Source organism: Mobula hypostoma, chromosome 2, assembly GCF_963921235.1.
Source record: "Mobula hypostoma chromosome 2, sMobHyp1.1, whole genome shotgun sequence".
Taxonomy (NCBI): Eukaryota; Metazoa; Chordata; class Chondrichthyes; order Myliobatiformes; family Myliobatidae; genus Mobula; species Mobula hypostoma.
Window position 1 is genome coordinate 79,701,567 of NC_086098.1, and position 288,358 is coordinate 79,989,924.

General features: G+C 38.3%; 1 protein-coding gene across 11 annotated transcripts; it reads left to right on the top strand.

Annotated features, from left to right (window-relative positions):
• Positions 1-3,604: 3,604 nt before the first annotated feature.
• On the top strand, positions 3,605-222,457 carry mlip (muscular LMNA-interacting protein). 11 transcript variants are annotated; one of them, XM_063039197.1, is made up of 20 exons: positions 3,605-3,686; positions 7,081-7,170; positions 19,301-19,378; positions 29,422-29,670; positions 32,350-32,442; positions 69,868-69,918; positions 97,044-97,196; positions 149,519-149,902; positions 153,294-155,006; positions 158,477-158,545; positions 167,731-167,802; positions 167,893-167,979; positions 168,085-168,144; positions 177,477-177,521; positions 183,914-183,958; positions 185,259-185,387; positions 190,849-191,079; positions 198,206-198,259; positions 201,522-201,680; positions 217,609-219,322. In XM_063039197.1, the coding sequence occupies exons 2-19, from the start codon at positions 7,105-7,107 to the stop codon at positions 201,669-201,671; spliced, it is 3,729 nt and encodes a 1,242-aa protein (XP_062895267.1). In that variant the 5' UTR covers positions 3,605-3,686; positions 7,081-7,104; the 3' UTR covers positions 201,672-201,680; positions 217,609-219,322. The 11 variants fall into 11 exon arrangements, with proteins under 11 accessions (XP_062895267.1, XP_062895274.1, XP_062895292.1 ...); XM_063039204.1 differs by lacking the exons at positions 3,605-3,686; positions 7,081-7,170; positions 19,301-19,378; positions 29,422-29,670; positions 217,609-219,322 and adding exons at positions 32,177-32,217; positions 221,059-222,457; XM_063039222.1 differs by lacking the exons at positions 3,605-3,686; positions 7,081-7,170; positions 19,301-19,378; ... (2 more) ...; positions 97,044-97,196; positions 217,609-219,322 and adding exons at positions 32,451-32,598; positions 34,952-35,621; positions 221,059-222,457.
• Positions 222,458-288,358: the final 65,901 nt, after the last annotated feature.

Consider the following 288,358-nt stretch of genomic DNA (forward strand, 5'->3'; position numbering starts at 1 on the left):
CATTTGAGAGCAGAGTTGATGCTGGAGGAAGGGAAGACCCTTTCTTTAAAAAAGAAGGACATCTCCTTCGTCCTGGAATGAAAAGCCTCATCCTGAGATCAGATGCGGCGGAGACGGAGGAATTGCGAGAAGGGGATGGCATTTTTGCAAGAGACGGGGTGAGAAGAGGAATAGTCCAGATAGCTGTGAGAGTCAGTAAGCTTATAGTAGACATCAGTAGATAAGCTGTCGCCAGAGATAGAGACAGAAAGATCTAGAAAGGGGAGGGAGGTGTCGGAAATGGACCAGGTAAACTTGAGGGCAGGGTGAAAGTTGGAGGCAAAGTTAATGAAGTCAATGAGCTCAGCATGCGTGCAGGAAGCAGCGCCAATGCAGTCGTCGATGTAGTGAAGGGAAAGTGGGGGACAGATACTAGAATAGGTTTGGAACATAGATTGCTCCACAAAGCCAACATAAAGGCAGGCATAGCTGGGACCTATACGGGTGCCCATGGCTACACCTTTAGTTTGGAGGAAGTGGGAGGAGCCAAAGGAGAAATTATTAAGAGTAAGGACTTCCTCGAAGGAGATGTCCTCCTTTTTTAAAGAAAGGGCCTTCCCTTCCTCCACCATCAACTCTGCTCTCAAACGCATCTCTCCCATTTCATGCACATCTGCTCTCACGTCATTCTCCCACCACCTCACTAAGAATGGGGTTCCCCTTGTCCTCACCTACCACCCCAACAGCCTCTGGATCCAACATATAATTCTCCGTAACTTCCGCCACCTCCAATGGGATCCCACCACTAAGCACATCTTTCCCTCCGCCCCCCCCCCGCTTTCCGCAGGGATCGCTCCCTACGTGACTCCCTTGTCCATTCGTCCCTCCCATCCCACCCCACCAATCTCCCTCCTGGCACTTATCCTTGTAAGCGGAACAAGTGCTACATATGCCCTTACACTTCCTCCCTCACTACCACTCAGGGCCCCAGACAGTCCTTCCAGGTGAGGCGACACTTCACTTGTGAGTCGGCTGGGGTGATATACTGCATCCGGTGCTCCCGATGTGGCCTTCTATTTATTGGCGAGACCCGACGCAGTCTGGGAGATCGTTTCACTGAACACCCACACTCTGTCCGCCAGAGAAAGCAAGATCTCTCAGTGGCCACACATTTTAATTCCACATCCCATTCCCATTCTGACATGTCTATCCACTGCCTCCTCTACTGTAAAGATGAAGCCACACTCAGGTTGGAGGAACAACACCATATATTCCATCTGGGTAGTCTCCAACCTGATGGCATGAACATGACTTCTCAAACTTCCACTAATGCCCCACCTCCCCCTCTTACCCCATCCATTATTTATTTATTTATATACTTTTTCTTTTTTCCTCTCTCCTCTTTCTCCCTCTGTCCCTCTCACTATACCCCTTGCCCATCCTCTGGGCTTCCACCCTCCCCCTTTTCTTTCTCCCTAGGCTTCCTGTCCCATGATCCTCTCATATCCCTTTTGCCAATCAACTGTCCAGCTCTTGGCTCCATCCCTCCCCCTCCTGTCTTCTCCTATCAATTTGGATCTCCCCCTCCCCCTCTCACTTTCAAATCTCTTACTAGCTCTTCTTTCAGTTAGTCCTGACGAAGGGTCTCAGCCCAAAACTTTGACTGTACCTCTTCCTATAGATGCTGCCTGGCCTGCTGTGTTCACCAGCAACTTTTATGTGTGTTGCTTGAAATTCCAGCATCTGCAGATTTCCTCGTGTTTGCGCAGTAAATTATAGGCCTGTGAGCCTGACATTATTTGTGGGAAAGTTGTTAAAAGGTATTCTAAGGGACCGGATATATAAGTATTTGGATAGACATGGACTGATTAAGAATAGTCAGCATGGTTTTATGTATTTTGTTTCATGTCTAACCAAGATTATAAAATTTGTCAACAAAGTTACCTTGAAAGTTGATAAAGGCAAGGCAGTGGATGCTGCCTACATGGACTTGAGCAAGGAATTTTACAAGGTTCCGTATGGGAGATTGGTCAAGAAGGTTAAGTTGCTCGGAATTCAAGATGAGGTAGTAAATTGAATTAGACATTAGCTTTGTTGGAGAAGCCAGAGAGTGGTAGTAGATGGTTGTCTCTCTGACTGGAGCCTGTGACCAGTGAAGTGCTGCATGGATTGGTGCCGGGTCTTTTGTTGTTTGTCATCTATATCATGATATAGATGATGGTGTGATTAACTGGATCAGCAAATTTGCGAATGACACCAAGATTGGACATTGTGTGGACAGTGAGGAGGACTATCAGAGATCACCGTGGGATCTGGACCAGCTGGAAAAATGGCAGATGGAGTTGAATGCAGACAAGTGTGAGCTGATGCACAGTAGTAGGTCCAAATTGGGTAGGTGAACGCTAGGTCAGTGAGGACTGTTATAGAACAAAGGGATCTATGAATACAGGTCTGTAATTCATTGAAAGTGGCATCACAGGTAGATAGAGACATAAAGAAAGCTTTTGGCACATTGGCCTTCATAAATAGAAGTATTGAATGCAGGAGATGGAATTTAATGTTGAAGTTGTATAAGATGTTGGTGAGGCCTAAAATGGAGTATTGTATGCAGTTTTGGTCACCTACCTGCAGGAAAGATGTGAAAAAGTTTGAAAGAATAAAGATAAAATTTACAAGGATGTAGCCAGGACTGTGAGACCTGAGTTATAAGAAAGATTGAATAGGTTAGGGCATTACTCCTTGGAGTGTAGATGATTGAGGGGAGATTTTATTGAAGAATACAAAATTATGAGGGGTATAGACAGGGTAAATGCAAGCAGGCTTTTTCCACTGAGGTTGGATGGGATTACAACTAGAGGTCATGGTTTAAGGATGAAAGGTGAAAAGTTTAAGGGGAACATGAGGGGAAACTTCTTCACTCAGAGCGTTGTGAGAGTGTGGAACAAGCTACAAGCACAAGTGGTGCATGCAAACTCAATTTCAACATTTAAGAGAAGTTTGAATCAGTACATGGATGGTAGGGGTATGGAAGGTTATGGTCTGGGTGCAGGTTGATGGGAGTAGTCAGTTTAAATGGTTCTACAGAACATGTTCTCAGTATTATTTGTTTATTTATGTTGAACATTTTGTCTTCCTTTGCACATTGATTGCTTGTCATTCTTTGTGTCTGGTTTTTCATTGGTTCTGTTGTATTTCTCTACTCTACTCTGAATGTCTGCAAGAAAGTGAATCTCAGAGTTGTTTATGATGACGTACATGTATTTTGATAATAAATTTACTTTGAGCTTTGACCTTTGAGCAATCTGCATATCACCATGATACAGCAGGCAGGGCTGTTATCTCATAGTGCCAGAGACTTTGAGCCAATCCTGACCTTTGAACTTTCATTTTTGAAGGGGTGGATATCACAGATAGGGGCCAACATTTATTGCCTAGGTTAGATTGCATGAGATCCAGGGAAACTTAGCGAACTGGGTACATAATTGGCTTGACGCTGGGAAGCCGAGGCTTGTGTTTTTTTGGGCTAGAGGCCTGTGACTATTGGTGTACTTCAGGGGTCACTGTCAGGTCCACTGTTGTTGATCATTTACTGTATGATGAGAATCTACAAGGTATGGTTAGTAAGTTTGCAGATGACACTAAAATAGGTGGAATCATGGAGAGTGAAGAAAGTTATCAAAAATTACAGAGACATCTTAATCAACTGAGTAAGTGGGCCACAGATTGACAAATGGAGTTTAATTCGGATAAGTGCAAGGTGTTGGATTTTGGGAAGTCAACCAAGGTAGGACCTGTACAGTGAATGGCAGGGCCCTGGAGAGTGTTGTGTAAAAGAGGGAGCTTGGAATCCAGGTGCCTTGTTCCATGAAGATGGTGTCATGTGTAGACAGGGTTACGTAATGGTGTTTTGCACACTGGCTTTCAACAGCCAGGGCACTGAGTTGGGTCAAGGTATATAAATTTGGAAGTAAATAATGTTAAAATATCCTTACCAACAAAAGGAACCACTTAGGATCCAGAATCAAGATTGGAATCATGTTTAATATCATTGGCATATGTGGTGAAATTTGTTGTTTTATGGCAGCTGTGCATCAAAAATTTTAAAAAATACATAAATTACAATAAGAAAGATATATACAGTATAAGAATGAATTAAATGTGTAAGTAGTGCAAAAGGAGAGCAAAAAAAATGAGGTAGTGTTTATGGTTTTATCGTCCCTTTAGAAATCTAATAGCAGAGGGAAAGGAGCTGTTCCTGAAACACTGAGTGTGTGTCTTCAGGCTCCTGTACCTCCTCCTTGATGGTAGCAATGAGAAGATGGCATGTCATCGATGATGAAGGCCCTTAATGATGGATGCTGCCTTTTTGAGTTATTGCCTTTTAAAGGTGTCCTTGATGCTGAGGAGGCTAGTGCCCTTTGATGGAGCTGCTGAGTTTCCAACCTTCTGCAGCTTTTTCTGATCCTGTGCTGTGGCCCCTCCATTCCAGAGGGTGATGCAACCAGTTAGGATGCTCTCCATGGTACATCTACTGAAATCTGCGAGACATATCACGTCTCCTCAAACAACAAATGAAATATAACCACTGTTCTTCTTAATTCCATCAATAGGCTAAAGTTTCCTTAAGGAAACTATGTTTGTTGGAATTTGTTGGAAATCTTTGAGGAAATAATAAGTAGGATAGATGGTGAATGTTGTCTACTTGGATTTTCTGAAGGCCTTTGACAAAGTACTGCACATGAGGTTGCTCAGCAAGATAAGAGCCCATGGTATTACAAGATAATAGCATGGATAAAGCTTTGGCTGATTGTCAAGAGGCAAAGAATGGGAATAAAGGGAGCTTTTTCTGATTTGCTGCCGGTGACTAGTGGTGTTGGGACCACTTCTTTTTAAGTAGTATCTTTTAACTCGGATGACGGAAATGATGGATTTGTGGCCAAGTCTGCGGATGATACGAAGATAAGTGTAGGGGCAGATCGTGCTGAGAAAGCAAGGAGGTTGCAGAAGGACTTAGAAAGATTAGGAGAATGGGCAATGAAGTGGCAGATGTAGTACAGTGTCAGGAAATGTATGGGCATGCACGTTGCTAGAAGGAATAAAAATGTAGACTATATTCTTAATGGGAGAAAATTTAAAAAATATGAGGTGCAAAGGGACTTGGGACTCCTTGTGCAGGATTCCCTAAGGGTTCATTTTCAGGTTGAGTTGGTGGTGAGGAAGGCAAATGCGATATTAGCATCCATTTCAAGAGCACTAGTATATAAAAGCAAGGATGTAATGCTGAGACTTCATAGTATAAGGCACTGGTGAGGCCTCACTTGGAGTATTGTGAACAGTTTTTGGGCTCCTTATCTAAGAAAGGTTTTCTGACATTGGAGAGGATTCACAGGAGGGTCATGAGAATGGTTCCAGGAATGAAAAGGTTATTATTTGAGGAGCATTTGATGGCTCTGGGCCTGTATTTGCTGGAAATTAGAAGAATGGTGGGGGCGGGGGGGGGGGTGTGGAGGTATCTCATTGAAAGCTATCAAATGTTGAAAGGCCTTGATAGAGTGGATGTGGAGAGGATGTTTCCCATAGTGAGGCAGTCTAGGACCAGAGGGCACAGCCTCGGAATAAGGGAAATGAGGAGAATTTTCTTCAGCCAGAGGGTGGTGAATCTGTGGAATTCATTGCCACAGGCGGTGCAGGAGGCCAAGTCGTAGAGTGTATTTAGGTGCAGCTTGATAGTCTCTTGATTAGACAGAGCATGAATTGATACAGGAGAAGGCAGGAGAAGGGGTTTGTGAAGGAAATGGCTCAGCCATGTTGAAATGGTGGAGCAGACTCGATGGCTGAATGACCTAATTCTGTTCTGATGTCTTATGGTCTTAATGTCTAACGTATTGGGACCAGGAAAGATCTTCAGAGATTTGACACCCAGGAACTTAAAACTGCTTATTTTTTCAACAGCTGATCCTTCGATGAGGACGGTTGTGTGTTCCCTCGAATTTCCTTTCCTGAAGTCCTCAATGAATTCCTTGTTCACTGATGCTGAGCTACTGGTCACTCAACTGGCTGAACTGAATCTGTTAACTAAATTTCAGTGAATTCATTTACTAATACAATAATAGTTTCACCTGGTTAAAGTTTAAAATTCTAAAGAAATGCAACCAATCATAACGCACCTCTTTTGGGATCTTCCAAGATAATTTGAAAACATTTGAAGAGTTACGACTATGGGAATTATAGCAATTGTCTATGAATACAGCAAGGGGACATGAACAGTGATGTGCCAGATAATAGGGCAGTACAGTAATGTAGCAGACAGCATAATGCTATTACAGTGCTAGTGACTGGGGTTCAATTCCCGCTACTGTCTCTAAAGAGTTTGTATGGTCTCTCCAGCACCATGTAAGTGTCTTTCATGTGCTCTAGTTTCCTCCCACATTCCAAAGACATATGGGTTAGTATTAGTCATCTTGGAGATGCTATGTTGGTGCCTGAATTATAGCGACACTTGTGGGCTGCCCCCAGCACAATCCTTGGACTGTGTTGGTTGTTAACACAATGGATTTCACTGTATGTTTCAATGTTTTAATGTACATGTGACAAATAAAGCTAATCTTTAAATCTTTAATAAACATAACAGCAATCTTTTTAACACATTATGCATAATTTACACAATGACAATTACATTAGTGCAAAATTGAGGAGAGAGAAAGAGAAAAAAATATAGTCTGATGCAGTGTTTTTCATGTCCGTTCAAGAACGTGATGGCAATGGGGAAGAACCTGTTTCTGAACCTTGAGATTGGATCTTCAGGCTCCTGTACCTCCTGCCTGATGGCAGCTTTGATAAGAGGACATGGCCTGGAAGGTGAGTGGCCCTGACGGTGGACATTGCTTTCCTCAGACATCACCTCTTGTAGATGTTCTCTATGGTTGAGAAAGCAGTACCGGTGATGGAACTGCCTGAGTCCCACCACTCTCTGTAGCCTTTTGTGCTCCTGTGCATTGGAGTTTCCATACCAGGGCATGGTGCAACCAGTGAACAGCTATGAAGAAACATCTCACACCAGTACCTTGCCTAAAACAGAACTGTTTCTGATTTGTGTTGAAGGTCAGTATTACAGTGTGCAATCCAATGGGAAGTCTTGGACTTAGCATAGCCGGTGGAAAAGGATCGACTCCATATAAAATCAATGATGAAGTAAGTTTTTCTTTGTCAAATATGAATTGATATTACATGGAATTATTTGAAAACATACATTCTTAGTATAGTTTATTTAACATTGAGCATAGTGCAGTACAGTCATGGACTGGTCATTAGACCATGATGGTGTGCCGATCTAAATGTCCTCCTCTTGTGTATCATCCATATCCCTTCATTCCCTACGTACTCATGTAACTATCTAAAACACTCTTAAATTCCACCAAACTGCCAGCGTCCACTACTACCCCTAGTAATCTATTCCTGGTACGTCCCACTCTCTGTGTATAAAAAATGTCCCTTATATGACCTTTTAACTCTCCCCCCGCCCTGTCCTCTGATGTTTGACATTCCTGCCCTGGGAAAAGATTCTGACCATCTACCCTATCTGTGGCTGTCAGAATTTTACAAACCTCTGTTGGGTCTCCCTTCAGCCTGACACTCCAAGGAGAACAACCTCAATTTGTCCAAAATTTTCTTATAGCTCATATCCTGCAGTCCAGACAACATATTGGTAAACCTCTTCTGCACCCTCTCCACATCCTTTCTATAGTGCAGTCTGACTAAAGTTTTGTATTTATTGTGTTCATATCCCTCCTTGCTCAATGAGGTGTTGGGTTTTTTAGAACTTGAATCTGCTCTTCCAGAAACATAATGAGATAATTTTCATGGAGCACTACAGCACAGAAACAGGCCTTTAGGCCCATCTAGTCTATGATGATCTATTATTCTGCTTACTCCCAATGACCTGTACCCGTGCCTTAGCTCTCCAGACCTCCCTCATCCATGTACTTATCTAAATTTCTCTTAAATTTTGCAATGAAACCCGCATCCACCACTTCCGCTAGCAGCTTGTTCCACCCTCGCACCATCCTCTGAGTAAAGGAGTTCCCCTTCAGCTTCTCTTAAATATTTCACTGTCCACTCTTAACCTATGACCTCTAATTCTAGTCTCATCCAACCTTGGTGAAAAAGCCTGCTTACGTTTGCCCTATCCAAAAGTTTCTCAAATTTTGAAATCAAACCCACATCCATCACATTATCTTCATTTAAAAGTGAAATACTTGAGGGCATAGCTTTAAGGTAATGGGATGGAGAAGATAGAGATTGTTGGGTACCTGGAACGAGGTGGTAGTGGAAGCAGATACCTAGGGACATTTACCGGTCACATGAGCAGGCAGGGAGCGGAGGAATATGGATCATGTGCAGGTCAATGGAATAACTTTAATTTGACATCATGGTCGGTACAGACATTGTGACGGAATAGCGGAGCAGACTGGATGGGCCAAATGACCTAATTCTGCTCCTGTGTCTTGTGGTCTTATATTCCTATCTTAAAGCCTTCGTGTGCCTTCCAACTCGACAATGACTCTTGTTCTCAAATAACTGCAGTGGGGAACTAGATATAAAATAGGTCTCAAAATGCCTTAGTATAGCACAGCACAGCACAGCATAGTACAGGCCCTTTGGCCTACGATGTTGTGCCAACCTTTCAAGCTACTCCAAGATTGACCTATCCTTCCTATATAATCCTCTATTTTTCTATTATCCATGTGCCTATCTAAGAAATTCTTGAGTGCCCCTAATATATCTGCCTCTATCACCACCCTTGGCAAGGTATCTCATGCATCCACCACTCGCATTGCAAAGAACTTAATTTTGATATCCCTCCTATATTCTCCTCCAATAGCCTTAAAATTATACCCCTTTGTATTAGCTATTTCTGCCCTTGGAGAAAGCTACTGGCTATCCTTTACTTCCTGAGAAAACTAAAGAAATTTGGCCTGTCCCCTAAAACCCTCACTAATTTTTATAGATGCACCGTAGAAAGCATTCTTCTAGGGTGCATCACAACCTGGTATGGAAGCTGTCCTGTCCAAGACCGAAAGAAGATGCAGAAGATCGTGAACACGGCGCAGCACATCACACAAACCAATCTTCCGTCCTTGGACTCACTTTACACCGCACGCTGTCGGAGCAGTGCTGCCGGGATAATCAAGGACATGACCCACCCAGCCAACACACTTTTCGTCCCTCTTCCCTCCGGGAGAAGGCTCAGGAGCTTGAAGACTCGTATGGCCAGATTTGGGAACAGCTTCTTTCCAACTGTGATAAGACTGCTGAACGGATCCTGACCCGGATCTGGGCCGTACCCTCCAAATATCCGGACCTGCCTCTTGGTTTTTTTGCACTACTTTACTTTCCATTTTCTATTTTCTATTTATGATTTATAATTTAAATTTTTAATATTTACTATCGATTTGTACTCCAGGGAGTGAGAAGCGCAGAATCAAATATCGCCCTGATGATTGTACGTTCTAGTATCAATTGTTTGACGACAATGAAGTATAAAGTAAAAGGTATCCACTGGAACTATGCTTCTAATCATCTTGTACACCTCTACCAAGTCACCTCTCATCCTCCTTTGCTTGAACAGGAAAAAGCCTAGCTTGCTCAACCTTTCCTCCTTAATCATGTTCTCTAATCCTGTCAGTGTCCTCGTGAAACTTCCACATCAGTCCTGTAATGAGATGATCATAACTGAACATAATATTCCAAGTGTGATGTAATCAGGGATTTATATAAATTTATGTACCGTCTGGGTAGCCTCCAACTTGATGGCATGAACATTGAGTTCTCAAACTTCCGGTAATGCCCCACCTCCTCTTCGTACCCCATCCATTATTTATATACACACATTCTTTCTCTCTTTCTCTCCTTTTTCTCCCTCTGTCCCTCTCACTATACCCCTTGCCCATCCTCTGGGCTTTCCCCCCCCTCCCCCTTTGTCTTTCTCCCTAGGCCTCCTGTCCCATGATCCTCTCATATCCCTTCTGCCAATCACCTGTCCAGCTCTTGGCTCCATCCCTCCCCCTCCTGTTTTCTCCTATCATTTTGGATCTGCCCCTCCCCCTCCCACTTTCAAATCTCTTACTAGCTCTTCTTTCAGTTAGTCCTGATGAAGGGTCTCGGCCCAAAACGTCGACTGTACCTCTTCCTAGAGATGCTGCCTGGCCTGCTGCATTCACCAACAACTTTTATGTGTGTTGATTTGTATGTTATCATTTTTATAATCGTAATGTTATTTCTTAGATCGTAAGACATAGGAGCACAATTAGGTCCATCAAATCTGCTCCACTATTCTATCACGGCTGATTTATTAAGCTGTCAATCGTATTCTCCTACCTTCTCCATGTAACCTTTGATGCCCTTACTAACCAATATACTGAATGTCGGCCCCTACGGCCGTCTGTAGCAACAAATTCCACAGAATCCCCACCTTCTGGCTGAAGAAATTCCTCCTTATCTCTGTTCTAATAGGGTATCCTTCTATTCTGAGGCTGTGCCCTCCAGTCCTGAACTGCCCCAGTCCATGTCCTATCTAGGTCTTCCAATATTTGATAAATTACAATGAGATTCTGTCTTGTTCTTTTAAACTCCAGTGAATACAGACCCAGAGGAATCAAATACTCATACACTTACCCTTTCATTCCCAGAATCATTCTGATGAAAGTCCTCTGGACCCTCTCCAAAGCCAGCACATCCTTTCTGAGAAAAGTACTGAGAATACTCCAGGTGTGGTGTGATGAATGCCTTAGAAAGCCTCAACAAAGCTTTGTTCTTTACACATGCACACATCTGCTTCTGTTAGACATGTGACTGTACATGCACTGTACTGTTTTATCACACGGACCTCCTGTTGAAACTCAGGTGTCCTAATTCATAGTAATAACACCTGGGTATTGCTCACTTTGTGGAAACCCAGAACTGATCTCTTGTTAGTGGCTGGTAATGTTTCATTATTTTGCCCATTAATCATTTTTTTTTACACAATTTATTCCAATCATTAATTTGTCAAACTTAGAATTTACCTGGCCAATTGTTTTATTCTTATTTAACAGACTTTTCCTTTATCTAAATGCTTCATACTGAAAGAAGGTTTTGGATAATATTCTTAGCACTAGAAGTATGTAATCTTCCATAAACAGCACGCACAAATTACTGGAGGAACTCAGCAGGTCAGGCAGCATCTATGGAGAGGAATAAAGGGTTGATATTTTGAGCCGAGACCCCTCATTAGGAGTGGAAAGGGAAGAGGCAGAAGCTAGAATAAGAAGGTAGGGGGAGTGGAAGGAGTACAAGTTGGTAGGTGTGGAGAAGGTGGGTGGGATGAAGTCAGAATTCCGGAGTTGTTCAGAGGTGAAGGTAGTGTTGAAGGAGGAGGAATCTGACAGGAGGGTGCACCATGGGAGAAAGGGAAGTGGGAGGTGATAGGAAGGTGAGGAGAAGAGAAGGGGTGAGAGGGGAGCCAGAATGAGGAATGGAAAAAGAGAGAAAGGTTGGAGTGGGCAGAAGTTAGAGAAGTTAGAGAAATTGATGTTCATGCCATCTGTGTGTGACATGTAGCTGGTTACTCAAAAACATCCTGTATTACTAATGACAAATTTTATGGTATATTTTTAATACTGCAACTTAATTTGTAGAATTATTAACTAGCACCGATAATTTTCTTTGGGTGTGGTGTTATGTGGTCCACTGCTAAGTGTGTATGGCTGCGTAGGCGGCAACTCTGTTGAGTTGTATACAATGGGAATTATTGATATCTGAAGCTGTGTACTCCTGATCAGTGCTGCCCTCTGGAGTTCAAATCATCATCCATGTTAGTGTCTGATTTCTGCCAACAAATCTCCATTTTAAAGACCATAAGACAAAGGAGCAGAATTAGGCCATTCAGCCCATTGAGTCTTCTCCGCCATTCTATCAATGGCTGATCTCGCATCTCACTCAATCCCATACACTTCCTTCTCGCCATATCCTTTGATGGCCTGACTGATCAGGAAACAATCAACTTTTCTCTTAAATATATGCATGGACTTGGCCTTTACAGCTGTCTGTGGCAGAGCATTCCACAGATTCACTACTCTCTGGCTAAAAAAATTCCTCCTTACCTCTGTTCTGAAAGGTCACCCCTCAATTTTGAGGCCATGCTGTCCAGCTCTGGATGCCCCCACCATAGGAAACATCCTCTCCACATCTACCCTATCTAATCCTTTCAACATTTGGAAGCCGGCTGGTGGTGCAATGGCATCAGCGCTGGACTCCCGAAGCGAAGGCTCCCGAGTTCGAATCCAAGTCGGGCCACCCCTGAGCACGCTTTCCATCTGTGCCGGGTTGAGCGTTGAGCAAGCCACTCGGCCTCGTAAAAAAAAAAGGGTCGAGTCAGGAATGTTCATATTGTGACCCGGTTAATCCGAAAAAAAGGAGACCAATCCTGACACCATGTGCCAGACAAGAATGGCTGACTGTCTGGTGCGACACGCTAAAAAAAAATATTTAGAAGGTTTCAATGAGATCCTCCCGCACTCCTCTAAATTCCAGTCAGTATAGGCTGGAATTATCATCCAAACGCTCCTCATATGTTAACCCCTTTATTCCCAGAATCATCCTCATGAACCTTCTCTGGAGTCTCTCCAAAGACAGCACATCTTTTCTGAGATATTGACAATACTTCAAGTGGGGCCTGACTAGTGTCTTATAAAGGCTCAGCATTATCTCCTTGATATATTCCACTCCTCTTGAAATAAATGCCAACATTGCATTTGCCTTCTTTACCACAGACTTCTGTTGCAATCTCATTGCTTCCTCAGCACTCCCTACCCCTCCACCTACCTTTGTATCATCCGCAAACTTTACCACAAAGCGATCAATTCCATTATCCAAATCACTGACAATGTGAAAAGCAGCGGTCCCTGAGGAACACCACTAGTCACTAGTATAAACCCAAGAGATTCTGCAGCTGCAGGAAATCCAAAGTAACACATACAAATGCTGGAGGAACACAGAAGGTCAGGCAGCATCTGTGGAAAGAAATAAAGTGTTGGCCTGAAATGCCGATTCTTTATTCCTTGCCGTAGATGCTGCCTGACCCGCTAAGTACCCCCAGCATTTTGTGTTTATTGTTCCATTTTAAAGTGTCTTCTCCCTCCCCGCACCTTTCTAGTTGGAGAAATTTGATGGTGCCATTCGACTAGTCTATATCCAAGAGGTCACATGTAAATTCAGGTTCAGCCTGTGTGTTGGAAATAAAGCCTCACAAAGCTTTTAATGGTGAGATTATCAGATTAAAATGTGAGTGTTCCATAGAATCATAGCATAGAAACAGTCCTTTCAGCCTATGACATCTACGTATGCTGACCATCACACACTTGCCTGCATTAATTCCATATCTGTCTAAGCCTCCCTAATTGAAGCATCTGATCAGATACTTCTTAATTGTTATTGTTCCTGTCTCCATCACTTCCTCTCCCAGCTCATTCCAGATAGCAATCTTTTAGACTTTAGAAACGGACACCAGCTATCTATCCTACCAATGCCTCTCATAATTTTATGTAACAATAGAGATAAAGATTAGTTTTATTTGTCACATGTACATTGAAACAATCAGTAAAATCAGTTTGTGTCAATGACCAACATAATCTGAGGATGTGTAGAGGGCAGCCCACAAGTGTCACCATGCTTCCAGCGCTAAGATAGCTTGCCTTCAACTTACTAACTCTAGCCCATACATTTTTGGAATGTGGGAGGAAGCTGGAGCACCCAGTGGAAACCCACAGGGTCTCGGGGAGAACGTACAAACTCCTTACAGGCAGTAGCAGGAATTGAACCTCAATTGCAGGTGCTATAACCGGTTGTGCTAACCACTGTACTACCCTACTGCCCATATTTCATATCCTTCTATCACGTCATCCTCAGCCTCCTTCACGCCAGAGAAAACAGGTCCAGCCTATTCAGTCTCTCCTGATAAGTCAAGCCCTCCAGATCCTTTTGAATCTTTCCTGCACTCTCTGTAGTTGAATCACACCTTTCCTGTAATGTGCTGTTCAATGGTAAGCTGCGGGAAGATGACTTGGCCTGGATGGCGGGGATCTCTGATGGTGGATGTTGCCTTCTTGAGGCAAAACCTCCTGTTGACACTCCCAATGGTGGGGAGGGATGTATTGGGCAGAGTCCACTCCTCTCTGCAGCTTCTTACATTCCTGAGCATTCAAATTGCAACCAGTCACGATAGTTTCACAGTGCATCTGTTTGTCAGAGTGTTTGCTGACAATCCAAATATTGTAATCAATTACTGTGATTAATGTCACTCCATTCAGGTGAGCTTTGGACTGGTGATGTTCATCTTTGGATAAAATAGCCACATGACTTGTTCATGCCCAGATGCTGTTAGAAAAAGTGATGATAATCTTTCATTTGAATAAACACAGAGGCAAACTTGGACTTTGCTCACTGGTAACTATTCTGTCCTTGAGGTTACAGGGCATTCCTTAGCCAGATTTTCATACCAATTTGATGATTAGAGGCAATTTACAGCAAGAATGTGGAGGCTTTGGAAAGTATGTTCGAGAGGTTTACCAGAAGGCTTCCTAGATTATAGGGCATGAGCTATAATGAAAAGGTGTTAAACTTGGGTTGCTTTCTACGTATGTAGCAGTGGAAGATCAAGATAGAAGTTTAAAGATTATAAGAGGCATAAATAGAGTAGAAATGTCAGGTTCTAGATGACACATATTTAAGGTGAGGGAGGAAAGTTAAAGGAGATGTAAGGGGCAAGTTTTTTTTTACAAAAGGGAGGTGGGTGCCTTAAGGTTTTCAATGCCAAGAGAGGTTTAGTGAGGATGAGCTCCCACTACATATTAAATACTCCCAATGGCATGTGTCTCAAATAGCTTATGACAATCAAGTCCAGCTCCTGGCTTTCATGTGTGGCTTAGTTACTATTCTGTTGACAGGATAAGGGGCAAAGGTGGGTTACTGATGCCTTAAAATCAGTCAGTTGCTCTGTGCAGATGGGGCTCATCAGCCGTGGCTAGCAGGACATCTAGGAGAAGGAAAACTGATCTTAAAACTCTGCTGTCTTGTGGCTACACCCACTCATGGGGAAGACTTTGTGAGTAAACTCCAAGGAAAAATCCAGAGCTGGAGTCCCTAAGGCAGCCCTACATTGAGTTCAATGCTGACTGGCAACTCCTGAGAATCCACTGGTGCCAAACCATAGGTCAGTTAGTCTGACCTCAGTGGTTGGGAAGATATTGAAGTTTAATATTAAGGATACTTGGAGACACATGATAAAATAGGCTGTTGTCAGCATAGTGTCCTTAAGGGAAAATCTTGTTTGACAAATCTGCTGGAATTATTTGAAGAAATAACACAACAATGGAGAATCAGATGATGTTGTGTACTTGGATTTTCAGGAGGTCTTTGACGAGGTTGCTTGACAAGCTACGAGCTCATGGTATTACAGGAAAGATGTATTAAAGCAGTGGCTGATTGGCAAGAGTCAAAGAGTGGGAGTGCTTTGGGAGACTGGTTCTGTCACATCTGAAATCCTGTCTGTCCACTACCCTGGACCCCCATCAATTTGCCTATCACACCAACAGGTCAACAGAGGACGCCATCTCCACGGCACTTCACTCTGCCCTGACCCACCTGGACAGCCCTAACTCTATTGTGATCCCCTCCAAGCTGATCGCCAAACTTCGCCAGCTTGGTATCAACTTATCCCTCTGCAAGTGGACCTTGGACTTTCTGACTAACAGACCCCAATCAGTTAAGTTAGACAACCTCTCTTCCTCCACTCTCACCCTGAACACCGGCGTGCCTCAAGACTGTGTGCTGAGCCCTCTTCTGTACTCCCTTTTCACCCATGACTGCGTTTCTGTACACGGATCTAACTCCATAATCAAGTTCGCAGATGACACAACGGTGGTTGGCCTGGTCAGAGGGGATGACGAGACGGCCTACAGGGATGAAGTCCAGCACCTGACTGCGTGGTGTGCCAACAACATCCTGGCCCTTAACACCCAGAAGACCAAGGAGATCATTGTGGACTTCAGGCATGCTAGGGGCGACACTCACGTCCCCATCTACATCAACGGAACTGTAGTGGAGGGTGTATCAAGCTTCAAATCCCTTGCTGTCCACATTTCCAAGGATCTCACCTGATCTCTGAACTCCTCCATCCTGATCAAAAAGGCGCAACAGCGCATTTATTTCCTGCGGAGCATCAAGAAAGCTCACCTCTGTCCCAGGATACTGACTGACTTTTACCGCTGTACCATTGAGAGCATACTCACCAACTGCATCTCAGTGTGGTATGGCAATTGTCCCATATCGGACTGCAAAGCACTCGTGTGGTGAAAACTGCCCAGCGGATTATCGGCACCCAATTGCCCATCACTGAGAACATCTACCATAAACACTACCTGGACAGGGTAAAAAGCATTATCAGGGATGCATCTCACCCTAACCATGGACTTTTTATTCTCCTCCCATCCGGTAGGTGTTACAGGAGCCTCCGCTCCCGCACCAGCAGGCACAGGAACAGCTTCTTCCCTGAGGTTGTGACCCTGCTGAAACTCACATCACAGTGCTAAGCAGTATTGCACCAATATTGTACAGTCTCAGATCTTTTATATTTGTATGCTGTAGCACTTACTTTTTATTCGCAGTTATTTTGTAAATAACACTATTCTTTGCATTTCTGGTCGGATGCTAACTGTATTTCATTGGCTTTGTATCGGTACTCGGCACAATGACAATCAAGTTGAATCTAATCTAATCAAATCTAATCTAATCTAATCTAATCTAATCTAATCTAAAGGGAGACTTTTCTGTGTGGCTGCTGGTGACTAATGGTGTTCCATAGGGGTCTGTGTTGGGACTGGTTCTTTTTGCATTATATGTCAATGATTTGGATGATGAAATTGATGGTTTTGTTGCAAAGTTTGCAGCTGAAATGAAGGTCGGTGGAGGGGCAGGTAGTTTTGAGGAAGTAGAGAGGCCACAGAAGAATTTAGATTAGGAGAATAGGCAAAGAAATGGAAGATGGAATACAGTGTTGGGAAGTGTATGGTCATGCACTTTGGTGGAAGAAATAAAAGGGTTGACAATTTTCTAAATGGAGAGAAAATTCAGAAAACTGAGGTGCAAAGGGGCTTGGGAGTCCTTGTGCAGGATTCCCTAAAGGTTAATTTCCAGGTTGAGTCCGTGGTGAGGAATGCAAATGCAATGTTAGCATTCATTTCAAGAGGACTAGAATATAAAAGCAAGGATGTAATGTTAAGCCTTTAAAAAGCACTGGTAATGCCTCACTTGGAGTATTGTGAGCAGTTTTAGGCTCCTTAACTTAGAAAGGATGTGTTGAAAATGGAGAGGGTTTAACGAAGGCTCACAAAAATGATTCTGGGATTGAATGACTTGTCGTATGAAGAGTGTTTGATGGCTCTGGGCCTGTATTCACAGGAATTCAGAAGAATGAGGAGCGACCTCATTGAAAGCTATTGAATGGTGAAAGGTCTTGATAGAATGGATGTGGAGAGGATGTTTCCTATGGTGGGAGAGGGTTCAAAGGAGGTTCACAAAAATAATTCCAGGATAGAATGGCTTGTCATATGGAGAGCGTTTGATGGCTCTGAGTCTATATTCAATAGAAATCAGATTGAAGGGTGAAAGGCCTTGATAGAGTAGATGTGGAAAGGATGTTTCCTATGGGGGGAGAGTCTGAGATCAGAGGACACAGCCTCAGGATAGAAGGATATCCTTTTAGAACAGAGATGAGGAGGAATAAGGGGAGAAGGCAGGAGACTGAGGCTGAGAGGAAGTTTGGATCAGCCATGATGAAATGGCAGAACAGACTTGATGGGCCAAATGGCCTAATTCTGCTCCAATATCTTATGGTCTTCTTTTGGATTCATCAGTTGTATGGAGAAGGTGAGTCTGCTGCATTGGCAATGGATTGCTTTGCATTTCGTTCTGCCCCAGCTTGCATATGACAGCTAGGATACAATATCCATGGTCGACCCTGACCAACGGAGGGCCTGAGGGTGGGTGCTTGGAACTGGCTACCCAGGGTAGTAGTGGAAGCATATGTGATAGTGGCTGGCATTGATGAGTTGGTCCAAACGGTCTGTTTGTGTTTTAGATACAGTTGTAAAATGCTTCTCATGGGAATTGCTTCTGAAGATCTGTTACAAAATCTAAAAAATCTGGAAACTTTCCTTGCCTTAGGAGAAAGAAGCCAGTAGATGAGAAGAAACAGCCCTAATGATGTACAAAGTACACAGTCATAGAGTCATAGAACACTACAGCACAGAAGCAAGATGTTTGGCCCATCTAGTCTGTGCCAAACTGTTACTCTGCCAAGTCCCATTGACCTGTGCCTGGACTGTTACTCTCCATAGCCTCCAATCCATTTACTTACCCAAACTTCTCTTAAATGTCGAATTCGAACCTGTGTCCATTACTTCCTCTGACAGCTCGTCACAATCCTGAGTAGAAGAAGTTCCACCTCAAGTTCCTCTTAAATATTTCACCTTTCACCCTTAACCTAGGACCTCCAGTTCTAGTCTCATCCAACCTCAGTGGAAAAAGATTATTTGCATTAACCCTATGTATAACCCTCATGATTTTGTATACCTTTATCAAATTTTCCCTCATTCTTTTACGCTCTAGGGAGAAAAGTCCTAATTTATTCAATCTCTCCCTATAACTCAGGTCTTCGAGTCCCGGCAAAGTTCTTATAAGTTTTCTCCGGATTCACTCAGTTTTCTTCAAACATGCAGTTATGGTATTATTCAGAGGGTTATCTAACTTCTTCTGATTTCAAGACAAAACCTATAAGAAGATAGGCATTAGGATCAGGAGTCAGCCTTTTGGCCCATTGAACCTGCTCTTCCATTCAATAATATCACAACTGATCTAGCCGTGGACTCAGCTCCACCCATGTGCTTCTTCCCCGTTACCCTTAGTTCCTCGGCGGTGTAAAAACAATTGAAGTGTATCTTAAATATATTTAATGAGATAGTCTCTACTGCTTCCCTAGGCAGAGAATTTCACAGATTCACCGGTCTCTGGGAAAAGCAGTTCCTCCTTATTGCCATCCTAAATCTGTTCTCCTGATCCATGAAGCTATGACCCTAGTTCTAGTCTCACATACCAGTGGAAACAACTTTGCTGCTTCTATTTTATCTATCCCTTTCATAATGTTATATGTTTCTATAAGTTCCCCTCTCATTCTTCTGAATTCCGGCGGTTAAAGTAACATATTGATGAATGGTATTGTCTGCACCAGGGAATCTTCATTTCAAAAGTTTCGAAGGGTGGTGCTGCTGATCTCGCTGGTTTACGAGTTGGAGACATGGTGTTGGAGGTATGTTTGTGCAACTCTTTTCAAGATTCAACATTCAATTTTGTTTAATGTTATTTCTAATACACAAGTAAAGGAGAACAAAATAATTGCTAAAAAATGCAGCCACAAACATACACAATAAGGTAGAGGACACAATAATAAAAAATATAATAAATATACTGTAAATACATAAGATAGCTAATATACATAGATTGATAGTACGTACATAAAGTGATGCTAGGCACAGCAGTGTCTGTACAGGACTTTCTACAGGGACACCATCGAGAGCATCCTGACTCGCTGTGTCACCTCCTGGTGCGGGAACTGTACTTCCCTCAATCGCAGGGCATAGCAGAGAGTGGTGCAGACAGCCCAGTTCATCTGTGGACGTGAACTTTCCTCTATTCAGGACAGTTACAGGAGCAGGTGCGTACAAAGGGCCTGGAGGATCATCAGGGACTCCAGCCACCCCAACCACAAACTGTAGCAGCTGTTTCCACCCGCCTGGCAAATGGTACCACTGTATCAAGGCCAGGACCAACAGGCTCCAGGATAGCTTCTTTCACCAGGCTGTCAGATTAATTAAAACACATTGATCTGATTGCATATCTGACAGTACATTGTATCTGACTGTACATACATGGATAGAAAAAGAATTGTGTATACAATCTTAGTGTTTGGGCAATGTCCTCCCATATTTCCCTTCCTTATTGGCGATGGAGATGCAACATAAAGATTTTTACTCCCTCATGTTGTGAGATGGATGTAAGAAATAAAATTCTAATTCTAATAAGGTGATTCTAACAGGAAATGATAAAGTAGTGGTGGAGGGGTGGGTTAGTGAGTGGAGATGTTGATCAGCCTTGTAGTTTGGGGAAAATAACTGTTTTTGAGTCTGGTGGTCCTGGCATGGATGCTATGTAGCCTCCTCCCTGATGTGAGTGAGACAGTCCATGAGCAGGGTGGGTAGGATCCTTCATGATATTGCTGGCCTTTTACCAGCCTCTTTCTGTAAATGTCCTATATCTCTTATTATTGTTCCTATTCCGTTAGTGGTAAATCTTGAGAGACATCCACAAAATGGACCCTTGTTCAATAAGGTCATGATAATTTCACAGATGTAACGAAATAAAAGAAGCCTGCTATTATGTAAGTTACTTCATAACAGCGATCACTGTAGGACAGTTAAAACATTTTGACTGATAATCACAGGCAAACACCAGTAAAATTTGTATATAGCACACTCCTGGAACAACGATACGACAAAGACCAGATACACCAAAGTGCATCAGAGTCAATGAGTTGTGGGCATGCTATGTTGGTGCCAGAAGTGTAGTGTTACTTGCAGGCTGTCCACCACAATCCTCACTGATTTGATTTGATGCAAATGACGCATTTCACTGCATGCTTTGATAATTATCTTTATTAGCATGTTCCCAATGACCCTCACCAGAGATGTACCATAGAAAGCATCATGTCCGGATGCATCATTGCTTAGTATAGCAACTGCTTTGCCCAGGAGCTCCAGAAATTACAGAGAGTTTGGACACAGCCCAGTCCGTCACAAAAAAACAGTGTCTGTCTACACTTACTGCTACCTTGGGAAAGTCGCCAAAATAATCAAAGACTTTCCTACATCGGAAATTCTCTCTTCTCCTCCCCCACCCTTTCATGAAAGCTTGTATCACCAGGATAAGGGGCAGCCTCTATCCCACTGTTATAAGATTATTAAATGAACCTCTGGTCTGACAAAGAAGGACTCTTAGTCTCCCAGTCTAATTCGTCATGACCCTGCACCTTATTGTCCACCTGCACCATATTTTTACTGGAATTGTAAAACTTTATTCTGCACTCTTTATATCTTTTCCCCTTTGTATTACCTCAGTGTACCTGCATGTTGGAATGGGTGGTATGAAATATAAAGTTTTTCATTGTATCTCAGTACATAGGACAACAACTGGGTGACAGGGTAGGGATACATCTCTACCAAAGGAGGTGTAAAGCACTCCATCCCTTCTGTGGGTCACCCTAGGCTGAGGTGTAGCATCTGCTTAGCCCTTCTATCAGGGTCATGGGAGCAGGTGGTGGATGGTTGTACGAGCAGCTGGTTAAGTCCTGGTTATGTGACCACTGATGCCAGGCAGACAGTCTCTGAAGAGAATTGATCACAGCTGGGGTCACCCTTCTTGTAAAGACACTGCCCAGAAGAAGGCATTTGCAAACCACTTCTTTAGAAAAATTTGCCAAGAACAATCATGGTCATGGACAGATGGAAGACCATGATTTCCCACGTCATATGGCAAAAGCACATAATGACGATACAGATGAGACAACAGTAAACCAATTACCAAGTAATCTGCCTTAAGGTCTAGCCATTTGCTGGGACACTATCAAAGTTTCCATTTTTTAAATAGCACCCTTGTCCATCCAATGACCAAGGATCAACTTAATTCTCCATATATATTTATGTGTATTAGGGATTTACTGTGGTGCATAGGTCAGGGTGCGAGATGCGGCAAAAAAAAACATTCAACAATAATAAAGAAATATCTAAAAATAGAGTTACAGTGGATTCCGATTAATTATGACACATCAGGACCAGTAAATTTTCGCTCAATTAAGCTGCTGCCCCAGTTAGCCAAAGTTTCATGGAAATAGTTCAAAGGGATAAAAAAGACAACTGTTCAACTGAGTAACAATGTATGTACTTGAATGAAATACTGAACTAATTAGAACATTCTCAATACCTGAACAGTACTATAAAACTGTGTATTAGTTCCTAATAGTTATCAATGGAGGAATTCATAATTCATCAGCGCAGACACCTAGTGTAGATAATGAACTGCTCTCATACAATTCTTCAGAAAATTGCAACCTCCAAATCTTCATTTTCATTGTAACATTCAAGATAATTGTTGAAGCAGTGAAATCATTTTATTTTCACTTCCAGCCATCTCTATCTAGCATCTTCAATCCTGAATTCTTGAAACCACAGTCAGCAAACTGCATTCTTCTCACTAGCTATCAGTGAGAAAAATCACTGCTTTTTAAACACAAACACAAACAACTATTTAAAAACTGATTGCTCTAAGCACGGTGTAGTGTCTTACAACCATGCATGCAACTGACGCTAGTTAGAAACTGTTTGGCAACAGTCTCCTTCCCCAATTACATAACTGGCATAGTGTCCCAAATAAATGAAGGGAACCGTGGCTATTTTTCCCTTTTTTTTTGTTTTTAAGGGTTGTCCCAAATAAATAGCTGCTCCGATTAACTAAGGGCCTAGTTAAATGGAATCCACTGTATACATACGTAAATAAAATTAATTGGCCACGTTTTATACTCAGGTTATCGCACTTCGACTTGTATCGTGGCTCAGTATGAAAATACGAATGTCCTTGTATGGAAAAGCCTACAAAAGTAGTGGATATGGCTTGGTCCATCATGGGTAAAGCCCTCCCCACCAAGAACACATCTACATGGAGCGCTGTCACAGAAAAGCAGTCTTCATCATCAAGGACCCCCACCATCCAGCCCATGCCCTCTTCTCACTGCTCCCATCAGGAAGAAGAAACAGGAGCCTCAGAACCCACACCACCAGGTTCAGGAACAGTTATTACCCCTCAATCATCAGGCTCTTGAACTGGAGGAGATAACTTAACTCACCTTCACTTGCCCCATCACTGAAATGTACTTACTTTCAAGGACTCTTTATCTCATGTTTCTTCAGAAAGGGTAAGGTGAAAGAGCTGATTGTGAACTTCAGGAAGGGTAAGACAAAGAAACACATACCGATCCTCATAGGGGGATCAGAAGTGGAGAGAGTGAGCAGTTTCAAGTTCCTGCGTGTCAAGATCTCGGAGGACCTAACCTGGTGCTAACATATTGATGCAGTTATAAAGAAGACAAGACAGCAGCTATTCTCCATTAGGAGTTTGAGGAGATCTGGTGTGTCAACAAATACACTCAAACACTTCGAGAGATGTACCATGGAGAGCATTCTGACAGGCTGCATCACTATCTAGTATGAGGGGTGGGGAGTGGGGGGCGTGTTGCCACTGCACAGGACCAAAAGAAGCTGCAGAGGGTTGTAAATTTAGTCAGCTCCATCTTAGGCACTAGCCTCCAAAGTACCCAGGACATCTTCGAGGAGCGGTGTCTGAGAAAAGCAATGTCTATTATTAAGGACCTCCAGTACTCAGATAGGAGGTACAGAAGCCTGAAGGCACACACTTAGTGATTCAGGAGCAGCTTCTTCTCCTCTGCCAACTGATTTCTAAATGGACATTGAATCCGTGAACTGTATCTCACTTTTCAAATATATATGATTTCTATTTTTGCATGAGTTTTTAACTATTCAATGTATGTATACTGTAATTGCTTTACTTATTTATTGTTATTATTTTATTTTATTTTCTTCTTCTTCTACATTATGTATTGCATTGAACTGCTGCTGCTAAGTTAACAAATTTCACGTCACATGCCAGTGATAATAAACCTGATTCTGATTCTGATTCTGAGCTATAAAGAAAGCAAGGCAGCCATTATATTTCATCAGGAGTTTGAGGGGATTTTACTTGTCACATAAAACACTTGAAAACTACAGATGTACTGTGGAGAGCATTCTGACTGTCTGCAACACAGTCTGGTATGGCGGGGGGGGGGTGGGTGGGTCTACTGCACAGGATCAAAGTAAGCTGCAGAGAGTTATAAAGTTAGTCAGCTCCATCCTGGGTATATCCTCCATAGTATCCAAGACATCTTCAAGGAGCGCTGCCTAAGCAAAGCAGCTTCCATCATTAAGGACCTTCACCACCCAAGACATGCAACCTTCTCACTCTTACCATCAGGTAGGAGGTACAGAAGCCTGAAGGCACACACTCAGCGATTCAGAAACAGCTTCTTCTCCTCTGCCATCCAATTTCTAAATGGATATTGAACTTGTGAACACATCTTCTGCCCATGAAGTTGTGATGACCTTTAACTACTCTAAGATCTATCTAACACTTCCCTTCCACATAGCCCACCAATTTTTCTTTTATCCTTGTGCCTATCTAAGATATTAATTAGTTGACTGTTAGTTCGGAAAATTTGGTCTTCCATTCCACTGAGTGAGCTTGTCTTGTTGATGGAAATGGGAAGCATTCTTATTGGAACGGCTCCAATAACATTTCCCAGGTGGTGAATTATGTTGATGATGTTGATTCGGGTATGACGACAGGATTCAGTCACTCAGACCTTTGAGCCTGCTCCACCATTCAATCAGAGATCAGAATCAGGTTCATCAGGACTAGATGAGCCAATGAGCATGTTTGTATATCTCTGTGACTGACTGACTGACACACCGACATCTCAGCCCAAACCTCCACAGAAGTTGCATGACCTTCAGAGTTCCTCCAATATTTTGTGCCTGCTACACTTGTGGCTGGGTTTATTATTACTGACAGTTGCCATGAAATTTGTTGTCTTGTGGCAGCAGTACAGTGCGATGCATGCAAGTTACGATCTTACAATAAGAAATGTAAAAAAAGTAGGGCAAAAAGAGAGCAAAAATACTGAGGTAGTGTTCATAGGTTCAGAAACCTGATGGCAGTGGGGAAGAAACTGTTCCTAAAATGCTGAGTGTGTGTCTTCAGGCTCCTGTACTTCCTCCTTGACGGTGGCAATGAGAAGAGGGCATGTCCTGAGTGATGGGGGTCCTTCATGATGGACGCTGCCTTCTTGAGGCATCAGCTTTTGAAGATGTCCTCAATGCTGGGGAGGCTTGTCCCTGTGATGGAGCTGTGATGAGTCTTCAACCCTCTGCAGTTGTTCCCGATCCTGGTGCTCCATACCAGATGGTGATGCACCCTTTCCAAATGCTCTCCATGGTACATCTGTAGAAATTTGCTAGTGTCTTTGGTGACATATCAAATCTCCTTAAAACACGATATGATCATGGCTGATCTATGGTGGGCCCCAGCTCGCTCTCTGTGCTGGTACTGATGGGTTGCAAGAGGTGGGACAGGAGCCAAGCCAGAAGCAAGGGAGTCTTAAAATTAACACTGCAAGCGAGTAATATCTATGAATTCAAGAGGGAACTTGATATATTCATGGAAAAAAATGTCAGAAAATGAGAGGTGGGGTTCAGATCAACATCAAGAAAAAAAGCACCCAATCTTCAGTTTACCTGTTCTCACTCAAAATACCATTTATCACAGGGGCGCCACGATTGTGTAGGGGTTAGCATGACGCTATTACAGCTGAGGGAATCAGAGTTCAGAGTTCAATTCTGACACTGTATGTAAGAAGTTTGTACATCCTTCTTGTGTGCGTGTGGCTTTCCTCCCACAGTCCAAAGATGATCTGATTAGTAGGCTAACTTGTCATTGTAAATTGTCCTTAGGCTAGGGTTACCTCGGTGGGTTGCTACAGAAATGCTAACATGAGCTTCTCATCCGTGGGAGAGGAAGGATACACCAAGAAAATGGGCTATAATTGGAGACAAATTGAATGACTGGCCCAGGACAGAGGACCCCTGCCAGCTGCTGTTAGTAGCCTGTGCCGTGGTATAGGGGTGATGGGCTGAAGAAGAAGAAAAATCTTACCAGCAGGGCATGTTAACACACGTACAGGGAGTGTTTCCTCGTTTTCCAGTAAAGCTCATGTGAAAAGAATGGTTAGTGTCAGGTATAAAACTCACTAAACTTGCTAAACTCACAGGTTGGCATATACTCAATGCTTCCTACAGCCTTCAAGGTTTTACATGTCGATTTATTGTACAGAAAAATAGGAAAATTGACTAATCATTATGAATGCTTTTCAAAGTGTGTGTGTATGTATGTCACCATATACAACCCAGAGATTAATTCTCTTGTGGGTATTTACAGTAAATACAAGACACACAAATAGAATCAATGAAAGATCACCCCTATCAGGACAGACAACAATAACCAATGTGCAAAAGTCAAAATTAATAAATAGCTAATAAATATAGTCATAGAGTTCTTGAAAGAGAGTCCATGGGATTATGCATTCAGAACGTAGAATATAGAACAGTACAACACAGTACAGGCCCTTCGGCCTACAATGTCGTGCCAACATTTTAAGCTACTCCAAGATTAATCTAACCTTTCCCTCCAACATAACCCTCTATTTTTCTGTCATCTGTGTGCCTATCTAAGAGATTCTTCAATGCCTCTTTATGTATTTGCCTCTATCACCACTCTTGACAGGATGTTCCAAGCACCCAGCACTGCCTGTGTAAAGAAGTTACCTATAGGGACATTGCCCCTATAGTTTCCTCCAATCATCTTAAAATTATTTCCCCTTGTACCAGCTATTTTCACCCTGGAAAAAAGTCTGTGGTTGACCTCTTAAACAAAGCCCCTTATTGTCTTGTGCGCCTCTACCAAGTCACCTCTCATCCTCCATTGCTCCAAAGAAGAAAAGCCCTAGCTTGCTCAACCTTTCCCCATTAGACATGCTCTCCAATCCAATCAGCATCCAGGTAAAGCTTCCATATCCTTCCTATAATGAGGCAACCAAAAATGAACACAATATTGCAAGTGTGGTGTAACCAGGGATTTATATAAATAATAATTTTTATAGTCTTGGCATTGTTTCTAAGACCATAATACCATAAGATATAGGAGCACAATTAGGTCATCAAATCTGCTCCACTATTCCATCATGGCTGAGTTATTATCTTCTCAAGTGCATTCTCCTGCATGCTCTGTATATCCTTTGATGCCCTTACTAATCAACAAATAAACCTATTCTTAATCTTAACTTCTCTCTCTGCACAAGTACATAACTTTCTCAGCACTCTGCAGAATACCTAATATTATTGACAGACAGCTGACATCTCACCTAAGTGGTATGCCTTGTGTTCTAGGTGTAAGTTGAAGCAACACCCTAACTTTGTCATTGTTCAATATGTTGGAGAAACACCCTTGGACTTCCAGTATCGGTAGTCATGTTAATATCCTCCAAACCTGGTGGCATGGTGCGAAGATAATAACCTATACCTCAACGTCAGCAAGACAAAGGAATTGGTTGTTGACTTCAGAAGGAGTAGCGGACCGCATGACCCAATTTACATCGGTGGTGCGCAAGTGGAACAGGTCAAAAGCTTTAAGTTCCTTGGAGTCAATATCACAGATGACCTGACTTGGTCCAACCAAGCAGAGTGCACTGCCAAGAAGGCCCACCAGTGCCTTTACTTCCTGAGAAAACTAAAGAAATTTGGCCTGTCCCCTAAAACTCTCACTAAGTTTTATAGATGCACCGTAGAAAGCATTCTTCTAGGGTGCATCACAACCTGGTATGGAAGTTGTCCTGTCCAAGACCGAAAGAAGCTGCAGAAGATCGTGAACACGGCGCAGTACATCACACAAACCAATCTTCCGTCCTTGGATTCACTTTACACCGCACGCTGTCGGAGCAGTGCTGCCAGGATAATCAAGGACACGACCCACTCAGTCAACACACTTTTTTCCCTCTTCCCTCTGGGAGAAGGCTCAGGAGCTTGAAGACTCGTATGGCCAGATTTGGGAACAGCTTCTTTCCAACTGTGATAAGACTGCTGAACGGATCCTGACCCGGATCCGGGCCGTACCCTCCAAATATCCGGACCTGCCTCTTGGTTATTTTTGCACCACCTTACTTTCCATTTTTCTATTTTCTATTTATGATTTATAATTTTAATTTTTAATATTTACTGTTTTTTTACTATTTTAAACATTTTAATTATTTAATATTTGTAATCCAGGGAGCGGGAAGCACAGAATCAAATATCGCTGTGATGATTGTTCGTTCTAGTATCAATTGTTTGGCGACAATAAAGTATAAAGTAAATAACTGTCATGTAGCAGTGTGGATAATCTGTCTGTCTGTCTATCTATCTATTTACCTATCTATCTATCTCACTCTCTATCTATCTACCAATCTATCTACGTGTAACCCACTCACCTGGGCTTGTATACAAACTTGGCTCGTTAGCTAACTCTACTAACAGCCACGTGACTCAGTGGTGAGAATGCCACCTTTTGTAAACAATATATGTCTGGGATTGATATGTTCTCAGGTTCAACCAAACAAAAACATTGGGACGTTCCGATTAAGGAACATTGATTGTGTCAAATGCTGTGTAAGTACTGTTCACATGCAATTATCAGTTACCAAGAAATACCAGATTGTACACCAGCATAAAATTATAAAGAAAGTATATTTATCAATTTTTCAAACAGTTAACAGGAAAAGAAAAAGAAAAATAAAAGGGCCCATTACAGTTAAACCAGTCCAATGTGCACGTAAACGTTGGAGCTCATTTCTGGTCTAGTCAGGCATATCGTTTTACTCACATGCTGAACCCACATTCTGCATGAAGGACACCAGCCACAGTTCTAACTTCCCTCAAAGACCATCTCAAACAAACTGGCTAACTCAGGAGCATTGGCACTTCCTCCTTGGAGCCATTCGTCTGCATAAAGCATTTCTTACAGCAGGGTCTCTCCTTCAAACAGCATTCTGCCGCATCTTCCCTTCTGCCTTGCTCCGCAGCTCCCACCAAAGGACCCAAAACTACACTACTGTCCTTAGGAAAACTGATCCCGCCCGGCTCTCCCAAATCTTCCATTGGGTGGAAAGTTACATGTACCAAGACAAACCTGATTGGTTGGACAACATGGCTCCTTATCTCTAGCCAAAGCCAAAACACTTCTACTAACAGGGTACAATGCTTTTGCAAAAAATGCTAAAATAAAAAATAGCTCACAGCACGGCAGTAGAAATCTCAACCAGGGCATTACGTATATATCACTCTATCTATCTATCTATCTATCTATCTATTTACTTATCTACCTATCTATTACATAGAGGAGACCTCACCAGGAGCACCAGATACAGTAGATGACCCCTACAGACTAGCGGGTGAAGTGTTGCCTCACCTGGAAGAGGAAACGAGGTCTGAGGCAGATCAGTCATGATCAAATTGAATGTCGGGTGGGCTTGAGGGACCAAATGGCTTACCCCTGTTCCTACTTTCTTGCGTTCCTCTGACAACAAAACTTTTACTGTTTCAGGTCAATGGAATAAGCTTACAAAATGTTACTCACCATGAAGCGGTGCGTGCCCTGAGAAGTTCTGGCACTGTGATTAAGATCCTGATTCTGAGGAACAGGGCTATGACCACTGACACCACCGAGGTCCCCACCTTGAGGAGTAGTGACACATACACCTCGCCACCTGAGTGGAATGAACAGCCCAACGCCGAGGCACTGACACCAGAGGATGTTTTCCCCGAAAGGAGGACATGTAATGGACGTAACTTGGTAAGTCAATCTCATTCATCTGTAATAAGAAGATTAATTTCAACATCTGGTTTCTTCTCCACTCTCCAACTGAATCGTCCTATAAAATTAACTTCATTCATAACATTTACTTCAAAACATAGAGTGAAATATCATGTTTGCATTAACGACAAACACAGTCTGAGGATGTGCCGGGAGCTGCCCACAAGTGCCGTCATGCTCCTGGTGCCCACAAATTAGTAACCCTTACTAACACGTATATCCTTGGAATGTGGGAGGAAACCAGAGCACCTGGAGGAAACCCCATTGGGTGTGGGGAGAATGTATAAACTCCATACAGGTAGTGATGGGAACTGAACTTCGATTGCTGATGCTGTAAGTGTTATGTTAACTGCTATGCCACCGTGTTAATTGAGCACCAGTAACTATTACAATCTATGCTTCTGAACCTTGCGGAATAATATCTTCACACATGAAGAACATATCGAAGGACATGTATGCCACCATATACAACCCTGAGATTCATTTTCTTGTGGGCCTTTACAGTAAATATAAGAAACACAATAGGATCAATGAAACATCACACCCAACAGCAAGGACAAACAACCAATGTGCAAAAGACAACAAACGGTGAAAATACAAAAAGAAATAATAATAATAAATAAACAAACAATAAATATCAAGAGACCATAAGATAGAGGAACAGAAGTAGGCCATTCGGCCCATCGAGTCTGCTCTGCCATTCAATTATGGGCTGATCCAATTCTTCCAGTCATCCTCACTCCCCTGCTTCAACCCTTTGATGCCCTGGCTAAAGTAATTTCGCCACATCTCAGTTCTAAAAGGACGTTCTTCAATCCTGAAGTCGTGCCCTCTTGTTCTAGAATCCCCTACCATGGGAATTAACCTTGCCATATCTAATCTGTTCAGGCCTTTTAACATTCTGAATGTTTCTATGAGATCCCCTCTCATTCTCCTGAATTCCAAGAGTTATCAGACGTTTCTCATACGGGAAACTTTCATTCCTGGAATCATTCTCTGGAATATTCTCTGATCCTCCTCCAATGTCAGTATATCCTTTCTGAAATAAGGAGCCCAAAACTGCACTCACGAATGCCTTATAGAGCCTCAACATCACATTCCTGCTCTTATATTCTATACCTCTAGAAATGAATGCCAACATTGTAGTTGCCTTCTTCACAACTGCAGGTTAACCTTTTGTGTATTTTGCATGAGGACTCCTAAGTCCCTTTGCGTCTCTGCATTTTGAATTCTCTGCCCATCTAAACAATAGTCTGCCCGTTTATTTCTTCCACCAAAGTGCGTGACCATACACTTTCCAACATTGTATTTCATTTGCCACTTCTTTGCTCATTCCCCTAAACAATCTAAGTCTCTCTGCAAGCTCTCTGTTTCCACAACACTACCTGCTCCTCCACCCATCTTTGTCCATCCGGTCTTATGGTCTAAATACAAAAGCATGAGATGAAGAGTCCTTGAAAATGAATCAATTCACCATGATCCTGACTGCTGGGTTTCCAGACACCAGTCCCGGCTCCGCTGTAGGTCCGTCCCACAGCCGGAACCCCGGATTCCGACTTTACCACCCACGCACACTCTGGAACACGGGCTCACTTCCCCGACTCAAGAGCGATGGAAAGCCGGACTTCTAGAGATCTCCAAACAATCAGAAGCCTGATTATCAGTTTTATTGTTGCCGTCTTTTATTCTTATAATTGTTGAATATTGTTTTCTGTTGCATGTTGGGCCTCACAAACACATCACAGCAAATCCCTAATACGTGTAAATGTATATGGTGAATGAAGTTGATCCTTGATTGTTGATCCTAAATCTGTGGCGATAAGTTACTTTCTGTGATAATTACGTTGAGAGAAATGATTGTTTCCTTTGTCAAGCCCACTAGATGGTGCTGTGAGAAATGCAAAGTCCAATCACCAAGGTTAAAATCAGGTTTATTCTCGTTTGCAAGTGATGTGAAATTATAAACACAGGAGGTTCCCCCTTTCCTCTCCAGTCCCCCGGTTGCTCCGGTTTCCTCCCACGTTCCAAAGACGTACGGTTTAGGGTTAGTGAATTGTGAGCATGCCATGTTGGCGCCGGAACATAGTGACACTAACGGGCTGCTCAGCACAGTGTCCGCTGATTTGATTTGAAGCAAACGGCGCATCTCACTGTGTGTTAAAATGTACATGTAGCAAATAAAACTATCTTTCTCTTTAATCTAATCTGGAAATCCGTTCTGCGGCAACAGCACAGTGCAAAACATAAAAAAAAAATAGATAGATAGCTAGATAGATAGAAAGATAGATAGATAGATAGATAGCGAAAAAATAGATTAATTCATGAGTTCACCGACCGTTCAGAAACTTAGGGGGAGATGCTGTTCATAACCACAAAAAACTCTGGAGATGCTGAAAATCCAGAGTAACACATACAAATTGCTGGAGGTGCTCAGCAGGGCTGGCTGCATCCACGGAAAGCAATGAACAGTCCAAGTTTCGGTCCTGATGAAGGATCTATCTGCTGAGCTCCTCCAGCATTGTGTGTGTGTGTGTGTGTTACTTTGTTCGCTCCCCGTTCAGTATAATATCACTGAACTGATAGACTGCGGGGGGGGGGGGGGGGTGTCTACATGTATAAACAACAGCTCAACCCACCCTTCTTATGCTCTTTTATTAGGGATCTGTGACCTCAATGAATCGCAGCGTTAACTCGGCTGACAGGACATCGCAAAAGCGCGACTCATTCCGTGCCGTGAACCATTCCATGCCAGTGAGTAGCTGAGTTTTACTTTTTGGAAATGTAGAAGGAGGGTTGGAACAGTAGCACCATTTCATCGACCTAATCTATAATATCAGTGCTCCACCTTGTTCGACTTGTTACAGTGCAATGGTACTTTCCTGATGCTATGAGATCTCGGCACAGAAGGTAAGAGTAAAACGCAACAGACAAGTGACTAGGCGCGGGTATAATTCTCTTCAGCGCAACACCCGCATTTCGTTCAAGTGTAAAATAGTATTAGAGAACAAACGGGGCTCAAAATTGACAGATTTACAAGCTTCAGAAGTCCGCGTGTCTTGACAACCGCGACAACAGCGCCAAACGGCTGACCCGCCGAAACAGGTGGCGCGCTGATCCCTTCCTGCAGTAGACATCCGATATCAGGCACACACACGCAGTCTTCCCCATACGCACAAGCATAATCACGATGATAAGACCCCGTGGTATTACAGGAAATACGCTGGAAGATAGGAGATTGGCTGATTGGCAGGAGGCAAAGTATGGGAATATAAAGGTCCTTTTATGGTTGGCTGCTGATGGCTTGAGATGTTCCACAGGGGATGTTGTTGGGTCCGCTCAATTTGACATTATACGTCAAAGATTTGGATAACAGAATTATTGACTTTGTAGCCAAGTTTGTGGATGATACAAAAATAGGTGGAGGAGCAGGAGTTGTCGAGGAAGCAGGGAGTCTTGAAGAAGGACTTGGACAGTTTAGGAGAATGGGCAATGAAGAGGCAGATGGAATAGAGCGTAGGGAAGTGCATGGTCATGTACTTTGGTGGAAGGAATAAAAGAATAGACTATTTTCTAAATAGGGTGTAAATTCTGAAATCAGAAGTGCAAAGAAACTTGGGAGTCCTCATGCAGGATTCCCTAGGGGTTAACTTGCAGGTTGAGTCAGTGGTAAGGAAGGCAAATGCAATGTTAGCATTCATATTGAGAGGAATGGAATACAAAAACAAGGATGTAATGCTGTAGTTTATAAGACTTTGGTCAGACCACATTTGGAGTATTCTGAGCAGCTTTAATTCCCATATCTAGAAAATATGGGGCCTAGAAAGCATGAGCTGGCATTGGAGAGATTTCAGATGAGGTTTATGAGAATAATCCTGGAAATGAAAAGGTTAACCTATGAGAGTGTTTGATGGATCTGAGGCTGTACTTGCTGGAGTTTAGAAGAATTGGTGGGGGGGGGGTGGGTGGAATCTCATTGAAACCTATTGAGTAATGAATTGCCTCGATAGAGTGGCTATGGAGAGAATTTTTCCAATACTGGGAGAGTCTAGGACCAGTGAGCACAGACTCAGAACACAAGGACATCCCCTTAGAACAGAGAGGAGGAGGAATTTCTTTAGCCAGATGGTAGCGAATCTATGGGATTCATTACTGCAGATGGCTGTGGCGGCCATGTCATTGGGCATACTTAAAATGGAAGTTGATAGCTTCTTGGTCAGGGTAAGATTGTGGAGTGAAGGCAGGAGAACGGGGTTGAGAGGCATAATAAATCAGTTGTGATCAAACGGCAGAGCAAAATTGATAGGCTCAATGGTTTAATCTGCTCCAATGTCTCATGGTCTTATGGCTCCCTGTGGGCTATCTATGAATACATTGTAAATCTGTGCTTTGCAAACAGCTTGATAGTTTTATGGCATAATTTCCCCACAGCCACACTGCAGGAAAAATGCTATAATCCAAACTAAAACAATGTACTGCTGGAGAAGTAAGACATGGGTTCCCAAACTAGGATCCACAAACCCCTTGCTTAATGGTATTGGTCCATGGTATAAAAAAGGTTGGGAACCCTTGATTTAGGAGCTCCCATGACAGAGCTCATCTCTGGAGTCAGGTCTGTAAGCACAAAGGCCGTGGGTTCAATTCATGGTTGGATTTACCTGCTCATCTGGTGCACCCAGGTCGCGTTGTGTTTATTGTCATGTGCGAGATGGAGGTGAGGAACAGCTCCCATGTAAACCTCAGTTGTAGGCATGTAGGCACAGACAGCACATGGAATATAGTTTATACCGCACAGCGAGGAATTAAATGTATGTAGTGTGCACGGTGCATGTGGTGGTGCCATCTGAGAGAGTTCAGAACTGAACTAATTCAGAGTCATAAGCACAAGAGATTCTGCAGATGCTGGAGTGACACACAGAATGCTGGAGGATCTCAACAGGTCAGGCAGCATCTTTGGAGAGGAATAAATATCGGTCGTTTTGGGCTGAGACCCTTCATCAGGGCTCAGATTTTTTTATTGCATTGATATTGTTTACTCAGAGTCAGGACAATTCAGATTTAGATTTATTTATCACATGTACATTGAAACATACAGTGAGATGTGCCAACAACCAACAGGCACTAGGGATGTGCGGGGGTGGGGGAGAAGACTGCAAGTGTTGCCACACATTCCAGTGCCAACAAAGCATGCCCACAATGTTTGAACACAAGAAAACAACAGCAAAACAAAGCTCTTTCCTCCCTCCCACCCATCCACATACAGACAGTCCTCTTGGCCTCCAGTCTCCAGGCTTTGGTTTTGACTTCTGGACTTCCGAATGACCTTCTTCGCTATCAACCTCCAAACTAGCTGATCATGGGAACCTGAATTCCTGTCCTCATCTCTGGACATGCTGACTGACCAGACCTCGTGCCACCTGCTCACTTGGACATCTGATTCCAGGACTCACTGATCTGGGCAGTCCGACATTCATGTCATATGTGCCATATCCCGGTCAAGACTACGTCTGTGTACAACATTCTTTCGGTCAACATCTTGTGGATAGATCACAGAACCATATATTTCACTTTTTTTTGATGTCTTTTACGTTTGTTTTTCATCTTGAATGTGATTCTGGAACTGTTGGAACCCATGGTTTGCAGTTTGGAGATCGTTCAGCTGTTCCAGGGCTTTACAGTCTCTGAGGGGTTTCCGGGAGGCAGAGACAGTGTCAGGAAGCTTGTGCTGAGAAGGCCGCAAGCTGATGTTCAACTCCATTTTGCTGATTAAAGCTTCCATTCTTCGCTGATTAAAGTGACGAGGGAGATTGAAATGTTGGCTGCCTGCCTTTTTATCGCTTGGGGATTGCTCTGCTGCTGGAGAGAGAAGACAGCCTTTTTATAGCCGGCGAGATCATTCTGCCTCGAGAGGGGAGACTGCCTTTTTATCGCTGGTGAGATTGTTCTGCTACGGAGATGGAGAATGTGCCCAGGTTTTTTGCGTTTTGGATGTGGGCTTGGACTGTGCACTTTTTTTCAGTCTTATTGTTTTTTTTTGTATTCTTGCTTGATCTTCCTCCCCTGTGTGCAGGGGAGTGGTATTTGGGGGCAGGGGGTTGGGTCAATGTGTCTGTTCCATTTTTGTGTGGGGCAGAGGGATTTGGGGATTGATGATTGTGCCATCATTCTTTCCTGTCATGGTCCGGATCAGGGTCCCTTTAAATTTACTTTGTTTATGTTACGATCCAGACCATTGACTCCCTGTTTCCCTTTGGTTCCCTGTTTTCCTGTGTCCCTCGGGCTTGGTGATTGGAGGCAATTTACTCTCGGCTGAACCGGCAGTTTATAGTCTCCGGTTTTCAGCCATTTGGCGCGAGAGCATTTGCAAAGTCACCAAAGGTACTGTGAGCCAATGTCATCTGGCCAGAGCAAGCCTAGTCTCTCCCCGAAGTGAGTGCCAGTAAGTCGGCTTTCCTCACCAGAGCAACCCTGTCAAGTTACCTTGCCAAAGTGAGCCTGCAAAGTTTCCTTGCCGAGGTGGGTCCGTCAGTTAACCCGCCGGAGGGAATCAAGAGCTGCTGTCTATTGTTCCCGGGCTGAGTCTAGAGATCGCCACTACCCGGCGGCTCCAAGTACCATGTCCTGGCCCCGGTGGCTCCAAGTACCACATCCTGGCCCCGGCGGCATCCAAGTCTCTAGTCAAGTCCTGGCCCTGGCAGCATCCAAGTCCCTAGTCAAGTCCTGTCCCCAGTCGCATCCGAGTCTCTAGTCAAGTCCTGGCCCTGGTGGTCCGTAATTCCGAGTTCAAGCCCAGACCCTTAATCCCAGCCTAGTCGTAGGCCTGAGTCCTTGCCCAGTACGCTATTCCTGCTTCTGCTTTGCTCTCCTGGTATCGAACAATAAACTCAATTAAGTTAACCTCACAAGATGTGTCTTGCATTTGGGTCCACCCTTGCTCCCAACGCCCCCCATTGTGACATCTCTTAATTCCCTTTTCCCCATGTTCTCCTGGGCTCCTTGATTGCGACACCTGATTCTCATCTAAGCCTGCAGCATAAAAACCCTGGCTTTGCATCCACTCTTCGCCAGATCATTGTTTCAGCCAGTGCAGTAATTCACGTTCCTGGCCACTTAGGATTGTGTATTTTAAGTTTTACTTCAGTACCGAGGTTTGCCTGTGTAACTCTATCTCTCTGTGTCAAGATAAGTATTGCCTGCCACCTGCCTTTCCTCCTGTTTGCCGTTCAACTCCAGCAACGCTCCCGCCCTCGTCTGCATCCTACCTCTATCTCCGTGCCAGTGTCCTGCGTTTGGGTTCACCCATTTGTTGCTACATTTTCTTTCTTGGTTTCGTGGCTATCTGAAGAAGAAGAATTTCAGAGTTGTATACTTTGACAATAAATAGACCTTTAAAAGTATCGTAACTGTATTCAACTAGAGAACTGTTTTATAATTCCAAAATGGTAGAATAAATACCTCCATATTTCAGTGCTATTCTTCCAATTGATGCAAACAAGCCAGTACCATGACTCCTTTATGCTTTTCACATAATCACCGAGCAGAATTCTACCTGTTTTTATAAGGTAGAAGATCACAAATTAATTTAACTCCATGAAATGTGCAAACAGTGAAGTATGACCAATTTGTCAAAATTGAATGAATTGAAAGTGGGTGTCTGTTGGGAGTTTAGAGATTGGCTCATTCGTGTGATCATGCCAGCTATCAGATTGGGGTTCAATTCCTGTCACTGTCTAATGAGTTTGTACATTCTCCTTTGACCATGTGGCTTTCTTAGGGTGCTCTGGTTTCCTCTCATGTTCTAAAGACATACTACTTGGGTTAGTGACAGTAAGTTGTGGGCATGCGATGTTGGCACTGGAAGCATTGCGACACTTGCTGGCTGCAACTCAATGCGGTGTTGGTCATTGATGTACCGTGAATGATGCATTTCACTCTATGGTTTGATGTTTCGATATACATGTGACAAATAAAGTGAATCTTGATAAACATTGTATTAAGTGGCAATTTGTAAAATTTGATTGAAATGGAAGGGGTGTGTATGGTGGGGGAGTAGAGAGGTTAGCTATTTTAAATCATCATTACATCTTCCCTAAGATTGAATTTCTCCACAGATTATGCAATAATCGATTGGGTTATGAAAGGAATGTGACCATGTAAAATGTTTAAACAGAAATTGAAAATATATGAGTTCGGCATTTCAGTTCAATGTGCTCTTATACACAGAGAGTGGTGCACACTATCTCTTACTGAAAAATGCATTCAGTGGCCACTTTATTAGGTACATTTATTATTTGTTAATGCTCTTTTCTATTCAGCCAATAATGTAGCAGCGATACATAGAAGCATACAGACATGTTCAAGAGGTTCAGTTGTTCAGACTAAACATCAGAGTGGGGAAGAAATGTGATCTCAGTGACTTTGACTGTTGGGTGATTATTGGTACCAGATGGGATGATTTCAATATCTCAGAAGCTGCTGATCTCCTGGAATTTTCATGCACAACAGTCTCCAGAGCTTGCAGAGAATTTTGTGAAGAACAAAAAAAAAATGCCTCCTATACCTAACAAAGTGGCCTCGAAGTGATTGTTCCTGTCAGCTGGTGTAGTGCATCCATTTCAAGGTTTGATGTGTTGTTCATTCAGAGATGCTGTTCTGCACACCACCATCGTAACTGAGTTAGTATCACCTTCCTGTCAGTTTGAACCAGTCTGGCCATTCTCTTCTGACCTCTGTTTTTAACAAGATGTTTTCACTCACAGAACTGCTGATCACTGGATTTTTTTCTGCTTTTTGCACCATTCCCTGTAAACTCTAGAGCACACTGTGCATGAAAATCCCAGTAGATCGATAGTTTTTGAGATGCTCAAACCTTCCCATCTGGCATCAACCATCATTCCATAGTCAAAGACACTTAGATCACATTTCTTTCCCATTCTGTTGTTTGGTCTGAACAACAACTGAACCTCTTGACAATGTCAGAATGCTTTTATACATTGAGCTGCTGTTACATAATTGGCTGATTAGATATTTGCATTAACGAGCAGGTGTACTTACATTACTTACTTAAGCCTGTCACTCCTACTGGAGCGTAAGCTAATGACAGCAGCTCACCAGAGTCCTCTATCCTGTGCCTGTCTTTCAAGATGTCCAAAGGTGTCATCCCATGTCCAACCACCGTCCTTTTGCAGCTGGGCGTGGGACCATCCATGGCGGTTTAGTGGGTATGTACACAGGTGTACCTAATAAAGTAGCCAGTGATTGTAGGTCTTTTAATTGAGTATGTTTTTGGTATTGGGAATAACCTGATTTTGTACACTATTCTTAATTTCAATATTTGTTTTCCCTCCTTGTGTGTATTTCAATATTTTTACCTCGACACCTGTACCTCTCGTTTCATCTCTTCCTCTCTTGATCCTTCATGTGTGGCCAAGCTCCCTCGAATTGTTCTGACTCGTCCTTCGACTTCCGATGAGGAACTGGAGCAGTTGACATTAGAGAAGGATGAATGTTGTCCAGAACGGTCCAAAAGCCCAGAAGCTATTGGCTATTCGGACTATTTAAATAGTGCATTTTATCCACCATAGGAAGGTCCTTCTAATGAAGAATTATTTCCTGCAGAGATTCACCATTTTTCATTAAAGAAAAAAAATGGCCTTACTTATTCTGCAGACTATTATTTAAGAGTGATTTGGAAGAGGATTGTTTACAGCACTTGTGTTAGTTTAATATTGGGACAATTTTTCTGTAGGTCAAGATGTTTCAATATAACTAGCAAATTAAAGGATCTATCCCACAATGAACAAGCAATAGGCACTGAGCAATGTTTACACAAAATATACAGTATGTCACTAAAGTGCCTCATGTACTTTAAGGTGATAAATCCATTAACCTCCAGTCTTGAAATACGCTTTCATGTTTTGAACCTTGAAGTGTGGATTGGAAAGATTCTGTTGGATTCGGATGTTTATCCAAGATTCATTCAGAAGTCAAGAAAGAGACACAAACATTGTTGCTTCACAATCATTTTATTAAGTGCTAATGGAACAAAGAGAATTGAAAATGGACAGCAACAGAACTCTAGTAGGTGAAGCGAGAGAAGTAAAGACGGCGGGGCAATGTAGTCAGCTCTTTCTATACCATAGATCAGAAACATTGCATTCAAATATGTAACCATAGAAACCATAGAAACTACAGCACAGAAACAGGCCCTTTGGCCCTTCTTGGCTGTGCCGAACCATTTTCTGCCGAGTCCCACTGACCTGCACACGGACCATATCCCTCCATACACCTCCCATCCATGTATCTGTCCAATTTATTCTTAATGTTAAAAAAGAACCCGCATTTACCACCTCGTCTGGCAGCTCATTCCATACTCCTACCACTCTCTGTGTGAAGAAGCTCCCACTAATGTTCCCTTTAAACTTTTCCCCCCTCACCCTTAACCCATGTCCTCTGGTTTTTTTCTCCCCTTGCCTCAGTGGAAAATGCCTGCTTGCATTCACTCTATCTATATCCATCATAATTTTATATACCTCTATCAAATCTCCCCTCATTCTTCTACAGTCCAGGGAATAAAGTCCTAACCTATTCAACCTTTCTCTGTAACTGAGTTTCTCAAGTCCCGGCAACATCCTTGTAAACCTTCTCTGCACTCTTTCAACCTTATTTATATCCTTCCTGTAATTTGGTGACAAAAACTGAACACAATACTCCAGATTCGGCCTCACCAATGCCTTATACAACCTCATCATAACATTCCAGCTCTTATACTCAATACTTCGATTAATGAAGGCCAATGTACCAAAAGCTCTCTTTACGACCCTATCTACCTGTGACAACACTTTTAGGGAATTTTGTATCTGTATTCCCAGATCCCTCTGTTCCACTGCACTCCTCAGTGCCTTACCATTAACCCTGTATGTTCTACGTTGGTTTGTCCTTCCAACGTGCAATACCTCACACTTGTCAGTATTAAACTCCATCTGCCATTTTTCAGCCCATTTTTCCAGCTGGTCCAAGTCCCTCTGCAGGCTCTGAAAACCTTCCTCACTGTCTACTACACCTCCAATCTTTGTATCATCAGCAAATTTGCTGATCCAATTTACCATATTATCATCCAGATCATTGATATAGATGACAAATAACAATGGACCCAGCACTGATCCCTGTGGCACACCACTAGTCACAGGCCTCCACTCAGAGAAGCAATTCTCTACCACCACTCTCTGGCTTCTTCCATCGAGCCAATGTCCAATCCAATTTACCACCTCTCCATGTATACCTAGCGACTGAATTTTCCTAACTAACCTCCCATGCGGGACCTTGTCAAAGACCTTACTGAAGTCCATGTAGACAATATCCACTGCCTTCCCTTCATCCACTTTCCTGGTAACCTCCTTGAAAAACTCCAACAGATTGGTCAAACATGACCTACCACGCACAAAGCCATGTTGACTCTCCCTAATAAGCCCCTGTCTATCCAAATGCTTGTAGATTCTGTCTCTTAGTACTCCCGCCAATAACTTACCTACTACTGACGTTAAACTCAACGGCCTATAATTTCCCGGATTACTTTTCGATCCTTTTTTAAACAACGGAACAACGTGAGCCACTCTCCAATCCTCCGGCACTTCACCCGTAGACAGCGACATTTTAAATATTTCTGCCAGGGCCCCCGCAATTTCAACACTAGTCTCCTTCAAGGTCCGAGGGAACACTCTGTCAGGTCCCGGGGATTTATCCACTTTAATTTTCCTCAAGACAGCAAGCACCTCCTCCTTTTCAATCTGTACAGTTTCCATGGTCTCACTACTTGATTCCCTCAATTCCATAGATTTCATGCCAGCTTCCTTAGTAAATACAGACGCAAAAAACCTATTTAAGATCTCCCCCATTTCCTTTGGTTCCGCACAAAGCCGACCACTCTGATCTTCAAGAGGACCAATTTTATCCGTTACAATCCTTTTGCTCTTAATATACTTGTAAAAACTCTTTGGATTATCCTTCACTTTGACTGCCAAGGCAACCTCATGTCTTCTTTTTGCCCTCCTGATTTCTTTCTTAAGTATTTTCTTGCACTTCTTATACTCCTCAAGCACCTGATTTACCCCCTGTTTCCTATACATTTCATACAACTCCCTGTTCTTCTTTATCAGAGTTGCAATATCCCTTGAGAACCAAGGTTCCTTATTCCTTTTAATTTGCCTTTAATCCTGACAGGAACATACAAACTCTGCACTCTCAAAATTTCCCCTTTGAAGGCTTCCCACCTACCAATCACATCTTTGCCAGAGAACAACCTGTCCCAATCCACTCTTTTTAGATCCTTTCTCATTTCTTCAAATTTGGCCTTCTTCCAGTTCAGAACCTCAACCCTAGGACCAGATCTATCCTTGTCCATGATCAAATTGAAACTAATGGTGTTATGATCACTGGAACCAAAGTGCTCCCCTACACAGACTTCTGTCACTTGCCCTAATTCGTTTCCTAACAGGAGATCCAATATTGCATCCCCTCTAGTTGGTCCCTCTATGTATTGATTTAGAAAACTTTCCTGAACACATTTTACAAACTCTAAACCATCTAGACCCCTAACAGTATGGGAATCCCAATCAATGTATGGAAAATTAAAATCCCCTACCACCACAACTTTATGTTTCCTGCAGTTGCCTGCTATCCCTCTGCAGATTTGCTCTTCCAAGTCTCATTGACTATTGGGTGGTCTGTAATACAATCCCACTAATGTGGCCATACCTTTCCTGTTTCTCAGCTCCACCCATAAGGACTCAGTAGACAAGCCCTCTAATCTGTCCTGCCTGAGCACTGCTGTAATATTTTCCCTAACAAGCAATCCCCCACCTTTCATTCCTCTGCCTCGATCACATCTGAAACATTGGAACCCTGGAATATTAAGCTGCCAGTCCTGCCCCTCCTGTAGCCAAGTTTCACTAATTACTACAACATCATAATTCCATGTGTCAATCCACGCCCTCAACTCATCCGCCTTCTCTGCAATACTCCTAGCATTGAAATATATACACCTCAGAAGATTTTTACCACCACTTACAACCTTTCTATCAGCGGATTTGCTTAAACTTCCAACATCATTTATTTTCACCCCAGCCACACTGTCAGCTCTGGCACTCTGGTTCCCATCCCCATGCAAATCTAGTTTAAAGCCTCCCCAATAGCACTAACAAACCTCCCTGAAAGGATATTGGTCCCCCTGTGGTTCAAGTGTAACCCGTCTCTCTTGTACAGGTCCCACCTGCCCCAGAAGAGGTCCCAATGATCCTGAAATCTGAAACCCTGCCCCCTACACCAGTTCCTCAGCCACTTGTTCCTCCTCCAGAGCATCCTATTCCTACCCTCACTGGCACCTAGCACAGGTAGCAATCCTGAAATTACCACCCTTGAGGTCCTGATTTTCAACTTCCTACCAAGCTCTCTATACTCACTGTCCAGGACCCCTTCACTCTTCCTTGCTATGTCATTGGTACCGATGTGCACCACGACATCTGGCTGATCACCCTCCCGCTTCAGAATGTCATGCAATCGATCAGAGACATCCTTGACCCTGGCACCTGGGAGGCAACAAACCATCCTGGATTCTCTGTCACGACCACAGAACCTTCTATCTGCACCTCTAACTATCGAGTCCCCTATCACTACCGCTCTCCTCTTTGTCCCCCCTCCCTTCTGCACTGCAGAGCCAGACTCAGTGCCAGAGATCCGGCTACTGCAGCTAGTCCCAGGTAAGTCATCCCCCCCAACAGTATCCAATGCGGTATACTTGTTGTTGAGGGGAATGGCCACAGGGGAACCCTGCTCTGCCTGCCCTTTCCTCTTCCCTCGCCTGACAGTGACCCAATTTCCTGTCCTCTGCTCCTTTGGCGTAACTACCTCCCTGTAGCTACGATCTATAATCTCCTCGTTCTCCCGAATGATCCGCAGGTCATCCAGCTCCTGCTCCAGTTCCCTAACGCGGTTTGTCAGGAGCTGCAGCTGGATGCACTTCCTGCAGGTGTCGTTGTCAGGGACACCGGAGGACTCCCTGACTTCCCACATCCTGCAAGAGGAGCATTCCAACATCCTGCCTGGCATTCTCTCTGCGCTAGACAATCTGAACAAAAAACTTACTGGAACCTACCCTGGCCTCTGCCTGTTCTCGCCGAAGCCTGTTTGAGCCAAAGCCGCCCCACTCTGACTCAGTCCACTCCGACGACGGCTGCTGTATATGGTGGTCTGCTTTTTAAACCTTGGCGCGCTACGTCACGCGCCTGCGCAGTGCAGACCCTTCTCCTCGAGCAGTTTTTAAAAAAAAAAGACTTTTTCGACCCAAGTTCTTCTGCTCACTTCTTCAGCTACTTGCTACTTGTGTAGTTAAGTGTTAATTAGTCAGAGCCCCGATTCAAATAATCCAATACCAGGAGAAGCTTCCAAAATCACACAAATGTAACCACTAGCAGACACACTGAACAATTGCATATATTGCACATATTGTGACGACTAGGAAATATACTAACCAGTTACTTGTATATTGATGGTTATATGAAATACAAGTAGGCAATTAATTGTTAAACTGAAAAGATAGTGACAATTAAACATTCTAACCCAACAGTTCCTAACAAATTACATTCAAGCTTATGCAATGGTTAAAGAAGAACCGCTGGATGAACTCAGCAAATCAGGCAGCGCTTTTGGAGGGGAATAAACAGTCAACGTTTTGGGCCATGACCCTTCATCAGGGCTGGAAAGGAAGAAGCCAACTATTCCACTGCTCCTCCCCTTTCACCCACGTCCACTATCCTCTCCTATTAGATTTCTTCTTTTTTCAGCCTTTTAGCTCTTCCACAGTGTAACTGTGTTTGAGTTCTTACGCATGGCTGCTGCTCTGCTGGACACTGTGCTATCTACACATCAGGTGAGCTGACGCTTTCCCATCTCCTTTCAACCCATTCCCTAACCAGCCGCCCCATCGTAGATGCTAATTGACCAAGGGGGTAAGTTAAGAATAGAGAAGCAGACAAAAAAAGTATGAATATCAAAGCATCCCAGGTAAATACGGGGTACTCAATAAAATAAAAGTACAATGAGAATTGTGACCAATATTTCATTTCCTTCAGTCTGGGATATTTTTATCCATTTAATATTTCACCAGAACTGATTTTTTTCTTTCAATAAAATGTCGCCATCTAAAACAGGTAAGTCTGCCTTCTATGTGAGTTTTTTTTTCATTTTAAATACTTCTGTATACAGTCCATACAATACATGACATGCCTGCAGAGCTGACCCAGCAATAACAAGGCAAAAATGATCCAGGACTAAAGACTCTGAAAATAAAGTATTTAGTTTAAATAGGTATACCTTGCTAAATCAGTATCTGGAATTAAAACCAACTAGGCATCGCGATAGTGTAACAATTAGCCTAACACCTTCCAGTGCCAGCTGTAAGATTGCGGGTTCAAATGCTGTCTGTTGAAATGTGTTTTAAATTGCAGGTTGAGTCGGTGGTGAGGAAGGCAGTCATTTCAAGAAGGAATGAAAGGGTTAACATACGAGGAACATTTGATGGTTCTGGGCCTGTACTTGTTGGAGTTTAGAAGAATGGGGGGGGTATCTCATTGAAATCTATCGAATATTGAAAGGCCTTGATGGAGTGGATGTGCACAGGATGTTTTCTGTAGTGGGGGAGTCTAGGACCAGAGGGCATAACCTCTGATCCTTTAGAACAGAGATGAGGAGAAATTTCTTTAGCCAGAGAATGGTGAATCTGTGGAATTCATTGCCTCAGCCAATTGTGCAGGCCAAGTCATTGGGTATATTTAAAGCGGAGGTTGATAAATTTTTGATTAGTCGGGGCATCAAAGGTTATCGGGAGAAGGCAGGAGAATTGGGTTGAAGGTAAACCAGCCACGATGGAATGGTGAAGCAAACTCAATGGGCCAAATGGCCTCATTCTACTCCTATGTCTTATGGTCTTATGGACTTAAATGTATAATTGTATCTGATTCCAGTGCTTCCACTGGCAGTGTATTACCCATATCAACCGTAAGAGTACAGCCCAGTAATGTAGTGGTTATCACTACGCTATTACAGCACCAGAGATCACTGATCAGGGTGCAATGGCGGCCGCTGTCTGTGATGAATTTGTACGTTCTTCCCGTGACTGCATGTGTTTTCTCCCACTGTTCAAAGATGTACAAGTTAGGATTAGTAAATTGTGGCTTGCTATGTTGCCGCTGGAAGTGTGGCAACACTTGTGGGCAACCCCCAGCACATCCTTGGTGGTTTTGGGTCATCGATACATTTCACTATCCGTTTCAATGTTTCAATATGCATGTGACAAACGAAGCTAATCTTTAAGCTTTAAGATGATAACCTGAAGTTGTCAAAAAGGAGATTAAATTTAGCAAGAGACTTAAGGGGCCTTGTGCCATAAATGTTGAGTAGTTTGTAATTAAAACTCTATTTGTTCCCTGCTGGGGATAGAACAGGAGGACAATGAGAAAGAATTTAGAAATGAGAGGTGGAGGAAGGGAAACACAAGAGACTGCAGATGCCGGAATATGGAGTTATAAAGCAAACCACTGGAGAAACTCAGCAGGCCTGTCAGCATCTGTGGTGGCAGAGTGATGGTTGATGCTTCAGATCGTTTCCGCAGAGTCTTGATGAGAAATGTCAGCTGTCCCTCTGCCTCCACAGATGTGGCTTGATCTGCTGAGTTCTTCTGGCAACTTCATTCTTTTATGCTGAATGAAGAGACGAAGGCGCCGTCGTGGCGTCATGGTCAGTGCACCGCTATTACAGTTTGGGGCGTCGGAGTTCAGAGTTCAATTCCGATGCCGTCGGAGTTCGTAAATGAGCACATGGATTTCCTCCAGGTGCTCTGGTTTCCTTCCACACTCTGAAGATGTACTGGTTAGAATTTTAAATGGTCGTTGTAAATTGTCCCGAGATTAGGCCAGGGTTTGCTGGGAGGTGTGGTCCATTGGGCTAAAACAGCCTGATCTGTGCTGCATCGCTAAATAAATAAATAAACAATTAGATAAATAAAGATCCAGAACACACACAGAATCTTGGAGGAACTTAGCAAGTCAGACAGTATCTGTGCAGGGAAATGGAGAGTCAATGTTCATTAGGACTGGAAAGAAAGCGGTCAGAGAGCCAGATAAAAAAAGGTGGAGCAGGGACAGGTGATAGGTGGATCCAGTGACTGTTTATTTTTCTCCCTGGATGCTGCCTGACCTGCTGAGTTCCTCCAGCATTTTATGTATGTTATATGTTATGTGACCCAACCAATGTTTCCCTCTCAGTCAGCACTATCAAAACATATTGGGGGCAGTGGAAATGTTGAATCAGCCAACCATCGCACTTAGTGCCTGATATATCGTTGCATTGCTGTTCTCTGCTGATCTAATCCCACTCCTGAGATGGATTTCCACTGCTCCAACAAGTTATTATCCCATTGCATTTCACCACCTTCCTGTGGTCAAACTGACTGCTGTGTTATTAACACAAGAGCTTCTGCAGATGCTGGAAATCCAGAGTAACCTCCATAAAATGCTGGAGGAACTCAGCAGGTCAGGCAGCATCTAGGGAGAGAAGTAGTCAATGTTTTGAGCCGAGACCCTTCATCAGGACTGCAAAGGAAAGGGAAAGAAGCAAGAATAAGAAGGTAGGGGAAGGGGAAGCTGTGCAAGCTGGCAAGTTATAGATGAGACCAGGTGAAAGGGAAGGTGGACAATAACAAAATACAGAATAAAGTGTAACGGCTACAGAGAAAGTACAGTGCTGGTAAACAATAAAGTGCAAGATCATAATGAGGTAGACTGTTTGAGACACTGAAGGTAATGATATAAATGTCTTTATTCGTTTTTGTTGAGTGGTGACTAAAGAAAAACAAGAAAATCATAAATTAAATATAGAATCCTAGAGCAATACTGCATAGAAACAGGCCTTTCAGCCCATCTAGTCCATGCTAAACCATTATTCTGCTTAGTCAAGTTGACCTGCATCTGGACCATAGCCCTCCACACCCCTCCGATACATGTACTTATCCAAACTTCTCTGAAGTGTTTAAATCAAACCTGCATCCAACACTTCCAACGGCAGGTCGCACGACACTCTCGCCACCCTTGCAATGAATATGTTCCCCTTCAGTTTCCCCTTAAACATTTCACCTTTCACCCTTAGCCCGTGACGTCTAGTTCCAGTTCACCTAACCTCAGTGGAAAAAGCCTGCTTGTGTTTACCTTATCAATGGCCTTCACAGAGCCATAGACTCCCATAATACTAAATCACAGAAACAGGCCCTTTAGTCCTTCTGTCTGTGCTGAACCATTAGTCTGCCTAGTCTCATCGACCTGCACCTGCCCTCCATACCCCTCTCATCCATGTACCTATCCAAACCTCTTAAATGTTGAAATTGACCCTGCTTCCACCACTTGCCCTGGCAGCTTGTTCCACTCTCACCACCCCCTGAGTGAAGGTCCCTCTCATATTCCTCTTAAACATTTCACCTTTCACGTGTAGCCCATGACCCCTATTTGTACTCTCACCCAACCTCAGTGGAAAAAGCCTGCTTGCATTTACACCATCTATAACCCTCATAATTTTGTATACCTCCATCAAATCTCCTCTCAATCTTCTACGTTCCAGGGAATAAAGCACTAACCTACTCACCCTTTGCCTATAACTCAGGTCCTCAAGTCCTGGCACCATTCTTTTAAAGTTTCTCTGCACTCTTTCAATCTTAATTACATCTTTCCTGTAGGTAGGTGACCAAAACTGCAGACAATACTCCAAATTAGGCCTCACCAACATATTATACTAATTCAAAATAACATCCCAAATCCTGTTCTCAATACATTTTAGCCAATGTGCTAAAAACTTTCTTTATGACTCTATCTACATTTCAAGGAATTATGGATCTGTGTACCCAGACCCCTCTGTTCTACCACACACCTCAGTGCCCTACTGTTCACTGCGTAAGCTCTACCCTGGTTGGTCCTCCCAAAGTGCAACGCCTTGCACTTGTCTGCATTAAATTCTATCTGTCATTTTTCAGCCCATTTTCCCAGCTAGTCCCAGAAACCTCTGCAAGCTTTAATAGTCTTCCTCGCAGTCCACTACACTCCCAATCTCCTTATCATCTGCAAACTTGTTGTTCCAGCTTACCACATTATCATCCAGATCGTTGATATAGATGACAAACAACAACAGAACCAGCACCAATCCCTGTGGTACACCACCAGTAGTGTTGACACACCAGTTCTATATTCTAGTGCTGTTGCTACACCAATTCTACATTCTCAGTCTCTCCACATTCTCAGTTCATTATTGCTTCTCAGGGTAGTTGAAAGGATAGGGTGACTAATGGGAAAAATTATCTCAGTTCTGTGCCTTGCCTCAAATAGACTGTCCTAGATTGAACAGGATTTTTCATTTGACATTTAGGAAGCAAGGGTCTTTAATTGGTAGGTTAAAATTATTCGTACCTGGCTGCAGTCCTGCATGCTCCCTGTTAGCCCTCTCTCCTTCCCCTGCAGTATGTCCAGAGCCTGTGCTGACAGATGTAACTACTGAGGGCTCCAGCTGTGACAAGGATCTGTGACATGGCTTCATTGTGGGATTTCATCGTAAGGAAGCATTTGATTTCATCCAGCGGTAAGTAATCAAGAAAATGTGAAGATGAAAGCCAAATTGTGTTGTTCAATTAAGGTAATGTTATCCGTCCACTACGTAACACAATTATCTGAAGCCTCTGGTCATGGATGGTTTATGAAAATAATAATTAGAAGGGATTCTGCAGATGCTGGAAATCCAGAGTACCACACACAGTATACTAAAGGAACTCAGCAGGTCAAGCAGCGCTTCATCAGGATTGGAAAGAAAGGGGGAAGATGCTTCACCTTCCTACCTGGCATCTTTCCCCTTCCTTTCCATTCCTGATGAAGGGTCTCAGCCTGAAAGGTTGACTGTTCATTCATTTCCATAGATGCTGCCAGACCTGCTGAGTTCCTCCAGTAGTTTGTGTGTGTTATGAAAATGATATTCTTTAACTTTCACCCCAGACTGATTCATAGATCAATACAGCATGGATACGGGTCCTTCAGCCCACGTCCAGGCCAACCAAGGTGCTCACCCATCTAAACTAATTTCCTTTATTTGGCCCACATCTCTCTAAGCCCTGCCCCTCTGTGTACCTATCCAAGAGCTTCTTAAATGATACTATTGTACCTGCCTCAGGAATTTCCTCTGGCAGAAAATGTAGCCGCTCAGGTCCCTTTTTAAATATTTCCCTTCTCACCCTAAACATTTACCCCCTAGATTTGATCCCTGGGGAAAAACTATTACCACCCACCGTATCTATGGCCCTCATGATTTTATAAATAAGGTCACCCCTACAAGTCATGCATGTAGTTAAACACAGTTCATCAAAAACCATATGCAGACTTTGTGTTCCTGCATATCGCCCTTCAGCCCCTGTCTGATCCTCATCCTCCGCTTCACCTGTCACCTATTTGACTCTGACTCTCAACTCACCTAGCATTGACACTGGATAAATAAACACAGAACATGCACTCAGAGGCCTGTGCCTAATAAAGTGGCCACTGAGTCTATGTTTGTGGCATTCTGGTGCTGTAGTCCGTCCACTTCAAGGTTTGACCTGTTGTGCATTCAGTGATCTCCTTCTGTTGTAATGTGTGGTTGTTTGAGTTACTGTTGTCTTTCTGTCAGCTTGAACCAGTCTGGCCTTTCTCCTTTAACATCCCTCATTAACAAGGATTTTTTTACCCTGTAGAACTGCACACACTCATTGGATTTTGTTTTGTTTTGTGCACCATTCTCTTTAAACTCTAGAAACCGTTGGGTATGAAAACCCAGGGGTTCAGCATTTTCTGAGATACTCAAACCACCCTGTCTGGCACCAACAATCATTCCATTGTCAAAGTCATTTCTTCCCTATTCTGATGTTTGGTTTGAATAATAACTGAACCTCTCGATATGCTTTTATGCATTGAGTTGCTGCCACATGATTGGCTGATTATATATTTGTATTAACGAGTAGTGTACAGGGGTACCTAATAAAGTGCTCACATGTCATCTTGATGCCAATTTATGCTGAATATCTACTTCCTGTATTTCATTCATATCCCTTTATTCCCATCATAATCATGCGTCTATGTAAAAACCTTTTAACTTCAACCAAACTGCTTCCACTACTAGCCCCAGTATCCTGTTCCGCGATTCTACCACTCTCTGTGTAAAAATCTTTCCCTTCTTGTCACGTTTAAGTTCCATCCTCCCACCTTTAATCTTAAGAGCATCGAGTCATAGAACACTACAGCACATCTTATCTGGTGGTGCTGACTTGACCTTCTGCCTAGTCCTCATTCTCTTGAGCTCTAGCGAATATTGCCTTCTGGCATTTGATATTTATACTTTGGGGAAAATTCTCCGACTGTCTACCTCTCTATGCATCTCATAATTTTAAACATCTCCATAAGGTCTGTGCAGAGCCACTGATGCCCTATGGGGAACAACCAGTTTTGGTCAACTTTCCTTGATAGTTCATGGTCTGTCGTCCAGGCGGCATCCTGGTGAACCCGTTCCATACCCTTTACAAAGCCTCAACATCCTTCTTGTAATGTGGTGACCAGAACTGCATACAGTAGTCTAAGTGCAATCTGACTGAAGTTTTACATAGTTGCAGCATGAATTCCTTACTCTTAAACCCAATACACTTAGCAATGATGGGAGACACACTATACACCTTTTTATAACCTTATCCACTTACAGTGAACCATGGACCTAGACTCCAAAATCCCTCTGTTCGTTAATGCTATTAAGTGACCTACCATTAAGAGCACACTTTCTTCTTTCACTTGTTTTCCCAAAGTGCACCACCTCACAATTGTCTTGTTAAACTCTACCTGCCTCTTCTCTGCCCATATCCGTAAATGACCTATATCTTGCTGCATTTGTTAATAATCCATTACACTGTCCACAACTCCGTCAATCTGCAAATTTGCTAATCCATCCATCTACATTTTCATCCAAGAAAGACGATGATAAATTTATTTTGAACTTTAACTTTGATTCTGATTCCACTAGTCACGGACTTCCAGTCAGAATAATCACCTTCTACCCCTGTACTCTGTATTAAGAGCCTACACAGTGAATCAGTAGTCAGTGAAGCCCAGGCAACACTGTCAACCTGCGCAGCAGCTTTGAGTGTCCTAGGGACATGGACCCCAAGATCTCGCTGATCCTCCACCCTGCCAAATGTCTGACCATTAATATTATATTTTGTCTTCAAATTTGACCTACCGAAATGAACCACTTCACACTTATCTGAGTTGAACTCCATCTGCTACTTCTCAGCCCAGTTCTGCATCCTATCAATGTCCCACTGTAACCTCTGACAACCCTCCAGACTATCCACATCACTCCCAACCTTTGTATCATCAGCAAACTTACTAACCCAGCCTTTTACTTCCTCATCCTGGTCACTTATAAAAATCCCAAAGAGGAGGGGTTCCAGAACACCACTGGTTACAGTCCTCCATGTAGAATATGAACCATCTTTTGCTTTCTGTGGGCAAGCCAATTCTGGATCCACAAAGCAAGAATGAGCCTTGAATGGGGAACCTTATCAAGTGCCTTACTGAAATTCATATACACAACATCCACTGCTGTATCTTCATTAATGTGTTTTGTCACATCCTCAAAGAATTCAATCAGGTTCGTAAGGCATGACCTGCCCTTGACAAAGCCATGCTGACTTTCCCTAATCAGGTTATGTCTCTCCAAATGCTCATAAATTCTGCCTCTTAGGATCTTCTCCAACAATTTGCCCACCACTGAAGTGAGATTCACTGGGCTATAATTTCCTGGGTTATCTCTACTCCCTTTCTTGAAAAAGGGAACAACATTTGCAACCTTCCAGTCCTCTGGTACTTCTCCCGTCCCTAATGATGATGCAAAGATCATCACCAGAGGCTTATCAATCTCTTCCCTTGCTTCCCACAATAGCCTGGGCTATATCTCGTCCGATCCCAGTGACTTATCTAACTTCACACATCAAAGTTGCTGGTGAACGCAGCAGGCCAGGCAGCATCTGTAGGAAGAGGTGCAGTCAACGTTTCAGGCCGAGACACTTCTAACTTAATACCTTTCAGAAGTTCCTGCCCATTCTCTTTTTTAATGTCTATACACTCAAGCATTTCAGTCTGTCTTAAGTCATTCCCACAATTGCCAATGTCCTTTTCAATGGTGAGTACTGGAGCAAAATATTTATTATGTATCTCTATTACCTCCTCTGGTTCCATGCACATGTTTCCACTCTCACTCCTGATTGGTCTTATTCTCGTATAGCTCATCCTCTTGCTCTTCACATACTTGTAGAATGCCTTGGGGTTTTCCTTTACCCTGCTCATCAAGGCCATTTCTTGGCTCCTTCTGCTCTCCCAAATTCTTTCTTGAGCTCCTGCCTGGCACCCTTGTAATTTTCTAGAGCTCTAATGGTAACTAGATTTCTTGAACCTTTCATAAGCTTTTCTCTTCTTCTTAACTAAATTTTTATATTCTTATACACCTTGGTTCTTTTACCCTGCTGTCCTTTCCCTGCCTCAATGGAACATGCTATGTAGAAGGCCATATAAATGTTCCCTGAACATTGCTACATTTCTGCTGTGCATTTCCCTGAGAATATCTGCTCCCAATTTATGTTCCCCAGTTCCTGCTTAATAGCATCACATTTCCCCTTACTCCAATTAAACATTTTCCCAAATTGTCTGCTCCTACCTCTCTCCAGCACTATGGTAAATGGAGATAGAGTTGTGATCACTACCTCCAAATGCTCTCCCATCGAAAGACCTGACACATGACCAGGTTGATTTCCCAATACCAGATCAAGTACAGCCTCTCCTCTACTTGGCTTTTCTATATATTGCATCAGAAAACCTTCCTGAAAACACCTAACGAGCTCCACCCCATCTAAACCCCTTGCTCTAAGGAGATGCCAGGCAATATTAGCAAAGTTAAAATCACCCATCACAACAATCTTATTATTATTGCACTGTTCCAGAATCTGCCTCAATGTCTCTGTTACTATTGGAGGGTCTATAAAAAACACCCAGTAGAGTTATTGACCCCCTCCTGTTTCTGACTTCCACCCACAATGACTCAATAGACAATCTGCCCATGACTTCCTCCTTTTCTGCAGCCATGATAACTATTCCTGATTAGCAGTGCAACACCCCCCATCTCTTTTGTGGTCCTCCCTGTCCTTTTTGAAACATCTAAAACCTGGCACACTCAGCAGCCATTCCTGCCCGAGTCATCCAAATCTCTATAATGGCCACAACATCATGGTTCCATGTATTGATCCACACTCTAAGTACATCCACCTTGCTCGTGATATTCCTTGAATTAAAATAGACACATCTCAAAACATCTGGCTGAGTGCTTCTTTGCTCCATTATTTGCCTATCCTCCCTCATAAACTCCCTACAAGCTGTCTCTACCTGTGCAGCAACCACCACATCCTCTGCCTCTTCACTTCAGTTCCCAACCACTGCAAATCTAATTTATCCTTTCCCAACAGCATTAGCAAACTCCCCTCTCAGGATATTGGCTCCCCTCCAGTTCAGGTGCAACACGTCCCATTTGTACAGGCCACCCATTCACCAGAAAAGGTTCCAATGATCGAAGAACTTGAAACCCCTGCAACATCTCCTCAGCCACTCATTAATCTGCGGTACCTTCCTGTTCTGAACATCCCTAGCTCGTGGCACTGGAAGTAATCTGGAGATGACCACCTTGGAGGTCCAGCTCTTCAGGCTCCTTCCTAACTCCCCAAACTTACTGTGCAGGACCTCTACCCCGTCCTACCTATGTCATTGGTACCACCATGTACCATGACCTCCGGCTGCTCACCCTCCTCTTGAAGAATATTCTGCAACCGCTCAAAGACATGCTGGACCCTAGCACCCGGAAGGCGACACACTATCCTGGTGTCTCTTTTGCTGCCACAGAGTCTCCTATCTGTCCCCCTAACTGTCAAGTCCCCAATGACTATTGCTCCACCTGACTTCACCCTACTCTTCTGAGGCTCAGAGCTGACTACAGTGCTATTGGTCTGGCTGCTGCTGCCTTGCCCAGATAGGTCAATCCCCACAGCAGAATCCAAAGGGGTCTACCTGTTGCTGAGGGGAACGGCCACTGGGTCACCCTGCACTGACTTCCTTCTCCCTTTACCTCTCTAGGTGTTTACCCATCTAGTCCTGGAATCCTGCACTCTGGGTATAACCACCTGGTCAAAAGTTGTATCTACCTCTTGCTCTGCCTCCCAGATGATCCTAAGTTCATCCAGCTCCAGATCCAGCTCCTCAATGTGGCCTTTCATGAGCTGGAGTTGGGTGAACTTCCTGCAGATGTAGTCATCAGGGAGACTATCAGGTTCCATGAATTCTCACATCCTACAGGAGGAGCATTCCACTGCCATATCAGCCACCCTGCCATCCACTTCAATTTTGCTTCAATCTTGTTAAAATCAGTTATCTATTAATTTGTTAAATGTTTGTTTTTGAAGCAGAGGCATAGAGGAGAAAGAATGCTCTGTGTTTGAAGATTAGTGACTTGAAGGTATGATGAAGGATTCCTGTCGATGGATGTCAGACCAGCAAACACTGTGGACAAAGAGCAGTGAGGACAAATGGTCTCCAAAGTCTGTGGGTCCCAAGCATGGCGGTCCATGCAGGCAGGAGGCATGAGGGCCAATGAATTTCTAAGTTGGCAAGTTGGAGAGTCTGGAGTTCGGGGTCCCATCATCAGCGAGTCCTGGGGTTGATACCGAAGACTGAAACCTCATGGTCAAAAACTGAAATCAACAAGTCCAGAAGTTGAGGCCCGATGGCTGAAACTCTGGGCCTGCGAGTCTGCAAATCCACTGGGGAAGTCGAAGGCCCAATATTTGTGAGTCCATGAGTCCACTGCAGGCTGGAGGACCAGAGGCAGCCTGTCCTGGATTTTGAGGACTGATTGTGCGTGGGCTTGGGAGGAGGGAAAGGGACTTATTGGCTGTTGTTGTGTTGTAGTTTGCTGCTTGTGCTGTTCTGCGGAACATAGTGGGCATGCTACACAAGTGCTGGAATGTGTGGTGACACTTACGTCGCGATGGTTGTTAACTCAAATGATGCATTTCACTGCATGTTTAGTTGCATATCTGATAAATAAATTAATCTGAATCTGAATCTGAGTCTAAATTCAAGCTCAAGCTCGTTCAAGTTTGGTTGTCATTCAACTGTGCGCATAAATGCAGGAACAAAAGAAGCAGTATTTCTCCTGGGCCGAGCTGCAAAACAGTTACAAACAGCAAATTGAACAATATAATTACAATAGCAGAAAATACAATAGCATACATTCACAAAACAATAATCTAGTCAGAGTTCCTGAGTGACATGTCCTGTAGATTGATGGCGCATGGGATGTTGTCCTGAGGCACTGGTTTGTCCACAACTGGAGTATCACATCCAATTCTGGTGATAACACTTAAACGACCCAGGGGATCACGAAAAGACCCACAGGAATGATTCCAGGTATGAGAAACTTTAGCTAAGTGTTTGATATTTCAAGCTGATGGTGTTCTTCTTGGAGCCGAGGTGGGTAAGAATGGAATGGATTGAAGTGTTCAAGGAAATGATCAGTTTGAATGGGGTAACGCGGGAGAAACCACCAGAATAATGATGGATTGTTTTTAGAAGAGATACTTTGAGCTTGAAACCAAGTTTGACTTCCAGTGGTGCAGCAAGAAGCATTAGGTACTCAGATGAGACTGGAATCAACAAGTGTACATACACCAGTGGGTGTGCAGCCAAAGGAGATTTGACAGATGCCAGTAGAACAGCGATTTGTAAACAGGAGAATAATTTTATTTTATAATTATGGCATTGTTTACCTGAGAGACAACGTTGATCAGCGAGCAAGGAAATAGTGAAGAATGAGGTGTCATATTAGGCATGAGTTAGGATGTCATTCACACTAACAAAAGATAAATACTTCAATTTCTTTTATGTACCCTGTCTCGAAAAAGGGATTGAAATAGCTGCAGAGGGGGCAAAGGCCTCCAGCTTTTAATGTAGCCTGTAGAAAGGAGAGTTGCTGACAAGCAAAGAACTTACCGGTTTAGTAACTGTTGGCAGTCAACTCTGGAAGTTTGAAACTTTTTAGAAGTTATTATTCAAACCACGGATAGGGCCCATGAGATCTGAGCCAGAGTGTGTGTCAAGTAGATGAACAGCAGGTTCAGCTCATCTAATTAACTTAAAAATGTTTTTGACAGATAGAAAACAGAACCAGTCAATGTTTTAGAGAAGTTTGGATAGGGATGTGGTAAGAGGGGTATGGAGGGCTATGGTCCAAGTGAGGGTTAATAGGACTAGGCAGAATAACAGCTCGGCAAGGATTAGATGGGCTGAAAGGCCTGTTCCTGTGTTGTAGTACTCTATGAATCTATGACTCTGTAACTCTATGATTCTATGATCACAGTGGGATTTACAGCTGGTAGGAATACTCTCTGGATGTGAGCAGGACAATGAAATTGTGAACTAAAAACCAGAATGGTTCCCTTCACAATAGCTTGATGTCTCCATCTATCTGTCTTACAAGTTAGTTGTACATATAAATAGAAAGTCAGACCACACGACTGTTATCAGTCCAGCTGCCTGAAACTTCTGCTCAAGAGCTTACACGGTGCCGTGAATTCCAATAAGTGGATGTCCTTTTTCAAAAAATAACACATCTGCCTGGACCAGAGCACAGTAACTGTTTTGGTGTCCCAGAACATAAACAAACAGGAGAACGAGACTTTAGACATTTTGGAAACGCTGATGGTAAGAAAATAAAGCACATCTCCATTAGTCATGTTCTATTTGTAAGACCGTGTTGGGTGTAAGTGCAGCTGTTGCTAAATTAAAAAAGAACTTGCTTTGAGTAATGCTGTTATGTCCTCTTAAATATCATTCATCATTGCACAGTGCCCTTGAAGATCATTTGATTTTTGTTCTGTGTTTTTATGTGGACTTCTATCATTTTGAAAGGTAAAAATAACTCTACATAATTTAATACGCCCTTTAAATAATTTAATTAAATTAAGATAGGGAAATAGCTTTAATAGCTTCGTAGATTGCCTGCTGCCATTTTGACAGTGATAGTTTGATTGGGTTGGTTCTCTGTGCTCTGCATGAGTCTCCATCTGTATAGATGAACTTTTCCTCTTTCAGGTAAGTGATTGAATGTTATAGAATTGATAGAATTAATCTGGTGCCCCACGGGCTTTGCACATCAGAACATGAATGCTTCAGAACTTAGAAACTACAATAGAGGTAGATGATCTATTTTAGGAAGTCTGGTAGTCATGGAATTTTGCTAAACTGTTACTTAATTCTCTGAAACTGTGTGCCAGACGGGCCAAGAACTGCGTAATTTGTTTTCTGTATTCTGCTCAAATGAAGGTTTTTGGAAGCTAGGGAGGTTAGGCTGATGCATCTGAATTTATCTAGCTGCAACAGTCTGCAAATGGAAGCTGAGACGTGCAATGCAGCATTTTAACTGCGACAGTAGCTGCCTTTTCTGCCTACCGCCCCACCCCCCACTCCCATCACCCCATCCCATGTTTGTTTGGGAGCTTGTCTGAAGAGGAAGTTTGGGATTTTCTCTGCCTGACTCTTCGGCATTTCCATTTATACACTCAGCGGCCACTTTATTAAATACCTCTTGTACATAACAAAATGACCTCTGAGGGAATGTTGTGGTGTTCTGCTGCTTCAAGGTTCGACAAGTTGTACGTTCAGAGGTGCTTTTCTGCACACCACTGTTGTAATATGTGATCATTTGAGCTACTGTCGCCTTTCTGTCAACTTGAAAGAGTCTGGCCTTTCTCCTCTGACTTCTCTCATTAACAAGGCAATTTTGCCCACTGATAACTGCTCACTGGAATTTGGTTTCTAAGTAACCGTTTCGGTGTCCCAGAAAATAAACCAAATGGTGCAATTGGTTTTTTGCACCATTCGCTGTTAACTCTAGAGTGTCACATGATTGGCTGATTAGATATTTGCACTAATGAGCAGGTGTACATGTGTCCCTAACAAAGTGGCCACTGACTATACAAGTTAATGCTGGAAGCTGGTATATGAACAGAATGGGCGGTTCTGGGGACTCGGTAGCGAATGAGTCAATGGAAGCTGACATACTGACAATAAATAGGGCTGTCATTAATGGAACAGCATTAACCTAGGCAGTTCATAGGAAGTGCCTTGGGACATGGTCTTATATTTAATGTACAGTTTAACTCAAATCACCGCTGAGATTGTTTTTGTTCACTTTCTCGTATTATTTATTTACCTTTATTTAGAGATACAGAACAGACTCTTTTGGCCCAAAAAGCCACTGTCCAGCAACCCACCTATTTAACCCTAGCTTAATCGCAGGACGATTTACAATGACCAATTAACCTATTAACTGGTATATCTTTGGAATGTGGGACCAAACTGAGCACCTGGAGGAAACCCACGTGTTCACTGGGAGAATGTACAAACTTCTTATAGATAACGACGGAATCGAACTTCCAGCTCCGACATCCTGAGCTGTAATAGCATCGCACTAGCTATGGTGCCCTTCTGTTAGCTATTAAGTGGCCCCTTTCAAAATTCATGACCAATCATGGGTCTTAAAAGCAAACTAGGTTTTTGATATGTCCTCATGGAGTTTAACCTTTGTTTGTCATGGAATCATGGAAACGGGCCTTTCCGGCTACTGACACTGTCCAGACCTTCAAATACACTCTTGCAGTAATCCTACACTGATCCCATCTCATTGTCCATACTTTCCTGCCAGAAGGCAAATGCATTGCTAGCATTCATTTTGGAGCGGACTAGAATAGAAGAGCAAGGATGTCATGCTGAGGTTTTTTTCGGCATTGGTCAGACCACACTTGGAGTATTGTTTAACAATTTTGGGCCCTTTATTTTAGAAAAGATGTGTTGGCATTGGAGAGAGTCCAGAGGAGGTTCACTAGAAAGACCCTGGGAATGGAAGGGTTAATGAATGAGGAGAGTTTAAAGACTCTGGGCCTGTACTCCCTGGAATTTAGGAGAATAATCAGGGATATTATTGAAATCTTTCGAATGCTGAAAGGCCTAGATAGAGTGGACATGGAGAGGATGTTTCTTGTAGTGAGGGAGTTGAGGACCAGAGGGCACAGTCTCAGAATAGAAGGATGTCCCATTAAACAGTGATGTGAAGGAATTTCTTTAGTCAGAGGGTGGTGAATCTGTGAAATTCATTGCCACAAACAGCTGTGGAAGCCAAGTCATTGGGCATATACAAGTAGATGTTCATTGGTTCTTGATTAGTAAAGGCATTAACGTTTATGGGAAGAAGGCAGGTAATTGGGGTTGAGAAGGAAATTAAATCAGCCAGGTTCAAATGGTGCAGCAGGCTCAATGGACTAAATAACATAATTCTGCTCCTGCATATATCTTGTGGTCTTATGGTTATACTCTACCCCTCAGCTATGTATTAAATATAATTTACAATGACTAATTAACTTGCCAATCTGCATGGACTCATAGAGTCAGAGAACACTACAGCAGACAAGCAGGCCCTCAGGCCCATCCAGTCGTGCTGAACTATTAATTTGCCTAGTCCCATCGACTTGCAGCTAGACCATAGTCCTTCATACCCCTCCCATCCATGTCCCTGTCAAATTTCTCTTCAATGTCTTTGGGATGTGGGAGGAAACCAGAGTATCCCAGGGAACCCATGCAGTGAAACAGAAAGCAGGCAAAACCAGTCAGATGGCACTTGAGGTCAGGACTGAATCGAAGTCACTATGAGATAACAGCTCTACCAGCTGGATCATGCAGACTGTTCAAAGATCAAAGTTCAAGGTAAATTTATTATTGGAGTACATATATGTCACCATGTACAACCCTGAGATTTACTTTCTTGTGGGCATTCAAGTAAATACAAAGAAACACAATAGAATCAATGAAAAACTGCACTCAACAAAACAGACAACCAATGTACAAAAGACAGCAAACTGTGCAAATACAAAATGAAGAAAAAAAATCAATAAATATTGAGAACATGAGATGAAGAGTCCTTGAAAGTGAGTCCATGGGTGTGGGAAAAGTTCAGTTTTGGATTGAATGAAGTTGAGTGAAGTTATCCCCTCTTGAAGTTATCCTGTTCAAGAGCCTGATGGTTGAGGAGTAATAACTGTTCCTGAACCTGGTGCTATGGGTCCTGAGGCTTCCGTATCTCCTTCCTGATGGCAGCAGTGGGAAGGGAGCATGGCCTGGATGGATGTTTGATGTTTGCAATAGCAGGAATTGCCTCTGATGGAGGAGTGTGGGAAGCACTTCCTGAATTATTGAGTGTGGGTCCTTAGGCTCCTGCACCACTGCCCTGATGGTAACAATGAGAAGAGGATGTTTTCTGAATAGTAACGGTCCTTAATGATGGATGCCACCTTCTTGAGGTGCTGCCTTTTGAAGATGTGGTGGGCATCTTCACCATATCTTCAGTGGTGGGCAGGGTTGTGCCCGTGATGATGCTCGCTGTGTCTACGACCCTGTTCAATCTCTTGTGACCCTGTGCTTTGGAGCCTTCATACCAGACTGTGATTAATCAGTCATAATGCTGTTCATCATACACCTACGGAAATTCGTAAGAGCCTTTGGTGGCATTCTAAATCTCCTCAAACTTAGCAGTTTAATGCGTTTTATCATGACCAGACGTTTCTGTTGATAGTCAGCTGTTACACTATGGAATGCTGACTGTTGAATCTGGATGGCGAGAGGGGAAATTTCCAGCTGAAGTTTGCTACCAGTCAAAGAGATCACAGCACTCTCCTGTAAAACGATGTGCAGCCAATATCTCTGGCTTCAGGGGAAAGTGAAAGATTTTAAGGAAATCCTACTCAATCTGTTTCACGTTTCATTAAGATAGAAACTTGAATATTGGCACCACAGTGCTCTAGTGGTTAGTGCGACCTTATTACAGCTCAGGGCATTGGAGATCAGAGCTCAATCACAGCATTCTACATAAGGAGTTTGTACATGGAATGCGTGGATTTTCTCCGAGTGCTTTGGTTTCCTCCTACAGTGCAAAGACTTAATCAGTTAATAAGTTAATTGGTCATTGTAAATTGACCCATTTCAGGCTAAGGTTAAATTGGGGGTTGCTGGGTGACACAGCTTGACTGGCCTATCCTGCAATGTATCCTGAAGTAAATAAATAAATGAAATAGTGTGGGGGTATCATGAGTTGTCAATTTCTGAAGGCAATTCAGAGAAGAGTCGTAAACACAAGAGATTTTATAGATGCTGGAAATCTTGAGCACCACACACACAATGCTGGGGGGATTCAGCAAGTCAGGCAGCATCTATGGACTATAAACCAAAGACATAGGAACAGAATCAGGCCATTCGACCCATCAAGTCTGCTCCTCCGAGGTTGATTTATTATCCCTCTCAACCCCATTCTCCTGCCTTCTCCCTGTAACCTTTGGCCCTGACTAATCAGGAACCTATCATCCTCCACATTAAATATTCTCAATGACATGGTCTCTACAGCTGTTTGTGGCAATGAATTTCACAGATTTACCACACTTTGGCTAAAGAAAGTCCCCCTCAGCTTTGCTCCAAATGGACATCCCTCTATTCTGTGGCTGTGCCCACTGGTTTTGGACTCATTCACAATAGGAAATATCTTCTTGACATCCCCGCTATCTAGGGCTTTCAAAATTTGATAGGTTTCAACACTCAAGAAAAATAAACAGTTAACATTTCAGGCAGAGGTGTTGCATCAGTACTGAAAAAGAAGGGGGCAGAAGCCAGAATAAGAAATTGAGGGGTGGGGAAGCTGGCAAATGATAGGAGAGTCCAGCTGAGTGTGTGGAGAAGGAGGGATGAACTGAGAAGCTGGGAAGGAATAGGTGGCTGAAGAAGAAGGAATCTGATAGGAGAGGAGAGTGGACCACAGGAGAAAGGGAAGGAGGAGGACAAGTGAGGAGAAGAGAAGAGTCACGACAGATATCCAGTGGAAGTTGTAGCTTTAACAGAGTAGGCCATTTGGCCCATTTAATCTACTCCACCATTCTATCATGGCTGATCCATTTCTCTCACAGCCACAATCTCCTGCCTTCTCCCTGTAACCATTCACGCCCTGACTAATCAAGAATCTATCAATCTCTGCCTTAAATATATCCAATGACTTGGCCTACACACTGTCTGTGGCAATGCATTCACAAATCCACCACTCTCTGGATAAAAAATTCTTCCTCATCTCCTTTCTAAATGGACATTCTTCTATTCTGAGGCTGTGCCCTCTGGTCCTAAGATCCCTTGCCATAGAAAATATCCTTCCCACATCCATTTTATTGAAATCTTTCGACATTTGATAGGTTTCAATGAGAAGTGCCCCCCCCCCGCCATTTTCCTGAATTCCAGTGAACACAGGCCCAGAGCCATCAATCGGTCCACATAGGATAGCCCTATTACTCCTGAAATAATTCCTGTGAAACTCCTCTGAACGCACTCCAATGTCAGCACATCCTTTCTTAGATAAGGGACCCAAAACTGCTCACAATACCCCAAATGAGGACTTATCACTGCTTTATAAAGCCTGAACATTACATCCTTGCTTTTATATTCTAGTCCTCTTGAAATGAATGCCAACATTGCATTTGCCTTCTGACTCAACCGGCAAATTAATCTTTAAGTCCTTTTGCACTTTGGATTTTTATTTTTTTCTCTTTATTTAGAAAATAGTCTATGCTTTTATTTCTTCTACTGAAGTGCATGGCCATACACTTTCCAACACTGTATTCCATCTGCCACTTCTTTGCCCATTCTCCTAATCTGTCTTTGTCCTTCTTCAGCATCCCTAATTCTTCAACAATACCTGCTCTTCCATCTATCTTCATATTGTCTGCACACTTGGCCACAAAGCCATCAATTCCATCATCCAAATCACTGACATATAACATTATAACATAAAAAAATTGGTCCCAACATAGACTCCTGTGACCTCTTCCAATCAACAATGGCTAGCTCTTCTCTTATGCCTCTGTAATTCCCTTTACTCCACCGTTATATAGACAAATCTGACTTTAGCTTATCCCTTTCAAATTGCAGTGTGATTTCGATCATCTTATGATCAATCACAATTTAAGGTTCTTTACCTTAAACTCTCTAATCAATTCCAGTTCATTGCACACCTAATCCAGATTAGCCAGTCTGGACTCAACCATGAGCTGCCGTAAAGAGCCATTTTATAGGCAGTCTATAAATTCTTTCTCTTGGGATCCAGTACTCACCTGGTTTTCCCAATCTATCTGCATATTGAAATCCCCCATGCCTATTGTAATATTGCTCTTTTGACATGCCTGTTGTGATTTGTGGCCCACATCTTTGCTACAGTTCAGAGGCCTGTATATAACTCTCATCAGGGTCTTTTTACTCTTGCAGTATCTTAGCTCTACACCTTCCAATCCTATGTTACTTCATTTTTACCTCCAGAGCTACCCCACCCTTTCTACTTACCTGCCTTGTCCTTTCGATACAATGTGTATCCTTGAAAGTTAAGCTCCCAGTTATAATCTTTTGTCAGTCATGACTCAGTGATGCCATCAACTTCATACATGCCAATCTGTAACTGTGCTATTCAACTTAATCACCCTAAGTTCATTCACCTTATTCCATACAATGCAAACATTCAAATATAACATCTTTAGTCCTGTATTCCTCACCCTTTTTGAGTTTGTCCCTATTTTACATTGCAATTTATCCTGTTGACTGCAATTTTGCCTCATCATCTGCCTCTCCTTGCTAGCAGTCTCAGTACACACTGTCTCTGTTTGTAAATCAAATGCCCCACCCACTGCGCTATCACTCTGGTCGCATCCCCCAGCCAAATCAGTTTAAACCCTCTGAAACAGCACGAGAAAACCTACCTGCAAGGATATTGGTCCATACACAAAATGCTGGAGGAACTCAGCAGGCCAGGCAGCACCTATGGAAAAGAGTACAGTTGACATTTTGGTCCCCTCGGGTTCAGGTGAAACCCATCCCTTTTGTACATGTCATACCTTCCCCAGACGAGATCTTATTGATTCAAAAATCTGAACCCCTACCCTCTGCACCATTTTCTCAGCCATGTATCTATCTGTCAAATGCTTAGAAATATAGAAACATAGAAAATAGCTGCAGGAGTAGGTCATTCGGCCCTTCGAGCCTGCACCACCATTCAGTATGATCATGGCTGATCATCCAACTCAGAACCCTGTACCAGCCTTCCCTCCATACCCCCGATCCCTTTAGCCACAAGGGCCATATCTAACTCCCTCTTAAATATAGCCAATGAACTGGCCTCAACTGTTTCCTGTGGCAGAGAATTCCACAGATTCACCACTCTCTGTGTGAAGAAGTTTTTCCTCATCTCGGTCCTAAAAGGCTTCCTCTTTATCCTCAAACTGTGACCCCTCGTTCTGGACTTCCCCAACATCGGGAACAACCTTCCTGCATCTAGCCTGTCCAATCCCTTTAGAATTTTATATGTTTCAATAAGATCCCCCCTCAATCTTCTAAACTCCAGCGAGTATAAGCCTAGTCGATCCAGTCTTTCATCATATGAAAGTCCTACCATCCCAGAAATCAATCTGGTGAACCTTCTTTGTACTCCCTCTATGGCAAGAATGCCTTTCCTCAGATTAGGGGACCAAAACTGCACACAATACTCCAGGTGTAGTCTCACCAAGGCCTTGTACAACTGCAGTAGTACCTCCCTGCTCCTGTACTCGAATCCTCTTGCTATGAATGCCAGCGTACCATTCGCTTTTTTCACTGCCTGCTGTACCTACATGCCCACTTTCGATGACTGGTGTACAATGACACCCAGGTCTCATTGCACCTCCCCTTTTCCTAATCGGCCACCATTCAGATAATAATCTGTTTTCCTGTTTTTGCCACCAAAGTGGATAACCTCACATTTATCCACATTAAATTGCATCTCCATGAATTTGCCCACTCACCCAACCTATCCAGGTCACCCTGCATCCTCTTAGCATCCTCCTCACAGCTAACACTGCCGCCCAGCTTCGTGTCATCCGCAAACTTGGAGATGCTGCACTTAATTCCCTCGTCTAAGCCATTAATATATATTGTAAACAACTGGGGTCCCAGCACTGAGCCTTGCGGTACCCCACTAGTCACTGCCTGCCATTCTGAAAAGGTCCCGTTTATTCCCACTCTTTGCTTCCTGTCTGCAAACCAATTCTCTATCCACATCATACCCCAATATCGTTTGCTTTAAGTTTGCACACTAATCTCCTGTGTGGAACCTTGTCAAAAGCCTTTTGAAAATCCAGATATACCACATCCACTGGTTCTCCCCTATCCACTCTACTAGTTACATCCTCAAAAAATTCTATGAGATTCGTCATTACTTCTTACCCTCACTGGCAAGTGGCACAGACAGCAATCCAGAGACAACTACCCTGGAGGTCTTACTTATCAGCTTTCTACCTTGTCCCCTAAAATCTCTCCTCAGGAACTCCCCACCATTTCCGACCTATGTCATTGGTGCCAATGTGTACCAAGATTTCTCGCTGCTCATCCTTAAGAATGCTATGGACCTGATCCGAGATGTCCCTGACCCTGGCACCTGGGAAGTAACACTCCAGCTGGGTGTCTCTTTCACATCCACAGTATCTCGTCTCTATTCCTCTGACTGTGGACTGTGGAATCTCCTTCACTACTGCAGTCCTCTTCACCTCTCTTCTCTTCTGAGCCACAGTTCCAAACTCAGCACCAGAGACCTGGTCACTGCACCTCCAGTAGGTCATCCCTCTCTACAGTATCTAAGTATCCAAAGTGGTGTACTTATTATTGAGGGGAATAGCTACAGGGTACTCTATACTGGCTGGTCTTTCTCCTTCCTTCCCCTAGCAGTCACCCAGTTACCTGACTTCCGCAACCTTGGAGTGGCTACCTCCTTATCGTTAGCTCCTATCTATTATTTCCTCATTCCCCCATATGAACGGAAGGTCATTGAGCTGCAGTTCCAGTTCCTGAACATGTTTTCTGAAGAGCTGCAGCCTGATGCACCTGGTGCAGATGTGGTTACCCAGGAGGTTGTAGGTCTCCCAGAATTCCCACGCGTTGCATAGGGAACATAACATTGCTCATTGAGTCATTCTCTCTGCTCTAACTATGCCTTAGTAGATGAGGAATGAAGAATAAAGAAGAAGAAGAAGAAACTTATTAGATACTTACCCCATGCAAGGCTTATTGAGAAAGTAAGGAGGAATAGGATCCAAGAGGACCTTGCTTTGTGGACCAGAACTGCCTTGCCCACAGAAGGCAAAGAGTGGTTGTAGATGGGTCATATTCTGCATGGAGGTTGGTGACCAGTGATGTGCCTCAGGGATCTTTTCTGAGACCCTTACTCTTTTGTGATTTTTATAAATGACATGGATGAGGAAGTGAAGGGATGGGTTAGTAAATTTGCTGATGACACAAAGGTTGGGTAGGTTGAGGTTGTAGTGGATACTGTGGAGGGCTGTCAGAGTTTATAGCAGGACATTGATAAGATGCAAAACTGGGCTGAGAAGTGGCAGATGGAGTTCAACCCAGATTAGTGTGAGGTGGTTCATTTTGGTAAGTCAAATATGATGGCAGAATATAGTATTGATGGTAAGAATCTTGGAAGTGTGAAGGATCAGAGGGATCTTGGACACTCAAAGCTGCTGTAGAGGTTGACTCTGTGGTTAAGAAAGCATACAGTGCATTGGCCTTCATCAATCTTGGGATTGAGTTTAGGAGCCAAGAGGTAATGTTGCAGCTATATAGGACCCTGGTCAGACCCCATTTGGAGTACTGTCCTCAGATCTGGTCACCTTACTACAGGAAGGGTGTGGAATCCATAGAAAGGGTGCATAGGAGATTTACAAGGATGTTGCCTGGATTGAGGAGCATGCCTTATGAGAATAGGTTGAGTGAACTCGGCCTTTTCTCCTTGGAGCAATGGAGGATGAGAGGTGACCTGATAGAGGTGTATAAGATGATAAGAGGCATTGCTCATGTGGATAGTCAGAGGCTTTTTCCCAGGGCTGAAATGGCTCGCTCGAGAGGGTACAGTTTTAAGGTGCTTAGAAGAAGATACAGTGGAGACGTCAGGGGTCTCCACTGTAGAAAAATAGAGGACTATGGGTAACCCTAGGTAATTTCTAAGGTAAGGACATGTTCAGCGCAGCTTTGTGGGCCGAAGGGCCTGTATTGTGCTTTAGGTTTTCTAAGTTTCTATGTTTTTACCTCGCCCAAGCCTGATGACTCAATATTAAGACCTTTCCACTCTAACACTGGCCCACTCACACAATGGCCACTCTGACAATGGTCAGTCTGCTTGCCCCTGCCTTATTTTTATTCGCCCTTACTGATTGGCCATAATTTAAATTCCGAAAACTGCTGTGAAGCCCTGCTTTTTTAATCTTCAGTTGTGGACACATGTGAAGCTGTCTCTTCCTTTCACTCTCCTGTCGAATGTATGGCCACAGTTCAAGCTCCTGGGTGGCGGGGATCCTATATGGTTGATGCCACCTTTTTGTGGCATCGCTTTTTGAAGGTATCCTTGATGGTGGGGAGGCTATGCCCATGATGGAGCAGGCTGAGTTTTTAACCCTCTGCAGCTTCTTCTGATCCTGGAATGTCTCCAAGATTCCAAGGAATAACGTACCCCGGCCTTATAACCCAGCCCTCGAATCCTGGCAACATCCTCATAAAATTATCTCTGCACTCTTTCCAGTGTTTTGGGATCCTTTCCATAGCAAAGTGACTAAACTGAACACAGTATTCCAAATGCAGCCTCACCGGCATCTTTTGCACCTACAGTGCAGCCTCCCCGTTTCTGCCTTCACTGTCCTGACTGGAAAAATGTATCTGTGTGATGTGCTTGCCCAGGGACATGATAGTGTCTGGCAGAAATATCACAGGTCCTGCTGCCGAGCTGGGCAGTTGAGATTCTGAGCCTCGTCCTTGGTAAACTTCCACCTGGATGTTGCTGGGTCTTGAGGGACTGAATTATAGGGAAAGTTTGAATAGATTAGGATTTTATTCCCTGTAGTTTAGGGGAAAGAGGGGAGATTTGACAGAGGTATACAAAACTATGAGGGGTATAGATAGGACAAATGCAAGCCGGCTTTTTCCCCTGAGATTGGGTGAGACTACAACTGGTGACCATGGGTTAAGGGTGAAAGGTGAAATGTTTAAGGGGAACATGAGGAGGAACTTCTTCACTCAGAGGGTGCTGAGAGTGTGGAACAGGCTGCCAGCGGAAGTGGTGGATTCGGGGTCGATTTCTAAATTTAAGATTCCAGCATCCATCATCAAAGACCACCACAATCCAGACATGTTCTCTTCTTGCTGCCATCAGGAATGAATACAAGGCCCTACACTACCAGGGTCAGGAACAGTTATTATTATTCTTCAACCACCAGGCTGATGAACCAGAATGGATAACTTCACTCACCTCAACGCTGAACTGCATCCACGACCTATGGACTCATTTGCAAGGACTCTACGAATCATGTCTCAATATCATTCATTGATTTATTTATTTAATATTTGTTTTTCTTTTTGTCTTTGCACAATGTCATCTTTTGCACATCGGTTGTATTTTTTGTCCATATTTGTGTAGATTTTTCATTGATTTTATTGTGTTTTTTTGTATCAACTGTGAAAGCCCACAAGGAAATTAACCACAGGGTGGTATATGGTGACATATATGTTCTTTGATAATGAATTCACTTTGAACTCTGAAATTGGATATGTTTGGATAAGAACAGGGATGGGAGATGTATAGAGGACTATGGTCAAGGTGCAGCTCAATGGGACTGGGCAGATAATAGTTCCATATGGACTAAATGGGTTGAGGGGCCTGTTTTCTGTGCTGTAGTGCTCCATGACTCTATAGCTCTCCTGTGAAACATGATACCTGGCAGCCTTAGTGAAATTCAATGCAGTTAAACCTCCCACTGGGTAATATCAACTGGTGAGTGGTAATTACAAACATAGTGACTCCATTGAACATTGTTTGTTTGTCGCTTTACAGAATCCTTTACTTAAAGAGAAGAAAGGCCAGTGTTCTGTGATGAAGTCGATGGTAAGTGTTAATACAATGAATGTAATTTGGGTGGTTAATAAGGATGGCACAGACACGTAGTGGTTAGCATGAAACTATTTGAGCACCAGCAGCCTGGGTTCAGTTCTCACTGCTGTCTGTAAGGAGATTGCATGTTTTCCCCATAAATGCATGGGTTTCCTCAGGGTGCTCTGCCTTCTTCCCTGCTTCCAAAGATGTACGGGTTAGTAGGTTAATTGGTCACATGTATAATTTAGCGCTGCAGGCTTGTTAGACCAGAGGGGCCTGTTACTGTGCTGTCCCTCTAAATAAAAACTAATTGAAATAATTCTACGTCAACTGATATTCTCTTTTTAAATGTAGACTACTACTTGGAAACTTGGGTTTTGGTAATGTTGAACAGAGTTTTCTGTCACTGATATGGACAGTTCAGCTGTTCCATAAATACTATTAATGTTGCTTTGCCAGCTTATCATGTTCCAGATGGATTATATAAGAAAGTGGCTGCAAATAAATTCATCTTTGCAAGAGATTTCTACAACATGGCCATTTTATTAAATATGTACCCCCTGTACCACTCAATGTATGTTTGTGGTCTTCTGCTATCCAAGAGTTTTTTAAATGCCCCTAATGTATCTGCCTCTACCACCACCCCGGCAAGGCATTCCACACACACACCACTCTGTTTAAAAAAAACTCCCTCTGACATCCCCCTTATACTTTCCTCCAATCACCTTAAAATTATCAAGGTTCAAACTGCTGTGCATTCAGAGATGCCCTTCTACACACCACTGTTGTAACACGTGGTTATTTGAGTTACTGTCACCTTCCCGTCAGTTCGAACCAGTCTGGCCATTCTCCTCTGACCTCTCTCACTAACAAGACGTTTTAGCTCACAGAACCGCTGCTCACTGGATGTTTGTTTGATTTTTTTGCTGTAACCTCTAGACTCTTGTCCGCAAAAATCCCAGAGGATCAGCAGTTTCTGAGATACTCAAACCACTCCACTTGGCACCAACAATCATTCATTCCACAGTCAAAGTCACTTAGATCACATTTCTTCCCCATTTGGATGTCTGGTCTGAACAGCAACTGAACCTCTTGACCACGTCTGCATGCTTTTATGTATTAAGTTGCTTCCACATGATTGGTGGATTAGGTATTTGCATTAACAAGTGGGTGTACAGGTGTATCTAATTCAGTAACCACTGAATGTTGATTACTGCATCTCACCATAATACTGCTAAATTAAGGTGTAATTCATCCTTTTTAGACCATTTTACCCGGCTTTTTCGCTAAACCTCTTCAAATGATAGTTGATGAAATAAAGCAGATTTTGGAGCATTTCCTCTTTGCCTTTTTTAAGAGCTTCTCTAAGTTTTTGAATGTTGTAGTCTTGATTATTACAAACATCAGTTGAGTGTGTACCCTAAGTCTGAGTAAACACAGGAAAGAAACTTCAGCAAACATCAAAGTATCCAAAGTCGAGTTTATTGTCACATGCACAAGTACGGACACAGGTAATAGCTCTGGGCCTGTACTCACTGAACTCCAGAAGAATGAGGGAGGATCTCATTGAAACTTATCACATATTGAAAGATAGAGTGGACATGGAGAGGATGTTTCCTATCGCAGGGGAGTCTAGGACCTGAGGGCACAGCCTCAGATACAAAGACATCCCTTTAGAACAGAGATGAGGAGGAATATCTTTAGCCAGCGGATGGTAAATCTGTGGAATTCATTGCCACAGTTATCTGTGGAAGCCAAGTCATTGGGTATATTTAAAATGGAGGTTGATAGGTTCTTGATTAGTCAGGGTGTCAAAGGTTACGAGAAGAAGGCAGGAGAATCGGGTTTAGAGGGATAATAAATCAGCCATGATTAAATGGCAAAGCAGACTTGAATGGCCTAATTCTGCTCCTATGTTTTATGGTCTTATTATATTATTGTATCACCTGTGCACCATAGCTCTATGACCGAACATGGTACAGAGTGTTACCTGTGTCTGTACTTGTACATTTGACAATAAAATACAAGATGATAAGAAGCATAGTCGAATGGATAGCCAGTGACTTTTTCCCAGGGTGGAAGTGGCTAATATGAAGGAGCATAATTTCAAGGTGATTGGAGGTAAGTATAAGGGGATGTCAGAGGTAGTATGTTTTTAACATGGAGTGGTGTGTGTGTGTGGAATGCCTTGCCAGGGGTAGTGGTAGAGGCATTTAAAAAACTCTTGGATAGACACAGGAATGATAGAACAATGGAGGGTATGTATAGGAGGGAAGGGTTAGATGGTTCTCAGAGTGGGTTAAAAGGTTAGTGCCACATCATGGGCCAAAGGGCCTGTACTGTGCTGTACTCTTCTATGTTCTATGTATGAATATGGTTCTAGAGTGGAAGTATTGAAGATTGAACAGTTTCTTCTTCATCTTGTGGAAGTCAAAGTTGAATGGTGTATTGTCACAAGTACATGTTTGCACAGGGCCAATGAAAAGCTTAATTTTTATTTATTCTGTATTTATTTATTTAGAGATACACTGTGGAACAGGCCCTTCCGGTCCTCCCAGAAGCCCACTGATTAACCCAGGCGTAATTGCAGGACCATTTACAATGACCTACTAGCCAGTACATCTTTGGACTGGGAGGAAACTGGAGCTCTCAGACATACGGGAAGGAACGTAGCATCTTGCTGATAGGCGATGCCGTCTCCTCAAGCTTTAATAGCATTGTGCTAACTGCAATGCCACTCTGGCACCCCACATCACAGCAGGCGCAAAGCCGCAGATAAGCAGCTTTCACAAGAAAGTCATAAATATAAATTATGCTTTTTTTTCAGAATACAACGTGTTGATTCGGATCTTGATCTTGCTGCCATTTCACCTTTTGGAAACTTTCTTAACTTTCACCTTTCTGACCAAACATTTGCATACCACTTCCTTCCTGACTATTTAATTGCTAAAGATGAACTTCTGATCTCTCAATCTATCTTGTTGTGGTCCTTGCACCTTACTGTTTACCTGCACTGCACTTTCTCTGTAACAGCTTCACTGTATGCTGCATTCTGCTATTTGTCCCACTCCCTTGTACTTGTGGTTGGAAAGATCTACAGTGCAAAATTAAGTTTTTCACCATAATTAATCAATTTGCCAACTGCCTTCTCCTCTTTATACTGGCCATCTCCCTTCCCTACCTTCAGTCCTGGTGCAGGGTTTCGACCAGAAATGTTGACAATTCCTTCCCCGTAACAGATGTTGCTGGTCACACGGAGTTCCTCCAGCCTATTTTATTTATTCATTTAGAGATACAGCAGGGTAACAGACACTTCCTTCCCAAAGAGTCTAGATACTATCAAGAAATTTATCTTCTTTGAGGAATTTACACAAAAATAAAGAAATGTAATAGAATTGATAAAATATACATAAACAAAGCAACTCAGCAATGTAACTCAGCAGGTCGGGCAGCATTTGTGGAGGGGAATGAACAGTTGATGGTTCGGGACAAGACCTAAGTAAGTGTACTAAAGGGTTTCTACCCAAAACCTCCCCTCCTTAGATGCTGCCTCACTTGCTAAGAAGCTCCAGCATTTTGTGTGTGTTATTTATGTAAGTTAACTTCTTGTTAGAAACCATAGAAACACTACAGCACAGAAACAGGCCTTTTGGCCCTTCTTGGCTGTGCTGAACCATTTTCTGCCTAGTCCCACTGACCTGCACACGGACCATATTCCTCCATATACCTCCCATCCATGTATCTGTCCAATTTATTCTTAAATGTTAAAAAAGAACCCGCATTTACCACCTCGTCTGGCAGCTCATTCCACACTCCCACCACTCTGTGTGTGAAGAAGCCCCCACAATGTTCCCTTTAAACCTTTCCCCCTTCACCATTAACCCATGTCCTCTGGTTTTTTTCTCCCCTTGTCTCAGTGGAAAAAGCCTGCTTGCATTCACTCTATCTATACCCATCATAATTTTATATACCTCTATCAAATCTCCCCTCATTCTTCTACGCTCCAGGGAATAAAGTCCTAACCTATTCAACCTTTCTCTGTAGCTGAGTTTCTCAAGTCCCGTCAACATCCTTGTAAACCTTCTCTGCACTCTTTCAACCTTATTTATATCCTTCCTGTAATTTGGTGACCAAAACTGAACACAATACTCCAGATTCGGCCTCACCAATGCCTTATACAACCTCACCATAACATTCCAGATCTTATACTCAACACTTTGATTAATAAAGGCCAATGTACCAAAAGCTCTCTTTACGACCCTATCTACCTGTGACGCCACTTTTAGGGAATTTTGTATCTGTATTCCCAAATCCCTCTGTTCTACTGCACTCCTCAGTGCCTTACCATTTACCCTGTATGTTCTACCCTGGTTTGTCCTTCCAAAGTGCAATACCTCATACTTGTCTGTATTAAACTCCATCTGCAATTTTTCAGCCCATTTTTCCAGCTGGTTCAAATCCCTCTGAAAGCTTTGAAAACCTTCCTCACTGTCCACTACACCTCCAATCTATCATCAGCAAATTTGCTGATCCAATTTACCACATTATCATCCAGATCATTGATATAGATGACAAATAACAATGGACCCAGCACTGATCCCTGTGGCACATCACTAGTCACAGGTCTCCACTCTGAGAAGCAATCCTCTACTACCACTCTTTGGCTCCTTCCATTGAGCCAATGTCTAATCCAATTTACCACCTCTCCACGTATACCTGACAACTGAATTTTCCTAACTAACCTCCCATGTGGGACCTTGTCAAAGTCCATGTGGACAACATCCACTGCCTTCCCTTCATCCACTTTCCTGGTAACCTCCTTGAAAAACTCCAATAGATTGGTCAAACCTGACCTACCACGCACAAAGCCATGTTGGCTCTCCCTAATAAGTCCCTGTCTATCCAAATGCTTGTAGATTCTGTATCTTAGTGCTTCCTCCAATAATTTATCCACTACCAACGTCAAACTTACCGGCCTATAATTTCCTGGATTACTTTTCGATCCTTTTTTAAACAACGGAACAACATGAGCCACTCTCTAATCCTTCGGCACCTCACCCGTAGTCACCAACATTTTAAATATATCTGCCAGGGCCCCTGCAATTTCAACACTAGTCTCCTTCAAGGTCCAAGGGAACACCCTGTCAGGTCCTGTGGATTTATCCACTTTAATTTGCCTCAAGATAGCAAGCACCTCTTCCTTTTCAATCTGTACAGTTTCCATGGTCTCACTACTTGATTCCCTCAATTCCATAGATTTCATGCCAGCTTCCTTAGTAAATACAGACGCAAAAAACCTATTTAAGATCTCCCCCATTTCCTTTGGTTCCGCACAAAGCCAACCACTCTGATCTTCAAGAGGACCAATTTTATCCCTTACAATCCTTTTGCTCTTAATATACCTGTAAAAGCTCTTTGGATTATCCTTCACTTTGACTGCCAAGGCCAACCTCATGTCTTCTTTTAGCCCTCCTGCTTTCTTTCTTAAGTATTTTCTTGCACTTTTTATACTCCTCAAGCACCTTATTTACTCCCTGTTTCCTGTACATTTCATACAACTCTCTCTTCTTTATCAGAGTTGCAATATCCCTTGAGAACCAAGGTTCCTTATTCCTATTCACTTTGCCTTTAATCCTGGATTTAATCCTGTTCTGGATCTTGTGTCTGTGTCAAGGTTTACATTCACATTTTTCTCTGCAGCTTTTCCTTCAAGTTGGGATTTCATTCTTTACCCACCTACACCTGCTCGAGAACACATCCTCAGCTAACCCGTACCTCTTTCAACCTTCAACCGTCATTCAGCTTATACTGAGCCCCCCTCACATTACCATGATATTCTTTTGATCACTTCATGTCTCAAGTTCAAGTTGAAGTTTAATAGTCATTCAACCATACATATGTATACAGCTAAATGAAACATGGTTCCTCAAGAGCCAAGGTGCAAGATCCTCGTCTCCTGTCTCACTCCTTTTCTCTGCAACTGAAAGGTTGACCTAGCTCTTGTTTCTCTTGTGTGATGAACTGTCATCAATCTGAAAGGTTGACCTGGAACAACAAACAATTTGGCGTAGCAGCTGGTGTAACACTTCAGAGCACTAGCAAACCGGGTTCTATTCCCACCTGGTTTGTACATTCTCCCCGTGACCACGTGGGTTCCCTTCAGGAGCTCCGGTCTTCTCCTTCATTCCAAGCAGGTATGGGTTAGGGTCAATGAGTTTGAGCATGCTGTGACTGTAGTGGAAGCATTGCGATACTTACGGGCTGCCCCCAACACTGTGTTTGGACATTGCCGTAATTGACGTATTTCACTGTACGTTTTGATGTACATGTGACAAATAAAGCTAATCTTTAATTGGGACTGGAAAAGCTCCCACATTCCAAAGTAAGTACAGATTAGAGTCGTGGGCTGTGGGCAGGCTATATTGATACTGGAAGCATGGTGACTCTGTGGACTGCCCAGCACAGTCCACACTGATTTGATATGATGCCGTGACGCATTTCACTGTAAGTTTCGATACTTCAGTTTACATGTGACAAACAAAGTGAACTTTTAATCTTAATTTTTTAGAAGACAGAATAAGAAGGTGGAGGGAGGGGGAGAAATACAAGCTGGCAGGTGATAGGTGAGATCTGGTGAGGAGGTGCAAGTCTCAATATTGTTTAAATCCTGCCATGGGCTGCTTTATTATTGAGCTATGAGGAAGAAAGTTGAAAATTATGTGAATTATGCTTGTCATGTTTGTGACGTACTGTGTTTCTGTTGTAACAAGGTAATTTTCATGGCATGTATACTCTGTGACTGCGTGCCAAAGGCAACTTGAACTAAGAAGAGAGCGAATTATACATAGAACATAGAATAGTATAGCACAGTACAGGCCCTTCAGCCCACAATGTTTTGCCGACCCTCAAACCCTGCCTCCCATATAAGCCCCCAACTTAAATTCCTCCATATACCTGTCCAGTAGTCTCGTAAACTTCACTAGTGTATCTCCCTCCACCACTGACTCAGGCAGTGTATTCCACACATCAACCACTCTCTGAGTAAAAAAACCTTCCTCTAATATCCCCCTTGAACTTCCTTCCCCTTACCTTAAAGCTATGTCCTCTTGTATTGAGCAGTGGTGCCCTGGGGAAGAGGCGCTGGCTATCCACTCTATCTATTCCTCTTATTATCTTGTACACCTCTGACATGTCTCCTTTCATCCTCCTTCTCTCCAAAGGGTAAAGCCCTAGCTCCCTTAATCTTTGATCATAATGCATACTCTCTAAACCAGGCAGCATTCTGGTAAATCTCCTCTGTATCCTTTCCAGTGCTTCCACATCCTTCCCATAGTGAGGCAACCAGAACTGGACACAGTACTCCAAGTGTGGCCTAACCAGAGTTTTATAGAGCTGCATCATTACATTGCGACTCTTAAACTCTATCCCTCGACTTATGAAAGCTAACACCCCATAAGCTTTCTTAACTACCCTATCCACCTATGAGGCAACTTTCAGGGATCTGTGGACACGTACCCCCAGATCCCTCTGCTCCTCCACACTACCAAGTATCCTGCCATTTACTTTGTACTCTGCCTTGTCCTTCCAATGTGTACCACCACACGCTTCTCCGGGTTGAACTCCATCTGCCACTTCTCAGCCCACTTCTGTATCCTATCAATGTCTCTCTGCAATCTTTGACAATCCTCTACACTATCTACAACACCACCAACCTTTGTGTCATCTACAAAGTTGCCAATCCACCCTTCTACCCCTACATCCAGGTCGTTAATAAAAATCACGAAAAGTAGAGGTCCCAGAACAGATCCTTGTGGGACACCACTAGTCACAATCCTCCAATCTGAATGTACTCCCTCCACTACAACCCTCTGCCTTCTGTAGGCAAGCCAATTCTGAATCCACCTGGCCAAACTTCCCTGGATCCCATGCCTTCTAACTTTCTGAATAAGCCTACAGTGTGGAACCTTGTCAAATGCCTTACTAAAATCCATATAGGTCACATCCACTGCACTACCCTCATCTATATGCCTGGTCACCTCCTCAAAGAACTCTATCAGGCTTGTTAGACACGATCTGCCCTTCACAAAGCCATGCTGACTGTCCCTGATCAGACCATGATTCTCTAAATGCCCAGAGATCCTATATCTAAGAATCTTGTCCAACAGCTTTCCCACCACAGACGTAAGGCTCACTGGTCTATAATTACCCGGACTATCCCTACTACCTTTTTTGAACAAGGGGACAACATTTGCCTCCCTTCAGTCCTCTGGTACCATTCCCATGGACAACGAGGACATAAAGATCCTAGCCAGAGGCTCAGCAATCTCTTCCCTTGCCTCGTGGAGCAGCCTGGGGAATATTCTGTCAGGCCCCGGGGACTTATCTGTCCTAATGTATTTTAACAACTCCAACACCTCCTCTCCCTTAATATCAACATGCTCCAGAACATCAACCTCACTCATATTGTCCTCACCATCATCAAGTTCCCTCTCATTGGTGAATACCGAAGAGAAGTATTCATTGAGGACCTCGCTCACTTCCACCGCCTCCAGGCACATCTTCCCACCTTTATCTCTAATTGGTCCTACCTTCACTCCTGTCATCCTTTTTATCTTCACATAATTGAAGAATGCCTTGGGGTTTTCCTTTACCCTCCTCGCCAAGGCCTTGTCATGCCCCCTTCTTGCTCTTCTCAGTCCCTTCTTAAGCTCCTTGCTTCCCTATATCCCTCAATAGACCCATCTGATCCTTGCTTCCTAAACCTCATGTATGCTGCCTTCTTCCACCTGACTAGATTTTCCACCTCACTTGTCACCCATGGTTCTTTCACCCTACCATTCTTTATCTTCCTCACCGGGACAAATTTATCCCTAACATCCTGCTAGAGATCTCTAAACATCGACCACATGTCCATAGTACACTTCCCTGCAAAAACATCATCCCAATTCACACCCGCAAGTTCTAGCCTTATAGCCTCATAATTTGCCCTGCCCCAATTAAAAATTTTCCTGTCCTCTCTGATTCTATTCTTTTCCATGATAATGCTAAAGACCAGGGAACGGTGGTCACTGTCCCCCAGCTGCTCAGCCACTGAGAGATCTGTGATCTATTAATGATAAGATGGCTAGGTATTGCCCTAACAATCTCTGGTTATGATTACAGTGAGGTGTGGCTGTATCTCTCTCAGAACTCAGTATGAAGGTGTGTGTTATTTTCTAGCTATGATAGCTTTTTGGTAGTTCTTTGGCCATTAGAACACTTTGAGCCAACATGATTAAAAACACCACCTACCCCAGACAGTCTCTTTTCGCTCCCCCCTCACATCAGACAGAAGATACAAAAGCCTGAAAGCACATACAACCAGACTTGATGATAGCTTCTACCCCACTGTTATAAGACTGCCGAGCAGTTCCATAGTACAATATGATGGACTCCTGACCTCACAGTCTACCTTGTCATGGCCTTGCACCTTATTTGTCTGCCCGAATATCCCATTCTCTGTGACAGGAACACTTTATTCTGCATTCTGTTGTTGCTTTTCATTTGTACTGATGTGATGAAATGATCTGTATGGATGGTATGCAGAGCAATCTTTATCACTGTACCTCAGTACGTGACAAAAGAAAGCAATTTACAAATGTATATATTGTTATTGCTTTTCCTTGTACTACCACAACATACTGACGTGATGAAATAGGTGACATACAAAACAAGTTTTCCAAGGTACCTCAGCACATCTTGCGATAATAAACTATTTACTAATTTATACTGTACATTGTTGGTTTTCCCATCTACTACCCCATGTATCAAATGTGATGAAATGATCAGTATGCATGGCATGCAAAACAAAGATTTTCATTGTATCTCGATACACATGACAATAATAAACCCACTTAACAATTTAGATATCCCAGTGTCATTTAAGTTGCTACAGAAATGTGAATTATTTGTTTCTTAAGATTAATCTGAAATATTTCAACCAACACAGAGACTAAATGAACGACAGTCTCTGCAATGTTAGTTCTTCACTCTTGCTGTTAATATTGAAGTTATCACCCTCTCCAATATGTGCCTTCAGCTTGCAGGATACATTACTGCTTCCTTCCTCTTCATTGTTCTTGCTCTTCTTTCAAAAGTAACCAAGGCTCTGTCACTTACCTGATATAGATGACGTTAGACTAATCTAACATTTATCGGATAGTGTGACAGACTGATGGGAGTAGATCCAATCCCTTCATTCTCGGACAGCAGAAGGTTGGTGGTGTTGTGAACGGAGGTTTTCAAAGGTTACAGCAGAACACTGATAGCATAAAAAGCTGGGTTGAGAAGTGGCATATAGCATTCAATCTAGAAACGTGCAAAGTGATTCACTTTGGAAAGTCGAACTCAAAGGCAGAATGCAGGGTTAATGACAAGATAATTAGGGATATGGAGGAGCAGTGGGATTTTGGGTTCCAAGTCCATAGACCACTCAAAGTTGCTGCACAAGTTGATAGGGTGGTTAAGAAGGTGGTTAGTGTGTTGGGCTTCACTAGTTTAAGAGCAGTGACATAATGTTGCAGCTCTAGATAGGCTGTACTGTGCTGTAATATTCTATGTTCTATGTATAAGATTATAGGAGATGTAGACCAAGTTGCCATCTCCTACCCAGAGCAGCAATGGCCAGTATCTGAGGACCTCCCTTTAAGGTGAGTGGAGGAAGATTTAGGAGAGACTGTAGAAGTAAGGGTTTTACACAGAGAGTCGTAGGTGCCTGGATGCATTGTCAGAGGTCATATAAAACCATAAGATCATAAAATTCAGAAACAGAATTAGGCCATTTGGCCTATCAAGTCTGCTCCTCCATTTCAACATGGTTGATCCATATTTCCTCTCAGCCTCAACCTCCTGTCTTCACCCTCCCTCACCACCCTCATATCTCTTCATGTCCCGACCAATCAAGAATCTATCAACCTCTGCCTTAAATACATAAAGACTTGGCCTCCACAGCTGCCTGTTGCAATAAATTCACCAAATTCTGGCTAAAGAAATTATTCTTCATCATTGCTCTAAAAGGACGCCCCTCTATTCTGAGGCTGTGTCCTTTGGTCTTAGACAATCCCGCTATAGGAAACATCCTTTCCACATTCACTCTGTCAAGGCCTTTCACCATTCGATAGGTTTTAATCAGGTCACCCCTCATTCTTCTGAATTCCAGTGAATACAGGCACAGAGCCATCAAATGCTCTTCATATAACAAGCTGTTTAATCCCGGAATCATTTTCGTGAACCTCCTTTGAAATCTCTCCAGTTTCTTTGTAAGATAAAGGGCACAAAACTGCTCACAGTATGCCAAGTGAGGCCTGTGATGGTAGAGAGTTGCACATAAGGGACATTTAACACTCTTAGATTGGAGCGTGGGTGATAGAAAAATGGAGGGCTATGAGGGAGGGAAAGGTTAGATTGATCATGGAGCTTTTTAAAGGTTAGCACAGAATACTGTGCTGTACTGCTCTATGTTTTAAGATAAAGAAACCAGAGGACAGACTGGGGCATTCAGTGAGGGACCATTACAGTCATGACCTCCCCATTCAATTTTCTGAACTTTACCATCATTCCACGATCTTCACAGTTGTGTTTGTTGTCATCTGCACAAGTCTGGTGAGGTTAGCACAAGGAAAAACTTGTGCAGGTCGATTCAAGGAAGTAGCTGTTCCTGAACCTGGTGGGGTGGGACTTCAGGTTTCTGACCTCCTCCCTGACGGTGAGAAGATGGAAGGACCGAGATGTTGAAGACCTTTGATGTCATGTGGTCTACTACTCCTTTGCCTCCCTATTCAACAAATGATGTTGAAGGAGATCCCCACTCTTGGGGCCTAATGATACTATATATGACTTTCCTCGACCGGACTCCACCCAAGAAACCAAAAATAGGTGCTGAAATTAAAAGTAGTGTGACTTCATCAATGAACGACTCATTTCAAATAAACATCTTGTTTATTCTATTCAAAAAAGAATTGGTAGCATAGCCGTTAGCACGACACTATTACGGCGTCAATGACCCGGGATGAATTCCACTGCTATCAACTTCCATGGGACTCCTGAATCTATTACATTTTGTCTTTAACTGGGTCAGTACCAGCAGCTGCCTGCAGAGAACATGGAATAGTGCAGCAGTTAGTATACCCTTTACAGTGCCAGCTGACGATAAGGAGTTTGTACATCCCACGACTGGCTGGGTTTCCTTCGGGTGCTCTGGTTACCCCCCACATTCCAAAGTCATTTGGGTTAGGAGGTTAATTGGACACATGGGTGTAATTGTGTGAGCTCATTGGTCCAGAAAGGCTTGTTACCATGTTGTACCTCAAAATAAAATAACAATTTGAGTGTAAGTAATGTAGTGTGTTCCCAACCAAGGGTTCTTAGCCTTGGGTCCACGGAGCCCTTGGTTTATGGTAAGGCTCCAGGGCGTGAAAAGGGTTGGGAACTCACTTTACTCACTTTATTTGTTCGTACATAGTCAGCCTATTTTCACCTTGGTGATTATTTATAGGTCTACCAAACTCCTATTAATAACTCGTATCTGTAAACAGCTTAACTGGGCCTGAGGTCATGATAAGATTGACACTAACATCTGTATGATCGCTACATTTAATTTATTTCATCTGGTTTAAAAAAAAGAAAGAAATATTTACGAAGTGGTTCTGAAGCAGGCGACTTGTGACTCCTGTAAAAATACCTCTCCTGACTGAAAGATTAAAAAATAATGCTTAGCTTTACTTGTCACACGTACATCAAAACATGCAGTGAAATTGGCCATTTTGTGTTAAATCATATCAGTGAGGATTGTGCTAAGGACAATCCGTAAGTGTTGCTGCACTTCTGGTGCCAACATTGCATGCACACAGCTCACTGACCGTAACCCGTACTTCAGAACGTGTGAGGAAGCTGGGGAATGTGGAGGAAACCCACTTGGTCACGGGGACAATGTATAAACTCCCTGCAGACAGTGACGGGAAATGAACCATGGACCTTGTTACTGGTGCTGAAAGACGTTAGGCTAACCACTGTGCTACCTGAATCTGACTACCAGACGGATATGTCCTCTTCTCGCTACTATCATCGAGAAGGTAGTACAGGAGCCTTTCGTCTCATGCCACCAGATACAGGAACAGTTATTACCAAAGAACCATCAGGGTCCTGAACTGGTGTGGATAATATCACTCACTCAACACTGAACTAATTCCACTACAAACATTCTCTTTCAAGGACTCTACAACTCATATCCTCAGTATTATATATTATTTTTGCACAATTTGTCTTCTTTTGCACATCGGCTGTTTGTCAGTTTTTGTTTATGTATGGCTTTTCATAAATTCCATTGTATTTATTTTCCTGTAAATGACTGCAAGAAAAATTCATCTCAAGGTGACATATATGAGGGGTGATTGATAAGTTCGTGGCCTAAGGTCGAAGGAGATGAGTTATACAGCTCTCATTGCATACACGTGCAGTTCAACTCTTTGAGTGAAAATGCAGAAAGTTTGAAGTTAATAACTCATCTCCTTCTACCTTAGGCCACAAACTTATTAATCACCCCTGCTGTGGACCACTTTCTGGAGGTCCAAGACGCCAACTTCTACAAAGAAGGGATCCGTATGCTCCACGATCGCTGGACTAAGTGTGTAAATGTAGGAAAAATAAATGTGCTAGGTTTTCTAAAATGGACTCCTCCTACCTTAGGCCATGAACTTATCAATCACCCCTGGTACATATTTTGATAATATACATAGTATGCCTTTGATGAAGTCGCACAATAGATTCATTGGGTATACTTAAAGAGGAGGTTGATAGGTTCTTGATTGGTAAGGGCATCAAGTGTTATGGGGCGAAGGTAGGAGAGTGGTGCTGAGAGGGAAAATAAATCACCCATGATGAAATGGTGGAGCAGAACCAATGGGTCAAATAGCCTAGTTCTGCTCCTATGTTTTATTTCTTATGGTTTTGTCATTTGAACTTGCCTCTGCAAAAATTCTGAACGAATTCCTCAATTATTCTCCTATTGCTGAACTTGAAAGCCTGAAATCTTTTCCCTTTCCAGTGAATTAATTTCTGAGAGTGTGTCTGGGAGAGGCCACAAGAGGGCACTGGTGGGCGGGAATGTGGAAAGCTGAAGAGAAGGGCCAAGGTTCGAGTGTAAGGCTGAGAAATGTGTGAGGAGAGACAGGACAGAGTGTAGGTGTTCAGCGAAACGATCTCCCAGTCTGCGTCGGGTCTCGCCAATATATAGAAGGCCATATCGGGAGCACCGGACGCAGTGTATCACCCCAGCCGACTCACAGGTGAAGAGTTGCCTCACCTGGAAGGACTGTCTGGGGCCCTGAATAGTAGTGAGTACGCTCTGTCCGCCAGAGAAAAAGACACAGACTGGGAGATCGTTTCGCTGAACACCTACGCTCTGTCCGCCAGAGAAAGCGGGATCTCCCAGTGGCCACACATTTTAATTCCACGTCCCATTCCCATTCTGATATGTCTATCCACGGTCTCCTCTACTGTCAAAATGAAGCCACACTCAGGTTAGAGGAACAACACCTTATATTCCGTCTGGGTAGCCTCCAACCTGATGGCATGAACATTGACTTCTCTAACTTCCACTAATGCCCCACCTCCCCCTCGTACCCCATCTGTTATTTATTTATATACACACATTCTTTCTCTCTCTCTCTCCTTTTTCTCCCTCTGTCCCTCTCACTATACCCCTTGCTCATCCTCTGGGCTTCTCCCCTCCCCCTTTTCCTTCTCCCCGGACCTCCTGTCCCATGATCCTCTCGTATCCCCTTTTGCCAATCAACTGTCCAGCTCTTGGCTCCATCCCCCTCCCTCCTGTCTTCTCCTATCATTTTGGATCTCCCCCTCCCCCTCCCACTTTCAAATCTCTTACTAGCTCTTCTTTCAGTTAGTCCTGACGAAGGGTCTCGGCCCGAAACGTCGACTGTACCTCTTCCTAGAGATGCTGCCTGGCCTGCTGCGTTCACCAGCAACTTTTATGTGTGTTGCTTGAAATTCCAGCATCTGTAGATTTCCTCATGTTTGCGGGTCTATAATTTCCTGGGCCATCTCTACTCCCTTTCTTCAATAAGGGAACAACATAAGGGACCCTCCACTCCTCGGGAACCTCTCCCGTTCCCACTGATGATGCAAGGATCATCACCAGAGGCTCAGCAATCTCCTCCCTCACCTTCCATGGTATCCTGGGGAACATCTCGTCCTGTCCCAGTGACTTATCCAACTTGATGCTTTCCAAAAGCTCCAGCACATCCTCTTCCTATGTGCTCAAGCTGTTCAGTCTGTTGTAAGTCATCCCTACAATCTCCAAGATCCTTTTCCGTAATGAATACTGAAACAAAGTATTCATTAAGTACCTCTGCTGTCTCCTCTGGTTCCATGCACACTTTTCCACTGTCACACTTGATAGGTCCTATTCTCTCACAACTTATCCTCTTGCTCTTCACATACTTGTGGAATGCCTTGGGGTTTTCCTTAATTTTGTCTTCTCTGCCGTCCTAATTTCATTCTTAAGCTCCTTCCTGCTAGCCTTATAATCTTCAAGATGTCTATCGTTACCTAGTTTTTCAACCTAATATACATTAGAGACTTTAAAGAGACTTTAGACAGGCTCATGAATGTGAGGAAAATGGAAGGATATGGAGGTTGTGTAGCTAGAGGCTTGACCATTTGATTACTAAGTTAATTGGATGGGCACAATATTGTGGGCCGAAGGGCCCATTCCTGTGGTTTACTGTTCTATGTTCTAACTTCAAAGGATCCAGTCCAGACGTTCTTGATTGGGATCGTTTATCAGGACTACGTCTCAGTGTGACATTAACTTCATACTGACCACTATACTGAAACCACATGTGAAACCACATGTTAAAAGCACAATATTTTCTCACACAATCAGTGCAACTGGCAGCTGGTTTCAAGTTGTTGGTATTTGTCCCTTCATGATGACATTTGAAGGCTAGAAATTCCTAAGGGCTTGCTTAAGGCCCACTCAGTAATTTACATAAATAGAAATTTGTCAGCACATTTCTCTGATACAGCCTCACTATTCCTGGCACTCAAATGATCATTCCTTGCACTGTCAGTGTGATCACACAAACACTCATGTTTCTTCCACTGAACTGAGGAATGAAGAGTGTATTGTTAGGTTAACTCCAGGTACCCAAGACCCACAGCAGGTGAGTTTGTATAAATTATGGATCTAATGTAACTTGCATTATAATTACAGATAGGGTCATAAAGAGAGCTTCTGGCACATTGGCCTTCATAAATCAAAGTATTGAGTACAGGAGTTAGGATGTTATTTGGAAATTGTATTAGATATTCATGAGATTAAATTCAGAGTATTGTGTGCATTCTGGTCACTTACCTCCAAGAAAGGTATCAATAAGATTGAAAGAATGCAGAGAGAATGTTGCTGGGACTTGAGGATCTGAGTTATAGAGGAAGGCTGAATAGGTTAGGACTTTATTTGCTGGAGCTTAGGAGAATGAGGAGAGTTCTGATAGAGATATACAAAAATATGAGGGTTGTAGATAGGGTTAATGCAAGCAAGCTTTTTCCATTGAGGTTGAGTGAAACTAAAACCGGAGCTCATAGGTTAAGGCTGAAAGGTGAAATGTTTAAGGTGAATCTAGGGGAAACACCTTCACTCAGTGGGTGGTGCCAGTCCAAAACTTGCTGGAAGAGGAAGTGGTGGATGTGAATCCTATTTCAACATTTAGGAGAAATTTAGATAAGTATGGAGGGGTTTGGAGGGATATGGTCTAGCTGCGAGTTGATGTGACTAGACAGAATAACAGTTCGACATGGGCTGAAGGGCCTATTTCTGTGCTGTCGTGTTCTACGAATCTATGACTGTATAATCGCTAGTTTATGGATTTGTGTTCTGTGGTCTGAGTTCTGTTGATGTGTCTTGAGCAGTGCATTTCTGAGTCACATTTACAATGAGCAATGAAAGACTGATTGTTCAAATCATAAATCAGTAAGTGATTCCTCATTACCGATTATCCATACAATGATGTTCCTGCATAGTATCACTAGTTAAGTCCACATTTGGAAGTATTCTGGTAACTACAGTAAAAGATAATGAATTGTAGAATCAAAGAATTAGGGTATCACTCACAAAATGCTGGAGGAGCCCTGATGAACGGCCTTGGCCTGATATGTCGACTGTTTATTCCTTTCCATAGATGCTGCCTGACCTACTGAGTTCCTCCGGCATTTTTTCTGTGTTGTTCTGGATTTCCAACATTTGCAGAATCTCTTGTGTCAGAGAATTAGGGAATGTCACAGCATAAAGGCCATTCAGCCTATCGTGTCCATGCTGGCTTTTACCAGAGCTTCACCCACTGACCCTATCCCTACAGCCTTGCAACCCTTTTGTCACCATATATTTATCCAACTCCAGTTTGAACAACACAATGGACCCTTCTTCCATCACTTTTGGGTACAGTGCATTCCAGATTTCAACTTGACATGGTGTAAAAATATTTTTCCATGATTCTCTTCCCTTTTATTTTTACCTGTTTATTGCTCTAGATTCCAGTATCTTCAGTCTATGTCTCTATCTTATCATATATATCGTAAACTGGCTTCAGACTTCAAAGAAAATTTATTATCAAAGTACATATTTGACACCATATACCAGCTTGAAATTCATTTTCTTGCAGGCATTCACAGGAAAACAAAGAAATACAATAAAATTTATGAGAAACTATAAACAGCAAAAACTGACAAGCAAACGATGGGCAAAAGAAGACAAATTTTCAAATAATAAAAGCAAGTAAAAAAATAATATGGAGCTGTAGAGTCCTTGCAAGTAGGTTGTGGAATCAGTTCAGTGATGAGGTGAGTGAAGTTATCCCCACTGGTTCAGGAGTCTGATGCTTGTAAGGTAGTGACTGTTCCTGAACCTGACAGTGTGGGACCTAAGGCTTCTACACCTCCTGCCCGATGGGAGTAGTGATGATTTATTATTGTCACATGTACCAAGGTACAGTGGACAAACTTGTTTTGCATACCTTCCACACAGATCAATTCAGTACAATAGTGTGTTGAAGTGGTACAAATTAAAACAAAAAAGAATGCAGAATTAAGGTTAGAGTTAAAGAGAAATGCAGTACAGGCAGACAATAATGTACAGTCATCTTAAAACAGAGGGAAAGTAGCTGTACTGGAGCCTGGTGGTACAGGCTTCATGTGTCTCTGTACACCACTCCCACTGTAATACCTTCATCGGCATTCTCTATTAATTCATCAAAACTTCATCAGATTAGTTATGTATGATTTGTTCTTTAATCTGAGCTGGCTTGCTTTACTTAATCAACTTTCTCTGGGTAACTACATTCAGTGGCCACTTTGTTAGGTACCTCCCATGGCGACTGAGTGCAAGTTCAAAGTTTTCTGTTGCTGTGAGTACAGAATGTGAGTGAGGTGCTTAATGAGTACTTTGCTGCAGTATTTACCAAGAGAAAGGATATGGAGGACCAGGAGATCAGTGCTGAGTGCATAAATATGTTAGGGCATTTAAAGGTCAAGGAGGAGGAAGTGTTGGAGTATTAAGGTAGATGAATCCCAAGGGCCCTGATGGGATTTATCCCAGGTTATTGAAGGAGGCAAGAGATGAGAATGCTGGGGCCTTGACCAGTACCTTGGTGTCTCATCTAGCCATAGGGGAAGTCCTGGAGGACAGGCGAGTGGCTAAAGTTGTATCTGTATTTAAGAAGTGAACAAGGGATAATCCTGGGAACTAGACTGTTGAGTTTCACGTCAGTTGGAGGGAAGTTGTGGAGAATATTGTTAGGGCTGGGATATATAAGAATTTGGAAACCCATGGCATTATTAGGAGAGCCAGCATGGCTTCGTCCTGACGAAGGGTTCCGGCCCGAAACATCGACTGATCTTTTTCACGGATGCTGCCCGACCTGCTGAGTTCCTCCAGTGTATTGTGAGTGCAGCATGGCTTTGTGCATGGCAGGTCATGTCTTACCAATTTGATTGAGTTTTTGACAAGGTGACCTGAGAGATTGATGAGGGTAGGGCAGTGGATGTTGTTTACATGGATTTTATTAAGCTATTTGACAAAGTCCCCCATGGGAGGCTGATCCAGAAGATTAAGATGTATGGTATCCATGGTGATTTGACTTTTGATTCAGAATGGGTGTACAGAGGATAGTAGTTGAAGGGACTTATTTGAGCGGGAGGTCTGTAATTAGTGGAGTTCCACAGCGATATGTGCTGGGACCTCTGCTGTTTGTGATGTATGACCTGGATGAAAAGGTAGAATTGTGGGTTAATAAATTTGCAGGTGATACCAAGATTGGTGGAGTTGTGGATAGTGTAGAAGACTGGCAAAGAATGCAGCACAATACAGACCGGTTGCAGATATGGGTTAAGAGATAGTAGACGGAGTTTAACCCAGATTAATGTGAGGTGATACACCTCGGTATGGCAAATGCAAAGTCCTTAACAGTGTTGCTGAGTAGAGAGATCTTGGGATCCAAGTTCATAGCTCCTTGAAAGTGGCTACACAGGTCAATAGGGCTAAGAAGGCTTATAGAATGCTGGCTTTTATTAGTCGAGGCATTGAGTTCAAATGTCAGGAGGTTATGTTGGAACTTCATAAAATTTTGGTTAGGCCACACCTGGAATATTGTGTACAATTATGGTTGCTCCACTACAGGAAAGATGTTGAGAGAGTAGAGAAGACGTTTATTAGGATGCTGCCTGGTTTAGAGGGCATGTGCTATCATAAGAGACCGGATAAACTTGAGTTGTTTTCTCTGGAGTGTCAGAGACTGAGGGGAGATCTGATAGAGCTGTACAAGTTATGAGAAGGATTAATAGAGTGGACAGAGTATCTGTTTCACAGGGTTGAAATGTCTAATACCAGAGTGGCATGCATCGAAGGTGAGTGGAAGTCGGTTCAAGGGAGGGTGTGAGGGGTAAGATTTTCACTCGATTCAGGGATGACTAGAATGCACTGCCGGGTATGGTGGAAGAGGCAAATATATTAGAGGATTTTAAGAGTTATTTTCATAGGCACATGGATATAAGGAGGATGGAGGTTATGGACATGGTGTAGGTAGGAGGGTTTAATGTTTGGGTGTTTTTAACATGTTTTTTAGCTGGTTTGGCACAAAATTCTGGGTCAAATGGCTTGTTCCTGTGGTATGTTCTATGACTTAGGAGAGCAGCAGGAACCTTTTGAAGGAGTGAAGTGGGAATGATAAAGTGGGTACGGACTAAAGTCATCGTCAATTTATTATCAAAATACATGTACACCCAGTGGCTACATTATTTGGTACACCTTCACACCTGCTCGTTAATGCAAATATGATCTAAATGACTTTGACTCTGGAATGATTGTTGGTACCATGCAGGCTGGATTGAGTATCCGGGAACCTGCTGATCTCCTGGGATTTTCACACAAAACATTCTCTAGAGCTTACTGAGAGTGGTGTGAAAAACAAAAAAAAACATTCAGTGAGCGGCAGTTCTGTGGGCAAAAACACTTCCTTAATGAGAGAAGTCAGAGGAGAATGGTCAGACTTGTTCAAGCTGACGGGAGGGCGACAATAACTCAAGTAACCAATGTTCATACCAGGGGGCTGGAGACTACCTAGACGGTGTATGAGGTGTTGCTTCTCCAACCTGAGTTTAGCCTCATCATGGCAGTGGAGGAGGGGCCTTGGTATGAATATAGAATTCCCCAACTTCTGGTAATTCCCTCCCCCTCCCTTCCCCTATCCCTATTTCACTCTTCCTCCTCCCCTAGCTGCCTATCACCTCCCTCATGGTTCCGCCTCCTTCTACTACCCATTTTCCCATATTCTTTCATCACCTTTCCTGCCTATCACCTCCTGCTTCCACTCCCCACCCCTTTATCTTTCCCCTTACTGGTTTTTCACCTGGAGCCTACCAGCCTTCTCCTTCCCACCCTCCCCCCACCTTCTTTATAGGGCCTCTGCCCCTTCCCTCTTCAGTCCCGACGAAGCGTTCCGGCCTGAAACGTTGACTGATCGTTTCCACGGATGCTGCCCGACCTGCTGAGTTCCTCCAGTGTGTTGTGAGTGTTGCTTTGACCCCAGCATCTGCAGATTATTTTGTGTTTTTGATGGGCCAAATGACTTATTTCTGCTTCTATGGCTTATGGTCTTATACTCTTATGGAGATACTTCAGGAGAATGAAGCAACCAGACACCTTACAGGTGCAATGAAAACCTTACTTGTAGCAGCATCACAGGCACATAGTATCAAATAAGCAGCGTTCACAAGAAAAACATATATTAAACACATTTTTACATGAAAGAACACAATTAGAATATAAATCAATTTTGGTGTAAAGCAGTCACAGAGGGCAGGTTAGTGATGAGGATTGTGGCAGTCATTTCAAGAACTGAATGGTTGAGGAGAAGTGATTGTTCCTGAATCTTATGGAGGGGCCCAGGGGAGATCCTCTGAGATGTTGACAGCCAGGAATTAGAACTGGCTCACCCTTTCTACCACTGACTCTTCAGTAAGGATTGGCGTCTGTTCTCCTGACTGGCTTCAGATATGTGCATAAGTGCAATTCCTTTCATCTTTTGGTCAGAATGAAGACTATACGGCCATAAGATATCGGAGCAGAATTGGGCCATTGGCCCACCGAGTCTGCTCCGCAATTTCATCATGGCTGATCCATATATTCCTCTCAGTCCCAATCACCTGTCTTCTCCCCATACCCCTTCATGCCCTGATCAATGAAGAATGTATTTACCACTGCCTTAAATATACATAAATACTTGGCCTCCACAGCTGTCTGTGGCAATGAATTCCACAGATTCAGCACTCTTGGGCTAAAGAAATTCCTCCTCATCTCCACTCTAAAAGGATGCCCCTCTATTCTGAGGCTGCGTCCTCTGGTCTTGGACAATCTCACCATAGAAACATCCTCTCCACATCCACTCTATCAAGGTCTTTCACCATTCCATTAGTTTCAATGAGGTCACCCCTCATTCTTCTGAATTCCAGTGAATACCGGCCCAGAGCCATCAAACACAATTCATATGACAATCCATACAATCCTGGAATCATTTTTGTGAACCTCCTGTGAACCCTCTCCAGGTTCAGCATATCCTTTCCAAGATAAGGGTCCCAGTACTGCTCACAATACTCCAAGTGAGGCTTCACCGGTGCATTATAAAGACTCAACATTACAGCTTTGCATTTATATTCTAGTCCTCTTGAAATAAATGCTAACTTTAGAAAATGGTCAACTCTTTCATTTCTTCTACCAAAGTGTATGACCATATACTTCCAAACCTGTATTCCATCTGCCATTTCTTTGCCCATTCTCCTGATCTGTCTAAGTCCACCTGTAGCTACACAATTTCATCAAAACTACCTGCCCCTCCATCTAGCTTCATATCATCTGCAGACTTTGAAACGAAGCTATCAATTCCATCATCCAAATCAGTGACATATCACGTAAAAAGAATTGGTCCCGACACAGACCCTTGTGGAACACCACTAGTCACTGGCAGCCAACCAGAAAAATCTCCCTTTATTCCCACTCTTAGTCTCCCACCAATCAGACATTGCTTTATTCATGCTTGGATCTTTCCTGTAATACCATGGGCTTGTAGCTTTCTAAGCAGCTTCATGTGTAACATCTTGTCAAAGGCCTTCTGAAAATCCAAGCATACAACATCAACCGATTCTCCTTTGTCTATCTTGATTGTTATTTTTCCAAAGAATTCCAACAGATTGATCAGGCAAGATTTTCCCTTGAGGAAACGGTGCTGATTATGGCCTATTTTATCATGTGTCTCGAAGTACCCTAGGCATTTATCCTTAATAATTGACTCCAACATCTTCCCATCCACTGAGGTTAGACTAATTGGCCTACAATTTCCTTTCTTCTGCCTCTCTCTCTTCTTGAAGAGTGGAGTGACATTTGTTATTCTGGAACCATTCCAGAATCTAATGATTCTAGAAAGATCATTACTGATGCCTCCATCATCTCTTCAGTCACCTTTTTCAGAACCATGGGGTGTACACCATCTGGTCCAGATGACTAGTCTATTATCAGAGCTTTCAGTTTACCAAGAACTTCTCTCTATTTATGGTAACTGCACACACTTCATGACCCTTGACACCTGGAACGTCCACCATACTGCTAGTGCCTTCCACAGAGGAGACTGATGCAAAATACTTACTTAGTTTGTCTTCCATTTTGTTGTCCCCCATAACTACCTCTCCAGCATCGTTGTCCAGCAGTCCAATATCCACTCTCACCTCTCTTTTACCCTTTATGTATCTGAAGAAACTTTTGGTATCCTCTTTAATATTATTAAAGATGGAATATAAGTACACTTTCATATTCCATCTTTAACTTCTTAATGACATTTTTTGTTGCCTTCTGTTGGCTTTTATGATGGCTTTAACTTGTTATCTGCGGTTGTGTCATCTTTCTTTTAGAACACTTCTTCCTCTTTGGGTTGTATATATTCTGTGCCATCTGAATTCCTTCCAGAAATGCCATCCGCTGTCATCATCCCTGCCAGTGTTCTTTTCCAATCAATTCTGGCCAACTCCTCTCTCATGTCTCTGTAACTCCCTTTACTCCACTGTAATACTGATGCATCTGACTTTAGCTTCTCATTCTCAAATTTCAGTGTGAATTTGGTCATGTGATGATCACTTTCCCCTTTTGGTTCTTTTATCTTAAGCTTTCTAGTCAATTCTGGTTCATTACACAACACCCAATCCAGAATAGCTGATCCCCCAGTGAGCTGAACCACAAGCTGCTCTAAAAGGCCATTTTGTAAACACTCTAGAAACTCCCCCCGTGGAATCCAACACGAACCTCATTTTCTCAATCTACTTGCATATTGAAATCCCCCTTGACTATTGTAACATTGCCCTTTTGGCATGCATTTTCTCTTTCCCTTTGAAATTTGTAGGTCACATTCTTACTACTGTTTGGTGGTCTGTAAACAACTCCCATAAAGGTTGTTTTCCCCTCGCAGTTCCTTAGCTCTATCCACAATGATTCACCACCCTGCAACCCTATGTCACCTCTTTCTAATAATTTGATTTCATTTTTTACCAACAGAGCAATGCTGTCCTCTTTCCCTTCCTGCCTGTCCTTTGAATACAATGTGTATCTGTGGACATTTAGCTCCTAGCTATAATCTTCTTTCAGCTATGATTCAATGATATCTACAACATCATACCTGGCGATCTGCAACTGTGCTGCAACCTTATTCCATGTACTGCAAGCATTCAAATATAATTCCTTCAGTCCTGTATTCACTGATTTCAATTTTGTGCACCTTTTATGTCGTAATTCATCCTGTTGAATGAAATAAGTCAGTTCAAGCTTAACACCTTCTCTGGAAGTTCTGAGTCTATAACAGAATTGGTTGTGTAAATAATGGGCCAGTGAGTTAAGTCAATTGCAAGTTGGCATGGCAGTGCATCACCTTACAGTGCCAGCTGTAAGATTAGGGTTCAATTCCCATTGCACTCTGTAATGAGTTTGCTCTTTCTCTTTCTGATCATATGGGTTTCCTCTGGGTGCTCTGGTTTTCTCCCATACAGTATTCCAAAGCCATATGCATTAGGGTTAGTAAGTTGTGGGCATGTTATGTTGGCAACATAAGCATGGTGACACTTGCAGGCTGTTCAGTACAACCTCTCTGAATTAATTTGACACAAATGACACATCTCACTGTTAAAGAACATTTTCACCATCCTTCTGGTCCTTGGGATTCCATCGAGTGCAGTGACTACAGTAGTGGGCAAAATTGCACTTGTAATGCTACTGTGACACTATCATTTCCTTTGGAATCAATAAATTATCTAACTATTTATCTATATACCTATCTATATTTCAATGCACATGTGAAAACTAAAGCTAATCTTTATCCTTATTTAAAAAAATCATTTAAGAATAGCATTGCTATTGGCTGAGGAGAAGGACCCTACAATGAATGCAAACATCTGTCCTTGATGAAAGAATTAGTAGTGGCCAAGGCAAAGGCTGCAGTATTTAATATTCCTTGTTAATCAGTTTCCTGATTGTTGGAATTGTCTATTCAGAAAAGGAAAAATTGGTAAGCTTCTTGAAATGTAACATTTAAAAGCAAGTAAGGACTTCCCACTGATAAAGCATGGTTCATCGGTCCAAAAATTGTTTTGGCAATGAATCAATATTATGTTGAACGCAAGCAAGTAGAAACAGCTTTCTTTTTACCACATGTTGTACTGATTTGTTTTTTGGTGGGTAGAGAACTCTTTCTTTCTGAACTCTTTCTCATCCATTCTCCTTTCTTTCTTGCTCTATCTCCCTCTCTCTGTGCTTCTCTCTCTTTTTCTCTGTGTTTCTCTTTGTATTTCTTTCTCTCTGTGTCTCTAACTGCCTCTATGTTGTTCCTTCCTCTGTTTTTATCTGCCTGTCATTCTCTTTCTCTGTCTGTCTGTCTCTCTTTGTCTCTCTCTCTGTCTCTGTCTCTGTCTCCATCTTTCTCTTTCTCTTCTCTCTGCCATTATCTCCCAACTTCAGCTCTTCCCTCCTCCTCAACCTGCCTATCATCTTACACTCCTTCCTCGGTCCTACATTCACCTCGGACTTTGTTTCACCACCCACTCTCCCTTATTTATACCAGCTATCTCTCCTCTCCACACTCAGTCCTGATGCAGTGGTTCAACATCTGTGTACTTTCCCTCCACAGATGCTGCTCGACCCATTGTCTCTAGCTGCCTCACGGCAGACATTTTCTCTTCTCCCTCCTATCGGGCAGAAAGATACAAAAAACCAAAAGCTTGTACCACCAGGCTCAGGGACAGCTCCTATCCTACTGTTGTAGGATTATTGAATGGTTCCCTAGCACAATACAATGGATGTTTGACCTCAGAATCTGCTCTGTTATGACCTTATACCCTATTGTCTACTTGCACTGAACTTTGTCTTAATGGAGTATTTTATTCTGCATTCTGTTATTGTTATACCCTGTTCTACATCAATGTGCAAATGTGATCAAATGATCTGTCTGGATGGCATGCAAAACAAAGTTTTTCACTGTACCTCAGTACATGTGACAGTAATAAACCTTCAGATTTTTACTATTATTGCCTTTGTGTTTGGCACCAACTGTCATGACTGACTAAAACTAAGCCACAGGGAATCTGAGAAGTTCAGGTTCAGGTTTATTGTTATATGACTTCAGATACTATATATAAAATCAAATGACACCACGTTCCTCCAGACCACAGTGTACATATACATATATGACCCACAGCACATAACACAAAATATAAATTTGTGTACACGTATTATTTCCTGAAGGTTGGTATCATTTTACTGGTTACTGTCCAGTCCCTCATGGGTGTAGCCCTCCTCACTATTGAGCATATCTACATGGAGCACTGTCACAAGAAAGCGGCGTCGATCATTAAGAACACCCACCACTCATGTCATGCTCTCTTCTCACTGCTGCCTTCAGGACCGAGGTGCAGGAGCTTCAGGTCCCACACCACCTGGTTCAGGAACAGTTACTATCCCTCAACCATCAGCCTCCTGAAACAGTGTGGATAACTTCACTCACCCCAACAGTGATCACACAGCAAATGGATTCTCTTTCAATCCCTCTTCAACTCATGTTCTTGGTATCTATCTATCTATCTATCTATCTATCTATCTATCTATCTATCTATCTATCTATCTATCTACCTACCTAGCTAGCTACCTACCTACCTACCTACCTATCTATTTATTTATTTATTATTTTGCTTTTTCTTTCTTTCTTGTATTTGCACAGTACGTTGTCTTTTACAGAATAGTTGTTTGTCATTCTTTGTTGTGTATGTTTTATCATTGATTTAATTGTGTTTCTTTGTATCCACTGTGAATGTCCACAAGAAAATGAACCTCAGGGTAGTATGTGGTGACGTGTATGTACTTTGATAACACATTTACTTTGAACTTTATCCATAATTATACTGTCCATATATTCATAAGCCCAGAATGATCCCTAACACCAATAATTCTGAGATTAAAACATGACCTAACTTAATTTCCAATGTATTTAAATTTATTGATTATATAGGTTCGTATTAATGAAACAGTCAAGCCTTTGGCCTTCACATTTGTGCCAACTGTTCGAAGGCTTCCTGCTCACATTCAGGTGATGGATACCAGATTCTCGCATCAGCCTGGTAAACTGCAAAGCTCAGTGGCCAGTTCCTCCATCTTGAATGAGGTAATACCATCATTTTCAACACTGCTGTGTTTTTTTCACACTAAAGATTTGTTCATTAGATCATTTTTAAGAGGAAGACCTTTAGTTGTCACTAGAAAAAGAAAGCTTAGCACATCACCAGTACATCTGTTTTAAGGATCTCCTACCAACACAGAAAAAATCAGAATCAGAATCAGGTTTACCATGACTGCGGCACCCAGCGGTATGTGTGACGCTATTACAGCTCAGGGTATTGGAGCCTGGAGTTCAATTCCGCCTTCCTCTGGAAGAGCTCTTGTAAGTTCTTCCTGTGTGTCATGGGTTTCCTCTGGCTGCTCTGGTTTCCTCTCACAGTCCAAAGATGTACCAGTTAATTGGTCATTGTAAATTGTCTTGTGATTAGACTAGCGTTAAATAGGTTTGTTGCTCGGCGGTGTGGCTCACTGTGCCGGAAGGGCCTGTTCTGACTGCATCTCTAAATAATAAAAATAAAAAATACATGTCCTGAAATTTGTTGATTTGCTGCAGCAGTACAATGCAATGCATTGAAAATATTACTATCAGTTACAATAAGAAATATGTTTAAAAAAAGTAAGTACTTTAGTACAAAACGAGAGCAAATAGGAAGTTGTGTTCATGCTTTCATGGGCCATTCATAAATTTGATGGCGGAGGGGAAGAAGCTGTTCCTAAAACACTGAGTGTGTGTTTTCAGGCTCCTGTACCTCCTCGCTGATGGTAGCAACGAGAAAAGGGCATGTCCCGGGCAGTGAGGGCCCTTCATGATGGATGTCGTCTTCTTGAAGTACCAACATTTGAAGATGTCCTCGATGATGGGAAGATTAGTGACCATTAAGTATCCACATGAGCAAAAATACAAGATAGTGCCTGAGCAGCATCTGCAGAAGGAAAATGGACAGTTGACGTTTTGGGTCGAGATCCTTCACTTGAACTGCACCTAAAATGTCACCTGTCCATTTCCCTCCATGGCATCTGAGTTCCTTCAACATCCAGAATCTAGCATTTGTACTCTCTTTTCTCTCCAAATACCCATTTAATATGAATATAATTCAAAATTCAAACCAAATTTATTATCAATGTACACAAGAGGGGACACCTCTTTTTCCCTTTTTAGGGAGAGAGAGAGAGCCTTGTGGTATGTCGAATAATCTTTGGGGTACTGAAAGCCTGTACCTTTATTGTTGCCTGCTGCATGTTTGAGTGCTCTGTGGAGGGTGCCAATCCATTTTTGCTGGTGGGGGAGGGGGGTTGTTGCCTTGCTGCTGCTTGTGCATGGGAGGGGGGAGCTGGGGGGGTCTGGGATTTTAACGTTTAACTGTTACGTATTCTTTGGGGCACTCCTCTGTCTTTGTGGATGTCTGGGAAGAAAAAGAATTTTAGGATGTATATTGTATACATTTCTCTAACATTAAATGGACCTATATATGTCACCATATGCGACCCTGAGATTCATTTTCTTGCGGGCATACTCAATAAATCCATCATTGAAAAATAACCAAAATAGAATCAGTGAAAGACCATACCAACTTGAGAATTCAACCAGTGTACAAAAGACAAATTGTGCAAGTGCAAAAAGGAAGAAATAATAATAATAATTAAATAAACAATAAATATCAAGAGCATGAGATGAAGAGTCCATGATATTCCATAGGTTGTGGGAACATTTCATTGATGGGCAAGTGAAGTTGAGTGAAGTTATTCCTTTTGATGCAAGAGCCTGATGGTTAAGGAGTAATAACTGTTCCTGAGTCTGGTGGTATGGGTCCTGAGGCTCCTGTACCTTCTGGCAACAGCGAGTAGCGAGCATGACCTGGTTGGTGTGGGTCTCTGATGATGGATGCTGCTTTCCTGTGACAACACTTTGTGTAGATATGCTCAGTGATGGACTGGGCTGTATCCACCACTTTTTGTAGGATTTTCAATTCAAAAATATTGGTGCTTCTTTACCAGGCTGTGAAGCAGCTAGTAAATAAACTCTCCATCAATATCTATAGAAGTTTGTCAAAGTTTTAGATGTCATGCTGAATCTTCTCAAACTCCTAAGGCTTGAAGTCAAGTGACTGCAGTTCCCAAGGTAATTACGTGTTTTAACTTTCTTTCAGAATGTGCTTGTTGGCGCTTACAAGAGTTGCTTTTTACTCTTTACTTCAACAAGTTTGTTTTTTGCATCCTGTTGTGTGCAGCCTTTCACTGATTCTCTGGTGTGTTTCTTGGATTTATTGTATATGCCCGCTAGAAAATGAATCTTGGAGTTGTATATGGTGACTTATATGTACTTTGATGATAAATTTACTTTGAATTTTGACCTTTGAATTATCTTCAACAAGCTGTCAAAGTGACCTTTTGCCAGGAAGAGTTCTCAAAATCTGTCGGGTAGCAGTTGGCGCGAAGCTATTACAACTTGGGGTGTCAGAGATCAGAGTTCGATTCAGGAGCCGTCTGTAACAAGTTTGTACATTTTTCCTATGAGTGCATGAGGTTCCTCCGGGTTGTCCAGTTTCCTCCCACAGTCTAAAGGTGTACCGGTTGGTCATTGTAAATTATCCTGTGATTAGGACACTGTTAAATACGTGGGTTGCTGGGTGCACAAGAAGGGCCTGTTCCTCACTGCATCTCTAAATAAATTTGGGGCAGTGGGATAGTATAGTGATTAGCCCCTCACTTTACAGTGCCAACAATCACTGATTGGGTTTGATTCCACAGAATTAGAATCAGAGGGTCAGGTTTAATATCAGCGACATATGTTGTGAAACAAATTACATATCACACACACACTCTCCACACTCTCCACACACACTCCACACACTCCACACTCTCCACACTCTCCACACACACTCCAGACACTCCACACTCTCCACACACACTCCACGCTCTCCACGCTCTCCACGCTCTCCACGCTCTCCACACTCTCCACACTCCACACACTCCACACACTCCACACACTCCACACTCTCCACACTCTCCACGCACTCTCCACACACTCTCCACACTCTCCACACTCTCCACACTCTCCACACTCTCCACACTCTCCACACTCTCCACACTCTCCACACACTCTCCACACTCTCCACACACACTCCACGCTCTCCACGCTCTCCACAATCTCCATACACTCCACACATCCACACTCTCCACACATTTTCCATTTCACACTTTCCACATTTTCCACATATTCACACACATTCCACGCTTTCCACGCTCTCATCGCTTTCCACGCTTTCACGCTTTCCACGCTTTCCACGTTTTTCACGTTTTCCACGCTTTTCATATATTCCATATTTTCAATATTTTCAATTTTTCATATATTCATATTTTTCATATATTCATATATTCAAAATTTTCAAAATTTTCCAGATTTTTCATATATTCATATTTTTCAATTTTCAAAATTTTCCAGATTTTCAATTTTCCAATTTTTCAATTTTTCAATTTTCAATTTTCCAGAATTTTCCAGATTTTTCAGATTTTTCAAATTTTCCAGAACATTTCCAGATTTCAATTTTTCATTTCATATTTCATAATTTTTCAATTTCCAGATATTTCAGATATTCCAGATATTCAATTTTTCATTTTTCATATATTCAATATTCCAGAATTTTCAATTCAAATTTTTCATATATTCCAGAATTTTCATATATTCATTTTTGGATATTCCAATTTTCAGATTTTCAATTTTCAGATTTTCCAAATTTTCCAGATATTCAGATATTCAATTTTTCAGATTTTCAATTTTTCAGAATTTTCAGATTCATTTTTCAGATTTTCATATATTCAATATTTTCAGATATTCATATATTCAGATATTCATATTTTTCATATATATTCATATATTCAGATTTTCAGATCGTTTTCATCGTTTTTCATGTTTTCACGTTTTCATATTTCATATATTCATATTTTCCATATTTTCAAATTTTCAGATATTCATATATTCATATTTTCCAGATTTTCATATATTTCATATTTTTCATATTTTCAGATTTTCCAGATTTTCAGATATTTTTCATATATTTCATATATTTCATATTTTTCATATTTTCAGATTTTCATTTTTCATATATTCATCGTTTTTCATCGTTTCCACGCTTTTCATATATTCATATATTTCAATATTTCAGATTTTCATTTCATATTTTCACATTTTTCATATATTCCAGATTTTTCATATATTCAGATTTTCAGATTTTCCACATTTTTCATTATTCATATATTCAAATTTTTCAATTTTTCATATATTTTCACATATTTTTCATTCCAGATATTCAGATTTTCCAGATTTTCACATTTTTCATATATTCCAGATTTTCAATATTCAGAATATTCAGAATTTTTCATTTTTCATATATTCCAGATATTATTTTTCAAATTTTCCAGAATTTTCATATTCATATATTTCATATTTTCAATATTCAGATTTTTCAGATATTTTTCATTTTTCATATTTTCACATTTTCATATATTCCATATTTCCAGATTTTCATTTTCAGATTTTCACATATTTTTCAATTTTCAATTTTTCAATATTTTCATTTTTCAATTTTTCAGAATTTTCCAAATTTTCCAGAATTTCAGATATTCATTTTTCATATTTTCCAGATATTCAGATATTCCAGAATTTCCAGATTTTCATATATTTTTCATATTTTCATATTTCATATATTCATATATTCAGATTTTCACATTTTTCATTTTTCATTTTTCATTTTTCATATTTCATATTTTCATATTTTTCATATATTCAGATATTTCATTTTTCATATTTTTCAATATTTCATATTTTCATTTTTCATATATATTCATAATATTCATATTTTCCATATGCTTTTCATCGTTTTTCATCGTTTTCACCTTTTCATATATTCTATATATTCATATATTCAATATTTTTCATATATTCATATTTTTCAGATTTTCATATATTTTCACATTTTTCATATATTTTCATATTTTCAGATTTTTCAATATCGGATTGCACGCTTTTCATCGTTTTCCACGCTTTTCCATCGCTTTTCATATATTCATATTTCGATACATTTCAGATATTTCATATTCATTTTTCATATATTCAAATTTTCACATATTCATATATTCATATATTCATATTTTTCATATATTCATATATTCATATATTTCATATTTTCATATTTTTCATATATTTTTCAATATATTCACATATATTCAGATTTTCCATCGTTTTATATTTTCATATATTCAGAAATTTTCAGATTTTTCAGATTTTCATATATTCCAGAAATTTTTCACAGATTTTCATATTTTCAGTATATTCAAATTTTCCACAGAATTTTCAATTTTCAATTTTTCATATATTCCATATTTTCCATATTTTCCATATTTTCCAGATTTTCAGATTTTTCATATATTCAAATTTTTCATATATTCATATATTCAGATATTATTTTCATATTTTTCAGATTTTTCAATTTTCTGATATTCCAGATTTTTCATATATTCCAGAATTTTTCATATTTTTCATATATTCATATATTTCATATTTTTCATATTTTTATCGTTTTTCACGTTTTCAATTTCCATTTCCAGATTTTCATATATTCAGATTTTTCAACATTTTTCATATATTTTTCACATTTTTCATATTTTCCACATTTTTCCATATATTTTCCATATACATCGATGCTTTTCATCGTTTTTATCGTTTTTCATATATTCACATATTCCATATTTTTCATATATTCATATTTCATATATTCATATTTCATATTTTTCATATTTTCCAAATATTTCATATATATTCCACGCTTTTCAATGCTTTTCATCGTTTTTCACGTTTCGAGTTTTCTACGTTTTTCACATATATTCCATATATTCATATATTTCATATTTTCATTTTTCATATATTTTATAATTTTCCACATATTTCATATATTTCATATTTTCCAGATTTTCATATTTTTCATATATTTCATATTTTCATATTCCATATTCAATTTTCAACATCCACGTTTTCATATATTCCACGCTTTTCATATTTTCCATCGTTTTTCATATATTCCACGCTTTTTCATCGTTTTCCACGCTTTCATATATTCATATATTCAGATATTCCATATTTTATTTTTCATATTTTCCATATTTCATTTTTTCATTTTTCAATTTTCATCACATTTTTCAGATTTCACAATTTTCAGATTTTCCAGAATTTCCATTTTTCATATTTTCAGATATTTCAGATTTTCACCGATTCAATTTCCAGATTTCAACATTTTCAATATATTCAAATTTTCATATTTCATTTTTCATATATTCCAGATTTTCCAGAAAATTTTCCAGAATTCCAGATTTTTCAGAACATTCCATATTTTCCAGAATTTCCAGATTTTCCAGAATTCAAATTTTCATTTTTCAAATTTCCAGAATTTTCCAAAATTTTCAATTTTCCAATTTTTCAGAATTTCATATTTTTCATTTTTCAGATTTTCCAGATTCATTTTCCACATTTCTCAGAATTTTCCAGATTTTCAATTTTCCAGAAATTCCAGAATTCCAGAATTTCAGATTCAGATATTTCCAGAAATTTCCAGATTTCATTTCAATTCCAGAATTTTCAGATTTTCCAGATTTTTCAGAATTTCCACATTTTTCATTTTCATTTTTCAGATATTTCAGATATTCAGATTTTCATATTTTTCAGATATTCAATTTTTCAATTTCATCTTTTCATATTTTTCAATATTTTCCAGATTTTTCATATATTCCAGAATTTTCCATATATTATTTCCAATATTTCATATATTCATATATTCAGAGATTCCATCTTTTCATCTTTTCCACATTTTTCATATATTCCAGATTTTCCAAATTTTCATTTTTCATATATTCCACATTTTTCATATATTTCATATATTCATATTTTTCATCGCTTTCATCGTTTTTCATCGTTTTCCACGTCTTTCATATATTATTTTTCATTTTCAAATTTTCAATATTCCAAAATTCCAGATTTTCACATTTTTCATATTTTCCAATATATTTCCAGATTTTCCAAATTTTCACATTTTTCATATATTCATTTTTCATATTTTCAGATATTCAATTTTCAATTTTCCATTTTTCAATTTCAAATTTTCAGATTTTTCATCGTTTTTCATATATTCATCGTTTTTCATGTTTTCCACGCTTTTCATATATTATATTTCATATTTTTCAGATATTTCACATTTTTTCATATATTTCATATTTTTCATATTTTCAGATTTTCAGATTTTCATATATTCGATATTTTTATTTTCATATTTTCATATATTTCATATTTTTCATTCCATATATTCATATATTCAGATTTTCATATTTCATATATTTCATATTTTTATATATTCAGATTTCATATTTTCATATTTCATTCAGATTTTCCAGATTTTCATATTTTTCATATATTTCATATATTTTTCATATTTTCAAATTCATATTTTTCATATATTTTCAGATTTTCACATTTTTCATTTTTCATTTTTCAGATTTTCATATTTTTCAGATTTTCCACATTTTTCATATATTTCATATTTTTCATATTTATTCATATATTCAGATATTCATATATTCATATTTTTCATATTTTCACATTTTCATATATTCAGATATTTTCATTTTATTTTTCATATTTTCAGATTTTCATTTTCATTCATTTTTCATATTTTCAGATTTTCATATATTCAATATTTTCATATATTTTTCATTTTTCATTTTTCATTTTTCATTTTTCATATATTTCATATTTTCAGATTTTTCATATTCAAAATTTCATATATTTCATATATTCACATTTTTCATATTTTCCATCGCTTTTTCACGTTTTTCATATTTCAGATTTTCATATTTTCATATATTCCATTTTTTTTCATATTTTCATATTTTCATATTTTCATATTTTTCATATTTTTCAGATACATCTCGTTTTCATTTTCCACGCTTTTCATATATTCAGATATTCATTTTTCATATTCAATTTCCAGATTTTCATATATTCAGATTTTTCATATTTTCAGATATTTCATATTTTCCATTTTTTCATTTTTATTTTTCTATATTTTTCAGATATTCATATATTTTTCATAGATTTTTCAGATTTTTCATATATTTTCCAAAATTTTCCAGATTTTTCATATTTCAGATATTCAAAATTTTCATATCATTTTTCATTTTTCATATTTTCATATTTTTCCATATCACGTTTTTCAGATTTTCCATATTATTTCATATATTCCATATTTTTCACATTCCATTTTTCATTTTATTTTTCAGATTTTCAGATATTCATATTTTTCACATTATTCAAAATATTTCCATTTATTTTTCATTTTTCCATATTTTCACATTTTTCATATATTCAGATATTTCAATTTTATTTTTCATACGTATTCAGATTTTTCATATTTTCAGATATTCAGATTTTCATATATTTCAGATTTTCATTTTATATTTTCCATATTTTCAGATATTTTCCATATATTTTCAGATATTTCATATTTTTCCAGATTTTCCATTTCCAGATTTTCAGATTCCAGAATTTTCCAGAATTCAAATTTCCATATTTTTCAATATTTTTCAGATTTCCAGAATTTCCAGATTTTCATATATTCCAGATTTCCATATATTTTCCATATTTTCGAATATTTTTCATATTTTTCATATTTTTCAGATTTTCATATTTTCATATTTCAGACGATTTTTCATTTTTCCATATTTCCATATATTCAGATTTTCAGATATTTTCACATTTTTTCATTTATATTCACATATTTTTCAATATTCCAGATATTTTCAATATTTTCATATATTTCCATATATTTTCACAGATTTTCATATTTTCATATTTTTCATATTTTTCATATTTCAGATTTTCATATTTTTCATATTTTTTCATATATTCCAGATTTTCATATTTTTCATATATTTTCATATTTTCATATTTTCATATCGTTTTTCATATTTTCATATATTTTCAGATTTCACAATTTCATCATATTTTCCAGATATTCATATATTCACATATATTTCCATATTTTTCAAATTTTTCATATTTTTCAATTTTCATATTTTCATATTTTCATATTTTCATATATTTCACATTTTTCATATTTTCCATATATTCCATATTTCATATTTTCAACATTTCCACATATTTTTCATATATTCATATTTTGATTTCATTTTCAAAATTTTCATATTTTCCAGATTTTCATATATTTCATATATTATTTTCATATTTTCAGATTTTCATATATTTCATCGTTTTTCATTTTATCGTTTTTCATATTTTCATATTTTCCAGATATTTTCACATATTTCATTATTTCATATTTTCATTTTTCATTTTCAGATATTCATATTTCATATTTTTCAGATTTTCATATATTTTCACATATTTTCACATTTTTCAATTTTCCAATTTTCAGTATTCATATATTCAGATTTTCAGATTTCAGATATTTTTCATACATTCCACATTTTCCATATTTTCCATATTTCATATTTTCATATTTTCATATTTCATATATTTCATATTTTTCATAATTTTCATATTTTTCATTTTTCATATTTTCAATTCCATATTTTCATTTTTCAGAATTTTTCATATTTTCATATTTTCATATTTTCCAGAATTTTCCAGATATTCAGATATTCAAATTTCCAGAATATTCATCATTTTTCATTTATTTTTATATTCATTTTTCAGAATTTTCAATTTCAAATTTTCCAGATTTTCAGATTTTCATATATTCATATCAATTTCCAGATTTTTCATTTTTCATTTTCAGATATTTCATTTTTCAATTTCCAGATATTCCAGATTTTTCATATTTTCCAGAATTTTCATATTTTTCATATATTTCCATATTTTCATATATTTCAAAATTTCCAGATATTTTTCATATTTTCAGATTTTCATATTTTCATATTTTCATATTTTCCATATATTCATATTTTCAGATATTCAGATTTTTCATATATTCCATTTTTCATATATTCCAGATTTTTCAATTTTTCATTTTTCATATTTTTCATTTTTCCAGAATTTTCCATTTTTCAGATATTCATATATTTCAATTTTCATCATTTTCAGACAATTTTCCAATATTTTTCAGATATTCCAAGTACAATTTTCCACATTTTCAGATATTTCAGACATCTCCATTTTCATATTTTCATATTTTTCATATTTTCACATTTTTCATATTTTCCATTTTCACATTTTTCATATATTTTCATATATTTCATATTTCCACATATTTCATATATTCTTTTCATATATTTCAATTTTCAGATTTTTCATATATTTCCATATTTTTCATATATTTCATATTTTCAATATATTCCAGAACATTCATTTTTCATATTTTCATATTTTCCATATATTTTCCATATTTTTCCATATTTTCAGATTTTCATTTTCAGATTTCAGATTTCCAGATATTCAGATTTTCATATTTTTCAGATTTTCATTTCATATTTCAATTTTCCAATATTTTCATATTTTCATATTTTCAGATTTTCACATAATTTTCATATATTTCATATTTTCACATTTTTCATATATTCAATTTCAGATTTTCATATATTCCACATTTTTCATACTTTTTCATTTTCCAGATATCATTTTTCATATTTCATATTTTTCAGATTTTCATTTTTCATTTTCATAATTTTATCATATATTTCACATTTTTCATATTTTCATTTTTCATATTTCAATATTTTCATATTTTCAATTTTCATATTTTCACGATTTTTCATATTTTCATATTTTTCAGATATTTTCAGATTCATCTTTTTCATTTTCAAATTCCATATATTCCAGATATTTTCAGAATTCCAGATTTTCCAGAATTCCATATTTTATTTTTCACATTTTTCATATATTCATATTTTTCATTTTTCATATTTTCATTTTCCATATTTTCCAGAATTTTCCATCCACATTTTCCATATATTCCAGATATTCAATTTTCCATATTTTCATATTTTCATAGAATTCAGAATTCCAGAATTTTCATACGTTTTTCCATATTTTCAATTTTCCAGATTTTCCAGATTCTGATTTCAACGTTTCAAATATTCGATTTCAATTTTCCAAATTTTCCAATTTTTCAAATTTTCAGATTTCATACATTCATATTTCAATTTTCCAGATTTTCAGAATATTTTCAAATTTCCAGATATTCCAGATTTTATTCAATTTCAGATTTTTCAGATTTTCCAGATTTTCATTTTTCATATTTTTCAAAATTTTCATAGATTCAGAATTTTCCAGATTTTTCCAGATATTCAGATATTCCAGATATTCATATTTTTCAATTTTTCAGATTTTCAGATTTTCAGATTTTTCATATTTTTCATATTTTTCACAATATTCCATATATTCAATTTTTCATATTTTCATATTTTTATTTTCAGAATTTTCATATATTCCATATTTTTCAGAATTTCCATATATTCAGATATTCAGATTTTTCAGATTTTTCATATTTTTCATTTTACTTCAGATTTTTCAGATTTTTCATATTATTTCAATTTTTCACATTTTCAGAATTTTCCAGATTTTCCAGATATTCAGATTTTCATTTTTCATTTTTCATATATTCATATTTTCATATATTTTTCAGATTTTCATTTTTTCAATTTTCAGAATATTCATATATTCATATTTTCACGTTGAATTTCATTTTTCAATTTTCCATATATTTCATATATTCCAGATATTTTCATATTTTCATATATTTCATTTTTCAGATTTTCATATTTTCACATTTTTCATAATTCACATATATTCGATTTTTCATTTTTTATTCAGATTTTCATTTTTCACATTTTTCATTTTTCATATTTTCAGAATTCACATTTTCATATTTTCATTTTCCATATATTTCATATTTTTCACATGCTTTCCATTTTCAGATTTTTCACATTCAATCGTTTCAGATTTTCAGATTTTTCATATATTCAGATTTTCAGATTTTCAGATATTCAGATATTCAGATTTTTCAGATTTTCACATTTTCATATTTCCAGATTTTCCAGATTTTTCATTTTCATATTTTTCATATTTTCATATTTTCAGATATTCATATATTTTCATATTTTTCATATTATTCATATTTTTCATAATTTTCAGATTTTCATATTTTTCATATTTTCATTTTTCATATTTTATTTTCAGAATTTTCCAGATATTCAACATTTTTCATAGATTTTTCAAATTCATCATTTTTCATATATTTCATATTTTCAGATTTTCCAGATTTTCCAGATATTTCATATATTTTTCAGATTATTCAGATTTTCATATTTCATTTTCACATTTTTCATATTCCAGATATTTCATATTTTCATTTTTCATTTTTCAATTTCATATTTTCATTTTCATATATTCATATATTCATATTTTCAATTCCAGATTTTCCACATTTTTCATATATTCCATATTTTTCATATATTTCATATTTTTCATTTTTCATATTTTCTTTTATATTTTCATATATTCCAGAATATTTTCATATTTTCACAGATTCCAGATTTTTCATATTTTCATATATTCCACATGTTTTCATGTTTTTTCATATTTTCATATATTCATTTTTCATATATTCCAGAATTTTCACATTTTTCATATATTTTCATATATTTCAAATTTCCAGATTTTCACGATTTTTCATATTTCATATATTTCATATATTCACAATATTTTCATATTTTTCATTTTCCATATTTTCCACATTTTCACATTTCATTTTTCATATATTCATATTTTCATATTTTCACATATATTCCATATATTCATTTTTCAAGATTTTCAATATTTTCAGATATTTTCATATATTCAATTTCATATATTCAATTTTCCATATTTCATATTTTCATATTTTCATTTCAGATTTTCCATATTTTTTCATATTTTTCATTTTTCATTTTCATATTTTCATATATTCCAGATTTTTTCAGGAATTCCACAATTCCAGATTTTCCAGAAATTTCATTTTTCATTATATTTTCCAGATTTTTCATTATTCATATATTTTCCAGATTTTCATTTTCCAGATTTTCATATATTTCATCGAATTTTATGATTTCCACGATTTCATATTTTCAATTTTCAGATATTCATATATTCACATTTTTCAATATGGACGCTTTTTCAATTCACAGATATTTCATATTTTTCAGATATTCAGATATTCATACATTCTATATTTTTCATATTTTTCATATTTTTCATATATTCATATTTCATATATTCCATATATATTTCATCGCTTTCATTTTTCATATTTTTTCATTTTTTCCATTTTTCGTTTTCAGATTTTCATATTTCAGATATATTCCACATTTTTCAGATTTTCATAATTTCAACATATTTTTCAGATATTCAGATATTCAATTTCATATTTTCCAGATATTCCAGATATTCAGATATATATTCACAATTTTCCAGATTCAACATTTTTCATATTTTCATCATTTTCAGATTTTCATTTTCATATTTTCAATATTTTCAGATCACTTTCATATATTCAGATTCGATTTTTCCATTTTTCAGATTTTCAATTTTTTCATATTTTCATATATTTCATATTTTCATATTTTCATATATTTCATATTTTTCATATTTTCATACATTTATTCAGATTTTTCATATATTCCACATTTCCAGATTTCAATTTTTCAGATTTCAATATATATTTCATATTTTCATATATTTCATATTTTCATATTTTCAGATATTCACATTTTTCCATATTTTCAGATTCATATCCATTTTTCATATATTCACATTTTCCATATTTTTTCATATATTTCATATTTTTCATATTTTCCAGATTTTCATATTTTTCATCGTTTTCCAGATTTTTCATATATTTCATATTTCAATTTCATTTTCCAGATTTTCCAAATAGACATTTTTCATATATTCACATTTTCAATATTCAAGATATTCCATATTTTCCAGAATTCCACATATTTCATATATTCAGATTTTCCACATTTTTCATATTTTCATATTTTTCATATTTTCAGACATTTTCACATCGACAATTTCCAGATTTCCTATATTTTCATCATTTTCAATTTTCATTTTTCAGATATTTTTCAGATTTTCCAGATTTTTCATATTTTTTCAATTTCACATTTTTCATATATTCATATTTTCATATATTCCATATATTTCAATATTCCACAATTTTCCAGATTTTCCAGATTCATTTTTCAATTTTCATATTTTCACATTTTCATATTTCATACTTCATATTTTCATATTTTTCATATATTCATATATTTCATTCAGATTTTCCAGATATTTTCAGATTTTCATATTTTTTCAATAATTCCAGAATTCCATATTTTTCATATCCAGATTTCAATATTTTCCATCATTTTTCATATATTCAGATTTTCATATTTTCCATATTTCATATTTTCATATATTCATATATTTCATATTTTCATATATTTTCATTTTTCATATTTTCATATTTTTCATATATTCCATATATTCACATTTTCCATATTTTTCATTTTATTTTCATATTTTCATATTTTCAAAATTTCAATATTTTCAAATATTTTTCATATTTTCCATTTTTCATTTTTCATATATTCAGATTTTCACATTTTTCATGTTTAATTTTCATATTTTCCAGATATTTTCATATATTTCATAATTTTCAGATTTTCCACATTTTCCAGAATACTATTTTTCATATATTCAATATTTCAATATTTTCAGATATTGACGGTTCCAGATTTTTCATTCAATATTCCATATTTTCATATTTTTCAGATTTTCCATATTTTTCATATATTCCAGATTTTCATATATTTTCAGAATTTTCACATTTTCCATATTTTCAGATCGTCCAATTTTTCCAGATATTTCATATTTTTCATATTTTCAATTTTCAGATATTTTCATATATTCATATTTTTCATTTTTCAATTTTCAGATTTTTCATATTTTCATTTTCATATTTTTCCAGAACATCCACATTTTTCATATTTCAGAATTTTCACCTTTTGATTTTTCGATTTTTCAATTTTCCAGATTTTTCATATTTTTCCAGAATTTCCAGATTCAGAATTCAATATTTCAGATATTTTCCATATTTCAGATTTTCATACATATTCATTTCCATTATTTCATATATCTTTCATATTTCATACATTTTTCAGATTTTCATCATATTTTCAGATATTTTCAGATATTCATATATTCATATTTTTCAGATATTTCATATATTCATACATTTTTCATATTTTCAACATTTCACATTTCCCATATATTTCATATATTCAGATTTTCAGATTTTCTACACATTTTTCATATATTCCAGAGATTTTCATATTTTTCAGATTCCAGATTTTTCATATTTTCATTTTTCATATTTCCATATATTCATATATTTCATTTTTCATATTTTCCATATATTTTCATATATTCACATTTTTCATATATTTTCACATTTTTCATATATTTTCCACATATTTTCAATATTTCATATTTTTCATATTTTTCATATTTTATCATTTTTCATATATTCACGATTTTCATATATTCCATATATTTCATATATTTTCAGATTTTCCACATTTTTCAGATTTTCATATATTTCATCGAATTTTCCAGATATTTTCATATATTTCATATTTTCACATTTTTCATACATTTTCCACATTTTTCATATTTTCAGATATTTTCATATGCTTTTCATTTTTCATATATTCCAGATTTTCATATCAGATTTCAGATATATATTTCCAATATATTTTCACATTTTTCATATATTTTCATATTTTCATATATTCATATATTTTTCATTTTTCATATGTTTCATCGATTTTTCATTTTATTCCACATTTTTCATATTTTCATTTCCAATTTTCAATTTTCAGATTTTCCATACATTCCATTTTCATATTCCAGATTTTCCACATTTTTCATATTTTCAACATTTTTCATATATTCCAGATTTTCATATTTTCATATATTTTCATATATTCAGATATTTCATTTTTCATTCTCCAATATTTTCCTCAATTTTCCAGAATTCCAGAATTTTCCAGATTTCCATATTTTCGGATATTTTATTTTTCATATTTTTCCAGATTTTTCAGATTTTCAACAATTTCCAGAATATTCAATTTCCAGATATTCAATATTCCAGACATTTTCACATTTTTCAATTTTCCAGATTTTCTAGATTTTTCATATTTTATATTCCATATATTTCAACATTTTTCATATTTTCAGATTTTCATATATTTCATTTTTCATATTTTCCAGAATTTTTCAGAATTTTTCAGATATTCAGATATTCACATATTTTTCATATTTTTCAATTTTCCGATTTTCCATATATTCCACAATTTCCACATTCATTCCATATATTCCAGCATTTTCATTTATATTCAATATTCGATATTTTCATATTTTTCATATATTTCCATATTTTCATATTTTTCATATTTTCAGATATTTCATATATCATATTTCATCGTTTTTCATTTTTCATCCACGTTTTTCATATTTTGATTTTCGCAAAATTTCCATATTTTCATATATTCATATTTCATATTTTCACCATTTTTCATATTTTCCACACATATTTTCACATTCATATTTTCACATTTTTCATATATTCATATATATTTCATATTTTCATATTTTCATATTTTCATATTTTCATATTTTCTCATATTTTCCACATTTTCCAGATATTCAAACGTTTTTCATATATTCCATATATTTCCATAATTTTCATTTTATATTTTCATATTTTATATTTTTCAGATTTTCATATTTTCAGATTTTCATATATTCCATATTTTTCATATATTTCATATTTTCATCCAGATTTTCAGCATATTCCATATATTTAGATTTTCATATAATTCCAGAATATTCATTTTTCAATATTTTCATTTATTCCAGATTTTCAACATATTTTCATATTTTTTCCATATTTCAGTATTTTCCACATATTTCATATTTTCAATGTTTTTCATTTTTCATGATTTTCGGATATATTCATATTTTCCATTTTTCGGATTTTCATATTTTCATATTTTCAGATATATTCAAAATTTCCATATATTCTCAGATATTTCATATTTTCATATTTTCAGATTTCCATATTTTCCATATATTCACATTTTTCAATATTTTCATTTTTCATTTTTTTTTCCATATTTTTCCAGATATTCCATATTTTCCAGATTTTCCAGATTTTTCAATTTTCAGATATTTTTCATATTTCCATATTTTCCACATATTTCATATTTTTCAATTTTCCAGATTTTCACATTTTTCATATTCATATTTCATATTTTCATATTTTCCATATTTTCCAAATTTTCAATTTTCTAGAATTCCAGATATTCATTTTTCATTTTTCATATTTTCAGAATTTTCAACAATTTTCACAGATTTTCATATTTTTCCAAATTTTCAGATTTTCCACACTTCTAATTTTCCACATTTTTCATATTTCATATATTTTCAGGATTTTCCACGATTTTCATATTTTCCATATTTTTCATATTTTTCATATTATTCAGATTTTCAGATTTTCAGATATTCGATATTTTTCATATTTTCAAGATTTTTCATCGTTTTCATCGTATTTCATATATTCATTTCATAGATTCTACACAATTTTCCATATTTTCATATATTTCATATTTTTCATTTTTCATATTTTTCATATATTTTCAATATTTTCATATATTTTCATATTTTCAACATATTTTCACATTTTTCATATTTTTCAGATATTCAACATTTCAATTTTTCATATTTTTATATTTTCAGATTTTTCATTCATATTTTCATATATTTCATTTTTAATTTATTCATATATTCACATATTTTCAGATTTTCCAACATTTTCATATTTTCACATTTCATATATTCATATTTTTCATATATTTCATAATTTTCCAGATTTTTCATATATTTCATATTTTTCACATATTTTCTGAATTTTCAGATATATTCATATTTTACAATTTTCCATATTTTCACATTTTTCATATTTTCACATTTTCCATATTTTCCAGAATTTTCAGATATTCCACATTTTTCAATTTTTCCACATTTTCATTCATTTTTCATATCAATTCAGATTTTCCAGACTTTTTCATATATTCCAGATATTTTCCACATTTTTCATTTTTCATATATTCCACATTTTTCAATCGCTTTCACGAATTTCATCGAATTTCCATATTTCCAACGCTTCACATCCATATATTTCCAATTTCAATTTTTCATTTTTCAGATTTTCCAGATTCACTTTCCATTTTTCCATATTTTCCAGATTTTTCATATATTCAATTCAAAATTTTCCAGACATTTTCCACATTTTCCAGATTTTCAGATTTTCATACATCGGAATTTTTCCATATATTTTTCAGATTTTTCATATTTTTCATTCATACTTTCATATTTCATATTTTCAATTTTCATTCATATTTCATATTTTTCAGATTTTCTATCGTTTCATATTTTCATATATTCAGATTTCAGATTTTCAATATATTTTACATTTTTCATATTTTCCAGATATTCAGATATTTTCCACATTTTTCATATTTCATTTCAATTCCTCCAGATTTTTCAGGATATTCCATTTTCCAGATTTTCATATATTTCATATTTTCCAGATATTGCATTTTTCATATGGTTTTTCCAGATATTTTTTCCAGACATTTTCCAATCCTTTCATATTTTCATATTTTCACATTCAGATATTCCATATATTCCAGATCATTCATATATTCAAAATTTCCAGATTTTCATATATTCAATTTTCCAATTCCAGATATTTCAATATTCCAGATATTTTCCAGATTTTCAGATTTTCACATGTTTTTCATTCATATTTTTCAATTTTTCATATATTACATTTTTCAGATATTCCATATATTTCAATTTTCAGATTTTCCAGATTTTCAGAACATACTTCATATATTCAATATTCCAGTATTTTCAGATTTTCCAGAATTTCAGATTTTCATATGTTTTCATTTTCCAGAATTTTTCAGATTTCCAGATATTCCAGATTCTATTTCAATTTTCCAAATTTCCAGATTTTCCAGAATTTCCACATTTTTCATATTTTCCAGATTTTCCAGATTTTCATATTTTCCAGATTTTCCAATTTTCAGATATTCCAGATTTTCCATCATATTCAGATTTTTCATAGTTCCATGCTTTCATATTCATTTTTCATTTTTAAATTTCCATATTTTCATATATTCCATATTTTTCATATTTTTCATATTTTCATATTTTTCAGATTTTTCATATATTTCCACATTTTATTCATTTTCCATTTTTCATTTTTCATATATTTTCATATTTTCACATATTATTCATACATTTTTCAAATTTTCCAGATTTTGCACATTCATAATTTTCATATATTTTTCATATATTTCATATTTTTCATATATTCCAGATATTTTCATATATATTTCATATATTTCCATATATATTCACATTTTCATATTTTCATTGTTTTTCAGATATTTCCATATTTTCAATATTTTTCACATTTTCTATATATTCAGAATTTTCCATATTTTCATATTTTCCAGATATTTCACATATTTCATATTTTCAGATATTTCCATACATTTTCAATATTTTCACATATTTCATATTTTTCATATTTTCACATTTTTCAATATTTCAGAATTTCATATTTTTCATATTCATATTTTCATATATTTCCAGCATTTTTCATAATTCCATTTCAATTTTTCATATTTTCACTGTTTTCATATTCCATTTTTCATATTTTTCATATTTCATATTTATTTTCCACAGATTCAAGTATTTCATTTTTCATATTTTTCATATTTTCCACATTTTTCATATTTTCATATTTTCCAACATTTTTCAATTTTCACTTTCAATATTTTTCATATATTCATATATTCATATTTTTCATTTTTCATATTTTCCATATATTCCATATATTCCAGATTTTTCATATTTTTCCATATATTCCAGAATTTTCAGATATTTCATATTTTCATACATTCATTTTTCATATTAGATATTTTTTCATATATTCCAGAATTTCAAATTTTTCAGATTTTCAGAATTTTCAGATATTCACATTTCTGATTTTCATTTTTCATATTTTCCATTGAATATTGAGATATTTCCAGATTTTCCAGAATATCCACTTTCATAGATTTCCATATTTCATATATTCATATATTCCAGAATTTCATATATTCCATATTTTTCCAGAATGTTCCAACGTCTTTCAATTTTCCATTTTTCTCGATTTTCCATATATTCACATTCAGATTTTCATATATTCAATATATTTTTCCATATATTCTATAAATTCCAGAATTTTTCATTTCATATTTTCAGATTTTCCAGCATATTCCATTTTCAGATTTTCATATATTTCAATTTCATATTTCATATATTTCATACATTCATATTTTCATTTTTCATATATTCAATTCATTTTCATATTTTCATATATTCCATATTTTCACATTATATTTTCAGATTTTCCATATTTTCCATATTTTCATATTTATTTTTCATATTTTTCATTTTTTTCAGATTTTTCATTTTTCATATTTTTCATATTTTCATATTTTCATATTTTCCATATATTCATATTGCATATTTTCCAGATTTTCATATTTTCCATATTTTCATTTTTCATATATTCGACTTTCATTTTTCATTTTTTCAATTTTCAGATTTTCATATATTTCATATTTTAATTTTATTTTCATATTTTCATATTTTCATATATTTTATATTTTTCATATTCCATATTCTTCATATTTTCATTTCATTCATATATTTTCAGATTTTTCAGATTTTATACTCTTCATTTTTCATTTTTCATTTTGCATATTTTCACTTTCATATATTCATATATATTTTTCATATATTCACATTTTTCATATTTTTCAGATATTCATATTTTTCATATATTCCAGATATTCATATTTTTCATTTATATTTTCATATTTTATATTTTCATATTTTCAATATTTTTCATATTTTTCATTGTTTTATCATTTTTCAGATTTTTCATTTTTCATATTTTCATATTTTCCAGATTTTCATATATTCAAATATTTTTCATCTTTTTGGATATTTTCATATTTTCATATATTTCATATTTTTCATATTTTCATATTTTCATATATTCCAGATTTTCATATTCCATATATTCCAAAATTTCCACGCTTTTCATATTTTATTTTCGACTTTTCATCGCTTTTATCGTTTTCATATATTTCATTTCAGATTTTTCACATTTCAGATATTCCACATTTTTCATATTTCATATTTTTCATATTTTCACATTTTCATATTTTCATACATTTTTCATATTTTTCATATATTTCATATTTTCACATTTTTCATATTCTCAGATTTTCATATTTTCAAATTTTCCATATTTTTCCATATTTTCCACGATATTTTCAGATTTTATTTCATATTTTCATATTTTTCAATATTTTTCACATTTTTCATATATTCCATTCAATTTCACTTTTTCAGATTTTCAGATTTTCAGATTTTTCATATATTGAGATTTTTCATATTTTCAATACTTTTCATATCTCTTCATATTCTATACATTCATATTTTTCATATTTTTCATATTTTCATATTTTTATATATTTCCATTTACATTTGCATTTCATCTATTCAGATTCATATTTTTACATTTTTCATATATTTATATATTTCAGTATATTATTTCATATATTTTCATATATTTTTCATATATTCCAGATTTTCAGATATCACAATTTAACATATATTTACGATTTTTCATGTTTTCATATTTTATATATTCCATATTTTTCATATTTTCCATATTTTCCATATATTTTCAGATATTCATATTTTCATATTTTTCATATTTTATATTGCATTATATTTTTCATATATTGAAAATTTTCCACATTTTCATATATTCATATTTCACATATTTTCATATATTTATTCATATTTTCATATTTTCAGGTATTGTTTTTCATCGTTTTTATTTTTGATATTTTCATTTTTCACATATATTCATATTTCCACTTTTTCATATCTTTCACATGTTTTCACTATTTTCATCATTTTTCATATTTTTATTTTCATATATTTTATTTTCAATATATTTTTATATATATTTTCACATATTTTTCATTTTTTTCAGCATTTTCAGATATACATCATCGTTTTTCATCGTTTTTCATATTTTCATATTTTCCATATTATTCCATATATTTCATACGCTTTCGAACATTTTTCATATTTTCATATCTTTCCGATATATTTCCATTTTTATAGATTTTCATATTTTTCATATATTCGATATTTTCAGATATTCCATGACATTTCATTATTCATATTTTCATATATATCATTTTCAGATTTTCCAGAATTTTCCACATTTTTCATATATTCAGATATTTCATATTTTATTATTCAATTTCCAGAATTTTCAGAATATTCATATATTCATTTTTCATATATTCCAGAATTTTCATATATTTTCCATATTTTCAGTATATTAAATTTTCATATTTCATATTTTCCAGATTTTTTTCATATATTCAGATATTTCAGATATTCCAGATTCAATTTTCCATTTTTAATTTCACATTTTTTTCACATTTTTCATATTATATTTCATATATTCAAATATTTCCAACTTTCCAATTCAATTTTCAGATTTTATATATTCATTTTTCATTTTTCATATTTCCAGAATTCCAGAATTTTCAGAATCCAAAATTTCATTTTTTCATATTTTCCAGAATTTTCATTTTTCAGATATTCAGATTTTTCATACATACATTTCATATTTTTCAATTTTCCAGATATTCCAGATTTTTCATATATTCAGATTTTTCATATTTTCATTATTATTCATATTTTTCATTTTTATATTCATATTTTTCATATTTTTCAATATTTTTCAATTTCAGATTTTCATATTTTCCAGATTTTTCATAATTTTCACATTTTTCAGATATTCCAGATTTTCAATTTTCCAGATTATTTCATTTTTCACATTTTTCATATTCCAGTTTTTCATAATTTTCAGATCCATATTTGCATCAGATTCAAATTTTCAGATTTTTCATATTTCATATATTTCACACTTCATTTCAGATTTTTATATTTTCCATATTTTCCATACATTCATATATTCACATTTTTCATATATTTTCCATATTTTCTCCATATTTTTCACATTTTTCATTTTTCAGAATTTCCATTCATATTCCACATATTTTCCATATACATTTCCAGATTTTTCATTTTCCAGATTTTCACATTTTCAATTTTCCATATTTTTTATTTTCATTTTTCATATTTTTGGATATTGTTTCAGTTTTTTATATATTGCAATATTTCATATATTCACATCTTCATATTTTTATATTTTCACATTTTTCATATATTTCATATATTTCATATTTTTCATATTTTCCATATATTCATATTTTCCACATTTTTCATAATTTCAGATTTTTCAGTATTTCAAATATTCCAATTTTCACATTTTCATATTTTCATATATTCCACATTTTTCATATATTTCATATTTTTCATTTTTCATTTCCATCATATTTTTATATATTTCAATATTTTCACTATTTTTTATATTCCAACTATTCCAGACACATTTTATTTCATTTTTATATTCCAGAAAATTTTCATATTTTTCATTTTTATTTTCCACATTTTTCATATTTTTCATTTTCAGATTTTATCTTAATTTTCATTTCCATATTCATATATTTCATATTTTTCATATTTTTCATATTTTCTATATTCAGATATTCAGATATTCATATTTTCACAGATTTTCACATATTTTCAATATTCACATTTTTCATATTTTCCATATTTTTCATATATTTCATATTTTATTTTTCATATATTCACGTTTTCATTTTTCATATTTTTTCAATATTTTTATATTTTCACATTTTTCATATATTTCATATTTTTATAGATTTTCATATATTTTTCAGATTTTTCAATTTTCAGATATTTTTTTCATATTTTTCAGATTTTTCAGTATATTCAGATTTTCAATATATATTTTTCAGATATTTTCAGATATTCAGATTTTCATTTTTCATATATTATTTTAGATTTTTTTATTTTTTATATATTTCATTTTTCATATTTTTCATATATTTATATATTTTTATATTTTTTATATTTTTATATTTTTTATTTTTCATATTTTCATATTTTTCATATATTTTATATTTTTATATTTTATATTTTTTTCATTTATTTTTCATTTTATATATTTTTCATAGATTATATATTCATATTTTCATTTTTATATATCATATTTTTATATTTTTATATATTCATATTTCATTTTTATATTTTCATATTTTCACATATATTCATATATTTCAGATTTTTCATATATTCATATTTTCATATTTTTATATTTCATATTTTCATATTTTTATTCATATATTTCATATTTTTCATATTTCATATATTTCATATATTTTTTCATATATTTTATATATTCATTTTTTATATTTTCATATTTTTCATATTTTTCAATTTTTATATTTTTTATATTTTTATTTTTTATATTTTCATTTTTATATATTATTTTATATATTTTTTATTTTTTATATATTTTTTATATTTTTCATATATTTTTTATATTTTATATATTTTATATATATTTTCATATTTTTTTATATTTTATATTTATTTTTCAGATATTTTTATATTTTCATATATTTTATATATTTATTATTTTATATATTCATATATATTTTATATTTTATATATTTATATTTTATATATATATTTTCATATATTCATATTTTTCATATTTTTCATTTTTTATATATTTTATTTTTCATATATATTTTTATATTTTTCATATTTTTATATATTTTATTTTTCATTTTCATATATATATTTTTTATTTTTATATATTTATATATTTTTTTATATATTTTATATATATTTTTATATATTTCATATATTTCATATATTTTCATATTTTCATATATTTTTATTTTTTTCAGATATATTTCATATTTTATTTTTCATATATTATATTTTATATATATATTTTCATATTTTATATATTTATATATTTATATTCAGATATTTATTTTTCATATTTTTCATTTTTCATTTTTATATTTTTATTCATATTTTTTTTCATTATATTCATTTTTCATATTTTTATTCATATATTTTTATTCATTTTATATTTATATATTTTTCATATTTTTATATTTTTTATATATTTATATTTCAGATATTTATATTTTCATATATTTTTATATTTTTTATATATATTTTTATATTTTTTATATATATTTATATATTATTTTTATATATTTTTATTTTCATATATTTTATATTTATATTTTTCATTTTTTTATATATATTTTCATATTTTTATTATATTTATTTTTTATTTTTCATTTTCCATATTTTTATATATTTCAGATTTTTATATTTTTTATATTTTTATATTATATATTATATATTTATATTTCATATTTTCATATTTTTTATATTTTCATTCATTTTTTTTATATTTTATATTTTCATATATTTCATATTTTTCATTTTTTATATATTTTATATTCATATTTCATATTTTCATATTTTTTATTTTTATTTTTATATTTTCATATTTTATTTCATATTCATATTTTTATATATTTTTATATTTTCATTTTATATTTTATATTTTTTATTTTTCATTTTTATTTTATATATTTTTATATATTTATATTTTCATATATTTTTATATTTTTATATATTCATATATTTATTTTTATATTTTATATATTTTATATATTTCATTTTTCATTTTTATATTTTTATATTTTTATATTTTTATATATTTTATTTTATTTTTCATTTTTATATTTTTCATTTTTATTTTTCATATATTTTTATATTTTCATATTTTTCATATATTCATATTTTATACATTTATATTATATTCCACATATTATATTTTATATTTCACATTATATTTTTTCATATTTTTTATTTTTTTCATTTTTCATTTTCATATTTATATTTTATATATTATTTTTTATTTTTCATTTTATATATTCATATTCATATATTCATATATTTCATATTTTTATATTATTTTTTTATTTTATATATTTATATTTTTATTATATTTCATATATATATTCATATTTTTATTTTCATATTTTATATATTTTATTTTATTTTCATATTTTCATATATTTTATTTTATATTTTTATTTTTATATATTTTATATTTTTATATTTTATATTTTATATTTTTATATATATTTTATTTTTTATTTTCATTTTTTCATATTTTTATATATTTTTATATATTCATATTTTTATTTTATATTTTTATATTTTTATATTTTTCATATTTTTATATATTATTTTCATTTTTCATATTTATATATTTATATATTCATATATTCCATATATTTTTATATTTTTCATATATTTTCATATTTTTATATATTCATATATTTATTTTTTCATATATTTTATTTTTCATATTTTTATTTATTTTTATATTTTTTTATATTTTTATATTTTATATATTCCATATTTTTATATTTTCAATATTTATTTTTTATATATTTTATTTTTATATTTTTTCATATATATATTTATTTTATATATTTTATATTTTTCATATATTTTATATATTTTATATATTCCATATTTTTCATATATTTATTTTTTTATTTTATATTTTTATATTTTCATATTTTTTATTTATATTTTCATATTTTTATATATTATATATTTTTATTTTATTTCACACATTATATTCATATTTTCATATTTTTCATATTTTTTATTTTTTATATATTTTATATTTTCATATTTTTTATTTTTATATATTTATATTTTTATATTTTATTTCATTCATATTTTATATATTATTTTTCATATATATATTTTTATATATTTTATATTTTTTATATATTTTATATTCAGATATTATATTTTCATATTTCATATTTTATATTTTATATATTCATATATTTTCATATATTCATTTTATTTTTTATATATTCATATTTTCAGATTATATTTTTATATTTCATATATTTTATTTTTCATTTTTATTTTTCATATATTTTATATTTTATATATTTTTCATATATTTTTTATTTTTCATATATTTTTCATATTTTATATTTTCATATTTTTATATTTTTTATTTTATATTTATATTTTTATTTTTTCATATATTCATATTTTATATATTTATATTTTTCATATTTTCATATTTTATATATATTATTTTCATATATATTTTCATATATTTTTTTATATTTTATATTTTTTATTTTTCATTTTTCATATATTTTCATTTTTTTATATTTCATATATTATATTTATATTTTCATATTTCATTTTTTATATATTCATATTTTCATATATTTATTCATATTTTATATATTCCATATTTTTCATATATTATATTTTCATATTTTTATATTTTTATATATTCCATATTTTATATATATTTCATATATTTTTCAGATATATTTTTTTATTTATTTTTTATTTATTTCAGAATTCCATATATTTCATATTTTTCATATATTTTTATATTTTCATTCCAGATTTTCATATATTTTTATATATTTTCATATTTATATTTTATATTTCATTTTTATTTTCATATTTTCATTTTTCATATTTTTATTTTTTTTTATATTTTCATATTTCATTTTTCATATTTTCAGAATTTTCATATTTTTCATTTTTCAATTTATATATTCATATATTTTTATATTTTTCAGATTTTTATATTTTTCATTTTTTATTTAGAATTTTCAGAATTTTTCATTTTCATATTTTTCATATATATATTTTTCAGATTTTTTCATTTTTTTCACATATTTTTATTTTTTATTTTTCAATTTTTCATATTTTCATATATTCCATTTTTATATTTATATTTTTATATATTTTTTATATATTCATTTTTTATATATTATTTTTTTTATATTTTTATTTTTCATATTTTATATTTTTCAGATTTCATATTCATATTTTTCATATTATATTTCATATATTCATATTTTATATTTTTATATTTTATATTTTTATATATTTCATATTTTTATTTTTATTTTTCATATATTTATATTTTTATATTTTTCATATTTTTTATTTTTATATATTTTATATTTTCATATTTCATATTTTTCATATTTTTATATTTTATTTTTATATTTTCATATATTTTTTCATTTTTCATATATTTATATATTTTATATTTTCATATATTCATATATTCCATATATTTTCATATTTATATTTTTATATTTTTATATATTTATTTATTTTTATATTTTTTATTTTTTATATTTTATATATTTTTATATTTTTTATATTTTTATATTTTATATTTCATATATTCATATTTTTTCATATTTTATATTCAGATTTTATATATTTTATATTTTTCATATTTATTTATATATTTTATATATATATTTTTCATATTTTTTATATTTTATATTTATATTATATTTTTTATATATTTATTTTATATTTCATATTTTTCATATTTTATTTTTAGATTTTTATTTTCTTATATATTCATATATTCATATTTTTATATTTTTCAGATATATTTTTATATTTTATATTTCATATATTCATATTCATTTATATATTTTTATATTTTTATATATTTTATATTTATATTTTTATTTCATATTTTCATATATTTTATATATTCATATTTTTCATATTTTTCATTTTCATATATATTTCATATTTTTTATATTTTTATATTTTTATTTTTATTTTTAGATATTTTATATTTTTTTATTTTATATTTTTATTTTTATTTTTTATATTTTTTATTTTCATATTTTATATTTATATATTTCATATTTTTTATTTTTATTTTCCAGATTATATATTCATTTTTCATATATTCATATATATATACATTCATTATATTTTTAGATATATTTATATTTTATATATATTTTATATATATTTTATATTTTTATATTTTCAGATATTTTATATATATATATTTATTTTTTATATTTTTATATTTTCCATATTTTTCATATTTTTCATATATTCATATTTTTCATATTTTATATTTTTTATATATTTTTTATATTTTTATATTTCATATATTTTATTTTTATATTTTATATATTTTTTTTATTTCCATATTTTTCATATATTCATATTTTTATATTTTATTTTATATATTTTATATATTTTATATTTTTATATTTTTATTTTTCATTATATTTTTCATATTTTATATTTTTCATATATTCATATTTTCCATATATTTTATATTTTTATATTTTTTATTTCATATATTCTTTTTTTCATTTTCATATTTTCATATATTTTACATTTTATATATTTTTATATTTTTATTTTTCAGATTTTATATATTCCATATTCATATTTTCATATTATATTTTATATTTTATATTTATATATTTCATTTTTTATATATTTTTATATATTTTTCAGATATATATTTATATTTTTCATATTTTTATATTTTTCATATATTCATATTTATATTTTATATATTCATATTTTTCATATTTTTCATATATTTATATATTTTTTTATATTTTATATTTTTCATATATTCATATTTTATATATATTTTTTATATATTCATATTTTTATTTTATATTTTCATATATTTCATATTTTTCATTTTTCATTTTTCATATATTCATATTTTCATATTTTCATATATATATTTTTCATATATTTATTTTTCATTTTTATATTATATTTTCATATTTTTTATTTTATATTATATTCATATTTTTATTTTTTTCATTTTTTTATATTTTTATTTCATATTTTATATTTTTCATTTTATATTTTATATTTTTCATATTTCATATTTTCATATTTTTCATATTTTTTATTTTTTATATATTTTATTTTTCATATTTTTATATTCATATTTTTCATATTTTTATATATCATTTTTTCATTTTTATATTCATATATTTTTATATATATTTTTATATATTCATTTTTTCATTTTTCATTTTTATATTTTTTTTTCATTTTATTTTTTATATTTTTCATATTTTTATATATATATTTTTCATATATTTTTATATTTTTATATATTTTTCATATATTATATTTTTCATATTTTTATATATTTTATATATATTTTATATTTTTATATTTTTCATATTTTCATATTTTTATATATTTCATATATATATTTATATATTCATATATTTTTTTCATATTTCATTTTTTCATATTTTTCATATATATATTCATATTTATATATTCATATATTTTATATATTTTATATTTTTTATTTTTCATATTTCATATTTTTCATATTTTATATTTTCATATATTATATATTTTTTTTTATATTTTTCATATTTTCATATATTCATATATTTTTCATTTTTCATATTCATATTTTTCATATATTTTATATATTTTTATATTTTTAGATATATTTTTTATTTTTCATATATTCATTCATATATTTTTCATATATTTTTATATTTTTTATATATTTTTTTATATTTTTATATTTTTATATATTTTTTATATTTTTCAATATTCCAGATTTTATATATTTATTTTTTCATATTTTCATTTTTTATTTTGAATATTCCAGATATTTTCATATATTATTCATTTTTCAGATTTATAATTTTTCATATTTTTTATATCATATATTCCAGAATTTTCAGATAATATATTTCATATTCCATATTTATATTCCATTTTTTATATTCATATTCAGAATTTTCATTTTTTCAATATTTCATATTTTTTATTTTTCAATTTTTTATATTTATTTTTCATATATTTCATTTTTCATATATATTTTTATATTTTCATATTTTTTATATTTTTTTATATTCATATTTTTCATATTTTTCATTTTTCAGATTTTATTTTTTATATATATATTCATTTTTCATATATTCCATATTTATATATATATTTTTTTCAATTTTTCTATATTTTTATTTATATATTATATTTTTATATTTTTCAATTTTTATATATATTTATTTTTTTCATTTTTTCCATATTTTTCATTTCATATTTCATATTTATATTTTATATATTCATATTTTTCACATTTTTATTTTCATATATCTTTATTTTATATTTTTTTTTTATATATTCCATTATTCATATTTTTATATTTTTATATTTTTCATATTTTTATATATTTTATATTTTATATTTTTATATTTTTCATATTTTATATTTTCATATATATTCATTTTTATTTTATTTTTATTTTTTTATTTTCATATTTTATTTTTATATTTTTTTTTATATATTTTATATTCATATATTTTATATATTTATATTTTTCATATTTTATATATTCATTTCATATTTTTTATATTTTTATATATTCATATTTTTCATATATATTTTTATATATTTTATTTTTTTATATATTTCATATATTCATATTTCATATTTTTCATATATTTTATTTTTATATTCATATTTTTATTTTTATATTTCCAATTTTATTTTTCATATTTCTATATTCATATATTTTCATATTTTATTATATTTTTCATTTTTTCAGATTTTCATTTATATATTTATATTCATATATTCATTTATATTTTATATTTTCATATTTTTCATATATTTTATATTCATATATTTTTATATATTTTTCATTTTATATATTTTTCATATTTTTCATATTTTTAGATTTTTATATTTCATATATATTTTTTATTTTCATATTTTTCATATTTCATATATTCATATATATATTTTTATATTTTTTATATATTTTTATTTTTATCATTTTTCATATTTTTTATATTTTTCATATTTTTCATATTTTTATATTTTTATATATTCATATTTCATATTTTTATATTTTTATATTTTTTATATTTTTATATATTTATATATTTTTTATATTTTTTATTTTTCATATTTTTATATTTTTCAGATTTTTATATTTTTCATATATTTTTATATATTTTATATTTTTATATTTATTTTTATATTTTTATATTTTTATATTTTCATATATTCATATTTCAATATTTTATATTTTTATATTTTTATATATTCATATTTTATATATTTTATATATTTTTATATATTTTCACAATTTTCAGATTTTTTATATTTCATATTTCATATTTTTATATTTTTCAATATTTTTATTTTTTATATATTTTTCAGATTTTTCATTTTTTATATTTTTCAGATTATATATTCATTTTTTATATATTGATATTTCATTTTTCATATTTTCCATTTTTCAATTATATTTTCAGATATTTTTCATATATTCATATATTTTATATATTTTCATTTTTATTTTATATATTTTCATATTTTTCATATTTTATATTTTCATATTATATATTATTTTTCATATTTTTATATTTTATTTTCATATATTCATTCAGATATTTTTTTATTCATATATTTATATTTTTCAGATTATTTATATATTTTTCAGATTTTTATTTTTATTTTTCATATTTCCAGATTTTCAGATTTTTATATTTTCATATTTTTTATATTTTTCAGATTTTCAGATATATTATATTTTTTATATTTCAATTTTTTCATATTTTTTATATTTTCATATATTTCATATTTTTTCATTATTCAGATATATTTTTTATATTCATTTTTTATTTTTATATTTTTTATATATTCATATTTTCATATTTTTTATATATTTTATATATTTTCATATTTCATATTTTTATATTTCATATTTTTCATATTCATATATTTATATTTTTCATATTTTTCATATTTTTTATTTTTTCATTTTTCATATTTTTCATATTTTTCATATTTTCATTTTTCATTTCATATTTTATATTTTTTTCATTTTCATTTTATTCATATATATTTCATATTTTATATTTTTCATATATTCATTTTTCAGATTTTTTATTTTTCATATTTTTCATATTTTTCATTTTTATATTTTCATATTTTTATATATTCATATTTTTATATATTTTTCATATTTTTTATTTTTATATATTCATATTTTTCATTTTTATATTTTTATATTTTTATATATTTTATATTTTATATTTCATATTTTTATATTTTTATATTTTTTCATATTTTCATATTTTTCAGATATATATTTTCCAGATATTCATATTTTTCATATTTTTCATATTTTTCATTTTTTTATTTTTTCATATATTTATATATTTTTTCATATTTTTTATTTTTTATTTTTCATATATTTTTCATATTTTTCATATTTTTATATATTTTTCATATTTTCATATTTTCATTTTTATATTTTTATATATTTTTTTATTCATATTTTCATATATCAGATTTTTCATATATTCATATTTTTCATATTTTTATATATTTTATATTTTTCAGATTTTATTTCATATTTTTATATTTCAATTCGATATTTTTATTTTTCATATATTTTTATATTTTATTTTTTCATATTTTTTATTTTTTCATATATTTTATATTTATATTTTCAGATTTTTCATTTTTTCATTTTTATTTTATTCATATATTTTTATATATTTTCATATATTTTCATTCATTTTTCATTTTTTATTTTTATATTTTTCATATATTCATATATTTTTTATATATTCATATTTCCATATTTTTCATATATTTTATTTATTTTTTATATATTATATTTTTCATATTTCATATTTTATATTTTTCATATTTCATATTATATTCATATTTTATTTTTCATATTTTTCATATTTTTTATATATTCCATATTTTATATTTTTATATTTCATATATTTTCATATATTTTTATATTTTCATATTTTATTTTTCATATATTTATATTTTCAGATATTTCAGATTTTTCATATTTTTCATATTTTATATATTCCATTCATTTCATATATTCATTTTTTTTTCATTTTTATATATTCATATTTTTCAGATTATATTCATATTTTTATATATTTTTTATTTCATATTTTTTATATATATATTTTTATTTTTATTTTCATATATTTTCCATATTTTTTATATTTCCATTTTTATATTTTCCATATATTATTTTTATTTTTCATATATTCATTTTCTATATTCATTTTTCATATTTATTTTTTATTTCATATATTTTATATATTCATTCATATTTTTATTTTTATATTTATATATTTTTCATATTTTATATTTTCATATTTTCATATTTTATATATTTTCATTTTTCATATTTTCATATTTTTATTATTTTTCATATTTTTCATATTTTTATATATATTTTTCATTTTTATTTTTATATATTCCATATTTTTCATATTTTCATATATTTTATTTTTTCATTTTTTTCATATATTCATATTTTTCATATTTTATATTTATATTATATATTCAATTTTCATATATTTTCATATTTTTATATTTCATATATATTCATTTTTCATTTTTTTCATTTTTTTCATTTTTTATTTTTATTTTTCATATTTTTCATATTTTTTATATATTTTATATTTTATATTTTCATATTCATATATTTCATTTTTCATATTTTTCATATTTTTCATTTTTTATATATTCATTTTTTATTTTTCATATATTCATATTTCATTTTTTATTTTCATATATTTATATTTTTTATTTTTCATTTTTCATATATTCATTTTTCATATATTTATATATATTCATATTTTTCATATATTTTTCATTTTTTATATTTTTTCATATATTCATATTTTTTTAGATATATATTTTCATATTTTTCATATTTTCCAGATTTTCATATTTTATATTTTTCATATATTATCATATTTCACATTTTTCATTTTTCATATATTCAGTATATTCCAGAATACATTCATTCTTTCATATTTTCATTTTTCATATTTTCATATATTTCATATATTGTATTTCATATTTTTCATACTTTCATATATTCATTCATATTTCTATATATTCATATTTTTCATTTTTATATTCAGAATTCCAGAATTCCAAATATATTCATATTTTCACTATCGATATATTCCATACTTTCAGATTCATATTCATATATTTGAGATTTTTCATATATTCAGATATTTTCATATTTTCACATTTTTCATATATTCACTTTCACAGATTCCATATTTCATATCATTCCATATATTTTCATATTTTAGATTTTCCATACATTCATTATATTCCAGATTGTTCAGATTGTTCATATTTTCATTTTTCATATTTTATCATTTTTCATATTTTTCAAATATTCCAAATTTTCATATATTCATTTTCAGATTTTCCATATTTCATATTTCCAACGGTTTTCATATATTCCATTTTTTTCATATTTTCATATTTCACATTTTTCATATTTTCATATATTCGACATTTTTCGATATTCAGATTTCATATTTTCATTTATATATTCCACATTTTCAGATATTCAAATTTCCACACATTTTTCAGATTTCATTTTTCATATTTCATATATTCCATATATTTTCATTTTATATATTCCATATTTTCATATTTTCACATAATATTTTCATATTTTTCATATATTTCCAATTTTCGATTTTTCATTTTTCATTTTTCATTTTTCATATATTCAGATTTTAGATTTTCAGTAGATTTTCATATTTCATATTTTCATTTTCAGATATTTCATTTTATATTTCATATTTTTCATATTTTCATAATTCATTCCACATATTTTCATATATTCAAGATTCTAGAATTCCAGATTTTCACATTGATATATTCAGATTTTCAGATATTCATTTTCCAACATTTTTCATATTTTCATTTTTCAATATATTTTCCAGAATATTCATTTATTCATATGATTTCATATTTTACATTTTCATATTTTCTAGATTTTCCAGAAAATTCATATTCCAGAATATTCCAGATATTCATTTTCATATTCATATTTTTCAATATTCATATATTTCATATTTTGAGAAATTTCCAGAATTTTCCAGAATTTTCAGATTTTCCAGATATTTCCAGAATATTCAATTCCAAAATTTCCATATTCAGAATATTTCATTATTTTTCATATATTTCCAGAATTTTCCAGATATTCAGATAATTTCAGATATATTCCAGATTTTTATATATATTCAGAATTTATCATATATTCAATTCCAGATTTTTCATATTTTTATATATTTCAGATACTCGATTTTATGATTTTTCAGATATTCATTTTTCATATATTCTTCAGATATTCAGATATTCATAGATTCATTTCATATTTTTCATATATTCGATATATTTTCAGATTTTCCACATTTTTCATATTCACTCAGATTTTTCATATTTTCAAGATATTTCATATTTCATATTTTTCATATATTCATATATTTCATAGATTTCATTTTTCATTTTTCATATTTTTCAGATTTTCAGATTTTATTCCAGATTCATATTCCATTTTTCATATTTTCATATATTCAGATTTTCATATTTTCCATATTCACAGAATTTCCACATATTTTCATATATTTGAACATTTTTCAATATTCATTTTTTTCAGAATTTCCATATATTTCAGACATTTCATATTTTTCATTTTTCCGATATTTTCATATTTTTCATATATTCATATTTTCACATATTCATAATATCAAATTTCATATATTCATATATTTCATATTTTTCATATTTCCAGAATTTTCCAGATCTCATCATTTCCAGCAGATATTTTCTCCAATATTTATCAGTTTTTCATATATTCATATTTCATACATTCATATTTTTCACATATTTTCATATATTCATATTTTTCATATATTCAGATTTTAGATTATTTTTCATATTTTCAGATATTCATATCTTCAGATTTTCCGATATTTCATTCATATTTTTCATATATTCCATATTTTTCATATATTCATTTTTCATATTTTCATATTTTCATCCTTTTATATTTTTCATATTTTCATTCCATATATTTCGATACATTTTTCATTTTTCATATTTCCAATATATTTCATACTTATCATATTTTCCATATTTTTCATATATTTCATATTTTTCATATTTTTCATATTTTATATTTTTATTCACATTTTATATTTTTCAGATATTCAGATATTCATATTTTCATATTTTCATTTTTCATATTTTTCAACACTTTCATAGATTTTCACATTTTTCATATTCCATATTCATTTCATATATTCATATTTTTCATTTTTATATCGTTTCCATATTTCCACAGATTTCACTATTCATATATTCATATATTCCAATATATTCACATTTTTCATATATTTCATTTTTCATTTTTCATATTTTCATATATTTCATATATTTCAATATATTTTTCATATTTCACTTTTTTCATATTTCACATTTTCCATTTTATATTTCCAGATTTTCAGATTCACGATTTTCAAATATTCATATTTTTCATATTTTCCAATTTTTCATATATTCAGACGCTTTTCATTTTTATATTTCCAAATTTTCCACTTTTATATTTCATATTTTTCAGGATATTCCAGATAATTTTCAGATTTTCATATTTTTCATATATTTCATATTTTTCAGATTTTCCAGAATTTTTCAGAATATTTTCATTTTTCATATTCAATATTTCCATTTTTCATTTTTCAGATATACTTCACATTTTTCATATCTTCATTTTGAAACATATATTTCAATATATTCGACAATTCTCCATATTTCGGATATTTCATATTTTTCATATTCCATATTTTCATATTTTTCATATTTTTCAGATTTTCCACACACTTCAGATTTTTCACATATTCAGAATTTCCAGATTTTCATATATTCCATATTTTTTCATTTTTCATATTGCATATTTTTCATATTTTCCATTTATTCGAATATTTTCATATACACATATATTTTCATTTTTCATATATTCCAGAATTTTCACATATTTTTCATATATTCCATATTTTTCATATATTTTTCATATTTTCATTTTTCATATTTTTCATATATTCCATTATCATATTTCAGAATTTCCAAATTTTCATCTTTTCATTTATCATTTTTCAAATATCGATTTTATATATTTTTCATATATTTCAATATTTTCACATATTTCATATATTTTTATATTTTCCATATTTTTCAGATTTTCAGATATTTTTCATATATTTCATATATTTTTCATATTTCCATATTTCATATATTCCAGATTTCATTTTCACATTTTCACATTTTTCATAATATTTCATAATATTTTCAGATTTTTCATATATTCATATTTTATATTTTCAGATTTTCAAATATATTCCAGAATTTTCAGATATTTTTCATTTTTCATATTTTTCAATTTCATATTTTTCATATTTTTCATATTTTTCATATTTCACTCCATTTTTCATATATTCAAATTTTCCAGATATTTTCATATTTTCCATATTTTCATTTTTCATATATTCATATTTTCAGATATATTTCATATTTTCAGCATTTTTCATATTTTCCAGATTTTCAGATTTTCATATATTCCATTTTTCATATTTTCATATATTCAGGATTTTTCATATTTTTCATATTTTCATATTTTCCATATTCATATTTCCAGATTTTCACGATATTTTCAGATTTTATTTTCATTTTTCATATTTTTCATATATTCATTTTTCATATATTTCCAGATATTTTATATATTTCATATTTTCATATATTCCATTTTTCATATTTTATTTTCACATAATTTTCCATATTTTCCAGATATTCCACATTTTTCATACTTTCTCATTATATTCCAGATTTTTCAGATATTCCAATATTCATATTTTTCATATTATTCATTATTTTTCAATATTTTTCAGATTTTCAATATTTTTCAGATATTTCAGAATTTTATCATTTTTCATTTTTCATATATTCGACATATTTCGATATTTTTCATATATTCAGAATTTTCCAGATTCATTTTCAAATATTTCAGAATTTCCAGAATTCCACAGATATTTCATATATTCAGAATTCCACATTTTTCATATATTCACAATTTTCATATACTATTCATATATTTCCAGATTTTCCACTTTTTCATATTTTTCATATATTCCATAATTTTCATATATTCCATTTTTCATTTTTCATATTTTTCATATATTCACATTTTTCAGATATTCATATATTTTCATATTTTCATATTTTTCATATTTTCATATATATTTCATTTTTCATTTTTCATATTTTTCATATATTTTCATATATTCATATTTTATTCAGATTTTCACATTTTTCAATTTTCAGATTTCACATATTTCATATTTTTCAGATATTTTCCATTTTTTCATATTTTCATATTTTCATATATTCAGATTTTTCATATTTTCATATTTTCATATTTTCAATTTTCGATATTTTCAATTTTATATTCAATTTTCATTTTCAGATTATCCAATTTTTCATTTTTCATATATTCAGATTTTCAGATTTATTTCATATATTCCACATTTTTCATATTTTCAATTTTCATATTTTCATATATATTCCAGATATTCCGATTCCATATTTTCAGATATTCCAATATTCGATTTTTCAATTTCATATTCCAGATATTCATTTTTCATATTCAATTTCAGATTTCCATATATTTCATTATTTTTCAAATTTTCCATATTTTCAGATATTCCAGATTTTTCATTCATTTCATTTTTCATATTTTCCACTATTCATATATTCCAGATTTTAGATTTTCCATATATTTTCATACATTCAATTTCAATATTTCCAGATATTCACAGATATTCTATATATTCATATTTCATATTTTCAATATTTCATATTTTTCAAATTTTCCATATTTTTCAATATTTCCACATTTTTCATATTTTCTATTTTTCATATTTTCATATTTTTCAGATTTTTCATAATTTTCAGATATTTTATTTTTCATATTTTCAGATTTTCCAGATATTTCCATTCATATTTTCAGATTTTCAGATTTTTCATTTTCATATATTCAGATATTCAATTTTCATATTTTCAGATTTTTCATATAATATTTTCATATTTTCCATTTTTCATTTTTCATATATTCAGATATTCATATTTTCATATTTTTCAGATTTTCCATATATTTTCACATTTTTCATATATTCATTCAGATTTTTCATATTTTTATATATTCAAATTTCAGATTTTCAATTCATATTTTTCATATATATTCATATTTTTCATATATTCAGAATTTTCATATATTTTCAGATATTTTTCACATTTTTCATATATTCATAATTTCATATTTTTCATATTCATTTTTCATTTTTCATATTTATTCATATTTTCATATATTCCATATTTTCATATTTTCACATATTTTCATATATTCATATTTTCATATTTTCATATATTTTCCATATTTTCATATATTCATATATTCAGATTTTTCACATTTTCATAATTCCATATTCATTTTTCATATTTTCCAGATATTCCAATTTTCATTTTCATATTTTCATATTTCATATATTCAATATTCAATATTTTCATATTTTCATATTTTTCAGATATTTCAGATTTTCATTCAATTTTCCAGATATTTCATATTTTCACATTTTTCATATTTTCAGAATTTCATATATTCCACAGATTCCAATCATTTTTCATATTTTCATATTTTCAATTTTCATATATTCATATATTCCAGATTTATTTTTCATATATTCAAATTTCCAGATATATTCCAGATATTCCAGATTTTTCATATTTCATATTTTCCACATTTTTCCATGTTTCACATTCAATTTCATTTTTTTCATTTTTCATATTTTCATATTTTTCATATTTTCCAGATTTTCATATTTTCAGATTTTCACATTCCACATTTTTCATATATTTTCAGATTTTCACATTTTTCATTTTTCATATATTCATATATTTTCCATATATTTCATATATTTCAAATATTCATATATATTTCATATTTCATATATTTCATATTTCATATATTTATATATTCAACATTTTTATATTTTATATATTCATATTTTCATATTTCATATTTTCAATTTTCAATTTTCATATATTATTTCATTAATATTCCATCATTTTCATATTTTCATTCATTCATATTTTTCATTTTTCATATATTCCATATTTTCCATATATTTCATATTTTCACATCATATTTTCCATATTTTTCATATTTTCCAGATTTTCCAAAATTTTCATATTCCAGAATTCCAATTTCTTCATTTTTCATATATTCAATATTTTCCATATTCAAATTCACATTCATTTTTCATATATTCAATTTTCATATTTTTCACATTTTCATTTTTCAGATTTTCATATTTTCAGATATTTCATATATTTATTTATTTTTCATATATTTTCAATATTTTCATATTTCACATATTTCATATTTTCACATATTTTCAGATATTCCATTTTTATATTTTTCATATATTCCAGAATTTTCACAGAATTTCCATCGTTATTCATTTTTCATTTTTCGACATATTTTTCATTTTTCATATTTTCATATTCAAGATTTCCATATTTTTCATTTTTCATATTTTTCATATATTCCATATTTTCAATTTTCAGATATTTTTTCATATATTCATATATTTCACAATTTTTCAGATTTTTCACATTTTTCATATTTTCCAGATATTTTCATATATTCCAGATTTTCATTTTCATATTCATTTTTCCAGATATTTCAAAATTTTTCATATTTTCATATTTTCATATTTTCATATTTCAGATTTTCCATATTTTTCATACTTTCAATTCCAGATTTTCATATTTTTCATATTTTCATATTTTTCATATTTTCATTTTTCATATATTTTCATATCAGATTTTCACATATTTTCATAGATTTTTCATATTTTCCACATTTTTCATATATTCCATATTTTCATATTTTTCATATTTCAGATTTTATTCCATATTTTCATATTTTCCATATTCATATATTTCATATTTTCAATTTTCCATATTTTCATATTTTTCAGATTTTCCAGATATATTTCATATTTTCATATTTCAATTTTCATATTTTCCGATTTTTCATATTTCATTTTTCATATATTCCAGATTTTCATTTTTCATATTTTTCATATTATTTCCAGATTTTCATATATTCAGATTTTTCATATTCATATTTTCACATTCATATTTCTATATATTCATATTTTCCATATATTCATTTTTCATATTTTCAATTATTATTTTTCAGATCCAGATATTCATATTTTTCATATTTTCACATTTTTCATATTTTCATATATTTCATATTTTTCATATTTCATATTTTCATATTATTTTCCATATTTTTCATATATTCATATCATTCAATTCATTTCATATTTTTCATATTTTCATATATTTTATATTTTTCCAGATTTTCATCGTATTCATATTTTTCATATATTCCAATTTTCAGAATTTTCATATTTTCATATATTCATATTTTTCATATTTCATATTTTTCACATATTTTCATATTTTCAGCAATTTTCACATATTTCATATTTTCCAGATTGTTCAATTTTCATATTTTTCATATTTTCATATTTTCCATATTTCATATTTTTCAGATTTTCCATATATTTTCCAGAATTCCAGATTCACATTTTTCATATATTCAGATTTTTCAATTTTTTCCAGATTTTTCAATATTCAATTTTCAGATTTTCATATTTTTCAGATTTTTCATATATTCATTTTCATTTTTCATATATTTTCATTTTTCATTTTTCATATATTCCAAATTTCCACATATTTTCACATTTTTCAGATTATTCCACATTTTTCATTTTTCACATATTTCATTTTTCATTTCATTTTTCATATATTCAGATATTCACATTTTTCATATTTTCATATTTCATATATTCAATATTTTCATATATTTTCCATTTTTCATTTTTCATATTTTCAATATTCATATATTCATATTTTTCATATTTTCATATTTTTCATATATATTTTCATCATTTTTCATATATTCATATATTCATATTTTCATATTTTCATATTTTTCAATTTTCATATTTTCAGATTTTTCAGAATTTCATCATAATATTTTTCGATTATTCACATATTCGATTTTCATATATTACTTTCATATTTTCATATTTTTCATATTTTTCATATTTTCACATATTTTTCATATTTTCATTTTTCAGATTTTCATATTTTCACATATTTTCATATATTTTCAATATATTTCATTTTTCACATTTTTCAAATTTTTCACATTTTTCATTCATATATTCCAGATTTTTCATTTTCATATTTTCATATTTCATTTTTCATATATTCAGATTTTCATATATTTCATATATTTCAGATATTTCATATTTTCATATTTTTCATATTTCATATTTTCAGATATTCCATATTTTTATATTTCAGATTTTTCAGATTTTCCATATATTCAGAGCTTTTCAATTCCAGGAATTTCATATTCATATTTTTCATATTTTCCAATTTTCCAATTTTTCAGATATTCCAATTTCATATTTTTCATTTTTCAGATATATTCAGATTTTCACATTTTCATATTCAGTTTTCATATATTTCAGATTTTCCACATTTTTCATTATATTTTCCAGATAATTCCAGATTTTCCAGATATTCATATTTCACATATTTCATATTTTTCATAATTTTCATAATTTCCAGATATTTTCATATTTTCATATATTTCATATTTTCAGATTTTCCAGATTTTTCCAGATATATTCATATTTTCCACATTTTTCATATATTCAAAATTTTCATATATTTCAGATTTTCATTTTTCAGATTTTCAGATTTTTCAATTTTCCATATTTCATATATTTCATTTTCAATATTTTCCAGAATTTCCAGATTTTCATATTTTTCCAGATATTCCATTATTTCATTTTTCAATTTTCCAGATTTCCAGATATTCGATTTTTTCATATTCCACATATTTTCAGATTTTCCATTTTCATTTATTTTCAGATTCATATTTTTCAGAATTTTCCATTTCATTTCATATTTCAATTCCAATTTTCAATTCAATTTTCCACACATTCATATATTCATATTTTCAATTTCATATTTTCAATTTTTCAATTTTTCAATTTCATATTCAATTTTCCATTTTCATATTTTTCATATTTCCATTTTCATTTTTCATATTTTCAGATATTTTCATATTTTCATATTTTCAGATTTTCAATTTCAGATTTTTCAATTTTCATTTTCATATTTTCATATATTATTCATATTTTCAACATTCAAAATTTTCATATATTCATTTTTCATATTTTCAATATTTTCATATTTTCAGATATATTCATATTTTTCATTTTTCATATTTTCATATTATTTCATTTTTCATATTTTTCAGATTTTCCAGATTTTCAAATTTTCATATTTTCATTCATATATTCAGATTTTCATATATTTCAGATTTTCATATTTTATTTCAGATATTTCATATTTTCAGATATTCACATATTTCATTTTTCATATCCAGATTTTCAAATTCCATTTTCATATTTTCATATTTTCATATATTTCATATTTTCAGATTTTTCAATTTTCCAATTTTTCATTTTCATATATTTCAGATTTTCCATATTTCATATTTCAGATTTTTCATTTCATTTTCATCAATATTCCAGATCATTTTTCAGATTTTCATATTTTCATATTTTCAATATATTCCAGATTTTCCAGATATTCCAGATCATTTTTCAGATTTTCCATATATTCCAGATATTTCAGTTTCAGAATTTTTCATTTAATTTTTTCAGATATTCATTTTCAGATTTTCCAAACTTTTCAGATTTTCAGATTTTCCACATATTTCATATATTTCATATTTTCATTTTTCATTTTCATATTTTCAGATTTTCATATTTTCATATTTTCAGATATTCAGATTTTCATTTTTCACATTTTTCATATTTCACATTTTCAATTTTCCAGATTTTCATATTTTCAGAATTTCATATTTTTCAGATTTTCATAATTTTCCAAATTTTTCATATATTCAAATTTTCAGATTTTCAGATTTTCCATATATTCAATATTTCATATTTTCCACATCTTTTCATATATTCACAATTCAGATTTTTCATATTTTTCATTTTTCATATTTTCATTTTTCATATTTTCATATTTTCATATTTTTCATTTTTCATAATTCACATTTTTCATATTTTCAATTTTCATTTTTCCATATTTTCACTTTTCCATATTTTCATTATTTCATATTTTCATTTTTCATTTTTCATATTTTTCAGATTTTCCATATTTTTCATTTTTCATATTTTTCATATTTTCAATATTCCATATTCATTCATATTTTCATATATTTCAATTTTTCATATTTTCATTTTTCACATTTCCATATTTTTCATATTTTCATATATTCAGATTTTCACATTTTTCATATTTTCAGATATTTCACATTTTTCATATTTACATTCCATATTTTCATATTTTTCAGATTTTTCAATTTCAAATTTTTCATATTTTCCAGATATTTTCAATTTTTCAGATTTTCATTTTCATATTTTTCATATCTCATATCATTTTTCAATTTTCAATTTCCAGATTTTCCAGATTTTCATATTTTCATATTTTCATATTTTTCAATTTTCCACATATTTTCAGATATTCATAAATTTTCATATATTTTCCAGATTTTCATATTTTTCAGATTTTCAATTTTCCAGATATTTTCCAGATTTTTCATATTTTCAATTTTTCATATTTTCATATTTTCATATTTTCATATTTTTCATATTTTCAGATTTTCATTATATTTCATATATTCATTTTTCCAGATTTTCATATTTTTCATATATTCAATATTCATTTTCATATATTCAATTTTTCATATATATTCCATATATTTTCAGATATATATTTCATATATTTCAGATATTTCAGATTTTTCATTTTTCAGATATTTCATATTTTCATATTTTTCATATTTTTCATATTTTCACATTTTCATATTTTTCATATATTTCATTTTTCATTTTTCATATATTTCATATATTTCAGATTTTCATATATTCATATATTTCAATTCCAGATTTTCATTTCATTCATTTCAGATTTTCACATATTTCATATTTCCACATATTTTCAGATATTCCAGATTTTCATATATTCATTTTATATTTTTCATTTTTCATTTTTCATTTTTCATATTTCCAGATTTTCATTTTTCATATTTTCAGATATTTCATTTTTCATATTTCAGATTTCATATTTTCACATTTCGATTTTCATATATTCATATTTTCATATTTTTTTCATATATTTTCAGATTTTCCAGATATTCATTTTTCATTCCATATTTTCATATTTTCACATTTTTCATATTTTCCATATTTCATTTTTCATATTTTCCATATTTTTCATTTTTCATTTTTCATATTTTCATATTTTCATATTTTCCAGAATTTCCATATCATTTTTCATATTTTTCATATTTCATATTTTTCAGATTTTCCAAAATTTTCCATATTCCATATTTCAGATATTCAGATTTTTCATATTCCACATTTTTCAGACTTTCAATTTTCAGATTTTCATATTTTTCAGATTCCACATTTTTCAATATTTTCAGATTTTCCATATTTTCAATTTTCATATATTCAGAATTTTTCATATTTTTCAGATTTTCCAGATTTTCATATTTTTTTTCATATTTTTCATATTTTTCATATATTCATATTTCATATTTTCAGATTTTCAATTTTCCAGATTTTTCATTTTCATACTATTCATTTTCCAGATTTTCTATTTTCATATTTTCCACATTTTTCATATTTTTCAATTTTTCATTTTCATATTTTCAATTTTTCAGATTTTCATTTTTCATATATTCATATTTTCCACATTTTTCATATATTCATTTCATTTTTCATATATTCATTCATTTTCAGATTTTCAGATTTTTCATATTTTCAATATATTCAGATTCATCAATTTTCAATTTTCATTTTCAATTTCATTTTTCATTTTTCATATTCATTTTCAGATTTTCATATTTTTCATTATATTTCAGATTTTCAGATTCCATTTTTTTTCATATATTTTTCATATTTTCATATTTTTCATATTTTTCATATTTTCATATTCAATTTCATATATTTCATATTTTCATTCATTCATATATTCACATTTTTCATATTTTCATTTTCAGATATTTCAATATTTTCACATTTTCATATTTTCATATTTTCATATATTCATATTTTCATATTTTCATATATTTCATATTTTTCATATTTTCATTATATTCCAATATTTTTCATATTTCATCATATATTCATATTTTCAATTTTCATATTTCATATTTTCACTATTCATTTTCATATATTTTCATATATTCACATATTTTCATATATTCATATATTTTTCATATTTTCAGATTTTCATATTTTTCATATTTTTCATTTTTCATATTTTCATTTTCAGATTTTCATATATTCATTTTCATATTTTCATATATTTCATATTTTTCATATTTTCATTTCACTTTCAGATTTTTCATATTTTTCATATATTTCATTTTTCATATTTTCATATATTCATATTTTTATATATTTTTCATATTTTCCAGATTTTCATATTTTTCATATTTTCACATTTTCATATTTTCATCATTTTTCATATTTTCCATTTTCAAATTTCATTTTTCATATTTTTATTTTTCATATTTCACATTTTTCACTTTATTTTCCATATTTCATATTTCAATTCAGATTTTCATATTTTCATATTTTCAGATTTTCAGATTTTCATATTTTTCAGATTTTCCATATTTTTCATATTTTCATATTTTTTCATATTTTTCATATTTTCATATTTTTCAGATTTTATTTTTCATATTTTCATATTTTTCAATTTATATTCAGATTTTTCATATATTTTCATATTTTCATATTTTCACATTTTCATATTTTCATTTTTCATATTTTCATTTTCATATTTCATTATTTTTCATTTTTCATATTTTCACAATTTCCAGATTTTCATATTTTCATATTTTCATATTTTTCATATATTCATATTTTCATATTTTCCAGATTTTTCATTTTTCATATTTCAATTTTCATATTTCATTTTTCATATTTTCATATTTTCATATTTTCAATTTCATTTTTCATATATTTCATATTTTCATTTTTCATATATTTCATATTTTCATATTTTCATATATTCACATTTTTCATTTTCCATTTTTCATATATTCAGATTTTCATTTTTCATATTTTCATTTTTCATATTTTCATATATTTTCAATTTTCATATTTTTCAGATTTTTCAGATTCAGATTTCATATTTTTCATATTTTCATTTTTCAATTTTCCAATTTTTCAGCATATTTTCATATTTTCATATTTCATATTTCATATTTCAGATTTTCATTTTTCATTTTTCATATATTCCACATTTTTCATATTTTCCATATATTTTCATTTCATATTTTCATATTTCATATTTTCACATTTTTCATATATTCAGATTTTTCATATTTTTCATATTTTTCAATTTCATATTTTCATTTTCACATTTTCATTTTCATATTTTCATTTTTCAATATTCAATTCATATTTTCATTTTATTATTTTTCATTTCATATTTTCATATTTTCATTTTATATAATTTTTCAATACATTTTCATATTTCCATATTTATTTCATTTTCATATTTTCATATTTTCATATTTTTCAATTTATTTTTCATATTTTCATATTTTCATCATATTTTCATATATTCCAGATTTTCATTCATTTCCATTTTCATATTTCAAATTCATATTTTCATATTTTCCATATATTCAATTTTCATATATTCCATTATTTTCATATTTTCATATATTTTCATATTTTTCAGATTTCATATTTTCATATTTCAGATTTTCATATTTTCATATTTTTCATATTTTCACATTTTTCATATATTTTCATATATTCAGATTTTCAGATATTCATATATTTCATTTTTTTTATATATTTTATTTTTCATATTTTTCATATATATTTCATTTTTCATATATTCATATTTTTCATATTTTCAGATTTTTCATATTTTTCATATATTCAGATTTTCATATATTCAGATTTTCATTTTTCATATTTTTCATTATTCATATTTTTCAATTTTCAATTTATATTTCATATTTTCATATTTTTCAGATTTTCATATTTTCATATTTTCATATTTTCATATTTTCAATTTTCCAGATTTTTCATTTTTCATTTTCATTTTTCATATATTTCATCATTTTCATTTATTCATAATTTTCATTTTTCATATTTTCAGAATTTTTCAATATTTTCATATATTCAGATATTTTCATATTTTTCATATTTTCCATTCATTTTTCATATTTCCAGATTTTCCAGATTCATTTTCATATTCAATTTTTCATTTTCATATTCAAATTCCATATTTTCCAATATTTTTTCATTTTTCCAATATTCAGATTTTTCATATTTTCATTTTTCCACACATTTTCTCCACACTCTCCACACTCTCCACACTCTCCACACTCTCCACACTCTCCACACTCTCCCCACACTCCGCACACTCCACACTCTCCACACTCTCCACACACTCCACACTCTCCACACACACTCCACACTCTCCACACTCTCCACACTCTCCGCACTCTCCACACTCTCCACACACTCCACACTCTCCACACTCTCCACACACTCTCCACACACTCCACACACACTCTCCACACTCTCCACACTCTCCACACACACTCCACACACACTCCACACTCTCCACACTCTCCACACTCTCCACACTCTCCACACTCTCCACACTCTCCACACTCTCCCCACACTCTGCACACACTCTATACACAATCCATACACACTCCACACACACTCCACACACACATACATATAATTGAATTAAATACATGCAAAAAGGGAGCTAAAAAAGAAACCAATAGCGAAGTAGTATACAACAGGAATTCTGTAGATGTTGGAAATTCAAGCAACACACATCAAAGTTGCTGGTGAACGCAGCAGGCCAGGCAGCATCTCTAGGAAGAGGTTCAGTCGATGTTTCGGGCCGAGACCTGACGAAGGGTCTTGGCCTGAAACGTCGACTGTACCTCTTCCTAGAGATGCTGCCTGGCCTGCTGCATTCACCAGCAACTTTGATGTGTGTTGAGCGAAGTAGTATACATGGGTTCATTGTCCATTCAGAAATCTGATGGCGGAGAGGAAGAAGTTTTTGCTGAAATGCAAAGTGTGTGTCTTAAGTCTCCTGTATCGCCTCCTCGATGGAAGCAGTGAGGAGAGGGTACGTCCTGGGTGATGGAATCCTTGATGATGGATGGAGCATTTCTGAGACATTGTCTTGAGAAGATGTTTCGAAGATTTGTAAGGAGTTCTTCCTATGACTGCATGGGTTTCCTCTGGGTGCACCACTTTTGAAAGATGTTAGGATTAAGATTAGGGTTAGTGAGTTGTGGGCATGCTTTGTTGGCACCAGTAGCATAGTGACATATACAGGCTGTCTCTAGCACAATCCCCTGACTGTGTTGGTCATTGACACAAATGATCCATTTTACCATGTTTCGATGCTTTGATGTACATGTAACAAACAAAGCTAATCTCTTCAAAAAAAAAGTCTGCAAACCCTTCACTTCTTGGAAGCCATTCCTATTTAAAAATGGTCCATTCATGTGATCAGCTGTAAGTGTAAGTGAGTCAGATTCCATTTCCAAACTATAACAGCTAAATATAACATATGTCCACACACTGGAATATCGGCCTAAATATTCCCAGGGCTGGCACACTCTGATGATCCATCATTGGAACTATCCTGCCCACCATCAAAGACACAGAAAGGTGCCAGGGCAGGGCCAGTAACATCATGAAGGATCCTTCCCACCCTGCTCATGGACTGTTTGTTCCACTCGCGTCAGGGAGGAGTTACATAGCCTCCATTCCAGGACTGCCAGACTCAAAAACAGTTACTTTTAAAGCAGTAAGGCTGATCAACACCTTCACCTGCTAACTCATCTCTCCACAGCCCCCACCACCACTGCTTTATCACTTCCCGTCAATCACCTTATGTGCTGCCCAGTGTTACTTTATGGATATACGATCGGTCTATGTATATAAGCTATCATGCATTTATATTTATCCCATTTTTATTATTGTCTTCTTTATTTTATTACAGTTTTTGGCTACATCAGATCTGGAGTAACAATTATTTTGTTCTCCTTTACACTTGTGTACTGGAAATGACATCTTGAATAATGACACTTCGATTAAAGACATTTAAACTAGGATATTTTACCTTGTGGCCATCCTCCTGAAAGACTACATTTCCAATTCCATCCAGATATCATCTGTCAGGGAACAATTTTCAAGACATCTTGTTAATACAACCAGCTAGGAGGTTGTCTGTTTCACCTCTGCCTACAAGTCTGCAGGAGTCTGTAGACTCAGCCTCAAGGGTACAACACTCCCCGCCTTTGAGGACACCTTCAAGTGGCTATGTCCATCACTAAGCACCCTCAACAACCAGGACATGGCCTCTGGTCATTACTACCATCAAAGGGGAGGTACAGGAGGGGTCCAGTGTGGGTATATGTGACCATGCATTGACATTTGGCACTGATTGGATAGGGGGTTATTTTTCCCCTCCCTTCCCTCTTTTTCAATTCCCTACTCTGGCCTCTCACCTCATATCCTTACCTGCTTATCATCACCCCTGGCACCCCTCCTCCTTCTCTTTCTCCTATGGTCCACTCGGCTCCTATCAGATTGCTTCTTCTTCAGCCTTTGCCTTTTCCATCAACCTCCTCACAGCTTCCAACTTCATCCCCTTCCTTCTAGCTTGTCCTCCTTCCCCTCCCTCAATCTTCTTATTCTGGAATCTTCCCCCTTTGTTTCCAGTACAGATGAAGGGTCTTGATCTGAAACATTGGCTGTTTATTCCTCTCTGTAGTTGCTTCCTGACTTGCTAAGTTCCTCTAGCATCTTATGTGTGTTGCTCTGGATTTCCAGCATCTGCAGATTCTCTTGTGTTTATGCTGTCTCACCCATCGGATTTAATAATGCTCCCACTCTCCTTCTCTAAGTATCCTAATAACAGAAGCATTGGAGGAAACCCCACATGATCATGGGGTGAATGTACAAACTCAATATAGACAGACCTCAAAACTCCAGAACACACTGAGCTGTAACAGCGTCGCACTAACCGCTACCCCACCATGGTGCTCTAATTGTATAATTAATTGTTGATGGTAACTGACCTTTTGAAAACCTTCCTTGCAGCCCTTGTATATTGCTGAAGAAGAACAGTCCGGAAGTTTTAGAGTGGAAGACGGCGTTGTAGAAGGAGCGTCAAACCGAAGCTGGTTGAATAATGAAGGAAAGTTTGGGCCTGCTGAAGAGACTTCACAGATCCAGGGGATTTTCAAGGCCGAGTTTGTCTTACTAACAGACTCAGATGGAAGTGACAGTGATTGTTTCTCTCAAGGAGATGGAGTAGACCTCTCAGCCACGACAGTGCCTTTGTCAAGTTTGACTCCGAATCCTTTCGCTGATGACAAAGGCAGTTTTGTTCATCCAAATGTTGTTGAAGATAAAACAAAGGTCCCTTTCTTACGAGATGCTGAGCAGAAGCTGGATGGTGATGAGCAAGAATCACTCTTTCAGGCAAGTAAAATGTTCTTTTATTCTCTCGGTCTGTGCAAATCTTTTCAAGAGAATCTGGTGTTGGGTTGCTTCATTCTAGAATGGCATCCAAACTGGTGAATCAACAGGAAACCTTTTATTGACACAAGAGATTCAGCAGATGCTGGAAATCTGGAGTAACACACACAAAATGATGGAGGAAATTAGCAGGTCAGGTAGAACCAATAGACGGGAATAAACTGTTGACGTTTCAGGCCGAGACCCTTCAGTCCTGAAGAAGGCTCCAGGCTGAAACGTCAACAATAAGGTGCAAGGCAATAATAAAGTAGACTTATTGTACAAGAGATCCATTCAATAGTCTTATAGTAACAGGGTAGAAGCTGTCCTTGGGCCTGGTTGTATGTACTTTCAGGCTCTTGTATCTTCTGCTTGTTGAAGAGGGAAGAAGAGCGAATATCTGAGGGGGATGGGGTCTTTGATTATGTTGGCTGCTTTACCAATGTAGTGAGAAGTGTAGACAGAGTCCATGGAGGGGTGGTAGGTTTCCATGGTGCTGGGCTGTGTCCACAGCTCTCTGCCGTTTCTTATGGTCATGGGCAGAGCAGTTGCCATTCCAAGCCATGATGCATTCGTTAGGTTACTTGCTATGGTGTATCAGTGAAAACTAGTGAGACAAAAATTGCTGAGTGATTTGATTTCTCATGGGGCTTGTATGATTTCTTGTGGCACTGGTTGCAAGTTACGTCTAATATGGTTTTGGAAATTGTTTGATGTCACTGCGTGTCCAACACCCTTCATGAACCGGTAGATACATCATCAAGATCAGATTTATCATCATATGCTGTGAAATGTGTTGGTTTGTGGCAGAAGCACAGTGCAATTAAGAAAATATATTATAAATTACAATAAGAAATATGAAAAAACGTATAAAGCTCACATTAAGTAAGTAGTGCAAAAAGAGAGCAAGAGTAGTGAGACTGTGTTCATGGGTTCATCGTCTGATCAGATATCTGATAGCAGGGGGAAAGAAGCTGTTCCTAAAATGTTGAGTCTGGCTCCTGTAGCCCATCTCTGATAGCAACAATGAGAACAGGGTATGTCCTGGGTGGCGGGAGTCTTTAATGATGGATGCCACCTTGAGACACCTCCTTTTGAAAATGTATTCAGTGGTAGGGAGGACATGATTCTTTTGGCTGAGTTTACAATCCTCTGCACCCTTTTCCGATCCTGCGCAGTGGGTCACTCCATACCAGATGGTGAGGCGACCAGCTAGAACGCTCTCCACGGTACATTTGTAGAATTTTGCTCATGTCTTTGGTGACATTCCAAATCTCCTCAGACTCCTGATGAAATATAGCCGCTGTCATGCCCTCTCCGTAACTGCATTGATGTGCTGTGACCAGGATAGATCTTCAGTGATGCTGACATGCAGGAATATGAAACTGCTCACTCTTTCCACTGCTTACCCTTAGAAATTCTGCCAACAATTTCACACTCATTTTTTACTCATGCCTGTAAAAAGACCCCCAAGCACAAGTAATCTGGCACCCCTGGTGTGCAGTATTTGTCTTTGGAATGCAGTGTTGGAGGAGTTTAACTGGAAATGGTGGATCAATGCACCATTAATCACCTTCAAACAGTGCAGTAATTGAGCTTGCTTAGGAAATGCACACAGCATTAACGAGCCCTGTTTTGAACTTGCAGAGAATTGTAAGTAAGAGGCAGTTAGGGAAATTGGTCAGACCAAACTTGGAATATGGCGAGCAGCTTTGGGCCCCTTATCTAAGAAATGATGTGCTGGCATTGCCAAGGGTCCAGAGGAGGCTTATGAGAATGACTCCAGGAATGAAAGGGTTAATGTGTGAGGAACATTTAATACCTCTGAGCCTGTACTCACTGGAGGTTAGAAGAATGACGGGGTGATCTCATTGAAACTTACCCAATATTGAAAGGCCGAGATAGAGTGGACGTGAAAATGATGTTTCCAATTGTGGAAGAATCGAGGACGAGAGGACAGAGCCTCAGAATAGGATATTCCTTTTAGAACAGTGATGAAGAGGAATACCTTTAGCCAGAAGATGGCCTATCTGTGGAATTCATTACCATAGATGGCAGTGGAGGCCAAGACATTGGGTCTATCTAAAGTGGAGTTTGATAGGTTCTTAATTAATAAGGATGTCAAGGGTTACGGGAGAAGGCAGGTAAATGGGGTTGAGAGCGATTTAAAAAATCAGCCATGATGGAATGGTGAAGGAGACTTAATGGACCGAATGGCCTAATTCTGCTCCTGTCTTATGGGCTTATGAAAAGAAAGCTGGCATTTTGAAAAGAGATCGCTGAGTGGAAATGTATTTGGTTATATAGAGTATATAGGGCTCAGTATTGGGACCACTTCTTGTCACCATTTGGATGATGGGATTGATGGCTTTGTGGCCAGGTTTGCAGACAATATAACGACAGGAGGAGTGGCTGGTAGAATTGAGGAGGCATGGAGTCTGCAGAAGGACTTGGACAGATTGGGAGAATGGGGAAAGAGGTGACAGATGGAATGTAGTGTAGGGAAGTGTATGGTCATGCACTTTGTAGAAGGAATAAAAGTGTGGATTATTTTCTAATGCAGAGAAAATAAAAAAAAAATCAGAGATGCAAAGGAACTTTGGAGTTCTTGTGCAAGAGTCCCTAAAGGGTAACTCGCAGTTTGAGTGAGTGGTAAGGAAAGCAAATGCAAAGTTATTATTCATTTCGAGAGGATTAGAATACAAGAGCGAGGATGAGATGCTGAAGGTTTATAAGGCATTGGTCTGACTGCACATGGAGTATTGTGAACAGTTTTGGGCCCCTTATCTAAGCAAAAGATGCGCTGGCATTGGAGAGGGTCCAGAGAAGGTACACGGAAATGATCCTGAGAATGACGTAAGAGGAATGTTTGTTGGCTCTGGGCCTGTACTTGCTGAAGTTTGAGCTCACTGGATCTCATAGAAGCCTACTGAATATTGAAAGGCCTACACAGATGGTTAGGGTGAGGATGTTTCCTACAGTGGGTGAGTCCAGGACCAGTGGCACAGCCTCAGAATAGAGGGATATCCATTTAGAACAGAGATGAGGAGGAATTTCTTTAGCCAGTTGGTGGTGAATCTGTGGAATTCCTTGTCACAGACGGCTGTGGAGACAAGGTTATTGAGTATATTTACAGCGGTGATTGATAGGTTCTTGATTAGTCATGGCATCAAAGGTTATGGGGAAAAGGCAGGAGAATAGGATTGAGGGGGATAATAAATCAGCCATGATGGAATGGCAGAGCAGACTCAATTGGCCTAATTCTGCTCCTATATCTTATGGCCTTATATGCGTACTTTTTTTTATCATTATTGCTTCTGTAACTTATTTTCTTTCTTTTTCTCACTCTTTACAGTCTTGTTCTCCTCATTGTGCCGATATCCATCTACTAACGTCCACAATTCAGAATGGAGATAGCATTCCCACTGACAAGAGACACGCTTGCCTTCCACCTGCATTGAATAAATCTGCACTTCATTTTGTTTCCAATCAAAACACAGACAAGAAATCTTCTAGTTTGCCCCGGTCCAGTTTCTTGTCCACCACTGAGAATTCCCTTTTATCTTCTAGCTCTTTACCTTCAGCACTTCATACCAAGTCCCTCTCCCATTTCAACCCCTCTGTTACGATCTCTAAAGCGGCTTCTCTTCCCTACCCTCTATCCCTACCAGACTTTATGAGCTGCAGTGATTTGCATTCATCTCCAGTCTGGTCATCTTCATCCCTGCCCTCTTCAAGGTCCACTGTGGATTCCTCAACATGTGTTCAACATTCACCTTGTTCTTCCAGCCAGAATTTCCTTACTCCCATCTCTCCGTTGCCATCTTGTCACTGTTCCAGAATGGCTGACTCTTCTTGTCTGCACACGAATTCTGCAAAATCCAGTGAGGTGTCCTCTCCTCCAACCCAGTTGTCATTGCTAACTTCAATTTTAAGATCTGGAAAGCTAACTCCAGTATCATCAGAATCCTCAGGGCAATCGACAATAGTTTCCTCCAACACATCTGTCCACACCATTGGCTCTGGATCTTCCGTCAAATCTCCAACTTCTCAAACTTCACATGCATCTCCTCCCTGTCAAAGAGCCAGGACATTTTCTCCGATGCCAGGGGCTTCCTTCCAGGTCTCCTCCAGAAAGGCCGAAAATGTTTCTTCAGTCTTGCCAAGGTCCCCTGCCTCTCCGCTGTTCCCAAAGCTGGCAGCATCTTCCTTCCATTCCTCTTCTACGCCTTTATCTAAAAAGTCTCGAAATAGTTCAAGAGAGAGAGCTCAGACCCCACCACCTCGCCCTTCTGCAAAGCACAAAGCTGGTCCCTTGAAGTCAGCCAACTCGACTCCCATGCTATCCTCATTGTGTCATGACTCAAAGCCCCCTATTTCACCCCACTCTCCCTCCCCAATCCATAGAGTTATTTCTCCTGGCCCAGTACCTTCTTTGTCACCCCGACCTCCCATTCGACAGGAACAGGAATGCCCTCTGCCCTCTAGGAGGTCTCTCAGGACTCCTCCCACCTCTCGAATCTCAAACTTGAATTACTGCCTTGGAAAGTTTGACCGTCTTTCACTGAGTACAACAAGTTCTTCAGTTTCTGTTTCTACCAGCCCCTTCAATACTCTCCCCACCTTAGAACAGTCTACAGCACCTTCTCCACCCTCATCTTCTTCATCTACTCTGGTGAATTTGTTCTCTTCCTCCTCTTCTGTTTCCAATAAGCCCACTCCTTCAAATATTAATCCTTCTACAACTTCACCCACACGAAACCAGACCTCTCCTCATTTGTCTCTGTTGAAGCCTGGCTCCTATTCCACTGCCTTGCATTACTCTTGCTCACCGAAACCCCCTATTCCACAGCAGCTTTCTCGCCAGCCTTCCCCTCTTGCTAAATTCAATGGCACTGTTAATACTTCAGCTCAATCTGCAGGACATTTCTCTAACCCCAGCACTCAAACACCGCTGCCTGATCCTGTAAAACCCCCTCCACCATCATCACCCACTCCCAGATCGGGCACATTTTCTCCAACACAATTTCTGTCCCGTCCCACCGAGACTAAGAAACCCGAACAACAGGTACTTGCATCTCTCTTTCTTTTGCATGTTACAAATAATGAAGAAAACTGTTCTCTTTGAGTGGCCTTTTCTGCCTTGCCTGCATGCAACTTGTCTGCATGAAATATTATATAAATTCGTCTTGTTCTGATTTAATTCAAACTAAATAACTACGTTTCCTTTTTAACTAATTCTTAGAAATGGAAACCCCACTGCGTTTTATATTTGACACTTGTGATGTCTTGATTATTGGTGTTAAATTCAGGATTTTAATGATTTGGGATTGTTTGGTGTTCATCTGTTGTAAGGCAGTATTTAAATACTGTATTGCTATGGTTTCAAGATCCAGTGTGAATAGTGCTTTGTTTATTTATTTAGTAGGAGGCCCTTCTGGCCCTTTGAGCCATGCCGCCCGAGCAACCCCCAATAAACCCGATTAACCTCATCACGGAACAATCTACAGTGACCAATCAGCCTCCGTGGTATGTCTTTCGATCGTGGGAGAAAACCGGAGGACCTGGATTAAACCCACAATTTGACCACTAATAGCACCTGAAACTACTTTTGATTGTGCTTCAAATGTTTTAGTTAACCAGCAAGGAACCATTTCACACTGCATTGATTTTCTGAGGCATAGGGAAGAGTTTAGCTTTCTGAACGTCACAGGTAGACAGGGCGTTTAGCACACTGGCCTTCATCAGTCAGCATGGGAGTTAGGACGTTGTGTTGATGTTATGTAAGACATTGATGAGCCACACCTGGAGTACTGTATACAGTTTTGGTCACCTCTTATAGGAAAGATGCTATTCAGCCAGAAAGAATGCAGACTTTGACTATGTGTCTGTGCCATTCATGATCTTACACACCTCCATGTGTCAATGCCACTCGTGATCAATCTCCGACTGACCATGCAATCTCCAACATTCCAGGGAGTAAACACATAGTCTACAGAACCTTTCCTTATAACTCAGGACCCTAAATACAGGCAACATCCTGGAAAATCTTTTCTACACTCTTTATAGCTGAAGAGCATCTTTCCTATAACAGAGTGACTAAAACTGTACACAATACTCCAGGTGTGGCCTCATCAATATCTTATATTACGCCAACATAACTTCCTAACTTCCTAACTCCCATGCTCATGAAGGCCAGCATGCCAAACGCTCTGACAGTGAAACTCGGAAAGCTAAACTCTTCCCCGTGCCTCAAAAAAATCATTGCAATGCTGTGGTTGTGTAGGTCTTTACTCCCTGGAATGTAGGAGATTGCAGGGTGACTTGATAGAGGGACTGTACATAAGATCATGAGTGGCATAGACACGGTGTATCCATGTAGTCTTTTTCCCAGGGAGGGGAGACTAAAAACAAATGGTTGGACGTTTAAGGTCAGAGGTGAGAGATTTAAAAAGGGACATCGGGGGCAGCTTCTTGACACAAAGGGTGGTGTGTACAGCATTTGGAATAAGCTGCCAGAAACAGTGGTCGAGGTGGGTACGTTAGCAACATTTAAAAGCCATCTGGATAAGTATATGGATAGGAGAGAGTTAGATGACTATGGGCCAAAAGAGGGGAAATACAACTAGGTAGCTAGGCAACACAGTCAGCATGGGCAAATTGGGCCAGAAACTCTATGAGTTTTTCTGTGAAAAAAGTACTGTGCAAAAATGAAGAGATTGGAAATTCCCCTTTCAATAATACAGCAGGAAACAATATAGCAGGTGGTTTCTGTATTGTGCCATAAACACAAGAGTTTCTGCAGATGCTGGAAATCCAGAGAAAGTGTTAGAAGAACTCAGCAGGTCAGGCAACATCTATAAATAGACAGTTGATGTATTGGGCTGAGATCCTTCATGAGGATTGGAAAGGAAGGGGGTAAGAGAGTGGGGAGGGGGAAGGAGGAGAAGCTGGTGGGTGCTAGGTGAAACTGGATAGGGGGAAGCTAGAAGGTTGGGAATGCAGTGAGAAGCTGGGGGGTGAGAGGTGGAAAAGGTAAAGGGGTGAAGTAGAAGGAATCTGCCAGGAGAGGAGGGAGGGCCATGGGAGAAGAGGAAGGAGGAGAGGCACCCGTGGGAAGTGATGGGTAGGTGAGGAGAAGAGAAAGGGTAGGAGGGAATTATAATGAGGAATGGGAAAAAAGAGCAAGGTGGAGGGGGAAACTTGGAGAAATAAATGATCATGCACAAGAAACAAGATATGGTAATGTGAGAGCTAGGGAGATAAGATCAAAAACAAAATGGTGAAGTAAAGTTTAGGTTTTGATCCAAAGAAGACTTGTAAATAACTGAAACAATTTAATTGAAGAAAGCTTTGTGTTTTCTATAACAGAGCTTTTGCTGACTGTGAGTCGAAGAAGGTTGGAGTAATTTGCAGCAGACATTTAGTTGTCTGGGAAACTAGGTCCGTTCACAGAGCTGAGAGAGCAAAAACTTTAGGATCTTTACCCATGTTAAACAGGGTGATTTCTCCTGAAAGAAAATCCGACATTGGGGATGGTTGCAAATTAATTATGAACATAAAATCAGTCTCAGTCATTTCAACATTGTTTATTGTTATTCTTCAGTATAAACTTACTTATGTCCCTCACCTCTACTGGGCACAGGCCATCGACAGCAACTCACCAGAGTCCTCTATCCTGGCTAAGTTGTTCCCAGGTGCAACCAGTCTTCAAAGATCCTTCCTCTCTCAGGGATGAGGTCTTTGGAGTGTCTGTTGGTGTTTCATGTCCAACCTCTTCCTTTTACAGACGGGCTATAGATTATCTATGTTGGACTTGTCACCTTTCAGTACATGAATGAGGTTCCTATATTAATGTTTTTCTTGGAAATTTCAATGAAAAGTCCCTTGCTTCATTTCATGTGACATTTAAAAAGGTTTGTCATTGAAGGTAATGGTAAAATAAATTTGCAGTGCAGACTCTTTGATTTACTGCCATCCATTCCAAAACCATGAATGAAACCAAAGATTACCGTTAATGAATTTGAGGCTTACCACATTTTTGACCCCTGTCATAGAGTCATAGACAGTACAGGACAGTAACAGGCCCATTAGCCCATTGAGTCCATGCTGAAATGTTATTTTGTCTAATACCATTGAGCTGCAGCTGGACCATAGCCATCCCTACCCTTTCCATCCATGTACTTATCAAACGTCTCTTAAATGTTGAAATTGTACCTATTGTACAATCCACTACTTCCACTGGCAACTTGTTCCACACTCTCACCACCTTCTGAGTGAAGAACATTCCTCTCAGGTCCCCTTTCACTCTTAACTCATGACCTCTAGTTCCAGTTTTACCCAACCCCAGTGGAAAAAGCCTGCTTGCATTAACCCTGTCTGTTCTCAGCACTTCATTCGAATCTAGTGCTATAATCTATTAAAACCAATGATCATCTCTGTTCTGCAGTAATTCCTTTTTTGCTGTTTTTCTTTTCTGTATCTCTTGCTTTCCCTGCCCACTTCATCTTTTCATCCTTTTCTTCTTGCCTTTTACAGTACAAGATCAAGTCAAGTTACAAGGCTTTTGCAGCAATACCGACCAACACACTGCTACTGGATCAGAAGGTCAGAGCCAGTTGAAAAACCGCTCTTTTGTAGTACAAGCTATAAGCACAGATAGTAAATCAAATTGATGATGGCTGCTGATTGTAACAAAGGGTGAACCTTTCAGTCATTCAGTAAATGACTAAGCCATTGTCAAAGTGAACAATATCATTAGCGAATGAATAATTGTGCTAAGCTGAATATCCTCCCGGTTTTATCTGTTCAGTTGGATCCATCTGAGACACCGAATCTAAATGTATTACTCAGTTGTCTTTTAGTTTTGTCACAACTTGAATCACGTAGCTGAAGTTTTAGGAGAGAGTGTGTATCTTGGTCACTTTCACCATTTTATTCTTTTTACTTATTTAGAGATGCAGCACGGAACAGGCCCTTCTGACTCAATGGGCTGCACCACCCAGCAACACACCTGTTCAACCCTAACCTAGGGACAATCTCCAATGATCAGTTAACCTACTAACCGGTAGTGTGGACTGTGGGAGGAAACTGGAGCACCCGGAGGAAACTCACGCATTAATGGGGAGAACGTACAAACTCCATTACAAATGGCGCTGGGATTGAAGGCTGAACTCCGGAACGCCTCGAGCTGTAATAGAATCGTGCTACTGTGGCACTCCCCTTCCCCACTGGTTCCTACTCCAGCTCCTCTCTCTTGCATCAAGTCCTAATCCTTACATAGAACATTACAGCGCAGTACAGCCCCTTCAGCCCACAATGTGGTGCTGACCTTTTAATCTTTTAACTCTCCCCTCTTACATAGCCTCATTTTTCTATCATCCATGTGCTTATCTAAGATCTAATTTACCTGCCTCTACCACCATCCATGGCAGGGGGTTCTACACACTCACCACTTCCTGTGCTAAAAAACCTTATCTCTGACATCGCCCCATACTTTCCTCCAGTCACTTTAAAATTATGGCATTAGCCATTTCCACAATGGGAAAAATGTGCTGATCTATGCCTCCTATTACATTTACACTCAATTAAGGCTCCTCCTCCTCCAGTCCACAGAGAAAGGCATCAGGTCCATATCCACCTGTACTTTGTCCATTTAACCGTCTGTCTAAATGTCTCAAACTTATTAATTGTGTCTAATTCCACCACGTCCCAGATATCAACCCCTCTCTGTGTAAAATGCTCATCTGCCAGATTTCCTTCCAAACTCCTTCCTCTCAGCTTAAACATATGCCTTCTTATTTTTGATATCCCTAGCAAAGATTTTGATTGTCTACCCTGTCTATGCTTCTCATAATTAAAGATTTGGTTTATTTGTCACATGTACATCAAAACATATAGAAAAATGCATTGCTTGCCTCAGCGACCAGTGCAGTTCGAGGTTGTGCTGGGGGTAGCCCACAATTATCCCAATGCTCCTGGCGCCTGGATAACATGGCCACAATATACTAACCCTAAGCTGTACATGTGGGAGGAAACTGAAGCTCCCAGTGGAAACACACACGTAGTCACAGGGAGAGCATACAAACTCCTCTCAGATCTCAGCGGGAACTGAATACTAATTGCTGGCACAGTAAAGCATTATGCTAGCTGCCCATTATGCCACAGTGCTATCTTTATATTCTTTAACAGGCCACTCCTCAATCTTTTATGCTCCAGAGAAAACAAGCCTAGCTTGTCTGATCTCTCCCCGAGTCTAAAGTCCTCCACTCCAGGTAGCAGTATAATGGCTCTCCTCGACACTTCCTCTGGAGTTACGAAGGTCTATCCCTGGATAATGTACATTGTACAGGCATCCTTAAGGCAGTTTTGTTCATCAGTCAGAAAATGCACAAAAATCACTTGATAGAGTAACCACACTTTTCCTATGTGTTTTTCCATCATGCTGTTTCAAATGGCATCAAAAACACACAAAATTGACAAGCGAGAGGGAGAGAGGGAAAGAGGGAAGGAGGAAGAGGAAGTGGGGGAGAGAGAGGAAGGGAGAGTGAGAGAGAGAGAGAGAGAGAGAAAAGAGAGTTTATTAGTATTACAGAAGCTCATTCAAATATACAGTTGTCTTAAATTGAGTGTTACCAGCTTATTCCATTGTTGGTTGCCATTTGCTGCCAGTAGTTTCCAGGGAGAAATATTCTTGAGCTGAACATAGGGGGATGAATACTTAATTAAGTCAACTTGTGTTGAGATGTCTTTTACCATTCATTTTGTACTATTCTTTGACCTTTTCAATATACTTCATTTTCTCAAAGTTCAAAGTAAATTTATTATTAAAATATATATATGCTACCATATACAACCCTTCCATACATTTTCTAGTGAGCATATTCAATAAATCCAATAACCAAAATAAAGTCAATGAAAGACCACACCAAAAGGACGGACAACCAATGAGCAAAAGATAACAAACTCTGCAAATATGAGAAGAGAGAAAGGAAAACAGAAGTAATAATAATAAACAAATAAATAAGCAGTAAATATGGAGAACATAAGATGAAGGGTCCTTGAAAGGGAGTCCATAGGTTGTGGGAAGAGTTCAGTGATGGGACAAGTGAAGTGGAGTGAAGTTATCCCCTCTGGTTCAGGATCCTGATGGCTGAGGGGTAAGAAATGCTCCTGAATCTGATGGAGTGAGTCCTAAGGCTTTTGTACCTTCTTCCTGATGGTAGCAGCAAGAAGAGAGCATGACCTGGGTGGTGGGGGTACCTGATGATGGATGCTGCTTTCCTGCAACAATGATCTGTGTAGAAATGCTCAGTGATGGGGAGAGCTTTACCTGTGATAGATCAGGCCTTATCCATTACCTTTTACAGGATTTTCCATTCAAAGGCATTGAGGTTTGCATACCAGGCTGTGATGCAACCAGTCAATATACTCTCCACCATATATCTATAGAAATTAGTCTATTGAAGTTAGAAGCTGAGTCTTTACAAACCCTTGAAGAAGTAGAGGCGCTGACATACTTTCTTCCTAAATGCATTTAAGTGCTGACCCCAGGACATGCATAATTAATTGAATTGACTTTATTTCTTACATCCTTCACATACATGACGCATAAAAATCTACATTACATCTCTGTCTAAATGTGCAATGTGCAGTCTTAGTAATTTATAATAAATTATAATAAATAGAACTGTCAATGTAACATAGAATACACTCAAATCAGCGTGAGTTAATCAGTCTGATGGCCTGGTGGAAGAAGCTGTACTGGAGTCTGTTAGTCCTGGCTTTTATGCTGCAGTACTGTTTACCGGAGGGTAGCAGTTGGAATAGATTGTGGTTGGGGTGACTCGGGTCCCCAGTGATCCTACGGGCCCTTTCTTCACACCTGTCTTTGTAAATGTCCTGAATCATGGGAAATTCACAACGACACATGTGCTGGGCTGTCCACACTACTCTCTGCAGAATCCTGCGATTAATTGAGAGCAGCTAGTCAGGACACTCTCAATAGTGGCCCTGCAGAAAGTTCTTAGGATTTGGGAACCCATACCAAACTTCCTCAACTGTCTGAGGTGAAAGAGGAGCTGTTATGTACAGACCACGTTAGGTCCTCAGTGATATGGATGCCGAGGAACTTCAAGCTGTTTACCCTCTCAACCCCAGATCCATTGATGTCAATAGGGGTTAGTCCGTCTCCATTCCTCCTGTAATCCACAGCCAGCTCCTTTGTTTTTGCAACATTGAGGGAGAGATTTTTTTCTTGACATCACTGTGTCAGGGAGATGACTTCCCTGTAGGCCACCTCGTTATTGTTTGAGATTAAGCCAAACAATGTCGTATCATCAGCAAATTTAATTAGCAGAATAGAGCTGTGGGTGGTGACACAGTCATGGGTATACATGGAGTAAAGGAGGGGACTTAGTACATAGACCTGAGGGGCTCCCGTGTTGAGTCGGAGGAGTGGAGGTGAGAGAGCCCACTTTTACCACCTGCTGGCGATCTGACAGTAAGTCCAGGATCTAGCTACACAAGGCAGGGTCAAGGCCAAGGTCTCTGAGCTTCCTGTCGAACCTCAATGGAACTATGGTGTTGAATGCTGAACTGTAGTCCAAGAACAGCATTCTCACATAAGCATCCTTCTTCCCCAGATGTGTAAGGGCGGTATGTAGAGCAGTGGCTATTGCATCGTCTGTCAATCAGTTGTGTGGGTAGGCAAATTGGAGGGGGTCCATTTTGGGTGGTAGCATGCTGCAGATGTAATCCTTGACCACCCTCTCAAAGTATTGGCTTATTATTGAGGTGAGTGTGACAGGACCCCAGTCTTTCAGGCATGTTGCCTTGGTCTTTTTTGGTACAGGGACAATGGTGGATGTTTTGAAGCAGGAGGGCACTCTACACTGGGAGAGGGAGAGATGAAGAAGTCTGTAAACACACCTGCCAGTTGTCTGAGTACTCGCCCTGGGATGTCGTCCTGTCTTGCAGTCTTGTGACTGTCCTCCCATTGGAAACATCTGTGTACCTCATCCCCAGAGATGACCAGGTTGCAGGTTGTAGCAGTGGCTTTCCTCGGAGGCTCAGAGTTAGCGACATTGAACTGAGCGTAAAGGCGATTGAGCTCATCTGGGACAGAGGCCACGATGCTGGCAGCACCACTACATTTGGCTTTGAAGTCTGCTATTCATTGTGAATCTTGACTCAATCTTGTCCCTGTATTGTTGTTTCACAACCTTGATAGCTACCTTTCTTGAACTCCTGCTGATTGCCGGCAGTGTCAGCTCTGTGTCGCGTAGTAAGTGCTGCTCGCACGGAACTATTGGTCCGGTGTTTCTGTTTCGAGAAGACCCTGACTGACTTCTGGGGGACAACATCGGTCGATGCACTTGACTCCATCCGTGAACTTGGAGACATCCTCATCATGGAAGACATTCCAGTCGATGTCATTGAAGCAATCCTGCAGCATGGAGGCCGATTAGTAGGACCAACAGTGGACAGTTTTAACCATGGCCGCCTCTTGTTTCAGCTTCTGCCTGTACGTCAGCAAAAGCAGGATCGAAGAGTGCTCTGGTTTTCCAAAAGCTGGGTGAAGGAGAGCTTTGTAAGCATTGTGGAATGTAATGATACGAAATGATACCACTGTGGAATTTAATATTGATGACACTCTCCTCCTCTGTTCCCCTGATGAGAAGTGGCTCATGGACCTCTGGTTTCCTATATTTGTCAATATTGTTCTCATTTTTGCAATGAAGTGGAATACAGAACATGGAACATAGAACAGCATAGAACCAGAACAAGACCTTTGGCCCACAATCTAATGCAGAATCAATTAAACTAACCAAATAGCTAACTAAGCCAATCTCTCTGCCTATGCAATGTCCATATTCTCCCATTTCCTTCACATTCATGTGTCTATCTAAACTTCTCTTAAAATTCCCTAATGTATCTGCCTCTGTTATGACCTGGGCACCCTCCACACTCAGTGGAAAAAGAGTTGCCCTCACACCTCCTTTAAATGTATCCCCTCTCACCTTAAAAACATGTCCTATGGTATTAAACATTTCAACCTCGGGGAAAAAATACTGTCTGTCAACTGCGTCTATGCCTCTCATAACCTTATAAAGCTCTATCAGATCTCCCCTCAGCCTTTGGCGCTGCAGAGAAGTCAACCCAAGTTTGTCCAGCCTCTCATTATAGTACACATCCTCTCACCCAGGCAGCATCCTGCACCCTCTCCAAAGACTCCACATCTTTCCTGTAATGGGGTGACTAGAAATGTATGCAATACTCCAGATGGATCTAGCTAGAGCTTTATAAAGCCACAATATAACTTCCTGACTTTTGAACTCAGTGCCTCGACTAGTAAAGGCAATCATGCCATAAGCCTTCTTCACCATCCTATCAACCTGTGTAGCCGCGTTCATGGAACTATGAACTTGGACCCCAAGGTCCGTCTGCTCAGCATCACTTTTAAAGCCCTTAATGGTGTACTGTCTCTTTACATTTGACCTACCTAGATACACCACTTCACATTTATTTGTCTGGGTTAAACTCCATCTGGCATTTTTCCACCTTTATCTGCAACTGATATATCTTTTCTCATGGCGCTGTCTGTCTAAGTAGACAATGGATGCGCCCATCCGGGGCGCAGACCTGGGCGAAGAATGTGGAGATCCTGGGCTGCCCAGACATCAAGATCCCCCTCTCGGCCTCGTGGATGTGGTCCAAAGGAATGAGAAGCAGTACATTTGGCATCAGCTTGGCTGCAGGAGCTGCCAGGAGGTGACGTGATACGTCATCTAACCACCTTAGGGGCTCCACTCCGGACTTGTGTAGGGTTTACTCCTTAGCCTTCTCTTCTCTCAAAGATATCCACAAGGCAGTGGGATCCGTAACCCTGGATGGGGGCCCATACCGGGTACAGTCAGCCGGAGCCAGCTGAGCCTGGGTCTTGTGTAAGGAAGGGTCGTCATGTCCTGTAGTAGTGACATGTGGAGTAACTACCCACTACTTGATACATATCCCATTGTATTCTTTGCCAGTCTTCTGCACTACCCACAATACCACCAGTCTCTGGCAACACACACAAAATGCTGGAGGAACTCAGCAGGTCAGACAACATCCACGGAAATGAACAAGCAGTTGGCATTTTGAGCTGAGACCCTTCTGTATCATCTGCAAAGTTACTAACCCACACATCTACATTTTCATCCAGATCATTTATATGCATCTTGAACAGCAGAGGTCCCAGTACAGATCCCTGTGGAACACCACTCATCACAGACCTTCAGCTACTGGCCCCTTCAATCACCACCCTGTGTCTACTAAACAGTGCCCATAAAAAGTATTCAACCCCCCACCCCGAAAGTTTTCCTGTTCTATTGTTTTACAACATTGAATCACAGTGGATTTAATTTGGCTTTTTTTTACACTGATCAGCAGAAAAAGACTCTCTTGTGTCAAAATGAAAACAGATCTCTACAAAGTGATCTAAATTAATTATAAATATAAAACACAAATAATTATGATAATTCGGAGCTGCCTTGCTCACTGTGGTTTCAAGCATTCAGGCTTGGTGATGTCAGAAATGGCCAGGTGTGAAAATGAAACAATTTCACTATTTCAGCAAGTTAGGAACTATGAAGGATTTGAAGATATTGATAATCATCTTGAATGTTGCAATGAAAATGAATATTTGGAGGATGCAATCATTGAGAGCATTCTATAAAGGCAGTCCATTATCTGCCCCAGGTGTCTGCGCTGATTTTGTTGATTTACATTTAATCAAAAGAAAGTGACAGCATACCGGTACGCCAAATGAATTACTCCATCGATAACAATTCGGAACTAGTATTGTAGTAGTATTGATTGTTTCAAAATTGTTCTGTATTTCATTTAGATACACAATTTGTTACTCAATTAAATGGTAGTTTATCTTCTTTATACTTTTTTTTTAACTATTTCCATGAAACATGGGCTAAATGGGACAGCAGCATTAACTGGTCTGGATGTGTCCCAGTTAATCGGAATCCACCGTATTTGGAAAGCACATGATGCAGTTCGTTGTGGTAGATAGATATTTAGTAGGCTCACTTGCACTGAGCTTGTGAAGCAAGCACATAAGGTCGATGTACCAGAAGAGATTTTTAAAAACGTTTATTGCCAGTGAGTGGCTTCTTCCAAAACAACATCAAATCTGCTGTGGGGAAGCTTCTCTTATTCACACGTGTTAACAATGTTATAGAGTGATACAGCACAGAAACCAACCCTTTTTTTTTACAACCGATTCATACCAACCAAGATGCTGAATATAAATGCAAGAGATTCTGCAGATGCTAGAAATCCATAATCACACGCTCAAAATGCTGGAGGAACTCAGCAGGTCAGTCAGTATCTATGGAGAGGAATAAACTGTCAAGATTACAGGTCAAGACTCTTCATCAGATGCCTATCTAAGCTGGTCCCATTTTCCGGTCTGGCCCATAAGCTAGACATTTCCTGTTCATGCACAGTTCCAACTAACTTTTAAAAGTTGCTAATGTACCTCTCTTAACCACTTCCTTTACCAGCTCATTCCATGTACATACCACACCTTGTGTAAAAATGTTGCCCCTCAAGTTCCTATTCCTATTACTTGGGATGATATGGTACTCTAGGGGTTAGCACAACATTATTACAGCTTGGGGAATTCTGGACTTCAAAGTTCAATTCTGCACCATCTGTAGGGAGTTTATATGTTCTCCTGTGACCCTGTGCTCCGGTTTCCTCCTAAAGTCCAAAGACATACTGCTTAGAAGGCTAATTGGTCATTGTAAATTGTCCTGTGATTAGGCTGGTGTTAAATAGGTGTGTTGCTGGGTGGTGCGGCTCAGTGGGCTGGAAGGGCCTGTACTATGCTGTTTATAAATAAAATAAAATAAAACTAAACCTCTCCTCTCTCATCTTAAACTTATGTCCTCTAGATTCCCTAATGCTTGGGAAAAAGACTAGTGTGTTCTCTCTATCTATGCCCCAAACCTTTGAACTGGTTCTACTTAGTGCATAAATTGTCCACAAAAGTGAAGAGCATGCAGACTAAAGCTTTCCACTGTATTTCAGAATGTGTGACAATAACAACCCAACACCAATACCAGTGAAGATTTTTTGAGATAGATACACAAGGGACTGCAGGTGCTGGAATCTCGAGCTATGCATAAAATGTTGGAGGAACTCAGTGGGTCAGGCGGAGTCTGTGGAGGGAAATAGAGAGATTGTAATTTGTGCCCATTGTGTGGGTGAGAGGTTGAGAGTATAGGAGCAGAATTAGGCCATTCGGCCCCTTGAGTCTGCTCCACATTTAATCAATATTCCTCTCAAACCCATTCTCCTGCCTTTTCAATATAACCTTTGACACCCTTACTAATCATGAACCTATCAATCTGCACATTAAATATATCCAGTGACTTGGCCTGTGGCAATGAATTCTGCAGATTCACCACTCAAGAAACAACTGAAATACAGCATTATTTTTATCAGCATAGACTTTCATGTTCACTGGGTGTTTTGAGTGTTATTGATGAAGATGTTACTTTTCCTTTCAATACTGGAACTCACTGGGAGTGCTTTATGGTACCATCAGACCTCTACAAAACAAGAATCTAGGCAATCTCTTTATAATCGTAGGAAACTTCAATCATGTTATTTATTGTGATCTTTTTATTGTGTTAATTATGCTTATTCGTTTTTTGTGCTCCATCGGATCTGGAGTAGCAATCATTTTGTTATCCTTTATACTGAAGAATAACGATCATGAATCTTTATAGGCCATCGACGAAGCAGTCAGTGACTTGGGAGAAACTACAACACAAAGCACATCAAAGGAAATGCATTCACAGGTATGATTTATGGACTGTTAATCACCATTACTTGCTTTATCTTTAATGCTTTTACAGTCACTGTGTCTAACATTGATTATCTTTGCACAGTTCCTTTATGAGCCTGGAAGTCTCAGGCAGCAGTCCGAGGAACTGTATGCCACTATTGAGCAAGTACTGGAGGATCCATTGCCATCAGTAAGATAACGAATTGATCAAACATCTACTTTGTTTTCTCATGTCCTTTCCTCATCAAATGTGCATGATTGTTTAACCGTATCCTTCCATTTCACTCCATTCCAGCGCTGCACAAGTTCCAGTCTCAGATCCCCGGCGAAACTGCTGGATTCTGAAGCCCACAAAGTACGTGAGTGATATTGCACGATATACAGAACTTAGGAAAAACTGCTGAGCTGTCGCTTTGTACTGAAACATTATTTACAGAAAATTACAATCAGAATCAGAACTATGTTTAATATCACTGGCATACGTATATCATAAGATTTGTTGTTTAGCAGAGGCAGTACAGTGTAATCCTAAAATCACTTATTTGCAATAGATAGTGTGTATATATATATATATTATACATACACACACTTAAGATGGAGGAGGAGAAGATGGCAGCACGACGCAGCGCGCAGCGGCCACTCCGGTGAATATCTGTTATCTGTCAAGTAGGGTGCCGTGCACAATCCTGATTTGATGGAGACGAACGTGAGAGCACGGAGGAACATCTGGAGAAACTTCTGAAATGCCTGCTTCACTGCCGCTGCTACTGTGTGGTCCAGAATTTCCAGAGGAGAAGGCCCCAAGTTCTCGGCTTTGCTTGTTGCTCGGCGGCCGGGACGGGGTCGAAGCACTCGGCAAGGATAGTGCTCGGGAGGCTGTATCGGAGGGGCTGGTCGGAGGCTCAAGGTTTTCGGACGGACTCAGAGTCGGCTATGGTCGGGTGCTTCCAATGCATCGGCAGTTGTCGGCGCCTGGAGGTTTATGACAGGGAGAGTTTCTCCCTTTTGCCACCTGCTATCAGGACTATCGGGAGTCGACTGGACTTTGAGAATTTTTTTACCGTGCCCATGGTCTGCTCTTTATCAAATTATGGTATTGCTTTGCACTGCTGTAACTATATGTTATAATTATGTGGTTTTGTCAGTGTTAATCTTTGGTTTGTCCTGTTTTTTTTGTGATATTACTCTGGAAGAACAGTGTATCATTTTTTTTAATGCATGCATTTCTAAATGACAACAAATGAGGACTGAGTGTCCTCATAATCTAATCTATTAGTAAATTCAGAAAGAGAGCAAAAAATAGTGAGATAGTGTTCGTGGGTTGGTTCATTGTTCATTCAGAAATCTGATGGTGGGGGGGGGGGAAGAAGCTGTTCCTAACATGTTGAGTTTTCAGCCAACAAATCAGGCTCCTGGACTGTCTTCATTCATTAAACTGGCTCTGTGGCTGCAGATTTACTTTTGTGAACTCTGCAGTTCATGTTCTGTGTGTTATTTATTTACTTTTTATAATGGTTTGCACCATTTGATTTTGATTCGCACATTGGGTGCTTAACAGACATTGTTGCATGGGTTATTTTCTATGAGCTCTATTGTGTTTCTTCATTTTGTGGCTTCCTGCAAGAAGACTAACCTCAAAGTTCTATACAGTATAGATATTTTGATAATAGATCTACTTTGAACTTCAACTTTGAATTTTTCGCATGTGTACTCAGAGTCCTGTACCTCCTCCCCGATTGCAGCAATGAGAAGAGGGTTTTGTCCCGTTACATCTTCGGACCCAAGTGCAGAATCTCACAGAGACTCAGAAGGGTAAAACAAAACTAGGAGCTTTATTCACAAACAAGTCAAGACAAAACTGTACAACTTACAAGGTCTGAGATAACTCAGAACAACTCGGCCAGAACTTCACTAGGCATGGATCAGGACAATCGAGTCTCTGAGGGACAAACCAGGGTAGAACATACAGGGTAAATGGTAAGGCACTGAGGAGTGCAGTAGAACAGAGGGATCTGGGAATACAGATACAAAATTCCCTAAAAGTGGCGTCACAGGTAGATAGGATCGTAAAGAGAGCTTTTGGTACATTGGCCTTTATCAATCAAAGTATTGAGTATAAGAGCTGGAATGTTATGATGAGGTTGTATAAGGCATTGGTGAGGCCGAATCTGGAGTATTGTGTTCAGTTTTTGTCACCAAATTACAGGAAGGATATTAATAAGGTTGAAAGAGTGCAGAGAAGGTTTACAAGGATGTTGCCGGGACTTGAGAAACTCAGTTACAGAGAAAGGTTGAATAGGTTAGGACTTTATTCCCTGGAGCGTAGAAGAATGAGGGGAGATTTGATAGAGGTATATAAAATTATGATGGGTATAGATAGGGTGAATGCAAGCAGACTTTTTCCACTGAGGCAAGGGGAGAAAAAAACCAGAGGACATGGGTTAAGGGTGAGGGGGGGGGAAAATTTAGAGGAACATTGTGGGGGGGCTTCTTCATACAGAGAGTGGTGGGAGTTTGGAATGAGCTGCCAGACGAGGTGGTAAATGCGGGTTCTTTTTTAACACTTAAGAATAAATTGGACAGATACTTGGATGGGAGGTGTATGGAGGGATATGGTCCGTGTGCAGGTCAGTAGGACTAGGCAGAAAATGGTTCGACACAGCCAAGAAGGGCCAAAAGGCCTGTTTCTGTGCTGTAGTTTTCCTATGGTTTCTATGGATGAGCACTGCCCCTTTAAATACTCTCCAAGGTATAATGTATGGATCTGTTTCTTTTCGAGCAATGGCTCCCTCATCTCCTTCGCATTATGTATAGATCTGTTGTCTGCGCATGTGCTGTTGTCTATGCATGCACATTATTCTCTCTCCTTCTCTCTCTCTCTCTCTCTCTCTCTCTCTCATTGCACTGTGAATACAGAAGTTAAAGCCATCTCCCACGTGCGTGCTTTTATTTAATTGATATGTAGTTGTTTGCACAGACATAACAAATTGGTGACGAGTATGAACCTGAATATCAGAAAATATCACCAACTACACTGACAGTTATGGGACAAGACAGTGAGAGTTAAACAGCATAAAAAAGCTGTCACAGACACTAACAAAGGAACGCGTGAGTAACAATGAAAGACACGCTGAATTTAAAATGAAAATAACGTGCCGATGGCTTCACTTGGGAAAGTTGATAAATTTGATAGTGCTAATAAAGGCTAGGAGTAATATATTGAGAGGGTGGGACTGTATTGTAACGTGAACAACATGGAGGAGCAAAAGAAAGCCCCTACACTTCTTAGCTTAATGGCCCCAAGAATGTACAGTCTCTCGCATAACCTAGCAACCCCTGAAAAGCCAGCAAGCAAGACAAAAGATGAAATTGATACAATTTTACAAAGTCACTTGAGTCCTAAACTGCTGGTAATAGCTGAGAAATTTAGATTTTACAAAAGGAACTAGTCAAAAGATGAAAGCATTTCTGAATACATTGCAAAACTGCGCAAACTTTCACAGTACTGTGACTTTCTGATGCATTAAGGGACAGGCTTGTATATGGCATACATAGTCAAAGCACTCAAAAAAGCTATTATCTGAAAGAGACCTAAACTTGGAATGGGCATTGACCATTGTAATATCATTAGAGACTGCAGCAAAGGATGCAGCCGAACTACTGAAAAGGAGGTTAGAATGTAAAATCCACAAAATGTCCCTGAATGGTGCAAAAAGCCGAAGATGTTATTGATGTGGCAAATCCTCCCATGATGCAAATGACTGTTAGTGCAAAGAAAAAATCACTTGTGTATTGAAAAGTGGAGGGCCAGCACTTTTTGGATGTGAATGGCTGAGAAAAATCCAACTAGCAACACTCACAACACGCTGGAGGAACTCAGCAGGTCGGGCAGCATCAGTGGAAAAGATCGGTCGACATTTCGGGCTGGAACCCTTCATCAGGACTCCATAACTGACCCCAGCATCTGCAGAGTATTTTGTGTTTAAAAATCCAATTAGACTGGCACCCAGTCAAAGCTCTCAGCATGACATCAACAGGCAATGGCAGCCCAAATGGTAGCACACTCATCAGAGACTGGCATAGCTACTTAGTACTAATGAGAAGGTGTTTGAGAAGGGGACTGGTAAACTCGAAGGTACGAGGCTAAAATTGAACTGGAAGAAACAGCAAAACCAAGATACAATGAAGTATGTCCAGTGCCTTATGCACTACATCCTAAAGAGAATGCTGAACTTCAGAGCTTGGAGGCATCTGGAATTCTCTCTAAGGCTGAGTGGAGTGATTGGGCCATGATACAGTGCTGCATCCATTGAATGCACTGTTACATACAGGAGCAAAGCAGGAATGGTCAGAAAGATGTGGAAAAGCATTCAAGGAAACAAAGAGATATTAATGTCCAATGAACTGCTTACCCATTATAACCCATCCATGCCCATCAGACTGGCGTGCGGTGCGTCCCCTTATGGCATTGGAGCCGTTTTGTCACACATTATGAAGGATTGATCTGAACGCCTGATTACATTTGCTTCAAGATCACTGACAAGCATAGAATGCAACAACTCAAAGATCGACTGAGAAGCCCTTAGTCTTCCATGTGGAATAAAGAAGTTCCCCCACTACCTCTACGGACAAAAGTTTACACTAGTGACAGATCACCAGCCCCTTGTGTCCATTTTCAATCCCAGGAAGGGAATTCCGGTGATGACTGCTACCCGGTTACAATGTTGGGCACTATTCCTTGGAGCCCATTCTTATGACATAGAGTTTAAGGGTACCAAACAACACAGCAACACTGATGGATTGTCACACCTTTCACTACTGGCAACTGAAGAAGAAAGTTCTTGGTTCTGTGACCAAGCGGAGTGTTCCACACTGCATTGGTGGACCAGTTGCTGGTAGCAAGTTCTGAAATACAAAGTGAAACAAGGAATGAACTGACTTTATCAAAAGTCTATGAAATCACCATGCTCATGGTAACCCTATGTTTCCAGAGTTCTCAGTGAGACGAGACCAACTGCCGGTATGTCAAAGAACGCTGATGTGTGAATCTTATGTTGTGATTCCCTCAAAACTGCGCACCAGAGTGTTAGAAAATCGGCATGAAGGACACCTGGGTACAGTCAAGATGAAGAGTCTCACCTGGAGCTGTGTGTGGTGGCCGGGAGTAGAAAAACAGATTGAAAACTTGAACAAAAGCTGTTCCGGATGCCAAAAGGTTCAAAATGCACCCCATGGATACTGTTACACCCGTGGGAGTGGCCATCATCACCATGGCAAAGAGTACACATTGACTTTGTTGGGCCATTCATGGACTCCATGTTTCTGATTGCTGTGGATGCTCATTCAAAGTGGTTGGATGCTATACCAATGAAATCAACCAGCTCAGCAAAGACTGTCTCTGCTCTGAGGTCTATCTTCACCAGAAAAGGTTACCTGAATAAATTGGGAGTGACACAGACCACAATATACGTCAGAAGAATTCCAACTGTTTATGAAGAAAAATAATATCAGACATTTCAAGCCAGCTCCTCACCACCCAGCAACAAACGTGTAACCCAGGTTAATTAAACCCAAAGTTGTAATGTTAGAAAGCTCCACCTGCGGAGTGATGAAAATGAGGGTTACTGATTTTATATATATATATATATATATATATATATATATAAAAAAGAACTTGAGAAAAATGTTATGCGAGGGAGAAGTGTGACTGGACACAGGACAGACAAAGAGAGAAATGCAGCAATGATTAGAAGCTGAAGACATGAACTGTTAAGAGTGGAATTAGTAGTGAGTATCTTTACCCTACTAACTTGAAACCCTCAGGGTCAAACCCCTGGAGGAGAGACAGCAGCGATAAAAGATTTATTGAAGCTACAGCTACAGCATGCAGCAGCTATAACGAGCCAATTTCAGCAGAGACCAGTGTCTAAAATCCCTACCGTGTAGTTTGGAATTAGTTCTGCAAAATCATACCAAGGGATTTGGTCAAGTTTCTGTACAAGTTTGTGAACTGGCTTACTGTGGATGATAAACTATTTCATTCCAATGAACCAAGAAACAAGATGGCAAGCCACCCAAGATGAAGAACCAGCGCGGGAATGAAATGTGTAATGGCGCAGAGGATTTTATACAGTTGGATGTGTAAGTTTACTTTCATTAGAAGAATCCAAATTTGATTTTCTGCAAGAACTGATTATTTTTGCGAAGACTTTGATAAGTTACTGAATGAGATTTACTTTGTTTAAGAGTTGAAAGTTTTATCCAAACCTTCAATAAGTCCATTAAAGTGATGGACAAGGAGGACATTTCTCTACAGCAGAAGGTGGACAACTTCCTTTTTGTGTATCAGAACTCTGTTCCTGCAATGACAAACCAAACACCTGCAATGCTGTTCATGAGCAGGAATCTGAGATCTCGCATAGACCTCCTGAAACTAGACCTCCGGAGGGAAGTACAGAATAAATAGTTCAGTCATTTGCCAGGTGAAGCAGCAAGGAGATTGGAGATTGGACAGAAAGATTACCGAGAAAACAAGCGGACACCCAATAGGATAGCTACACTAACTGGACTGTTGATGGATGTTGGATGTTGGAGATCAGACATGGAGATGTCATGTGGACCAGATACTGGACACTCAACTGAAAGAACACACCTGAATCAATTGCATCCAACAAGATGGACGCATTACAGTCACTGGACTTGCCTCTCAGTGATGATGTCACCGACAGCAACATGGCACTGGAAACTGAAAACATTGTCTTAGACAAGATACCTACCAAACCTGATGCCACTTTACAGGTCCAGAGGCGTGATGAGGATGTTATCATTGACAAGACACTTGCCAAACCTCTTGCCACTCCACAGGCCCAGAGACGCTATCCTGAAAGAAAAAGAGTGCCACTCAAAAGACTGAACCTTTAGAACTGTGAAGTTAGTTACGGACTGTTATTGTGAAAGCATGTTTATTTGGAATATGGTTTGTGAATGGGAAATTGAATTTTTTGTTACATATGCAGTTTTATGTTGCATTAATCTAAAGGGGCAGGAAGTGTAATGTATGTGTCTATTTCTTTTAGAGTAATGATCCTCCTATTAGCACCACGTTTTGATCTGTTGTCTATGCATGCATATTGTTCTGTCTCTCTCATTGCAGTGTGAATACCTCTGTTAAAACCTTCTCTCGTGCGCGTGCTTTGATTGAATAGATATTTATTTGTGCACCGACAAAACAGAGCATAAAAGAATTCATACTTAGCCGACAAAATCCCAGAATTGTAACAAGTTACAAATAACTTGTACTCGTATATCATGAAGACTCCAGAGAGGCTGGTCCTGGCTCACCTCACCTCTGGTCCCCCACAGTTTGCCTACCAGGAGCACATTGGAGTTGATGTTGCTGCCATCTATCTGCTGAACAGAGCCTACTCCCATTTAGATCAGCAGGACAGTACTGTGAGGATCATGTTTTCTGATTTCTCAAGTGCCTTCAATATTATACAGCCCTCACTGCTGGGGGAAAAGCTCCATTCAAAGCAGGTTGGTACTTCCATTGTCTCCTGGATAATGGACTACCTGAGTGACAGACCACAGGTTGTGTGGCTTCAGAGCTGTGTGTCAGACATGGCTATAAGCAGCACTGGGGCCTCACAGGGGACTGTATTGGCTCTCTTCCTGTTTATCCTGAATACCTCGAACTTTAGATACAACACTGAGTTATGTCATCTGCAAAAATTCTCTGATGACTCAGCAGTAGTTGGGTGTATAAAATGGAGAATGGGAGGGTGAATAGAGGGCTTTGACAAATGGTGCAAACTGAATCATCTGCTGCTCAACATTAGTAAGACAAATGAGATGGTGATGGACTTTAGGAAGACTAAGCCTACACTTCTCCCTGTTACTATTGATGGTGAGGACTTGGATGTGGTAAGGACCTACAAGTACCTGGGGTGCACCTGGATGACAGACTTGAATGGAGCGCCAACACAGAGACTGTGTACAAGAAGGACCAGAGTTGTCTCTACTTCCTGAGGAGACTGAGGTCCTTTGGAGTATGCAGGCCTTTTCTTCACATGTTCTAACAGTCTGTTGTCACCAGTACAATCTTCTATGCGGTTGTGTGCTGGGGCAATGGCATCAACACAGGTGATGGCAACAGGCTCGATAAACTGATTAGACAGGAGTCAAACTGGACATACTGGAAGCTGTGGTAGAACAAAGGACCCTACGGAAACACCTGGCAATCCTGGCAATGTTTCTCACAATCTGCATGCCACCTTGCTGAACAGAGAAGCACTTTGTAATAAGAGTAAGACAACTGTGCTGCTCCAAAGAGTGCTATATGAGGTCATTCTTACCCTCGGCTGTTAAGCTCTATAATGAGTCAATCTGTAGCTAGGGAAGTGATAACTGCCCCGCCTCTCCTGTTAGACCGTTAGTGGTAGCTTATTTTTTATTCTTTCTACTTTGTTTCCAGGATTTATATTTGTGCTCTTGTAATGCTACTGTGACAGTATGATTTCCTTTGTGATCAATAAAGTATCTACCTATCTATCTATCTCTAACCATTTTAGTAAGAGACATACACCCAAGGATACTTAATTGGACACCTGCAAAATCTTGGAGAATTATTTGGAAGTATCCAAGGACAATTTCAAGTGTAAATTAGAGAAGACCTAACAGTAACAGATAAAAAACCCGAAGCACAACAATACTGATAACTCAAATAAATAAAATGCAGAGAATACAAAAGAAACACACCAGCTAAAAACTCCGAGCCCTCAGAGTACTCTACAGATGGGCCAAGGTCATGACAGGGCATGTCCTGGGTGAGGGGGATCCTTAACAATGGATGCTGCCTTTTTGAGGCATCGCCTTTTGAAGATGTCCTCAATGCTGAAGGGGCTGGTACCCATGATGGAGCTGACTGAGCTTGAAGCCCTCTGCAGCTTTTTCCGATCCCGTATAGTGGCTCTTCCATACCAGTCACTGATGCAACCATTTACAACGCTCTCCATGTTACACCTGTAGAAATCTGAGTCTTTGGTGACATACCAGATCACCTCAGTATAGCCACTGACATGCCTTCTTCATAATTACACCAATGTTGGACCCAAGATAGATCTTCAGAGATGCTAGCACCCTGGAACTGCTCATCCTTTCCACTGCTGATTCCCTGATGAGAACTGGTGTACGTTCCCTCGACTTCCCCTTTCTGAAATCCACATTGAGTGCAAGGTTATTGTTGCGATACCACTCGACCAGCTGAACCGTCTCACTCTAGTCCACGTTCTTGTAACCATTGGAGATTCTGCCTATAACAATTGTGTATTTGGCAAACTTATCAATGGTGTTTGAGCTGTGCCTAGTCACAGTGTCATGGGCGTAGAGAGGAGAAAAGGATTAGTGAAGAAAACTAGTTCTGATTTTGAATAACACACAAAATGCTGAGGGAACTCAATAAGTCAGGCAGCATCTATGGAAATGAATAACCAGTCGATGTTCTGGGCTGAGGCCCTTCATCAGGATGTTGTCTATTTATTCCCCTCCATAGACGCTGCCTGACTTGCTGAGTTCCTCCAGCATTTTGTGTGCATTGATCAAGATTTTCAGCATCTGTAGAATCTCTTGTGTGTACCCTACTATCCATTTCAGCCATGAGGTAATTCTTGAATATTTTTTCATTTCCAGTCTATCAGTCCCATACCGAAGTCAGCTGGAAGAGAAACCAAATACGTGAGTTCTTTTTTGTATGGGGTGTATGTTGTGAGCAGACACATTTTGTGACTTGTATGGAGGAAAGGTGAAGGTGCCACGCTTTAAATGGGTCGTGCTTATTTCATTTCAAATGTACTGAACCAACAAAAAAACAACCATGCCAGTGCCTGCGTGGGAAGGTTGTCTTTTTTTTAAATACTTGCATGCAAATGTGTTTGTACAGAAAGTGGTCAACTCAGTGTGATGACCACTAAAGCAAGTCATTCAGGATCTTCATTCTTCCAAAGCACCAATCTCGTTTAATTAATTAATTAATTAATTAATTTGGAGGTACAATGCAGAACAGGCCCTTCCAGCCCAAAGATCGCCCAGCAACCCACCTATTTAACCCTAGCCTAAGCACAGGACGATTTACAATGAACAATTAACTACTAATTGGTATATCTTAGGACTGTGAAAGGAAATGGGAGCACCTGCAGGAAGCCTAAGTGCTCACAGGAAGGATGTAAAGCTTATTCCAGAGGATGCTGGAAATGAACTCTGAACTTTGATACCCTGAGCCTAATGCATCTCCAAATACTTCTTCTTCTCACATTCCCCTCAAGTACAGTACTCAGTGTTATGCCTTAGTGCACCAAGTATAAGCAATAAGGTGGATGATCTTGTTGCAATATTACAGATTGTCAGGTATGATGTTGTGGCCATCACTGAATCATGTCTGAAGGATGGTTGTAGTTGGGAGCTGAATGTCCAAGGTTACACATTGTATCAGAGGGATAGGAAGGTAGGCAAAGGGGATGACATGACTCTGTTGATAAAGAATGGCATCAAATCAGTAGAAGGATGTGACATAGAATCAGAAGATGTTGAACTCTTGTGGGTTGAGTTAAGAAATGGCAAGGGTAAAAGAACCCTGATGGCAGTTATATACAGGCCCCCCAATAGTAACTGGGATGTAGACCATAGATTACAACAGGAACTAGAAGAGACATGTCAGAAGGGCAATGTTATGATAGTCATAGGAGATTTCAACATGCAGGTTGATTTGGAAAATCAGGATGGTAATGGATCTCAAGAGAGTGAGATGGCTTTTTAGAGGAGTTTGTTGTTGAGCCTACTAGGGGATTAGCAATCCTGGATTGGGTGTCATATCATGAACCAGAGGTGATGAGGGAGCTTAAGGTAAAAGAACCCCAAGGAGATAGTGATTACAATAAGATTGAGTTCAACATGAAATTTGATAGGGAGAAAGTAAAGTCTAACATAGCAGTAATTCAGTGATGTAAAGCAGGGGTCCCCAACCTCTTTTGCACTGCGGACCGGTTTATTATTGACAATATTCTTGAGAACTGGCTGACTGGGGGTGGGGGGAGGGTTGCCAACGACAAGAGTAGCAGTCAAATACGTTCTGTTTACCCCAAGAAAGACTATAATGACCATGAAGCCTTGCGTGGGCACCAGTGTGCATGTGTGTACGTGCCAATTTTTTTTCTACAAATCATTTTTGGTGATTCTGTTCGGTGGTGGGGGAGGGGGCGGCTGTTAATCATGACCGGAATATAGGTGATAAGTGGCTAATACACTCAATTTCGTTTCTAAAAGGGATTATCTAACGAATTTAATATTAAACACACAGTGCATATTTTCCTCGCATGAATATGGTGATAAGTCAATTACTGTATAAGTCACTTATAAGTCAATAGCATCATAACATTTTAAGTAATGTTTGGATATTAAACACACAGCACATATTTTCCCCATATGAACATATAAAATCATTGCAACAGACCAATATTGCTGAATCAGTGAGAGCCCTGGGCTTGTTTCCCTGCAACAACACGGTCCTATCGAGGGGTGATGGGAGACAGCGATACTCAAAGGGGTTTCCTTATGTCCAGTCTGTTCCGCAGTTTAGTTTTTGTTGCATTCATTGCAGAGATATGTTGGAAATGGAAGCAACGTTTTCAGTGCTTTCGTGACTATCTCAGGATATTTAGCCTTGACTTTGATCCAGAATGCCGGCAGAGATGTTATGTCAAACATACTTTTCAGCCCACCGTCATTTGCAAGCTGGAGGAGTTGATCTCCTTTCCACGCTGACGTGGATGACGTGCGGGTAATGACCTCGCGTGCATTTAAGCTCAACAGTGGCCGTGACAGGGAATGAGGAAAGGTGCAGCTGACTCATATCGCCAAATCATATCGTTTCCTCGCGGCCCGGTAGCACATGCTTTGCAGCCCGGTGGTTGGAGACCGCTGGTGTAATGGAAATTACAGTGGTACGAGAGAGGAGTTGGCCAAAGTAAATTGGAAGGAGATGCTGGCAGGGATGACAGCAAAGCAACAATGCTGTGAGTTTCTGGGAAAAAATGAGGAAGGCAAAATAGTATAACCATGGCTGACAAGGGCAATCTAAGTTAATGTCAAAACAAAAGAGGGCGCATATAATAAAGTAAAAATTAGCGGGAAGGTAGAGGTTTGGGAAGCTTTTAAAAACCTACAGATAGCAACTGAAAGGATCATTAGAAGAGAAGAGATGAAATATGAAAGCAAGCTAGCAAACAATATCAAAGTGGATAGTAAAAACTTTTTCAAGTATGTAAACAGTGAAAGAGAGATAAGAGTGAATATAGGACTGCTAGAAAATGAGGCTGGAGAAATAGTAATGGGGGACAAGGGGAGAGCAGATGAACTAAATAAGTATTTTGTATCAGTGTTCACTGTGGAAGACACTAGCAGTGTGCCAGAAGTTGAAGTGTATGAGGGAAGAGAAATGAGTGCAGTTACTATTAAAAGGGAGAAGGTGCTCAGAAAGTTTGAGCTTGATAGGTTCTTGACTGGACACGGCATGAAAGGTTACAGGGAGAAGTCCAGGGACTGGGGTTGAGGAGGGGAAAGAAGGAATGGCGGAACAGACTCAATGAACCAAATGGCTCCTCTGTCTTATGGCCTTATAAATATACCTCCCCCCTCTCATACACACATAGATTCTATCTCTCACTTACATACATGGGGCAATTAACGGCAGCCAATTAATCTGCAAACCCGCACATCTTTGGGATGTGGAGCACCTCAAGGAAACCAACACAGTCACAGGTAGAATGTGTAGTGCCCTTGTATGATAAGATAGACTCACATTTTACCTTGTTCTACCTGTATGATTTGATATGTTTAAATAGTTTGCAAGACCAAATTTTCATTGTATTTGGTACATGTGACAATAATAAACAAAAACGCCATGGTGGTGGAGCAATTAGTACAACACTGTTATATCTTGGGGCACTGGAATTTGGAGTTCAATTCCAGCACCATCTGTAAGGAGTTTGCATGATCATTCCCATGCATATGTGGGTTTCCTCCGTGTTCTGTCTTTTCTGCCCATAGTTCAAAGGTTCAAAGGTTCATTTATTATCAAGTCTACAACTCTGATATTCTTCTCCTGAAAGCCACAAAACCAAGAATAAAAAGAATGGGAGCGTGATTATCAACTGCCAAATTCCTCCTCCATGCACACAAAAAAAAGGAAAGATGGGGTGGAAAACATAGGATGTAAAAAACTATGAGACTGCAAAAAAGACTGTACTTTCTCTGTAGCTGCTACATTTAGTCTACATTCTGTTATAGTTTTATTTTGTACTACCTCAAGGCACTGAACTGAATTGATCTGTATGAATAATACGCAAGACAAGCTTTTCACTGAATGTTGAGACAGAATCAGAATCGGGTTTATTATCACCGGCATGTGTCGTGAAATTTGTTAACTTAGCAGTATACGTATATTGAATAGATTAAAAATCATGCAACAAACAGAAATAATATATATTAAAAAGTGAGGGAGTGTTTGCAGGTTCAATGTCCATTTAGAAATCGGATGGCAGAGGGGAAGAAGCTGATCCTGAATTGCTGAGTGTGTGCCTTCAGGCTTCTGTACCCCCTACCTGATGGTAACAGTGAGAAAAGGGCATGCCCTGGGTGCTGGAGGTCCTTAATAATGGATGCTGCCTTTCTGAGACACCGCTCCTTGAAGATCTCCTGGGTATTTTGTAGGCTAGTACCCAAGATGGAGCCGACTACATTTACAACCCTTTGCAGCTTCTTTCGGTCCTGTGGAGTAGCACCCCACCCCCATACCAGACAGTGATGCAGCCTGTCAGAATGCTCTCCACAGTACATCTATAGAAGTTTTTGAGTGTTTTTGTTGACATACCAAATCTCTTCAAACTCCTGATGAAGTACAGGCACTGTCTTGCCTTCATTGTAGCTGCATCGATATGTTGGGACCAGGTTAGGTCCTCAGAGATCTTGACACTCAGGAACTTGAAACTGCTCACTCTCTCCACTTCTGTGGTATGTGTTCCTTCGTTTTAACCTTCCTGAAGTTCACAATCAGCTCTTTTGTCATACTGACCTTTGGTGCAAGGTTGTTGCTGTGACACAACTCCACTAGTTGGCATATCTCACTCTTGTACGCCCTCTCATCTCCATCTGAAATTCTACCGAAAATGGCTGTATCATCAGCAAATTTACAGATGGCATCATAGGTGGAATATGACAACAATAAACTAATACCAATTGTGTTGTAAGGGAAGAAAAAGTGAGGGCCAATAACTAGTAAATAGAGATGTGGATTGTGCCAATGTGGCAACAGAGAAGCACAGACCTAAGTAGAGAAGTGGAATGCAGCAGCGATGACACCCAAGTTTCAGGAACTTCACTAGGTATGCACCCATCGTTGTAATAGAAAATTTTATTTGCAGTTAGACCTGTCGATAATCATTTTGTTATGTAATCACAACATAGTCTGTTACCTAATTAAATTTTCCTGTAGCCACTATTCTAATATCAAAATTTAATTTCACTGGTAATCTCATGAACTGAGAATGTAAAAGCTGTACCAAATTCCTACTTAGGTAGATCAGCTTCAGCTCATCTCCTGATCCAGGTCTATATTGCAACTCTGAATTACTTTTGAAGTAATTTTCCGTAATGAATACTGAAGCAAACTATTCATCAAGTACCTCTGCTATTTCCTCCGGTTCCATACACACATTTCCACTGTCACACTTGACTGGTTCTTTTCTCTAATGTCTTATCCTCTTGCTCTTCACATACTTGTACGATGCCTTGGGGCTTTCCTTAATCCTGTTCACCAATGCCCTTTCATGGCCCCTTCTGGCTCTATTAATTTCATTCTTAAGCCCCTTCCTGCTAGCCTTACAATCTTCTAGATTCCTGTCATTACCTAGTTTTTTTAACCTTTTGTAAGCTTTTCTTTTCTTCTTGACTAGATTTACAACAGCCTTTGTGCGCCATAGATCTTTTACCCTACAATCCTTTTCATGTCTCATTGGAAAGTACCTACTCAGAACCCCACACAAATACCCCCTGAACATTTGCCAAATTCCTTCTGTATATTTCCCTGAGAACATTTGTTTCTAATTTATGCTTCCAAGTTCCAGCCTGCTGGCCTCATATTTCCCCTTACTCCAATTAAATGTTTCCCTAACTTTTCTGTTCCTATCCCTCTCCAAAGGAGATAGAATTGTGATCACTATCTCCAAGACGCTCTCCCACTGAGAGTCCTGACACCTGACCAGGTTAATTTCCCAATACCAGATCAAGTACAACCTCTCCTCTTGTAAGCTTATCTACATATTGTGTCAAGGAACCTTTCTGAACACACCTAACAAACTCTAACCCATCTAAACCCTCACTCTAGGGAGATGCCAATCAATATTTGGGAAATTAAAATCCCCCACCACGACAACCGTGTTATTATTACTCCTTTCCAGAATCTGTCTCCCTATCTGCTCCTCAATGTCCCTGTTACTATTGGGTGCCTATAAAAAACACCCCTTCCTATTCCTAACTTCCACCTACAGAGGCTCTGTAGACAACTCCTCCATGACTTCCTCCTTTTCTGCAGCCGTGACACTATCTCTGATCAACAGTGCCACGCCCCCACCTCTTTTGCCTCCCTCCCTATCCTTTCTGGAACATCTAAAGCCTGGCACTTGAAGTAGCCATTCCTGCCCCTGCACCATCCAAGTCTCTGTAATGGCCACAACATCATAGCTCCAAGTGCCGATCCACGCTCTGAGCTCATTCGCTTTATTCATGATACTCCCTGCATTAAAATAGACACATCTCAAACCATCAGACTGAGCTCATCCCTTCTCTATCACCTGCCTATCCTCCCTTTGGCACTGTCTCCAAGCTTTCTGTATTTGTGAGCCAACCTCCCTTTCCTCAGTCACTTCAGTTCGGTTCCCACCCCCAGCAATTTTAGTTACAATACAAGGTTTTTTTTAATTCAAGTTATTAGTTTCATTCAATCTCTTATTTATTCTGTGCAGAGTGTTCTATAAGCAGGTATGGCTTCATTGTATATTTTGGTGTTTCTCATTCAGGCCAATCTCCATCTACCATCTCCTGAGACCACAGAGAATCAACCTGTAAGTGTTTCTATAGCAGCCACAGCTGCAAATTTAAGTTTACTATGGCCTTTAAGTCTCTGTTAAAGAGTTATTTGGCATCATAAGCAGCAGCAGCCGCTCAGAATGTGTATTGTTCAGATTCATTTATTTACCTGTCTGGACACGCCCCTCTGCTGACTGCTCCTGTGGCTCCTCCCACAGCCCCCTGAATAAAGGCGATTGTGTCACTGCTCCTCCTTCAATCCAGGGCAGACATACAGCATGGACGTGTGTCCATTTACTATTAATAAAAGCCTTTCAGTATTTACTCTACTTCCAGTCTTTTGGAGTAATTGATAGTGCATCACACATGTACATGAAAACATGCATTAACAATCAATCAACACACCCACAGGGGTGCTAGGGAGAGCCTGTAAGTGTCACCACACATTCTGGCACCGACATAGTCCACAATGCTCGGCAGAACAACACAGTACAGAACAAGCAACAAAACAACAACAGCAAAACAAGCCACCATTCCTCCCTGCCTGCCCCCCGCCCACCCACGTATAGTCCTCCAACCCAGCATTTTGAAAAACAAGTAACACTGCTGATGTTGGAATCAAAGACAAAAAAAAAAGTTCTAGCTGTTGACATGTCCTAAAATTTCTGACCTGCTTATTCAAAGTTGAAACTAAATTTATCAAAATACATATATGTCACCACATACTATCCTGAAATTCATTTTCTTATGGGCTTTCACAGCAGATACAAAGAAACACAATTGCATCAATGAAAAACTAGACACCAACAAAGACAGACAAACAGCCAGTGTGAAAAAGACACCAAATTGTGCAAATACAAAAAGAAAAATTAAATAATTATACTAATAACTCAATGAATAATCAATTCTAGATAGATAGATAGATAGATATACTTTATTAATCCTGAGGGAAATTTGGTTTCTATTGAGAACATGAGTTGTAGAGCCCTTGAAAGAGAGTCTGTAGGTTGTGAAATCAGTTCAGTGTTGAGGTGAGTGTATTTATTTACTCTGGTTCAGGAGGTGACGGCTGAACTGTTCCTGAACATGAAGGTGTGGGACCTGAGGCTCCTGTATTCATCGTAGGCTTTATCTGAATGGTCTTGGTACAAAATTTACATATAATTGGTGTTTTTCCTCCTCAAGTGAAAGTTAATGTTTCTGTTAAAGTGGAGTTGAAAATGCTTCAATAAATCAAAAGTGAGATCTTAGAGTTTGTTCTCATAATTATTACCAGTTTCAATTACTCTTTTCAAAGCAACTGTACACTGGTGTTGTACTGATCTTTTAACCTAGACCAGACCTGGTGTGATTCGTCCAATCACTGCTCTACAGAAGGGACCTGCGATGCTCGAGGTGGATGACATCTGTTCCAATCCTTTCAGACAACACACCGATGAAACCAAAAATAGCGAAATCAAAGAGGTAGGTAGCCTATAAAAAGCTAAGATTGTCACTTGATAACCTGAATCATGATTAATTGTAATTTTTTCTGAATTGCTTTTTGAAGGTATACAATATTCATGTAGTTTCCTTGCTTTTCTACTGCTTTCACATGGAGCCTCCTTGAATCCAAAATTCTGCATTAGACTAATCTAACCTTATTGGAGCCGGGTGGTTAAAGTATGGATTATATGGTTGAAGTTGTTATTCACTCAACAGTAACAATTTTGTTCTCAGTCATGAGTGTTGTATCATTGCCCGTTTCTTTGAAAATTCTTGCCATTAAATTGTCATCATCTCAGAAATGACATACAGCCAACTTACATCTTCAGATTTATTGCATTAACTGTATGTTGTTGGTGGTTTTAAACCTCAATACAAAACCAGAATGGGAAAAACATCGAAAGGATTGTTCTTCAAATCTATAGTTCAACCAAATGTAATTGAAGACGGATTTAAAGAAGTGCTGCGATCGAAAAATAGAACGTTCAAGATTGTTTAATGTCATTCTCAGTATACAAGTGTAAAGGAGAACAAAATATTTGTTACTCCAGATCCGATGAAGCACAAAAAAAAACATAATAAATATAAATGCATAAGATAGGTTACATACTGAGATTGATTGTATGCCCATATACTGATGCTAGAGACAGGAGTGTCTGTACATAAGGTGACTGACAGGAAACGATAAAGTAATGTAGTTGGGGTGAGGAGAGATGAGTTAGTAGGTGGAGGTTTTACTGCTGGGGAAAGTACCTGTTTTTGAGTCTGATGATCTTGGCGTGAATGGTACATAGCTTTCCTCCCTGGTGGGTATGGGAAAAACAGTCCATGAGAAGGGTGGGTGGGATCCTTCATGAAGTTACCATAATATCATAAGACCATAAGACATAGGAGCAGAATTAGGCCATTTGGCCCATTGAGTCTGCTCCACCTTTTCATTATGGCTGATCCAATTTTCCTCTCAGCTCCATTCTCTTGCCTTCTCCTAGTATCCCATCATGCCCTAAGCAATCAAGAATCTATCAACCTCTGCCTTAAATATACGTAAAGAATTGGCCCCCACAGCTTAGGAACATGGAATAGAGAATATGTTTTATGAAGAATCTGAATCAGAGAGCACATATTTATTGTGGTACTTTTTTGATTTTTTATTGTTTTTCTTTAATGCTGTATCAGATTGGAGTATCAATCATTTTGTTCTCCTTTACACTCGTGTACAGAAGAATGACAATAAGCAACCTTGAATCTTGAGTCTTGATGTTTTATGAAGAAAGGTTGAGTGAGCTAGAGCTTTTCTCTTTAGAGCAAATTGGATGAGAGGTGATTTGATAGAGGAGTATAAGATTATAAGAGGCATAGATAGCGTGGACAGCCAGTGTTTTCTTTTCCCCCAGGGTGGCAGTGGCCAATACCAGAGGACGTTCTTTTAAGGTGAGTGCAGGAAGATTTCATGAGGATGTACTGGGTTCCTGGAACGCACTGCCTTGGGAGGGTGGTTGAGGCTGATACAATAGGGACATTTAAGAGACTCTTAGAAAGGCACATGGATGTAAGAAAACTGGTGGGTTATAGCTGTGTTGGAGGGAAGTGTAAGTTAGACCATGGAACAGGTTAAAAGGTTGGCAGAACACCTGTACTGTGCAATACCATTCTATGTTCTACCCTGGTAATTTTTATTCAATGTCCATGGTAGACTCTTCTGTAAAGGTTCAAACTCTTTGAGAATACCCTGGTTAAAAAAAAAATTTCTATGAAAAGAAAAGACTAAAAATGAGTAAAGGTGACGAGCCTACTTACTCAGCTCTTTTCTACCACAGATAATAAACGTTCCATTCAAATTTGTAGTTAAGAGTAAACCAATCAGATACCCTCTATTCAAATAATGGAACACCAGAAAATCTTCCAGAATCATACAAATGCAACCACTAGGGGGACACACTGAACAATTACATATTCACACTGTGACCACTTGGAAACATACTGAACAGTCACATGTATATAGGTACAGTAGTTATATAAAATACAAGCAGGCAATAAAAGTTAAAATGACAAAAAAATTACATTTATACAGTCTAATCCAACAATTACCAGGAATGAAGATTGTTAAGCAAAATGGCTCTAAACGGGGCCTCTATATGCTACACTCCCATTGGATGAGCACTAGTGATGTAAGTGCTCTGATTGGCTTGCCAAAGTGATCAACATGCCCATGGTTGATAAGCTGGCAAGCTGGTGAATATTAATGATTTTACTCTTCTGTTCAATTTTTAAAAATTTCTTAAAATCTTCAGATTTAACCTTAAGATTTTAAGATCTCCTTTAAGAGCAGCCCAGAGGAAACCACACAGTCGCGGGGAGTATGTACAAACTCCTTACAGACGGCGGTGGGAGCTGAACCTCAGTCACTAGCACTGTAAAGCGTTATGCTAACTGCTGTGCTCCTGTGCCACCCAGCAGTGAGAGGAAAGATGTGTTCACAGGGACACAGACAGCATCGGTGGACCCAGATTTCTGCTGCTCTGAAGTAGTGACTCCATTAACAGCACCACGTTTCACTCTTGCTGTGTGCTATGCAGATCCGTATTTTGTTGGCAGTGCTAATAGGGTACCAGTGTAACATACTTCTCTTTATTATGCTCTTCCAAAGCAGTCAGATTTGAACTTCTTTGCATGCCTCTATAGCTTTAAAGGTGGTCAATTTGGAACTCTAATGAAGGACAGTACTGTGTGTTCCACTCAATATCCTCGTGTACTTCCAACCTGACAATATGAACAGTGATTTCGCTAACTTCTCACTCCTCCTTTTCTATTCCCCACTCTGGTTCTCCTCTTACTCCTTTTCTTCTCCTCACCTGCCCATGGTGCCTCTCCTCCTTCCCTTTCTCCCATGGCCAACACTCGACTCCTGTCAGATTCCTTCTTCTTCAGCCCTTTACCTTTTCCACCTATCTCCTCCCAGCTTCTCTTTTCATTCCCTCCACCCCCACGCACCCACCTTCTCCCTCACCAGGTCTCACCTATCACCTGTCAGCTTGTAATCGTTGCACTTCTTGTTCTGGCTTCTGCCCCCTTTCCTTTCCTGTCCTGATGAAGGGTCTTGTCCTGAAATGTTGGCTGTTTAGTCCTCTCCATAGATACTACCTGACCTGCTGAGTTCCACCTGCATTTTGTGTGTGTTGCTCTAGTTTTCCAGCATCTGTGGAATCTCTTGTCCTTATGTGCACTGGTTCAAGTTTATCATTCCAATTTGTTTTCTGAATTACATTTGGAGGCCTATTGACACCTATATTGACAGTCTTTATACTGCATCATCATTTTCTTCATAAAAGTACACTCAGTGGCCACTTTATTAGGTACAGGAGTAAAACCTGATATGGTCTTCCACTTCAGAGTTTGATGTGTTGTGTGTTGAGAGGTGCTCTTCTGCTCACTACTGTAATAACACATAGTTATTTGAATTATTGCCATCTTCCTTTCAACTTGAACTAGTCTAGCCATTCTCTTCTGAACTCTTTCATTAACAAGGTGCTTTCGCTCTCTGGATTTTTTTTGATTTTTGCACCATTCTCTGTAAACTCTAGAGACTGTTCTAGGTGAAAATCCTAGAAGTTCAGTACTTTCTGAGATACTCAACCACCCAACAATCATTCCATGGTTAAAGTCACAGATCATATTTCTTCCCAATTTGATGTCTGACTAACTCTCAACTCTATCAGCATTGTAAATGGACGAATAAGCACAGAACATACACTCAGTGGCCACTTCATTCGTTACCTCCTGTACCTGTCTTCTGCCACTGTAATCTATCCACTTCAATGTACAATGTGTTGTGCATTCAGAGATTTTTTTTTCAAAATATACTTTATTAAAAAATAAAATTATATACAATAAACCATTCAATAACTTTCCATCCTTTACATATGTTTCCATTATGGTCTGTACATATCCGTACTTTTGGCCACCCACGTTGCACTCCAGTTGTTCACCTTACCATATCATTGTTGTTGAGGGGTATAGTCCCCGCCACCCGACCCCTCCCACTCCCACAGGAGAAGAACCCTAAACCGTGGTCCTTCCCCACCGGGCCCTTGCAGTGGCTGCACCAGTGCGTCCCTCAGCACGTACTCCTGCAGCCGAGAATGTGCCAGTCGGCAGCATTCTCCCACGGACATCTCCATGTGCTGGTAGATCATCAAGTTTCGGGCCGACCAAAGAGCGTCTTTCACCGAGTTGATGATCTGCCAGCAGCACCGGATGTTGGTCTCAGTGTGCGTCCCCGGGAACAGCCCGTAGATCAGAGAGTCCTCTGTTACACAGCTGCTGGGGATGAAACGTGACACTAGCCTGTCCATCTTCCTCTGCACCCTCTCTGCGAACTGACAGTGTACAAAGAGGTGGGTCACAGACTCCTCCTCACTGCAGTCCTCCCGTGGGCAGTGGGGTGCGGAGACAATGTTCCGGGCGTACAGGAGGGCTCTGACTGGGAGGGCCCCTCTCACTGCCAGCCAGGCGAGGTCTTGGTGCCTGTTGGTGAGATCTGGCGATGAGGCATTTTGCCAGATGAACTGGACGGTTTGCTCAGGGAACGACCCCACTGTGTCCATCACGTTCTTCTCCTGCAGTGCCTGCAGGACATTACGTGCCGACCATTGCCTGATGGCCCTGTGGTCAAAGGCGTCTCCTGGAAGAACTTTTCTATGAAGGACATGTATGGCGGCAACAACCAGCTGACTGAGGCGTTGCGCGGGAGTGAGGCCAGACCCATCCTTCATAGCCAGGGCGACAGGTAGAACCTGGGCACATAGTGGTACTTGGTTCTACACACAACCTGATGCAGCCACACACAAAGCTGGTCATCAGGGTGAGGGCAACATTGGGGATGTTCTTGCCCCCATTGTCCAGGGACTTGTGCATGACGGTCGTTCTGACCACTCCATCTTATATCCCCAGACGAATCGGAAGAGATACTTTTCTGCAACTCACTATTATAACGCGTGGTTGTTTAAGTTACTGTTGCCTTGCTGTCAGTTTGAACAGGTCTGGCCATTCCCTTCTGACTTCCCAGGAGATCAGTTTCCGAGATACTCAAGCTACAACGTCTGGGACTAACAATCGTTCCATGGTCAAAACCACATTTCTTCCCTGTTCTGATGTTTGTCTGAACAACAACTGAATCTCCTGACCATGACTGCATGCTTCTACGTTAAGTTGTTGCCACACGATTGGTGGGTTAGATATTTACATTAACGAGCAGCTGTACAGTGGCCATTGAATGTATTCCAGTTAATAACTAATAAAATTGATTTAAAAATATTTTCACATTGTTTTTCATTTGGTAAAGTTACCTCCTGTAGAAATTTCACCTCCAGAATGTAACTCAGCAATTTTTTTTGTTTGTAATGTTAACCCATCTATTTTACTCTCTGCTTTTCTTCAACAGTGCCTCTTCCCGCTATCTGCCATCCTAGCGTCTGTCCCGCGTCCCAGTGTGTGCTATGAAATGTACCAGACCATGCCGTGCTCCCAGGACATGCCCCAATCCGTACCTCTGTCTCTCTCACCTGTCACTTGTCTAACCTCTGGATCACACATTCGCTTCTCTCCCATTGCCCCATGTAATTACTACATGACCTCTAACCTTTCCCGCAGTCTTCATTCTCTCTATATAAAGGTGAGATGCTGGTCAATAATTCTTTCTTAAGCTATGATGTGTTGTTTTCTCTCGATTTTGATGCATGGTTATGACTAAGGTGGGGTTTAACACATCTCAAATACTTGCCATTGTGTTCGTTGATAGATTTCAATTTCCTTGTTCTTTGGCAATTGCATGTTGATATAGGATACTTCTTTCTTCATAACTGGTCACTGAATTACAGCATTGAGGCAATTGAAAAATAACAAGGAGGTTTCCCTCTTTGTGTCAATATTGATGAAACAATTTGCGTTGAAAACTCAGGAGAATACTGTATAAGACACTGGTGAGTCTGAAATTGGAATATTGTTGTCAGTTCTGGTTACCTATCTGCACAAAAGGTACCAATAAGCTCGAAAGAGTGCAGAGAAAATCTACAAGGATGTTGCTGGGACTTGAGGACCTGAGTTACAAGGATAGATTGAATAGGTTCGGACTTTATTCTCTGGAGCGCAGGAGAATGAGAGGAGATCATAGAGACGTATCCAAAATTACAAAAGGTATAGATAGGGTGAATGCATGCAGACTTCTTCCACTGAGGTTGGGTGAGAATAGAACTAGAGATCATAGGTTAAGGGTGAAACGTGAAATATTTAGGGGCAATCTGAGGGGGAACCTCTTCCCTCAGCGTATTGTGATTGAGGAAGTTGTGGATGTGGGTTTGATTTCAACACTTACGAGACGTTTGGGTATCTACGTGGATGGGAAGGGTGTGGAGGACTATGACCTAAGTGTAGGTTGATGGGACTAGGCAATATAAGTGGTCAGCATGGATTGGATGGGCTGAAGGGCCTGTTTCTGTACTGTCGTGCTCTATGACTCTATGGCTCTATCTTAATTTGGAAGTCTTGAACTGTCACCACAATGAAGCAGGAACTCAATTCACCACTGTCAGACTGTATCAGCCAAAGACTTTCTTCCCCATTCAGTGGACAAACCATGGTAAACAATTCTTTGCGCTGAGTTTAGCCAAGAGACCAAATTTGCCGGTTCAGCTGTCTTGCTTATTTTAATAAAGGGTTACTTACAGCTTGGTGAAAGCCAAATATTTGGAGATGGGATGGGATGCATTATTCTTATCTTATTCCATGCTAATAACAAGCCATTCGGCTCATTGATTCTGTACTGTCTACCCATGAGAGCAATCCCATTGATTCCACTCACCCTCTTCAAATTTCTCTGCAAGTTCTCTTTCAGACTTGCTCGTCAACTTCCCTACTCTTCTTCTTGCCATTACCCCACATTAAGGGTTAAGTTACTGAAACCAATTAATCAGTTGAGTTGTCTTTGGGTTGTCGGAGGGAAAGAGAGGACCATACAAGCACATGCACATCAAAACATCGAAACATACAGTGAAATGTATTGTTTGCGTCAACAACCAATGCGGTTGGAAGATGTGGAGAGCAGCAGCCTGCAAGTGTCACCATACTTGTGGTACCAACACAGCATGCCCACTACCTACTAACCTCTTTACTAACTTATTAATTGGAAGAAGTATTCTAAAGGAAAGATGACACAACCATGGCTAACAAGAGAAGTTAAAGCCAACATAAAGTGTAAAAGAGTGGCGAGAGAGGATATCGCACTGCTGGAAAATGATGCTAGGGAGGTAGTAATGGGGGACAAGAAAATGGTGGATGAACTGAATAAGTATTTTGCATCAGTCTTCACTATGGCAGATACCAACAGGAATGCTGGAGGTTCGAGAGTGTCAGAGGTTCAGAAGGGTATGAAATTGCCAATAGCAGAAAGAAAGTTCTTAGGAAGTTGGAAAGGTCTGAAGGTAGATATGTCACCTGGATCAGATGATATACACCCCAGGGTTCTGAAAGAAATGGCTGAAGAGATTGTGGAGACGTTAGTAATCAGTAATCAGAAAGATCACTAATGATATTTTAAGAGTCAATTATTTCTACATGGTTCCAGAGGAATGGAAAATTGCAAATTTCACTCCACGCTTCAAGAAGGAAGAGAGGTTGAAAGGAAATTATAAGCCAGTTAATCTGACCTCAGCAGTTAATTGTTAAAGATGTGGTTTTGGGGTACTTGGAGGCACATGATAAAATAGACCAATGTCAGCATGGTTTCCTCAAGGGAGAAGATTGCCTGACAAATCTGTTGGAATTCTTTGAAGAAATAACAAGCAGTTGTGTACTTGGATTTTCAGAAAGCCTTTGACAAGGTGATGCACATGAAATTGTTTAACAAGTTAAGAGCCAATGGTCTTATAGGAAAGATACTAGCATGGATGAAACAGGAGATGAAGAGTGGTAGTAAAGGTTTGTGTTTGTGATTGTGTTGTGACCACTTCTTTTTATGTTATATGTCAATAACTTGGATGGCAGAATTGATGGCTTCGTGGCAAAGTTTGTGGCCAATATGAAGATAGGTAGAGGGGCAGGTAGTTTTGAGGAAATAGAGTTGCTACAGAAGGATTTAGACAGATTAGGAGAATGGGCAAGGAAATGATGAATGGATTACAGTGTGGGGAAGTGTATGATCATGCACTTTGGTAGAAGAAATAAAAGGATAGACTATTTCCTAAATGAGGAGAAAATTCAAAAATCTGAGGTTCAAAGTCCTTGTGCAGAACTCCTAAAGGTTAAATGGCAGGTTCAGTCATTGGTGAGGAAGGCAAATGTGATGTTAGCAGTCACTTCAAGAGGACCAGAATAGAAATAATTCTGAAACTTTATAAAGCACTGGTGAGGCCTCACTGGAGTACTGTGAGCAGTTTTTAGGCCAATATCTAAGAAAGGATGTGCTGACATTGGAGAGTGTTCAAAGGAGGTTCATGAAAGTTATTCCAGGATTGAAAGACTTGTCACATGAAGAGTGTTTGATGGCTCTGGGCCTGTACTCACTGGAACTCAGAAGAATGAAGGGTGACCTCAATGAAACCTAGTGAACGTTGAAAGGTCTTGATAGGGTGGATGTGCAGAGGATGTTTTCTTTGGTGGGGGAGTCTAAGACCAAAGGGCGCAGCCACAGAATAGAGGGGATCTAATCTCAAACAAGGGAAAATCTGCAGATGCTGGAAATCTGAACAACACTCTCAAAATGCTGGAGGAGCTCAGCAGGCCAGGCATCATCTATGAAAAAACTACAGTTGACGTTTCTGACCTAAGCACTGGCAGGACCAGAGAAAAAAAACTGAGGAGTAGATTTAAAAGGTGAGGGGTGTAGGGGGAGGGGAGAGAGAAACACCAGGTGATAGGTGAAACCTGGAGGGGGAGGGATGAAGCAAAGAGCTGGGAAGTTAGTGAGACAGAAGGCCATGGAAGAAAGAAAAAGGGGGAGGAGCACAAGAGGAAAGCAATGGGCAGCCAAGGAGATAATGTGAGAGAGGGAAAAGGGGATGGGAAATCATGAAGGGGGAGGTGGGGGGGGGCATTACCAGAAGTTTGAGAAATCAATGTTCACGCCATCAGGTTGGAGGCTACCCAAACGGGACCCCACCACCAAGATATCACCTGACTACAGAGGCTTATGACAGTTGATCCACTGTTCATGATGTTCCATTTCTCCCATGACTCCTCAGCTGGCAACACCAGCATGAATTCGGCCTGTCCACAGGGCCTCACTCCAAAGATGCACATCTTTAGGCCACATTTTGGGATATCGAAAAACGGCTGGTCAGTGAGCTTTAGGAGTGGGAACCATCACTAAACAGTGCAGCTGTAGATCACAGACTCCAACAGAACCCCATCCACCTTGATAAAGAGAAGGGCAGAAATTAAGCTGTTCCTGATCATCTTCCTGGGCACTGGGCATCCGAGGACTAACACTTGCATCCATTATGTATAGTTCCAGTTCAGAATCAGAATCAGTTTTATTGTGATATCTTACATGATGTGAAATTTGTTGTATTGCGGTTGCAGTGCAGTACGGCCTGGCTTCTGCTCGCTTCCTTCAAAGGGTTCAAAAGTACATTTAATGTCAGAGAAATGTATACAATATACATCCTGAAATACTTTTTTTTTGCAAACATCCATGAAAATAGAGGAGTGCCCCAAAGAATGAATGACAGTTAAATGTTAAAACCCCACAGACCTCCCAGCTCCCCGCTCCCAGGTGTAAGCAGCAAAGCAGCAATCCCCCTCCCCCACCAAAAACAGCATCGACACCCCCCCCCCCCACTCAAGCGTGCAGTAAAGTAACAGCAAAGACACAGACTTACAGTTCCCCAAAGGACTACTTGTTCACCCGGTATTTGACATACCACAGGCTCTCTCTCCCTCCCTAATAAGGGAGAAAGAGATGTCTCCATTTCACAGCGAGAGGTGAGACATGACAAACAACTTGCTGGTTTACGATGTTAAAAGTCCATTGCGTTGATTTTTCCAAGCTCTGTGCCCAAAGAACTCGGGTCTCTGGGCACACAGCCAGCAGCCAGCTGGCTGCTTTTGATCTTCCGCCTCCCGTAACATCCCGGATTCCCTCAGAGACACCGACCTTCAGTCCTCCTGTCTCCAGAGCCGCGAGATCCCGGAACTCTGAAGGCGAGCTAATCTCTTAGGCCGCATCCTTGGCATATTGAATAACGACCAATTGTGAAACCCTGAGAGCGGGTCCCATTCCCGCAAAGAACCGAAGTCAGCATGTAACTCCAGGTCAGGGTCTTCAAAAGAACCCTGAAAGGGGAAAATAGAGACATTGAAGATGGAAATAAAATTTTTTCCAAAGATGCAGACAAAGGAGTCGCTGTTAGGCACCATTGTCTCCTCATGAGCTGCAGTCCAGATGCAGGGTCTTGGCCTGAAACAGCAACTATTTATTCTCCTCCACAGATACTCCCTGACCTGCTGAGTTACTCCAGCAGCATGGCTTCATGCACGGTAGGTATGTCTAACCAATATTGTAGAGTTCTTTGAGGAAGTTACCAGGAAAGTGGATGAAGGCAAGGCAGTGGAAAGTGGCAACATGAACTTCAGCAAGACATTTGACAAGGTTCCACATGGGAGGCTGGTCAACAAGGTTCAGTCGCTTGGCATTCAAGATGAGGTGGTAAATTGGATTAGACATTGGTTTTGTGGGAGAAGCCAGAGGGTGTCAATAGATGATTGCCTTTCTGACTGGAGGCCTATGGCTAGTGGTGTGCCAGCTCCTTTGTTGTGGATGACACCAAGATTGGGGGTGTTGTGGACAGTAAGGAAGGTCATCATGCCTGGCAGAAGGATCTGCATCAGCTGGAAGAATGGGCTGAAAAATAGCAGATGGAATTGAATGCAGACAAATACGGGGTTTTGCATGACAGTAGGATCAACTAGGGTAGGTCTTGCACAGTGAACGGTAGGGCACTGAGGAGTGTGGTAAAACAAAGTGGTCTGGGAATACAGGTACATAATTCATTAAAAGTGGCATTATAGGGTAGATAGGTTTGTAAAGAAAGCTTTTGGCACATTGGTTTTCATAAATCAAAGTGCTGAGTACAGGAGATGGGATGTTATGTTGAAGTTCTATAAGCTGTTGTTGAGGCCTAATTTGGAGTATTCTGTGCAGCTTTGGTCACCTACCCACAGGAAAGATGTAAACAAGGTTGAAAGAGTACAGAGAAAATGTACAAGGATATTGCTGGGTCTGGAGGGCCTGAGTTATAAGGAAAGATTGAACAGGATAGGACTGTATTCCTTAGAATGTAGAAGACTGAGAGGAGATTTGATAGATGTATTCAAAATTATGAGGAGCATAGATGGGATTAATGGAAGTAGACTTTTTCCACCGAGGTTGAGCGGGACTGGAACTAGAGGTCATGGGTTAAGGGTGAAAGGTAAAAATTTCAGGGGGAACCAGAGGGGAAACTTTTTCACCTCAAGGGTCATGAGAGTGTGGAATGGGCTACCAGCTGAAGTGGTGCATGTGAGCTCGGTTTCAATGTTTAAGAAAAGTTTGGATAGGAGTATGGAGGGCTATGGTTCCAGTGCAGGTTGATGGGAGTAGGCAGTTTAAATGGTTTCAGCCTGGATCCTGTTTCTGTGATATACTTCTCTATGACTCAGTGACTTATTGATATCTTTCCTGTATGTAGGTGACCAGAACTGCACACAGTACTGCAAATTGGCACTCACTAACACTTTATACAACTTCAACATTGCATCCCAATCCCTGTACTCAGTACTTAGATTTCCGATGGCCAATGTGCCAAAATCTCTCTATGACCCTATCTACCTGTGATGCCATTATCAAGGAACTATGGACTGTGCATTAAGAAACACTACAAGTGGTAGAAGAAAAGGATTCCAGGGTAAATTAGTCCGCTCTTAACATAGAACACTCTCTTGACTGAAGAGTTTTAAATTTATTTTTTATTTATTAAGAAATACATCACAGAACAGGCCCTTCTGGCCCAACGAGCCGTGTTGCTCAGAAACCCACCTAGTTAGCACTCACCTAATCACAGGACAATTTACAAAGAACAATTAACCTACTAACCATTACGTCTTTTGAATGTGGGAGAAAACTGGAGCACCCTGAGGAAATCCATACGTTCACAGGGAGGAACACAGAAACTCATTACAGACAGGAGGTGATGAAACTACGACACCCTGAGCTGTAATAGCATGCTCTTGTGGTGGCTTATCGTTTTTTTTTGTATCCTAGAACAGCAGGTCCAGGGTACAAGTTAGTATCTTACTAACTGTGCAGCTTTGATGTCATTCTATTTATGTACATATTTGTAGTGGGAACTGTGTGATGATGTGATACTCTTTTGACAAGTTGCTTAACTAGTGTGGATATATTAACAATCCCACATCTCAGCCCATCAAAGCAGACAGCATTTGCACTGCTTAAAGTAATTTGCTAAAACTATGCAACACCGGTGATATATTATACAGAATAATGAAATATTCAGTTGACTGCTAGTAGAAATCTTATTCACTAATGTCTTCTACCTTCTGTTTTAACATTGCTCACCTACTTTGAAATCTCCCCAGTGTTTTGTTGATCTCTCTGTTCTAATAACCTTAAAGCAATGAACTGTAATTTTAAAAAATCACAGCACTGCCTTGTAAATATATACAAAGTTTTACTGTGCCCTGCAGTGTCATCAGTGAAAAATGTATTCAAAACTTTCCCTGTTTTTGTCTCTTTTTATGTGGTGAAGCCGCGGCACTCAATAACAACAATTCATGAGAATGAAGCTCTAGGCAGCACTGAGGTAAAGTGTCTAATCTGTATGAACAGAAATTAATTGTACTTTATTTGACATTCTGGAAATGCTTTCAGTTAACTCTCAAATCTTCAGGTTACTTCTGAGGGTTTTGAGTCACACAGGATACAAGCAGGCCCTTAAGACCAACCCCTGCAGCCAACTGTTGCCCAGCGAGCTGGTCTCATCTGCCTGTGCTTGGCCCTCTAAACCTCTCCTATCCATCCATTTATCCAGGTGGTTTTTAAATGTGCCAATCTTCTCTCTTCAGTCACTGTTTCTGACAGCTCATTCCAAATACCTTATGTGAAGAAGCCTGTTCCTGCTCAGTCAATTATCTTGTACCCTGGACCTGTTGTTCTAGGGTTCAGAAATCTTCAGTAGAGACTATTATGAGCAGACTGCTGTAAGTTACTCCATTTACATTTTCTACGACCATTTGTAGTTTTAAAAAAATGTATAATCCATAATTCCTTGATAGTGGTATCAAAGGGAGATGAGGTCGTTTTTGGCACATTGGCCATTTTAAATCAGGGCACTGAGTACAGGAGTTGGGATGTTATGTCAAAGTTCTATAAGGCATTGGTGAGGATTTATTTGGAGTTATGTATGCATTTTTGGACACCTACCTACAGGAAAGATATCAATAATTTTGGAAGAGTCTAGAGCATTTACATAGGTGTTGTTGGAACTTGAGAATCTAGAAAAAGGTTGAATTTGTTTAATCCGCTCTGATCTTAAACTTGTGCCTTTTGTTTTTAGCACCCCCTCCCCGGGAAAATGACAATGTGTGTACACCCTGTCTATGCCCCTCATGATCAAATAAACCTCTATCAGGCAACCTCTCAATCCTCAATGTCCAGGGAATAAAATCCTGGACTACGAAACATCTCCTTAGAATTCAGGCCCCAAGTCCAGGCAACATTTTGGTAGATCTCTAGAAAGGAATACAGAGCCGATGTTTATCTCTTTATTCCTCTCCATAGATGCTGCCTAACTTGCTGAGTTCCTTCAGCACTTTATGCGTGTTACTCTGGATTTCCAACATCTGCAGAATCTTTAGTGTATATCCTGGTAAATCTACACGGTTTTTAGTTTACTAACATCTTTCTCGTAACAGAGTGACCAAAAATGTACAAAGTATCCCAAATGTGGCTTCACCTTTCCTATGAAGGATTTAAGATGGGTTTTTGAGAAACTAGACAGGAGTTTCTGTGCCTTTTTAATGCATCTTTAACTGTTAATTATGCATAGTGCAGAGTCAGATTTCTGTGCGATTTGTATTAGGTTACAAAATTATTCAACTAGAAGCCAGGATTATCTGCAAATTGAGCATGGTCGCTACAGAAATCATTTCCATGAGAACTTAGTGTTGGCGTGTGGCCAAGTGTGGTTAAGGCGTTCGTCTAGTGATCTGAAGGTCGCTAGTTCGAGCCTTGGCTGAGGCAACGTGTTATGTCCTTGAGCAAGGCACTTAACCGCATATCGTTCTGCGACAACACCAGTGCCAAGCTGTATGGGTCCTAATGCCCTTCCCTTGGACAATATTGGTGGCGAGGAGAGGGGAGACTTGCAGCATGGACAACTGCTGGTCTTCCATACAACCTTGCCCATTCCTGTGCCCTGAAACCTTCCAAGACGCAAATCCATGGTCTCACGAGACTAACAGATGCCTATATATATTGCTAACTCTACCTTTGAGAAGGCTCTGAAATTTAAACTTCCAGAGTTTGAAAAGTTTTTACTTGTGATTTTAAAAGAAAATGACTACTTGAAACTGGTAAATTATTCTGTGTAGATTTTAATATCACTTTTGGTGATTGAAACCTTGCATTACAGGTGGTGAATTAGATTTGATTCTCTCAAACGAAAGGCGACTAAGCCACTGTTAAATACATCAAGGACTATCTTCAATGAAAAAAATTTCTTCAGTGTTCATGCACTGTAACACTGTTTGATTGCAGCTGGTCTGTGGTGGATTTAAATTTGGCGATATTCAAATAAATTAGAGTGGAATTTAAAAAGCAATTTGTTTTCTGAACACTGTTGGAATTTTAAACACAATTTCCTTTCTAATCATTAATTGTATTGTAAGTGGAAAGATATTCAGATTCAGAAACATACAGTGAAATATGTGTCATTTACATTAGCAGCCAACACACCTAAGGATGTGCTGGGGGACAGTCTGCAAGTGTCGCCATACACTCTAATGCCAACATAGCCTACTCACAATGCTTGGCAGAGCAATGCAACACAACACACAATATAGAACAACACAAGTAGCAACAACAGCAGGAAAAAAAGCCCCTCCCACCCCCTCACAGACAGAGGCCTCCAACCTAAGGACAGGCCAGCTCCGGGCCTACAGTTGTTGGGACCGGACTCTAAGGTTCACGCCTATCAGGTCTCCAACCTCCAGTTTCAGGCCTGGACTTGCCCTTTATCTCTGGACTCATCAAATTGTCAATATCCTAGAACAGGCAATAAACATAGAATTTCAAATTTTCATCCGGATAACTTCCACATATTGGCTGTGATGCAAACAGACCTTTCATAATCAAATAACCATTCTCACAAAATTAGATGCCTATTAATGACAGAACAGAGAGGAGAACGATAGCTTGATTGTTTTGAAATACACTCTGCAACATTTGAAAGATTAGCACTTCCTGTTGAACGGAAGTTATTATAACTAGTACTGTGGCAACATTTTAAGATGATTGAATTAGGCCATTTTACCTATTAAGTCTGCTCAGCCACTCCATCATGGTTAATTTATTATGCCTCTCAACCCTATTCTCCTGCCTGCTCGCTGTAACCTTTGACGTCCTTACTAATCAGGAACCTATCATCTTAAATACATCCAATGACTAGGCCTCCAAGGCCATCTGTAGCAAGGAATTCCACAGATTCACCACCCTCTGACTAAAGAAATGCCTCCTCACCTCTGTTCTAAAGGGGTAACCTTGTATTCAGTGACGGTAACTCTGGTCCTAGACTCCCCCACCATAGGAAACATCCTCTCCACTCCCACTCTATCCAGGCCTTTCAATATCTGATAGCTTTCAATGGGATCTTCTTTCATTCGCTCTTCGGGCCAACTTACAATCTGGTGGTGGGAGTTGATCCTTGAAGCTGGCAGGAAAGAAAGAAAAGAAAGCAAGCCTCGATATCACTGGCAGAGTCTGCATCTTCTTTCACTCTCACTCATTTTGAATTAATGTATTCTGCTGGAAAAGTAATTGTTTTCTTTTGACTGTGATTGCTGTAGCTTCCAAATGCAACAGAGAAACCAAATAAGGGTCTGCTTCAGAGGCCTGGCACTGAGATAGGGTCTGGGAAATTGATGATGGATTACGGTGGACGTGGCCAGGAAGCCCAGGAGATCTTGGAAGAGGGAAAACAGCGAGCTGTCAAATGAGAATCAAAGGTGAGATTTGTACTTCCTCTGTGCTATGCCTGACAGCCAAACAGTTGGGCAAACCTGTGCAGTGACACGGCAAGCTAAAAGGTGAACTTGTACCCTTGATCATTTGAAAGGAATGTTGGCTGAGGGAAAAAAAAGAACTTCTGGTTCTTCCAACAGGACATACAGTGAAATGCATCCTTGTGTCAACAACCAACACAGTCTGTGGATATGCTGGTGGAAGCCCACAAGTGTCACTATGCTTTCAGCACCACATAGCATGTCCACAACCTGCTCAACCTAACCTGTATGTCTTTGGACTGTAGGAACAAACCAAAGCAGTCACAGGAAGAATGTACTAACTCTTCACAGACATCTGTGGAAATTGACCCTGTGTTGCTGGTGCTGTAAAGCATGATGCAAAGCACTGCGCTACCATGCCACCCTTTACTGGAGCATACTAATGATTAACACACACAAAATGCTGGAGGAACTCAGCAGGCCAGGCAGCAACTATGGAAAAGAGTAAATAGTCAATATTTCAGGCTGAGACCCTTCATCAGTTCAAGGTCTCATCTCAAAACGTCAACTGTTAACTCTTTTCCATTGATGCTGCCTGGCCTGCTGAGTTCCTCCAGCATTTTGTGTGTGTTAATAATTAGCATCTGCAAATTTTCTCATGTTTGTATGATTAACACATATGTCAAAGGAATTTCATATTTCATATTTGATGATCTACAAATGTTTTTATGATAGACTAGATGGTCAGATTTTTTTTTCCCAAATAGTAAGGGTGTCTAATACAAAAGGTGAGAGAGAGAGGAAAGTTATGAGGGTTCTGAACGGAATGGTTTTCACATGGAGTGAGATAGATATGTAGAGTGGGCTGCCAAAAGTAGTGGTGGAGGCACATTAAGAGGCATTTCAATAGGTAAAGTGCAAAAGGCACAGTCCTAATGCAGGCAAATGAAATACATCTAGGTAGGCACAATAGTCAGCATTAATATGGTGGGCTGAATGGCCTATTTCTGTATGACTACTTGACTAGGGTCTGTGGAAGGTTCTTATTCGACTTTTCCATTGTAAGATAATAGACAATCTGCTCAAAGTATGGTGGCCTCTGGTGTTCTGTTCAGAAGTGAAATTGTCTAGGCCCTTTTGTGTTTTAGACTGACCTGAGACTTCAACAGAATCTGTCACAGAGTTTTCATGTTAATTGGCTGAGTGTACTGCAGAACAGCCTGTGTGTCTGCTGCTTGGAAACTTTGCAGTGTCAAGGGTCTTCAGCTGCTCTGCAATTAACCTTCTTTCTCTCAAAGTATCTTGCTCTACCCTTATAGTTCTGTCAGCAGGTATAATGTTAGCCTTTTCCAACTTCACATATTCCCTCAGAGTGAAAGGGTGAAAACTCTAATGAGTTCATGTCAAAGAAATGCCTTCAGCTTTTGATGAATCTTTGATGAATCCATGGATAGGGAGTGTAAAGTCGATAAATTGGACCTATTTTTCAGCCCTGAAGGGAAAAAATAGATCCCTTTTTCTGCTAGAGGGAGCTAGATGATCAAATCTCACCCATGTCCACAGGTAAGAAGTCACCATGGTAATGTAGCGGTTAGTGCAGTGCTATTACAGCATGGGCATCAGAGTTCAGAGTTCAAATCTTGTGCCAACTATAAGAAGTTTGTATGTTCTCCCTGTGACTGCATGGGTTTCCTCCGGGTGCTCGAGTTTCCTGCCACAGTCCAAAGACAGTTAGGAGGTTAAAAGGTCATTGTAAATTGTCCTGTGATTAGTGTTAAATTGATGGGTTGCCGGGCAGAGCAGTTCAATGCGCCAGAGGGGCCTGTTCTGCACTGTATTTCTAAAAAATGAATGAGTAAATAAATAAAATAAGCTGCATGCATCACTTAACCCTCTGACAGAAATATTAGACGTGCAAAGAGACGGAGTTCTTCTACAGGATTCCTTGGCTTTTCCGAAAGGTTATCTTGAAGCATTGGAGAAAGTCCAGAGGAGGTTCATGAGAATGATCCCAGGAATGAGATGGTTAACATAGGAGTGTTTAATGGCTCTGGGCCTCTACGCCCTGGAGGTTAGAAGAGTGGGGGGGGGGGCGGATCTCATTGAAACCCATCAAGTATTGGAAGGCTTAGACAGAGTGAAAGTGTTGAAGATGTTTCCTATAGTGGGGTGTCTTGGACATCTGATTTTCATCAGACAACGAATGGAACACAACTCTTAATTCAGAGAAGGAGTACATTGTTCGGCCTGGGCACCAGGACAATGACCTGCCTATAATCAGAAATGGGAAATGCCTGGAGGTCAGAAAATATCTGTGGAAGGTTCATGAACCTTCATCAGAATTGGGAGCATGAAAGTTGCAAGTTAGTTTTTAGTGGCAGGGAAGGTGGGAGTGTCACAGTAGCATAGCAGTTGACATGACTATTACTGCTCAGGGTGTCGGAGTTCAGAGTTCAATTCTGATGCTGAATGTAAGAAGTTTGTACTTCCTTTCCATGAGCTCCTGGGTTTCCTTCAGCTGCTCTGATTTCTGCCCATAGTCCAAAGACGTAGGTTAAGTGGTCATTGTAAATTGTCCTTATACTCTTATGTCCTGTGATTAGACTAGGGTTAAATAGATGGGCCACTAGGGTTAAATAGGCAGTGAAGCTTGTTGGGCCAAGAGGGCCTGTTGTGCAAAAAATAACAAAATAACACCTTTTCCTCCCACGTAGCCCTCCATTTTTCTTCCAACCATGAGCCTATACAAGTCTCCTAAATGTCCGTAACACATATATGCATCTACCACCATCCTTGGCAGTGCATTACATACACCCACCACTGTGTGAAAATCTGACTTCTGACATCCCCCTATACGTTCCTCCAATCACCTTAAAATTGTTCCCCCTTGTGCACATTTAACATAATTTTCCATTGTGAACTTCACTATGATTCACAGATATATAGGATCAGGACATAATACAGTTAAAGGTAAAGAAACAATTCAACTGAGACTGATAATCATTTATAAAAGTGAAAATATATTGAGCGTTTTGTGGTGATAATGTTCACTTCATATACACTCAATGGCCACTTTACTACATACCTCCTGTACCTAATAAAATGTTTGTGGTCTTTGTTTCTGTAGTCCATCACTTTAAGATTCGATGTGTTGTGTGTCAGAGCTGCTCTTCTGCACTCCACTGTTGTAACACATGATTATCTGAGTTACTGTTACCTTCCTGTCAACTTGAACCAGTCTGCCTATTCTCTCTGATCTCTCTCATTAACAAGGGCCACAGAACAACTGCTCATTTGATTTTTTTTTTGTTTCTCCGTAAATTCTAGAGACTGTTATGTGTGAAACTGTCAGGACGCTAGAGCAGGGATCCAATTGCAGACTCAGTACTGTACACACAGTGATATTAATTAAGTAACAAATCCCGAGGTGCAAACAAAGTTGACGTCAAAGTTCAGGCAGAGATCAAAACATCCAGAGAAATGATTTAGGAAAATTAGGTTAGTTAGGAAAATTCAGTCGCTAGGTATACGTGGAGAGGTGGTAAATTGGATTGGACATTGGCTCAATGGAAGGAGCCAAAGAGTGGTAGTAGAGGATTGCTTCTCCGAGTGGAGGCCTGTGACTAGTGGTGTGCCATAGGGATCAGTGCTGGGTCCATTGTTATTTGTCATCTATATCAATGATCTGGATGATAATGTGGTAAATTGGATCAGCAAATTTGCTGATGATACAAAGATTGGAGGTGTAGTGGACAGTGAGGAAGGTTTTCAAAGCTTGCAGAGGGACTTGGACCAGCTGGAAAAATGGGCTGAAAAATGGCAAATGGAGTTTAATACAGACAAGTGTGAGGTATTGCACTTTGGAAGGACAAACCAAGATAGAACATACAGGGTAAATAGTAGGGCACTGAGGAGTGCAGTAGAACAGAGGGATCTGGGAATACAGATACAAAATTCCTTAAACGTGGCGTCACAAGTAGATAGGGTGGTAAAGAGAGCTTTTGGTACATTGGCCTTTATTAATCAAAGTATTGAGTATAAGAGCTGGAATGTTATGATGAGGTTGTATAAGGCATTGGTGAGGCCGAATCTGGAGTATTGTGTTCAGTTTTGGTCACCAAATTACAGGAAGGATATAAATAAGGTTGAAAGAGTGCAGAGAAGGTTTACAAGGATGTTGCCAGGACTTGAGAAACTCAGTTACAGAGAAAGGTTGAATAGGTTAGGACTTTATTCCCTGGAGCGTAGAAGAATGAGAGGAGATTTGATAGAGGTATATAAAATTATGATGGGTATAGATAGAGTGAATGCAAGAAGGCTTTTTCCACTGAGGCAAGGGGAGAAAAAAACCAGACGACATGGGTTAAGGGTGAGGGGGGAAAAGTTTAAAGGGAACTTTAGGGGGGGCTTCTTCACACAGAGAGTGGTGGGAGTATGGAATGAGTTGCCAGACGAGGTGGTAAATGCGGGTTCTTTTTTAAAATTTAAGAATAAATTGGACACATACATGGATGGGAGGTGTATGGAGGGATATGGTCCGTGTGCTGGTCAGTGGGACTAGGCAGAAAATGGTTCAGCACAGCCAAGAAGGGCTAAAAGGCCTGATTCTGTGCTGTAGTTTTTCTATGGTTTCTAAATACAAAAACCATTGGGAAACAGGCAGAGTCAATATTCAGATGGACAGAGTTCAGGTACAAATGCTGGAAAGGCTCAGGAAAACTCACTAGAACAATCTGGAAACAAACAGGGGAAAACACAGGATTGAAATATACTGAACAATAAACAGAGAGGCAGATGATAGGTGGAGCACAATGAGACACAGGTGGCAGAAATACTGGTAGTAATGAGAAACAATGAGTGACGGAGTACTCAGTAATACAGGGGCCTGAGTAGAGCAGGAGTGGGGACAGGAGCACATGGCAATACAGAACCACAGACTGACAGCTAGGGGGAAAACACACAAATAAAAACAGAGTTCAACTGGAGATACTGACAGAAATTCTCAGGAGCTCAGCAGTTTCTGAGATACTCAAGCCACCCTGTCTGGCACCAACAATCCTTCCACAGTTAAAGTCACTTAGATCACATTTCTTCTCCATTCTAATGTTTGTCTGAACAACAACTGACCAGGTTGGCATGCTTTCATACATTGAGCTGTTACCCCATGATTGGCAGATTACTAATTGCAATAAACAGCAGCTTTATGGGTGTACATAATTAAGTGGCACTGAGTGTATATTGGCCACACATTCAATGAGAAGTAATTGTAAAGTTAGCCCAACAAGGTAAACGTGGGCCTCAGAGGAGTAGAGGGAGTGAGGGAGGCAGGTATCTGTAGCAAAGGAATTCAACCGTGATTTTCAGCCTTTCATACAAAGGATTTGAAGCTGATAATAATGAAGTAAACGTTATCATCACAAAACACTCAATGGTGTCAGAGACACCAGCTGTTAGGAATAGCATTATGACTCACATCTAGTGATCTGTGCTGATAATAAGGCCACACTCATGTTCTACCGAAATGTTTACGCACATCAAAGGTATTTATTTCTTCATTCTTTCAGCGTGGAATGAGGTCTTTCAAAGTAAACTTAAAACAGAACAACAAAAATAAGATTACACACATAATTTCTGTATTTTAGAGAATATGCAGAGATTATAGGCATGAAAAAGGTGAAGAATTTGGAGTTCCAACAACAGGTAGCATGGACTTGAAGGACAAAAAGGTTGCAGCTCTACAAAACCCTGGTCATAGACCACACTTGGAATATTTTGTTTGACTCGTTATAGGAAGGGTGTGGAACCTTTAGAGACAGTACAGAGGAGATTTACCACGATGCTGCCTGGATTGGAGAGAATGTCTTATGAGGACAGGTTGAGTGAGCTAGGGCTTTTGTCTTTGGAGAGAAGGAGGATGAGAAGTCACTTCATAGAGGTGTACAAGATGATAAGAAGCATAGATCAAGGGGATAGTCAGAGACTCTTTCCCAGGGTGGAGATGACTAATACCAGAGGTGTAACTTTAATGGAGGAAAGTTTAGCCGGGATGTCAGAGACAAGTTTTTTACACGGAGAGTGGTGATTACACGGAAAACTTTGCCTGGGGTATTTAAGAATAGGCACATAGATAATAGAAAACTCGAGGTCTATGGAGGAAGAAAGGGCTAGATTGACCTCAGAGTAGGTTAAAAAGTGAGCACAACATCGTGGGCTGAAGGGCCTGTACTGTGCTATAATGGACAGTGCCCTATAAACTCAGCAAAGGAATCTCTCACACTTTGAGAATTAATTGAGATTTAGTCACTATTTCCTGTTACCAGAACATTTATGTGACAGAGACCATTCCCGTTGACTAAATATGCAGTCAATCTACTATATTGCAGAACATTGGCAGAGTCTTGGAAATGTTTTCTGTGAGCGAGAGTTGGATCTGGTGATATTGATCCAGAGGTTCTTAGGAAGCCAGGAGTGAAGTGTAAAACCTGGTGGTTATGCCTGTTTTACTGAGTGTTGCAAGTACAAAGAACAAAGAAAGAAAGGAAGACAAAGAGGAAAAAGCAACACACACAAAATGTTGGAGGAACTCAACGGGTCAGGCAGCATCTCTGGAATTGAATAGATAGTTGATGTTTTGGGCCAAGGCCCTTCATCAGGACTGAAATGGAAGGGGGAAGATGCCAAAATAAAAGGTGGCTGGAGTGGATAGAGGACATGCTGGCAGGCGATGGGGAAGCCGAGTGGGTGGGGGCAGTAAAGGACTGGAGAAAAAGGAGTCTGCTAGGAGAGGAGAGTAGACTATAGGAGTAGTGGAAGGAGGAGGGGACCCGGAGAAAAGTGATAGGCAGGTGAGAAGAGGTAAAAAGCTAGAGTTGGGAATAGAAGAAGAGGGAAGGGGGGAAGGGAAAAAATTACCAGGAGAAATCGATATTCATATCATCAGGTTGGAGGCTACCCAGATGAAATATAAGGTGGTCCTCCTCCATCCTGAGGGTGGCCTCAATTTGGCACAAGAGGAAGCCATGGACTGACATGTCGGAGTGGAAATGGAGATTAGAATTTAAATGATTAGCCTTTGGGAAGTTCTGCTTTTGGTGGATGGAGCAAAGGCCCCCAATTTACGATGGGTTTCACCAATGTAGAGGCGGCCATACTGGGAGCACCAGACTCAACAGACGACCCCAGCAGGTTTGCAGTTGAAGTGTTGCCTCACCTGGAAGGACTGTTAGGGGCCCTGATGGAGGTGAGGGAGGTGGTGAATGGGCAGGTGTAACACTTGGGCTGCTTGCCAGAAGGAAGATTAGTGGGGTGGGATGAATGGACAAGGGAATCGCAGAGGGAGTGATCCCTGTGGAAAGTAGAGGGGAGGGGTAAAGATATATCTAGTAGTAGAAAAGAGAAGGAAGTTGTGGTTGGCTCATACTCAGATTCCAGTGATAGCAATTAACCTATAAAATAGCAAGTGGCATTCAAGTGGCATGACACCTACTGCAGAAAAAATGAGAAGTGATTATGTAAACATATAAACAAGCAAGGTCAAAGTCAAGCAACACACACAAAATGCTGGAGAACTTAGCAGGCCAGACAAAAGAGTACAGTCGAGATTTTGTGCTGAGACCCTTCATCAGGATGGGAAAAGAAGGTGGGGGGAGGGGAGGAAGTACAAGGTGGTAGGTGATAGGTGAAACCAGGAGAGTCAAGGTGAATTTACTATTGAAGTATGTCTATGTTGCCATTTACTACCTTGGGATTTATTTTCTTGCCGGCATTGACTTTAAAATAAATAAATACAACAGAATTTATGAAAAATTATGCATAAATAAAGACTGATAAACAACTATTCTACACACTAACACATCACAAGGAAGTTTGCACTGTTGAGGATTCTGCAGCCTTTGTACCTTTAGTCACATTCATTTGTGCTGCTTTGTTTCTTGAATATATACTTTTGATAAGTTTGTTGGCCCTGCTGGTTAGCAGCACTGAATGAAGGATTTTGACCTAACACATTTACTGCGTGCTTCCCTCAATAGATCCTGCCTGATTTGCTTTGTTATTCCAGTGGCTCATCTTTTGCTCCAGATTCCAGCATCTTCAGTCTCTTGTGTCTCTGTTAGATGAGAGAATTTACCCAGATACCACTCTGTGGTATTGTTGCAGACTTTTACATGTGTAAAAGAGATAGAACATAGGACACAGAACAGTACAGCACAATACAGGCCCTATGGCATAGATGTTGTGCTGACCCTTTAACCTACTCTGAGATCATCTAACTCTTACCTCCTACATAGACCTCTGTTTGTCAATCATCCATGCATCTATCTAAGCGTTTCTTAAATATCCCTAATGTATCTGCCTCTACCATCGCCACTGGCAACGTGTACCAAACGCTCATCACTTACTCATCTTATTCATCAGCACCGTCTGTGTAGAAAAGTTACCTCTGGCATCTCCACTATACTTTCCACCAGTCACCTTGAAAATATGACCCTCATATTAGCCATTTCCACTCTGGGGAAAAGTCTCTGGCTGTCCACTTGATCTATGTCTCATATTATCTTGTACACCTCTATTAAGTCACCTCTCACCTCTGCTGTGATAAATTGATAATTGCTGATAGAGAAGCAACTATGCACAATGTTTGAAGATTAGGAAGATAGTTTTAAGCAGTTAAACTGCATATGGAGACATACCTGAGTCTTGACGAAGGGTCTTGGCCCAAACTGGCGACTGTTTACTCCTCTCCATTGATGCTGCCTGACCTGCTGAGTTCCTCCAGCATTTTGTGTGTGTTGCTCTGGATTTCCGGCATTTGCAGAGCCTGTTGTGTTTGTGGTGCTTGATTCTGACTGCTTTAGGTTCGGATTTGGATTCTGATTTATTTATCATGTGTGCATCGAAACATAGAGTAAAATGCATCATATCCATTAACAACCAACACAATCTAGGGCTGCGCTGGGGACAGCTACACATTCTAGCATCAACATAGCACGTCTACAATGCTCCACACAGCAATACAAGCTCTTTTGCCACACACACACACACACACACACACACACACACACACACACACACAAACATCGCCCCCCCCCCCCCCACCACCACCTCCAACCCCAGGACAGGCTGCTTCTGGGCCTCCAGCCTCCAGTGGTCTTGCAGAATCACATACATTAGGCCTGAGTCTCAGATATTTTCCATGAATTAACTGCTTATAGGTGAGTCACATGATAGAGGGAAATGGATCTTGGCAGCATTACTGTAAACAAATTACAGTATCTTCAATGGAATATCATCTGTAACCAGATATCCCACTGTCTCCTCATGTTCATCAAAATGGTAGAGGGTATATGGTAATGGGAGGTAACCATCTTATCCCATGAAAACATTGTACCCTCCCCCCCCGTCGATGTAAGGTTATGTCAATCAGTGCCACATCACTGATGACATTAGCAACACATCAACACATTTTTAGCACCACAACTTTTCTTCAGTAATGAAGCACCATGTCAGCACACACTTGACCTACGAATTCCAAGTAGAAAAATCATTCTAATTTTTCTAAACTGCTGTCCATTTCATTAAGATTGCACAAGACATTGGTGAGATTGCACTTAGAATATCATGTAGAGTTTTGGTGTTATGCGAAAGATAACATTAAACTGGAAAGAGTGCAGAGAAGATTTAGATTCTGAAAGTCATAGAGCACCACAGCATTTTCATCCCACCTAGTCCATGCCAGACTGTTATTCTGCCTTGTCCCATCGACCTGCACCTGAACTACAGCCCTCCATACGCCTCCCATCCATGTAATTATCCAAACTTCTCTTAAATGTTGCAATCAAACCCACAAACATAATTTCTCTGGCAACTTATTCCACACTCTCACTACTCTCTGAGCGAAGAAGCTCCCCCTCATGTTTCCCTTAAATATTTGACCTATGACATTTTCCTCTGAGTGAAAGAGACTGAGGGGTGGCCTTACAGAGGGATATAAATAAAGAGAATACACAATGTATTTTTCCAAGGGAAAGGGAAACTAGAGGGTACAGGTTTAAAGTGAGAGGTGAAAGATTTTAAAGACCGCTGACAGCAATGTCTTCACATACAGGGTAGTGCCTATATGGATGAGACTGCCAAAAAAGGGATTGGGGCAAGAAGAGTGAAAAGGTACTTGGATAAATACATGCACAGAAAGGTTTAAAGCAGAGGTTCCCAAACATTTTTATATCGTGGATCCTACCACTGACCAAGGGGTCTGTGGACCCCAGCTTGGGAACCCCTGGCTCAGAAGTATATGGGCCAGATGCAGGTAAGTGAGACAAGTTTGGTGGGCACCATGGTCAGTTGGGCCAAAGGGCCTGTTTCCATGTGTTTCTCTCTATGATTCTTACCAGGAAGGGAAGAGAATGTTAGCTGCCCACACTTTGCATAGGCTCATACATGCCAGTTTGGTGTTTCCTCCCATCTGGCAATGGAGTAGTATGGAGAATGTCATGGCCAGTACTCTGTCTGACTCAGGCTCTCTTCTGGATCACTGGAACAACAGCCTATGAAATAATTAGTTAGATTACAATGGTGGGGTAAGTTCTGTTTGTGTACTAGCTTAAGTTTAAATATAATAATCAATAAATTGGAGTTGGAATTAGTTTATTATTGTCACATGTGCTGTGATACAGTGAAAAGCCTGTCTTGCATACTGTTCATACAGATTAAATCATTACATGGTGCATTGAGCTAGAACAAGGTAAATCAATAACAGTAAAGAATAAAGTAACCATATAACCATTACAGCACGGAAACAGGCCATCTCAGCCCTTCTAGTCCGTGCCGAAATCTTACTCTCACCAAGTCCCACCGACCTGTACTCAGCTCATAACTCTCCATTCCTTTCCTGTCCATGTAGCTATCTAATTTAACTTTAAATGACAACATCGAACCTGCCTCAACCACTTCTGCTGGAAGCTCGTTCCATACACCTACCACTCTCTGAGTAAAGAAATTCCCCCTCAAGTTACCCCTAAACTTTTGTCCTTTAACTTTCAACTCATGTCCTCTTGTTTGAATCTCCCCCACTCCCAATGGAAAAAGGCTATCCACGTCAACTCTATTTATCCCCCTCATAATTTTAAATACATCAAGTCCCCCCTCAACCTTCTACGCTCCAAAGAATAAAGACCCAACTTACTCAACCTTTCTCTGTAACTTACAAGATGAAACCCAGGTAACATTCTAGTAAATCTTCTCTGTACTCTCTCAATTTTGTTGACATCTTTCCAATAATTCAGTGACCAAAACTGTACACAATACTCCAAGTTTGGCCTTACCAATGCCTTGAACAATTTCAACATTACATCCCAACTCCTATACTCAATGCTCTGATTTACAAAGGCCAGCATACCAAAAGCTTTTTTCACCACCCCAATCACATGAGATTCCACCTTCAAGGAACTATGCACTATTATTCCTAGATCCCCCTGTTCTACAGCATTCTTCAATGCCCTACCATTTACCATGTATGTCCTATTTTGATTAGTCCTACCAAAACATAGCACCTCACATTTATCAGCATTAAACTCCATCTGCCATCTTTCAGCCCACTCTTCTAACTGGCCTAAATCTCTCTGCAAGCTTCGAAAACCTACTTCATTATCCACAACTCCACCTATCTTAGTATCATCTGCATACTTACTAATCCAATTTACCACCCCATCATCCAGGTCATTAATATATATGACAAATAGCATTGGACATAGTACAGATCCCTGAGGCACACCACTACACACTGTCCTCCAATCTGACAAACAGTTATCCACCATCACTCTCTGGCATCTCCCATCCAGCCACTGCTGAATCCATTTTACTACTTCAATATTAATACCTAAGGAATGAACCCTCCTAACTAACCTTTCGTGTGGAACCTTGTCAAAGGCCTTACTGAAGTCCATATAGACAACATTCACCGCTTTACCCTCGTCAACTTTCCTAATAACCTCTTCAAAAAATTCAATAAGATTTGTCAAACGTGACCTTCCACGCATAAATCCATGTTGATTGTACATAATCAGACCCTGTCTATTCAGATAATTATATATAACATCTCAAAGAATACTTTCCATCAATTTAGCCACCACTGACGTCAAACTCTCAGGCAGATAATTGCTAGGTTTACTCTTAGAACTCTTTTTAAACAATGGAACAACTTAAGCAATACACCAATCCTTTAGCACCATCCCCGTTTCTAATAACATTTGAAATATTTCTGTCAGAGCCCCTGCTATTTCCACACTAACTTCCCTCAAGGTCCGAGGGAATATCCTATCAGGACCTGGAGACTTATTCACTTTTATATTCCTTAAAGGCGCCAGTACTTCCTCTTCTTTAATCATCATAGTTTCCATAACTTCCCTACCTGTTTCCCTTACCTTACACAATTCAATATCCTTCTCCTTAGTGGATACCAAAGAAAAGAAATTGTTAAGAATCTCCCCCAACTCTTTTGGCTCCGCACATAGCCGTGCACTCTGATTCTCTAAGGGACCAATTTTATCCCTCACTATTCTTTTGCTATTAATATAACTGTAGACACCCTTTGGATTTATTTTCACCTTACTTGCCAAAGCAGTCTTGTATCTTCTTTTAGCTTTTCTAATTTCTTTCTTAAGATTCTTTTTACATTCTTTATATTCCCCGAGCACCTCATTTACTCTAAGCTGCCTGTATTTATTGTAGATATCTTTTCCTGAACCAAGTTTCCAATATCCCTTGAAAACCATGGCTCTCTCAAACTTTTAACCTTTCCTTTCAACCTTACAGGAACAAAGATTCTGTACCCTCAAAATTTCACCTTTAAATGACCTCCATTTCTCTAGTACATCCTTCCCATAAAACAAATTGTCCCAATCCACTGCTTCTAAATCCTTTCACATCTCCTCAAAGTTAGCCTTTCTCCAATCAAAAATCTCAATCCTGGGTCCAGACCTACCCTTTTCCATAATTATATCGAAACTAATAGCATTGTGATCACTGGACCAAAGTGCTCCCCAACACAAACCTCCGTCACCTGACCTAAACACGAGGAAATCTGCAGATGCTGGAATTTCAAGCAGCACACATAAAAGTTGCTGGTCAACGCAGCAGGCCAGGCAGCATCTCTAGGAAGAGGTACAGTCAAAATGTCAACTGTACCTCTTCTTAGAGATGCTGCCTGGCCTGCTGCGTTCACCAGCAATTTTTATGTGTGTCACCTGGCCTATCTCATTCCCTAACAGGAGATTCAACACTGCCCCTTCTCTAGTTAGTACCTTTATGTTTTGCTGCAAAAAACTATCCTGCACACATTTTACAAACTCCAAACCATCCAATCCTTTTACAGTATGGGCTTCCCAGTCTATGTGTGCAAAATTAAAATCTCCCACAATCACAACCTTGTGCTTACTACAAATATCTGCAATCTCCTTACAAATTTGCTCCTCCAATTCTCGCTCCCCATTTGGTGGTCTATAATACACCCCCATAAGAGTTACTACACCTTTCCCATTCCTCAATTCCACCCAAATAGCCTCCCTAGACGAGCCCTCTAATCTATTCTGACAGAGCACTGCTGTAATATTTTCTCTGACAAGCAATTCAACACCTCCCCCGCTTGTCCCTCCCATTCTATCACACCTGAAGCAATTAAATCCAGGAATATTTAGTTGCCAATCATACCCGTCCTCTAACCATGTTTCACTAATAGCTACCACATCATACTTCCAGGTATCAATCCATGCTTTAAGCTCATCCACCTTTCTTACAATGCTCCTAGCATAAAAATAAATGCATTTTAGATATTTTCCACCTCTTACTCTCTGTTTATCACTAACGGTGCAAACAACTTTACTATTTTCTTTTTTTTCCTTCTTCCCTACATCTGTTCTTACACGCTGGTTCCCCTCCCCCCTCGTATCTAGTTTAAATCCACCGGAGCCTCTCAAGCAAACCTACCTGCAAGAATATTTGTCCCCCTCCAGTTCAGATGTAGACCATCCTGCCAGAACAGGTCCCACATTCCCTGGAAAACTGCCCAATTATCTATAAGTCTGAAGCCCTCCCTCCTGCACCATGTCTTCAGCCACGTGTTTATCTGCGCTCTCTTACTATTTCTAAACCCGCCTGCATGTGGCACTGGTAGCAATCCTGAGATTTCTATCCTGGAGGTCCTGTTCTTTAACTTGGCGCCTAACTCCCTAAACTCAACTTTCAGGACCTCCTCACTCTTCCTACCCACGTCATTGGTCCCTACATGGACCACGACATCCAGCTGCTCACCACCCCCTCTTGAGAATACCGAGAACTCGATCCCAGATATCACGGACCTTGGCACCAGGGAGGCAACAGACCATTCGGGATTCTCGATCTCTTCCACAGAACCTCTTACCTGTCCCCCTAACTATCGAATCCCCTATCACTACTGCTCTCTTCTTTTCCCTCCTTCCCTTCTGAGTTGAGGGTCCCATCTCGGTGCCAGAGATGCAACCACTACAACTTGTCCCTGGTAGGTTGTCCCCATCAACAGTATCCAAAATGATGTACTTATTATTGGTGGGAACGGCCACAGGGGTGCTCTGCTCATTCTGTCCATTCCCCTTCCCTCTCCTGACAGTCACCCAGCTACCTGTCTCCTGACTCTTAGGGGTGACTATCTCCCTGTAACTCCCCCCTATTTCTGCCTCTGCCTCCCGAATGATCCGAAGTTCATCTCCAGCTCCAGTTCCCTAACTCGGTTTGTCAGGAGCTGCAGCTGGATGCACCTTTCACAGGTGTAGTTATCAGGGACGATTGTGCTCGCCCTGACTTCCCACATCCTGCAAATGGAGCACTCAACAGCCCTAACTGCTGCCTCCATCACCTACTCTTAAGGTACTTAGATTTATTAAAGGAACTTACCTGGCCTTACCTCACTTGGCGTGAAGCTCTTCCTCAGCCTCTGCTCACCAAAGCCTCAGGAGCCAAAGCCTTCCTACTCTGTCTCCCTCTACTCCGTCGCCCACTACAACGTCGCCTGCTCTGTTAATCTGCTCTCTTTTAAATACTCCTGCTGCCTCACGGTCTGACTTACACTCACTTGCGCAGTCGTGTCCTGTTCAACTGCCAAAGGAAATGACCGACTTCCACAAACTGCTCTCTTTTAAATACTCCTGCTGCCTCATGGTCCAACTTACATGCACTTGCACAGTCGTGCCCCATTCAACTGCCGAAGAAAAAGTGTTACAGTTCCAGAGAAAATGCAGTGCAGGTAAAAAATACGGTGCAAGATCATAACAAGGTGGATTGTAAGGAAAGGAGTCCATTTTAACAAACTAGGAAATCGTTCAATATTATTATAATATGGATAGAAATTGTCCTTGAGCCTACTGGTATGTGCTTTCAGGCTTTTGTACCTTCTACCTGATGGGAGAGTGGGGGAAGGGGGAAGGTCCAAGGTGCGTGGGGTCTTTGATTTACTGAGGAGATAAGAAATGTAGATGCAGCAATGCACACAAAATGATGGAGGAACTCAGCTGGCCGGGCACCCTCTATGGAAAAGAGCAAACAGTCCACATTTCGGATTGAGACCCTTCATCACTGTTTTGTGTGTGTTGCATTGGATTTCCAGCATCTGTAAATTTTCTAGTGTGGACGGAGTTCATGGAGGAGAGGCTGTTTCCGTGATTGCTGAGCCGTGTCCACAATTGTCTGCAGTTTCTTGAGGTTACGAGGGAGCAGTTGCTGTGCCAAGCCGTGATGCATCCGTAATTAATTTTCTGTGACATCACTCCGGAGAAACATTGTATCATTTCTTAATGCATGTATGCATTTCTAAATGACAATAAAAAAAGGACTGAGTGTTCTCATAACCTAATCTAATCTAATTAATTTTCTTTTATGGTGGAAAAATTCCTTCTTCTTACGCAAGACCACTCGCTCATCCCCACCCTCTGCAAGAGATTTCAAACCCAGTTTGTTGAAAGATCCTTGAAGAACAGTTTTGTCATTTTCAGCCAGTGTATGTCAATGGTTTTAATTTGAAATTCTGTTCTCCTGCTGGAAGCTCTGCAATTATTACTAGTGAAATAACAATGCGTAAATGTAAGTGAGAAGGCCGACATAGGTCAGGTTTACTGGATGCCTGCCCTATTGTCTGAATGTGTGAATGGAATGTAGGAATGTGTCTTTCCATTTACAGGCTGTTACAGATCTATCCTTTTTACATCGTCATACCGTACTGAAACGGGCCTTCAGTAAACAAAACTAATCCTGTTTTCCACTTGCATCCCTAATAACCACAACAGTCTCCACATCCATCCCCCCCCCCCCCAGGTTCTTCTGCCACCAATTTACACCAGGGACAATATACAGCTGCTAATTAACCTTCCGCTCTCCATATCTTTCAACTCCAAACTGAGCAGTTTATCTAAGAAAGGAAGTACTGGCATTGGGGAGGGTCAAGAGGAGGTTCATGAGAAAGATCCTGGGAATGAAAGGATTATTGAATAAGGAGCACGCGATGGTTTATTTATTTAATTTATTTAGAGATACAGCACGAAACAGGCCTTTCCAGCCCAACGAGCTACACTGCCCAGCAACCTACATACTCAGGCTATGCCCACACTAGAGCAGATAATTTTGAAAACGCTGGTTTCGTGTAAAAACGATAGGGCGTCCACACCAGCAGTTTTTGAACATACCTCCATCTACATTAAAATGGGTATTTGGGCAAATTTCCTCCTACTGGGCATACGCAGGACACACAGAAAAAAAGTGAAGAGGAAATGGTATACTTGGTGTGCATTTGTCCAGTTACAAACTAGAAAAACTTAAAAGAAAATTGCCAAACAGAAGACTTGGTGTGCATTTGTCCAGAAACATTTCCTACAACCAGTCTCTTCATCGATGAAAGGGACGACAGCTACAACCAAATGCAATAAGGCTTGTTACTGGGCAAAAGTGAAAATTGCTGTTACCTCATTTGTTTGACTCTACTTTTGCCATGTCTTTGTGTATTATTATGCTGTATTTAACATGTGATTTAACATGTGCAATAAAACGAGTTACTGGGCAAAAGTGACCATTACATCTTTTGAATGTTTGCACAAGCAATAAGTTAATAAAGCACCTTGTTAAATGTATTAAACATGTCTGCATCAGTGTTATCTTGTATTTCCATACAACATTACATTAGGATGTTACACATCTATTGTCAGATATTGTTGTTGTGGTGTTGGAGGTTGCGTTCAAGAAAACAATGAAATGCCGCACTGCCGCCACCATTTGTTCCGGCACGTCATGACAGCGTTTTTAAAATTAGCCGGTTACCCCGTACACACTACAATGGCCAACCGGCGTTTTCAGGTTTAAACATTCTGGAGAGTGTTTTAGAAAAGCTCCGTTTTCGGAGCAGGAAAATACCGTTTCAGTGTGGACGGAGGGTCAAAACGAAGACAAAAAGCTTTGGTTACAGATTTGTCCGGTCTAGTGTGGACATAGCTTTAGCCTAATTACAGGACAATATACAATGACCAATGAACCTACTACCTAGTATGTCTTTGCACTGTGGGAGAAAACCAGAGTACCCGAAGGAAACCCTGTGTACACAGGAAGAACATACAAACTTTCTCACAGTGGATACTGGAATTGAATTCTGAACTCTGATGCCCTGATCTGTAATAAAATCCTGCTAACCACTATGCCATCGTGGTGCTGGCCCTGTATTCACTGGAGATTCTTCGATCATGATTGATTTATTTTCCTTCTCAACATTTTTCCCCAACCTTCACCCCATAACCTTTCCAACAGTCCCTCTAACTTTTTTTTCCCACAGCTACATGGACTAACCTTGCTCTGAGCAGGAAATTTCTACACAGTCTGAAAACTGGGTCACACTTTAAATGTTTTTTTTGTAGTATTCATACTATGAATATTTAGGATGTAAATTGAAAAATCACGTAGTTTTGATTTATTCATTGGAGGTTATAATGAAATACAGTACAACAAAGAAAATCTTTTACATTTTGTAAACTTATTTCTACTGTGAACAATGCCATCTGCGTGGCAAAAAAAAGGCTATGTGTGCAGGAACATTCCTTTTGCTGTGCGGCTGAGAACCCATGCAGTTTAGAGGGAACAGTGCCTTTGACGCCTTTACATATCAAGAACCTATTGTATCCACTTTAAGTATGCTCGAGCTTCCACAGTCATCTCTGGTAACAAATTCCACAGATTCGACACCCTCCGGCTAAAGAAATTCCTCATCATATCTGTTCTAAAGGGATATCCTTCTATTCAGAGTCTGTGCCCTCTGGTCCTAGACTCCCCCTCTATAGGAAATAATCTCCCCACACCAACTCTATCTAGGCCTTTCAATATTCAATAGGTTTATAAGAACACAAAATAATAAGAGCAGGTGTAGGCCATATGGCCCGTCAAGCCTGCTCTGCCATTCAATAAGATCATGGCTAATCTGGCCGTGGACTCATCTCCATATACCTGCCTTTTACCCATAGCCCATAGTTCCCCAACTATGCAAACGTCTGTCCAACCTTGTCTTAAATATATTTACTGAGGTGGCCTCCACTGCTTCATTGGGCAGAGAATTCCACAGATTCACCATCCTCTGGGAAAAGCAGTTCCTCCTCATCTCCATCCTAAATCTACTCCTCCGAATCTTGAGGCTATCTCCCCTATTACTAGTCTCACGTACCAGTGGAAACAACTTTCATACCTCTATCTTAACTAGCTCTTTCGTAATTCTATATGTTTCTATAAATTCTCCTCTCATTCTGCTGAATTCTAGCGAGTATAGTCCCAGGCAACTCAATCTCTTATAGTCTAACCCCCTCATCTCTGGAATCAACCTGGTGAACCACCTCTGCACCACCTCCAAAGCCAGTATTTCCCTCCTCATGAGATGGGGAAGGTCAATGACATTCCCCCACATTCTCTTATAATCCAGAAAGTACTGGCCCAGAGCCATCAAATGCTCTTTATACATCAACCCCTTCATTCCTGGGATCATTAATATGAACCTTCTGCAATGTCAGTACATCATATCTCAATCTTCAAGACACTGTACATCAGCAAGAAAAGCAGCTGTGGAAGAATGTACAGTATGTGGAACTAAGACACAGTGTAAGACAATTATAGTGCTGAGAGGAGAGGCTGGTGGGTTGGCTTTCTTCATAAACATGAAAAATTCTGCAGATACTGGAAATCCAGAGTAACACACACAAAAATGCTGGAGGAAATCAGCAGGTTGGGGTGTATCTATGGAGTTGAATAAGCATCATGCTGATAGCCTTGAGAGATCTTTAATGAATTGCTGGTTTTGCTATCAGTGACTAACCACAAATTTTTTCTCCTCCCTCAGGAGCAGACCGATAACTTGCTGCAACTCATTTTCCACTACCAAGTTTCAGCCGAATGACATCTAAAAGGGCTTTTTGTAAATATGTATTAAAGCATTCTAATAGTTTATGAAATACCATCATTTCAGCCACAAAAATCAGGTGATGATAACAATGTTTATTTTGTAAATCTAAAACCTTTTAAATTAGCTCTCTGATGGCATTTAGAATGTAAACATTCAGTGCTGTTGGTCAAAAGTAATCAGTTGCACATTTTCCATATGAAGCCCATAAAAACATAAGACATAGAAGCAGAATCCAGTCTGCTCAGACATTCAATCATGACTGATTTATTATCCATTTCAACCCCATTCTCCTGACTTCTCCCCATCACCTTTGAATTTATTAATCAAGAACCTATCAAATTTCAATTTAAGTATACTCAATGACTTAGTCTCCACAAATGTCTGTGACAATGAACTACCCTCTGGCTGAAGAAATATCTCCTCATCTCTGTCCTAAAGGGACAGCATTGTATTCTGAGTATGTGTCCTCTGGTCCCAGACTCTCCCTCTATTGGAAGCATCATCTCCTCCATACTCCAGTGAGTACAGGGCCAGAGCTATCAAACACTCGTCATACATTTACCCTTTCATTCCCAGGATCAGTATCAAGAGATTAGTGCTGATTGTTGTCACTTTCTACATCTGCTGATTTCCGGGGGAGATCAGGTACAGTAAATGGGAAATTATTTGGCCATCCAATATATTTGTGTCACATGTTCCACCGTGTATTTGCTTTTGATGTTGTGCTGTCTGACCTGAGGCTAAGCTAGAAACTGTGACTCTCAACCTATTTCCAGTATAGGTATCTGCAGATAATTTTCAATAAATGTTACATCTTATTTTCTGTATGAATTTTTAATGCTTTTGAAGAAAATAAAGCCGAATATTACTCACAACATTTGAAAATGGGGTTAAGAGTTTTGAATTTTTTTATGCCTTTGTGTTACTGCTTTATCAATGTAGATCCTTAAAACATGGGCTGATTAGATTAGCTTCATCTATCACATGTGCAGTATATTGAAACATACAGTGAAATGTGTCATTTGTGTCAATGGCCAACACAGTCCAAGGATGTGCTTGATGCAGTTGCAGATGTCACCATGTTTCCGGCACCAACATAGAACATAAAATGTACCCTCAGTGGCCACTTTATTAGGTGCACCTGCTCACCTACTCATTAATGCAAAATCTAATCGGTCAATCATGTGGCAGCAACTCAATGCATGAAAACATGTGGACATGGTCAAGAAGTTCAGTTGTTCAGCCTAAACATTACAATGGGAAAGAAATGTAATTTAAGTGACTTTGACCATGAAGTGATTTTTGGTGCTAGATGGGATGGTTTGAGTATCTCAGAAACTGCTGATCTCCTGGGCTTTTCATGATAGTGCAAAAATAAAACAAAAGAAAATCCTGTGAGCAGCAGTTCGGTGAGGGAAAAAAATGCTTTGTTAATGAGAGAAGTTAGAGGAAAATAGTCAGACTGGTTCAAGCTGATAGGAAGGCAACAGTAACACAAATAATCATATGTTACAACAGTGAGTTGCAGGAGAGCATCTCTGAATGCACAACATGTTGAACCTTGAAGTGGATGGGCTACAGCAGAGGAAGGCTGTGAACATATGTACAATCAGTGTCCACTATTAGGAACAAGAGAATCTAATAAAGTTGCCACTGAGATAGAACATAGAGGAAGTCAAGTCAAAATAAATTTATTTTCAAAGTATATTAATGTCACCATCTGTTACCATGAGATTCATTTTCTTGTGGGCATTTACAGGAAAATAATACAACAGAATTTATGGAAAACTATATATAAACAAAGACTGACAAAAACCAATGTGTAAAAGAAGAGTGAGAATGGGAAAGAGAAGAAAACAATAATACACTGCACAGGCCCTTCATCCCACAATATTGTGCCAACCCTTTAACCTACTCCAAGAATAATCTAATCTTCCTTTCCACAGCCCTCTATAGCATGTCCACAGCTTGTTAACCCTAATATGTATATTGGAAGAATGTGGAGGAAACCGGAGACCCGGAGGAAACCTACGTGGTCACAGGATGAATGCACAAAACTGCTTATGTACAGTGGCAGAGTTGAACACAGGTTGTGGCGCTGTAATAATGTTACACGAATCGCTACACTACCATACAATTACTATGAAAGTTATCCTATACAAAAGTGTTATAAAGAGACTGTATAGTTTCTGTCATTCTTTTTACTTCGCCCCGGAAATTCCACAGTGGAATGAATTTTGGAGAATACAATGCATAGACACAATGTAGGAAGTATGTGATTGCACTGGAGAGGCTGCAGAAGAGCCTTATCAGTAGATTGATAGATAGATCACTTCGTTAACAAAGTGTCTGGACAGATTCGACTGGTTTTCCTTAGAGCAGAAGAGGCGGGGGGTGGGGTGGGTGACCTGACAGAGGTGTTCAAAATCAAGATGGGCATCAGTAGGGAGAATACTGAGAAACTTTTCCCCTTTACTCTTCCTCTATAAAACTTAGACAGCATTTGAAATATTGTGTTCCGTTCTGGTTGCTTCATTATAGGAAGGATGTGGAAGCTTTAGAGCAGACGCAGAGGAGATTTATTGGGATGCTGCCTGGAGTAGAGAGCATGTCTTATGAGGAAAGGCTGAGCAAGGCAGGGCTATTGTTTTTGGAGTATGGAGGAAGAGAGACGACTTGATAGAGGTGTACAAGATGATAAGGTGCATCGATCGAATGGACAGCTGGAGACTTTTTCTGGTAGCGGCTTATTTGAGGGAGCATAATTTTAAGGTGTTTGGCAGGAAGTACAGGAGGTTGTCAGAGAGAGGTGCTTGACACAGGGTGGTGGGTGCATGGAATGTGCTGCCCGTCGTGTTAGTAGAGACAGATACATTAGGGACATTTAAGAGACTATTAGATAGGCACGTGGATGAAAGAAAAAGTGAAGGGTTATTTTGAAGGAAGGGCAAGATTGATCTTAGAGTAAGTTAAAAGGTCGCCATAGCATTATGGACTGAAGGGCAAGTATTGTGACTCTAATGGTCTATGCTCTGTGTAAGAATGATGCCTTAAAACAGAAGGAATGGATTGAAGGTGAGGAGTAAGAGGGTTAGATGGAATGTGAGGATTGCTTTTCAGACAGAGGGTTGTTGCAATTTGGGGTACACTGCTTGAGCAGATGGTGTAGGAGGATACTCTCACAGCATTTGAAAGGTACCTTGATGAATACTTGTATCATCAGGGCATAAAGCTTATGAGCAAGTGCTGGCAAATGAAATCAGTATATATTGATTCTTGGTGGCATCATGGAAATAATGGACTGAAGGAGCTGTTTCGTCCTAGGTCACTCTATGACTCTTAATTACATAACGTGTTCAGTGCGACTGACAATAGTTGAATTTCTCAGTAATTGCATCACCTAATTTAAATGCAATACAATAAATTAAAATTAAATAAATCAAACGAAAGAACTTTTCTACATAAATTCAAATTACATATGAAAAGTGTTCAAAAGCTTTAGCATCAGAATCTGATTTATTCCAGTCCATCACAGGTAAAGCTCTTCCCACCATGGAGCACATCTACACAGACTGCTGTCGCAGGCAACAGCATCCATCATAAAGACCCCCACCATCCAGGCTACGCTCTCTTCTTGTTGGTGCCATCAGGAAGAGGGTACAAGAGACCACCAGGTTCAGGAAAAGTTATACCCCATCACCATCAGACTCTTGAAGCAGAGGGAATAAGCAGAGCAATGAGGAGTAAAGGCATAAAATTACTATAAATAACAAAAATCAACATAGAGTGCAAACAAAAAGAATAACATTAAGTTCAAATGCTTTTCAGAAATCTGATGGCAGAGGGGAAAAAGCAGTTTTAAAATGCTGAGTGACTGTCTTCAGACTCCTGTACTTTCTCCTCGGTGGTAGTAATGAGAAGAGGGCATGTTATAGATGGTGAGAATCGTTAAAGACGGTGTCTCACTGATGTCCCAGATGGTGGAGAAGGTTGTGCCCATGATGGACATGGCTGAGTCTACAATCCTCTGTGGCTTATTGTGATCCTGTGCATTGGACCCTCCACAGCAGGCTGTGATGCAACCAGTCAGAATGCTCTCCACAATATATCTGTAGGAACCTGTAAGAGTATTTAGTGACATACTAAATCTCCTCAAACTGCAGGCTGCATACCAAACAGCAAAAGCAAGCCCCGTTCCTCCCTCCCACTTATTCGCATACACAGTCCTTTAACACCAGGACAGTCCTCAAGCCTCCAGTGGGCATGGACTCAGGCCGGCAGACATTATATGCAAGCAAACCAATAAAATTCAATCATATACAGTACATACACTCAGTGGCCACTTTATTAGATACCTCCTGTACCTAATAAAATCACCACTGAGGGCATGCTCATTGTTCTCTGCTGCTGTAGCACATCCACTTCAAGGTTCAGCAAGTTGTGTATTCGGACTTTAGAGATGTTCTTCTGTACTCCACTGTTGGAACGTGTGGTTACTTGAGTTACTGTCACCTTCCTGTCAGCTTGAACCAGTCTGGCCATTCTCCTCTGACCTCTCTCATTAACAAGGCATTTATGCCCACAGAACTACTTCTCACCGATGTCTTTTTGTTTTTGCACCATTCTCTCTAAATGCTAGAGACTCTTGTGTGAAAATCCCAGGAGTTCAGCAGTTTCTGAGATACTCAAGTCATCCTGCCTGTCCACAAACAATCATTCCACTGATAAAGTCATTTAGATCTCATTTCTTTTTCATTCTGATATTTGGTCTAAACAAAAACTGAACATCTTCTTCCTCTTCTGACTTTTAATGGTGGTTGGCAGTTCAATTTAAGGTGCAATACCACCACCAACTGAACTGGAGTATGGTGTGGAGAGTTGGGAAATAAAACCCCTACTGGTTTTTTATCAACTGAAAACTAAATTTAAACTAAAAAAGCCCTTAAGATTTTAAATAATGAAAGACAATATTATGAATTAAATTAAAGTCACTTTTATAACCTAAAGTTTTTCAATGAAAACTGTCAACCCCTAAAGCTGGTAGTGCAGCCTGCATTTGCTTTCTTCCAACCTTGTGTGCTTCGCATTGTAAAAGAATATGTTCAACTTCTTCACAATCACAACACCTGCACACCCCAGAGTGATGTTTTCCAACAAGATACAAGGAATAATTAAGCACAGTATGTCCAATTCTAAGTTGAGTCAATATAATTCCCTCCCTTCTTGTCTTACCCTCTTCTCCCATCAATCCAACAGTTTTATTCTGTAAAGGTGTCTTCCCTTATGCCTATTATTCACAGGTCTTGGTAATTATCCACCAATTCTTAGCTGTATCAACCCCTTAGCTTCTGATTTGTTAAGTGGAAGGTCTATATCCACTTAACAGCTTTTTTTGGCCAAGCAATCGACCCACTCATTCCCCTCAACACCTCTATGTGCAGGAACCCATAAGAAGAGGACCAGTACCTTGAATATGAAATAAAGTTTGAAGGGCTTCCAGCAGTAAATCAAGCCTATTGCTAGATTGACCTGTTTTAAGACTAGTCAAAACCGAAAAAGAATCTGAACAAATAATAACTTTGCAAGGACAGATTTGCTCCAACCACTGTGAGCCCAAAATGATGGCAATCAGTTCTGCAGTATACACTGATAAATAGTTAGTAAGACGTTTCTTTATTGTTACCTGTAACTCAGGCACAAAACAGCCACACCTGCATTTCCTGTTGAATTATCTTTTAATCCATCAGTAAACATGTAAACATATCATAATAATTCTTCTTAACATACTGATGAACAACAGACTCTCGGGCATATCAGGATCTTTGGACTTCATTAAATCATGCATCAGCTAAAGCCGCTGGAAAAACCATGGTGGGGTTGTCGAAAAAGCTACCATGGAACAAATTACTTAAACCAGCAAACCCACATTCATAGTGTGATGAGAAACCAGTCACCCAAACCTAAAAACACTCTTCTTATGATGTTCCCAACAGTCTTCCAACACACTTTTAACAGGGTGATTAGGTCTCTGCCCCCTCAAGTTAACCCAGTATGTTAACAACAACTTCATCCTCCAGAACTGTAATGGTAATTGTCCCATTTCAATCAGTAAAGTTGAAACAGGAGATGGTCTTACTGCATCACAACACAGTATTAAAGCCTGTGCTTGTATCACATCCAAACATTTTAAATTTGAAGATGAAGCCAATCCATAAGCCAGAAGCATTATGAACATTAAATCTTATGCCTCTCCCATCATTAAGATATACAAGATGTGAAATATCTAAAAATTCTTCTACAATCAAACCATTACCATCATTCTGCAAATAAACAACCCCACAGTGAACTATATGCATTAAAATCCCCACACCATACAACCCTTAGGATGCTTGGTAGTGTGGAGGAGCAGGGGGATCTGGGGGTACATGTCCACAGATCCCTGAAAGTTGCCTCACAGGTAGATAGGGTAGTTAAGAAAGCTTATGGGGTGTTAGCCTTCGTAAGTCGAGGGATAGAGTTTAAGAGTCACGATGTAATGATGCAGCTCTATAAAACTCTGGTTAGACCACACTTGGAGTACTGTGTCCAGTTCTGGTCGCCTCACTATAGGAAGGATGTGGAAGCATTGGAAAGGGTACAGGGGAGATTTACCAGGATGCTGCCTAGTTTAGAGAGGAGGATGATAGAGGTATAGAAACACAGAAACATAGAAAATAGGTACAGGAGTAGGCCATTCGGCCCTTCGAGCCTGCACTGCCATTCAGTATGATCATGGCTGATCATCCAACTCAGAACCCTGTACCAGCCTTCCCCCGATACCCCCTGATCCCTTTAGCCACAAGGGCCATATCTAACACCCTCTTAAATATAGCCAATGAACTGGCCTCAACTGTTTCCTGTGGCAGAGAATTCCACAGATTCACCACTCTCTGTGTGAAGAAGTTTTTCCTAATCTCGGTCCTAAAAGGCTTCCCCTTTATCCTCAAACTGTGACCCCTCATTCTGGACTTCCCCATCATCGGGAACAATCTTCCTGCATCTAGTCTGTCCAATCCCTTTAGGATTTTATATGTTTCAATAAGATCCCCCCTCAATCTTCTAAATTCCAACGAGTATAAGCCTAGTCGATCCAGTCTTTCATCATGTCAAAGTCCTGCCATCCCAGGAATCAATCTGGTGAATCTTCTTTGTACTTCCTCTATGGCAAGGATGTCTTTCCTCAGATTAGGGGACCAAATACTCCAGGTGTGGTCTCACCAAGGCCTTGTACAACTGCAGTAGTACCTCCCTGCTCCTGTACTTGAATCCTCTTGCTATGAATGCCAGCATACCATTTGCCTTTTTCACCGCCTGCTGTACCTGCATGCCCACTTTCAATGACTGGTGTATAATGACACCCAGGTCTCATTGCACCTCCCCTTTTCCTAATCGGCCACCATTCAGATAATATTCTGTTTTCCTGTTCTTGCCACCAAAATGGATAACCTCACATTTATAAATATTAAATTGCATCTGCCATAAACTTGCCCGCTCAACTAACCTATCCAAGTCACCCTGCATCCTCTTAGCATCCTCCTCACAGCTAACACTGCCGCCCAGCTTCGTGTCATCTGCAAACTTGGAGATGCTGCACTTAATTCCCTCATCTAAGTCATTAATATATATTGTAAACAACTGGGGTCCCAGCACTGAGCCTTGCGGTACCCCACTAGTCACTGCCTGCTATTCTGAAAAGGTCCCGTTTATTCCCACTCTTTGCTTTCTGTCTGCCAACCAATTCTCTATCCAGATCAATACCTTACCCCCAATACCGTGTGCTTTAAGTTTGCACACTAATCTCCTGTGTGGGACCTTGTCAAAAGCCTTTTGAAAATCCAGATATACCACATCCACTGGTTCTCCCCTATCCACTCTACTAGTTACATCCTCAAAAAATTCTATGAGATTCGTCAGACATGATTTTCCTTTCACAATTTCACAAAGCTGACTTTGTCCGATGATTTCACTGCTTTCCAAATGTGCTGTTATCACATCTTTGATAACTGACTCTAGCATTTTCCCCACCACCGATGTCAGGCTAACCGGTCTATAATTCCCCGGTTTCTCTCTTCCTCCTTTTTTAAAAAGTGGGGTTACATTAGCCAGCCTCCAGTCCTCAGGAACTAGTCCAGAATCTAAAGCGTTTTGAAAAATTATCACTAATGCATCCACTATTTCTTGGGCTACTTCCTTAAGCACTCTGGGATGCAGACCATCTGGCCCTGGGGATTTATCTGCCTTTAATCCCTTCAATTTACCTAACACCACTTCCCTACTAACATGTATTTCACTCAGTTCCTCCATCTCACTGGACCCTCTGTCCCCTACTATTTCTGGAAGATTATTTATGTCCTCCTTAGTGAAGACAGAACCAAAGTAGTTATTCAATTGGTCTGCCATGTCCTTTCTCCCCATAATTAATTCAACTGTTTCTGTCTGTAGGGGACCTACATTTGTCTTAACCAATCTTTTTCTTTTCACATATCTATATAAGCTTTTACAGTTCGTTTTTATGTTCCCTGCCAGTTTTCTCTCATAATCTTTTTCCCCTTTCCTAGTTAAGCCCTTTGTCCTCCTCTGCTGGACTCCCAGTCCTCAGGTGAGCCACTTTTTCTGGATAATTTGTATGCTTCTTCTCTGGAATTGATACTATCCCTAATTTCCCTTGTCAGCCACGGGTGAACTACCTTCCTTGATTTATTCTTTTGCCAAACTGGGATGAACTATTGTTGTAGTTCATCCATGCGATCTTTAAATGCTTGCCATTGCATATCCACCGTCAACCTTTTAAGTGTCATTTGCCAGTCTATCTTAGCTAATTCACGTCTCATACCTTCAAAGTTACCCTTCTTTAAGTTCAGAACCTTTGTTTATGAATTAACTATGTCACTCTCCATCTTAATAAAGAATTCCACCATATTATGGTCACTCTTACCCAAGGAGCCTCTCACGACAAGATTGCTAATTAACCCTTCCTCATTGCTCAATACCCAGTCTAGAATAGCCTGCTCTCTAGTTGGTTCCTCGACATGTTGGTTCAAAAAACCATTCCGCATACATTCCAAAAATCCTCTTCCTCAGCACCCTTACCAATTTGGTTCACCCAATCTATAAGTAGATTGAAGACAGCCATTATAACTGCTGTTCCTTTATTGCACACATTTCTAATTTCCTGTTTAATACCATCCCCAACCTCACTACTACTGTTAGGTGGCCTGTACACAACTCCCACCAGCGTTTTCTGCCCCTTAGTGTTATGCAGCTCTACCCATATCAATTCCACATCCTCCCGGCTAATGTCCTTCCTTTCTATTGCGTTAATCTCCTCTCTAACCAGCAATGCTACCCCACCTCCTTTTCTTTCATGTCTATCCCTCCTGAATATTGAATATCCCTGAATGTTGAGCTCCCATCCCTGGTCACCCTGGAGCCCTGTCTCTGTGATCCCATCTATATCTTGTTCATTAATAACTATCTGCACATTCAATTCATCCACCTTGTTATGAATGCTCCTTGCATTGCCACACAAAGCCTTCAAGCTCGCTTTTACAACACTCTTGGCCCTTTTACAATTATGGTGAAAAGTGGCCCTTTTTGATTTTTGCCCTGGATTTGCTGGCCTGCCACTTTTACTTTTCACCTTACTACTTTTTGCTTCTACCCTCATTTTACACCCCTCTGTCTCTCTGCACTTGTTCCCATCCCCCTGTTGTGAACTAACTTCCTCTTTCCTAGTCTCTTTAATTTGATTCCCACCCCCCAACCATTCTAGTTTAAAGTCACCTCAGTAGCCCTCGCAAGATATTAAGAGGAATAGATAGAGTGGACAGACAGCGCCTTTTCTCCAGGGCACCACTGCTCAATACAAGAGGACATAGCTTTAAGGTAAGGGGTGGGAAGTTCAAGGGGGATATTAGAGGAAGGTTTTTCACTCAGAGACTGGTTGGTGCATGGAATGCACTGGTTGAGTCAGTGGTGGAGGCAGATACACTAGTGAAATTTAAGAGACTACTAGACAGGTACATGGAGGAATTTAAGGAGGGGGGTTATATGGGAGGCAGGGTTTAAGGGATGGCACAACACTGTGGGCCAAAGGGCCTGTACTGTGCTGTACTATTCCATGTTTTATGTTCTTAGTGAGCTAGAGCTACATATGCTTTCCAGCAAATCAATCGAGAGCTTTCCACAAGGATTTGAAAAAAATTACCACTTTAATACCCCTGTCCGTTGAATCAAATACCTGTACTACAAGTGTCTCTTATACTTCATTTACATCCACAACCTTATGTCCTATCCCCTTCCTTATAAAACTTGCAACACCACCCACTCTACCAACTAATCTATCCAACCTAATTACAATATAATCCTGCAAAAAAACTTAAATGTGGTAACAACCAGGTTTCCTGAATACATACAACATCAGGTGGATTTGATAAATCGGAAAACAACTTCTTAAAGTATTGATTATTAGAAATCAGGCTTCTTGCATTTCACTGCGATATTCTTATGCCCATTATGTACCTTCACAAGGAGACTGAATTACAGATACCCCACCCACTGGAACTCACTTACAGCTTCCCACATAACAACCTGTTACACCCAGATTCTTTTCAGCAGTTCTCACAGTAATTTTAATTTTCTCAGTGAGCAGTACAATTCACTACATCCATTATGAACATCACAAACTTCATTTAAACAATATTACCTCGTGAAGTATCTTTAGTAAGAGAAGTATGATGCTGACAATTAGCCTCTAACTTCACAGTCTGTTCTCTGACTGGGAATACTTTATCAATGTTTGGTTTAACATTTTGCACAGCCTCTGCATAAGACACACCTAACTGTACTTTAAACTTTGAACTTCAGCTGCCTTCTTAAGCACTTCACATACTCTATAAGCTGCACTATGTTCTCCTCTGCAATTACAACAATTAAACTTTATGCCTTCACAACCATCATATTTATGTTCCCCACCACACTTACTACATCTTAGTTTCCCCATGACATACTGCCGCAACATTCCTAAGCCTCTGACATTTGTAACATCTAAGCGTGGGTGGATTATTAGCTCGAATATTATAACTAACATACCCCATGCTAACTTTATCAGAGAGCTTCACTCCATCAAAACATATCAATATAGATAAACTATCCATCATTTCCCCATTTCTGACTACTTGCAATCTCTTTATCTCCTTAAACTTGCATCCCAATAAATGAGATTTAACCTCTTCTATCGAAATCTCCACTGGAGCACCTGACATAATACCCTTAACAACTCTAATTTCATTAAGTAAAATAGGTACTATCTTTTTGCCATGTAGTCTTCAATTGTAATGCCTTCTCACACTGTTTTTTATCCTGACACACAATTAACACTTTCCCTCCTCTTAAAGTACAAGCACAATCTATGCTCCCTTTGGCCACTTTTAGCTCTGTAGTTAATTTAATGGGATTGCCGGAGGACCGTTGTTCCAGTTCAGATTTAAACAATATCTTGAAGTCTTTTTTTTTCAAAATATCCACCCCTTCCTCTTCATCACTTGAAATCATTCCAATATTATGTTTCTTTTTCCATTTTCGAGATCTGGATTCAACTTCCTTCCAACCTCCTCCCGCCAACCCACCCTCACCTGAACCCTCCATTTGCGGTTCATTTTCCAGATCCTCCCCCCTACCTGAACCTACACTATTTCCCAACATCCCCACACCATTCACAGCCAGTGCCACCAACCATCACTCCTCCCTCTTCAACTGAGCAGCAGTCACATAAACCAAACCCCTTGACTATGTCTGCATGCTTTTATGTATTGAGTTGCTTCCACATGATTGGCTGATTGAATATTTGCATTGGTTGGTAGGTTAATTGGTCATTGTAAATTGTCCTGTGATTAGGCTCCGATTAAATCGCGGGATTGCTGGGTGGTGCAGCTTGAAGGCCCAGAAGAGCCTATTCCAGGTTGAGTCTCAACAAATAAATAAATTAATAAGCAAGTGTGCACATATTGGGGGTAAGGTATTGGTGTGGGTGGAGAATTGGTTAGCAGACAGAAAGCAAAGAGTGGGAATAAACGGGACCTTTTCAGAATGGCAGGCGGTGACTAGTGGGGTACCGCAAGGCTCAGTGCTGGGACCCCAGTTGTTTACAATATATATTAATGACTTGGATGAAGGAATTAAATGCAGCATCTCCAAGTTTGCGGATGACACGAAGCTGGGTGGCAGTGTTAGCTGTGAGGAGGATGCTAAGAGGATGCAGGGTGACTTGGATAGGTTGGGTGAGTGGGCAAATTCATGGCAGATGCAATTTAATGTGGATAAATGTGAAGTTATCCACTTTGGTGGCAAAAATAGGAAAACAGATTATTATCTGAATGGTGGCCGATTAGGAAAAGGGGAGGTGCAACGAGACCTGGGTGTCATTATACACCAGTCATTGAAAGTGGGCATGCAGGTACAGCAGGCGGTGAAAAAGGCGAACGGTATGCTGGCATTTATAGCGAGAGGATTCGAGTACAGGAGCAGGGAGGTACTACTGCAGTTGTACAAGGCCTTGGTGAGACCACACCTGGAGTATTGTGTGCAGTTTTGGTCCCCTAATCTGAGGAAAGACATCCTTGCCATAGAGGGAGTACAAAGAAGGTTCACCAGATTGATTCCTGGGATGGCAGGACTTTCATATGAAGAAAGACTGGATGAACTGGGCTTGTACTGGTTGGAATTTAGAAGATTGAGGGGGGATCTGATTGAAACATATAAGATCCTAAAGGGATTGGACAGGCTAGATGCAGGAAGATTGTTCCCGATGTTGGGGAAGTCCAGAACAAGGGGCCACAGTTTGAGGATAAAGGGGAAGCCTTTTAGGACCGAGATTAGGACAAACTTCTTCACACAGAGAGTGGTGAATCTGTGGAATTCTCTGCCACAGGAAACAGTTGAGGCCAGTTCATTGGCTATATTTAAGAGGGAGTTAGATATGGCCCTTGTGGCTACGGGGGTCAGGGGGTATGGAGGGAAGGCTGGGGCGGGGTTCTGAGTTGGATGATCAGCCATGATCATAATAAATGGCGGTGCAGGCTCGAAGGGCCGAATGGCCTACTCCTGCACCTATTTTCTATGTTTCTATATTTCTCTGTGTTCCTAATAAAGTGGCCACTAAGTGTACACAGCAAACTATATCTCCTGCTGCTCTCTTCATTAAGACTTTTTCTTTGCTTTCTGGACTGCTGCATGATATATCCACAGGTGTTTTTGATCAAGCAGACAGGGATTTGTTTTGCTTTGCATTTGTTAATCAGGCTGTGGAATATTTGCTGGAAAATGAGATTAGTACAGCACTCGAGGTAAACAATATGAAAATCACAGTGGAAACCTTGAAACAAAGCCAAATAATTCTAGGCACCAGTGAGGAATTGGATGCAAAATAATCCATTATTCTCTTTTAAATGGCGGTAAAGCATGCTGCATCATTGAAGTTATGCAACATAGTTTTTTGGTTACAGAAACCGGAAAACTATCTGCTTCACAAAATTGGCCAAACCTAATTTGAGAGCTATTGGCCTTTTTTTAAAAATGTAATTGTCCCTCATTTGTTTCTTTCAGATCTATGTTGGTGCTGTGACTAATCGCTGCATGCTATTTTCAGTCTTGTTTATGTCTGTAGGTTATCTCTGATGTGACAAAGCATAACAAGATAGCAGGAGGCTGTACTTATAAATTGCCCGGCATATCAAAGCATACTGACAAAGGAGGGAGCACTGGGGATGGGGGTTGTGAGGTGTGAGTGGAAGCAATAGCTTGCCAAACCAAAGTATTGGAGATGATGTCCAAATATGGAATGGATACAGTGTCATGAGATGGTGGGTATCACTGGATTTCAGCTGTTAGATCCCAATGACTGAAATCTTTGTTGGGTAATAGAGAAGAGGGATGGGAATCAAAGTTCAATGTTCAAAGTAAATTTACTATCAAAGCACATATATGTCACCATATACAACCCCAAGATTCATTTCCTTATAGGCATTCACAGGAAATAAAAGAGACTCCAATAGAATCAATGAAAGATGCCCCAAAAGGACAGACAGAAATCCAATGTGCTAAAGACAACAAACTGCAAATACAAAATGAGAAAAAAACCCAAAACAATAATAATAATAATAAATAAATAAGAGATAAATATCGAGAAAATAAGTTGCAAAGTCCTTGAAAGTGAGTCCACAGCCGGAACAGTTCAGCAATGGAACAAAGGAAGTTAAGTGAAACTATCCGCTTTGGTTCAAGTGCCTGATGGTTGAGGGGTAATAACTGCTCCTGAATCTGGTGGTGTGGGTCCTGAAGCTCTTGTACCTTCTTCCAGATGGCAGCAGTGAGAAGAGAGCATGACCTGGATGGTAGGGGTCCTTGATGATGGTTGCTGCTTTCCTGCGATAATGTTCCATGTAGATGCACTCAGCGGTGGGGAGAGCTTTGTCCGTGATGAATTGGGCTGTATACACTGCAGCTTGTAGGCTTTTTTGTTCATAGGCATTGCAGTTTTCATACCAGTGTGTGATGTAAACACTTAATATACTCTTCACCATACATCTACAGAAGTTTTAGATGTCATTCGGAATCTATGTAAACTTTTAAGTTGCTGTTATGCTTTCTTCATAATGGAACTTACATGCTGGACCCAGGACAGATCCTCTGAAATGATAACACTGAGGAATTTGAAGTTGCTGGCCCTCTCCACCTCTGATGCCCCAATGAGGAATGACCAATGGACCTATGGTTTCCTCTTCCTGAAGTCAATAATCCAATCTTGGTCTTACTGACATTGAGAGGGAGGTTGCTGTTGTGGCACCAATCAGCCATATTTTCAATATCCCTCCTACATGCTGATTCATCAACACCTTTGATTCAGCCAATGACAGTATTACTCCCGCCAGTTACCCACGCTTCATTGAATTTCTTCAAACTGGCCCTGGCAAACCGCTAACCCACCCGGCTGGTCCTGACAATTCTTAACAAACCCAGAACAGGCATTTCGTGAACCGATTGAATATGGCATTGGAGCTGTACTTAGCCACACAGTCATAAGTGTAAAGCGAATAGAGCAGGGGCAAAGTGCACAACCTTTTGGTGTACCAGTGCTGATGGAGATTGTGGAGGAGCTATTCTTGCCAGTATGGACTGACTTGAGTCTGCAAGTGAGGAAATTGAAGATCCAATTGCACAAGGAGATATTGAGGCCAAAATCTTGCAGCTTAGCGATTAGTTTTTATGATAATGTTGATTGCTGAGGTGTAGTTGATGAAGACCATCCTAATGAATGCATCTTTGCTGTCCAGATGTTCCAGGATTGAGTGAAGAGCCAATGAAATGGCATCTTCTGTGGACCTGTTGTGACACTAGGCAAATGGGAGCAGATCTAAGTCACTTCTTGGGCAGAAGTTGATGTGTTTTATCATCAACTTCTCAAAGCACATCATCACAGTAAGAGCTACTGGACCATAGTAATTGAGGCAGGATAGCACGTTCTTCTGAGGCACTAGTATAATTGAAGCCTGCTTGAAGCAGATAGGCTCCTCAATCTGCCAAACCCAGAGGTAATCAGAATAATAATCAGATTTATTATCACACACATAAGGCAAAAGGTGAGATCTGTGCTTCGTGATGAACTCTCGGTGGTGCTCTGATGTGGTGATTTTCTTGAACTCGCACTCCCTCAACCTTGAACACCTAATGATAAAATGCTGTCTGTTTTGTTTACCTAGGAGGTTCTCATCCATGATCTTAACCACAGTTTACATGACACTATTGGCTGACTATAATCAAGTGCTTGAAATACCGAATGATGCCATCTACAAATATCAGTCCATCCCGATGCATTTCAAATCATATTCGAGGATTTCAATAGGCTTGTTTGAAGAAATCCCTGCCCAATTACCATTAGCATCTAACTTGTAGCACCAAAGGTCCCAACACACTAGACTACTGTTACACTAAGATAAGCAATGTCTACCATTCCATGCCCAGACTGCATTTTGGGAAATCTGACCACTTGACTGCCCTTCTGCTTGCATACAGGCCGAAGCTAAAGAGCAAATCTCCAGATATAAGGACAATAAAGAGGTGGTCAGGGGAGGCAGAGGAGTGGCTACTGGACTGCTTGTTTTTAATCTGTCATCTGTGGATCTAAATGAATACACAGTAGTTCTCATAGACTTTATTAAACAGTTGTTGATGAGTGTGCTCCCACAAATCATTCAGAGTCTTCCCCAACCAGAGCCCTGGATGAACCATGAGATCTTCAATCTGCTGAGGGCCAGATCAGAGACATCCAAGTCTGGTGACCAAGAAAGTTACAAGAGATTGCAATCTCCGGAAAGTCATCTCATGGGCGAAGTGGCAATTCCAAACTAAACTTGAATCAATGAAGGATGCTTGACAGTTGTGCCAAGGCTTGAATGCTATCACCTCTTATAAAGTCAAATCAAGCGACATAGGTGACAATGGGGCTTCCCTTCCAGATGAGCACAATGCCTCCTATGTTCACATAGACTGTCAAATCATCACAAACTTCCACAGCTCCTGACGATCTTGTGATTTCAGTCTCTGAGGTTGACATGCAAGCAGTCTTCAGGAGGGTGAACCCGTGAAAAGCATCCAGTCCAGACAGGATACCTGGCCAAATATTAAAAACCTGTGCTGACTGACTGGCTGGAGTGTTCACTGAGATCTTTAACCTCACTCTTTGGCAGTCAGAGGCTTCACTTATACCAGTGCCTCAGAAGAATGTGGTAATCTGGGTCAATGAATATCGTCCAGCAGCACTTACATCCACAGTGATGAAGTGTTTTGAGAGGTTGATGATGAAATATGTTAACTCCTGCCTGAGAAGTGACTTGGATCCACTACAATTTGTCTACCAGCACAACAGGTCCACAGCTTTGCCATCTCTTTGGCTCTTCACTCAACCCTGGAAAATTTCAACAGCAAAGATACATACATCAGGATGCTCTTTATAAAGTACTGATCAGCATTCAATGCCATCATCTCCTCAAAATTATTCAATAAGCTTCAAAGCCTCAGTACCTCCCTGGATCCTCGATTTCCTCATTTGCAGACCCCAGTCAATTCAGGTTGGCAACCTGGTCTCCATCAACGCAGGAGCATCACAAGGCAGTGTGCTTAGCCCCTTGTTCTACTCATTTTACACTTATGATTGTGCGACCAAGCACAACTCCAATATGATATTCAAGTTTGCTGATGACACTACATCATAGGCTGAATCAAAGGTGGTGATGAATGAGCATATATGAGGGAAATTGAAAATCTGCCTGAGTGGTGCCACAGCAACAACCTTTTACTCAATGTCAGCGAGACCAAGGAACTGATTATTGACTCTAGGAGGAGGAAACCATGAGCCAGTCCTCATCGGAGGACCGAAGGTGGAGAGGGTCAGCAACTTTAAATTCCTCAGTGTTATCATTTCAGAGGACCTGCCCTGGTCCCAGCACACAAGTGCAATTACAAAGAAACCATGGCAGCACTTCTACTTAGCAGTTTGCAAAGATTTGTTAAGATATCAAAAAATGTGACAAATTTCTATATGTGTGTGTTGAAGAGTATATTGAGTGGCTGAATCAGAGCTTGGTATTTAAACACCAATGCCCTTGAATGGAAGATCCTACAAAAAGAAATGGATTCAGACCAATCGGTCATGGGTAAAGCCTTCCCCATCATTGAGCATATCTGAACAGAGCACTTTCGCAGGAAAGCAGCATTGACCATCAGGGACACCAGTCACCTAGGCCAGGCTTTCTTCTCTTTGCTGCCATCAGGAATAAGGTACAGGAGCCTCAGAACTCACACCACTGGGTTCAGGACCAGTTACTATCCCTTAACGATCAGGTTCTTGAACCAAGGGGTTCTTGAACTTCACTCAACTTCACTTGTCCCATCACTGAAATGTTCCCACAACCTGTGGAGTCACTTCTAAGGACTCTTCATCTCATGTTCTCAATATTTATTGCTTATTTATTTATTATTATTATTATTTTTTGCACAGTTTGCTGTCTTTTGCACACTGGTTAAATGTTCAAGTTGGTGCAGTCTTTCATTAATTCTATTATGGTTATTATTCTATTATGAATTTATTATTCTATATGGTTATTATTCTATATGGTTATTTTTCTATTATGAATTTATTGAGTATGCCTGCTAGAAAATGAATCTCAGTGTTGTATATGGTGGCATATATATATACTTTGATGATACATTTACTTTGAACTTTGATATGTTTTGAATTTTGCTGCTTTGTAGCAGCAGTACAGTGCAAGACATAAAAGTTATGACAAGTTATAAGATAAAAGTGAAAAAGAGGAATACTGAGGTAGTTTTCAAGGGCTGTTCAGGAACCTGATGGTGGAGTAAAAGACACAGTTTGGCTCCTGTATCTCCTCCCAGAAGGTAGGAGCGAGAAGCAGGCATGTACTGGATGGTGAGGGTCCTTAGTGATGGATGCCTCTTCTTGAGTTTCTGCCTCTTGAAGATGTCCTCGATAGTGAGGAGGGTTGTGCTCGTGATGGAGCTGGCTGAGTCTACAAGCCTCTGCAGCCTCTTGCCAACTGATGCATTGAAGGCTCCATACCAGGTGCTGAGGCAACCAGCCAGAATGCTTTTCATCATTTATACTTAGAAATCTGTAAGGGTCTTTGGCAACATACTGAATCACCTCAAACTGCGAATGAAATATAGCTGCTGGCGTTCCTCCTTTCTGACTGCATCTGTGTGTAGGGCCAGGATAGATGCTCTGCGATGCTGACAGCCAGGAATTTGCCATTGTTCACCCCAACCCATCAATGAGGACTAGTATGTTTCTCTCAACTTCCCCTGTCTGAAGTCCACAGTCAATTATTTTGATTTGCTGACACTGAGTACGATGAGATTCTGCCAACAGCAGTGCAGACAGGAATATAAATTAGTGCAGGAATACACCATTCTGCTTTTCAAACCTATCCTGTCATGTTATAAGACCATGGCACATCTAATAGTTGTGTAAATTTTTGCAAATAAAACGAAGTCAAGTGTTTTATGTTTAATGAAACCTATAACACATTTTATTGAGCTCCAAAACCTAAACACGAAAGTATGCTAAAAATTTTTACATAACGATGTCAGCACGTTAGACCGCAGAATACTCCAAATCCTGGTGAGTTGGTTTAAGGCGACCTGGCGTGGCACTGTAGTTTTGTGACACCATGTCCAAGGCTACCTGAACATAGAACATAGAATAGTACAGCACAGTACAGGCCCTTCGGCCCACAATGTTGTGCCGACTCTTATAACCCGGCCTCCCATATAACCCCACCACCTTAATTTCCTCCATATACCTGTCTAGTAGTCTCTTAAACTTCACTAGTGTACCTGCCTCCACCACTGACTCAGACAGTGCATTCCACGCACCAACCACTCTCTGAGTAAAAAACCCTGCTCTACCATCCCCCTTGAACTTCCCACCCTTTACCTTAAAGCCATGTCCTCTTGTATTGAGCAGTGGTGCTCTGGGGAAGAAATGTTGGCTGTCCACTCTACCTATTCCTCTTAATATCTTGTATTCCTCTATCATGTCTCCTCTCATCCCCCTTATCTCTGAGGAGTAAAGCCCTAGCTCCCTTAATCTCTGATCATAATGCATACTCTCTAAACCAGCCAGCATCCTGGTAAATCTCCTCTGTACCCTTTCCAATGCTTCCACATCCTTCCTATAGTGAGGCGAGCAGAACTGGACACAATTCTCCAAGTGTGGCCGAACCAGAGTTTTATAGAGCTGCATCATTACCTCGCGACTCTTAAACTCTATCCCTCGACTTATGAAAGCTAATACCCCATAAGCTTTCTTAACTACCCTATCTACCCGTGAGGCAACTTTCACACTACCAAGTATCCTGCCATTTACTTTGTACTCTGCCTTGGAGTTTGTCCTTCCAAAGTGTACCACCTCACACTTCTCCGGGTTGAACTCCGTCTGCCACTTCTCATCCCACTTCTGCATCTTATCAATATCTGTCTGCAATCTTTGACAATCCTCTACAATATCCACAAAACTATCGTTTGGTTTCTATAATTTTAGAATGTCCGGAATGGAAGGCAAATATTCTTCTCCATCTCTGTCAAAATTGAATGTTTGGATGTATGTTCATTAGGGAGGGTATCCATTACATTAGATCCTCTCTGGACATCAACACCAACAGACAAGTGTCTCTTCACCTGGAATTTTCAGCCCTCTTGTCTCCTGATGATTGGGACTACATCGACAGGCCCACCACTGCCCAAGGTGAACTAGTTTCACAAATTAACACCATAAGGCAGGTCAGGAAATACAACAAACTTTCCAAACAATGTGCACCATTGGACCAGGAAAGGATGTCATCAATCAGACTGGGCAAAAGCATTGATGAAATGACTGGATCAGTCATCGCAAGGGGCTAAACTTTGCTCCAGTCTCCAGAGTTGTACCTTATCGCAACTACATTGGCAGAGTGGAGCAAGCAATTTAAAAGCTCCCACTGGATACTGTGGAAGAGGTAAGGATAGAAGTCTGCATGGCCCTCAAAAGGGCCATTTTCCCAAAACCAAACATTACTGTGAAATCCAGCCATCGGGATTTTACCAGTGGACAAAGAAAATGTAATGGTCCTGATGTTCTTGAAGGAGTATCACAAGAAAGTACAACAGACTCTGTATGATCCTGCCTATAGTGGGATCCCAAGGATTCGATTGTGAGGATGACCTCCACTTTACTGAAGAAATCCAGACTGCCAGCAGACATATGCAAGACACTTCAGATTCAGGCACCAGTACCACCAAGAGTTTACAGGCTCCCTAAGATACACAAGATGGGTTAGAATCAGTGGGATAGATTCTTTGACTTACTACCTTGCTGAGTATTTAACGGCCATGATGTTTCCCTTTATTGTTTGGCGACAATGAAGTATAAAGTATAAAGTATATTGGGGGCTGTGGACATCATATCTCGGCTTTGTTAAAATGATAACCAACATCCAGCTGAACTCAGGACATAATGGTCAGTTTCAACATGGTGTCCCTGCTCACGAGAGTTACCATTAAGGACAGCTTGGTCCTCCTGCGGTCAAGTTTGATAAGGGTACCATTAATCTTTCTGAATATCCCCTTACATTGATGTACTCCCTCTATAAGGGGAACTACTATGAACAAACGGACGGAGTGGCCATTGTATCATCCTTGTAACTGGCTATTACTAATTTTTACATCAAGGACTTTGAAGAGAGGGCTCTGAGTTCATCCACCTTACACCCCAAATGCTCCTTCAGATATGTCAATGACACCTTTGTCGTGTGGCCTCATGGATTCCAGGCACATAGAACATAGAACATATGTACAACAGCACAGTACAGGCCCTTCGTCCCACAATGTTGTGCCGACCCTCAAACCCTGCCTCCCATATAAGCCCCCACCTTAGTTTCCTCCATATACCTGTCTAGTGGTCTCTTAAACTTCACTAGTGTATCTGCCTCCACCACTGACTCAGGCAGTGCATTCCACGCACCAACCACTCTCTGAGTAAAAACCTTCCTCTAATATCCCCCTTGAACTTCCCACCCCTTACCTTAAAGCCATGTCCTCTTGTATTGAGCAGTGGTGCCCTGGGGAAGAGGCGCTGGCTATCCACTCTATCTATTCCTCTTATTATCTTGTACACCTCTATCATGTCTCCTCTCATCCTCCTTCTCTCCAAAGAGTAAAGCCCTAGCTCCCTTAATCTCTGATCATAATGCATACTTTCTAAACCAGGCAGCATCCTGGTAAATCTCCTCTGTACCCTTTCCAATGCTTCCACATCCTTCCTATAGTGAGGTGACCAGAACTGGACACAGTACTCCAAGTGTGGCCTAACCAGAGTTTTATAGAGCTGCATCATTACATCGCGACTCTTAAACTCTATCCCTCGGCTTATGAAAGCTAACACCCCATAAGCTTTCTTAACTACCCAACCCACCTGTGAGGCAACTTTCAGGGATCTGTGGACATGTACCCCGAGATCCCTCTGCTCCTCCACACTACCAAATATCCTGCCATTTACTTTGTTCTCTGCCTTGGAGTTTGTCCTTCCAAAGTGTACCACCTCACACTTCTCCGGCTTGAACTCCATCTGTCACTTCTCAGCCCACTTCTGACAGTTCCATGACCATCTGAACAGTAAACATCCAAACATCCAATTTATGATAGAGATGGACAAGAATGGTTGCCTCCTGTCCCTGGACATTCTAATATGATGGAACCAGACAGTAGCCTTGGATATGTCATCTATTGGAAACCCAATCACACGGCCTTATCCCTCAACAATACCAGCCACCATCACACCTCCCAACAAAGAGTGGTTCTTTCTACTTCAATTAACCTTCTACAAACTACTTTGGACCCAGAGAGTCTTCCCAAGAAAATAAGATGATTACGCATGGCATTCCAACAGAATGGCTGTAAGGTGAAGGTAATCAATTGGGCCCTTAAAAGGGCCAATGGAAAAACCAGGAAACCTAACAACGAGGAGGTACCCATTGCTTCTGCCAGTTTTCCCTATATCTTCTTGGTTTCTAGAAGAGTCACCAGGATCCTGAAGAAATACCAGATTAATACCATCCACAAACCTGTAAGAAAGCTCAAGTCACAACTTATGCAGGTCAAAGATGATCTGGGACTCAGGTCAGCTGGATTTACAGAATTCCTTGTGAACATGGAGCTGCATATATCGGCCAGATGGGATACACGGTGGAAACTCACAATAAGGAGCACAGGAGGTGTATCCGTTTGGGTTACCTGGAGAAATCAGCAGTAGCAGAACATTGCATTCAACATAAAACTTCTATGGTATGCCAATGGCTTTTGGGACAGCCTGCTAAAAGAAGCTATTGAAATGAAACTAGAGAAAAAGAATTTTACTAAAGACGAAAGTTTCACTCTAATTAAGAACTGGAATTCGATTGTAAACAAGGTGGGAGAGTAAAACCTAATTGGATGAGGAATAACCAATCAGGAGGAAAGTACTGATGAATTATGAGAGGAAGCTGATGATTAATATCAAAGAAGATGCTAAAAGCTTTTTTTAAAGTATATAAAAGAGGGTAGATATGGGACCAAAACAAAATGACGCTGGAGATATTGTAATGAGAGATACAGAGATGGCAAAGGAACTGAATGCATATTTTGCATCAGTCTTCAGAGTGGAAGACACCTGCAGTATGCCGGACATTCAAGAGTGTCAGAGAAGTGAAGTTTGTGCAGTGAAAATTACAATTGAGGAGGTGCTCAGGAAGTATAATGGTCAGAGGGTGGATAAATCTCCTGGACCTGGTGGTATATACCCTTGGATTCTGAAGGAAGTAGCTGGAGAGATTGCGGAGGCATTAACAATGATCTTTTAAGAATCGATAGATCCTGGCATTGTACCAGATGACTGGAAAATTACAAATATTTCTCTGCTATTTATGAAGGGTGGGAGGCAGCAGAAAGGAAACTATAGACCTGTTAGCCTGACTTTAGTGGTTGGGAAGTTGTTGGAATTGATTGTTAGGTATGAGATTATGGAGTACCCAGAGCACATGACAAGATAGGCCAAAGTCAGGATGGTTTCCTGAAAGGAAACTCCTGCCTGACAAACCTGCTGCAATTCTTTGAGGAAATTACAAGCAGGGTAGACAAACAAGATGCGGTAGACGTGTTGTACTTGGATTTTTAGAAGGCCTTTGACAAGGTATTGCACATGGGGCTGCTCAGCAAGATAAGAGCCCATGGAATTACAAGGAGGTTACTAGCGTGGGTGGAGCATTGGCCGGTCGGCAGAAAACAGAGATTGGGAATAAAGGGATCCTATTCTGATTGGCTGCTGGTTACCAGTGGAGTTCCACAGGGGTCGGTGTTGGGACTGCTGCTTTTTACGATGTATGTCAATGATTTGGACTACAGTATTAATGGATTTGTGGCTAAATTTGCCAAAGATGCAAAGATAGGTGGAGGAGCGAGTAGTGTTGAAGAAACAGAGAGCCTGCAGAGAGACTTTGATAGCTTAGGGGAATGGGCAAAGAAATGGCAAATGAAATACAATGTTGGAAAGTGTATGGTCATGCACTTTGGTGGAAGAAATAAATGGGCAGACTAAGATGGGGAGAGAATTCAAAATGCAGAGGTGCAAAGGGACTTGGGGGTCCTTGTGCAAGATATCCTAAAGGTTAACCTCTAGGTTGAGCTGGTTGTGAAGAAGGCGAATGTAATGTTGGCATTCATTTCTAGAGGTATAGAATATAAGGCAGGGATGTGATGTTGAGGCTCTATAAGGCACTTGTGAGACCACACTTGGAGTATCGTATGCAGTTTTGGGCTCCTTATTTTAGAAAGGATATACTGACATTGGAGAGGGTTCAGAGAAGATTCATGAGAATGAATCCAGGAATGAAAGGGTTACTGTATGAGGATCGTCTGGCAGCTCTTGGGTTGTATTCCCTGGAGTTCAGGAGAATGAGGGAAGATCTCATAGAAACATTCAGAATGTTAAAAGACCTGAACAGATTAGATATGGCAAAGTTATTTTCCATGGTAGGGGATTCTAGAACAAGAGGGCATGACTTCAGGATTGAAGGACGTCCTTTTAGAACTGAGACGCAGAGAAATTACTTTAGTCAGAGGGTGGTAAATCTGTGGAATTTGTGCCACAAGTGGCTGTGGAGGCCAGGTTATTGGGTGTATTTAAGGCAGAGATAGATAGGTTCTTGATTAGCCAGGGCATCAAAGGGTATGGGGTGAAAGCAGGTGGGTGGGGATGACTGGAAGAATTGGCTCAGCCCATGATTGAATGGCGGAGCAAATGCAATAGGCGGAATGGCCTACTTCTGCTCCTATCTCTTATGGTCTTATGAACTACAGGGGTATAAATGCCATCGAACTAGAAATGCTCAGACATAATCCCCTATTCCTGTACCCGGCTGGAAGCCCGACGAGAGTTTATTCATCATATACACTGGGAAAGCACTGATTCCTTTTTTGATAAGATGTAAGGTTATAACAAGGTAGGTTGTGAGGCCAGGCATTTCAATAAGCTGTTCAATAGCAGGATAAAACTTGAGGGTATGTGGGAGGGAAGGATTAGATTGGCATTGGTGTAGATTAAAGGGTCAGCACAACATGATAGGATGAAAGGCCTGCACTGTGCTGTACTGTTCTACTGTTCTATGTTTTATGATCTATGTTCTACAGTATAGGGATAACTGCTGTTAATATGCAATGGCCATCAAATATGTTCAATCACCTTGCAAGCAGTAGTACACAATAGATCCCACAAGAATAGTTTAAGTTTGTAAATTACAAATAATGCAGATGCTGGGAATTTAACTGGTGGTAGTTGGCAGGTCAAGGAAAGAGAAAATCATCTGCGGAAAGAGATGTTAATGTTTCAGACTGATGGCCTTTCATCAGAATAATTTGTTTGCCTCAGAGTTGTAGAGTCACATAGCACAGAATCTGGCCCTTCAGCAAACAGTGCATCAGCTTTCAAACACCCATTTGCACTAATCCTGAACTAATCCTATTTAATTCTCCCTACTTTCCCATCAGCTGTCCCCATATTTCTATAGGTGCATTGTGGAGAGCATTCTGATTGCTTGCATTACTGCCTGCTCCGGTTCTCCAGCATGCAAGATCGAAAGAGGCAAACTCCATCCTTCCCCACCACTGAGGAGGTGCAAAACTAATGTGCAAAAGACGACAAATGGTGCAAGTAAATAATAAAAACGCAAACAATAAATAAATAAGTAACTCTGAGGCCATGTGTTGCAGAGTCCTTGAGGGTGAGCACAAGTCAGTGATAATAAACCTGGTTCCGATTGGACAGCTCACCACAACACAGAAGGGGCAATTAACAGTGGCCAATTAGCCTACCAACCCGCATGCTTTGAGAAGTGGGTGGAAGCTTCTCGGGAGAACATGGATGGTACCCAGGATCAGGTTTGAATCTAGATTACTGGAGATGTGAAGCAGCATCTCCACTAGCTGCATCACTTGCACCATTTGTCTTAGACCAATGGACTTGATGGACTTGAAGTCCATCGATATACTTTCACTACGTTTGAATCAAGTGGTTCAGAGTTAACAGTTCCCACGTCTCTGATGAGAAAGGTCATAATTTTTTAAGCCTGAAGGCAATTATTGGAATTATATGAGATACTCCCGCTGACAAATGATTTTTCCCATTTGTCACTCTGTTAAGATGATAATTATTAGGAATTGTACAAGGTACTCTACTGACAAATGATTTCTCCCATTTGTGACTGTGTTATGTGGATAGATTTTCTGTCTTCATCTGAAATGCATTGATTGAATTTTCTGTGAAGTCTCATTAAACAAGTGCATTGGTGAGAAAATAAGGCTATTTAACATGATTCAAGCACTTCACTTGAAACATCAACTTAACACAGTAAAGGCACTAAAACCACCTTGGCTTTTGGCTTTTGCACAGGATGAAAGTCTCCATTTCTGAATCAAATTCTCCACTGAGATTTGCAACAATAAAATGTTTGAAAAATAGCTAAGTGGAACGTGGAGCCTTCTCCTGACAGGTATTGGATTATTGCCAAGAAGCCAGATAATTCATTTGTCATTCAGTAATAAGTACAGAGTAAATGTGGACCCATTGACGGGTGGTACGGTAGAGTACCCATTAGCATGACGTTACTATAACACCAGCTGTAAGGTCAGAGTTCAACTTCCGCCACTGTCTGTAAGGAGTTTGTATGGATATAGTTTTCCTCTGGGTGCTACAGTTTCTGCTCACATTTGAGAGATGTACGATTAGGGCAGAGAGTTGTGAGCATGCTATGTTGGCAGCAGAAGCATGGCGACCCTTGCGGCCTGCCCCTGTACATCTTTCGACTCTGTTGGTTTTTGACGCAAATGATGCATTTTGCTGTATATTTTGATGTTCCGATGTACATGTGAAAAGCCAAAAGCCAAAGTGGTTTTAGTGCCTTTAGTGTGTTAAGCTGATGTTTCAAGTGAAGTTCTTGAATCATGTTAAATAGCCTTATTTTCTCACCAATGCACTTGTTTAATGAGACTTCACAGAAAATTCAATCAATGCATTTCAGATGAAGACAGAAAATCTATCTACATAACACAGTCACAAATGGGAGAAATCATTTGTCAGTGGAGTACCTTGTACATGTTTAAATAAAGTAGACCCTGAATCTTCTCTTTATCTTCTGATAGCTTTCTTTCCCCATATGGGATACTCTCCCTTCAGAGATTGGATTGTGTTGATTGTTGATGCAAATGACACAGTTCATTGTATGTTTTAATGTACATGTACATTTAATCTCCCTCTGTCTCCTTCTCAGTTTTATACTTCTTAAGTGCAAAGAGCTTCAAAGATATCAGCTCTATTCGTCACATACATATTGAAACATACAGTGAAGTGCATCATTTGCATTGAGAATAGGGTGCCACAGTAGTGTAGCAGTTAGTGTGATGGTATTACAACTCAGGGTGTTGGAGTTCAGAGTCCAATCTCAGCATCCTCTGTAGGGAGCCTATGCATGTCCTCCCTTTGCAATGCATGGATTTTCTCTGGGTTCTCTGGTTTGCTCACACAGTCCAAAGATGTACCGGGTAGGTTCATAGGTCATTGTAAATTGTCCATTGATTAGGTTGTGGTTAAACTGGAGTTATCAGGGGTTGCTGGACAGTGTGGCTCAAAGGGCCAACTAAATGTGCAGAGAGCAGGCCGAAGGAGATGTCCATAGCTTACTAACCCCAATCCGTACTTCTTTTGAATGTGGGAGAAAACTGGAGCACCCAGAGAAACCCACGTGGTCACATACAAGGGAGAACATACAAGCTCCTTACAGACAGCGGTGGGAATTGAACCCTGATCTTACAAGATTCAAGATTGTTTAATGTCACTTTCAGTACACAAGTATAAGGAGAGCAAAATAATTAATACTCTGGACCCGGTGCAGCACAATAAAAACAAAAAAGGTAAAGAGCACAGTAATAATATTTAAAAAGCACAATGAATATAAATACGTAAGAGAGCTTATATTCATAGATTGATGGTATGCCAATGAAGTGATGCAAGACTGTACACGAGGTGACTGATGGGAAATAATAGAGTAGTGGTGGAGTTAGTGGATGGAGGTGTTGATCAGACTTACTGCTTAGTGAAAGTAAATGTTTTTGAGTCTGGTGGGCCTCTCTGATGGGAGTGAGACAGACAGCCTATGAACAGAGTGGGTGGGATCCTTCATGATGTTACTGGCCTCTTCCTGGTGCCTTTCTGTATACATGTCCCTGCTGGTGGGTAGGCTGGCACCAGTGTTCATTGGGCTGTTCCGGTTCACTGCAGTGCAGTTTCTGTACCATACAGCAATGCAGCTTGTTAGGATGCTTTTTGTTAGGTTTTGTAAGTTCAAAACATCAAACTAATTCAAAGGAAGACACGGGAGTCCAAAGTGTGAGCCTAACTTTATGCTTACTTTAATTACTTTAAGTGAGATGCACACATATTATGTGGTAGTTTGATAATGTATGCAATTCACATATTTATACATATAACTGTACAGAATTATTTAAAGAACAAGAATGCTTACTCAAACACTATGTTTACAATATTACTTAAATACTACTGAAATAGTAAACACACAACACATCTCCCTGCTTAGCTATAAACCAACTCAATATAGAATTCACCTCAACTATATACACAGTTTACAATGTAATACAACTACTATATATTATACTAACATCCACAGCATAGTAAAGTTTAAATTGTCCTATTCATTTCTAAAGATTTAACCACTGTGGAGCATTTCTTACTCTTATGGTATAATGATTTTCCTAACAAGGAGGATCACTCCGCTTGGCCGGTGAAAGTTGTGGCTGTGAAACGATCTCAGGTTCTGGGGCCTCCTTCGTGGTGGTTGTAGGAGCTGAATCTGAGACTGCAGGACGTGGTTCTGACAGTTTTAAACACTTTCCTTCTTCCTTTTTCTTCTTTTTTTTGTTTGTACATCTTGAACTTGGGAAGGAGTATTTAGTTCACTGGAGTATTTTCTTATTAGTTCTTCTATTGCTCCTGTCAGTACCTCCAGCTGAACTCTGACTCTTTGTGTGTTTCCCCCAGCTGTGCTCCTGTCCACGCCCCTGCTCTACTCCAGCCCCTGTATCACTGACTACTCTGCCCTCATCTGTTTCCCATTACAGTAGTACCTGTATTGCTGCCACCTGTGTCTCATTGTGCTCCACCTATCATCTGCTCTCTGTTTATTGCTCCGTGTATTTTAGTCTTGTGTTTTCACCTGTTTGTTGCCAAATTGTGCCAGTGAGTTTTCCTGATTTGGATTTCTCTGGATGTTTTGATCTCTGCCTGAATTTTGATGCTGACTTTGTTTGCACCTCTGGATTTGTTACTCAATAAATATCACAGTGTGCACAGTACTTGGTCTGCGATTGGGTCCCTGCTCCAGTGTCCCGACAGCTCCCTTTACGATCTACTCTCCCTTCTTGGTTTCCTCATCCACAACATCATCTGATAAATCCCCTGTTTTCAAATCTCTATTGACTGCTTTCTTTTTGGTGTTTCATTCATCCAGCTGGGCTTTGGTTTTTGCATCTACTTTTATAAGCAGATTTTTGAGTCCCATTTGAAGTTCATGCACACAGAGTAGATTCTGGTTCTTTATACCCACAAAAGCCAAATGCTTGCAACTTTCCTGAAGCTCTTTGAACTCTCTTCCAGCTTAAAACCAAACCACATTTCTCAAGTAACTGCCTGATAAGCATATTGGAAGCTTTCTCAGATGTGTTGCCTACAAAAACTGTTGTAGACGGACCACTGCTTTCATCACCTTCACAATTCCTCTGAACAGCATGGTTCTTCCTTGGCCCGATATGCTTTTTGTCCAGAGGCACAGAGGTTGGCACCAACACCTGTTTACCCTCTGTTAGGGAACAGTTCTTGGTGATCAGCATGGAAACAGATGTGGCATCATCCAGTATCTATCATAATTTGCTTTCAGATGGCTTCATTGCAGGGGATGTGGTATAAAAATTGGGGATGGATCTTCAAACAATTTGTAGTTGTCTCAGTTAATTGTGGCCTCGCAATGCTGACCCCCCTATTTTTACCACATACAAGCACAATGTGGCTTGTTAGTTGTCATATTTCACTGTTATGAATGTCATTCCAACAGGAGTTATCTTTTTTCCAGTATAAGTTCTTAGCTGGATATCTGTAGCCTTCAGTTCAGTATCTTTGAAATGCTGTTCAAATTCATTTTGTAGAATGACCAAAAACAACCAAACCAGTGTCCAACTCCATTTTAGTTATTTTGCCATTCACTTTTGACATAAGCCATGTTGCTTGTCTATTATTATTTTTCATCTTGTAAATCTCAAGGCTAGCCAGTCCTGTGCAACTCTCATCATTTGAATCAGAATCAGGTTTAATATCACTGGCATATGTGATGAATTTGTTGTCTTTGCAGCAGCAGTACAATGCAATAGATAATAGAAAAACATGAATTACAGTGAGTATGTATATATTAAACAGTTAAATTAAATTAGTGCAAAACTAAAAATAAAAAGATTAGTGAAGTAGTGTTCATGGGCTTAATGTCCATTCCGAAATCGGATGACAGTTCTGGAATCGATGAGTGTGTGCCTTCAGTCTCCTGTGCCTCCTTCCTGAGGGTAGCAATGAGAGCAGGGCATGTCCTGGGTGATGGGGGACCTTAATGATGGAGGCATTGCTCCTTGAAGATATCCTGGATACTGCAGAAGCTAGTGCCCATGATGAAGCTGACTAGGTTTGTAATTCTTTGCAACTTATTTCAGTCCTGTGCCCATACCCAGCAGTGATGCAGTTAGAATGCTCTCTACACTACATTCGTAGAAAGTTGTGAATGCCTTTGGTGACATACCAAATTTATTCAAACTCTGAATGAAATCTGGATATTGTCATGCCTGCATTAATATGTTGGGCCAGAATAGATCCTCAGAGATATTGATACCCAGCAACTTGAAATTTCTCACTCTTTCCACTTCTGATCCCTCTATGGGGACTGTTGTGTGTTCCCTTGTCTTACTCTTTGTGAAGTCCACAATTAGGTCTTTGGTTTTGCTGACGTTAAGTGCAAGGTTGTTGTTGTGACACCACTCAACTAGCTGATATATCTTGCTCCTGTATGCCCTCTCATCACCAGCTGAAATTCTGCCAGCAGCAGTTGTGTCATCAGCAAATTTATGGATGGCATTTCAGCTGTGCCTAGCTACACAGTCATGGGTGTAGACAGAGTAGAGCTGTGGGCTAAGCACACATTCCTGTGGTGTGCCAATGTTGATTGTTAGCGAGGTGGAGATGTTATTTCTGATCCGCACGGATTGTGGTCTTCTGGTTAGGTAGTTGAGAATCTAGTTGCAGAGGGAGGTACAGAGGCCCAGTTTTGAAGCGTTTTGGTCAGGACAGTAGGAATGATTGTGTTAAATGCTGAGCTGCATTCAATAAACAACATCCTAACATAGATATTTGTATTGTTCAAATGATCCAAGGCTGCATGAAGAGCCAAAAAGATCATATCTGCCATAGACCTTTTGTGGTGATAGGCAAATTAAAGTTGGCCCAGGTCCTTGTTGAGACAGGAGTAAATCCTATCCATCAGCAACCACTCAAAGCACTTCATCACTGTAGATGTGAATGCTACTGGACAATAGTCCTTAAGGCAGCTCAACTTGTTCTTCTTGGGCACTGGTACGATTGTTGCCCTTTTGAAGCAGGTAGGAAGTTTCAACTATAGCAATGAGAGATTGAAAATGTCTTTGAACACAACGGTCAGTTGGTTTGCACAGGTTTACAGATCCTTACCAGATACACCATCGGGACTTGTTGCCTTGTGAGGATTCAACCTCTTGAAAGACAGTCTGATGTTGGCTCCGAGACAGAGATCACAGTGACACTGGGTGCTGCAGGTATCTTCGCAGCTGTGGTAGTGGGTGCCCATCACTACTTCTCAAGTCTGGAAAAAGTGGGAGGAGCTGAAGGAAAAATTGTTGAGGATAAGAACCAGTTCTGCCAGATGGAGGAGGGTGGTGGTGGAGGAGAACTGCTTGGTTCTTTTATTGAGAAAGAAGCAGAGGTTTTAAAAGTCTTACTACCTTACTATTTTTTCCTCTCATGTTTGCTATTTAATTTAATTTTTTATATTCTGTATACTCCTTACTGTAGTTTATAGTTTTTTATTACGTATTGCAATGTACTATTGTTGCAAAACAACAAATTTCCCGACATATACCAGTGATATTAAACCTGATTCTAATTCTGGATGATAGATGTTGCTTTCTTGTGGTAGCATTCCTTGTAGGTATGCTCCATGGTGGGGAGGGCTTTACCTGTGATAGACTGTGCCTGGATCATCACTGTAGAATTTTACATTCCTCGACATTGGCATTTCCACACCAGGCCATGATGCAACCAGTCATGGACTTACAACTTCTTCCTTTCATCAATGATCAACTCTTTGGTTTTGCTGATGTAGAGTGAGAGGATATTTTTGTGGCATTATTCGACCAGATTTTCAATCTTTCTCCTTTTTAGAAGTTACAGAAAATACACAGAGGGACTGAAAGTTTTCACTCTTAAAGTCAAATCATGGTTAGAGCCAGAAGTGATCTTCAAGAAATGGCAGAGAAGTTGCAAATGGAATTGAGTGAAGGACAAAATGTCCTTTTAGATGAGAATTAGCAGAGAGACAAGCATGAAGGCTGGAATATCAGGAGACCAATAGGAATTTGGCTGTAAAGAAAGATCTCACATTGTAAGGAAGTGCAGGAAAATACAGGAATGTTAGGAAGTACAATCAGGAATTGTTATTGGTTCATTATTGTCATACCGTGAAAAGCTTGATTTGCATATTGTTTATACAGATTAAATCATTGCACAGTGCACTGAGGTGGGACAAGGTAAAACAATAATAGAATACAGAATAAAGTGTAACAGCTATATAGAAAGTGCAATGCATGTAGACATTTAGATGTAAGATCATAATGAGGTTGATTATAGTCAAGAGTTCATGTTATTGTACTGGGGTGTCATTTCTTATAAAAGTAGGATCTACCTTGTGCCTGATGGTACACCCCTTTCTATCTTGTTGATATACTTCCATAGGTAGGTAACCAGAACTGAACACAATACTTCAAATTTGGCCACAGCAATGTCCAGTACAATTCCCCAATTGGGTAATATTTAATTTGTTATGAATGTACGTTGGACACAAAAACTTTACAGATGCTGAATAGTGTTAGTGACCAGTTGCAAGTACAATTGTGAACATGTTGTAATCTTACACAGTAAATTCCTGAATGTAAATATAACTAGTTTTGAAGAATTCAGTGAAAATATGTTTGCCGTTTTTCAATATAGAGCATTATTAATGTTTTAAGTGTGAAGATATTATAGTGCCTCCCCATTAACTACAAGGAAAAATATTAGCTCAAGAGGTTGTTGCATGGTTTTTGCCTCTACATTATTCAATTTTATTTGCATTTCATTTGAAGACTGGTTTTGTTTACTTGAAATTTTGACTTTAATCAAGAGATTAGTCCAATACTCTTATGTAACCTTAATCCAAAAGCTTATTTGATATTAAACTCACGAAGTTAATATTGCACATTGCTACATAGACTCAAAGCCATCTTGTGCGGAGTTTTATAATGTGCTGTATTGCCAAAAACAATCATAAACTAAATAATTATCCTTCTCTTTTATTTCTCATTGGATTTTCTTATCCCAATTGAATTTTTAATTTAAAATTCAAACCTGTGCTGCCTTCATTCTTGGTAATACTGTTTGTAACCTCATTATTGAAGAGGTCAGTTCTCCTGTGTGGCAGAGTTCAGAACCTTATTTATAGGTTTCTTCAGTTCTGATCATTGTGAACTATTTTATGTTGTGTTGTTGTCAAGTAAATTAGGTATGGTTCACTTTTCTGAATCAGAAACATTTTTATTGTCACTAACATATGTAATGGCTTCTTTGTAATGTTTCACTGCTAATGCTAATGTAATGGCTTCTCTGTAATGTTCACTGCTGATGTAATGGTTTCTCTGTAGCAGAAATGTTTGGGTTATGGCTAGGAGATAACAGGGTTGGTATGCAGCTGTTAGCCAATAACGACATGTTGTTCTTTCTTGTGTGTCTGGGAGCCGGGTTTTCACGGTTTTTTGTTGAGGAGAGATGAAGAGGGAAGACGCGAGTGGAGAAAGCTGGTAGAATACCGGAGGACAACAGGAATTCTGCAGATGCTGAAAATTCAAGCAACACACATCAAAGTTGCTGGTGAACGCAGCAGGCCAAGCAGCATCTGTAGGAAGAGGTGCAGTCGACGTTTCAGGCCGAGACCCTTCGTCAGGACTTCATCAGAATACCGGAGGAGTGGACTGGGATCTGAGGGTCCGAAGGTCGGCGATGTTTGGAGGAGATCGATAGTGAAAGGATGACTACTGAGTGAGCTTGAACTGGAACTTCGACTTTGATTTTGGCCCTTTTTTTTTGTTTATTTTCATTACTAACTCTATATTCAGATTAAGAGTCATAAAGTCTATCATTTAATTGTATATGGTGTACTGTCTGATATTTTGCATTGTGGGTTGTAACTGGGGGTACATTACACAGCACCCACACAAATGTGATTACCCAGTTTGGCAGGGCCAAAGGTAGATTCCCCTAGACGAAGGCAAGCTGGGGGAGCCTGAGTGTTACACATATGTCATCAAATTTGTTGTTTTGCAGTAGCAGTAAATATATCTAAAATTAAGCAGTGTAAAAAGAGAGAAAAACTACTGTTAGCATTCATTGTCCATTCAGAAATCTGATGACAGAGGGGAAAAGCTGTTCCTAAAAGCTGTTCAGAGTATATTAAGGGTATCAATGGTTACAGGGAGAAGGTAGGAGGATGGGGACAAGAAGGATAATAAATCAGCAATGATGGAATGGCAGAGCAGACTTGATGGGCTGAATGGCCCAATTCTGCTCCTATGTGTTATGGTGTGCTGTATGACTCTGACGTTATATTTGTTTAATACCTCCATCATTTCTTTAGCATGATTATTCTTCCCTCATCCCACGAGGGTCTCATAGCAATTTTTGATAATCCTTGTCTTTTTATAGATCTCGAAAGACTTGCATCATGTTTTTATGTCTGTCAATTGATTCGTATTCCATTTTTCCTTTGTTAAATTCCCAGGGTCATTTGCTACAGTATTAAAATTTCAGACTATTCAGAATAATTTGCTCTTCTTGGTGACGTATGTGTGGTAAACCATATATATATATATATATATATGTTGTAACTGGGTTACCTGTCTGGACATGCCTGGACATGCCCCTCTGCTGACTGCTCCTGTGGCTCCTCTCACAGACCCCTGAATAAAGGTGATTGTGTCACTGCTCCTCCTTCAGTCCAGGACAGATATTCAGTATGGACGCGTGTCCATTTACTGTTAATAAAAACCTTTCAGTATTTACTCTACTTCCAGTCTTTTGGTAGTGCATCAATATGTTTTCTCTTTTGATACAGTATAACAATGGGTTTAACTTATCTTCAAAGGGATGTATGTTTGCTGTAAATGTGTGAATCAATACATTGAAAACAATGTTCCAACCGATAAAAGAAAATGAATAAAAATGCATAACGTTTATGGCTTGAGAGTATTTCTGATTTGAATCAGAACAAACCAGACTTCAATAAATGATTCAGATTCTGAATTCATAATCGGATTCACATTCAGATTAGATTTGCCACATGTACATCAAAACCTACAGTGAAATACATCATTTGTGTAAACAACCACCACACCCCAGGATGTGCTGCGGCCACACATTCCAAACGCAACATAGTATGCCTATTATGCAACACAACACAAAGAGCAACATCAACAGGACAAAACTAGACAATGCCAGCAAAACAAATCCCTCCCCACCCACCCCACCCACCCAACACCTCACAAAAAAAAACAGATAGGACTCCATCAGGGAAGGCTGCCATGATCTGGGAATCAGATTCAGAATCGGACTTATTTATCACATGTACATCGAAACGTACAATGAAATGAGTTATCTGCATTGACAACCAACAGTCTTACAATGTGCTGGCAGTAGCCTACAAGTGTTGCCACATATTCTGGCACCAACGTCACATGCCCACAATGTTTGGCAGAACAACATAGAACACAACAAGGAGCAGAACAACAACAGCAGAACAAAAACAACAGGAATTCTGCAGATGCTGGAAATTCAAGCAACATACATCAAAGTTGCTGGTGAATGCAGCAGGCCAAGCAGCATCTATAGGAAGAGGCGCAGTCGACGTTTCAGGCTGAGACCCTTCATCAGGACAGCAAAACAAACCCTCTTCCTTCCTCCCCCAACGCACATGCACAGTCCTCCAAACCCAGGATATTCAGCCTCGACTTGTGTATTCACAGGCCTCTGATTCCCCCACATCCCTGTCCCTAAACCCTAACTTGACCCCTAACTCCCCTCTCTGTCCCAAAACCATCCCAGGAAACCTAAAAATATAACTAAGTCTCAGCTAGAACCTCGACGAAGACTGCAGCTTAGTGACGTCTTCACTAGACCTGAGAGCAACAGAACATGGCTTTTCAGAGCTTGCAAATAAATTTTTAAAAACTTTTTTCAAAATAGTGGGGAGATCTGTTATATTTTTCAAAACTGATCCTAGGAATAAACTCTTGATCAGCGTACACACTATGTCGTATATGCACCTTTTGTCAATTTGTACTTCTACACAATACTCCTTTAATATCTGTTAATATTGAATCAGAATCAGAGTCAGGTTTATTATCACTGGCATGTGATGTGACATTTATGAATATTAATATTGTACTAATATTATTTTACGTGCTGTATGTAACATATACCCTGGTCCTGGAAAAACAGTGCTTCATTTAGCTGTATATATGTGTATAGTTGAATGACAGTAAACTTGAACTTGAACTTGTAAAGATACTCCAGTACCTAGTGTCACTTGACGTACATGCAATCAGTAAGTAAATAAGCAAATTTTATGTACTCATATTCATGTGTTTTTTTATTGTGCTCTTTATGGTTATTGTGTTTTTTTATGCTGCATCAGATCCAGAGAAACAATCATTTCATTCTCCTTTACATTTGTGTGCTGATGAATGACAATAAACAATGTTGAATCTTGATACTTGGGATTGTTTCAGCAGCCACAGAAACACCATTAAGTAGCATGACACATGTAATATTGTGTTATCTTCTTTTCTGAAAAATAGCTCATGATAAAATGGCAGAGCAGACTCGATGGGCCGAATGGCCGACTTCTGCTCCTTTGTCTTATGGTCTTATAACACAAGCATTATTTTCAGATATGTTAATTGACCACAGAACACCCTGGTAACAAAAAGATTAGGTTTAAACATTTTTGTGTGCATCCACACTAATCAGACAGATTAAAGAAATTATGAATTATACAAAGCTAATATAACGGAAACACATTTTTCACTTGGCCTTTTAAACGGCAAGCACTCGGACTAATGATGAAATGGTTTTAGGCATGGAAATCCAGTTGCAAATGTTATATGCTTGATTTATGTGCTACTGCTTTTCTCTTGTTTGATTAGATGTAAGACTTAATACAGACAGTCCCCGGGTTATGAACGAGTTCCGTTCCTGAGTCCGTATTTAAGTCGGATTTGTATGTAAGTTGGAACAGGTACATTCGGTATTAGTTAGCGTCAGTTAGTCAAACATTTGTCTTAGTATATAGTATATATTTTACCTTTCTATGCATATAAAACACTTAAGAAATGAATGTATTTCAATAATTAAATCAGTGTGTTGCTTAGTAATAATTGTAGCTTTCATCGGGGCAGGGCCTTTCACATGCTCCATTATTCTCACTTTATCCTTTATCCTTTAAAGTTGTTCTGATCATTGACTGACTGTAGCTTAATGCTTTCCCAATGACCAATGGCATTTCACCTCTTTCGGATCGTTTTATTATTTCCACTTTATTTTCAATCGTGATTGTTTTCCGTCAACAGAACAGAAAAACTGCAGATTCAGCAGCAACCGCAGGCGGCAGGCCCTGAACTGAGCTCCCCTGGGTCCTAAAGTCCACCCACACTGAGACAGGTTAAATGGGACAAGAGGGGGCGGTGCTGACTGGAAAAGGGGAGGGGGGAGTCACGGTGAATCTTGCTAAGAAAAAGTTAAGCCAAATACAAAGTAACACACTCAACACAGTATTAACGGCAACGACTTAAAATGGCGGACGGTGTCGTGATCCGACTTAAAATGGCGGATGGCGTTCTCCTTCCTCCATTTGTAAGTACGAGTTGTTCATAAGTCGGACGTTCGTAACTCAGGGACTGCTTGAACTCAATTTGCAAAGTAACACACAGTTGTTTTGTAATTTACTGTGTCTCAATTGAGATGTTGAACCTAGAGTCCCCTGATCTCTGAAGTAGCTGCAATGAATTTCAAGGGTTTGTTTCAAAGAAAATCATTTAAGGTGATAGGGCAAGTTCAAAGATCTGTGGAGTAAGCTTTGTTTTATACAGAATGTGTAAGTGCAGTCAAGGACGGAGGTGTAGGCAAATATAACAGAGGAGTTCAAGAAGCTCTCGGAGAGGTGCATCAATGTGCAGAGTATGGAGTGACCAACATAGAACATAGAATAGTGCAGCACATTACAGGCCCTTCAGCCCACAATGTTGTGCCGACCCTCAAACCCTGCCTCCCATATAAGTTCCATATGGAGTGATATGGAACTTCTGTGGGCAGAAGGGATGAGAGTCAAAGAGCCATAAAGCACTGTAACACAGAAACCAGCCTCTCAGCTCAGCTAGACCATGCCAAACTGATATTGACCTGCACCTGAACCATTGCCCTCCACACCCCTCCTGTCCATGTACTTACCCAACTTTCTCTTAAATGCTGAAATGGAATTAGGTGTTATATGCTAAATTAGTTTGGGACAACATTGTGGGTCGAAGGACCTTCTCCTGGGCTGCACTCATCTATGTTCCATGTTAAAATAATTGATAATCTACAATCAATTTTAGTCAAAGTAGGAATCTGATCATGGTCTCAATACAGTAGTGGGTACAAGCTGGCTGCATTACAACACAAGCTAGGGATAGCAGCGGTTGAAAATCCTGACCTTGTGGAAGGTACTAGATAAATCATTATTTTGCAGGACCTTCTGTGGGAGAACTACATCTCCTCCATTAACAAAAAGGGTCGGCCGAGGATGCACTTCTTGTGGTAGTTGGTAAAATTCCATCTTCCCCAGAACATACAGGTGTAATTCTCCACTGCCATCATAGAGAACATCCTCACATCCTCACATCAGCAACACACATCAAAGTTGCTGGTGAACGCAGCAGGCCAGGCAGCATCTATAGGAAGAGGCGCAGTCGACGTTTCAGGCCGAGACCCTTCGTCAGCAACTGTTGTTTGGTTTGGTGCAGCACCCTGTACCAATATACAAAAACTACAGAGAACTGTCTGGTCAGCAGAAAATGTCATTAGCTGCAGTCCACCATCGCTGCAGTCCACCATCCCTGCAGGGTTTGCATGTGTCCAGGATGAAATAACGGGAAGAATCATTGCGGACACCACCCACCCAACAAACGGCCTTTTCTGATGGCTTCCTTCTGGAAAGTCCTACAGGGCTGTAAAGACAAAAACTTCAAGCCATCTTCAAAGTTTCTTCCACCAGACAGTTAATCTGATCAACCATTCCAGTAATCTCCCTCCCCTCTCTATCTATTGCCTGAACTGCACTGTAAACACTTTAAACCACTTTTTATAAAGCGATTTACTGTACATTGTAAATACATACTAGCATTTACGTATTCATGCACAATTTATTCTATATCTGTACTTCTAACTTTATTTTTATATAATTCTTTATTCTTTATAAATGTTGAATGTTACTGATTTTTGTTGCATGTTGTACTAACACACCACAGCTATTTCGTAATACACGTAAATGTCCAATCAGTGGTCACGTTATTAGGTAGAGGAGTGGAACCCGGTGTGGTTTTCCACTGCTGTAGCTCTCCACTTCAATGTTTGACGTACTGTATGTTCAGAGATGCTTTCCAGCACTCCAATGTTATAATGTGTGATTATTTGTGTTACTGTCGCCTTCCTGTCAGCTGGAACCAGTCTAGCCATTTTCCTCTGACTTCTCTCATTAACAAGACATTTTTGCCCACAGAAATGGCACTCATTGGATGCTTTTTGTTTTTGAATTATTCTCTGTAAACTTTAGAGGCTGTTGTGCGTGAAAATCCCAGGAGATTAGCAGCTCCTGAGATATTCAAACCAGCCCAATCATTCCATTGTAAAAGTCACTTAGATCGCATTTCTTCCCCATTAGACCATAACAGATAGGAGCAGATTTAGGCCATTCAGCCAATTGAGTTTGCTCCACAATTTCATCACAACTGATTCATTTTCTCCCTTAACCTCATTCTCCTGCCTTCTCCATGTAACCTTTCACATCCTGACCAATCAAGAACCTATCAACCTTCACCTTAAATACATTCAATAACCTGGCTTCCACAGCTACCTGTGGCAATGAATTTCCCCAATTCACCACCCTCTGGCTGAAGAAATTCCTCATCATCTCCATTTTAAATAGTTGGCCCTCTATTCTGATGCTGTGCCCTCTGGTCCTAGACCTCCCCACTATAGGCAATATCCTTTTCACATCCACTCTATCTAGGCCTTTCAACATTCTATATGTTTCAATGATAACCCCCTAATTCTTCAAAATTCCAGTGAGTACAGGCCTTAAGCCGTTAAATGCTCCTCAAATGATAACCTTTTCATTCCCAGAATCATTCTCGTGAACCTCCTCCGAATCCTCTCTAATGTCAACACATCCCTTCTTAAATAAGGGGCCCAAAACTGCACACAATACTCCAAGTGAGGCCTCACCAATGCGTTATACAGCCTCAGCATTACATGCTTCCTATCTTATTCTGGTCCTCTCAAAATGCTAATATTGCATTTGCTTTCCTCACCACTGACTCAACTTGCAAGTTAACCTTTAGTGAATCCTGGATGAGAATCCCAAGTCCTTTTGTACCTCAGATTTTTGAATTTTCTCCCATTTAGAAAATTGTCTACATTTTTTCCCTTTTATCAAAGTGCATGATCATGCACTTCCTGATACTGTATTCCATCAGCCACTCCTTTGCCCATTCTCCTAATCTGTCTAAGCCTTCTGCAGATACCCTGCTTCGTCAACACGACCCGTCCCTCCACCTGTCTTTGTATGATCTGCAAACTTGTCCACAAAGCCATTAATTCCATTATCCAAATCATTGACATACAATGTGAAAATAATCGGTCCCAGCACCAACCCCTGTGGAACACCACTGGTCACTGGCAGCCAACTAGAAAAGGCTCCCTTTATTCCTTCACTTTACCTCCTACCAATCAGTCAGTGCTCTATCAATGCTAGTAACTCTCCTGTAAGGTCATGGGCTCGTAGCTTGTTAAGCAGCCTCATGTGTGGCACATTGTCAAATGCCTTTTGAAAATCCAGGTACACAACATCAACCAATTCTCATTTGTCTATCCTGCTTATTAGTTCCTCAAAAAATTCCAATAGATTTGCCAGGCATGATTGTTCCTTGAGGAAACCATACTGTCTTTGGCCTATTTAAATACTCGCCTCCAAGTACCCTGAGACCTCAACCTTAACAATTGACTCCATCTTCCCGACCACTGAGTTCATCCTAACTGACTGATATTTTCCTTTCTTCTGCCTCCCTCATTTCTTGAAGAGTGGAGTAACATTTCCAACTTTCCAGCTGTCAGGAACCATGCCAGAATCTAGTGACTCTTGAAAAATCATTATTAACGCCTCCACAATCTCTTCTGAACCCTGGGGCATAGTCCATCTTATCCAGGTGACTTATCTACCTTCAGAACTTTCAACTACTCAAGCACCTTCTCCCTAGTAATAGTAACCACACTTGCTTCTGCCACCTGACACTTTTGTACTTCCAGCATTCTGCTAGAGTCTTCTACAGTGAAGACTGATGCAAAATACTTAGTCAGTTCATCTGCCTTTTCCTTGTTCCCCATTACTACCTCTCCAGCAGCATTTCCCAGTGGTCCAATATTTAGTCTCGATGCTCGTTTACTCTTTATATACCTGGTATCCTCTTTAATATTTTTAGCCAGCTTACCTCTGTATTACATCTTTTTATTCTTTATGACTTTTTAATTGCCTTCTGCTGGTTTTTAAAAGCTAACCAAACTTCCCACTAATTTTTACTCTAAATTTTTATTTTAAAGGGAGGAGGGAGGAGAAAATGGCTACGCGATGCAGCACGCACGGCCGTTCCGAATGATATCGTATGTGTAATTAGGGGCCGTGAACAATCCAGATTTGATGGAGACAGCCATGAGAAGCACGGAGGAATATCTGGAGTAACTTCTGAAATGCCTGCTTCACTGCCACTGCTACTGTGCGATCGAGAATCTCCGGAGACGAAGGCCTCAAATCCTTGGCTTTGCAAATCGACTGTTGCTGGGGTCGGGGTCGAAGTGCTCAGTTCTCGATGTCAAATAGGTGGTCGGAGGCTCGGAGTTTTACGGACGGACTCATAGTTGGACTGTGGTAGGATGCTTCCAGGATGCTGCACCGGCAAGTTGGCGGTGCTGGAGGTTTACCGTCTGCGTGAGATGATGGGACTTTCGAGAGACTTTGAGACCTTTACTGTGCCATGGTCTGTTCTTATCAAAATACGGAATTGCTTTGCACTGTTGTAACTATATGTTATAATTACGTGGTTTTTGTTAGTTTTTAAGTCGGTTTGTCATGTGTTTTTCGTGATATCATTCTGGAAAAACATTTTATCATTTCTTAATGCATGCATTACTAAATGACAATAAAAGGGGACTGCATGTCCTCATAATAATAATCATCATATTATATGCCCTCCCTTTTGTTCTTATGCTATCTGTGACATTCTTTGTAGCCAAGGTTGCATCATCCTGCCTTTGGAATACTTCTTTGAGATGTATCTATCCTGTGCCTTCCTAAATGCTCCTAGAGATTCCAGCTATTACTGTTCTGCCTTCATCCCTGCTAATGCCCTCTTCCAATCACCTTTGGACAGCTCCTCTCTCAAGCCTCTGTAATTCCCTTTACAGTACTCCACTGTAATACTGATATATCTGACTTTAGCTTCTCTCTCTCAAATAGCAGGGTGAATTATTTCAATTATGTTCATTGTCTCCTAAGGATTCCTTTGCCTTAAGCTCCCTAATCATATCTGGTTCATTTCACAGCACCCAATCCAGAATAGCCTTTCCCCCAGTGGGCTCAACCATGAGCTGCTCTTAAAAAGCCATCTCATAGGCATTCTACAAATTTCCTCTCTTGAGATCCAGCACCAACTTAATTCACTTTCTTGGGATTCAGCACCAATCCTGATTTTCCCAATCTATTTGCATATTGAAATCCTCCATGACCATTGTAACATTGCCCTTTTGACTTGCCTTTTCTTTGTACTGTACAATATTTCTGATGTTTGGTCTGAACAACAACAGAATCTCTTGACCACATCTGCATACTTTTATACATTGAGTTGCTTCCACATGATTGGATGATTAAATATTCGTATTAATGAGCAGGTGTACATGTGTACCTAATAAAGTGTCCACTGAGTGTATATGGTGAATAAAGTTGATCCTTGATCCTTGATAAATGCCGCTACTCTGGAGTTGAGCACTGGAGCATGGTAGGATGGGAACTTCAATGAGAAATATGTTAACGGAGCAGCACTGAGAGCATCCTGACTGGCTGTGTCACTGCCTGCTACGGGAACTGTACTACTCCCAATCGCAGGGCACTTCAGAGAGTGGTGCGGACAGCCAGCACATCCACGGATGTGAACTTCCCTCTATTCAGGTAACTTACAGCAGCAAGTGCACAAGAGGGGCCTAGAGGATCATCAGGGACTGCAGTCATCCCAACCACAAACTGTTTCGGCTGCTTCCGTCTGGCAAACAGTGCCACAGCATTAAGGCCAGAACCAACAGGCTCTGGGACAGCTTCTTTCACCAGGCCATCAGATTCATCAATACACATTGAGCTGATTGCATATCTGACTGTACATTGATCTGATTGTGTATCTGACTGCACATTCATGTATGCAAAACAATTGTGTATACTATTTTAGTGTTTGGGATTATCCTCCCACATTTCTCTTCTTATTGCTTGTACATTGCAACGGAGATGCAACATTAAGATCTTCACTCCTTCATGTTGTGAGACGGATGTAAGAAATAAGATAAATCTTGAACTTAAAAAAAACATCAGCTGTTGTTTGCTGATCCTTGCCTCCATAATTCAGTTCCATTGGTTTCACATTGCAGATTTATTATTTCATTGCATGTTTAGCATAAGCAATCCAGGACAGATTTCAAAGTTCAAAGTAAATTTATTGTCAAAGTATGAATATGCTACTATATACTACCTTGTGATTAATTTTCTTGCAGACAGTTACAGGGAAAAAGAAACACAACAGAACATAAAAAATACTATACAGAAACAGACTGACACTGACAAACAGCCAATGTGCAGAAGAAGATAATCTGTGTAAATATAAATAATACAGAGAACATGAGTTGTAGAGTCCTTGAAGGTGAGTCTGTTGGTTGAGGAACTGGTTCATAGAAACACAGAAACATAGAAAATAGGTGCAGGAATAGGCCATTCGGCCCTTCGAGCCTGCACCGCCATTCAGTATGATCATGGCTGATCATCCAACTCAGAACCCTGTTCCAGCCTTCCCCCCATACCCCCCGATCCCTTTAGCCACAAGGGCCATATCTAACTCCCTCTTAAATATAGCCAATGAACTATATGTGTGTGGTTCAGAAGAACAGAGGTCTGAAGAGGGCTGCAGTGTTGATAGGAGATTCCTTAGTCAGAGAAACAGAGACGAGGTTCTGTGGGCACGACAGAGACATCTGGATGATATGTTGCATCCCAGGTTCCAGGATCAGGGGTGTCTTGGATCAAGTCCATGGCCTTCTTAAGGGTGAGGGTGAGCATCCAGAAATCTTGGTGCATATTAGCACAATGACATAGGTAAACAAGGTGAGGAGGTTCTGAAGAGAGGCCAATTCTGTATGTATATTTAAGCCAGAGGTTAATTGGTCAGGGCATTAAGGGATACGGGAAGAAAGTAGGAGATTGGGGCTAAGAGGGAAAAATGGATCAGCCATGATGAAATGGCAGAAATGGGCCAAAAGGCCTACTTCTGCTCCTCGTCTTATGGTCTTATGGTCTTATAATGTCCAGCTGTAATCGATAAAGAGCAACGAATTGCCAGTGATCTCGGGACCTGGACAGTGAAGCAAACACTTCCAAAGGACCTCCCTCAAAGCTAGCCTCCAGAGTCTTCTATTGCTAAACAGGTCACTGTGTTTTGAACCAGCCAACCAGATCACAACATCTAATCAATGTCCATTTGTACCTCGGAGGTGTATATAAGCCGGCATTCTGAGGAAGTAACATCTTCAACCGCCCGCTCGTGATGGTTTCTTGATTGGAGCTGAAAATTCTGCAAACATTTTGCCAAGCTCGGTGATCAATCAAACTTCCAAAAAGATGTAACACACTCCGAAGTCCTGACGAAGGGTCTCGGCCCGAAACGTCGACTGTACCTCTTCCTATAGATGTTGCCTGGCCTTTGTGTGTGTTGCTTGAATTTCCAGCATCTGCAGATTTTCTCGTGTTTGCGTTCCAAAGGAAAGTAATTTTTTTCTGATTTTTGTTGTTCTCCCTGCATCAGTTGTTTCATAGATTCATCGAGATATGTGGCAGTGAAACAGGCCCTTTGGCCCAACTCATCTATGCTAACCAACAGTCCATCTATACTATAAACATGGGAAATAGAAGGAGGACGGGACCCAGGGGAAGGTAATAGGCAGGCGAGAAGAGGTTAAAAGGTCAGAGTGGGGAATAGAGAAAAGATGGTGTGGTTGGGGGAGTGATGGTTGCGGAGAAACTGGTTCGTCAGAAGGAGAAATCGATAATGTTACCCAGACAGAATACCAGGTGTTGCTTCTTCACCCAGAGGATGGCCTCATCTTGGCACAAGAGGAGACCCTGGACTGACCTGCTGGAATGGGAATGAAAATTGGAGTTAAAATGTTTGACTACTGGGAAGTCCCACTTGTAGTGGATGGTGCAGACGTGCTGGTCGAAGAAGCTCCCCAGTATGATGGCTCTCACCGATGTACTGAAGGCTGCATTGGGAGCACCGGACATAATAGACAACCCCAGCAGATTCCCAGGTGAAGTGTTGCTTCACCTGGAAGGACTGAATGGAGGTGAATAAGGAGGTGTATGGGCAGGTGTAACACTTAGGGTCCTTGCAGTGATAATGCCTGGAGGGAGGTTAGTAGGAAAGGATGAATTAACAAAGGAATTGTGGATAATGGACGTGCGGGGGTTGGGGGGAGAGGGAACGATTTATTTCGTGGTAGGATGTTTAGTGTCTATTTACACTAAGCCATTTGCCTTCATTTGACCCGTAATCCCTCCTATCTATAGGTTTTCCAAATGCCTCTTCGCCTATTGTATGTAATTGTAACTGTCTCCAGCACCACCCTTGGGTGAAAGTTATCCCCTCAGGTCCCTTTTTAATATTTTCCCTATCATCATAAACCTAGATTTTAGAGTATAGAACAGTACAGCTCAGCAAGAGGCCCTTCAGCCCATCATGTCTATGCTGACCTGGACGTTTAGAATGAGAATCAGGTTTATTGTCACTGATATGAGTTGTGAAATTTGTTTTCGTGGCTGCATTACTGTGCAAGCGTAACACATGACCATAAGTTACAATATATAATAGTGCAAAAGACGAATACTGAGGTAGTGTTCAAGGGTTCATGAACTCTTCAGAAATCCGATGGCGGAAGGGAAGAATCTGTTCCTAAAGCATTGAGGGTGGATCTACAGATTCCTGTTCCTCCTCTTTGACAGTAGTAAAGAGCAAGGGGCATGATCTGGGTAATGCGGGTCCTTAATGATCGATGCCGCCTTTTAGAGGCATCACCTTTTGAAGATGTCTATGATGGTGGGGAGTCTAGTGCCCATGAAGCGTCTGGCTGAGTTTAGCAACCTTCTGCAGCTTTTTACCATCCTGTGCAGTGATCGCATGGACCAGGGCTGCCAAGCTCCTGGCACATTTGCAGTGCGGTGAGGGTTATTAAGAAATCATATGGTTTGTTGGCCTTCATTAGTTGGGGGCTTGAGTTCAAGAATCATGAAGCTTTATAAAACTCTGGCTAGACCACACTTGGAGTATGGTGTTCAGGTTAACTATCACTGACGTGAAATTTGTTGTTTTGTGGCAGCAGTACAGTACAATACATTACAGTAGAAGTTGCTGTAAAAAAGTATTTGTAAATAAAGACAGCAAAAGAGGAATAGTGAGGTAGTGTTCATGGGATGTTCAGAAATCTGATGACAGAGGGGAGAAGCTGTTCCTAAAACATGAGGTGTGTGTCTCAGGCTCCTGTGCCAGCTCTCTGATGTGAGTAATGAGAGGAGGGCTTGTCCCAGATGGTGAGTCATTGTAAATCATCGTGGTGACTCAGATGATCGTGAACGCTGTGGACTCTGTACACTATTGTTCTCTGACATTTTAGGTGCACGTGCAGGAATTCAATGAGAATTGTTGTTAAAGTATCTCATAGACAAGTATAAATTTTGTGAACAAAAGCTTGATAAAAGACACCAAGTGCTGAGAAGAAAGAAAAACACTAAACTCGTAATAACTACTGGTTTAGCTAATAAATCTAGTGCCCAGTTCAGTTCCTGCTACCCTACTTCAGAAAATATCGATACTGGTATTGGTTTATTATAGTCACATGTACCAAGATACAGTGAAAAGCGTATCTTTCATACTGTTCACACAGATTAAATCACTAAACAGTGCATTGAGCTAGAATAAGGTAAAACAGTAAAAATGCTGAATAAAGTGTAAAATCTACTGAAAAAGTGCAGTGCACCTAAACGATAAAATGCAAGATTGTAATGAGGTAGAGTGTGAGGTCTATTCAAGAGTCTGATAACAGCAGGGTAGAATCTTTCCTTGAATCTGGTGGTACGTGCTTTCAGACTCTTGTATCTTCTGCACGATGGGAGAGTGGGGGAAGAGAGAATGTTCAGGGCAAGAGGGATCTTTGATTATGTTTGCATCTTTACTGGATATATTACAGTTGATTCCCGCATCCAGGTAATTGATAGAGACTAGTTCTGACCCTTCCAGCACCCAAATATTCTTATTCAAATATTCTACTCTGTTAGTTAAGCAATATACAATCCAATCAAATCTGATTTTGTTTGATAACAAATCATGTTGCACCCTATCAAAGACTTTTTCAAAGTATAACTGTGCCATTTTAGCTGGTTTCCCTTATCTATGCTGCAAGCTACAGTTTATACATTTTCAAATATAATTCTAATCCTCTGTGACAAATTAAATTTCGAGCTTGTGTCTAATGAGATATCAGAGGAATCCACCAAACTGTATATTTAAATTTATTTATTTATCAATCAATCAATCAATCACATGTACTGTACGTGTGTGATTGATAATCATTTTTTAGGACCCAACAGGATTATTGCCTCAGTTTTCTAGAACAGAAGTGTGACCTTTCCAAAGGGTCAGCGGTGTTTGTGACAAAATTAAACTTCTAACAAATATTCCTTGCTCAAAGTCTTGGTGTAAACGAGAACCAGTCTTCAGTTCTTAATGTAAATTGCAAGCAGTAACCAAAGAGTCATTAACATCTTTGTTTGAGTTTAGGGCTTTCAGGACAGGGAATACTATCACATGTATATTCTTTGGAAAGTCAATACAACAGATTACACAGATGTTGGAAATCCAAAGTAATACACACACAATGTTAAAGGGATTCAGCAGGCCAGGCAACTTCTATGGAGGGGAATAAACAGTCAATGTTTCGTGCTGAGACCCTTTATCAGGTCTGGAAAGGAAGAGGGCAAAAGCCAGAATAAAGAGGTGGGGGGAGTGGAAGGAGGACAAGTTAGAAGGTGAAAGGTGTAGCCAGGAGCTTAGGGAAGGGGGAATGAAGTGAGAAGCTGGGAGATGACAGGCGGGAAAGGAAAGGCCTGAAGAAGAAGGTACATGATAGAGGAAGAGAGTGGACCATGAGTGGAAGGGAAGGAGGAGGGGCACCAGGAGGAGGTGATAGGTAGGTGAGGAGAAGAGAAGAGGTAACAGGGGAGCCAGAGTGGGGAATGGAAGAATGGAAGGGGAGTGTCCAACCTGATGGCATAAACATCAATTTCTCCAACTTCCAATAATCTTTACCCCTCTTCCTCCCTCTTTCCATTCCCCATTCTGGCTTCCCTCTTACCCCTTCTCTTCTTTTTAACTGTCCATAACCTCCATGAGGTGCCAGTCCTTCTTCCTTTTCTCACCTGCTTCACTCTCTTCTCTTATCAAATTCTTTAGCCCTTTACTTGATCCACCTATCACTTCCCAGCTTCTCACTTCTTCCCCCTCCCCCACCCACCAGGCTTCACTTATCATATATCATGTTCTGGGCTGTATTCCTTCCTCTCCCCCAACCATCTTATTTTGTCTTCATCACCCTTCCTTTCCAGTCCTGATGAAGGGTCTCAGCCTGAAGCTTCAACTCTATTTCTTTTCATAGATGCTATCTGACCTGCACCGTACCTTCAAAATTTTGATGTGTATTCTTTGGTTAGAGAATCAATGGCATCTATTGTTTTCTTTATAACTTATTTCTGTTGCATACTCAAAGCTACATTGGTGGTTAAACATCTCATTGATAATTCCATGAGCATTGTTGACGAATTTTATGCAAGGTTGTCAATAGTTAACAGATCCATATGCACCCCAATCAATAAGTATTTTATTTCAAAATTGTCTTTGATAACATGCGATATTTCTTATGGTCAAGATGTACTATTTGTGGCACTTTAAGCTGAACAAAAACGGATTGGGTATTGTTTTAAAATTAGTTCCTATGGTGTGGTTTGTGCAGTAGCATAGAGATAAGAAGCATCATATTCCCAATGTTTTCAAGTCTGATCCTCTGTAACTTTTAAACTTCAAAGGCATAGTCTCAGAGTGCAGAGATGAGGATGAATTTTTTAGCCAAAGGGTGGTTAATCTGTGGAATTTATTGCTGCAGACGTTGGTGGAGGCCAAGTCATTGGCTGTGTTTAGAGTTTGATATGTTCTTGATTAGTAAGGGTGTCAAAGGTTACAGGGAGAAGCCAAGAGAATAGAGTTGAGAGGGATAATGAATCAACCATGATGGAATGGTGGAGCAGACTCGATGGGCCAAACGGCCCAATTCTGCTCCTAAGTCTTATGGTATTAAGGTTGTGATTGTATTCATCCCTGGTTCAGTTCGTGCCTGTACCATGTCAAAATTTGAAGAAACATTTGGGCATGAATCATATGAAACTGATTTAAAAAACACTGGAAAGAATTTACATAGAAACATAGAAACATAGAAAATAGGTGCAGGAGTAGGCCATTCGGCCCTTCGAGTCTGCACCACCATTTATTATGATCATGGCTGATCATCCAACTCAGAACCCCGCCCCAGCCTTCCCTCCATACCCCCTGATCCCCGAAGCCACAAGGGCCATATCTAACTCCCTCTTAAATATAGCCAATGAACTGGCCTCAACTGTTTCCTGTGGCAGAGAATTCCACAGATTCACCACTCTCTGTGTGAAGAAGTTTTTCTTAATCTCGGTCCTCAAAGGCTTCCCCTTTATCCTCAAACTGTGACCCCTTGTTCTGGACTTCCCCAACATCGGAAACAACCTTCCTGCATCTAGCCTGTCCAATCCCTTTAGGACTTTATACGTTTCAATCAGATCCCCCCTCAATCTTCTAAATTCCAACGAGTACAAGCCCAGTTCATCCAGTCTTTCTTCATATGAAAGTCCTGCCATCCCAGGAATCAATCTGGCAAACCTTCTTTGTACTCCCTCTATGGCAAGGATGTCTTTCCTCAGATTAGGGGACCAAAACTGCACACAATACTCCAAGTGTGGTCTCACCAAGGCCTTGTACAACTGCAGTAGTACCTCCCTGCTCCTGTACTCGAATCCTCTCGCTATAAATGCCAGCATACCATTCGCCTTTTTCACCGCCTGCTGTACCTGCATGCCCACTTTCAATGACTGGTGTATAATGACACCCAGGTCTCGTTGCACCTCCCCTTTTCCTAATCGGTCACCATTCAGATAATAATCTGTTTTCCTATTTTTGCCACCAAAGTGGATAACTTCACATTTATCCACATTAAATTGCATCTGCCATGAGTTTGCCCACTCACCCAACCTATCCAAGTCACTCTGCATCCTCTTAGCATCCTCCTCACAGCTAACACTGCCACCCAGCTTCGTGTCATCCGCAAACTTGGAGATGCTGCATTTAATTCCCTCATCCAAGTCATTAATATATATTGTAAACAACTGGGGTCCCAGCACTGAGCCTTGCGGTACCCCACTAGTCACTGCCTGCCATTCTGAAAAGGTCCCGTTTATTCCCACTCTTTGCTTCCTGTCTGCTAACCAATTCTCCATCCACATCAATACCTTACCCCCAATACCGTGTGCTTTAAGTTTGCACACTAATCTCCTGTGTGGGACCTTGTCAAAAGCCTTTTGAAAATCCAAATATACAACATCCACTGGTTCTCCCCTAATCACTCTACTAGTTACATCCTCAAAAAATTCTATGAGATTCGTCAGACATGATTTTCCTTTCACAAATCCATGCTGACTTTGTCCGATGATTTCACCGCTTTCCAAATGTGCTGTTATCACATCTTTGATAACTGACTCCAGCAGTTTCCCCACCACCGACGTTAGGCTAACCGGTCTATAATTCCCCAGTTTCTCTCTCCCTCCTTTTTTAAAAAGTGGGGTTACATTAGCCACCCTCCAATCCTCAGGAACTAGTCCAGAATCTAACGAGTTTTGAAAAATTATCACTAATGCATCCACTATTTCTTGGGCTACTTCCTTAAGCATTCTAGGATGCAGACCATCTGGCCCTGGGGATTTATCTGCCTTCAATCCCTTCAATTTACCTAACACCACTTCCCTACTAACATGTATTTCGCTCAGTTCCTCCATCTCACTGGACCCTCTGTCCCCTACTATTTCTGGAAGATTATTTATGTCCTCCTTAGTGAAGACGGAACCAAAGTAATTATTCAATTGGTCCGCCATGTCCTTGCTCCCCATAATCAATTCACCTGTTTCTGTCTGCAGGGGACCTACATTTGTCTTTACCAGTCTTTTCCTTTTCACATATCTATAAAAGCTTTTACAGTCAGCTTTTATGTTCCATGCCAGTTTTCTCTCATAATCTTTTTTTCCCCTTCCTAATTTGATTGATATTGTGTTGCAACACCAATAAGAGTTTAAGGTATATTTTTGAAAAATTGCTAAGTCACAACTTTGAAGAATTGCAGGCTTCAGTTGCAGAGATATAGGAGAAATACATTTCGCACTTTGGAAATCTAAAGCAAAAGCAAGAAATGTTGGCGACACTTGACAGGTGCAATCAATGAAAAATTGAGGGATTTTCAAATAGTACTTATAATGTGATTGGTGGAAACCAGTTAGGTGTATCTGGATGGTCTCTGGGCAGATAATTTCACAAGTGGTGTTCCTCACAGAAGGTAAGTGGAAAAATATTATTACTAAATTGTTGATGCATATCAGGAAAACCACAGGAACAGCAGAATGTTATAACAGATTTTGGAAATGGAATTGGAATTGGTTTATTATTATCTGATAATAATAATCGCTATATAATGAAAACCTGTAAACTTGTGTTTCATACTGTTGATACAGCTTAAATCATTACACGGTATGTGGAGGTAAAACAAGATAAAACTATATGGATTAGTAGTTTAATTGGTCACATGAGTATAATCGGGCAGCACAGGCTTGTTGAACCAGAGGGGCCTGTTATTAGAATTAGGATTTCAATTTTACATCCATCCCACAAGATGAGGAAGTAAAAATCTGTGTATTATGACTCCATTGCAATGTACAAACATGTGAATTTAAAACTCTAATGGTTTGTAGAAAGAAACTGTCCCGTAGCCTGTTGGTCCTGGCTTTAATTCTGCGGTACCGTTTGCCAGACGGAAGCAGCTGAAACATATGGTTGGGGTCACTGGTATCTCTGATGATCTTCCAGGCCTTCTTTCTGCACCTGCTGCTGTAGATTTCCTCAACGTTCACATCCACAGATGCACTGGGCTGTCTGTACCACTCTCTGCAGAGCCCAGCGATCAAGGTTGATGTAGTTCCTGTACCAGGCGGTGATACAGCCAGTCCGTATGCTCTCAGTGGTGCCCCTGTAGAAGGGCTTGAGGATTTGGAGGCCCATGCCAAACTTTTTCAGTGGCCTGAGATAGAAGAAGTGCTGTTGTGTTTTTTCTGCCACAAAGCCAGTGTGTACAGTCCAGGTGAGATCATTGGTGATGTGTATACCGAGGAACTTGAAACTGCAGACCCATTGATGTTGATCAGAGTGAGCCTATCTCCATTCCTCCTGTAATCCACAATCAGCTCTTTTGTTTTTTGGATATTGAGGGTGAGGTGGTTATCCTGGCACTACTGTGTCAGGGTATCGACCTCTCCTCTGGAGGCTGTCTCAACACTGCTAGAAATAAGGCTGATCAAGGTCATGTCATCTGTGAATTTGATCAGCAGGTTGGAGCTGTGTGTGGCAGTACAGTCGTGGGTGTAAAGGGAGTAGAGAAGGGGACTCACAACACAACCCTGGGGGCACCTGTGTTGAGGATCAGAGGGGCAGAGGTGAGGGAGCCCATCCTTACCACCTGTTGGTGATCCAATAGGAAGTCTGTATCCCTAAATAAAATAACAGAATACAGAATTAAGTGAAATAACTACAGGTAAACAATATTGTGCTAGACCCCAAGTATAAGATGAGTCCTTGACCTCACAATCTACCTCATTTTAAGATTGAGAAGCTGGAGCTAAGATGTTGCCAGAGGGCAGTTTCTTCAAACTCATCTGTGAAACAGTTTAATTTCTTCCCTTTAATGTCTCTTTCTTTCCTTCTCTCTCTCTCTCTCTCCCTCTCAGGGGAGAGTTTGCTCCATTCCTTTCCTGTCCATATAGCTGTCCAGTTTAACTTTAAACGACAACATCGAACCTGCCTCAACCACTTTTGCTGGAAGCTCAGTTCCCCCTCATGTTATCCCTAAAACTTTGCCCTTTAACTCTCAACTCATATCCTCTTGTTTGAATCTCCCCCACTCTCAATGGAAAGAGCCTATCCATGTCAACTCTATCTATCCCTCTTATAATTTTAAATACCTCTATCAAGTCCCCCCTCAACCTTCTACGTTCCAAAGAATAAAGACCCAACTTGTTCAACCTTTCTCTGTAACTTAGGCGATGAAACCCAGGTAACATTCTAGTAAATCTTCTCTGTACTCTCTCTATTTTGTTGACATCTTTCCTATGATCTGGTGACCAAATCTGTACACAATACTCCAAATTTGGCCTCACCAATGCCTTGTACAATTTCAACATTACATCCCAACTCCTATACTCAATGCTCTGATTTATAAAGGCCAGCATACCAAAAGCTTTCTTCCCCACCCTATCCACATGAGATTCCACCTTCAGGGAAGTATGTACCATTATTCCTAGATCCCTCTGTTCTACTGCAATCTTCAATGCCCTACCATTTACCATGTATGTCCTATTTTGATTAGTCATACCAAAGTGTAGCACCTCACATTTATCAGCATTAAACTCCATCTGCCATTTTTTAGCCCACTCTTCTAACTGGCCTAAATCTCTCTGCAAGCTTTGAAAACCTACTTCATTATGCACAACTCCACCTAGCTTAGTATCATCTGCATACTTATTCATCCAAATTACCGCCCCATCATCCAGATCATTAATGTATATGACAAATAGCATTGGACCCAGTACAGATCCCTGAGGCACACCACTAGTCACCAGCCTCCAATCTGACGAACAGTTATCCACCACCACTCTCTGGCGTCTTCCATCCAGCCACTGCTGAATCCATTTTACTACTTCAATATTAATACCTAACGATTGAACCTTCCTAACCAACCTTCCATGTGAGACCTTGTCAAAGGCCTTACTGAAGTCCACATAAATTGACAAATTGTCCCACTCCACTCCTTCAAAATCCTTTCGCATCTCCTCGAAGTTAGCCTTTCTCCAATCAAATATCTCAACCTGGAGTCCAGACCTATCCTTCTCCATAATTATATTGAAACTAATGGCATTGTGATCACTGGACCCGAAGTGCTCCCCAACACAAACCTATCTCATTCCCTAACAGGAGATCCAACATTGCCCCTTCTCTTGTTGGTACATCTATGTATTGTTGCAAAAAACTATCTTGCACACATTTTACAAACTCCAAACCATCCAGCCCTTTTACAGTATGGGTTTCCCAGTCTATGTGTGGAAAATTAAAATCTCCCACAATCACAACCTTGTGCCTACTACTAATATCTGCTATCTCCTTACAAATTTGCTCCTCCAATTCTCGCTCCCCATTTGGTGGTCTATAATACACCCCCATAAGAGTTACTGCAGCTTTCCCATTCCTCAATTCCACCCAAATAGCCTCCCTAGATGAGCCCTCTAATCTATCCTGCCAGAGCACCGCTATAATATTTTCTCTGACAAGCAATGCAACCCCTCCCCCTCTTGTCCCTCTGATTCTATCACACCTGAAACAATTAAATCCAGGAATATTTAGTTGCCAATCACACCCCTCCTGTAACCATGTTTCACTAATAGCTACCACATCATACTTCCAGGTATTGATCCATGCTTTAAGCTCATCCACCTTTCTTACAATGCTCCTAGCATTAAAATAAATGCATTTAAGAAATTTTCCACCTCTTACTCTTTCGTTATCACTAACTGTGCAACCAATTTTACTATTTTCTTTTTCTTCCTTCTTCCCTACATCTGTTCATACACTGTGGTTCCCCTCCCCCCTCGTATCTAGTTTAAATCCACCGGAGCCTCTCGAGCAAACCTACCTGCAAGAATATTTGTCCCCCTCCAGTTCAGATGTAGACTGTCCTGCCGGAACAGATCCCACCTTCCCTGGAAAACTGCCCAATTATCTATAAATCTGAAGCCCTCCCTCCTGCACCATGCCTTCAGCCACTTGTTGATCTGTGCTATCTTATTATTTCTAAACCCGTCTGCACGTGGCACTGGTAGCAATCCTGAGATTGCTATCCTGGAGGTCCTGTCCTTTAACTTGGCGCCTAACTCCCTAAACTCACCTTTCAGGACCTCCACACTCTTCCTACCCATATCATTGGTCCCTACATGGACCACGACATCCGGCTGCTCACCCTCCCTCTTGAGAATACTGAGAACTCAATTTGAGATATCGCAGACCTTGGCACCAGGGAGGTAACAGACCATCCGGGATTCTCGATCTCTTCCACAGAGCCTCTTATCTGTCCCCCTAACCATCGAATCCCCTATCACTACTGCTCTCCTCTTTTCCGTCCTTCCCTTCTGAGCTGAAAGTCCAGTCTCAGTGCCAGAGACGCAACCACTGCAACTTGTCCCTGGTAGGTAGTCCCCACCAACAGTATCCAAAACGATGTACTTATTATTGGTGGGAACGGCCACAGGGGTGCTCTGCTCATTCTGTCTATTCCCTTTCCCTCTCCTGACAGTCACCCAGCTACCTGTCTCCTGACTTTTAGGAGTGACTATCTCCCTGTAACTCCTCTCTATTTCTGCCTCTGCCTCCCGAATGATCTGAAGTTCATCCAGCTCCAGTTCCCTGACTCCGTTTGTCAGGAGCTGCAGCTGGATGCACCTTTCGTGGGTGTAGTTATCAGGGACAATTGTGCTCGCCCTGACTTCCCACATCCTGCAAACGGAGCACTCAACTGCCCTAACTGCTGCCTCCCATCACCTACTCTTAAGGTACTTAGATTTATTAAGGGAACTTGCCCGGCCTTACCTCACTTGGAGTGAAGCTCTTCCTCAGCCTCTGCTCGCCGAAGCCTCAGGAGCCAAAGCCTTCCTACTCTGTCTCCCTCTACTCCATCACCCACTCCGTTAATCTGCTCTCTTTTAAACACTCCCGCTGCCTCATGGTCAGACTTACTCGTGCTTGCGCAGTCGTTCCCCGTTCAACTGCTGAAGAAAATGACCGACTTCCACAAACTGCTCTCTTTTAAATACTCCCGCTGCCTCATGGTCCCAATACTCCTGCTGCCTCACTCTTGTTAGGGAGAGAACAAGCATGTGGTATGTCGAATTGTCGGGTGAACAATTAGTTTTTGATGGACTGCAGCCCATGGTCTTTCTTTGGGGATTTTGCTATTGTTTACTTAGTGGGTGGTGGGTGCTGATGCTTCCTGCTGAAATAAGTGGGAAAGGGGAGGAGGGAAAGGGGTTTTTTGCTGCATCGGATCCAGATTAGCAATCATGTTCATTTTGCTCTCCTTTAAGTTTGTGTACTGAAGAATGATAATAAACAATCTGGAATCTTGAATCTTGAATGTATTGAGATATATTGAAAAGCCTAGTTTTGCATGCTTTCTGTACAGATCATATCATCACATCAGTACGTTGAGGTAGTCCAAGGGGAAGGCAATATCAGAATGCGGAATGAAGTGTGAAAGTTACAGAGAGAATGCAGTAAAGTGCAGTGAAGGTAGACTGATAGCTCGAGTCCACTTTCCCTGTAGCTGTTACACTTCATTCTGTATTGCTACTGTTTTAGCTTGTTCTACCTCAATGCGCTGTGTAATGACCTCATCTGTATGAACAGTTTGTAAGTTGCTGCATCTCAGTACATGTGGTCGATTTTCAATTCCTAAAGAGAGGGAGAGCAAATGGGAAGATATTTCACAAACACAAGAGTTTCTGCAGATGCTGGAAATCCAGAGCAACACACATAAAATGTTGGAGGTACTCTGCATATCTCTCTGTGAATTATCTGCCAAGATTATACAATGCAACCAGGAGACTTTCCAAGTGAGTTTTCTATGAAGTTGACTGGTGCTTGTACCTACTTCTATTTCTATATGAAATAAATTTAGAAAATTTATCTGGTGCAAGTTCTGTATGACAGAAAACAATTTCAGAAACTAGGAAGGTAAGAGTAATAGACTTTCTGTCCACTAATATTAATGAATAGATTGTACATCCAAATGATGATGTGTGTCCCTGTCACAGGAAGTATAGATCTGCAGACATAGTGTCTGCTCTTTTAACTTTCATAAACATGGTCTCCTGCATTAAATGTCACTTACCAGATGCACCGATCATCCAGGTTTGGATTTCTGTTTAACAAAACAAGCACACCGCATTGAAGTCAATATAAATTTATTATCAAAATGTGAAAACTGTATGTCGTCATATACTACATTGAGATTCATTTCCTTGCAGCCACATAAGAAAATGAAGAAATACAATAAAATTTATGAAAAACAGTACATAAATAAAAACTGACAAACAATCAAGGTGCAAAAGAAGACAAATGGTGCAAATAATAATCAATAATACCGAGATCCCGAGTCACAGAGTCATTGAAAGTGAGTCTGCAGGTTGTGGAATCAGCTCAGAGTTGTGCTGAGTGAAGTTATCCACATCAATTCAGGAGCCTGATGGTTGTAACTTCCTCTGAACCTGGTGGTGTGGGATCTAAGGCTCCTCTACCTCCAGCCCGAGGGTCGTAGCATGAAAAGAGCATGACCTGGATAGCAGGGGTGGTGGGGTTGGGGGAGCCCAATGTAAGAGGGAAAGAAATCTGCGTCCAAAAGTAAAATAGGTAGTGGAAATATTATGAAAGATGATTGATTTAAATTGCTAACTCTCCACAGATGCTGTGATTAACTAAAAATATCCACAAATATTTTTACTAAGTAATCTATATAGCTGTGGGAAAGAATAGGTCCTATTTACATCTTCTATTATCCTTTGGCTTGTTGCTGCAAAATATTAAGTCAGGACAAAGATATTGCTGACAATATTGGAGCAGCTAGCATAAGGCTATTATCATGCTGGCAATCAGGGTCGAATTCCTGCTGGTGTCTGTAAGGTGTTTTTCTACATTCTCCGTGTGCCTGCGAGAGTTTTTTCTGGGTGCTCTGGTTTCCTCCTGCACTCCAAAGACATACAGTTAGGATTGGAGAGTTGCGGGCCTACTATGTTGGAGCCGTAAGTGTGGTGACACCTACAGGCTGCCCCCAGCACAATCCTCGCTGACTTGATTTGACGCAAATGACATATTTCACTGCATATTTCGATGTTCTGATGTACATATGAGAAAGGAAGCTAATCTTTATTCAAGATTAAAGGCTCGTGCATTTATTATCAAAGAATTTCTAAATTATACAACCCTGAAATTTGCTTGCTCACAGGTAGCCACAACGCAAGAAACCCGAAAGAACTCAATTAAAGAAAGAAAACAAAAAGAAAAATATTATTCCTCTTGTGTTTCTTAATCTCATTACTGGAGATTCAGTGTCATGCAACCCTGTCACTTTTAACTGGGCCACGTCTTCATGAGCCAGGTCCGACACTTTCCTTTATTGGGATTTTCCCTCTCCTTACACAAATTTTGAAGTTTATGGTTATAAATATGCTAAGATGATGTGGTTATTACTTATGTCTGGTGTGTGTGGGGGAGGGGGATGGATTGTACGGAATGAGTGCTAGGGTGTAGTCAAGAGTTTGTGGGTGTGTGTGGGCCAGCATTAAGTTTAGGGTTAGAGGTAGGGTTAGGGTGTAATTATGTGGGCAGTGGGAAAATTATTCCTCTTGAGTTTCTTGATCTCGCTACATAAAATTCAGTGTCACTTGACCCTATTAGATTGATCTCGCCCACACCTTTCATTAACCTCGTCCAGCACCACTTGGCTTTATTAACCTGGGGTGCACTGGGACACATCATCAGGAATGGATCTTGGGGTGTCAAGGTAACCTGGTTATTAATGTAATTGTGCTCTCATAACACTTGGCAATTTTTTTTCTTTTTCACTATCAAAGCTATTACAGAGACAGTGATCTGGGATCTAGTTCTCTGGTCTCCTCCCACAGTACAATGATGTACTGTATGGGTTAGTAGGTTAATTGGTCACATGGTGTAATTGGATATTGTGGGCTCCTTGGCCCTGTTACCATGTTGTATCTCTTAAAATAAATTAACTGGTTGTCAATAGGCATCATCAGCCTACTGCTTGTACTAGGACGTTAAATAAAGATCAAAGTGGCTTGCTTCTATTCCGATGTGAGTGACTAGGAATAATTTCTCCTTGACAAATATACATACCCATTGATTTCTTAAGAGTTGATTGATAGGTTGTCTGAGAGTTATCAGGAATGATTGAATAGGTTAGGTCTTTATTCCCTGGATGGCAAGAGAATGAGGGAAGAGTTGATAGTGGTATACAAAATTATGAGGGGTATAGATAGGGTAAATGCAAGCAGACATTTTCTTCTGAGGTTGGTTGAGACTAGAACTAGAAGTCTTAGACTTAGTGTGAAAGGTGAAATATTTAAGGGAAACCTGAGGGGGAACTTCTTCACTCAGAAGGTGATGAGATTGTGGAACAAGCTGCCAGAGGAAGTGATGGATGCAGGTTCAGTTTTAATATTTAAGAGAAGTTTAGACAGGTACATGGATGGGAAGGTTATGGACGGCTATGGTCTAGGTGCGGCTAGATGGGACTAGACAGAATAGCAATTTGGCATAGACTAGATTGGCCATTTTTGTGGTCTGTGACTCTATACTTCTAAAGACTGTCACCTGTCCCCTGTCCTGATGCAGTCTTGACCTGAAACATGAAGCTTCATTCTGCCACCACAGATGCTACCTGATATGGTGATTTTTTCCGACAGTTTATTTATTTCTGTTAATCGACCACAAGGGAAGGCAGGAACACTTCTATGAACTATTAACCATATAACCATATAACAATTACAGCACGGAAACAGGCCATCTCGGCTCTTCTAGTCCGTGCCGAACTCTTACTCTCACCGTCCCACCGACCTGCACTCAGCCCATAACCCTCCATTCCTTTCCTGTCCATATACCTATCCAATTTAACTTTAAATGACAACATCGAACCTGCCTCAACCACTTCTGTTGGAAGCTCATTCCACACAGCCACCACTCTCTGAGTAAAGAAGTTCCCCCTCATCTTACCCCTAAACTTTTGCCCTTTAACTCTCAACTCATGTCCTCTTGTTTGAATCTCCCCCACTCTCAATGGAAAAAGCCTATCCACGTCAACTCCATCTATCCCCCTCATAATTTTAAATACCTCTATCAACTCCCCCTCAACCTACTACACTTCAAAGAATAAAGACCCAACTTGTTCAACCTTTCTCTGTAACTTAGGAGATGAAACCCAGGTAACATTCTAGTAAATCTTCTCTGTACTCTCTCAATTTTGTTGAATCTTTCCTATAATTCGGTGACCAGAACTGTACACAATACTCCAAATTTGGCCTTACCAATGCCTTGTGTAATTTCAACATTACATCCCAACTGCTATACTCAATGCTCTGATTTATAAAGGCCAGCATACCAAAAGCTTTCTTCACCACCCTATCCACAGGAGATTCCACCTTCAGGGAACTATGCACTATTATTCCCAGATCTCTCTGTCCTACTGCATTCTTCAATGCCCTACCATTTACCATGTATGTCCTATTTTGATTAGTCCTACCAAAATGTAGCACCTCACATTTATCAGCATTAAACTCCATCTGCCATCTTTCAGCCCACTCTTCTAACTGGCCTAAATCTCTCTGCAAGCTTTGAAGACCTACTTCATTATCCACAATGTCACTTATCTTAGTATCATCTGCATACTTACTAATCCAATTTACCACCCCATCATCCAGATCATTAATATATATGACAAACAACATTGGACCCAGTACAGATCCCTGATTAAGAGTGCCGTGTTCCTTCAGCTTCACAAATAAATTGTTTTAATTTAATGAAATGATGCAAGTTTTTGAACAATGTCCAATAATCCTATCTAAGCATTAGAAATATGTATCCTCAACATTAATTGCTCATTTGTGTAAAGGAAATTGGCCTTTTATCACCATTCTGTAGTTGTAAAAATTATAATATAATTACATTTACATTTTAAATTAAGAATGTTTCTTTTTAAGTTACATACATCAAAGTTGCTGGTGAACGCAGCAGGCCAAGCAGCATCTATAGGAAGAGGTGCAGTCGACGTTTCAGGCCGAGACCCTTCGTCTTTTTAAGTTGTTTACTTGTTCAGTGATAATGCTGAAGAAACGTTCAGATAAAATTATTATTAACTCTTTCCCCTTCCCTTCCCTCTTCTTCCATTCTCCATTCTGGCATCCCTCTTACCCGTTCTCATCAACAGCCTAGTCTCTCCCTCTGGTGCCCCTCCTCCTTTTTCTCCTGTGGTCCACTGTCCTCTCCTATTTGATTCCTTCTTTTCCAGTCCTTTACCTCTTCCACCTATTACCTCCCAGCTTCATTCTCTCCCCCACCCACACACCTACCCCGTCATTCTGATGAAGGGTCTCAGCCAGAAACATCTACTGTTAATTCATTTCCATAGATGCTGCCACAGCTGCTGAGTTTCTCCAGCTTTTTGTGTGTGCTACTCTGGATTTCCAGCATCTTATCCAAACTTCCCTTTTATATTGCAATCAAACCCACAGGTACACATCTGCTGGCACTCGTTGCACACTCACACCATCCTCTGAGTGAAGAAACTCCCCAACAGGTTCCCCATAAACATTTCACCTTTCATCCTTAACCCCGATCTCTAGTTCTAGTCTCACCTAACCTCAGTGGAAAAAGCCTGCTTGCATTTACCCTGTCTATGCCTCTCGTGATTTGGAACACCATAGAGGCATGTTAGAGAGAATAGGCTGCACGGAATTAAGTGGGGGAAGAGGGTGGGTGGGATTGACTGAAGAGTAGACTTGATGGCATTCTTCTGTTTCATGAGGAAACATGCCAAGTTCTAGCAACTTAATCTAAGGAATTTTGTGCCATAAAGTCTTCCTATGATTGAAGACAGGCAAGTTGATGACAGCAGTTTACATAAGATCATGAGACATAGGAGCAGAATTAGGCCTTTTGGTTCATCAAGTCTGCTCTGCCATTCCATCTTGGCTGATATATTAACCCTTTCAAACCTGTTCTCCTACCATCTTTCTGTAACCTTTAACACTCATACTATTCTAGAACTTATCACCTCCCGATTTAAACAGACTTTGCCTCCACAGCCATTTGTGGCAACAAATTCCCCAGATTTACCATGGCTAGACATTACTCCTCAACTCTATTCTAAAGGGATATCCTTGTATTCTGATGCTGTGTCCTCTGGTCCTACACTTTCCCACTTTCGGAAACATCCTCTCCATGTCCACCTGATCTAGGCCTTTCAAAATTCAATATGTTTCAATAGAATATCCTCTCATTTTCTAAACTCAAGCGAGTATAGGCCCAGAGCTATCAAAGGCTCTTCATAGTTAACTGCTTCATTCTTGGGATTATTTGTGAATCTCCTTTGGACCCTCTCCAATGCCAGTATGCCTTTTCTTAATAAAGGGCCCAAATTACTCACAATACTCCAAGTGTTGTCTGACCAATGCCTTATAAAGCCTCAGCATTACCTCCTTGCCTCTTGAAATCACCGCTAACATTGCATGTGTCCTCATTACCATCGACTCATCCTGCAAGTTCATCCCTATGGAATTCACAAACACTTTCAAAAAAATTTGGGACATGCAACAAATTTCATTTTCATGAAAATATGTGAAGAAAAAGCATTTATATGAAATATATTTTTCAATTCACATTTCTTGGCACACGCGCAGATTATATGGTTCTGTGTAATGTTATGATCTGGATGGTCACCTGAATAGGACAGAGGTTTGTCGATGACACAACAGCGGTTGGTCTCATCAACAGCGATGATGAATTGGAGTACAGAGAGGAAGTGGAGCAGTTGGTGAGAACAACAACCTAAGTCTGAATGTGGAAAAGGCCATGGAAATGATTGTAGACTTTAGGAAGATGCAGCTGAACCATTCCCCCCCCCCCGCCCACTGTGCATACATGGCTCCTCTATATAGAGAGTTCAGTGCACCAGATTTCTGGAGTTCACACCATGGACAACCTGACCTGGTTTCTCAATATCACCTCCCTGCTAATAAGGCACAGCAGTGCCCGCACTTCGAAAGGAGATTGAGACAAATGATGCTTTGGCCCAATTTAATTGAATTTTACAAGAGCAACATTGAGAGTATCCTGACAAGCTGCATTTGCATCTGCTATGGGAGCAGCAGAGCGTCGGACTGGAAGTCCCTACAAAAGACTGTGAGAATGGCCAAGGGGATCTCCCTACCATCCACTGGGAACAGTTATCAGGAGCTGTGCATTCACAGGGCCCTTAGTATTATCAAGGATCCCACCCACCCATCCATCCAGCATCCTCTTTGATATTTTACCATCAGGCTGGAGACTCCCTTGCATCAAGACAAGAGGGGTCAGAGTGGGAATTAGCTTCTTCCCTCAGGATATTAGGCTTCTGAACTCCTGCCGCATCACATTCAAAGTGTCACTGGAGAATTTGTTCTGCACCCTGCAATATTCAATTTATGCACTGCTTGTATATGTATGTGTAATTCATTTGTAGATTTAATTCTTACTTTCCTAAGTTATTGTGTGTTATGTGTACTACTGTGCTCTACATTGTGGTCTGGAGAAACATTATCTCACTTGGTGGTATACATGTATGTAGTTAAATAGAATAATCTTGACTTAACTTGACTTTAGATTGATCTCTGGTAGGGTTTTAAAATCCTTAAACTTATTTTTAGAGCTGAGATTATTATTAGCTCGAGGGATGTTCACTTAGAGAGACATGTCAAACCTCTCAACTAGCAATGAAATATTGTGCATGAATAAAAATGCATGGAAACCTAATATTATCTTCTTTTCAGTAGTTAAGGTGCATCTGCAGGAACTGAAACTCAGTTACTCATGAACATCACTGTATGATGCACTCAGTAACCACTTCATTAGGTATGCCTGCACACCTCCTCATTAATGCAAATATCTAATCAGCCTATCATGTGGTAGCAACTCAATGCATAAAAATATGCAGACATGGTTGTTCAGGCCAAACATCAGAAAGGGGAAGAAGTTAGATCAAAGTGACTTTGACTGTGGAATGATTGGGTTGCTTTGAGGATCTCAGAAACATTTGATCTCCTTGTATTTTCATGCTCAACAGTCTCTAGAGTTTACAGAAAATGGTGCACCACAATGCAGCCCTTGTTTATATGTATGAGTTCACTCACTCTCTTCCCCTGATCCTTTTCCATTATAGTTGGAAAGTGGACAGTAAAGGAGATTGGTCTTGGGTTTGAGAATATTAACATTCCTACATCCTCTTTCAAGGAATTTTTGGGTGTTATTCTGTAATTCTCAATATTCAGGTTTATTTATCATGCGCACATCAAAACACATTGTGAAAGGTGTTGTTTATGTTAACAACCAACACACCTGAAGGTGTGCGGGGGCAGCCAGCAAGTGTTGGCGCACATTTCATTGCCAACGTATCATGCCTGTAATGCTCGGCAAAACAACATAGAATACAATAAAGTGGAACACAACAGATAATAAAAAATCAACAGCAAAACAAGCCTTATTTCTCCCTCCCACCCACACACAAACATAGTCCTTTAACCCCCAAAACGGACCATCTTCTTTGGCCTCCTGCTTCCAGCAGAATCAGATTTGAATGTAGACATGCATGCCTGATGAACAAGGACACCTAGATCTCGTTGTACTTAGAGACGAGTTCACTCAACCTATTCTCATAAGACATGCTCCCCAATCCAGGCAACATCCCTGTAAATCTCCTCTGTACCCTTTGATGATGGATGCTGCTTTCGTGTGGCAGTGCTCCTTGTGGATGTGCTTAATGGTGGGGCAGGCTTTGCCTGGGATGGATAGAGTTGTATCCACCACTTTTTGTAGGCTTTTTCATTCTTGGGCATTGTGTTTCCATACCTGGAGGTAAGATAGCATCCAATCCCTTTTCTATTCCTTTTTGACTATGATTCTGGGAGAGGAGAGGAACACACGCCCGCTGCTCTGTTCTATAATTGTTATATTAAGTCTAAGCAGTAAAAACATATTGATCTTTTCTGTGCACATCCAGGTACAGATTTTGGTCCTAAGTGAGCTTAATACATTGATTATGTACATGAGTCAAATAATTATACTCAGCTAGCTGACAGCAAATTATTCATACGGGTGGTACGGTAGCATAGTACTAGTGCGATGCTTTACAGAGACAATGGTCACCGATTGGGGTTCAACTTCCACCGCCATCTGTAAGGGGTTTGTATATTCTTCCAGTGACTATGTGGGTTTCCTCTGGGTGCTCTGGTTTCCTCCACATTCCTAAGATGTATGCGTTAGGGTTAGGGTTAGGGTTAGTGAGTCGTGGACATGCATTGTTGGCATTGAAAGCATGGTGACATTTGCCTGGCCATCACCTCATGTTGCCTTGTATCTACCTGCAATTTAATAAAGATATCATCCCCTTGTGATCCATTGTCTTTAGTACATGCAGTGACCACTGAGTGTATGTTAGTGGTCTTCTGCTGCTGTAGCCCATCCACTTCAGTTGCTGATTGGCTGATTAGATATTTGCATTCATGTGCAGTTGTACAGGTGTACCTAGTAAAGTGGCTGCTGAGTGTACCTGTGAGTCTCAAAGGCAGGTTGAATGAATTATCATTCAATGTGACATGATATGGGACTTGTTTTCAGCTGCTCGTTTTGTCTTAATCAAATTACTGACTCTATTCAACACACAAGAGGCTGCAGATGCTGGAATCTGAAGATGTTGAAGAAAGCCAAAGTCAAAGAAAATTTACCATCAAAGTACATTATATGTCAT

What these genes read in the sequence shown, in the direction of transcription:
- mlip (XM_063039197.1), top strand. Translation starts at nt 7,105, where the DNA reads ATGGGAAGTCTTGGACTTAGCATAGCCGGTGGAAAAGGATCGACTCCA. An exon ending in TTGGAGACATGGTGTTGGAG is followed by an intron (nt 19,379 to 29,421) that starts GTATGTTTGTGC and finishes TTACTGTTTCAG; the next exon opens with GTCAATGGAATAAGCTTACA. An exon ending in GTTCCTCCATCTTGAATGAG is followed by an intron (nt 97,197 to 149,518) that starts GTAATACCATCA and finishes CCTTCCTTGCAG; the next exon opens with CCCTTGTATATTGCTGAAGA.